This window comes from Haliotis asinina, chromosome 2 (assembly GCF_037392515.1).
Source record: "Haliotis asinina isolate JCU_RB_2024 chromosome 2, JCU_Hal_asi_v2, whole genome shotgun sequence".
Taxonomy (NCBI): Eukaryota; Metazoa; Mollusca; class Gastropoda; order Lepetellida; family Haliotidae; genus Haliotis; species Haliotis asinina.
Window position 1 is genome coordinate 83,158,532 of NC_090281.1, and position 288,358 is coordinate 83,446,889.

The 288,358-nt window shown below is 36.8% G+C and overlaps 1 protein-coding gene across 2 annotated transcripts; it reads right to left on the reverse strand.

Moving 5' to 3' along the window:
- Positions 1–1,535: 1,535 nt before the first annotated feature.
- LOC137274458 (protocadherin-11 X-linked-like) lies at positions 1,536–139,027 on the reverse strand. 2 transcript variants are annotated; one of them, XM_067807652.1, is made up of 7 exons: positions 138,853–139,027; positions 115,309–115,399; positions 72,050–72,196; positions 24,563–27,394; positions 13,920–14,039; positions 6,287–6,431; positions 1,536–3,979 (listed from the first exon to the last, which is right to left on the reverse strand). In XM_067807652.1, exons 4-7 carry the CDS (start codon positions 27,308–27,310, stop codon positions 3,513–3,515), a joined length of 3,480 nt encoding a protein of 1,159 aa, XP_067663753.1. In that variant the 5' UTR covers positions 27,311–27,394; positions 72,050–72,196; positions 115,309–115,399; positions 138,853–139,027; the 3' UTR covers positions 1,536–3,512. The 2 variants fall into 2 exon arrangements, with proteins under 2 accessions (XP_067663753.1, XP_067663754.1); XM_067807653.1 differs by lacking the exon at positions 1,536–3,979 and adding an exon at positions 4,774–4,838.
- Between the last annotated feature and the right edge of the window lie 149,331 nt (positions 139,028–288,358).

Consider the following 288,358-nt stretch of genomic DNA (forward strand, 5'->3'; position numbering starts at 1 on the left):
CTACCAACTTTTTCAAAACCTTGAATAAGATAAGATATGTCCCCTGAGGCATGTCTACATTTTTAATGCAGACGTTATATAAACTTAAGGATAATTTGTATGATTTCTAATTGCTGCTAAGTTTCAACTGACATGCACAGAAGGTTCAACAGACATCACGTCAGTCAATCTACAGCTGATATGAACCAGTGAAACTGAGATTCATAGACTAACAAATCATTTATAGCTTATGGTAAAGAGTGTAGCAATGTCACGTCTTTCGTCTGTACTAAAAATCATCATGATGTACTTTTGAAACTGACTGAGATATGTAGATGTTTCATTTGTAAACAATAGCTCACTGAAATTAAGTTTTTTCTATCGATTGATGTTTTATTAAAGAGAACTATTTGCAAAACATTTAAAATTTATTCTTACATGTGAAATGATGTGAATGAGTGTGAATGTGAATGGCAGTCAACAAGTGCTTGCAGAACCATAAAACGCTTACTTCATTTTATTTGGACAGTTAGATAAAATCATATTGATTTAGAAATACTTATCTCAGAAAAAGTTAAATATTCTTAATGCAGACAAGGGATCACACAGCTTCTCTAAGGATTTATGGCAGGCAGATCCTGATGAGAAAGCTTCCCATTATAAGAAAAACAGACATCTTTCAGAGTTTTAGAAAGACCTATTAAATTGCTAGTGCATTCTTTCTAATGCCATCTCTGTCAATAAGGCTGTTATGTCTAATACTTGAAAGTGTATACCATCAGTTCAGCGATATTGTAATACTTGAAATTGGATCCTAATATACAACTCAGTGTTTAAAAGTATAAATTCATACAGCACTCTATGTAACTATACTACTGACACATTATGAAAATGGGTTTTGTTTATGGTGGAAGATGAATATAGAATATAGAGTATCATATATCTATAAAACAAAGATACATAGAGGGGAATGTTTTAACACTACCAGAACATGTCTGCTTGATGTGGGAGAAAAACCTGGTGTAACGCAGGTCTCAGACATACACCACTTTGGTACCCGTGAAGATCTGGGTTAGAATTGGTCTTCAGCAACTCATACTAGTCGCAAGAAACAACTAACTGGATCACTGGTTCAGGCTTGCTTATTTGCCTGACACATGTCATTGCATCCGAACTGCATCGGTTGATGCTCAAGCTGTTGATCACTGGATTGTCTGGTCCAGACTTGATTAATTACAGTTATTTATTCATCACATAGCTGGAATATTGCTGAGTGCTGTGTTAAACAAAAAAGAAGCCAAGTTTACACTTGGTGTAAAATGACAATCAGTTGTAGAAATTTATAGTAAATAATACCATTTTATTGGGTGTGGTGTTAAACCCACAGAAAACAAAAACACTTTGATGAAAAGCACAAAGAAGGCACTGACAAGCCTTGAAACCTAATCAGGGTGAATCAAGATTTAAACCCAAGAATAAGCAAGACAAGTCTACACAGTAAATTGAAACACTTCAGATGACTTGGTCCTCAATGACCCAAGAAAGAAAACAATAAAAACTTTTGAAATGTTTGATAAAGTTTATTTACAGGAACATTCATGTGATATTAAAAATTCAAAAAGCAAGAAGAAAACAGATGATACAATATCCAATGTTGCTTTGTATGAAATGACTGTGTCATTATTCAATGTTTGTTTGTCCTGAATAAGAACAAGCATATTTGTTTCAAAAAGCTTGAATCTTAAACTTCAGGACACAGTATACAATATCCACTAAACAAACCTGCAACAAAACAAAGCAATTTTAACAAACCTTAATGCTTTTTAATTTACAAAAATAGGAATTCCTCCTAATATTGATACAATTTGTCAGATGAGTAATATATTCTTTATAATGATGGTTGATAATGATCATATATTATTATGAAGATGATATCACATCAACATGGCTGTATAAATTTGATAAATGTTTCTCTAGAATCGTGATGATGGTTTTATCTAATAACAGTTTTGATATTCTGATGCATTCTCATCAGATATTGATGTGGAATTCCTGCCATTATATCAACTACAGAATAAATAATTGAGGAATTAACTTTGTTTTATCATCACTTCGGTTAAGGGAGGACAAATTACTTCTCCTAAAGAAACATTTAACAAATCTTACACAACCAAGGGGAATATTCACTCTCAAGAGCAGTCGCCATTAATCAACGTCTTGGACAGCCAATATATCTGCCTTGTCTATAAGATGGTCTGTCTATAGTGATTAGCTACAGCAGAAAAGCACACCAGATTTCTGTTGTCTATCTGCTTTGCACATCAATTTGCTGTTATGGCCCCTTTCCTATTCTTGGTTATATAGTTCACTAGCCTGATGTAAAATGGTGACTATTCTGATATGGAGAAGCAGGCATTTTTGCTGTCCATCTTGGAATCAGCTGATTTTGAGCAGATTATGATAAATATAATTAGATGAACTGGGATTGAGCATTGGGAGTTGATGAAAGATTTCAGTCTTCTCTGACAGCTGCTTTCTCAAACTTCAGTTTGTAAAGATCCTGTTTTAGAGATCCAGCTTAAAGGGAGTAGCTCTCCTCCAATAAGTTTTATATCTCAGTCCATAGTGTCAAGTTCAAAGGCATTGGTAAGATGCATTATTCAAACTGTTCTTTTAACACAGAGACACAAACAATATGAAACATATCGAACGATTCAGTACTATTCACAAAGCACCCAAGCTCTTCATCTTCTGATTTCACAATAGAAGGAGCACTAGCATGGCACTTGACTGTAGAACTTGGAACAGGAGAAACTATTCATACTAGATTACCATGGCCATGACAGATGGTTACACATCCACTCTTTGTCCTAAATTTGAGTCTTTAAATTATGCTGTCTGGACCTTATCTCCCTGGATGTTGATCCGATCTATCAAATAGTTGATCTTCAACTGTATTCAGCACCACAGCAGCACTTGTTGCCATTGTTTGTGTCTTTAAGCACTTGTAATATTGAAATCTAGGATTTGCTCTAAGCAGGAGCTATCCCAGCTATGACACCACAAGTCCATCATTACATGAAGGATTTCAGTGTCAATACCTTCTAGGGGTGTACCTCTCACGATAAATGGGACAAGTCTTCTCACGATGAATGTGTATCGGGAAAATATCTCAGTAGCGTGCATGTGACAATGGCAAGCTTGTACTATAAATACTCCTCATAAGCATCTTCTTCATCAGTTTTGGAGACTAAAGAAAATCTACAAAGTGCAGGTAAATATATGTAGGTTCACTTGCAAAGGTGAAATATTTCACGCTGAAACTGGATCTGTATCAGATTGCATCAACATGTGTCAACCACGGGGCTTTGCTGAAAGGCATGTTGTGGTCGTTGCAATACTCTGACTTCAAGAAGCAGTTTGGAATGAGTATTCCGAAACAGTGACACAGCCTACCACTGGTTTATTTGCACAACTGAAGCTATACCCACTGGCTAGCATGAATAAATATATTGTCCTTCCAACACTAACTTTCAGACTACCACGTCACTGTTAAACATCATGTGATCAATGTCTGGTGTCCTCCGATTGGTAGTTAAGGTATAACTCCCCGAAGTTGAACTTCTATCCTCCTCGATACGAATCGGAGTCTCTGGTCGTCCTCGACTGGACCCTGGGACAAAGTCTAAATGGCGAGGTTGAAAGTTTTTGCATTCTGACTTGGGGCTGCTAAATGTGTGAAGGACATTGTCAGCCTGTGCTGACCTTGGTGGGTGTGGGGCTGTGTTATAATGGTAGCCATTGTCCATTGTTTCAAATGTTCGGGGATTGGATGGAAACTGTTGGGGTTGAGAGCGGAAGTTTTGACTTCTCGAGCCCCGGAGTGTTGACGGTGCTGTCTTACGCCCATTGCGGGACTGACGACCATCGTTGTAGACTGGAACACGACTGCTACCACCATGGAATGTCGTGGGGAAGAATTGGCCTGGCTTGGCTTCTTCTGAAATATAGCAAAACAATCTGATATTAGTGTCATATAACATATAATATTATATATATAATAAAAATAGTAAGAACAGTAACAAAATCTGACAATCCAACATGAAAATCAAGTTTCAAGGTTTATACATCCATTTACAGCTTACTAACCATTTGTAATATAATCTTATTACATATTCAAAATAAACATGTTCTGATATTCTACTAAAGCACTAAGATATTTTTAGTCATAGGTTACTATGTGAATTACTGTCATACTTTTAATATTAGATGACAACAGTTACTGTAAAAGATAAAACCAAAATATCACCAGAATTGAATTAATTACAACATGAAAATTCTTTTAAAATCAAAATATTTACGAGCCATTATGTGACTTCAAACATTCAGTTAATTAACAACAACATCATAAGCATAAACAAAATCTCTTCTTAATCATTATTTTATGTGAGAATGGTGGTATTTGGGATTGAATTTCTATCCACTATAGGTCATGACTCAGATACATCTGTGAAATGCAATTTAGTATGTGAATACATTATCCTACATGAATTCAACAGGGGATTATGATTCTAACTAAAACATGATTTTCAGTCATTTGTGAATATTTTCAAAGAGTATTTTGATGAACGATAACAGTTAGTATGGAATCACAACAGCTGATGGACAGATTACTGATACGCTGTGAAGATCGTGACAGATTGTACAGGAAATGTTGTCGAAGATGGTGAGGACCAACATCAGCTGACGTTGACAATGTTAGTGTTTGAATCCACTGATCATGCAGTCCACTCACCTACTGACCAGAGGACGAGGTGGTTATACATACCACTCATGGATAACCTTAGCCTTCTTATCATCTGATAAATACAACGTGTCACAATATTCTAATGGAATCTTGCCATATATACTGAGAGAAACAAATAAGGGAACATGTGACAATTCAAGTGTTCCTTTAATATTTTCCAGTTTTCATTACATCTGAATAGCACTGTGGGAGGAAATATGAGAAAAATTAAGGGAACACTACCATGAGGCGCTGTAGTAATTTTGGTCCAGTCAAACAAGTGATTGATATTATGAATCACTTCCTACAAAATAAAATAAACAGTCAAGAACATCACCAAGCTTGTATATCCACTCCCAGTTCAGATATTACTAAAAGCATCAGTTCTTAAAGACCTATTTTTTATATTAGATCAACTGTTAGTTCAAAATTAAAATATGCTATGTACAGTATGATCAATGTAACTCAATTCCATGTCATCAAATTTCTAGTTTACTAAATGTATGACATTCTGTTTTTCCATTCCACTGGTTTCTTTTTACCAAGGTTGGAATTATGAGTTTACATAATAGTATATATAGATATATTTTTGATTATAGTACGCTGCCATATTATGAAATGTAATTGAACAATACAAAGAGAATGAGACAGTTTCAATCATGTTTTATTATCTGAATAGTTTATAAACAGTCTATTGTATGTAAACAAGATCCCGAACCACATCATCATCCAGTATTTACATTGTTCTGATTAGGCCAGACCAATTTTATTTATTGTTTTATGGACCTGCCTGTCATCTTTTTGCAATTATAAGAAAAATATACCAGTAATAAAAATAAATTTCTGACCTTACATAGAATAAAAAAATGTAGTTAAGATTTTAAGGAGAGAATGCAAAACACAGCCTACATCAAATCTGTGAAAGGTATTTAGAAGTGATACACATAAATTTCCCCAAGTTTCCAACAACCTTCAATACAGACATGTTTCTTTGCCAAAATTTGAAAAATAGTTATTTCCAAGACACAACAACCACTAATGACTTCAATTATTAAACAGAACATTTTTTCCTGGGAAGACAATAGGGCTTACTGTGAGGGCAAATATTAAAATGTAATTACAATTCAATCACGCTTCTGGAAATGTTCATCAGTCCTTTCATGTACTGAACAAGATCCAGTTAATTCAAAACTACCTTTATTTACCAATGACAAGATACCCATATTCAAAGAAGTTAGAAGCACACCTCTCTATATAATTAATCTACAACTTGCTTTTAATCTAAAATCAGTCAAATATGTATATCTTTCACAAAAAATAAATAGTTCTGAACATTTTAATCATCCAACATATATCAGTACACAATCTACAGAACAAAAACAAAATATGTTTACAGGTTTTAAAAAAATATCTGAAAAATACCTTTCCTTATGGTAGAATATATGCATGTTCTTGTCTGTAAGATTGTCATTGCATTCTACCACTGACATACACCAAAACCAAAGCTGGCACCAGTCTTACCTGTTTCCTGCTGTGCTTGACCTGTCTTGGCATGAAGGTCCTCTTCACTACCCCCATGACCGCTGTCACTTGTTCCTGTCTCTCCAGACATCTCACTTGAAACATCCATCTCATTCTTCTTAAGTATCTCGAGCAGTGTCCGCGCCTGAACAAAAGAGCATTCAATTTAGATTTCAGTGCCTATATATACCATTCGCTAAAAAGTAGGATATATTGGATTTACAGGATTGACCAAAAGTAAATGAGAAAGCCAAGGAAGAAACAGATGATGAAGAGGAATTAAGGGAAAAAGTGACAATCTATTCCACTCCTTTAGAAATATTTCACCTGTATGGATATATATTATGCTTTCTTTCAATGGCATTGGCTAGTGCTATGCTCACAAAATGGAATATCCCCTACTTTTGTAATGGTATATTTTCTATACTGCAAAAAAGGACAAGCTTAATACACTTGAGACACAGTGGCAATGTATTTAGTCAAATTTTATCTTTGAACAAAAGAAAAGTTTTGGTAATGTTATTTTCCTTGTTTCCATTAGCATTGTGCTTCACCATTATGTCACAACTCTGTCCTTAACCATTATGTTACAACCCTGTCCTTAACCATTATGTCACAACTCTGTCCTTCATACGTAGGCATAAATGTATAGGCATAAGCTATAACACAGTCAATATGTAGTGATTGACAATTTTTACGCAGGTTGTGTTTTTCTTTTTATTAGCTAATTTTGATGTATTTGACTCAGCAAGACTTGATGAAACTATTGTATTCACACATCATGCATTCTAACAGTGTAACAGCTTCCAATCACACTACACACTAAGAGCTGTGTTTCTAATGTTTTTAGGGATACCATTTGGTCTCAAAGAATGGTCCATATCCATGATATGGAAATCATTTCAAGGCTCTGAGCTGTGCATATGATGCCCAACAAATTTCATTATTGCTGCCTTCAACGCCAGGAATACACGCAGAGGTGCTCCGCAGCCACCAGACATGAAAATTGGACATTTGCTACAAATAAAATATAAGGTGCTTAAAAACAGCTCTGCTTTGCTCGTTTAATGAATAAGTTCATCAAGTCACTGTATGAGTATAATGGAAATGTCTGTATGTATGTATACACAACTGCACCTCCATCCATTGTAAACATTCAGGTCAAGATAAAAATAAAAGCAGCACTTTTTTACGTCAAGTTATGGCTATCCGATAACATTCTTTATGGTCCAATGACCATTAAAGATAATAGAAAAAATGATGGTCTTTATATTGATATACATCAAGCTGGGTAGAAATATTTCACAGAGAGTCCTGGTTATCTGATGTTTGTCAAATGTCTAATAAGAAAAGCCATAAATTGTTGAATTCTTGCAGTAAGGAGATGAACTATTGTCGCCCATTGATGTTAAAAATGTCTGATATTTCAACAGGCTGATGCTGTACACACAAATCATGTGATCTTTGCATCACATCCACACTTTTAAAGACAGAATTCCATTAAAACCTGTAAGTTTAGATTCTGGTAGACATCTTTGTTTTAAAATTGATTATCTCCTTTGGAAATGTGCAGATATGAACAATAAACAGCACTATAAAAAAGAGACTGCACAACTTTGTTGTTAAGTTGGTCTCTCCCAAGTGAAACAGAATGAATCTGAAATGAAATCTGTGTGGAATCAAATAGAATGGAATATGGTATTGTTCAAGAATATCATTCTTGTAGGTTCCTGGTGAATATAGGGTGGTAAAGCCAGTGGACAGTTTGATGAGTGTTTGCTCATCAAACCTGAGACTTGGTTTCATATATTGTGGTCCAGTTTATAAAGTGACTTAGATTTCACTTTCATATTTCCTCACACTATTTTATTTCTTCAATGCGCTCAATAAAACCTTCAAAGCCTGAGAAGGAAACATGTAGTCCATTGGTCAAGGAACTGAGTCATTGGATGAGTTATCTCCCTTTATCACACCAGAATATGCTGATTGTAGATTTGTACCCAGGGCTTTCCCTGATAATGATCTATAGACAGTTTAAAGCATACTCGCAGGTTTCACATCAGAGGAGACTGCCAATACCGATATAACCTTAAGGGATCTACCTTAAAAATTAAGATTATGAAAGTTGTAAGAGGTGATTAATGGGATCTGGTGGTCAGGATCACTGACTTGTTTGACACATGTAATTGTATCCCAGTTGCATTGATCGATGCTCATGCTGTTGATCACTGGATTGCATGGTTGAGACTTGATGATTTATATATAGCTGGAATATTGATGTGTGTGGTGTAAAGTGAAACTCACTCACTCACTAACACATTAAGATTACATGGTGTAACAGTAATAATACGCACCAAAGCACTTAACCTAACTTCCTCTGAAAGCCTGTCCAGCATGACCTGCCTTTTGCATAATTTCTGCATCCATCATAACACTTGTTCCACCATTTTTCAACCTTGCATGCAAAGTCTTTATGCTTCCTTGACTTTTCTTTTTTCAATTTGAAAAATGTTATGAATAATTCTGCAACCCTAAAATCATTCTAATTAAATTAATACTTGTTCTAATCCCACACTGTATTAATTATTTCTGTTCTCTCTGATCACGACCTTGCATGACATATCCTTGGTATGCATGAGCAGATTTCCTAGTTATCAGTTTTCGTATCTAATCTATTAATTCTGATTGGATAATTTGCTGGCTGGGCATGCCTCTATACCAACATAAACAGACTTTGTCTGATTAACAGATGAACGTTTCATCGATTATGTCCAACTTGCATTGGGAACCATACATGAAAGATTATTTTTTTATCCATTACTATTTTTATTATCAATTCTTGAAACCTGAGGAAAATTAGGAATTGCTTTATGTATAGCTGCTTGACAGGACTCTCAGAACAGTTTTATTCGGCAGAATTCACTTCTGCATTAGCAGTGACATTCGCTCTCCATCAATAGAATCTTTGTAGACACATACTTAAGATTTCAGACATTTTGGGAAAATCACTTAATGTCTAAAACAGTGTAAGGTTGTGATCAGCATTTCTGATTAAGTGTGGTGCAATCACAGGCAACAAGTCTAATGAGTAGAGATCTGTTGAGGATGGCTTATCTTAGAGTGGAGTCTTGGAGCTTTAGTGATCAGTCTGTCATTACTGATAGTTATTGTATTACTGTTATTATAAGTTGGGTATTACACTACTTTGAGCAGTATTTTGGGCAGGTCAGTTCAGTGAGTGATGAAAAACTATTTGTGAAAGTCAGAAGGGTTTTTGTTATTGTGGGGACCGAGTTTCGAAAACTAGGGATTTGGGATTTGAGTGATTGAGTTTACGCCACACTCAGCAATACTTCAACCATATGCCAACAATCTGTAAATAATTGAGTCTGGACTAGACAATCCAGTGATCAACAGCATGAGCATCAATTTGCGCAACTGGGGACAGATGACATGTGGCAACTAAGTCAGTGAGTCTGACCAACCAATGCCATTAGCCACCTCTTACAACAAGCATGGGTTACTGAAGGTCAATATTCTCTCCTAAACCTTCATGGGTCATTTGGGATTGAACCTGCAGTGAGAAGATCCTGTAGCTAAAGAACTCATAATACCTCTATACTGCATAATTCCCTTTTTGCACAGAGCACCCCTACATCTTAATTAAACATAGACAGAAAATAAAATATTCAGTGAGTAAACATTGTTCAGAAGGTATTTCTTTCAAATCATAACAGTCAAGTGATGTATCAGTTTCTCTTGTTTGTGGTTTAATGCCACAACACTTGCCAATATTCCCCCAACATGGCAGGGTATCAAGTGACCACTTGTTGTCTGCCTTCATATTTCAGGTAAATTGATTCGGTTACAAAAATTTCATGTTCCAACAAACTTGACCCAATAGAAAGGTTTTGAGAACAATAAGTTTTACGCCCCTAATTTTCCAAGAACAAGGTTTTTGGGGAAGCAGTATGCTTTATGCCATGTACCAACTGCTTAATTTCTTTAGTGTCTCTAAAAGCAACGTTTTCTGCCTAATTACACTCTTTGAAGTTTTGTAATGTTCATTAGATGTCATTAGTTAAGATACCATTTCATACACAACCATCACAGTAAATACATCATTTTTTTTTCACAACAATTTAATGTCAAAGCTTGTGGATGCACATTTTTTATTCAAGTGGAACATTTTAGATGTTAACTGAAACAAACTCTCCCAAAGGACAAGATCCTTGTATTCAATTGAATTCTTCAAAGAAATCATTCCTCCATGAAGAAATATCAATATTGTAGAACACGAAAACAGTATCAAAAAGGTTTCTATTGAAATTTGCACACTTTGATAGAATAACTAACTGAAGAAAATGAGAATTTATTCTTTCATGCTCATTATCTTAAGTCGATTTCTCATAAATATTTTACACTTGACTTTAACTTTAAATTAGTGCAATAAACATTTAACTTTGGGTGTTAAAAACAAAGTCAGGAGAAGTTGATGTAAGCTTAATTATGTTGTACATTTTGGTGTGGAATTGTCAGAAAATGTTTTTCAAATTACATTAATTTCTAGCTGTGGGTTTTCCTCATTTATTATCGATTTCTGTGCATGTTTATTACATTGTTGATCATCATCATCATCATCATCATCATGAAACACTGAAGCCAACCTAAGATACAGATGATTTTATGTCATCAAACTGTGACATCGTGAACAACTGAATGACATCAGTCCATGCTGTTTTCAACAATGATGACATCATTCAACAGGCCAATAAATGTTGAGAATCACCAAGATGAATGCCTTTTCGGTCAGTAGGAAGCTGTTTCATTTAATTAATGCTAAGACTTAGTGGTATAAAGATTTGCCTCAAATACTGGGCAGTGGAGTAACCAAGTGGTTAATGTGGATGCTCATTACACTGAAGACCCAAGTTTGATTCCCCATGGGGTACAATGTGTGAAACCCATTTCTGGTGTCCCCTACCATGATATTTTGAACATTGCTAAAAGTACTCTTACTAACTCACTCACTCCTCAAAATGTATTTAAAATTTGATAATTTACAAGTAAACTGACTGCATTTTCTGAATACACAAATCTTTGGAACCAAGTTTCAGAGGGTGTTTACTGTGTTAAGACATGGTGATATAACAAGATATAACACACATCATGAACACCTCATGTGGTCATCAACAGTTCTGTCCTGTTACAGAGACAACAAAATTACTGAATATGTCAGCAGCACCGAAATACAAGGTAAACATTGCTTTCAACACTATCATTGTCAAGCCTTATCTCATCCCCTGTCATGGAATAGAGACAAACCTGTTTTTCTTTTGATCATTAATTAATGATGACGCACGAATATTATATGTTAGTGGTGTACTCTAATTAGATAGAAAAATCACTTCTTATTGACTTTCAAACACACATTTTGATGTCAAAGAATATATTGCGTGTTCAGCAAATGAAATGATTAATGATGAATAGTTTGGATTGTCTCCCTTGGTTTCACAAAATGTGAGATTGAAGATCTGGTTTAGTACAATTAATTGAAATTTTATCAGAAATCAAATTAAAATTGCAGATAAAAGAATTTGATTAATTTCACTAAGATTTTGCTAAGTCGTTTCTGATAATGAGTCATTATTTATTAACAATCCAGAACTTTAACTAAACTTGGAATAAATGTAGCACCAATGTCAATCTGTCAGAATGTGTTGGTTCTCACCCTCAAAATGAGGCAATTTGTTCAGTATGTCAATGTTACAATAAATCTTAATGATTATGAATGTAATATCATTGGACATCACATATTCTCCTGTATAAAATATTGTAATTTCTGACATGCAGACTAACGACAACACTTATGCTGACACAAATATAATTGTATTAATAAGTTGTTGGGGAAGTATGACACAAACTTTGCATCGCTGACCATTATTCTGATCCATCATATTGCTTTTTATCTTCCGGTCACAATTGTCATGGAAGATTGTCAACTACATTCATCCTACACAAACAGTTAGCCAATCAGCTTTCTATATCCTGTAGGATTTGTTAAGTCCCTGTAATCTGTCATTTCCACTTAGGAAATCCCAGGGTAGAACATATAAAACCTGTATACATATGATATTTGCAAATTTCATATTTGGTATTTGGAAGAAGGAATTAGTTGTCCATGGACTAGGAAAGGGCAGCTTGGATAAGACAGTTTCATAAATATTCATAAGAATTGTAGGAAGAAGCAAACATGCTGTCAGAAGCATAAACAACAATTACATGTTTCAAAGGAGAAATGGAATGATTTCCCTTTGTTGATTTAACAGGTGTAGAAATAATTCCACCAAAATCCTTTTTTCGTGGAAATTTCTTCTTTTTGCACTAACCTCTTACCTTTCATCTTGATGAGCACATTCAGGCGATGGAGCTATCATAGAAGTCATTAACTATGCTTTTTAAAGTATATCGTTATGTCAAGTTCAAGATAATTTACATGGCTGACATATAACCAACACAGCAATGTATGTCTTTTGAACTTTCTGCCAGACAATGTGTGAAAATTGCTTTTAGAAAGGCAATTGCAATAATGTCCACCAAGAACCTATTGATTACATTTTTGTACAAAATGTGGCTGAAATGGAGACAAAATTCTCCGAAAAGGACATTAAATTCATAAAAGCAATTATCTGCTTGTGAGAAGAAATAAACCATGCTGTCACACACCAATTATGTTTCTCTTTTCTTCCTGTCACAAATGCTGATGATTATTAAACTTGATTATTTTTTACCCACAGTATTCGTTTTCACTGTCGTCATAATTTTACAGAAGTTACACCTATTTGTATTCTAATAGGGATCATATTTTGAGAAAATGAGTTTTTTATTGGTAGTCTCTCTGTAATATGAAACTTGAACAATTTGAAACTTGTAGATTTACATGACGATAATTTGTACAGAACGTCCATTGGTCAAATATTCCATTTGTGAATGAGCCAATTTGGTTTTACACCACTTTTGGCAATATTCCTACAATATCATGGTGGAGGAAACCAGATATGGGCTTCACACAGTGTACCCATGTAGGGAATCGAAGCCGATTTGTGATTCTTGCTTCATCACTACTGACTATAAAGCCAACTCGTTCGCTCGCTCACTCACTCACTCACTCACTCACTCACTCACTCACTCACTCACTCACTCACTCACTCACTCACTCACTCACTCACTCACTCACTCACTCACTCACTCACTCACTCACTCTACTTGTGGTTGAGTCACACATGGGATATCACATTTAGGTGAAACAATTTAGGTGGAGGGTTAAATCTTTAGTTAGAAACATGATATTTAAGCACCGACATCAGGGTCAGGGTTAATATATACGCTTCTTGTGACCACTTGCCAAACACATTTCATTGACCTGTGAAACATTTTACAGGACATCCAGTGATATTTTTTATTTTTTTATTTTTTAGTATGCAACATTTTATAGACATATATATGTGATGAATAAATGTTCATAATCAAAAGAAACCCTTCACCCCTACCCATCTCCTTATCTCAAAGGCTTGATCCATTACACTATGGAAGTCTGGTTGCACTAGCGTAAGTTTGCACTCCAAAGACTCACCTCAACTCCATTAGTAGGTGCCACCCATTGTCGGTCAGCCTGGTCTGGCGCTGGGGAGGGAATGTCGCTATCACTGGTGGGAATTCCATGACTTGGAGCATCCTGGAGATTATTGGGATCCTGGAATTGAAACACATTCTGAATTCATTGGACATAGGACAAGAGTCTTTCGTAATTAATTGACTGGACAGACATGGCTCCCACACAGCAGAATTTACATCCTTCAATCAGATTGAAACAGTTCTAGAAAGAAACTGAAAAGTAGAATAATAAATGTAGAATTAAATATTACATGGTTTGATAAAAATATTCTGTAAAATATGTAAGAAAAGGAGCATTTTGAATCAAGGCTAGAATATGTAAATTTACATGATTTCCATGAAAACATGGAATACATTGGAAAATACTTAAAAAATTACATCAAAAGGGAATATGAAATTTCAGTAATGAACAAAGCATGAGACTACTATGTTGAATATGAAAATCATAATTTCACTTTTTGACAGGTCTGCAAACATTTCACTGTGCAACTGACAGGTATTGTACAGACTTCATTTCACACTAAACATGTTAGTAAACTTTCAAATATTTATTGATAACAAAGACCATGCTGTGTGTAAATTTAGCATTGATCAAAAGAAATGCAAATCATAATACTCATCATTAACCCTTTTTTCTTTAAATGTCACAGTGACTAGCCATAGTTCCTGATCAAAATATTAACGTCAGACTCGACAACTACCTGCAAGTTTTCTTTATCTGCAGACTACAGTAACTACAATGAACCAGCAGAGTAACAAGAGTGCTGGGAAGGTTCTTTTTAATAAGTAATGTTATAGCTGTCGAAGTTCTTCCTAGATCCGTAGATACAGAAGTCAATACAGCGCTGAAGCAAATACCTCCGTGATGGAACTCGAACAACTAACTCGTAACGAGATTCAGTATTGATGGACAAGACTCAGGCAAGTCAGATAGATGAACTTGCTGAGTTTAATAACAACATAAAAGAACATCTCAGTCATTAAAATTTGAAATGTTGGGAATAGAGTTTCTCGTTCCCATGTACCCAAGGGGAATTGGTGGCTGGAAGATTGGCATGCCTTGGGAGATGGACTAGCGTGGTGTTTGCATACAGATAGGATAGGTGTTATTAAGTGCTATCTGCGGACTTGTTTTATGGAACGCGTTGTTCTGACCCTTGTCCCATGGAACCATTTTGGAGTTAAAGTTGTTGTTCTTTACAATAGAATTCAAATATTTATTTGTGCCATCACCTGTGTTGAACAAAACAGTACAAAAGGTTAAAGTCAATTGATAAACAGATATGCCCAGAGAGTAACTAACTGACTGTTTTGCATAAGATTATGCTTGATATCATTCACAAATCTGGAAGACATTTGTTAATTAATGTGTTTCATACATTTAGTCAGAATATATTGATTCTTAAATTTGTAATCCCTATCTGCCTCAATAAAAACACTCTCTCTCACAATTTTATTGCACGGTAAATAGGAACACAGAAGTTTGCAATGTGTGTTCCCTTCTCGTGTAGGATTAGATGAAAATGCAGCTTGTACCCTTGAACCACCTCACAGGCTACTCCCCACGGAACTGAGGAAGACAATCATATGCACATGAACCCATCATTGTCATCACATTTCTAAAGAGCTAAAGAGCTGTCTAGGACACTGTACCTGCTAATTCCCTTTCTTAACTATTACAATAAGCTTGCCTCTGTCTGAGAATCCCACAAGTCATGAATCATGTTTTATACAACCTGAAGCCCTTGTCTACAGCAATAGCCATAATGATTATATATATATCATCTAAGTATTTCACCATGACTTCTTGGACATGTTTTTCAATCTTTCTGAAAATAACTAAATATAACTAACCTAAACTAAAACTGAAAACATCCATGCCAGAGAAAAATCAGTCTTAAAAAATCAACCAAAACAGATTCCATATGATATGAAAGGTCATATTGTGTTATGATAACAGTTATTAACTGAAAATCAATGATAACCAAGATATTCATGAAAAGGATAAACTACCCACATGATTTCCATTAAATATTAAATGCCAAAGAAAAAGAATGAGGGACAACCCCATCACACAAGAAACCTACATTGCAGGCTGCTGTTGTACAAAACAACCTTAGTGCTAAGGTGACTGTATCTCCCATATATTAACTTAGACTTATATACCCTCATTTATCACATACAAGGTCAATGAACTTGAATGTGCAGTATATTTTGTGCAAACATTTTGATACACTGTTTTGCAAATCATAGATGGAGTGGTTGCTAGGTTTTAAGACAATTTTCAGAATTTGTATATAACTTTATAATAGGTAATCATGACAATTGGTACGCATAATGGTACAAACAGAACCATAAAGAAAGGTGGTGTCTTAATGCATAAAATGTTGATGCCCACATACATCCTCTATGCCATGTTCTAAAGATAATGTACAAGCCATAATGTTCAAGAGATATGAGCTCTTAAAAGCAATTTTGTATTCTAAAATATCATCTGACATTTATAAATACCTTTATCCAACCTGTCAAGGATCATTTCATTGCATAACACAGAAAGCTTGTTTACAAACACACATAATAATTTGGTCAAAATATTTTTTTACCAGTGGGGGCGGAGGACTGTGGAAAACATGACCCTCAGGTTCTGGGTTAGAAAAACAGACATAATTCCCAGATAAAACATACAACCAATTGAGATGATCCGCAACAGATTTCCAGGCATGTGATGGATTTGAACAGAAGGATCTGGCTCATTTTGAGGGTCACTGATTGCTTCCAGGGATGTAGTGGTGATTAAACACTGTGTTTGTAATGAGGCTAAATGGCCACCAGATAAGAACTACTAGCCTCCAATCAAGACAACTAACTGCTACCCAAAACATCTTAATTCTTGAAATGACTGTCAGCTACGTGTGTCTATTTCAATCAGTCAGTTGTTAATTTCATAATATGGATCATCTATTTCAACTGGGTTCTTGTTGCTTGATGACTTATTGACTTGAGTTGATAGCTCGTATCTCCTTCCTGTCTGTGTAATATTAAGTAGGATGTGTGGGATATCAGAATAATCAAGAGGTTGATTAGAGTCAAGGCTGTACGTTTTGTTTGTTTGTTGTTACACAATAATCAGCAGTATTAAATGTATATAACAGTGATTAGAAATATTACAACCAGGAACAGAAAATTCAGTGATTCACATCAGGATTATAATTCTACACAACTGAGACATAAATTATCTCAGTCACCTTTTACACCCGGCATGGTTTGCTGAAAACCAACACCATCCAGGTGTATTGTTGATACATCTATCTGAGATACTAACTATGATATATTTTCTAGAAAGGCTATTATAAGACATGCAGTCCATAACATATCTCATACTAAAGGTAAAACTACACTCTTGTTTTTAACAAAGCAAAACTGTTGTTTTTTTGTTATGCAAATGACTTTAAGAAAGGCAAGTCACGGCAGTTTCATGGATGTCTGTCTTGCGGTTCACCTTTACAGGAACCATAATCAGTTGCTTGCATGCATACATGTCACTACCATGCTTTTGTAGCTATGATGCATATTAGAAATAGCAATTCATAGAAGGATATAATTATTAAATGGAATGAAACAGTCCATGTGAATAAAAGATGTATTTTGTGAGGCAAGAACCGCTGCATCTGATGTAAGATGGGGGTACAGATAATGTTTTTCTTCTACTCTATAATAGCTGACTTAGTACTTTTAGAGTGAGTGAGTGAGTTGGTTTTTCTTATGCTGGTTTGAGCAATATTTCAGCAATATCACAGCAGAGGGACACCAGAAATGGACTTCACACATTGTACCCACATGGAGAATCAAACCTGGGTCTTCAGTGTGATGAGTGAATGCTTCAAGGAATGGGCTTGCCCATGTCCCGTGATTTATAAAAACGAACCTACACTGAATATTGTTTTGTGATTTCCATGGTAACATATGGTATACAGGCTATACCATAACCACATCAGTGAATAAAAAGCATGTGTACCTAAGCATCACAAGAAAGACATTTCTGTCCTTTTCCTACACACAATTATTTAAAAAACATTGGATATTTTAAAACTGAACTTAAAATTCAGCAAATGAGGCTGTTCAAGAAATTACTTTGTGCAGAATTTGGACTGCTTTTATGTCTCAGACAATTAAGCAGCACCACATGTTTCCAAATGCGACTCTATCCATTCAGCCCTTTTATTGAAAATGGCGTCACTTATCCTGACATATTTTTGTACTTTTTCATTATTTTCCTATTTTCTCCTGTTATGTTTTCACACATATATGTCCAGGAGAAAGGTTCACAACAAGATTCTGACAACACCCGCATAGACTGCCATTAGTGTTACTGCCAAGCACCATTGTTTGACAACACTAAGGATGTGTGTTCCAGTTTGGTTGTCAGTTCTTTTGAAAATGGATTTATTCTAGAGCCATTTTTGTGAATTCTATTGTCATTTCAATATTTTCTTGGACTCTTGATGCCAAAGGATGAAAAGGGTTGTCACAGTTGGAGAGGAAAATATCATTAAGTTCAAAATAGGGTTTTATCAAATGAGATATTTTTTTTAAATAAAAGAAGAATAGAAACATTTTATGTCATAACAGAATGGAACATTCAAGTGGATGAGTAAAGTACAAAGGAGTTGGGGTTTTTTAGTATGAGGATGCTATTCTTGTCTAAACATGGATGCATGAAACAGTTGAGGTGCCATGTTCCTGTTGACAAACACCTTGGTCTTTGTTTTCTTTAGAAAATACAAAAATTCTCAATTGTCTTACATTGTGATATCACTGATATGACAGAAATGTTCAAGTAATCTGTATCAAGACATATCAGGATGATTTTCACTATCACATGGAGAATTCTGAAGTGGCATGGCAGATATACAGTGACTTGTATCAATATACCATATTAAGATTTGTATCGAATGGAGATTTATCTGTTGACTTGTATCAATACATTACATGGACATTTCTACTACATGGAAGTTTATCAAATGTGTCACAGTTAGAGACCACATGGACATTTTTCAAAAGTCTTATATTAAGATCTTATGTGGGGATTTCTCAGAGGGCTTGTATTTAGTTACCATGTGGAGATTTCTAAAATGATCTGTACACATTAAAATATTCAAAGTGGTTTCTCACCAATTTCTTTTACTTGATATCCCAGTGCACCATAAATGTTTCTATGTGTGGGTGTTTCAGGTATTCTGGAAACTAAATACTTCAGTTGTGGTGTTGTGGTGTGGTGTCTAGCTGCTTCGAATAAAGAATACCAACTTTCAGATTTGAACTCATGGTCAGCTTATCTGGGCATAAGTAAGGGACACAACTCTGTTAAATTAATTGTCCATGGGTAAATGTCTTATTATTCTAGCAGTACCTTGTGAAAGACAATTAATATCAGGAACATGGACTTGAGTTCTGACATTCTCTAATTCAACAACAGTTTGAGCCACACCCTGTAAGTATGTTCCTGACATCATGTTCTTTTATCAAAAAATATGGTACAGGAAACAGCTCTTGTTCAAATAAGTGTTTGACTAGGAGAGGCGTTAACTATTTAGAGCTTAAAATCTTGTCAATGCATTAATATTTCAGACAGAGAATGTTTGAAATTCCTGACATAATCTTTGTCAATTTATTTCTGTCAAGTGTGACAGCCTTAAACTAAAGATATTGCTGCACATCAATAATGGGTATTGTATGCATGCATTAGGTTGAGTACTAGCCATACAAGAAATGCTCCTCTCTTCTTTGCAAACTATTACCACACTTGATTGGCAATCAGTCATTCTAGTCATAGAATATATTCAATATATTGATTGTATTAACAATATCATATTGAGATTAATCCATATCAAATTGGGTACCACAAGAAATAATGTACTACAAAGGTACCTAAAATAACACAAATCTTCATAAATAATTCTAAAATGCCAGAGTGATTGTGGCACCATTGATCCAAGTCAAACTGAACATTTAACATTATACTGGGTTTTTCCTTGCTGGAGATTGTACTCAAGAGGTGAATGCTCACATTTTATTCACACCATCCTGGGAATTTACATCCCACACTGAGCATGAGGAAGTCAAAGATTACCAGTCAGATCAGCATCTTATCCCTTCAGGTACCCACTTAGTGCTGGGTGATATGAGATACATTTTGAACAAAGTAGGTGCTTGACAGAGGATACAATACATATGGAATGTGATTGTGAGTGAGTGAGTGAGTGAGTGAGTGAGTGAGTGAGTGAAGTTTGACTCTGCATTTATCAGTATTATATGTATTACAATATCATGGTAGGGGACACATTGTACCCATGTGGAGAATCCAACCCAGATCTTCGCTGTAACAATGCTTTAACCACAAGGCTATCCCACTGCCCATGAGCCTTGGAACTATCAGAAACCAACCAGATGAACACTGTCAACTACTCAAGGAACTGTTTAAATTCATGTTTAACTTTATCTGATTTGTCATTGGGGATGGTGCTCAGGACATTGTATCATCATATCTCACATACTAGTTAACTCAAGATACAGAATACGAGATGAAGAGAGAAAACGACAGAGGAGGGAGAGAAACAGAGGGGCTGTGAGGGAGTGAGAGCAGGGGAGGGAGAGGGGAAGGCAGAAAAAAGGAGAGAGATGGGAAGAGAAGCAGAAAGAAAAAGAGAGAGAGAAGGAGAGGGAGAGGGAGATGTTTTTTGGATAATCAGTCCCCATTTCAATTCTGACATTTTTCCACACATGTGTTGTCTTGCTTGCCGTCACCCTTGAACTGAAATGAATGACTACAGAAGTCAGTGAAGAAACTAAGAGGCTAAAGCACACAAACTTTGTAAGTTCTAGTGTCAGTAAAAAGAAATGTGAACAGGAAATCAATACATATACCAGCATAGCATTTCTATCATCTTGACATTTATAATAATGAAAAAAATGGGTATTCTTCATATATAATTGATGAGAATTCAACTCATTAATCTCATGGCTAAACTTAAATAGCTAATGTTAGTATCTTAAGAATCAGACTAGCAAAAACATCTCTGCTGCTCTAAGAACACACAAATCTACAACTGAAAGAATATATGAAAAAAATACAATCAGTCTTTGAAAATTCGTAACTTCACAACCATATAAGTGAGATTGCAGAAAATGAACATGAGAAAATATAGACTTGCTTCATTCAAAGTAATTGCATTGCAGAAAGAGTTGGATGGCAATCAGAATAATGTGGTTGTGTAACTGTGAGACTGATTAATTGAAACATTATCCTGGGCAGATTTATCCATGTACCTTCAACTTTCATATAAAGAAAAGACATGTGAGTGGTTGTCTCGGATGCAGGTATTTGTGTCTCTTGGACAAATCAGAAAGTTGCAATTGTTGAGTTTGATTTCTGATTTTTCCTCATTATGTTTCCAGATTTTTCAGCGTTGTACCGTATTTCACCAAAATGGAAAAAGAGACTTGCATAACGCCAGCCTGTTCCCTGTTATGAAGACATATCCCGAGCATTGTTCAAGATGAGCCACCTCTCTTACTTACATCAACTACCATATTTTCTTGAATACAAGTATTTTGAAAAAAAACAAAAAAACAAAACATAATCTTGAGCATTGTGCACAGAAAAGATTCTTCATCAAAGTCAGGTGGGAAGAAAACATATTTTCACATTTCATGAATACAATATTGAAATTTCAGATAAAACATCACAAGATTTACAGATTCACCATTTAAATTACAAATTAATTTCTAACAGACATTGTTTTATTCATATTGAATTCCATTTTCAATAGAATTTATAGTGTTTGTAACGATGATGTCATTGATAAATTTGGTCAGTATTGAGACATTTTGATGTCAAAAGGTCATGAGGGCAACATGTTTAATGCTTGTTTGCATGTTTTGTTATTTAACAAAGTGAATGAATCTTGTTCCACCACTGACCATAATTAAGCATATTTCTTTGTCACATTAATACTCAATGGATGCATAAATTTAGTAATTGGAAAAAAGCCTACCTAATGAACTTGCTTTTAGCATAACATACATCAATAGGGTCACCTAGTCTTCATCGATGCAGCAACTCAATAAGTCCCCTAAATTAATCCCAAATTGTTTCATCATTGACCAAACCTTGTCAGTGGCAATGTCATTAGAAACACTATAGTATTTGACCAAAACTAATCCATTTACCTTGGGCACTTAACACTTATACCATTGTCTTTCATTGCATCATACATTCTGAATAACAGTTTACTAAGTTTAACTTCCATCCAATCCAAACCATCCACTACTAAAATATTGATGGACCATATTGTGTTTCACATATACTTGGACAAGCTAATGCAACATCTCCTGACAAGTCTATTATACTCAGTAACCTTATTGTCAATCTTTGCAAAACTACCATCAAAATGTATTTTGTGGTTTACTCTTTGAGAGTTGTCTCTTTTCTGCCCTATTATTTCATTGTCAATATAATCAATCCGCCATTTGAGACATAGCATATGTACGCTGTGTGCAGATTTTGAATGACAACAAAATGGCTACTGGATGAGCGTGCAGAACATTTCCACATGACTGACCTTCAAATAAACAAAAGCATCATAAATTGCAGTAGACCATCTAGTGCATGTAATTTCATTTGATATTTATTGTCATTTCTGAATATATACAATGAAATGTACAAGCGTCAATTTCATTCAAGTGCATGCTGTCTGTCATGACATAGGACAGAATTATTGATTTATGTTACAATTGAAAGTTTTGATAATAGGATGAAGATCCAGTGTGTATCAATTTGTATATTTGTATACAATATGCTTTAATGCTTCCTGCACTTATTGAGTTACTTCACTTGTAATGACTGATATTGTTCTCACAATGCAATCGACACTAATGTTACTGTCACTGTCCGTGATGTACATATCATGTTTATTGACTTATTTGAAGGTTTCAAAATGTTAACAGCTGATCTTGTTCACATGGCATGAAATTGATGATATACACTTATTGAACAATTTCAGTTGTCATAATGGACAAATTATTTTCACATTGCAGTGTGTATTTATTTACTTCTTGCTTGTCAGAAAATATATCAACTTGTAATTTGATTCTGCAACATCTTGTTAATGGTTGATATATTTCATTTAGAAAGAAGTTGACGACAGATGCATTTATCTTTTAGTAGTAGATATTTTAATGGCTGCTGTATCTGACAGTGCCCCCTCATCATTAGTGGAATGGCTTCCCAGAAGTGTTCTAAAAAATGGTAAGCCCAACCAGTACCACCCACCAAACACATATTCGGCAGAAAAGATATGTACTAATGAAATGTCATTTAGATCAATATTAGTCCCTGAATTTGAATATTGGTATTGTATTTTGATAACTGATTGATTTCAGCTGGGATGAAATTGACAACTGACAATGACAGCCTTATACTGTACATATGAACAAGGCAATATTTCATGGCCTTTATCATTGACATAGACATCAAAGAACAATTAGCAAGATGGTTTCCCCCAATGACATTGTCAAAGACTGGGATGTTCTCCGGATATGTAAATAGTGCTGATGAAATAAACATGATGGATAAAGTGTCGTAGGGTGCTGTATAATTACTGGTGGAAGTCAGTTACGTGGGCTCAATCTCATGTCAAATTGTCAGTCTTGTGTGCAAGGTTACTTATTCATGGACAGTTCAGTAGCAATGAAATTGACACACTGACATGGAGCACCTCTCTCAAAGATTAGAGGGTGCTACACTTGCTCTTCTTGTTGTTCAAGACTCTGTAAACACAATTTGCCATTTTTTGCCATGGCCATGTATAACAGGATCTGAGAATTAATTCTAAAGTTTGATATTTTAATTTCAGGGTTGTGGTGTAGATATGTAGTTATAGCAACAAAAAAAATGTGCCATATGAACTGTTTTTATTGTCAGTTAAAGTCTATAGATTCCATTAAATGTTTGTGAAAAAAATATTGATTCTATCAATTCTTTTATTTATCTGATGAAATTGAAATGCTTTTTGATATAGGTCTAAACATGGAGTTTTCTGTTAAAAGATATACTTTTGTTGGAATGTGATGTATAAAATATCACCAGTACTCTCAAAGAGGACTTAAACTATTTTCTCCTGTCATACTAATCCAACTTTGACCTACATTCTATCTCACATTCTCATGGATCATTCTTCTGAAAAACGAAGTGGTTTTCTTTTAACATTTCACTCATTTTTTAAGTCACGTTTCTCAAGGAGCAACATATATCACTTGGGTTGATTTTTCACCTTGTTTTTTATTTGGCTTTAAAGCACATTCCCTACATGTTTAAATCAATAGGGTTTTTTTTGTTTTTGTTTTTGTTATTACTTATGGGAGAGGAGTATTAGAGCCATGTCAATGTCATCTCAGTATTGTTTTGTTTCTTATAACCTTCAACTTTATTTCCGTCTGTCTGTCTGTTATACACACAGTAAATTTTGCTAAAATGTGTAGAAGTTTTAATCCTTGAAACAAAGTAATAAATTTGTCATATCTGAATGACTGAAGGAATCTTACCTGCTGCTCAGGATTCTGACATCTGAAGGTTGAAAATGACCCTATGCCAGAAGAACCACTTGTATTGTGTGCCTCTTTGTCCTCGTCAAATGTGAAACTGACTTCTTTTCGTCCATTTTTCTTTTTCATTTCAGCATCCTCATTTTCATTGGAGTCACGTGACACTGAGGAAAAACTGTCCTGCTTCTTCTCGTCAAACATTTTCTCATCTTCTCCTTTCAGGACCACAACTTGTGTTCTCTGGCGATCTTTGTCAATTCTCTTTATCATACAGATTGTTGTCAAAATGGCTAGTGTCAGAACCACTGTGACAGCAACTAAAATGATTACTATTAGCATGTTATCGTCGTTGGATGAATTCAATGATGCCGCTGTACCATTTGCTGTTACGATAATATTCAACTCAGTGTAGGCAGTTTTAGGGGGATTACCATTATCTTGAACTGCTATTATTAGTTGATGGCTGCCTGCATCTATGGGCAACATTGGACTGGAAACTTCTAGTTCACCGGTCATACGATTTATATGAAAAATGTTCCTGGAATTGCCTTCAGTAATTTTGTAATACAGTCGACTGTATGTCATGTCATCAGTATCATGGGCTCTTATTTGGGCGATGATGGAATTAATTTTTGTGTTGTATGGAACAGACACACTGTTATTGTGTTTACTGGGATACGTTATCATAGGTTTATGATCATTTGCATCCAGGATGAAGACAGAAACATTTGCAACATCTCGGAAACTTGGTACTTGGCTATCCTGAACAATAACAGAAAAATTGAACATGTGTTGCTTCTCACGATCAAATTCCTTCAATGTTGTGATGATTCCATTCCAAGTGTCCACAGAAAAGAATTCTGACATTGGCGAATCTGGCGCCATTTTGTAGATGTACTCAGCATTTCGGTAATTGTCAGGATCATAGGCAGTTACATTTCCTGCCTTGGTGCCAACAGGTTTGTGTTCTTGGACATAACAGAAGAAAACGGGTTTGGTAAATCGTGGAGGTTCATCATTTTGATCAATGACAGTGATGGAAACAGCAGACGATGATGACTTTGGACTTTGGCCATGATCTGTAGCAATGACATGGAAATGAAGCTCTGGGTAACGCTCCCGGTCTATGGATTTAATAGCTTTGATAATTCCTGTATCTGGAATGATGGAGAAGAATTGTTTTCCGGGACTGTCCAGAGAGTAAGTAACACGTCCATTCTCACCTCCATCCCAATCATTGGCTGTTACCTGAAGAATTTCTTCCCCTACAGAGTTGTTCTCAATGATTGACCCACTGTAGGAATGACCACTAAAGACAGGTGCATTATCATTCTCATCCATTACAGTAATAATGAAACTTGTTGAGTTGGACTTCGGAGGGTCTCCTTGGTCTTTACAAGTTATAGTGACCTTATGAGTTGCAGCCGTTTCATGGTCAAGCCTTTGTGCCAGTACGACCTTGTATATATTCTGTAGGTTTTCATAAAACTTTTCCAATGCAAAGTGATGGTCATTGAGGCTACACATAACAAGACTGTTCATACCTACATCAGCATCTGACACTGACACATGAGCAATGAACTTGCCAGTCTCCATACCTTCAGATATATGACTAGCTTCAGGTGCTAGATTGATGCTGATATGAGGGTAGTTATCATTGACATCTAGGATATTGATGATGACTGCTGCTAGAGAACTCAGCGTTGGATTCCCATGATCCTTTGCTTCCACCATGAACTGAAACTTAGTCTGAGTTTCATAATCTATTGGTCCATTTGCAAAAACAATACCGGTCCTCTCATCAATTGCAAATGACTGTCGTACTGTCTGCGATACACGTTGACTGAAGTAATATGATATCTTGCCATTATCTCCTGCATCTTGATCTACCGCTGACACAACAACCACTGTGGAATTTTTGGGTTTGTTTTCCTGAATGCTTACATTGAACGTTGAGTCAAGGAAAGCTGGGCGGTTATCATTAACATCTGTGACTGTGATATTTATGATTGCTGAACCGGTTTTCTGTGGAATACCTCCATCCATTGCCTTGACCATCAACTGGAAAAAGTCACGTGTTTCTCTGTCCAGTCTGTGTTTCACAATTATAGCAAGATCGGCACTTCCATCCAGATTTTTCACTACATCAAGACCAAACATGCCATTTCTTGGAATAAGCTGGTACTCTTGGACTGAGTTATTCTGACCCATGTCCTTATCGATGGCACCACTGGCAAGGAGACGATGATTGACAGGTACGGATTCAGGAACTGAGAGATGAATAACTTTCTGAGGAAACATGGGAGTGTTGTCATTGATGTCGTCCACCACCATCTTGACCTGCATCAGCTTGTAGAGATCATAGTTGCCCCGTTTGGGATCACGAATATATACAGCAATTTCCAGCTTCATTTCACACAATTTTTTAAATGAGCAAACTTCTTCTCGATCGATGACCTCAGCAGTCCTTATTGTACTACTCTTCTCATCCATTTGAAACAGTTTCACATATGGATTTCCTTGAGTGAAAAACTTAAACTTCATTCTCTGAAACTCGGCTTCATCAATTGTTAGATATAACGTACTGTCTCGTGCAAGATTTCCAACAAACCATCCAATGTCTTGCTCCTCAGGAATATGATAAGTGATCACTGAATCCTGTGATCTACACAGCACAATTAAACACAATTGCAGGAACAAGACACACACATATTTGGAAACATATCTCGTCGCCATTTTCGCAGTCATTCCTGGGCCTTCAGACAGATGGGATAACAATGAAAAGTTTGTCTCATGGGGCAAAAGATATCCCTCTCTTTAATCATAGACAACCTGAAAAATAAAAACAACAGTAAGACAGATGCGTGAAATGTTTCAAAAGTAATACACTCTGATGGTAATGACAGAATGGCAGTGATAGAGCATCACAAAAGGGTCATTTCACAGCTGAAGGAGCATCTCATTCTTTAATGTAAACTTTGCAACCTGCCTGCGAAAGTTCCATGGAGATTGACAGCCCTGAAGGCCTTTTAACAAGTGTTTGAGAACACCCAAAGCAGTAACACGAATCTCAAATAGAATGATTAACATTGTCTCCCATCACAAGTCGTAGCCTCATCCATTAAACAGACAAATAAAGGGAGGCCCAATACACCATGATATGTTTTAACTGATTAAAACAAAAAATGGTGTGACAATATTTCCCAATATGGTGCTGATGACTTGTGAGAACCAAAGTTTTTCTGGAACTACCCAACAGTAATCTAAGACTCGGTGCTCTTGTCATTAAAAGTTAATCCACTGAGTGTCATTCCAATTTCTAGCTGACTGTGAATCGCCTGGCTTGATTCAGACAAAGCGTAAAATCAATCCACATTCTTGATCAATCGATAAAAAATTGACAAAGCAGTCAATAGAATTCTACCAGCTCTATGCATATTTCGCCCAGTATTATAAGAAAACATTAATCTAATATTGAAAGAAATCTAAAAGAAATCAATTTTGGAACGTTTTTATCAATTTTCCACCAAATTAATTTACAAAACATCATAGGAACATTACTACACAAAATTAGGAAAGCACACTAATCAAAGAATAAAATGCTTAACTATGTTATCTTGGTGAGTCTATTTCAAAGCTGTTTTCATTTTTTCCTTCCTCAAAAAAATATTGCAATTCAGCTGTATGACAAAAAAATGGTTGGTTTGCATTTCACACTATAAACTAAGAACCTTAAGGGTATCACTGTGGGTGACAGGTAAAAAATGCAAAGCTCAATAATAACCAATAAAACTAACAAAAACTTTCGAGTGAAAATGAGATGATGATGGATGTCCTATGAATGTGCTTGACACACGAACTTTCTGATGAGTAATGACCACACAACTACTTCACACTCAAAAGTTGCAGTCCAAATGAATCTGATCTTCCAAATGACAGCTTAGCAAGTGCTTCTACTTAACAAAAACTAATTGCCGATTGGATGGAAATGAGATATTGGATATTTCTTGTACAATGGAATCCTGCTGTTAAAACTACTTGGTATTTCTTTACCTGTCCGAGAATTTTCTAATCAAGTTTTTTCACTTGATGACTTTTGCAGTTCTATTCAAGGATGTTCAAAGAAAACATGGCTGTGAATAGTTTTAGCTCTAACTGGATCATATTGCAATTATTTGAAACATTCATTATCCATCTGAATAATAATCTGCCATTCATTCAGGCAAGCTTCTGCATTCCAAAGAGTTTCTTAAAGATAAGTCACCTCTATTATACAAATATGGTAACTTTAATTTGAATAGGTCCATAGCGGAAAATGTTTCAGTTGAAATTCAATAGTCACATTTTTCCTAACATATGATCATAAAAACAACACAAATCTAACACTACCAGGAACAAAAAAAGTATATTCCACCCAACAGGCTGTAAATGAAAATGAGTGTGTTGAAAATATTTATCGTGTTTGCTACAATCAGGCGGAATGCAGAAACCGTTCTAATACATCATTGTGCTCTGTGTAACAGAAAAACGAACAACGCTAAAGGCATGGAGAATAAATACATGCTATTTCCCCCCTAGAAGAGTGCATGCATGATAATTATTCCAGAAAATCATTAAAATTATCCCATCACAAAACCAATATCTGCATGCATATATAAACACTGATGAAGAAATGGCTGCGAGGAAAAGGTTGCTATTCTTCCTCAGCTGACAGCGCGGCAAATGACCAGTGCCTGAACGTCATTAGTTAAAGTGTCTTTTGCTTCTTGAGAAAGCTGTTAGGAAGCTATGATGCATTTCCTTTGAAGTTTTTCCCCATGCTGTCAATATATTAAGATTAGAGGAAATATGGAGTGGAAGACAATCAGTGTTGTCAGTGCTGCACTCAGTTTGATAAGCCCGGATGTTCTTAAATGACAAGAATCATAAGATTTTGCACCAAATACAAAATTGCCTGAACAGTTCTCAAAAGAAATCAATTGTGTGAGATCACCAAAGGAAATTATTTGTTCAATTTTGTGCATATATTCTTTTCACCTATACTTACACAGCTGATACTGATGTTTTCAGTTGCTGTGATAAAGGGACTGGCTCTCAATGATGGCACCAGATGTTGACTGACTCCAAATCAACATCAGAAAACAGTGTTATCACTGGTCTCATTGGCGAAACAGGCATGATTCTTATTGTAAGATAAACATGTACAGTCCCTGAGCTAACCACCCTAATCAACACTCAAACAGGTCATCTGTAGATGAACAACATCTAATTTGTCTGGCTGTCAATTAATATCACAAAGCTTAGCTGCATATTGAATTAACACCAGCACTCATCTGTTTCTTTAAGTCAAATGAATAAAGAGAGTTTGGTAGAGTTTTGATAAGGATAATAAACACAGATCCTTCATTAAAAGGTTCATGAAATGTATGACCTTCCTGAAATGTACATGCATGCATTTCAATCAACAGCATAGACAGATTGACCACATCATTGAAACTATGTTTAGTCTTGTTTTCTACAGGAACAAGATCCTCAAAGGGAATCTCATTCCCTTTACTATGCCATAAAGAATCTAACTGTTTTGATACTGTATTAAATCCATTCAGCTTGTACTACTTATGTCTATGTGACATAATGACGCTTCTAATTGAATTTCGACATGTGTCTGACTCAAACAACCTAATCAACGTGAAAACGTCATATCCAATTATTAATTCAGGGTATGTGAATTCTTGATTAGCCTTACTATAGGGACAAAGGCATTACTCAACCCAATGTTAGTAACACTTGACTGACAAAGATCAATATATACAGCTTGACAATCATTATAGTGCCTTTATACGACATCATGTATTGTTTGAAAAACAGAACACATGATGTCGTCGGGTCAAAAAACACAATGGCTATGTTTAGTGAACACAAGAATTATGCAATTACGATGAGTGACTACACTTAATGCCATTGTAAACTTACTGAAAATTTTAACCAACTTTAAACATTCTTAAGAGGCAACTTATAAAGAGCCATGGGACAATGTTTTAAAAAAAAGACAAAAAATCATTTTATTTAGTATGCAACAAAAGCATTGTCAAGTGTCTACAGACTCCATGGTACAATCAACATACAACAAGTAAAGGGTTTGTAAAATATTTTTTCTTCTCTTTTTTAAATAACATGTAAAATTTTGTGGAAACAATTCAATTACTACCTTTGGAAATGTCTCCACATAAGATCCTATTCTGAAGCAGTTTCATCAGTGTCTGGATGTTTTAGGAGCTCATGTTTACTGCTTCAGAGGGACCTGTCAGACATTTATACCTCTGAACACAGACTCTGTCAAGGGCCACTGGATCTAAGGGAATTCTTTGCGGACGCAAGTAACTCATATAACAAAAGTGTCCTTTTTTTTTCTATTCCCACCCAGTTACTCTTGTCAAATAATAAACATGAAAAACACACTTATAAATAACATGTTATTCAGGAGGGAGAAACTCCATCAAAACATGGTATGTGCTTTTGTGTTGTTTTTTTCACACTTTGAGGAGTTAAGATGGATTTCTGAAATTGTTTATTCATATATTCACGTCTGTTGATGTTGCAATATCTGATGCTAGTGAGAAATTGTATCTCACTAAAACAATATTAACACTTAACAATCACATGATGAGTTGCACTTCATTCAAGTGCTACCAATGTAATGCTCAGTCACTCGTTAAAGAACAAAAGGACTTAGGAAAGCATTTGTCTTTTTTATACACTACTACTGGATACCATGGATACCAGACAGTTCATTAATCAGGATGTTATCAAATGTTTGAAGTTTAGTTTTAAATTAAATCCTTTAGGTACACAAGATCTACTGGTCATCCCATCCTACAAAATTAAATCCTTTAGGTACTGTTTGTTCTACTCTATGCCTGTACTTTGGAACCCTCTCCTGTGTGCCATTAACAGCCCTGGCACAACTGACAATTATATGTTCTGACTTAAAATCCACTTTTTCTCAGCACATTACTTATAATTTCAACTGGGGATATTCTGTGCAGCTCATAAAAAATAAGCAATTAAAAATATATCCTTTGTGATCACTGTACATACCTCAAGGTAAGTGAGTGTATTCCATACTGTTTCCTGTTAAGAAATGTCTCCATCTCACACGCAACTGAAGTTGTGTCATTACACCAACAGGGAATGTTCAAACAACATTCAAACATCAAGCTATTGATCCTTCATAATTGATTTAACAGGTTGGCAAATTAAGCATATTAATGTCTTCATTCCATTGTATCCAATAGCGTTTTGAAAAACCATATTGTCTCTGGACAGCTGAAGTACATGTAAGTAGTGGTGTAGCTTCGCACTGACTGACCACACAATTGCCATTCTTAATCAGTGGTCATCCAAGCCTGTCCTTTGATCTCGATAGAGTTCACTGGTCAGTTTCAATAATTCACCACTATGTAATTTTTGAGCCCTGAGGCAATTAATAAGATTGCATGACAAAAAGATTGAATTATTCATGAGCAGACTTAACATGGAGAACACAAATGTCTATGTTGTCTTCACCAGGTGTTCGAAAATTGAACATCAGCATACCAACCCAGGGACTTCAATATGTTAGGTTGTAGGCTCTTGTTTTCTGACAATAGTTCTGCCTTCTGAAGCCTATTCCAACTTCTTATGAATATTTAAACTTCACCAAATAAGTTATAGTGCTCTCCCTGGCTATATAAGGAAAGTGCATGCAAATTAGACATCATAGTTAGACTTAAATGTTCAGTAATATTAGTAGGTCACCATATCGTGGAAACATTGATATAACCATCGCATCATTTTGTTATCGTTACCCCATACAAAACTCTCATATTATAAATGTCAAAGGTGTTTTTACAGATACTTACTAAAAGAAATGTTTCCAGGTTTTGTAACTATACACATTGAGCTACAATTAAAAAGATATTGAAGAAAATGTAGTCTTGTCATCAAGTTTTAAACTCTTTGCACAACATAAATGTTCAATGATTCCTAGACTTAGGGCTTATCTCCTTGAAATGGCTTTGTTCACACATATTGTGTTCAGATAATGCTTCCCTGAAACATGTAATGTTCCTCTTTTAATCTTTAATCCATATCACATCATTCAAACAGACAAATATTTCATGAATATTGCACAAATGACTGACACAAGCTGCACATACTGAGACACGTCAAATCATTACTTCTTAATAAATCTTACATGATTATTTCAAAGTAAACTATCTACTTAATACCAGTTGTACAGATTATACTATTCATCTATACCGTTGTGAAAATGAGGTTCTTGAGAGGCAAATAGAAGTTGGTATTCAAGTAAAGACAAAACATTTTGACAAAGCTTAAGAGGCAAGGAAAAGCCTAGAAATGTTGTGTATACAATAAGAAAGAAGTTGACATCCATAATTTTTGTCTTATATATGAAAATATCTACCTATTTTATACATATACTGTTGCTTACTCTGTTTCATAAGTCTTAATTTTCTAGTAATATACTTCGGATATGACATTAAGAGACGGCATGTATCTGGATAGATGGCAGCATTTCTTTCAACATTTCATGAACTTCAGAAAATTATTTTGGTCATACAAAATGAAAACATGTTTGATGTCTTTCCCCATTGTAGTCTGAACCATCCTCTCTATCCAGAAGTCAGGTGATTGCATACTTTAGTGAATCCATTGATGTTTGTCTCTGATGGTTAAAAGTATACACGCTTACAAACCTTTTGCTGCTTCCTGAACATGATTGATGATGTGCAGGGCAGCCATTAGTTGTAATGAGGCAATTGATTGTTACCCGTGCTCTTCTATCTCATCCAAGGAAAGGTCTTAATCAAGTTTACATCCAGTCATTTTTAAGACCTGACTCACATTTACACAGCAATGCCTATGGAAAGTTATGTGAGGATTGGGTGTACGTTTTGTTTCAAAACACAGTGATACATTCTAAATACAGACAGTTTCGTTTCAAATTAAACATTCTGGATTAGACAATTTCCAAATAACAGTTGTGGATAATGCGCTGTCCCTCTTTTGTTTCAAATTAATTACTGAAGAAAGGATATGGATATTTTTCTGCTCTACAAAAATATACTTGTTTAAAACATTTAAGGAGTGGTTTGCCCCTTTGCAAAAAAAAAAGATCTTAGTGCTTCGGTTGACATAAAGGTATGTACTGCAACTAGAGCTAAGATCATTTGGGGAAACTAGCCTCTGAACAGGAATGTCAAGATCCATAGAGTATCATGATATATCAAATTCTATATATACGATTTTTTTTTTTAAAACATTGACCAACACACAATACAGATTGCTTGTTTTCTGTTCAACAGGATTAACAGTGTATCATTATATGTCAGCTTCTCCAAATACAAATTTCTTTCTGTAAGAGGGATGGTGGGGTAGGCTAGAGATTAAGGCGTTCGCTTGTCATGCTGAAGACCCATGTTCTATTCCCCATGTAGCATCCACAAAATTTCTGAGGCCCATGCTGGGATTCGTACGATGGACCTTTTGATCCGAAGTCGGACACCTTGTCCACATGGCCAAAGACGTTAACCCCGTCAGCAAGCTGACAAGTTAAGGATGTCATCTTTGGGATGACTCCACGCCCTGCTACATACTCCCCGGTCTACAGAAGGCACGTCCCGGGCCGCATAGTAGGGTACTGAGGCTTATTTCGTTCAAATGTGATACGAACGGGCACCAATGTAGTGCTCACAAAATTTCCGAGTCCCGTGCTGGGATTCAAACGACGGACCTTCTGATCCAAAGTTGGACGCCTTGTCCACATGACCAATGAGGTTAACCCCGTCAGCAAACTGACAAGGTAAGGATGTCATCTTTGGGATGACTCCAGGCCCTGCTACATGGATAAAATGTGTCAGCCCATTTCTGGTGTCTCTGCCATGATATTTAATATATTGCTAAAATCAGCGTAAAACCCAACTCACCCTGTCACTCTTTCAATGAGAAACTGAACCAGACACAATACAAGTTACTAGCCAGTTATGCCTAAAAGTTGCTAGTCCACAAAATAATTCGTAAGCCCAAAATTTGAATGTAGATACTAAGCTAAAGGTTACAAATCATGCATGATTTGTTGGTATATTTTTACTTAAGAAGTAAAGGAGAGTGATTTGCAAAATGACCCCATGACAGTTTGCCAGCCTGGTCAATGACTGTGGAGATTTTCTGTCCAGCTGGGTTTTTACTTGCCAGGGGCTAGTGGGCCATTGGTTATATATATTTCACACACTGAATCCTACACTGACATGATGCTGAGGAAACAAAGTGCTCTCATCAGTTCAAACTACATGTGAGTATAATATAGCAGTAAAAGTACTGTAAATGAAACTATGGTAGAAGAAAGGAACAGAGTAATGATCAGTGCACACATAAATCATACAGAATATGATATTAATATCTGAAAGGAGAGTAAATCTGTCAGTGGTCCAAATGCAACACATTGTCAATGACAGGGGTTACAATGGTGCTCCACTAACTTTAACATTGCACTATTTTCTCCTTTCATACTGAGTAATTGTCCTAATTAGTAACCTTTTTTGCTAATGGAATAATGACAGTAATTATGTTAGACACTATAGATAATTGCTGCATCAATATATGTATAGAAAATCCCACCAACTCGAAAGAGGTGACAATGTCACATGCCATACTCATAATTGTGGCAGCAATGGTTAACCCATTCTGGGCTATAACCCTGTCATCCTGGTTTGGTGTTGGACTTATTTATGTTTCATAGGAAACAGGGAAAAAATTATTGAGCATTTGGGTCTTAAATTAACCTTTATGAATGCGCAACTGGTAAAAAAATCATTAATTGTAATCAATATCTTTTTAAGGGTAACATATATTACACTAATAAATCCCATCTGTGGTTACCATAACTAATTTCATACATGACATAAATAAATTTGTGTGATTTATGTGACACTGCAAATGACGGTATATAAAATGCCACTCGTCTATCGTTTGCAGGTTAATTTTAGGTTAGTTCCATAACATGAAGGGGCAGGATGGCCTAAGGTGATACACTTCACTTGCTTGGTCATGCCATGACCTTTAACTGATTGACTTGAATCTACATTCTTGAAATGTGATAACCAAATCCAGGTTGAAATCACCCATAGATATTTTTGCAAACAATCATTTCAATAGTTTCTATTCTTGTGAACAGAAAGCATTCACAGAACACCCGTATGTATTCAAACACATTCAGTCACATTTCTTTAATCCCTGAATTTAAGATTTCAATTGTTTCATCTTTTCGAAGAAAAAGGGTTAACAAAAACACATTATTCCCCAAACTAGAGAAATCTTCAACATTACCTATGAACCATAAGCTAGGGATATAAGTAACTGAATTATCCTGAAAAATCAATGGGGTTATTTAGCTGGAGGGCTGGCCTTGGTAAGTGTAAAGTCTCAATCATTATTTCATCAAAAAAGTCTGATGCACATAAGTCATTGTTACTTCTAAGTTAGCGGCCCTGAGGAAAGAAATGTTCTGAAAAGCAATTTGATTTTGTAGTACAAGGACAGCCATTTATAGAAATGTCAGTGCAAGGAACTGTTCATACCATGGTAATATGTCACTGATCTGTCACAGTGTTGTACATGTTGTTTGTTCCAATTGTTTCTGTGTCAGTCATCAGTGCAATGACATACATAGTAAAAGTGTTCTCTGTCACGAATAATTATACTGTTCTGTTATGCATAGTAGTAACATTCATTGTCATAAATTGTAAGAGTGCTCTGTGTTATACATACTAATAGTGCTTGGTGTTTTACAGAGTAATACAGTGCAATGACATATGGAATAGTAGTGTTCAATATCATATTTAGTGAAAGTGTTATATGTTATGCATGGTAATAGTGTTCGATGTCATATTTAGTGAAAGTGTTCTATGTTATGCATGGTAATAGTGTTCGATGTCATATTTAGTGAAACTGTTCTGTTACACATTGTAATAGTGTTCGATATCATATTTAGTGAAACTGTTCTATGTTATGCATGGTAATAGTGTTCGATGTCATATTTAGTGAAACTGTTCTGTTACACATTGTAATAGTGTTCGATATCATATTTAGTGAAACTGTTCTATGTTATGCATGGTGATAGTCTTCGATGTCATACTTAATGAAACTGTTCTGTAATGCATGGTAATAGTGTTCGATGTCATATTTAGTGAAACTTCCCTGTAATAAATGTTACAAGTTTGTCTGATGGCATAGCTATATTGTATGCCATATGTAATTATAGTGTGTGTTCTGTGACATACTATGTAAGATACAATAATCGCATTCTCTTACACAAGTTTAAATCATCATTTGAGGTATTCTCTATGATGCATAGTAACATTGTTCCTCATATAAGATGATATAGGTGTTCGGTCACACCAGTGATAAGCTCTGGTCATATATTGAGCTAACAGTGTCATACAAGATGTGATTGTTTTTGTCATATCAAATTGGCTATATATTTCCTGAAAAAAAATCAAAACTTATATATCTGAGTGTTATGACCATGTTCATGGGCACAGAAATTAATATTGATTGATATCTGCCAAAACATATGTCATTTTGACATAGTACATTGCCATAAAACGGTCACAATCTTCAAGACACATAATTCTGAAAAAGTAATGATGACAAATGAGATCTATGGTTATTGAAGAATAAAATATACAGTGCAATAAACAGTAGTCTTTATTCTTCTCCCTGTAAAATCCTGACTGGTATTACTCAGTATGATATCCTGGATTGTTTTCCTACAGAAGACAATTCAGACGTCACCTAGCAGACAGTCATTGTCAACAATTACCACATTCATTATACACTCCTTCCTAAATTGACAGGGTGTGAAGGAACCAATTCTGCTTTCCCATAATTCTCTTTGACATGCTTAGCATCATGTGGTGAAATTAACACATTTCCTTTGTCACTGTATAATTGTTGTACTGATGCTGTAAAACCCACTGTTGGAACAGCTCTTCTTATTACACTGAATCAAGTCCCAGACAGAGTAAAATTTAACTCAAACTCTTCCCGACCAATAGATCATGCTCCCAGACTTTATTGTTAAACCTTAATTTGTTGGCTTAAATTGCTGTCAGTAGTGAGTCAAGTCTTCTCTCCCTTCCAGGTATTGGCATTGGAATTGGTGAGCAGCGACAACACCTTCCACATCAGGATTTGGATCAGACTCATTAGCTGCATTAATTAGAATCAGAGGTAATTAACCCAACAGTTGCCCAAATCTTGAACAGAGAGGACAAATCTAAAGCTGGTGGTTTGGATGGCGGAGTATGGTTGGGAAGAGAGGACAACACAGTAGTCATTATGGCAGGTAATTAGCACCTCAGTTCCAATTCTGTCCCTCGGGATTCCCCCATTCTGATTGATTCCATTAATGAGCAGAATGAGGAGTTTGGGGGAATACAGTTTGAGGGAGGGGGTGCCAAGAGATGAATTGTGATAGGAATTTCTGTTTCAACTGCCAATGTCCTACTGTCAAGTCTGTGTGAAAGATTTTGCTTGAAATTTAATGAGCAATTTGTCTTGTGTATAGCAAAACCCTGTTTATGTGGATTACTGTTCCTAGTGACATTTACTGTCTGTGCAAATTGTTTCAAGATTAATTACCATTGGAACAGAGGAATGTCCCTGAAGCCATATATCAGCTCATTCCTGACTGTATTCAGCCTGTTGCCAGAGTTAACTTCATCCGAAAGTAATAGGGACAAGAATTTAGTCATTAACATGTATTGGTATTTTATCAAAATCTGTATAAAATTCTAATAATTTCAGGAGATTCTGATATTTTTTTTTATTGATGCTGTCAAACAACTGTTCCAGTTTGATACAAGTCAGAAAGGTTTAAAGTGGTCAGACAAAATGGTGAATTCTGCATCCCTTCAGACTTTCTGATTGGTCAGTCACATGTTTTGACTCACAGATGACTTTGTTGAATTGTCTTGAGGGTGAGAATCCAGACAAATAGGTTTCGCTGTATTGGAAATTTGGGATCAGTGTGGATATGTACTAGCTGGTAATTTCAGATCGGTTATAGGCTTAAATATTTGTGGTGTCTTTGGGGAAAGGACAGATGATGAGATGATATCTCTTAAAGCAGACAGTTGGCAAGACCTGAGATTTGACTAGTATAAATCTTATGGTATTGTGGACAGGTCAGAGTAAGGAGATGGAGAGAGGGGACATTTCACAGAATCAGTGAATGTAAATGTGTATGGCAGGAGAAATGGATCACCGGGTGAACTGTAGTGAATTGTGCACAGAAAAAAGTTGTGCTCTGTATTGGAATGGCAATGAATTATTCTTACCTGAGGCAATGGGCACGGGCTTAATAGCCCTGGATTCTTGGAGTGTATATGAATTGTCTGTTTTAGACCTTAATCATATGCAGAAATCTTTGTTTGGATTATACTTCCTACATACTTCTTCACCAGTTTGGATAGACTGTGTTTTGTGCTTCCATTGGCAAGTAGCTGCAATTACTTTGTATTATTTCAGTTGACTGACACCACCAAAAATTCAAATGTATACGTGCACCAAAATTGTCTCAAATGTTGATACAAAATTCCCATAAAGAATTTCATTAATAACCCTCATATCAACATCTTCCAACTTAAAACCAAATTACATGTATTAAAGAATATATTCACCCAAAGAACTCATTAAAAATCAGTTCCAACAGCATAAAAATATTCCTGAAAAATATTCATGCCAGAACTTCAAGCAGAGAATTGACATTAGCAGGAAGATGGCATCTTCCAGACAACCAAAACATGTTTGGGATCAACAACAGAACCAATCTGCAGAACTGGAGATTAAAACAGGAAGTAGGAGCTTCCGAAGATAATCACAGACGTTCCTATTCTAAAATGATACTTCGTCTATATCATATATGAACCAAATCCTGTAAACTGTTTCCATGGACAGACGGAAACAGTAATTATCATATGCCAAGACCCAGACAGACACAATGTCTGGGAACAATTTCACAGTTCCAATTTTGCTCTTTGCTATTTTGACAGGTACAAATATTAGGGGCCTTAGTAGTAATTGTCAGAGTTATGAATCATATTTCTGTCAATTTCTGCTCTTTGCCCTCATATCATTAATGGCATGCCATGGCATTGCTTCTGATTTCTCTTGGGGAAATGGATCTGTTGGTTCCATACCATTACACCCTTCAGTCCAGATCTTGCCTACATGCCGGCCAATTCGACCCAAGAGTAGTGGGAGTTTGCAGATCTACATGAGAAAATGATAGGCTTTAGCATCTATTGCTTTTACAAAACAAACGTATACCATATACTGCCTGTTTATTCATACAATCCTGAGTCTGATGGATATTATTAAACATAATGCAGGTCGTATGAAAAAAAGAGCTACTTCAACAGAGACTATTCATTTAGGAATGATGCAATCACTGGTGAATGTATGGCAGGTTTCCTTCACATGCTAGCGATTCCCCTGAAGATTACATGGAATCGGTCTGTCTGTCTCTGCATGCTGGTAGACCTCTCTGACCTTACAGACCCAACATACTAGTAGCTGAACTTGGTGTATTTAAAGTTAATAATACATAAAAGATGGATATTTAGGAAATTTCTGTCAGAAGAATTTGGATATTTCATTTGATATATTTCTTTCAAAATCAGTGCCATATTTTTTCACTTTTCTGAAGAATGTTTATATAGTGTTTTTATGTTCCTTTTAGTGTTCCTGTATTGAAATTTCATCATCATTCCACATACTGTACAATGTCAACATTATTCCAGACTGTCCTGCACATATTTATATTCTGAACAAGACAATCCAGTGATTGATATAACAAGCAGCATCCCTTCCTATCTGGTCGTTCTGCATGCCCTGTCATAGGTGGGTGGGTAGTTGAGTGGTTGAGAAGGTGAGCTAGTGAATGGATGGATATGTGGGTGGGTTAGAGAGTAAGTGAGTGGAATATTAGGAAGAATCGAACGTAGGTCTTCAATGTTACAAGTGAATGCTTTAACCACTAGGCTACCCCTCTAGAACCAGGAAACACATTGGGAGAACCACAAGCTCCACTAATTCATCTATCCTCCTGTTCATTAGTGTGTATAAAAGTATGCTGATTGCAACATTCCAGCTTTGAAGAGTTTGGAAGATCAAAGACTTCCTGTAATACAGAAACAGACTAAAATGAAACACTGAAAGGGACAATGACATGAACCCAAAGTTTTAACTTTGTACCATTTATGGACAAAATCACCTGTTATCCCCATTCTTATGTTTGTGTGACCTTCTCCTACAAATATCATCAATTCATAATTGTTAACCCCCTTTGATATCATGCACAAATATTGTTTCAAACTATAAATTCAAACATAATATCTGGGCCTTAATAAAATCCATGCAGCTTCCTTAAACATGCTTCAGGTGCTTTGTGTTTGCCCATTAGCACCGTGAACTCTTACATTTTAGCTTTCTTAAACAAACTAATCCTAATTAGTATTTAAAGAGTTACATTTGCTGTCAAAGTGACCAAAAGTTGACCAACTAATGACCACTACATTAGTAAGCCTGGATGGCATTGTGAACTAGCTGGTGGTAAAATGTCAAACTTATCCACATGAATTCTCTCCGGCGTTGTATCCACAGCAGGAAGTTTTATAATTATAGCCCAACTAAATCAGGCTTGGTCTGTCCATCCCTGGGCATGATTGATTTCATTAGCTGGACAATGGTCTGAAATGACCGAACTGGCCGTCCAACTCCTGACCTTGCAAGATGCGGTACGACAGAGGGAAATTTGATCCAGACCTACTCACAAGACAGTCAAACAAATCAAGATCATAGCACCGTCCATCTGTGTTGATTTTCCAATCAAGAAAACAATTATTTGTAATTAAGAATTTGATAAACTTGAAACATTATTTCCTCTCAGGAAATCTTTGTCAGTAAGATTAACTGTCTGTATCTTCACAACGAGAGATGTTAACATCTTCTGACCATACAAAGTTAATTAGGATGGATATGAAATGTGTTCAGATTTAATGATATTGATTAAAATGTAATAGGATCATTAATCTATAATTATCTAATTCTACAAATCAGACAACAATGTATGAACGGAAACAGAAAAAGATTGAACTCACCAATACCAAAGCTGATGGTACCAATTTCAGGAACCTACATTTCTACATCAGAGTCTTGTAATTTTCGGATTTGTATACATTTATTCAGAGTTCCTCATATCACATGTTCAGCTCTGCTGAAACAGTCACTCAGCAAATACTCTTCAGACAGCTCCTCCGGCAAAACGACCATTTCCTCCCATTTTTTTTATTTATTTGCATACAAATTTAAAATCTTAGTGTTGCAGAAAATTACAAATCTGGGAATGTAGTGTTTCGGGCTAATATCTATTGGGGGTCCACACGTGACACAAATGCCAACATTATGCAGACACTTCCTGGGGCTAGTATAGAAATTCAATGAAAGAATTTGTTAAGCTAGGTCGACAAGGTAGAGAATTAATGTGTTTAGTCTCAGTCTGTCCATTCCGTTTGGTCAGGTGAAAAAATCTGGAACTGAGATATATACAAGATACCCAGTTAGCCCTTGGCTTCGGTCTCAGTTCGGAAATTGATGTTTAGAGTTTCACAGAGGAGTAATGGGCTTGGGGGCTGGTCATTTTGTGAATAAGGTGGCGTGAATAGCCATGTAATAAGCCCTAGATCTTAAAAAGCCAAAGAATTATACAGTTTTCTTGCACATTTCCAGTTAACACTGTTATCTGTTACAACACTGTTATCTGTTACAGCTTCTCAATGTGTTAATAGTGGAACTGCAAATTGATTTGGATTAAATGTACCATAAATGTTGAAAATGACAGTGTGAAGACAATTCATGTGTGTTTATATCTTCATAAAGATGAAACTCAAGTAAATCAGACAAAAATCTGACAGCAGGTATAATAAAAAATAACTGCTGAAAGTAGTATGTAAGAGTGTTTTCTCACTTTCTGTGAAAGAAAATATGATAGAACTTTTACAATTTGTACTAAATCACTGCACTGGAAGACAGATAAAACAGCCTGTATTGAATTTCAGAGACAGACATTAATCATGATTTTATATTCCCAAAGTATCTGTTAATGTAAACTGGATACACTAAATATAACCATATACAAATACAAATCATCATTATTTAGCTCAGTGAACTGAAACTATAATAAACACTCACAGTCACTCAAATATTATTCTTTCTTTATGGGTATATTTTTCACTACATTGTTAAACACACATAATTACTATCACAACTGACGCTTCAACGTCTTCAGATTTCTGTCCCGATTTATTGGTGCATAAAAGTGCTATTATGCTCCAAATACGAGGGAATAAATGAAACATATTTTCATAAATTCCTCCATATTTCAAAGCTGACAGAATCAATATGGGCTGGTTAGAAATCAACAAGAAAAAAAACAACATGGTAATTAGTTTCCTGTGAAATAATAACTGTATTGTAATGACTTGCAACAATGTGCTGAATGCCGAGTATATAAATCATGGATGACTTGCTCTTAAAGTACCGATCTCATACAAGTCTCAAGAATCCTTTCGTGTACACCCTAATTGACTTCATAACAATAGTATCTCAAGCTGTTTCACACTGTTTATTGACAAACAGATTACAAATATCAACTTGTCAATTTCTCTATTGATACATGTTGCAAGAAATATATGAATATTTTCCAGAACTCATAAGTGAATTTCAATGAACTGCTTCATGGTCTGACTGTGTTGTCATTTTCAAATAAACTTCCTAATTGTATCACATATTAAAGAGAACATATTTCATTTATTTTGCTCATATCTGTATTCACTGAATGATGAATGAGCATCAGACACTTCAAATTCTAACCTTCATTTTTTTGTCCATCATGCATTCATTATTTGCAACAAAAGTTGTCCAGTGTACGTAATTTTGTATGTGAATTGTTTCAGAAGACTCTCAAGATAAAATGCTAACATCTCTTTCTGTCTATGATATAGATCTTTTAACGATTGATTTCCAAACAAGCGTTAATGTTATGCCACAAAAAACAATGATAACTGTTATCTTAAGGTTGATGTACTGACAACCTGAATCCACAAATGAAATTTGAAGATAATGTCCAATTTGAATAATTGCAATAAGACTATATAGTATGACTAATTCAACTGGTAGACAATGAAAAATATCAAGTTTCACATCAGCTATGTTTCGGTTTTCAGTTAAATAGATCTGACTGATTTTAAATAAAAATCAAATGTGTTTGTATACAGTTTATGTTAATCAAAACAAGAGTTTGTGAGATTTTGATGGAGTAGAATACCTTGAATTTGAATAACATATTTTGAGTATGTATATTTATCATGAAAATTGAATGAGAGATAAGTCGTCAAAACAATAGTAATGGTGCTATATGACTGGGTATCATGTCAGAAATGTGAACAGCGATCTAAATATTGTGTTCAGATAAAATTTTTAGATCAATATCTGGTATTATTCATCTTTCTAGCCATTATCTATTGATAATTCTATAACTCTCACATCTATATAATCATCTGCGCATATATCAGTTTGATCACCATCTCACCCAATGAATGATTATTTGTCAATACAAAAATCAACCTATCCATTCTACAGTGTATTTGTCCATTCATTCTAAACTCCACCATCCTTGCACTCCCAATTTATCCATCAGCAGTTCCATCTATCAATATCTATCTATCCATCTATTTATCTGTCCATCTTACAACCATCCATATGTCCAGCATCAATCCATCTATTAGCCTGTCCTAAACATCAACCATCAGCGAATGAATTAAGAATGAAACTTAAATGATAATAGAGATGAAATTATGACATCAGGGAATTGGTGGAGATTAAAACCAGAAAAAGTCAATAAATTTGAGAGTCAAAATCGAATAGATACACCCTAATATATGTAATCATGATGCTTAACTATTTATAGTCAGTATATTTACCAGTCATGATGCAAGAATAGACTGGTTCCTTTACTTCAATTAAAGCAATGATCAACATCACTGATTTTCATCACATGTTATTAGACAGAATCTGTGGAGATTGTCTATGCAAAAGATGATCAAATAAATGTATGACAAGAACAAATATGATCCAAGCCTATTCACAAGGTGTAAAACTGGACGACTGTCCAGTGTTTTCAATGTAGCCATGCGTAGATGATTCGAAGAATATTTAAAATTATCTGTTCAGGCCAGTGAACATCATGAAGCAAAAACCGTTCTCCTGTGACTAATATTCATCAGCCATTACTGTCATGCTGGGGAAGGACAACCCATTTAATAATTCTATCTAGAAATACTTATGAGACATACAATTAGTCAGTAGGAAGATGTAACCTTGATTTTATGTGTTTTATTTTGATGTTTTTGCCATGAGGGTATTCATGACAACCTGATCTGGAACTATTTCACTGGAAAATAGCATCCCGTAAACGAACATCTCTGGGCAGGAATTGGTTACAAATGTATATGCAATGATGAAAGTAGTTGAAGGAAAACATTTTGTCTATATGTTCAGTGCTTGTGAACAGAGCATTGCAAATTACTACTGTTTCCATAGGGAGGACTGAGAGGATTAACAGATCAAATTCAAACAGAATAGTTAACATCCATCCCTGCTGCACTGGTGAAATATGAATCAAGCTGTACACAGATGAGATGCATTAGTGGATTCAGTGCTGCCATACCAACAATAAAGTTAGTGACTCATATTTTGTGTAAAAAAAGGAACTTTATATTTGTTTGCGTACATTGTTATCTGAAAGTGAAAAACTTCATACTTTCAGACAATATTTTGATGGAAAATGTTTCTGAAAAGGGTTGGTGAAGGTTGTAATAATTAAAGCTCAGGATAGTAAAACCTGTAGTTGATAACATGAAGAAATACATGTCACTGGAGCACACTGACCTTCTGTAAGCCAGGTTACACCTTGAATAGCCAGCCAATCAGAATGTCTGTTACCAAGGATACCACAGACTATTCTGTTCTGACGTAATTGAACTTTGAACATTATTCCAGTTCCAGAGGACAACCCAGAAGTGATGAAGGTCTGAAGACCTAACCACTTTATTGAAACCCTTAGTATGGATGTGGAAAAACATTGAACATAATCAAGATGAAACAGCAATCAAACCCATTGGTTCCTGACATGATCAAGGACGAAACTCTGCACAGCGTATCAAAGTTCCGGAATGACTGCTCAACCTATGCTCTAGTTGTCTAAAAGCTCCATAGGATCACTGATTGAGGCATGCTTTCTCCATTCAGCTATTGATAGGAATCTGGAATAGGTAACAAATGCATGAATGATGTTGACTGCCAACATGTCACCTTCCATAACTCACAAGCAGTTCAAGCTTCAAAATTCACATGGTCATGACATGCAGTCTCATTCCCTCAAGGACAGTTCAGGTGTGCTACATGCTTTTGTATATAGTTCCAGTCCCATGTTTAATGAAGTTGAGCTATATGCCTTGATCAGTCTCTTATTCACAGTTCAGACATATACCATGACATGTAGTCTCAATCTCTCATGCCCAAAGGCAAAATTCTTATTACGTGTCATGGCCAATTATGGGAACTGATCTCCTGGGGTTTGAACCCCTTACCAAAGCCCACTTACAAGTGTTCACTTTATCAGTTTGGGACCGTTAGGGTAATTTACTTCCATCTTCACCTATTATACTATAAAATTTCACACATGAAGAAAGTGCTAAGCGAATTTGGAGGTCTGCTACTTAGAACAATATCTCAGTTATATCACGGCAGAAAGTGGGTCACAGCTGGCCTAGTCATTTGGGGCACCACAAGTAGCTCTGAAGAGTTGTCCGCTGGGCATGTCAGAATATGATCATGGTTTGAATCCACTTTTGACTTGATTATGTTTCAGAACAGGTCCTATCAGAAAATAATTTCTGATGTTGTGCTCCTTTTCTCTTGCCCAGAAACACACATTGCCTAGTCATCTTGGGTTCTGCAATTTACTGTGCAGAGTTGCGTACCTTAGCTTTGGGTTTGAATCTTGTTTCACACTGAGTATGTTTAAAAGTTTGTCTGCACCTTGCCTGTTGCTTTAACTCAAGTTGGAAAGCTCCGAGTGAGTGAGTTTTATGATGCTTTTATCAATATTCCAGCAATATGATGACTGGGAACAGGTCTTCAGTGTGAAGAGCAAACACTTTAATCACTAGACTACCTCACCTTCATTGTACTTTTATCTCAGAGTTGGCACTTAACATCAACATCGAAAACTTTTCCCTTCACAAATAACATTGTCCAACAACTTTCGTTCTGAAGTCAAATGCACTTCTGCTAGTTTCGACAACTGACTTTGACTGAAAAGTTTAAAATTCAATATTCTACTACTTGAAGAAATACGTTCTTTTACATATATAGACACTACATCTGTGATTGCACAAGAAGACATTTTTGTTCAATAGACATTGCTTTCCAGAAAATTTTAAATTTCTGAAAGTACAAAAGGCTAATGGGGGTTTGCATAAACATACAGGCATCACACTTGGTAAATAGATGCCATAATAAAGTAATTCATCATTATAACTCACACACTCTAATATAGACTTTGAATGAATGTATCCCTGAGATAGCTTTGGAAATGGAGCCCAATTCATGGCTGAAGGAAATATTGATAATAAGCTACTTAACATTATACTTACAAAAAAAAGAAGTTAGAGTAATTTCATCACCATCTCAACACAATCATTAAACTCAGACTTTGGAACTTTGGATGAATGATGCTTTGAGGGTGGGGTGTGGGGGTGAGGGTGGTGAGAGAGAGGGAGAGAGAGAAGGGAGGCGTGGTAGTGTGTTTGGGAGGTGTGTGTGAGACAAGTGGTGGTGGGGTGAGCCTAGTGGTTAAAGCATTGGCTTGTGATACAGAAGGCTGGGTTTTATTCCCCACATTGTGTAAACATCACTTTTGATTCCCTCCACTGTGATATTGCAGGAACATTGCTAAAAGAGTCATAATACCCCAATCACGGACAGACAAAGTGTTATTGTAGAATGGAGCCCTATACATGATGAAGTGACTCATTGGCAATACCCTCACCAACACCTTCTGAGAGTGAATGGTAACAGTTCATGACAAGGTGAGCCACCCAGGGCTGTTCACTGGTATCATTTACAAAATACATACAAAAGAAACATACATTTTCCCATTACCAAGTTTAACCAGCACATCAAACTGCTAAAATATAAATAAATAAACAGTCATTTGAAAGCAAACACAAGCCAAGGCTCCACAACAGATATTCAATTAGTAAATGTCAAAACAGAAAGACCTTCCATAAAACAGCCGTTGCTTTCCTCACTATTGACAAACCAGGTGCCCCTCTTCTCTCTGACGTAGACAACATGGAGGTTTATGTAATACACGGAAGACTTTTTAAAGGTGTACTGTCAAGTTTAGGTGCAGGTGTTGCAGATAGGGATTCTCTAAGGACTCTGGCAGTATTCTTTATTCATGAGCTCCTTTGAAAGGATGGAATAACCCGTTAATATGATAGGGCCTTTTTGTCTAACAACGTTATTGTTGTGTTAAGCTTCCATTAAGCCTTTAACATGTGATCATTTATGACATTTTAGTGTGAATAGGTTTTGTGACAACTAATAAGTAAATGATTTCATTGCACTTGAAACCATTTTCTATTAACATTTTGTTTACATGAAATATGACATTTTGGAACCCTTTTTTTTTTGCATCGAACACATTCAGAGAATCTAATTATCATTTAAACTAAAACTGAAAGCTGACAATCTAAGAAAAGACTGAAAGGTCATTGAGTGTATGTTTCCAATGGTATAGTCTCTGTAGCTTTAATGTGTATCTGTAGGTGAATTGTGAGGCAGTGGCTAGGAAAATAGGTTTAATTAATAACTCTACAGGCACTTGACTAATGTCAAGTGTATCTAGTGAGTGATGACAACAGTCACCTCTATCAAATGACTGGTTACCAATGTTGCCTGTTCCTGGTGACTCGAGACTAGAGTGAGTGAGTGGTTTGCATGGTGAGCATCAGTTTTAGCAATATTCCAGCAGGACACCAGAAACGGGTTTCACAGGAAATCAAAGCTGTGTCTTTGGCAGGATAAGCAAATGCTTTAACTGCTGGGCTACACTACCAACCCAGCTGGTTACCAGCAGCAACTGTGGTGTCTGATGCATGTAATTTCTGATGACCATTGTCATATGTAGTGATCAGTATTACAAGCAATATATTGACATATGGTGACTGGCAGTAAAAAGTTACAATTTACAGTAAAAGAAACCATTGCAACAGCCACTGGTCATCTGACAATGCTGTTCTGGTTGGAGAGAAAAATTACTGTTAAAATTGTAATACCAATGATCAGTTGTGCAGCTGTGCAGAGATCAACATCACTCATCATTAGACAAGACCTAAAAACAAAGACAAAGTATCAATCTACATCCAAAGTTTTCCCTTTACTAACAAAAATAAACTCTAATAAAACATTTTCGAAACATTCTTAAGACTTTCGTAGAAGACTGATGGATTTTCTGACATGTTAATATCATGACATGAATTTATCTCAGTGCTACATGGGAAAATGTCTGAAATGCATTTGGTGTCCATGTTAATGGAATATGCAATAAATACATTAGATAACTTTGATAGATTATACCAAACTGAGATTAACTATCAAACCATTACCCTCAACGCCATGAGTGTTCAGTGTCATAATTCAATGTATTGATATAGCATTACGTCCTTGTCAAGAAACATAAAACACGTTCTACCACCCCTCAAACTGTCTCAATGTGATCTCATAAACTACTTCTGATTCCAAATCGGCCAAAAATGACAAAACTATCAAATTTGCATCACCCAAGAAGGAAACCCGTAGCAGAATCACAAACCACTTTGTTGGACAACCCCACCAGTTTATGAGCTTGTATCGTAGAGACTTGTCACATAATCATCAATAAAACACGCTTCACCGATTTCAATTTGTTTGACGTTGAACATTAAATTGCATCAAACCTCTCCGGCCTATGACTTAATAGTTAGGTGACCATGGGCTATGATTTAATCGTGAGGAGTATTGTGCTATAATGACAGACTACAGGTAGGCCAATGGATGGCAACATAATTGAAGTTGTTACAGGACTGGAAGTGCAGGAGCCACTTCATTTTACAGGACCTTTTGGGAGTTGTAAAATGACAACATTCAATGTGGTTTGTCGTGTACTCGATCAGACATCCCACTGAGCACTGGCTTAAAATCCACATGAAGTGTTTGTTAAGGCTAATTCTCGTACATGTTATTGCATGTCTAACCAACAAATGATTATAAAATATTTGTCAAATGCATAGACAGCAGATGTTGATGTGTAGTTTTGGTGATTTCACAATATCAGAAAGGTTAAAAGTAAGAATAGAATAAAATGAATCTGAAAATATTTAATTTCTTTAATTTATAATCTTTATTACTGAATTTGTACATACTTTTCTACCATATGTACTTTGCTACATGTCAGAAAGATTTTGTCATGAGATGTCCTGACCTACAAAGAGATGAATTTGTAGAAATGTAGGTAGAATGCATACAATATTTCTAATGAGTCATTATCAACTAAAAATAAACATGAATCATCTTTTCTCTGTCAAATATGCTGAAATATTTATGCTGGGAAATATAGCAGGACTCCTACAGATGACAACTGAACCATTTATTCTCAACTTTATAGCTTTGCAACATATTGTATCTCCATAAAATGCTTCTACGTATGATGTTTCCCATTTTCTGCTTTTAGTACCTGTCCAATTCTGTTAGTAAGAAGGATGATGAAACATATACTCCAACACCATTAATATTGTTTTATATCTACATGATGAAGACATTTTGCATGCTAAATTTTCTGATTTCAGACATTACATTTCCAAACACAAGACATTCAAATACAGTAATCTGTGAAGTGAAGGGGAACAACAGCTTTAGTTTGTTTTAATCATAGTATATTCTACACATTTCAACTAGTGAGTGAGTGAGTGAGTTTGGTTTTACGCCGCTTTTAGCAATATTCCAGCTATATCACGGCAGGGGACACCAGAAAATGGGCCTCACACGTTGTACCCATGTGGGGAATTGAACCCGGGTCTTCTGCGTGACGAGCGAACGCTTTAACCACTAGGCTACCCCACCACCCCACATTTCAACTAAAATAAACTCCAAGTGACTGTTATATTCATCAGTTTGTTACAAATATATATAGTTTAATGTAGTCCATAAACTTCAAAATAAGACTATGTTTTGTCAAATATTCTTTAATTTCACAATTTCCGACATTTGTTGCTCTTAAGAGTTGTCCATACCAACAGATAAGGCTTTACAATGGTTACACTGTATTGCTTTCACGTAACAAGGAAAATAATATTAATTATTTAGAACTCATTAAATGCACTTTCACAGCTAATTAAAACCTCCATAATACAGTATGAACAGAATTAACAGCCCAAATGTGTATCGAGTAAAGGGCAAACCTATTCCGTGTATGCTGGTAATGTGAAATATGTTTTTGTTAATCCACACACTTTGCACAGCTTATGATCGAATTACCAATTAGATAATAAATGCAGTGTGCCATAACAGGCCTGTACCATGTAGACCTCTAACTCTAATCCCAGCTTCCTGCACGGAACATTGTAGTGTCATGTTGCACACGAAGGATGGGGTTTAGAATGTAAGCTAATGGCTTCCAGGTGAAAGATCGTGTATGATTTTTACACAAAACATGGAGGAAGGAAAACTGGGAAAGTAGAGGAGGGAAAAACATTGACATGAGAAGGGATGAAAGTAAGATGAGAGAGGTGAAGAGGAGAGAGGGAATAGGAGATAAAGGGGAAAAGAAGAAAAGTCAAGAAATATATGAGATGAAGAACGAGGATTGATGGAGTAATGAGAAGGGATGAAAAATCAGTAAAAAGTCATGCAGATTTTAACAATTTAAACATGAAGATGCCTAAATGAGCATGTGACAGGCATGGAAAAATATACAAGTCCCTTGACAATATTTGTTAACTTGAATAATAATTTCTAAGTTGTACATCTTACCAGCCATCTGTTGCTTGAATCATATGGCTACAGATGGAATAAATCCTCATTATCAAAGCATTCCATATTGTAACTATTCATTCAGATTTGCAAAAAATTAGCGCATCAACAAACAGACCCTTACACACATTTTGTTTTAGTCACAAGAATACAACACTGCTTAAGTACAGATATATTGGCCTAATTCTGGTTAAAAGTGTTATTTGTCATAATTTGTCTGCCACAAATAATTGACTTCATAAATGGGACAACTGATCAATCCTTCCCATATAAAACAATTTATTTTTCTTCAACCCCAATTTCGTAATTACAGAATCATAAGTAGAAATCAATGCCTAATTCAATTTTCATTGATTTTGTTACACATGCACATAACAACAAAAATTAATTTAAGTGAGGGTAAAATCTGATAGTACATACAGAGGGACCTAAATCAAATATATTCAATATTAATTCAATATCGGCTACACTAACCACAAATTATGAATGATTCCTTGGAGTTTGTCTCAGTTCTTCTAAAGGTATCAAAGGGTGACTACTCTTGCCTTACCATGTGGTGATTAGGTAAGGAAATTTGATCTCAGGGTGTATTTTGTGTATTCATGTGTAACAGAAGTCTAAGGCCTGAGATGAAAAAAAGTCCAGAAAAGCCATTATACCATATTAGTCACAGAGTTGCTATGGGAATGTGGCCTTTGCTGAGAGCAGCAACAGCGCTGGAAAATGGTTTAGTTTGAGAGTTCATTTTCTTGTGACAGACATGTGAATATGAATATCCCATGGCTTCAGAAATTTAATTGACTTTTTCTGCACTGTGAGTACTAAGATTGAAAGAATATTATGAGTGTAAAAATGTCAGATCTGAGTGTTACTTACAACCTTGTTATAGAAACATATGAGTTATTCTTACATATGCATGCTACCATTCTGGAACCATTAGACTTAGTTGCTGTTGGTTCATGGCATCAAGATGAAATATCTGCCACCAACGTTTTAGCAACCATCAGAAAAGTTCATGCATCTCATTTTTCAATCAGTACTTAACTCTCAAGTTCAAATACATTCACAAAACTTGCAGAAGTATGAAGAAACTTCAAAATTTAAATTCATTTTATGTCTGTATAGATTTTAGTTTAAGAGTGAGCAGGTGAGTTTAGTTTTATGCTGCTTTTAGCAATATTAGAGCAATAAAACAGCAGAGGACACTACAAATGGGCTTATACATTGTACTCATGTGGGGAATCAAACCTGGATTTAAAAGCATGATGAGCAAATGCTTTAACCACTGGCTATTGGCTACCCCGTCATCCCCTAAACAACAAGAGTCTTAGAATTCTGCACGTAGCATGTGTGGTCAGGAGTTCAGAGCAGCAACATCAATAACATACAGAGTTCAGAGCTAGTATTGCTGTTAGGAGCCTTGTATTCTCTATTTGCCATTTGAGATGAAAACATTAATATGCAATGGTGGTTTGATGACAAAAGTCCATTCTGAATCTCATGAGCTTTGGTCAAAATGATTGACCAAGATGGGTTTGTATGTATATAATTCAAATAACAGCATATCACCAATGATACTTGCAATTTGGGTAATGAATAAGTGAACACATTAGTTGATCCAGTTCATTTTGGTGCAAGAGAACTTTGTACACTGTGCAGTTCACATAGTCAACACGTACCCGATGATCTTATGAATTTATGCAATGGATATACAAATGTGTCTTTTACAATTCAATTTAGAAATTCAAATTAAACTTAAACCTACATTTTTAAAAATGCACCTCATTAATATTAAGCACTACATTGTTATTATTGAACTGGATGAGTACAATGAGTATCATTTCATAGCATACTGAATGGGCTTGCTCATGTAGCAGGAATATGTAGGTAACTAGGAGACTACAGCTATGAAGGTTGTGATGAGAAGATATTTTTATCTAGTGAAGATAACATTGATTCTGCAGATTGTACTGTTTGTTTCCTGATGAGTGAGTGAGTGAGTGAGTGAGTGAGTGAGTGAGTGAGTGAGTGAGTGAGTGAGTGAGTGAGTGAGTGAGTGAGTGAGTGAGTGAGTGAGTGAGTGAGTGAGTGAGTGACCTGGATTTTTGTATTGGTGAGAAACCACTCTAACCAGTATGCTACCCAACCATGTCCTGTTTCATTCTGAAAAGTCTTACTCACTAAGCTCACATCACAATAGCCCACAACATACATCAAGTAACAGTGAGTTTAGGTGTGTGCTGCTTTTAGCAATATTCCACCAATATCATCACAGAGGACACCAGACATGGGCTTCACACATGGGGGGAATTGAACCCAGGACTTCAGTGTGAAAAGTGAACATTTTAACCACTTGGCTACCCCACCACCCCAATGTCCAATAAGACATTAAAACAAACATCCTGAAACCTCTAAATACTCAAAACAATCTATACTTGATCAGATCTAGATCTTAACAGACAAATGTAAAGGCTGCTCACACAAAAGACATGCTTTTCTAGAACTCTGGAGTGCGCAGCTTTCTACCCAATCGGCACTGTCCTTGAACCCAACCTCCTACTGATAGGATCAATTAAGCTAAACAAACGACAGACGAAATCCTCCACCAGGTGAGCCTATATTCAGGTAGATGAGTCTACAAACGATGCTGCCATCACGAACATCAACACAAGCACTGCAAATGTCTCAATTGCCATGAGGACAGTCGTTAAGGTGATCGAGATGTCACAGGTAAAGGCCAAATCAGGGAGACGGTAATGGAAATTACACTCGTCTCGTCAACACAACCAGCAAGGGGCTTCGGATGACCAAAACTAATTACACATTTCAATAGGTGTGCACTTCTTTCAAATGGCCTTTGTATAAATGCTATGCCTATTATTATATTAGAATTTGCTTCATGTCTAGACTACAAGTCAAGGGAATATAACATGATCACTGATCAAACTTACGTACTAAATGAGTCCTGAGAAGTGACGAAATAAAAGAGATCTGAAATTGAGAGGCACCCATTTTTCTTGACCATGATGACTAGTGCATCCTCTTCTGTAAGAGACTCTTGGTGAATCTTTTGTCTTCTCTTCAACTTATCCTTGCCAAGGGAAACCTAGCAGATTTATGACACATCAATTTAACCAATAAAGGGAAAAGGGAATATCCCATATAAGTCATAAAATATATACTGATTTATCAATGACCATTCCTTTTTTTCATCTTTCCTTTTTATTTGAGAATTACACTAAAAGGCTTCTCCAGCCCTCATAAATCGTTTACAGTTCTAAATTGTTACACTACCTCATCTTCGTATGTCAAAGGAGTTTAAGATGAAATGTTTTTCTACCCACAGATCTGTTGTAAAGGGAGACAATCCCATTTCTATATAACTTTAATCTGACAAACCCATATATCATACATTCTCAGTGTTCTCCCGGCTACATTTATTTCCTACCACTTAGGTGCTTTCAAAATCTTATTCCCAAGTTTTCACACACAATACTTTATCAAGCTACAGCCATATTGGTCTGCATCATGCATATTAATATGTCATGGGGAGTATATCCATATATGCACGCTAGACTCAACAAAAACTCTCAATAAATCTTGACCAACTGGAAAGATCAATAGAAAAAGTACAGGGGGACTTATGATAACAAAACCCTTCCAAATGAATAGTGATCCAAAGGAATTATCCACAAAATACACAGAAATATATCGCTATATAGATAAATCCTATTGATAACAAACCACCCAAAACCTTGGAGTATAAGAACTCATAACATTTGGAAAGGAGTAAGAAACATTTAAACATGTCATTCTTTATGTGGATATAATCATGCTAGACATCCAACCCATCAAAAATGTCCTGACCTTCGTCATACAACTCCTATCAGTATCATCAACACCTTTGAATTCCTCCATCAGATATAATGTTCTTAACTAGCCATTGTCTCCAGCAGTTAAAGATGTCAGTGAGTGTTACTATCAGCAAGGGACATCTGACCAATGTCCATATGGTCACTGGCTAATGACAGACTGGTCAGGTCAGCAGGACATCTCCTGTCCCTTAATGGCGAGTGTCCAAGTGCACAACTCCACTCCTTTGAAAGGTGTTCCTGGAGGATTTGGTTTTGTTTCATCATCCTCTTTAAATTTAAACACTTTGTTGATCTCTGTTCCAGTGTCGTATTACCCCCAAAGATTATTGGTCACAAAGGTATGTTTGAGTTGGTGAATTAAGTTTTATACCACACTCAGCAATTTTCCATCTTTGTGGTGACAGTCTGTAAAGATTAAAATCTGGACCTGACAATCCAGTGATCAGCAGCAGGAGCATCAACCTACGCAAATGGGGTACGATGACACATGTCAACCAAGAAAGCGAGTCTGACCATCACATCCTGTAAGTCAGGACAAGTATGGGTTACTGAAGATCAGTTCTAACAAATATCTTCACTGGTTTAACTGGTATGTTGAAGAAAATGTATTTAACGTTGGTGGTAATGTCAAAGAATAGGTACAGATGAGAACAGTAGTCAAAATGAAGCCTTGCTCCTAGGCAGTACCGAATGCAATACCCATAGATGTATAGTAACTCTAGCACTTAAACTATTAATTATCAAGTGCAGTGTAAAACTAAACTAAACTCACTCACTCACTCACTCACTCACTCACTCACTCACTCACTCACTCACTCACTATTGATTTTTACCCTAGAGACTTGTGCAAGTCTAGACAAAAAGGTCACGTTCAGAGTTTAAAAACAAAATAAATCCTAATTAACCTGAAGAATATATCAGTATATATCATTCATGGTCTTACCACAAATACACAATGCTCAGTTCGACATTGTAAAAATGTGCACAAAAAAATATTTAACCTAAAATGCTGAGGACTGACAGCTCTATTACAAAAATGTTCGCCTCTCTACAAAGTCTACTCAATTCGTGAAGCTTACTGTGGAAATCTCATTTAGATAGTACAAAACGCTCTTAGGGTTGTCCAAAGTATGTAAAAGAACTCAGACCCTAACATATAACAATTATCACATTTTTCCAACCTTTGTGAGTTCTTGTCAAGATTCCAGCAGGTTCTGCATACAGATTGGCAGGGAATTATTACTAACACGTAACACATACCTTGCAAATGTGTTCCTCTAACTATTAGCTCGAACATTCCTGTACCCTTGTATGAATTAAACACAGTTCCTCAGTGCTAACCAACACATCTATGTTTCAACACAAGCCAGACAGCTTCCGAAAATATTGCTTCTTTCTCATGCCAACATCCGGCATGATCTCTGAGTTTCTCCATCCACTTCTGGAGATCTACTTCACCCTTTGATCACTAATCCTAATGATCAATGTAATTATTCTCAACATGGATCAAGATCTACTGTGTGTATTGTGTTAATTAGCAGTATTTTGTTAAAGTTTAGATTCAATTCTGATCTTATTTTCACATCTTCCAAACATCTGTTTGATCTGATTTTGAAAGAAAGTGAAAAGTCCTACCTTTACAAGTGCCTCCTAAAGAAATCTCCTTAGAAAAGTGATCCATCTACAATAGCTCCTATAATTGCACACAATCACCTCTCCACAAACTCCTTAGACTGCCATCAGTTAGCTAAATATATAAATGGCTAATTTCTACCTGTGTCCATATCCTTTGATGTCGATTCTATTCAGATTCTGTCACATGTACAACTGTGCTCTTATTGGACAATGGTCAGCTGTTCTGTGATGTCATGGCTGATTGGCCAGCCAACTGTCTTCAACCCCTTGGGCTATTTCACTGTTTGGTATAACACTACATTTAGGGGCAGTGTGTCCCCTGAGTCTCCCCTAATCACCACTTTTGTTTCTGGTGTGACTGTCCCCTTTAGGACTATCTGTAAATCAATCAAGACACGTCAAAAAAGGACTTGACAGATCCCATCACATTTTGTTTCAGATCAAAAGACGCTTCTGAAATCCCAATCGGCTCCAAACTTCCAAAGGGCAAATTTAGAAAGAAAAACAGTTGTTGTTCTTGGGGAGTCACAGTCAATGTGTGTGAGCCACACAAGACTGGTGTTTAACTCAAAGCTCCCAATGGTTTACTGTAGGAAATGATACTCTCCACTCCTGCATCACAATGTTTTTAAATGCGTCAGTGTGTCCAAGAGGCATTTTCCTGCTAGACCTGTCTGTTTCATTCACAAAGGGCCTGCTGAGATTTACATGAAGTGAAAAATAACCTGTCACTCAAAATGTGTGTACAATGCACTGAGACACATACAATATTGATTGTCAATACACTCTTGCTGGAAAGTCCATTGTAATGAACACACTGTTTATACGGAGTGAAAACCTCACAGAAAGGTGGTGTAATTAGAACATATGTCATAAGGGACTCACAGTCACGTTGTGAGGAGGTCAGTGAGTGAAGTGCTGGGTGTGCGGGTAGGAGGAGAGTCAATATTTTGGGGGGTTGTGATGGGTGGTAACTGGGATGAGAGTGGATGTGTGGGGGTCAGAAGTATGTGTAGTAGAAGGGAGAGGGAAGTGCATGTGAGTAGGCGGTGATGGGTGTGTGGGTACAGGTATGATCGTGTGTAAGTGTGGGGTTGGGGTTGGGGGGTTACAGCATCAGAGTGGATGTGTTGGGGTCAGAAATATGTGTAGCAGAGGGGAGAAGAAAGTATATGTGTGTGGGAGCTGGTGGGTGTGTGGGTACAGATATGAACATGTGCATTACTAGGTTTGGGTTGGCGGTATACAGGCATGAGAGTGGATGTGTCGGGATCAGGAGTATGACGTGCACTTGAGGGAAAGAGTGCATGTGAGTGTATGTGTGTATGCCTGCATACTTGCCTGCATACTTGCCTGCATACCAGTGTGCCTGCATGTGTGCCTGCTTGTGTGAGGAAGGGGGTGACGAAACTGAGGTGGAAGATAGTTGTGTGGAAAATGATGAGGACATAAGGTGGACTTAAAGGTTTGTGGCATGTGTATGTGCATGGAGGGTTAGGGTGAGCGATGGAAGGTTAGGGTGAGCGATAGAGGGTTAGGGTGAGCGATAGAGGGTTAGGGTGAGCAATGGAAGGTTAGGGTGAGTGTGGGGGAGTGCATACTCCAGGGCATGTGGTGCTGGAGATATTGTGGTTTCATTGTGGAAGTGCGCATTGTGGCTTGATTATGAAAGTGCACATTGTGGTTTGATTGTGAAAGTGCACATTGTGGTTTGGTTGTGAAAGTACACATTGTTGTTGTTTGATTGTGAAAGTGCAAATTGTTGTTGTTTGATTGTGAAAGTGCACATTGTTGTTGTTTGATTGTGAAAGTGCACATTGTGGTTTGATTGTGAAAGTCCACATTGTTGTTGTTTGATTGTGAAAGTGCACATTGTGGTTTGATTGTGAAAGTGCACATTGTTGTTGTTTGATTGTGAAAGTGCACATTGTTGTTGTTTGATTGTGAAAGTGCACATTGTTGTTGTTTGATTGTGAAAGTGCATATTGTACTTATGTTGTAGATGTGGATACTGTATGCTTTAAGTAAAGTCCTTAAATGACATTTACTAGTTCTACAAACAAAATTTACGGATGTAAATTTCTGTAATATGAGGGACATGACATTTTATAGTGTGGTCTTAATCTTTCATAGCCTGATGAGAGACACGACATTTTGAATTTACAGATGATCAAGCAATAAGAATATGCTCCAAAAAGTCAGATCCCTCATCTTACCAAAGTTGACATCCATAAATCTTCACCCTTTATATCTCATAATTGTAGGGATGTTTTCACGTTTGAATTGTGGAGGTAGATATCGAGTTTAAATTAGTTTGACATTAGCTGTTGCATCAATGTGGACAAGAACGTCAGGCAATTCATCTGACACTAACATAGCACATAATTAACTAATATAGAAACTTTTCAATTCACTGTCACATCACACACCAAAAGGTTTTATACTTTCATTGTGGCAGTCTTGCAAAATCTTTTTTTCAATTTTTCATAGATGTTTGACTTAAGTTCTAAGCCCTTGATTACTAGAAATATATCTTGTGCATATGTCATATGACTTTTCAAGAGAGGCAGTGTGTGTGTCTGCAGATTTAGAAAATTACCCTCGATCAGTAGATACAAAACATTTGTTAAGCATCTGAGATATTTTATAAAAATACATATTACAGAATACTTCCACTTTAGATCCAAGTTGAAGTTCTATAGGTTCAAAGCTTTGTAGCTTTTTTGATATAAGACTGGAATTGTGTAACCACTCCATATGATAGCAATGTGTAACACGAGATGATGTATTTTCAACTTCTCTCAAATCATCATGAAACAAGTTCATTAACAAAACCAACTCAAGTATATGTCTGACAGTATCTCACACTGTAACACAACACTTCAATTAATGTACCTACTCTAAATATAGACTTATCACACTAAAAATATGCTAAGGAGCAATGATTCTTTCATGTTGCTACAGCTGATCTCTGCCATGTTAGATCAGGTTGTGGGCAGCCTTGTGATTCACTACCTGGATACAATCTGTAAAACACACTTTTGGTGTTTCTCACCACTATACTGCTTGAATATTTCTAAAAGCAGCATAAAACTAAACTGCTTGCTCAATCTGGTTGTCTTTAACATCTTTTGAGTAATTCAATGATTCACATCAAACACGAATGTCTAGTGGAACATCCAAAATGATAGGACATTTCATAAAAAAAACATAAAACAGTAAGTGTCTTTATCTCTAACAAAAGGAAATTAAAAAACAGAACTGTTAAAGCTGAACTAGGATCTGAACTGGTTGTTTTTAGCTTGTCGGCATAAAATAACAATTTCATAATAACAAACACGGAGTTTTGAGAAAACAGTTACAACTAAATCGAGACCTATTAGTTTTGCATGAGTATTTTCAACAAAATTTAGTGCCAAAGTTAAATGCCACAAATTGTTTATGTCAGTGCGTAACCTTTTAATGTCTGTGTGTATTCTTCAAGACTCATTTGGAGAGGACTTGTCACTCATTTCTCAGCAAAATTGTCATCAATCATAGAAGTCAGTGAGTTGGTTTGGCAAAGATTCAGTTAAAAGCATTAAATGATTATTTCTATCTATGCTGGGGAAATGAAATTAAGTTTGGATGGCGTACTTAGTTTGTTTGATTGTTTGCAAATGAACAATATGTGGAGACACTATTCACAGAAACTACAAATTTGACGTCAGTGAGGGGTAGTACCAATAATATGGAAGAAAAGAGGGTATGGCTTGCTCACTGGTCTCAGGCTCCACTTGAAATGTGTACGGCACAAGTGTAAGTCTTATTGCTCACTTCCTCCTGTTTACCATTATATTGTCACTGTTTTATTTCGGGATTAGCAACTTACTTTTATAGAGAAATATCAGCTAATTTTGTCCTTAAATGATAGAGCCAGAGGTTTTAAATTTTGTGCAGTTTGGTGACATCCAGTAACAAAGGGATAGTTCAGGCTAACTAGAAACATGACCAGGGGAAATTTTGGATTCAAACCTACAACTATCGGGCTCTGGCATGTTTAAGGGAGAACACTGTGTATTGGGAATGTTAAAAAGCATCATAAAACCAAACTCAGTTTCTCATTCTTATAACCAACCTAGGTTTACCTGGTCCAGACGCAACCCCAACCCAAAATATCACTATTCGAAGAGATATTGGAATGACAGGTCAAGACTGACATTTGACCCAAATGATAAGATGGATCAACAAATGTTTGTTTCTCATTAAATATTCAAACACACATGAGCTATGTAAAAAGGATTTGTTCAAGCATTAAGTTCACCAATACAAACCCAGTGATGTCTCTTATGATACATACATTATGTGTAAATAATACATTTACATTACCTAGTGTTCAAGCTGGAGATAGCTATGGGAATAACTTAATGGCCATTTGGCAAAAATGCTATTCAGCATCACTGTACAAGGTTGGATAAACATCATTATAATCACTGTGTAAGTGAATTAAGGTACTTGTATGAGATGGGATGGGTTTTAGAATTGCATACAGAAGATATCGTTTTTCTTCAGTCAATTGTTATCAGTCAGTATGACATTTGTATATGGTGGCTTTCATGAAATAGAAACCTTAAATTTTAAGTGGGCGGGTGGTTAGGCGGGTGAATGAGTGGGTAAATGAGTGAGCAAGTGAGTGGGTGGGTGGGCAAGTGAGTGAGTGGGTAAATGAGTGAGCAAGTGAGTGGGTGGGTGGGCAAGTGAGTGAGTGGGTAAGTGAGTGAGCGAGTGAGTGGGTGGGTGGGCAAGTGAGTGAGTGGGTAAGCGAGTGAGTGGGTGGGTGGGTGGGCAAGCGAGTGAGTGGGTAAGTGAGTGAGCGAGTGAGTGGGTGGGTGGGTAAGCCAGTAAGGATGCTTTGAACAGTATTCCACTTATATCCTAGCATGTCAGCTAAACTTCGAAGGAAGCCCTAGAGTGATGTAGGCCTATCAACAGGCATGAATACGTTTTAAAACCCTCAAGCCTTAACATGTTAATGAGCATCAGTATACTAATCTATGATCATAATCTGGAGGAATCAGGTTGTTCAGAACAGACAATTCCTGACATCGAACAGACAGAAGAAATACACAGAAACTTACTAATGAAAACAGTCACAATCCATTTGTTTGATTCATCACATGTCCTAATCCTGTCACCACTATCCCCAAACTGAATTCAGATATGTAAATGACACGTCAGTCTCGACGTCTCTGAATAATGATATCATCAGATATGATCAGCAGTAACATGCTACTTGATCAAAAGATTATCAGACATCAGTATAATTTGTACACAAGATACAGCTGTATCCATTTTCAGAAAGGGTGGCAGGGTAACCCAATGGTTAAAGCATTTGCTCATCACACCAGAGCTCTGGGTTCAATTCCCTCATGGGCTCAATGCGTGAATCCCATTTCTGGTGTCCCCCACCATGATATTACTGGAATATTGAAAAGAACAGTGCAAAACACAAATCACACACATTTCAGAGAAGTTGGTCACTTAACAGCAAAACATATTTTAATGTGCATATTAGACAGTGTAGTTTTGCAAATTATACAAACACAAAACAGTTCCATATTCCCTGGGTAACACCTCGCAGTTCCCAAGCACATTAGGAAGCAATGTCATGTAGACACTACCTTTGGTATTTTCCTGGATGTTTCAAGTTCACACATGGAGAGCATTTGGGCCACCATTAAGCTTCATATCCCACTGAACTCTAACAAAGTTAAAGTTGATTCATAAATAACCAACAACCCCCCCTTTCATCCCACACTCATATATTTACATCAACGATACAACATGCTTAAGTCATGGGGGTGCTTTATATGTACCGGTACTACATAGATTATGTTACATATCTGCAGTTACAATTAAAATATGAGACATGAAGCAAGACTATATTCTATTCATCTTTTCCTATTACGCGTAATCATATCACCAAAACAATAAACACATCAAACTGAATATTTCATTTGGTGAAGTCCTTGCGTCAATAAAGTCAGCAATTTGATAGTAATTTTAAAGTTTCGTCAGACAATAAAACTGTCCCACTGTCACACAAGATGAATAGCTTTTCCCAGCTGTATAAATACAGCTCTTCTACAAGCGGTACCATGCTGAAATTGACACTGTAGAACCAATCTCTTAAATATTTCAGCTATCAAATCATCAATATCGTAATTCAAGCATTCGATTAAATTTTAAAGATTTATACAGTTGCTACCATAATAAAACAAATAATGCAATAAGAAATAAACCCTGGGTGTCTCGTGTTTCAAAATAAATAGAAAAATAAAGAACATAAATCACATACATATAGCTGTCACTGCGTCACTCTAGAAAGAGACAAGTATGCCCTTGGGCAGTAATCAATTTCAAAAGTCCCATCTCACCTGCCAGTACAAGGCTGAGCCCTAGGTTATCCTGATCCCATGGGGGCCGTAACAAGCTTCTGTCCCTTGGGATCCAGTAAAGCTGGGCCCTAATATACACCTTGCCTATACTCTTCTTTATCTTTCTGAGAACTAAGAATTGCAAACACGTGGTTATAAACAATGGACTTAATGCAGCAAGGGTGATATAACTGAGTTAGCACAAACCACAGGGTTTTCTTCTCTGTTTGGCTTTAGTTCTATTGGATTGGAGAATTTGGTTTGTTGGGTGAATTTGTCTCATACATTGTTAACAGTGAAGGGAATGAGACAATTTATGTGTTGTATTTAAGAGTGATTGATTCATGGTTATTGCTGAGTCAGCTGTTTGTACCGACTCCATTCAGTCTCTGGCTCTATACTCAAAGGTGTTTGGCTACACATATCTACAGGCCTCTACCACAAAGGTTTATCAGACTTAAAAAGATGGCTGAACTGCTGATGAAAGAAACAGGGTATTTTTATCACTAAGGGTTAAAGACGTTCTGTGACCGAAAACAGAAACAAGTACATTTCCTTTACACAAAGAGTTTTCAGACAAGATCACCACAACAAAATTAATTCAAGAACATTGCATAAAGGTGGTTATCTAAACACAATAACAACAGGATATAACCTTTGTAAACAACGCTATCCTATACACTGATATACCCAAAGACCACTGCGTTAATAGACTTGTTGCCCCTACCAGATAAATCTAAAGTGTCTCAAGCAATGCCATTAATCTAGAGAACAAAGATATACTATATTTCCCTATAGAGCGCTTAAGCCAAAAACATTCAAGGTTTAACAGGAGATAACCTTTAGTTAATAATTCATTGAATCCATGATCAAAGGAATATAGAATCTTCTTCCCTTAACTGTAAAATATGTCATAAAGAGGTTCAGATAACAAAATAACATAAAATTTATATTTGTGATGGTTGCATTTTGACCTTGAAATTTGGAGTGGATTCAATGACTTGTGCATACAGAATAATTATTTTGAGATGATCAAATTCCCATTAAATGGCATGTGAATGAATATGATGAGGATGCAATAATTACAGACCATGTATTAGTATCAGTGTTAGGTGTGTTCAACTGTCCAGGGAATAATACTCCTCAGATTCATGCACCAACCATGATCACAGCTGACAAGTTTGGGAGAAAAGTTTGGATGATAAATCACTGAGGTGTCTACAGTTCACTTTTCAGCTATACAGTTTCACTTTCCAGAGGAATAATTTCACTGAGATAATAGTGAAAATAATTACTTCTGAAATATGATGGTTATGGTGCAGATGTAGGCATGGACATTCGACACTTTGCAAATTAAAATGAAGTATTATTCTGATACTATTTTTGTAACATTTATACTAATGACATACAGACCTGCAGAAAAAAGGGACATGTTACCCTTTGATATTTTGGAAAAAAAGCACTAATACTGATGAAATTAAAAAGATGAAATATTTTCCCATAATTATGAAAATGAAGGACAGAAGTATCCAAATTTGAAAGCCAGTATTCATTGCAATATTGAACATTTAACCTTGTATCATAGTACAAATATGAGCGTATTTTTATAGATATAATTCAATACTGAATGTACGTTTAAATTGTGTCCCACAACTCTTCAACTTATGCAAGTATGTCTGTGAAGTTTATTCAGTTCAAGGCAACTGTTGCCATGCCTGACAGTACATGCTCTTCCTGATAAAAAACAACAAGCCATTTCTACAACCACAGTAATATCTGTTTAAAGCAGAGTCTATGATCTGACTTTTTTCCTGAACAGGTGTTTGTGCATCACTCTCAGACAATGATGATACACTGTAAAAATACTGAAAAATGCACTACAATTGTTCTTTGGGAAACGACATATGCCTTTCTGGACTTGAATAATGGAGATAGTTCAATGGATACACAACTTCTTGATTACTCCAGATGTGATATTTCAGAGTAGATGCAAAAACTGTTATCAAGCAAAGAATAAAGAAGTTGTATATTCAAAGATGTATCAACCTTGTTCATCACACCAGCTTTTTCTGGATACCTAAATGCATTCAGTTTCACATAGTTAGAAACCAACCTGATATATACCCCTCACTCAGTTGTACTTACCTGACATAAATGTCACAGCTGATTCCAAACCGGTTCGTTACATTCAGTCATTAGCATGTACCATTTGTTCAGTTTCACATTTGTAGAAACCAAGCTGATATATACCTGTCACTTAATTGTACTTACCTGTAATTGATGTGACTAACAATTCAAAGCCAGTTCATTACATCTACTCAGTAGCATGTTAAAGATACCGACAATCTGTTTCAAGGTCACACTCATCTTATATACAACTAAATCAGTGTCACTCACTGACAAGACAAAAGAGAAATAAATGATGCGTGTTAAAACATTTGTCAATGGAACCATGCTTTAATTGATTCCTCCCAGTCAAGTGAAACAGACCATTTAACATGGACTTGTGTCATTATGAAAACACCCTGCCTTGTGTCTATTCACCTAATGCAAACAAGCAATGAGGCCTGACACCTAGGCTCTAATAGTGACACATTTTCTGTGGCACTGGACTAAGGGATTAAATTTGTATAGATCGGTACATTGTTGAGATGACAAGGTCGTCAACTCTTCGCCATCATGATTGGGTACAAAAATGCTATGTTAGCCCTTTAGTGCTTAAGTGAGGTGAAAGGAATACTCATTAATTGCACTTGAGTGAATTGACATCAGTGTAGTGACAAGATTCCTTTTGACCCATTCAGTTGTTTGAAAGGGAGGAATTGAAGGTTTGTTTTAGTTTGATGGTGACAAATTGTTGTGTCCACAGGCATGGAATAACAGTTTGTGACTTTACATGCATGTTCATTGCATTCTGTTGTTGTGTATATCAATTATTACACCTCAGTGTCATAAAAAACTGATTTCATCAGTGCTTCCTGTTCCTTGGACTGTTCATATATGTTATGCTTTGGTTATCATCATTGTCTCAACATCTTAAAGTGACAATTACAGGAGTGTGGACAATTAACAAAAAGAAACATAAGAATGAAGATTTTATGGATATCAACTTCTTTATATGAGAACACAACGTTTCGGAGTTAATGCTTACTCCTTCATCAGGTGAATCTATGTAATCCACGGGTAGATTGGCTATACATGGATTACATAGATTCACCTGATGAAGGAGTAAGCATTAACTCCGAAACGTTGTGTTCTCATATAAAGAAGTTGATATCCATAAAATCTTCATTCTTATGCATTTCACTTCTAAATGCCCTTCAAAGACTTAAAAAGAAACATATTTGCAAGTGCTACAAACATTGTTCTTTGATTGGTTCTAGAGGTTGAGGATATGAAGAATATGGACAATTTCTATTGTATGACATTTCAACTTAGATTCTAATGTTGTTGTCAAGCAAGCAGTGAGTTGACGACATTAGAATCTATGTTGAAATGTCGCCTATAACGAATAAAGAAGTTGCATATCCATAAAAAGATTATCCTCATTCTACTAACATCTTCATGATATTGCTGGACAAGTTGCATTCAAGATGTACTTAACACCATCACAATATGTCACATGTTAATGGTAAACAGTGAAAATAAGATAATGTCAGGTGCAAGGGGTTTTAATTTTATGTGACTTATTGTACTAAGCATTTGTCATTTCATTTTTTTTTTGTTTTATTTGTCAGTAAGTATATACAACACACAGTCACAGTATGATATTATTCTAATACAATTGGTTTTGCAAAACAGGCCATTGTTTCCAAGACTTGTTACTTTTCCAGTGGTCGTAATTCACTGAGGAAGTGAGTTGCCTAATTAACCCTACTTTGTCTTGATGGACAGAATCAAAGATAGGTTAAAACATATTAATATGCTCCTCAAAGAATGTTAAAAACTATGGTTAAATTTAAGACAAGCGTATTTATGGATGACAACGTCTTTATTGGTGACTCTTCACACTAAAGAAGTAAGTAGTCAACCATAACAACTCTTGTTTTTATGTGTATCACTTCTAAATGCCCTTCAAAGACTCTAAAGTTAGACTGTCATGGTGTTCAGGGCTTGTTTAACTTCTTTCAAGTACCATACTTTGATACTTTTAGAAATGGCATTTAGGTCTGTCTCTTATCAAATTTCTTCAACTGGCATCCGTAAAGTATCTTACTTTGGTTACAATAAAATTCATTGTTTGTTTGAATAGCATTTGATCAAGAGAAAATGATCTGACAAAATGATAAAAAAAAACAACAAGGCTGTTGCATATTTTAAGTAATTAATTGTAACGATCACTTTATGAAACAAGAAGACATGGGAGTCTAGATATATCAGAAACTGGTTTTACAGTTTTGTTACAAAAATGTGACAAATCAGCATTTTAACATTTTCTGCTTATTTACTTATTACTGCATAGAAATGGTATTGTTGCAAGTTTCATTGTATTTCCACACTTCATGCCATGGAAAAATCTGTACAACTGGGACCAAAAATGTAGATGATAATTTCTTACAGAGCTCCTATCCAATAAAGAGTGAGTTGGGTTAAGGTAGATTTTAAGAGTATTTTGGGTTTTTGGCATTTTAACAAAATTTAAACACTCAGTCTCTTCTTCACTTGTCTTATCTACTCTAAAAGAAGTTCTATGTACTGCTGGGGGTTAGCCTAGCAGATTATGTGTTCTATCGTTATGTTGAAGACCTGGGCTTAATTTCCAACAAGGGTACAATGTGTGAAGTTTATATCTGGTGTTCTGGTGTCCAGTACCATGATATTGCTGGAGTATATCAAGAAGTGTCATAAAATTGAACTCATTCACTTGATACAACAGGTTTCTAAATATGCCAAAACATTTGGCATTATGCAAATGTAATTATGTAACAGGCTTTCAGATGCTTGAGACTTTGGACCCAACTAACACATTATGGTTTAGACAAATCTAGTCTCAAACTTGGAATCAGACACAAACTCATGATCATGCTTAAAGCACATTTTTCCTAAAAGTAGAACCAGATTGGTGCACCAGCAGTATGTTGATTATCTGAATTGAATGGTTATAGATTTATGTATAATTAAATGAATGTGGATAAAAGTTGTCAGCACCCTATACAACTGAAAACTGCACTCCTACCATTGACAGGTTTAGTGAAGAATACAAAAATAGAAACCAAAAGCTTGGAAAAGAGTTTTACCCTTAACCCCTTCTTTCTACATAGTAAACACTCCAGGGGAATAGTAATATCCCAACACTGACAGAAGTTCTTTGATTGTTTTTGTAATACCTGTTTTAGTTTATTGAATTTATATTTAATGTTAGGTATGCATGTCAGTTTGTAATTTGGGGTTTTGATGGGGGCATGGAATTGGGGGGTGGAATTCTTACCAAAGAATGTGAACACCCAAAATTGTGATAGTCACACATACATCTTCAGCTAATTTTATTGACATGATTTGTCAATGAGATATCTATGGATTCTTACATTTCTTGCAAATAAATATGTGACAGCAAACAAAATGGAAATTGTTTTTGGAATCTTAATGTAAGTGAAATTAGTTTCAGAAAGTCAAGGGTGTCTTACAAATGAGAACAAATCTGATCTGGCATATGTCACAAGCTTCTGCTCACACATGTCAGTCCAATCAAGTCCACTCAGCTTCTGTCCAACATGATCAACAATCCTGTAAATGCTGTTCATCCTTTGACTTATCTCATTAAACAAAGTCAGGTTTAAAACCAACTTCTCGTGACAATCTCACAGCCCATCCTGACAGTGAGGAGTTATTCAAAATTAAAATAGATCAACTAGGAGCTCAAGAAAAACTACCAACATGATTTTATGTTTTCAATCATGACTAAAACCACTGACAGCTGAAACCTTACTATTCAATATCCTAAAGCAAACTTGACAAATTACCAGCCTCTATTTCAGTTAGTTGGATTTCACTAAGCACGTGATGGAAAGATTGTCAGTGTCTTGACATTATGTTTTCAAGCACAAATAAGTAAACAGCATCTTGTACCAAATACCTTTCACCTGGATGACAAACAGTTTCTGTCATGACTGAACCCATTACACTGAAGAGAGAATTTCACTAAGATCAGTTTCCCTGAAATCAGCACCTTAAAGGAAGGGAATGCCTTAGTGCAGTGTACACTTACTAATTGTTAGGAAAACACACTCTGCCATGTTTTCATTTGGGCTAATGGCTTAAAGTTCAGTTAAAGCGGCACAGTTGATGTCAGAAACTACTGTTAGTTGTTTCAACAGTTCAGAGTCCATTAAAACTTTGTGATAATGTCATTTAACCAGATCTCATTGCAGAATGTTGACCAATTTTGAAAAATGTTTCTTTACAGAAAGGGCAGTTACCCCAAACAAAGTTATTTTATCTTTTATCTAAACTTTCTCGAGGAAAGAAATATTTAGACCTCATCAATGTTTGAACACTTCCAAAAGAAATGTCAGACCTTTAAAAGTCAGCTGTGTTGCCAAGCTTCCCTGTTTAGCATAAAGATAGGAATCTGACAAAACTGATGAAATGAGATGTTCAGCTAAATGTAAATAGTTCGTGTTTTCACTTAGGTAATAAGTAAAAGCAATAACATAGAAATGCCAAATATCACATCTTTCATGAATCTCCTCTTAGCTGCCTTGGCATGTTGTTTCATTAAACACATAAACGTAAATATAGTTTCATGTTATCTTACAAAAGTTGATTACTATTCAGTCAAACCATTTAGGAAGCAAAGTCATTGTTCAAAGTCTTAAGCAGATAATCATTTTCTTATTTCGTTTGAATTTGAATCTGTGTTAGGAACTGATTTAGAAATTGCTAGATAACTGATTTAGAATGATTACAATGTTGACAAAACATTACAAATATATGACAGTGATGCGAACAATTCAGTGACTGATATCATGAACATCAATCAACACAATTGGAATGCAACAACATAGATCAATAAAGATGAGCCTGAACACTAACTCCCATTCATCATCTAATAAAACAAACTGCTGAAAACTAGTTTGAACCCAGCATCCCAAATGATGTCAATGATAGTGCAGACTAACAACTAGTATATAAAATTAACATACTTTACAGCAACAAAAACAATCATCGTGAAAAATAATATATATACACAATCTGTGGATATATAGACATTTTCTAGACTTGTGTGAGCTTTCTTTGAAATATTTGCTTTAGAGTCTGTATGACTGACTAGTGATAGTGCAGTGGCTTAACATCATACAGTGTAACCTTCTGTCACAATGTTTAAAATAAAGGTCACCATCCCATGCTACCACCACTATAGACATCCTGAACTCAGCTGATACACTGAAAACCTAGCTTTGCTGTAATGACTCGAGTTTAGCATGCTGATCTGACATCTTTCACAACATAGTCTTTACAGTTTCCTCCTACTCTGAATGGATGTAATGAAGTACTGACAAATTCTTCATGTACATCTGTAAACTAGATACTGAAAAATGTACATGAATAAATTGTGTTGGTTTCAATGCTAAAAAAATGAACACTTCAGACAAAATGATATGCATGGCTATCAAGATGAGTATGACTTGAATACCTTCCTTTCTGGAACAGCAGATGGATCAACAAATAAGTTACTGAAATAGTCTTGACATTTAACAACCGGTACATTAATTTGTTTTAGATGCTGGAAGATGCTGTATACCTGATGACACCTCTTAATGTAAGCTTTAAATTGCACTGTATTGTTTAGTCAGTATTGTAACTGTGTACTGAGTGTGAAGAATTTCTGAATAATATACATTTTATTTTAAAGGTGACTTTAAAAACAATAAAGTTTAAGCTAGTTTTATCACATTTCCGTTAAACTAAGGAAAATAATATTTTTACATTTAAATTTGTAATAACCATTAGAGTGTAAATTAGTTTTATGTCACTTTTAGCAATATTCTAGTCAATCTGCATCAGGGAACAAGAGAAATTTACTTCACAAATTGTATCCATTATGGGAGTCAAACCCAGGTCTTCATCATGATAAGTGAATGCTTTAACCACTAAGCTACCCCACCGCCCCCATAATAACAATGGCTCAATAAACCTAACCATAATCAAGTCATTGGTTGAGACTCATTAAACAAATTAGATTTACATATCACAACTTCTCAATCTCCGTTATCAGATGCTCCAACATCGTATAAACAAAAGGAACTAATAATAACACAGGTTTTCTTCATCAATAATCAACATTAGATCTAGTATCTTACCTTGACTGTGAGAACTGTGTAGGTCATCCTCTATCACAACAAAACTCCATACACTGTCACAGTGCTGTACATGAGTCGTGGCCAGCAGCCGCAGCTCTTCATTGATGCTGGGTGAATCCTACACTGCCTGCAGCTTCACTGGCTTACCTACAAGTGTACAAATGACAATAGAAATCTCCCCTAGTTAACCCCGGTAGTTATGTTAACGCATTCAGGTACAAGTGTGAAAGGACAGGATGTTACTATGAAGGGTCTGGATTAACAGTGGCAGATGGGTATTTGCGAGAGAAGGATCTGCTTTGTTAACATCTTACACAGCATTACTGTATTGTGTTTGGGAAGGTATTAAACTCGCCACAATACTCTGATTGAAACACTGATTACATTTTTATCATTCTTTAACTGTTTTGATTGATTGTCAGAGTCAGTTGGATGGTGGTATGGGTGTGGTTGAAGAGATTTATCCCAGTAGTCAGGACAAAGTTTTGTTCAGTTGTATGAATTGTATGGCATTTATGTAGAATATAAATGCATGGTCATTGTAAGTATTGTATCTTTGTGCATGGGTAACAGATGGTGTTTTGAAGAGATTAGTCACATGGAGTTAGCTTGAAGATGTTTTGATTGTTGGAACTATATGAACATCTATGTAGAGAATCAATAACTGCATGTTCTGGATCTTTGTGGGTAACAGGGTTTTGAGGACATTTGTTATGTGGATTTAAGTTGAAGTTTCGTTTATTGTTTGAACTGTATGAATAGTTATGTGGAATAAATGTGTGTGGTCATTGCATGTACTACATCTTTCTCTATGAATGACATAATTCACTTGTAAATAATAAATATAGAAATCTATAACACGCCTTTCCAGGTTTCATATCTTGTACATAACACACAATCAGGTTATTATTACCCTGGGTAACTGTCAGCTTCTAGAAGGTCAATAGTCACGTGTCATACCCCACTGGGTACCCATTTTCTGCCACATGTAACCCTGCTAATGTTTGTAACATAGTGTAATTATACTGTTAATGTTTCTTATGGTAGATATGCTTGTATATGTTTCTCTTGTGTATTCAGAGATCAAACATTGCTGCTAAGACATCCATCAAATAATTTAAGGTGCTAGAATGTAACCACATACTTGAGAATGTTAATATTGAAGTTTTGTCATGAATCTTATCATAAAATCTACTTATGCCCTCCTCACCAAGTGAGTAAGACAAGTCCCAGCACTCAGGGGGTTAAACTATTGTACCATATCATAGCCAGGAAGATAATGGTTTCATCTGTACAGGTGGTCCATCAACAAATATTGGTTCCCAGTCAAGAGTTTATCTGACGTCCATCGTCACAAGAAGATGGGTTAGCGAAGGTAATATGGCAGAGGGCAATAAGGTAAGTTAATGGGTAGTAGGTGAATAGTGGAAGTGAAACCTGAGTCGGTTACACAAGTCAATCAAGCAGGTTAAAGACTCATCATCATCATCATCATCATCATCATCATCATCATCATCATCATCATCATCATCATCATCATCATCACCACCACCACCACCACCACCACCATCATCATCATCGTCATCACCATCACCATCACCATCACCATCACCATCATCATCACCATCTCCATCTCCATCACCATCACCATCACCATCACCATCACCATCACCATCATTCAGTATAACCATATTTGTCCAACATTCAGATATATTTAATAATAAATAGACAATGGTGCAATATTAACAATAATAATAAATATCCTGTGAGTAGTCATCCTGGCAGTATTATATCTCGTCATCCACTGACAGTACTTGTATATGTTGGACATATCCATAGAAACTCCATCTCTATAGGCCAAATGATACTGTGGCATTTCCTTTCACATACAAGCAGATCAGTGATGCATGGATAATGCACTATATCTAATGCCATTTAAATACAATTACTGCTTGTTACATTTAGAAAGGAAATCAAAACTTTCAAACATGACAATTGATTGTGCTTTTGAACATTATTACAACATTATCTAAGGGATATATTCAGTCAAACATGAGGAAAGTTGCAACGGAGTAGCATATGTCATTTCAATAAAGGCAACCAAATCTTTCTTTATTCATAAAATATCTTTGCTGCTAAAAGCAAAGCTAATTAATGACTCTGACATTATAAAGAGCATGTGTTTATATACTGCTATCAAACACTGATGACAGTAGATGTGTTCAATCAATGGAACAGCTCATGGAAAAGCTTGTGCATGGCGGATCCAAATATCTCATTCAAGTCTCTAACAGGAGGTATATTGTACTGAAATTATCAGAAGTGGGGTAGCCTAATGGTTGCAGAGTCCACTCATCATGCTAAAGACCTGATTGCCACGTCTCACATGGGCATAGTGTTTGAAGCCCATTCCTGCCATGATATTGCTTTAGTATTGTTAAAAGCAGCATGAAACTAAACTAAACTAAACTAAACTAAACTAAACTAAACTAAACTAAACTAAACTAAACTAAACTAAACTAAACTAAACTACTCTGAAAATATCCAAATATGTACATTTATAAGGATTTTTGCTACATACTATGTACAATATAGGAAAGATAGCCCATCCCAATGTCCAAGGTGGGTGAATTTTGTGGAGGATGGGTTAAAAATGTGTCTAGATAGTGCGTCCCCATGCGCATCAGATTTCAAATCTTGATGGAGATTTGACCAGCCAGTCATGTGGAGAGGCCAGATTTCCCTACACTGCTATGTAGCTCAGTACAACACAGCAAAGCTCTATTTGAGAACAGTTCTAGATTTTGTAAGCATTAGGAATGACAAGTATTTGCAGATGATCAATCTCTTCACTGTACAAAAGTGGCATTTTTTCATGGATGCTATATAACTTTCAAGCAAACAGTGTAGCATCTATACTGAAATGTCACTATTGTACAATTAAGAAGCTAATCATCCATAAACACTTGTCTTTCCCAGAGCCCTGCTGTTTTGAGGTAGATTGGTTTAAATAACTGAAATGTACCAAGGTTACATCTTCTGTGTGTATATCTTCAACATCTATTTGAAGGAATAGTGTAGTGATGCTTTCCACTTTACACAGCCTTGGGTTTAGAAGAAACAACTGATGCATGTATGTGTTATCAGGGATAACAAACTTAAATATATTTTTAAAAATTAAATTAATTTTGTAAAAGTGTTTATCTGAACAGCTCTATCAGATCCAGTCAATAATGGTTGGAGAAGAGTACTGATGCTTACAATTCACAGAGGAAATAATATGTGCCCTATCATATTCTGTGATTCATGTATTGCAACGAGGAGCTGATGTTCTGAAAATAGACAAAACACAAAAGAAATCGCCTTGAGATAAATGTCAGCATGTTGAGGCTGATACTTAATGGGGAAGTCAACATTTCATACTTCATGTTCAAACAGACAATAAAAACGTAAAATGTTGCAACAGTTTGGCCAACCCTACATCCTTAAAGGTTTGGTTTCATACAGACTTATTGCTTTTACTATCCAATCTTAGTTCCAAAACGTATGTGTCAAAAGGAGGAACTTGCTTTAAATACATTTCATTCTGTTAGGTGGCATGGCATGATATGGCATATCATGGCATGGAGTGGCATGACATGAAGTGGAATGGTGTGTGCCATGCCATGGCATGGTGTGGCATGTGACTGAACGTTGTACTCAGCACTATCCAATCAACAGGGTTCAATGCAGAATCTAAAACAAGCTATGAAACCAAAGAAGATCACATTAGCGGATCTTTTACAGTTAGTAACATTGTAACTATAACACTGTAGCCTGTAAATGAGCATGCCTGGACCAGACAAGCCTGTGACTGACATCATGAGCACCGATCCATGTCGTGATGACACACAAAGAGACACCTACAAGAACTTGTCCACTTAATCATCTTCGGTCAACTGAAAAATTAGACCTGTGTGCTGCAGATGGCTTAGACTAATGCTTAGTCTGAATATATAATTGATAGTTAAAAATAAACCTATTTAAAATGAAAAGGAGCCCCAGGGAGACCAGAGATTCAAACCTGAGGAAATCTAGACATGCTTCATTTAGAGCTTCAGCACTGCACAGATGGTTAGACAGTAGGGAAAATACTGTGGTTCAGGGACTGTGAGACAGACTATAGATGGTTGGCTATGCTTGATGTTGGTCTGGTCACTGTTGCATTTCATGCTATCAATGCTTGTATCTTCACTGAATTGTTATATGTTTAATCACATGAGTGCTTAGAATTTCACATGGAATGTGTTTTTTTGAGACACAAGAATGTCCATTCATATTGACTCATGAGAATTCAGTTTAGAATTGAACTTCAGTTCACCATGCTTGTAGTAAGAGCAAGAAGCAAGCAACATGACTTGGATGACACATGTTATCATACATGATTGCTCATGATGTTGGTCACTATTCACAGACTGCCATCATATAGCTGGAATATTGCTGAGTATGGGTAAAGCTAAACACATTCATACCATTCATACTGGTTGTCAGATTACACAAGGCATCATCAAAGTATACCATGACTCACATATGATAAGGATGTTGATGCATTTTATAGTACAACATACACAGATCAGTTCTATGGAATATAATGGGCATAATAAAGTTGTACACATAATTCAGAATCCCCAAAGGACTTTCAATGAAGCAATCAATAATTATTAGAATATCCTCTCAACCTTCTTCTCCATCCTTAGAGTCAACAAGAGATGCATATATAAACCAGCTGCATATACTTGTCCATTAACTGAAGCTATTTGGCAAAAGATTTAGAAATTAACAATGTCCACTGAAGCCATGACAGCGTTTGTTTGGAATTCCTAATAGATATAAATCTAATCTAAAACATCCACTTATTTAGAGTACATTGCTGCAAATTCTCTTAATTGTAGTTTATACATAATCTGTTTGCATAATGGTTGTTTGTAAAGATCAAAATTGGTTATTTCCCAAAGAGGTACTAAACTAGTGCATGCAGTGATGCAAAAAATTCTTCCAGGATTAGTTGAAGTGCATCAATTCCAATAATTGTTACAAAAACATCCCAGCCTCCTCTGGTATCCTCCTACATGTAACCTAAGAACTCATAATCAGCTCAACTGTTTATCACAAAGACCTTAAACTCCCCCATGAATCTGTTCATAGTGATCCAAAACTGAACATACATGCGATGTCCTGCTTCAATCATCGTTTGATTCTGGTAATGCCATACTCAGAACATAGTGATGAGTTTATAACCCAATTACCACACTAAATAGACCCCTAATGACTTACATCAAAGCAAATTACAATATTAAGTCAATGGTTGCCTTGCAACATGACAAGTTTGCTAAAGCATGTACCTGTTTACAGGTTAAATTTTATTGCTTGTCGCAAAAATATTCATCAAGAAACATTGCAAATGTGTCTTCGTGAGCATGGCCTTTCATTGCGTGTAATCATAGTCATTTTTTATGCTACACACAGCAATTAGAACCCAAATGTGAGCATTTCATGCAATGTGGTCTTTTATTTGAAAATTTGATGGCAAAACTCTATAATAAAGGCCGGAACTCGTGAGACGGATTTCCGATTAGAAATAGACCCCAAAGCAGGGGTTTGGCTAATCATCCAACATATGTATTGTAATACAGACAAATCAATGACGGATATTGACTAAACAGAATTAGGATGTCTGATGAAGAAGGTGACTCGTCTATGAATGTCACAGAACAACCAGATTAGATCTAATTAAAGCTTTTCCATTTTGTCGATGAAGTGTTTCAAGTGGAAATAACGCGTGGTAAACTCGACAAGTGTGTCTTATGAAAGCATCTCCATTTTGACATTTCAGGTGGCTGTCACTTCAATCTTTATGCCATTTTTGCACAAAAAAACATAATTTCAATATGATCACAGTCAGATAAATCAAGATGTCAAATTAAAGGAATCAGCAATGAGGAATCGATTGTGTTTTTTCTAATTAACAAGCAAAGTTGCTCATGTGGCATCATTAGTGTTTGGTTTCGCCTTTAAGGATAAAGACAAAGGACATTGCTAAGTCACTTTAGCATTTACACAAATAATAAGACTATTATAAGAATGATTTGCCTCATCTAAAAACAAAAATATTAAAGAAAGGAGTTTTAGTCCAAACAAGTATATGTAACAAAACTTTTATTTTTCACACTTTGAAAGTTCTGATCATTTGCAAGCTTTATTTCATCAAATATTTAATCCATCTTCTGATCACTGTGTTCTTAATGACTGCCTGTGTCTTTATATTTTATAGTCTTGCTGTCAGTTTATGGCAAATCACTAGCACAACCTACTCCGAAACATCAGAAAGCAAAGCGAACACGCCACATTTACTAGACGAGATCTAACCAACCACAGTCGATACGATTGGTTGTAAGTAACATTGGCTACAGTAAGTCAATCATCTCAATTAATTACGGTACGACAGAGTAGAGAAATACATTAGCTTCCATGTACCTGCATAATGGTCTTACCAATTCTACCACGTCTTGTGTACAAGCTGTCGATTCCGTTTTGTCATCTTGTTCTAGACAGTGTTGGAAATGCAGCATCTCAGATATGGAGAACTGTTGCTAGATATTGAAATGACCATTGTTGTTCCGACCAGTCCCATTTGTTTGGGACTGATGGCAGTTACAAAGCAGAAGCTATATTGGGAACCTTTAGGTGATACCAGTGTAACAGCACACTGGAATTGGTTTTATAGCCGTTCATTCTAGGACAAATCTTTGTTGTTTGTTTCAAGATACCAATCATGAATCACTATACCTCATACCATTAACTACTTGTTTGTTGGTTTTAGAATCTGATTTTTCTAGCATATATAAGCATACAAACTCAGAAATGGAGTAATTAGTCATGATTATTTGTTGAAACAGATTCTTTTTAAGCATGGAAGGCAAAATAGATTTGAAAATTATATGAAATTATATTTGAGTTGTATTGGTGATTTGTGTCAAACATCGAACATTTTGATTTTTAAATAAATAAATATCTTGTACAAGATATATATATATCTTGTATTTATTTAAAAATCAAAATGTTCGATGTTTGACACAAATCACCAATACAACTCAAATATAATTTCATATAATTTTCAAATCTATTTTGCCTTCCATGCTTAAAAAGAATCTGTTTCAACAAATAATCATGACTAATTACTCCATTTCTGAGTTTATATATATATATATATGACATATGGACCGAAACTGATAATGTATAAAACAACCACACCTAGCCTTGACATTTTTAATGTTGGACATTTTGGATGTATTTTATAGTTGACATCAGTCTTGAGATGTGACATATGCCAAAAAGTCTTAACTTGTCAAACACATGGCTTCTGGAAGACTTTCAACTGCATCTGTTGCCTTGTCTTATTTGTGTTGTAATTTGTTTTACCTGTGTAAAATGTCACAACTTCATCAGATTGAGTGAGTGTGTATTCATTCAAAGAAACCAAACTGTCACCCAATTTTTTACACCATACTTGTTGATGAACTTATCTGGACATATTGGCACCATCAGCACCATCTAATGGCATTTGATATTTGTGACAACACATATGTCATGAAACATTAACTGTTGGTCTGTACTCATTATCTAATACCATGTTAGGGGTGGCAGGGTAGCCTAGAAATGAATGCATTCATCCACAGGCCAAACACCTGGGTTCGATTCCCCACATGGGCACAATGTGTGAAGCCTATTTTTGGTGTGACCTGCCATGATGTTGCTGAAATATTACTTGTCAGGATATCATATATGTATCAATGCATCCTTCAAGGTACAAAAATGGCCAATATTCATACACTTCTCTCAATGAGTATGATTATGATATTGTTTGAAATTTAAACAAAAATAGTTGTAATCTATATTTTATTACAATCATGGACCTATTTAAAACAAGTCATATCATGATAGCAAGTATTCGTAGATGTAGAAGGCAAAAAGATGAAACATGAGACAGTTTTCAGCAAAGTAGATACAAAAATTCTGAAAGTAATGATTCAGAAAATTCCAACTCATGCTCTAAGGGTACTATAATTAACTTGAAGAGCTCTTACGATGCATGGTCTCATGTGAAAAACAGAGATATATGTGACCTCGTGATCTTATATAATCATTACTTTTTAATCATGAAATTGATAGGGTATATGTGGCACAGTATGATTAAAAACCTCATATTACTACGACACACAGCTCGAAGGTCACAGATGTTGTACGTTTCAAGCCATCTTGTAGGTATATTGCCTCTACTGTTAGTTCAGCTCTGAAGAACTATGAGAATTGTATGGTGGATATTTTTGTTCCTCATATTTATGTACAGAGATGATTGTGTTTCACATGATGTACTTTTAAATTCTGTTACATCTTCAAAAAGATCTTTAAATAATCATTGTCAGGTGTGGTTTCTTGTAAGCGTGGTGCTTTCAAACTCTTGTAAAAAGAATTCTCAATGAAATTTCATAGACTTGTGAAACCAAGTATGGATTCTTTTTCGTTGATGTGAAAATCTTGATATATATTATTCAGACAGCACATCAAATAGGATTTTACAGTGAGTGTTCATATGTATATGTGAGTGAGTTGGGGCTTATGCCCAGCAATATCCCACTGAGAAGGACACAAGTGGGTGTCAGCTGGCACTGATGTCTCTTTCAGCAACATTTGAGCAACACTTGGATGACAGAAGTGGGCTTCACACATGGTGCTCACGAGTGAGTTAGATTTTATGTCTCTTTCGACAATGTTTCAGTAATGTTGCCTTTACAACAAATTTGGGTTGCTGAAGATTGATTCTAATCCATGTCTGATGGAATGAATGAGTGAGTTGGGTTTTATGCAACTTTAAACAACACTCTAGCAATGTCAAGGCACTGTACCCATGTGGGGAATAAAACCCAGGCCTTCAGCATGACGATCAAATGTTTTAATCACTAGACTAACCCACTGCCCCATGGTCTGATGAAGGCTGTGATGAAGAATGAACAATGATGAAGATAAAAATGATGCTGATGCTAATGGCAAAACTGCACTAACTATATGTGATAATGATGATGCTATTAATGAGATGCCTTCTTATTTTAAACAGTAATTGCCAAAGTATTCATGCCACTTAGTCGGCTATCAGGAATACTTTGAAAATGGGATTTGGCTTTTTTTTAACGAGACTGAAGTGATTGATAAATATTGTCTTGAGACCTATTTGCAAAACAAATGTTAATCTCATTTCACTCCATCTCCACAGCCATCAAGAAAAATGAGATCAGAGGAATTAGGCTTTCACACTCTTACCATCAGAGCCTTTTTCATGAGAACAAATCCTCTTTTGTACCTGAAAAACTGGCAAAAACTGGCAAAGTTTACCCATAAAACTGTTCTTGATGAAAGCAATGCAAAACCTTCGCAATAATTTCAAAGTCCACCTGAGACCAAACGTTTCGCCTGATAAAAATTGCCCTGGCCAAAAATCTTCACTAATCATCTGTAAATGATTTTTTCAGCAGCAGACTACCAAAGCCAGCATCGTCCATAGCAATGTTTTATGTCAGAATACGAAGACGGTGACAACATCAGAGCTTCTTGGCTCTTAAGGAACGAAATCAATATTGTATATCTGCGATTTCTCAGTCCCGCCAAATTCCATAGTGTCACCGAGAAAATCAGTGCCTGTTTCCTGGAAGCCATTATAACCTGCTTGTATTCAATCAGTGTGTCCAAATTGACGTTTTACCATCTTAACCCGGGTTAGCGTGTCTGAAAGCACAGGGTTGATGTCTATTTGGTCACATGATCTTTAAAATGATTTTAGTGCAGCTTTTAACTATTCCCTTTGGGCAAGGAAATAGTGTTAACGGTTTCATCACTAAAGGTTGGCAGATCAGAAACCTGGCTGAAAAATCACTTAAAAGCCTTTCTATATTCTGCTTATGATATAAAATCCTGATGTTGTTCATTATATGAAGTGCATGGCTTGTGTGTTGGCAAGGAAGGTGTATTCATGGTAGAAAGGAAATAGAGATTGACTGGAAGTGGTGGAGGGGGTAGTGATGACGATGACAATGACGATGACGATGATGATGATAATGGTGATGATATGGTAATAGTGAAAAGGTACAAACAGTAGACAAGGTACATGTATTTGTGGTAATGTGATTAATAGTAGCAACAGTAGTAGTAGTAGCTGTAGTAGCTGTAGTTACAGCAGCTGTAGCAGTAATAGCAGCAGCAGTATCAGTACAAAAAGACTGAAAGATACATATCAAGAGAACTGGCTTGAAAAACTCTCCTTTTCCATGAAATGTGATTACTACACATTCTTTAAGCTATATACTTATACTGAACTTTATCTGCCGTGTGTCACAATAAAGAAATTGATAATAAACATTTCCGCTGCTCATCACATGAAGAAAAAAAGAAAAGAAAGTTTATGTAAGTCATGCAATACTAACGGCTTAGAAAACGAATATAATTTCTTGCTGATATGTCCATTATATGATAAACTACATAAAAAGTACCTACCTTAAAGAATTTTAGTATGTCCATCCATCCATAGATTTTACTCCGTATTAAAATGCAATAACTATGATATGATTCAGAATGTTGTTATGTTTGTATATCATGCTTTGAAAAGAAAAATAGTCATTGTACATCCCCTGAACTTTACAGTTATATGAATACATAATATCATATAATACTTTATACATGTGTACAATTCTTCTGTATACTACTGCTGTATATTGTACTATAGGTCTGTGGCCTTTGAGAATTGAATAAAAGATTGACTGATATCAGTATCTGTAGGAGCAGCAGTAGCAGTGGCAGCAGCTGTAGTTGTAGTTGCAGATAGCTATAGCTGTATATGCAGTTGTAACTGTGATTATAGTTGTAACTGTAGTTGTATCTGTTGTAGCTGTAGCTGTTGTTGTAGCTGTATATGCATTTGTAACTGTGATTATAGTTGTAACTGTAGTTGTATCTGTTGTAGCTGTAGCTGTATATGCAGTTGTAACTGTTATTATAGTTGTAACTGTAGTTGTAGCTGTAGCTGTAGTAGTAGTTGTGTAAATAATTAAGGCAGCTGTTGAGGTGTTAAATCAAGCTGGACAAAAACTGACTGGGTATTTGTGATTGATATATTCCTCATCATCGTGACTGGCTGATTACTGCAATCCATCCGCAGATGTCATGTGACCTTCTTATTGTGGCAGCATGACAGATGGCATAGAGTTAATATAGTATTATCATTTGTCATCTTCATAAGTTGACATATATTGGAAACTATATTCTTATATGTTTTGTAAGTGTACGAGAGAGTGAGCGGGTGGGTAGGTAGGTAAGACAGTGGGTGAGTGTGTAGGTCAGTGGGTGAGTAAGTGGGTGAATGGGTAGGTGAGTGGGTGAGTGGGTGGCTAGGTCAGTGAGTGGGTGTTTGTGTTGGTAGGTCAGCGAGTGGGTGAGTAGGTATGTAAGTGAGTGAGTGAGTGGGTAGGTGAGTGAGTGGGTGTTTGAGTGGGTAGGTCATTGTGTGAGTGAGTGGATAGGTCATTGTGTAAGTAAGTGTGTGGGTAGGTCAGTGAGTGTGTGAGTGTGTGAGTGTGTGGGTAGGTCAGTGAGTGTGTGAGTGTGTGAGTGTGTGGGTAGTTCAGTGAGTGTGTGAGTGTGTGGGTAGGTCAGTGAGTGGGTGAGTGTGTGGGTGAGTGTGTGGGTAGGTCAGTCAGTGAAATGATGAAATCAACCATTTTTATGTACCTGTCATAACTCAAATTTCTTCTGTAGTATTCTGTGGTGTTTCTGAAAATATCATTATGTAAACAAGAAGCAACATGGAATATAGAAAACATGTATTTGAAGAGTTCATTTCCATACCAAATTTCTACATCTAAGATGCCATTCTTCAAAGGCATTTAGAAGCTGGTGTAGTAATGCATGACACATCTTATGGACAACAACTTCTGTGTTTTTTTACCACACTGTTTCTGCACTAGTTCTTGCCCCTTGTCATCCACCTGGAGAAGGGGCAAGAACTGGAGAAGGGGCAAGAACTGGAGAAGGGGCAAGAACTAGCCCCCATACAGTGTGAATAATAATTCAAGATGGTGTTATCCATAAGATTTGTCTTGTATTACATCAGAGATGTTTCTAAATCTAAATGTGAGATGACACTGTGTCGGTCAGGCGACAAGAATCATTGACTTCTGCGTAAATGGGGGATGCTATTGGTTGACCTGGTCATGCTTACCTTTCAGTGAACACCTGCTGGTCATTATCTTCTTAGATACGTTTAACATTTCAGTTGAGCCAGTGGAATCTATTTCAGTCCAAACTGAGTCTGTCTATTCTCTGGTGCTGACATTCTACATTTTCATAGCTTACTTTCATGTGTCACAATGTCACAATCATGTAACCAGTTTTATCAAAATCCAGACAATACTGTCGTCATCTATTCTTGTTCACTATGGGAAGTCAGCACAAGAATGTTCACATGTTGGATGACAACATGAGTAATCATCATCATCATCATCATCATCATCATCATCATCATCATCATCCATAGTAAGACATCACCATGTGACCTTATTTCATTCAAATATCAGAGCTGTTAAATGATGAACTATTTGGGAACATGGATTCTTAGCAATACCAACTCCTCGGAGTTCTATACTGTGGAAGCATACTTATGTCATCTAAGCGAACTTATTGCATAAAGATACACTGTGACACCCAGCTTTCAGACAATCATCCTTGCCCAGACAGCAGATGATCTTATCCTTTATTAAGAGATACATTTTGAGAAAAACTACATCCTGCGATGACCATGATGACTTCCTGTCTCGTGGGATGAGGATCTGTGGCCTGTGGGGGAGATGTTAATGCAGATTCATATCATATTTATTCTTCATACGCATGGACAGGATGTACTAAGATGAGCTTCCACATCTTAATTCATTTTTGAAACATCAGATTTGGATGCTGGTGGCATGATTTAAGTGAAGGAAGCTGGTGAACCAGGCACCTTGGTGACATTATATCTTCAAGCTCATGTTGGCAACAACAGCCAAAACATTTAATAAATGTCCCTGATGAACTCCCTCAATGTATTCTGCAGTTACTAGACTGTGTAAAAGTCATCTTGATAGGGAGCATAAATAAAGTGAATTGGTTTGGTTTCATGTGGAACATGTGGAGTGCAGGTGTATTATGCTGCCAGACTTAGGAATGATTAAGAGATTCAAATCAATGATTGACAAATCCTGGTTTGGGTAAGGGAAGTAAGTGTGATGGTCAGTTTATCTCTATCCTAAAGTACAATAAACAAATACAATTACTGTAAAACATTTCTAACCACAATCACCAGAGTTTGTTTGCATGTTTGTACATAAGAACTTTATTACATAAAAATACCAACCGGTAAAACATGTACACTCTGTAATCACACTTTGCAGCTCATCAAATTCTAAGATGGCCATCTTTACAAGTCAATTTCACATCTCATGATTACCCTGTGGGTTTTGTGTCACCCTCGGTTACCCAGTGGAGTCAAACTCATTTGCTGGCTGCCAGAATGCAGCAACTCCATCCCCACAAATCCATCATATGCCCACAGCAAGAAAACACTGAAATGTTCCACATTATAAAATTTATTGGCTAGATTTGTCAAGTAAGGAGCTTGGAGGCTCATAAAGTATTGTGGTGCAGGGATAAACTGTTTTATGCGGTCCTTACGTAAATAGGGTTTTATCTTTAATTTGGAATACCCTTAAGCCACATTCACACAATTTATTGCTCAGTATTGAAAAAATCTGATTTGTCATTATAAATGCATAGTCCTGTGGGCTGGATATGGCTTAAGACAGGTTTCCATGTTGTCAGGTGTTAGGATGAACTTTCATGTGAAAATTTTGAAATTTCAATCATAAGATGAAATTTTGATGAAGACAGATTCCCTCATTCCATTAGATTTATCTCTTTGAATATCATAGCAAAATTTCAATTTGATCAAACTTGGAAATTATTTTAAGTGGATTTTGTTGTTGATGAAGCTTGCCAAAATGGACGGGTTTGTTGTAAATGATTCAAGTGAACTGTCCATGATTGTAAAAGGTATTCCAAGACACTTGAGGGATGGGGTAGCCAAGTGGATAAAGCATTTGACTGTCATGCTGAAGACCCAGGTTCAATTCCCTACATGGGTACAATGAAACCATTTCAGGAGTATAGTGCTGAGACCAAGAATTATGCTCAGGACAACTCTGGAATTGAAACCATGGACACCACTGAAACCACTGAAACCTATAACAGCAGGGGGAAATAACTCTTCATTCTGTTCTTAAGGCAAGACTTAGTACAGTTCTTGTTTTATGGATTTTTGTCCTCAGAAAACCCAAAGGCAGGAGGGGGAAAAATAAAAATGAAATCACCAATCAAAGTATTATTTCTACTGAAGTATTCAAAGTATTAGACTGTGGTAATTTACGAAGATCATATGGAGCAAAACAACAATCTAAAAAAAGGTTTTCTGTTTAGTTTAGCTTTTTGGCCAATAACACCTACAGGACAGACAGATCCATAAAACAAGAAATAAAATTGGTCTGGCCTAAAGTACATGTCTCTTTCATTTGCATGTCCTCAAATGAAAAGAAACCACGGTGCTGCCTATATAGCAAATCCATTTTGCTTATTTTTGGCTGCATGAAAAAATGCCTACAATCAGACAAGTGAATGTCTTGCCAAAAAACCCAACTAAGGCTACATCATCTTTACACCACAGTGAACAAGCACAGCATTCCACACACATTAACACGTACAATTACACAATCAGCACATAAGACTCTCAACAAGCAGCATTCCAAAGCTTCAGCAGCACAGCCTACCATAAAGAGAACTGGAAATGCATGTCGTAAACTACAGCCTACAAATTCTTTAAAGTTGAAATACTGACTTAACAAGAAGTTATGTTCAAGAATGTCATCCTGCCTTTAAAAAAAACAGCTGGATATGTCAGCTACTAAATTGTCCACAAAAAAATTGAAAGAACAATTCTGGCACTGAACGATGGTATTTTTTATCATTGGAGCATGAAGAAAAAATATCAACCATGAATTGTATATCATTCATATTGTTTTCTTCTACTGGTGATAAAACTGACTTTCCATTTAGTTCCTTGAGTGGGGGACGATGAAGGAAAAGAAATTGACTGCTAACAAATATTGTTTAAACTTCACCCTATGCACTTGTAACTATGACCAATACACTTGGCAGTCTTTTTCATTCAAATACTACTTTCTGGTCACCAACATTCACATATTTTAGGGCTAACAGATTGCCAACCAACTGTTTGTTCAAAGGTAAGTCAGTAGCTACATTAAGAAAGAAACACTGACTAAACAGATGCAACACAGTAATAGTTGCCACCATGAGTTATAAAATCAAACAAAACTGTACAGAGATAAAATGATCCCTGGCCTTCTGCACGAAGAGCAAATGTTTTAACAACTAGGCTACCCCAATTCCCCTGTTCATTTTGAGCATATGTGGAAAAAAGTCTCAAATGATTTGCCAAGTCTAGATTCCCTTACCTCTAAAATGAAGGAATGTTTTGGTTCATATAGCTTTTATTTGGTATTTTGTAGACATGTTTTTCAAATATGAATCATATTTCTGATGTTAGTCTATACCCATTGCATACTGATGCTAGTAATCTGTGAAAGGAAATGATTTGTCAAATCTATATCAGACAATGTTCTATTTAAAATGAAGGAAATTTGCTCTTGGAATATACTGGTAACAAGTGGATGATGCAATCAGTATTGTCTTCCCTTGTCATAGATTTGTAGGTCATGTCTACCAAAGAAAATTGAAATTGACATATCTGATTTGCACAGCCTGAGGGTTGCTTATGGTTTATGAGGCAGTGTGTCAGCTGATATTGACACTCTTGTAATCTAAACCTGCGACCTCCTATTACAATCCTATACTGTGAGATATAGTATTTTCTTTTATCAGTATTTGTTTACCAGCACTGCAACTTTTCTCGCTGAAATCAATTTTTAATCATCTCACATATTCAGCTACGAATATTTATTGAAATTGACAAGTGAGACTTATCTTGCCTTGAGGGTTGAGGATGATAGACGGTCAGCAATATATCATGATATTGACACTGACCAGACCTCATCAGACATATGTGTTAAACAAGACTCACAGGATCGAATACAGCCAAAATGGAATGCATAGTGAGCTGAATAACATAACTTATAGATCTATGCAGCTAGAAAACAGTGAAGCACCACTCACAGCCTTTACCATATTATACACCATGTTCTGACTGTATCTATACTAGTTTTCTCACATACATCATACATAGTGACAAACTCATTTGGATATACTGAACCTAAACAGCAATTACCAAATGACAAATGGAGAGTGATTAAAAAATGCATGGTTATAATGAACTGCTGAATGAAATCTGTTTTTTTTTGTAGAATCACTTTGAAAACTGTACCGCAACGTGATCATGTTCCTTAAACCTTTCTTTTTATTTGTTAAGCTACAAAATCTCTGTACATGTACACAGCATGTACAGAGCAGATGTAAATCAACTTAACATCACTTTTACTTTCTATAAAATTAATAAATGTGATTTTTTTATTGTTTGGTCAAAGACCTGAACATCTTGTGTCATCACTGAATTTCAGTCACCCACAGACATTACTTCAGTGCCAGCATGTCTTATACCTTACACAAACCTATCCAACAGAAATGCAACACTAGCCATTGTGTGATGCCGACCTTTCATATTCTGCTACTATTATGAAATGATATCATTAACACTGATAAATTAAACTAATTGTTTAGATTATTCTTTTTCTTGCTTTCCACCTTAGCTTGTTGTATATATGAAATATATATTTTGTTGTTAAGAGAATAAACTCAAATCAACCTTGATAACATTTGATATCATTTTGCCTTCTACATACTGGAATTATGAAATTCAGCAGAATATGATAGGAGAAAACATAATAGGTACTAAATAGCATCATTCTGATATGGATCCTTCGCTCTAAGATACAGAACAGAAAAGCCATGTTTTTTTTTCCTCTTATTTCAAGAAGTATGTTATATTCTATTACCTCATAATAGAACTCATAATAGACTCTCTACTGGCATCTGGGTTGGGATAGAACAAAATAATCCCCAAAATCTTTAAACCCTCTTTCAAATATTTTTAAATTTCCAAAGTGGACATAAAAAACACACATCACTTTTTTGAACATCTTAACAAATACTCACTCTGCAGTTTTTGTGTCTGATCCAAACTGAATCTGACAAATCTTATTGCTTGAAGCCTAATGAAGACTTTTCAGCTCTGATTTTGACACATTCTCCTCCTTCATTGACAGATGTAGTTGAGGACATGTCTGTCAGTGGAACACTTTATGAGATAAAATATGTCTATTAGAGGCAAGATGGTCCCCATCACTTGGTGAGACAGCCGTGAGAGCCAGATGAGTTGGTGATGAAAACAGGCTTGTATATACAATCAGATCTTGGTGTCATGCAAGATAGAAACCTGTGGATTTGGTGGATGAAATTCAAGGCTCCAAATACTATAAGATCTTTTTTGGGGCACCTGGTGGCATACTGAAAGATGGGTTGGTGCTATAGAGCTAATTGCGATCTTGGTATCTTACACCAGACTAACAAACAATGCAATTTTATTAGATAAGTCACCTAGTGGTTTTAGTAAACAAAACTGATTTGTAACTTAGTTTGATATCATTTTTGTGGAAAATCTGTTAAACATCAGGATCATAAATGATTCAAACTTTGGCTGGTATAGTGCTGACAGAAATATTCTTCCACTTCTGTCATCACAACACCAGCAAAACTTCTTACATAAAAAGAGTGAGACTTTTACACTGTGAAACTGAAAAACTAATTCACACTTTTAAGAAAAGTACACCTGCTCACACATGTTTTTTTGTATAAAGTTAGTGCCAGGGAACAAATTGTATTTCTTCTTACATGAATGTTTTTGCTGTGAGTCCACTCTGTACAAAACAAAAATTTAAGAGTAAACTTTGATCAGTTTAACAGAAAAGGTTTCGCACATTCTTATAAAATATTTCAGTTTGATATTATCAAACAGTTTAAATGTCACATATCTTGATGAGAAATACAATCAGTCAGGTCCTGTCTAATCATATCTATCCAATGAAAGAAAAATCTAAGCAACAGGGTTTGATGCCCCATAATTAACTTTCTGTTCTAAATTTCAACCTTTTATTTTGCATGAACAATTCAGAAATGTGTGATTTTTAATAAACTGTTCTTTGACATCTCAATGTTTCAACCTTCATATCATGAGCATCTTAGGGCCAATTAACCTCAACTTGACTCTGACAATAGATTTTATTTGTTTTTACAACACCTACTTGCTTTTGGCATATGGTCAAGAAAATATGTGAAACAATAAACCAAAGTGAACAGTTCGAATAATCAAATAATAAAACACATCACACAAAGGCTGAAACCTGCCCACCAGCAAGTCTGCTTCTGATTTGACAGATGGGGAACATCAGTAAAGAGGCACACAAGCTCTACAATTTCTAAACCAACACCACCACAAAGTCTGAAGATCAAACTAAGCATGACACGTTCATGTCCAAGAGAAATGTCAACAAATCAAACCAAGACTACAATCAAACCATAAACCTTCTTTCCTCTTGGCAAGCAGAATGTGAAACTTGAGTCCAAGAAACTCTTAAGTGAGTACACTGACCATTCTCAATACCAGGGCTAATAGTTGGACAGGAGAAGAAAAAGGAGAAGAGGAGGAAGACATATTAACACTATAGACCCATAGAGGGCAGGGTACATAGCATGACCATGGCCAGATGTAAAAGTGGAAAGAGAAAACATCCTTGAGGTGTCTCAGTCAAAGAGAAGGGAACAGAGTGTGAAAACTCCAGCGGCATTCAAAATAACAACACTTCAGTTCAAAGCAGTAAATCTTCCTGGTCCTGGCAATAATCAGTACCCTTTCAATTAAGGCTAAGTAGCAATAAATTTGCCAAATTTGACCTTCTGATATTGGGTGGAACATGTGATAATGCACAGCAGCTTTGTTGTTTCTTGAACTTTGTGATCAGGACAATAATGATGAATGACTTTTATTGGTGTACATGAATTAAGGAATATTATTGTCTTTCAGAGTCTGATGTGACAGTTTAGAAAGTGATTGTATGAAATGGTGGGGGTTGGAGTTGTGGTTGGGGGTGGGGATCGGGAGCATTGACAAAGGGGGAGTGGCATTGCACTGTTCAAGAAATGCAGGTCACATATTTAAGAGTTGCATGAATGGGATATGATGCTTAAAGTGGATTTGATTGAACTTTCTCGGATATTTCAGTACTTCAAAGGTTCTATTTTCAGCAGGCTTCTGCAACAGAGCAACAAACAGTGGATGGTTGTTTCTGGTATCAAACGTTAATGGCAGGGTCCACTTTTGTTGGCAATATACACATTTTAACTTTCACATCCATAGATAAAGGGTCAAAACAGTACAGTGGAAGCTGTCGATACCGGCACTCATTGGGACTGTTTAAATAATCCAGTTTAGACAATGTGCCAGATTGTAGAGCTGATGATGAATGTAGAAGTCATAGATGGGACTGAGATTTTATGCCGGTATTGACAACCTGCCGGACAGGACAGATGCTGATTTTGACAGCTTCCACTGTAATTGGGTTTGCATCAGAAGGGACCAGATGAATCACCAGAAAAAAGTAAAACATTTTCTGTTGTGCCAGTGTTGGAGAATAGGTGCTTACTGCTAAGACAACTTTGTGTAAAGGGACCAAAAGGGACCAAGAAAGATGTGGCTAGAATGCATCTGAGTGAGGCATAACTCAATCCCTCACTCACTTGACAGAAGATAGACTGTTCACCAACATCTGAAGGTCTTTGATTCAAGTCAGATCAGACATATTTGATTTATGGATGCTAAATAAATATGGTCAAAATGATATATGGAATCAGAACTGCAAAACCATGATCAAAATCGTGCCTTGCATAAAACAAGTCATGATCAGGCGGCTGATTTGCGGCTGTAAATTTCAGTGTCCAAACCTCTCCTTTTAAGAGTGGCCTCAAAAAGTTCATATTAGTCATAAAGATGGCAGCAGACTCAGTATTGCTGAAGCAAAGGGCTGTAAATCCACATAACCAAAGTGGTCATCAATGGCAACACATCAACATTTACGTCTAGTGTAAATAACTTGATTTACGACACCTCTTTCCATGAAATTATTTTCCAATTATGCCAGAATAATGATCAGTGAGCTAACAGTCTTGAGTGGCATCAACAAAGAAAGGTCTTTGACCATCAAGGGTATCCAGATGAAACGAATGACAGAAAGTGATAGTGTCTGTGGCACACCATGAATGACAAAGCATGGACAGGGTTGTACATCATGCAGAGAAAAGGAAGTGTTATATCTTCAGGAGCCATTACTTGATGTGCAAGTTATAGATTCGTAACAAAGCTTGATATAATTGGTGTCATATCATTGTGATTGTTATAACAGTCATAGCACCTGAAAGAAAAACTGAGTCTCTGCAGGGAAAGAGTGCAGGAGAGATTGTGAACATCTCATAGATTTTCTTATTGTAATCATATAACTTACACTTTATCAAAATATGATTCATACAGTATTAGTGATGACTGACTGCAACAAGCTTGACATGATTGCTGCTCTACCAGTGTGGTTGATTCAGTGAGTGAGCATGGTTTTAGGACACTTTCAGCAATACTCCAGCAATATCATGGCGGGGGGCGCCAGTAATGTGTTTCACACATTGTGCCCATGTGTGGAATCAAACCCAGGTCTTTGACATGATAAGCAAATGCTTTAATCACCAGGCTAACCCACTATCCACTGACAACACTGGAATCAGTGACAGATCTTGAACATTACTTCCATTTTATTGCTGTAATCATCTGAACAACCTTATACTTTATGAAAATAGTCTTACAGTATAAGAAACAATAGAGAGTCAAGTGAATGTCAAAGGTATGGTCGTAAAACAGTGTTTGTGTGTAAGTATATGATGAATGTATTCCAAATCAGGTGAAATACAAGGAAAATGATCTAAAAGTAAGTTAAGTAAGTTGATTCTGAAATATTAGGATGAGCCATAAATCAATAGATGTTAAACAACAGGTTCCATGTTGTGGGAAAGCCTTCACTCACAAGATCTATACTGACAGCATGTAGTATTGTTCTGTAAGTTCAAGATGTTTTCAGATCATCTGCTGTACATATTCTATTGTAATGGTTTTAATGAACTTTAAGCAGTTTGAAAAAAGAATCAGTTAGCTTGAGATTTTTATAGCTACTGATGATTTATCTTGAGTTACATTAACTGCTAAAGAATATATGCCATTGTGTTCAACTTATTAAAGTTGAAATGTGAAGCACTGAAGCTCACCTAACCACATTGTAAAAACCATCTCAAACATATTGTAGGGTTTATCTGCACTTGTTCAGGGGTTATATTCTGCATGAAAAGGTTAAATCAATTAGTTAATGAAACAATTCCAGAAATGAAATGATGAAACATTTACCAAGAAACATTAGTAATGTCATAACAAATGTCGGTGTTACAGAGACATTTGTATTTCACTGATAACATGACCAATATATAAGAGGTTTTTATGTTTAGTTTCAAATGTTCATATTAATGACATCTGTAAATTTCAGTGAATACATCAGAAAGATTTTTGTGAACAGTGGTGTCTCTTGTCAGGTTTGTTGCCCAAGGTTGAAAAATGGCCCTTTACACAGTAACAGCACAAACCCAGCAGAATTTGGACATTCTCTGCATAAGTAAGGTTGTAATCCTAGATAAATTCCTAAATTCCTTATTTTCATACTGAGCATCTGTATGGTACATGGAGGGGCAGTGAGTGTGTGGGATGCTTAAAGAGTGTTAATGGTTAAGGCAGTATAAAAATGGATATTACGAATATAGCCAGAAAAGGTACATTTTTAGCATGTACGTAGTTGATAAAATCTACACACATCCAAAGACTGGTATGAAAACAAACTGAAACATTTGATATTTCAAGGATGCTGGGGTAGCCTAGTGGTTAAAGTGTTTGCTCACCATGCCAAACACCCAGGTTTGATTACCCACAAGGGTATAAAGTGTGAAGACAGTCTATTGATATTGTAAACAATGATCCCTCTGTCACACAATTGACCATATCTACACACCTGACCAACCAATCCAGTTGTGAACCAGTCATCCTCCTCTCTGGAATCCCAAGGGAGAGTCATCTGATACCATGGTGTTTTACAGTAAAGTCCACATGGACAGCTATCATGAGCCTTCATACAGTGTTGGACATTCAACACAGGAAGAGATCGAACCAGACAAATGAACTGGCAAATTAGGTGCCATGACAGGAACCCACTTCAACCTGGCTCTACTGGCAATGACAGTGAACCACGATGTCTTGTTGTAGGGTATATAGCTCAAGGGAGACATTGACGCCTTGTTTCCCAAAGTTGTTTCAGTAACTTGTGAAATATGAACCTTGGGAATTGCATATAGAAGGTATTGGCATGGAAATATCTTGTTAATAGCTGGAATGGAACATAGCAGCACAATAACATAGAACAGGAAGACAAACAGTGTGTCGAGGATTGAGTTGGCTGACAAAAATCCAATAAATATTTGGATCATATTTCATAATATTTTCTCTATTACTCTTTGGGGAACATAAGGTGGAATGAAGGAACTGCAAAAGCGGAATAGTTTTGATGTCTCCTTGACATTAATGAGAAATAAAATATTTACGGAAACTGATTTGATTTTTTTATCATTACATGTATAGGAATGGTTCAGAGATGCAAATGAACCTCCATCTCCGATGTAGCATCACAGACAGAACAGTGTATTTCCATACCAACACTTTTCTTTTGCCATCAGTAAAATAGATTTCTTCATGAGATAGTTGCCATAAAACCAAACTAATCTCAAGAACAATGTTGTAAAGGCCAACTAGATATGTTCCAGGTGAAAAATTTCAGTTGAATTATACTGAGTTGTCACATGCATAAGTGTATACTTGACAGTAGATATATATCCTTGTTGTCACATGCAGAAGTATAGACTTGACGGTGGATATATATTCTTGTTGTCTACATGCAGAAGTATGTACGTGACGGTGGATATATATTCTTGTTGGCTACATGAATAAGTATATACTTGATGGTGTATATATATTCTTGTTGGCTACATGCAGAAGTATAGACTTGACAGTGGATATATATCCTTGTTGGCTACATGCATAAGTATATACTTGACGGTGGATATATATGTTGGCTACATGGATTAAGATGATTAGGCAATAAAAATTTAGTTTTTATCACCTTTAATTGTTAAAAATACCTTGTGTACCAATTTTGGTAGAATAATCCAGCTAACATGCATAAAAATGTTCACATAAAAAAGACAGAAAATGTGGTTGGATGATCAAAACAGGATATGCAACAGAGATTAGTACTGAGCAGGTAATTAAGTGCAGTGAATTTAAATGGTACATATAACGATATTTATAAATACAACACATTAATAGGGTTGATCAAATTCATAAATAATGTATGAATTTATGATGCATTTCACCTTTATAAATATTTCAACACATTTCATGCTTGTATGATTATGCATGATATGTTGTGCAAACATCAACATTATCATGAACGTCTAGATCAAATCCACCACTCCTTAATCCATTATTCATTTAGATAACATTGCGTCATAAATTCTATTTTAATGTGATAGAATATAAGGGTTTTCTGGATATCTTTTAAGGAAATTGTAGGCTCAGTCTCTGCTACAAAAACTATCATCCTTTACATCCATCATCCCTATTTATTCTGTCCAGTTTATAAATATCATTCCAGTTGGCTATAGACTTTGATCACATAAAACATTCTTAACATGACAATCTACTAAATTACCTACATAACATCACTCTACTCTTATAATGAACATACCTTAACATCATCCCTTACTAATTACCCATCTCAACTGAAATCTTCCTATCTTATCATAATCCAACACTACACTATTCTTTTTAAAGGTAATCTTAACATCGCTCAATGGTAATTACCCACATTTACAGTAAGCATCCAATTTTACCATCACCCAACTCTAAGCAAGTCCTTTTAAGAGTAATGTTAACATCACCTGACACGAAACTACACTAAACACTAAATTCTAAGCTTTGCCTATCTTAACATCACAAAACAATAATTAACCATATTTACAATAACATTTCTATCTTAATATCACCTCTACACTAGCCCATCGCCTACACATCACAAGCCCCCATGTTCAAACAAACCGGTGTTATTGTATACAATATGGTTCCCTTGGAGCCCCCTCCAGTTCATTAGCACTATAGGTCGGCCTAATGACGGCAGCTAGCAAGTCAGCTGTACAAAATGAGGGCCAACCCGGTAAGTGTTACCTTTCAACGGCATGAAGGGTAACGGATTTACCAGCATCAGATGGGAGGAGAGAGGATCATGTACATGCCACCTAACCCTGTCTAGACGCAAAGGTAATTGTGTAATAGGCCGGACATTGGTGAATATTGTCGACCAGAGGAAGGAGTTCTCTGTCAAACACAGTGGCGGGAACCTTTCAAAGAACAATTGAAGAAACGGCATGCCTACACTCATGCTGAGAAATGGTCAGCATTAATTCTGGTGGAGTGATTTTGGTCAGACAGTTCTTAGCAGGGTTGGTGTGTATTTGACACACAAATGACCAAATTTGTGAAATGGATGTAAATTGCTGGACATAAATGGGATCAAATTACCTGGCCGTCAGTCAAACTCTTTTATCAGGAAGCAAGCTGGTTACTTTTGTTTCTGTGTGAAGGTCTTTGAGCACAGAAATAGATCCACAAATATATATTTATTGTTTTTTTTTTGTAAGTATGGCGACACTAAGGGAATTGGAAGTCAGGAACTCTTATGTAGAGTATATCTAGATGAGGATTCTGTCAGACAGTCCATCAGGTGCATTGTGGGTACAGGAAGTTGATTTCAAGATGATTACTTCTTACACTGATATTCGCGATGACTTTTGAAAACAAATCTTGGAGTTTCAAATCATAAGTATTTGAATAAGACACGGAAGAATGACCTTTTTGCATATAACTGGTATCACCGTGACTATAGAAAGTGTTTCATAACAAACACTTAAATGAATAAAATAATTCAATCATAAAATAAACTTTAGTTTCATGAAAGTAAAATACAAAAAAAACGCACACATACAGAAACACATGCACACTTGAATATGCGCATGTGCAGCTGTTTGTATTTTGTTTCAACAAAGGCAACAATCTATCTATGTGTGGAAATTTTACTTCTTTCTCAATAGAAACTAGGTTATTGGGAAAAACTGTTCTCATTATACGTACCACACCAAAGGATTATTCTAGTATAGTGCAAAACACAGCTCCTGGAATATCTGTCAGCTAATTATGACATATTGGTGTCGTATAAGTATAACGACTGCTCTATATACAATTAACAAGCTAACTGCGCCATCTTCTGTCTAGGAAGAACATCCAGGACACAAATATTGGCAACCCAGATTCCTTAACTTGGTCAGATATTTGATCAGCGCCATTGCTTGTCTGGCACAGTGGAAGACTTGAGATGAGACAAGGAACAACAAGGGGCTCTGTATGGTGCCAGGAATTAGTGTTACCGTAACTGATTTAATACGTGTATATATGGACAAAGATAAATAGAGAAGGCCTGGACAGAGGGGAAGAGTGATTGGGAAAATATTGGTAAGGTTCTGCATCCTTTCTTGGGACACAAAAAACACAAAGATGACACATCTGAAGTTGAGGATTTGCAGGGATTTTTTTCATTTAGCCTACCCCTGTGATCTTGTTGAAGTTTGGTGTTTGGGCTGCACATGGTGAGTGAGTGAGTGAGTGAGTGAGTGAGTGAGTGAGTGAGTGAGTGAGTGAGTGAGTGAGTGAGTGAGTGAGTGAGTGAGTGAGTGAGTGAGTGAGTGAGCGAGCGAGCAGCAATTTGACCAGCAATCAGTATTTGTCCCATACATGGGAAGAAAGCTCTTTATGAAACATAAGTAGTCCAAACTAAGATTTGAACCCAGAATCACAAGCTTCTGGTGCAGTCAGATGTCTGTCAATGATTCATGACAACTGGGTGGGTTGTACATCAAAACAGATTTGTTATGACTGAATCAAATATTTCATGACACTTAAAACCATCAAACCTGTGTTTCGTCTGAACAACACAAGAAACATTCAGTTCTAAACTTAAATGACAGTCTCATTGTTTTTCTATGAGTTGAATTGTGAGTCATACGATCGCAAACACAGTTTAAAATCTGATGGGTTCCTGTTTCAGCAGTAAAAGCATTGGTTTGCATGAGTCAGTGGCTTATGACTTACTTGGTGTTTAACTCCTGAAGTTATGCCAATGTGAAGTAATTAATGTGTGTAATTATGAGTGGGTGGGCCAAACTTAACGGTGATTCAGTCATGTCTGCTTCATGTGGGTGGAAATCCCCAAGGAATATAGGTTGTTGTGAAACCATGATCACAAAATAATTGTGTTGACAGATCCTAACTGAGACAAATGGAATTCAAACCAGGGTTCAAGGCTTCAAAGGGACGTAACTCTTCACTGTTAGTTACAGCCAATGTGCCCCTACATCCTTTGGTGTTAAGCAGACTGATGTCTACATAAGGCTGAGACAGTTGATAATAAAGATGGAAGGGGATGATTCTAAACAAAAGGAAATGAATAAACAGAGAGACTGAGTGATGGATAGACTGACTGACTGAAAGAAGGACGAACATAAAATGAAGCTGAAGAAAAAGAAGTAAGCATAACCAAGTCATCAATTGGCATGTACTGCATTTGGATCCAAAATGAAAGAGACATTTTGCTTATTATAATATCTAAATTGAAATGATTCACAACAGCCACTGAGAAGTAAAATGGACAGATGTTGAATACCTGTAACTATTAATTAAATAAAGGAAAATTTCTTCAAAACTTGCAGTGAAGATGAAATCTCATAATTAATGTATTAGGTCCTGAGAGAAGTAAAATATAAGATAGAAGAGGAGAGAAGAGAGACAAAGAGAAGAAAAACAAGGTTTAAATCTTATCTTCTATCTGATGCAGACATGGCCAACGGACCAAAATGTTTTTCCATTTTAATAAAACATTATAGCATTCTGTTTAAAAATGATTTAAAACTGAGACAGAGACAAATACCCGAACACATCCTCGTAGACTCTTTGATCATTCACTCAGCTTTCTGAATTCCCATTTAGATTGGCTTGTATCAAGCATTAACACGGTTCCAGAGATGGTTTCCAACTTGAAGATTTTCATCTGGAGACGGACATATGCATTAACTGTGATAAATAGAACATATCATGGTATGAGGAGATTTATTTTTCTCTGTAGAATTGCCACAGTTCCATTGGGTATTGATGCCATGTGTTCCTGTAATGGAGGAATCTCCTGAATTGTTCCAAGGCATTCTGTCACAGTCACTTTGGAACATATACTATGCTATTAGTTACAGTGAATTACTAGTCCTACAAGGATTCCTGAATAAGCAGGTTATTTGTGTGTTAGTATCCTGAGAGCAAACACTTAACTTTGGAGCATTTATGTCAATTTGCATATGGTGCCTTTTGAATAAAGAATGCTGATTTGATGTCTATTAAGATACTGATTCCATTTAATGTGTGCTTGGTATTGTGTTGTTATCACTGTGATGTAGTAAATCATCATCATCATCATCATCATTATCATCATCATCATTGCCGTCGTCGTCGTTGTCGTAGTCATCATCATAATCATCACTACCACCTCCACCATTATCTATATATCTGTCTCATACCTATCACAACAATCATGTCACAGCAACAACAGCAGCAACAAGAACATCATCCCCATCAGGCCTTCCTCAACATCGCCCTTCAGAGCACAAGCCTGACCAAACTGATCCTGTATCAACTCTGTATTCACCTCATTATATATCATCTCTGATGCATGTACATCACACATTAAGTGTGCTCCTGTCCATATCAATCACAAGTTTCATTTCACACTCTCATTTTTAGGAATCAGAGATCAAAGACCACTTTTTGACAGGAATAAAAGAAAATTTATTTCCATCAGTTCTCATTAAAGCCTGTTGCTTGACCTTTGATGTGAACGATGAGGTATGAATAATGGTTTCTGATTTAGTGCAATCCCTCTAGTTTGATCTCTTGGCCAAACTCGACCCATTAACATATTTTTCCTTCTCCTCTTTTTTTACAATAGAAATATTATCTACCCTAGTATGATTTATGATAGTGAAAATCAATCAATATGGGCCAATGAAAAAGGCAAACATGAGGTAAGAAAATGACAAGCTCCATGTCTGGCAATCATGGATGCTGTCTCTGTAATTAGTGACCATAACCCAGAGGTTCTCAAACGACATAACAGCTGATTTAAACAACATATTTTCTCCATGCATGGTAATGAATGGATAATCAATTGTTTGTAAAACCTCTCCGATACCCTTTTATCTCAAGGGAAAAGAGGAGTCTTTTTTTTCTAGAAATAAAAGACGTTGCACTTCAGGTTTACAAAAATGCATTTTCAGGTTGTAATTATGTGATAAAATAGAAACAAAAATTGACATTTGCCTCGAAATGAGTCTTATGGAAGACACTTTATTTTGCCTTTTTTTTCACAACAAAAGGTTTGACTTTCTTGCTTTAGATTGTCTGTTGCCAGTCAGGCTCCGAGTGTGAAAATCCTTATTTGATGGTGTGATTATTTCCCTTTGTTTCAGAAATGATGTCAGATCGATGGGCAATCGCACCTGCCTCCTGCTCATAAATGCTGGAATGAGTGATATCCCTCAAATGAAATTCTGATACCCTGTCAGAAAACTTCCCAAGAACTGCAACATACCACACTTGCATTGAAAATCGACACAAGTTTCTTCATTGAAGAAAAATTACCTTCTTATAGCAAACATCTGTCTAAACTGCAGGATATGTGACAATTGAGAAAAATGGGTGTACAAATGAGTATCCTTGCCACAGTATCAATGTGCAAAGATTCCACATTATCACGCTGATGTATGCTACGGTATAAAACAATTACCATGAGAATGCATCTTTGAAGGTGAAAAGCCCCTGATGGAATATAATCTTTTGTTGTGATAAATGACATTTTTATGATATTGATACCAGGGATCCAATCAAAATGGATTATCAAAAACAATCATCCTTTCTTGATCGAGGATTTGTAAAAACCTGCCTCTGCAAGTCATAAGCTGATAATTGTACAGCCTTATCATGAACTAGACCTGTTTCTAATTTCTATCCAACAACCTTATTCCTCATAGATCACTGTCACATTAGCAAGAATAGAAAGCTAGACCCTAAATACCTCATTATGAGTCTCCAAAACCCTAGGGAAAAGCTCACAGAGAAAAAAATGCAACCATTCACACAAATATGGATCATGAATCTTAAAGGGTATTCTATATTCTTTTCTATCCCTGTCGTTTTTAGGGAAAGATTGCAATAATCTCTTGGAATTCAATGGAACAGCTTATCCCCTGGCTTTTTCCCTTGCTAAAGAGAGGTCTGACTAGGCAGCTAGGGAATCTGTAGCTCAGTGGTAGGAAATTAAGGTGGGCAGATTCTATGGATGGTTTTGTTAGACGAGGAAGGAGGACAATACAGAGATTAAGAAGATGAAAGCAAGGAAAGCTGTCTTTCACAGGAATGAACTCTAAGTAAAATAAGCTGAGAAAAAAGACGAAACAATGCCAGGAGATTTTAATTTAGATTAGAGATGTGTCAGTTAGTTATGTGCCTTGAATGCCCACACAAGATTGCTGCTATCATTGAACGCTGAAGAAATTACCAAACTGATATCTTTTTTTCCTGAAGCTGCATGCTTGGATGAAAACTGATACTTAATACTCGACACTCAAAACTAATGAAAATATGAAATACTAAATTAAAATCTAGAGTTGAAGTAATATTTATACTGAAACAGCCTTTTTGGATGAAAACTGATACAAAATATGTCTAACTAAAACACTGAAATGTAAGATTTAGTTGCAGGGGCTATTCCAGCAACAGGTATGACAACGTACCATTATCACACTTACAAATCATGTGATCCTCATTATATTCAGGTTTGATAAGCACTGCTTGCTTGGGGTCTATTTTCATGGTAAAAAATTGCCTTTAGTCATATAGGTGTTAGTGTTATTGACTCTTCAAAGAAAGAGCGTACAACTGTTACATGGTATCAATTATGTATGTTCAAATATCATTTATTTGGTTCATTATTGCTACCAAGCCTCATTCATCATTGGCCCTGAAGCATGCCATCATCAGATGATTCCACAGGATGCAGTCTGTCACTTCAGCATCTAGACTGAAGAAAGTCATGTAATAATTTGTGTTGTGTAGTATTAAGACAGGTCATCCCTGCCAGTATAGACAGACATATGGTTTGGGCAAATCATCTTTCATGGACAGGCTTAAATTTGCATCTTATGGCAAGAACAGATCACCCAAACCAGGCCTAAACAAAGTTTTCAGCTGTTTATGGTAAACATAGGTGGATCCAGAGGTGAGGGGTGCAGGGGTGCACATTCCCCTTTTGTCCTGAAATATTGTTGAAAGACCATTGAAACTTGAAACTCAAGTATGAATGAAGTATGCACCCCCTTTTCTCAATACTGTGCACCTTCCTTTCTCAAAAGCTGTATCCACCCCTGGTAAACCTATTCTTCTACATTTGTCTAGGGGACAATGAGTGAGTGGTTGGGTGGTTGGGTGGGTGAATAAGTGGGCTGGTGGGTGGTGAGTGAATGAGTTTAGTTCTATGCCACACTCAGCAATATTCCAGCTATATGGTGTGGTCTGTAAATGCCCAAGTCAGGAACATACTATCCAGTGATCAACAGAATGAGCATTGATCTATGCAAATGGGATATGATGACATGTGTCCACAAAGTGAATGAGCCTAATGTAACATAGTTCACTCTTTCCTAAGCAAACTTTTCTCGCAAATCTTGTTTATCTTGAAAACAGAATGGAATAATATTCTAGCTATAAACTTAATCAATATTCATTGGTAAATTGATATTTCCACCCCCAGGAATATATTTTCATAACATGTCTTTATTGGATATTCTTTCATTAATATCACATCGCTCTTAATATCATCAGCTAAAATTGAAATGGCACAAAGATTAAAACATACATTTTCTCATGAAATTATGACATTTCAATAAGAATGAAATGACATTATTCTATCCATGATAGCAGAATGCAATCCTCAAATATCATTACATGTGCAAACATGCATTTGCATGCATGCACATGTTCCTGCTTACTATCACAGAAAAGCTCAGCAAATATTTAGTCATGTTTGGCACTACCCAACACTGTTTTATAACAACATGGAATCGATGAGTATATGTCTTTCTGATGCTGGTGAATATGTTCATCAGCTCACACTATGCATTTAAGTTGTCATGCATTTCCTGGAAGAAATTACTGCCACAATGAACGAAGTCCTGTTCAGGGCTAATACTGGCATCCAAACAACTTTGTCCAATCAGAGGTGATGCTTTCCTGACCACTGCCTTCAATCAGTGATGATAGCATCCTGACTACTGCTTTCATTTGGTAATCAAGGTGGCGCGTGTTGGTGATACGCTAATTTACAAAGCACTCCACATACCTATTAGTTCACTTGAGTCATGTTAACCCTAACACTATCACAGATAAGAATGTGATGTGCTGTTTACCACATGTCTGTTCTTTAGAATGTCTACTTTCCTGGTGGTCACTTTAGTGCACTGAATTTAACACTTGCTTCAGGCTGATAAGATAAAGGATGAGTCCAAAAGAGATATTACTTACATAAGTATACTACTCAATTTTATAAAGGCATAATCTTTGACATAACAGATCATTTACAGACCATATATACAAAGAATATAATATGTTTTGTAGTGTATGGAAAGTTTTGTTGAAGATTAATATTAGGTGGTTGATAGTCCATAGTTTGAGGGAGTGAGTGAGTATGGTTTCATGCCACTTTTAGCAATATTCCAGCAATATCATGGTGGGGGGACACCAGAAATGGACTTGACATTGTAGCCTTGTGAGGATTTGAACCTGGATCTTCGGTATGACAAGTGAATGCTTTAACCACTAGGCTACCCAACAGTCCCTCCATAGTTTGAAAATAGTACAACATAATATAACTAATGAAGTGAAAATATGGCAACACATTTATTCATTGCACGAATCTACAGTGTCTTCGTGTATCCTATATACTAAATGAACCTTCTATGTGTGAGTGACAAATGCTTTTAGCAATATTCCAACAATATCACGGCAGGGCACACCAAAAACTGGCTTTACTCATTGTACCCATGTGGGGAATTGAACCCAGGTCTCTAGTGTGGCAAGTAAACGCTTTAACCATTAGGCTACCCCACCTCCCCCTCAATAACAATAACAAACATCATGCTTTGTATGTCACTTTGTTTTAATGCATATGTTGTTGATTCGGGTCAGTATGACATAGAAAAAGAGGCAAAACTGTGTAGATATTACCTCTGGTATAATATCCTTGAAATGAAAGAGAAACATTCTCCTTGGAGACCATTGCGACAGGAAGACAAACATTTTCCTTGGTGACCAATTCCATACACATTCATACAAAAAAACAGGGCACACTATGGGCTAAACAAGGAACATATGGCTTCTCCTTATTACAGACATGAAAATTCATCCATATCAACACTAAAGAGGTACACTTCGCCCCATTTGAAAATCAATGAATAGCAATTGATAAAAACATACAAATATTTATAGAAGCTTGTAGAAGTTTCAAGTGTGCCTTGAATGCATACATATAAACACACTAGAATCAATACAAAACAGAAAGAATTGCATATGCAATCTAATTGCCAAATTGATCCATAATTGTGCTAACCAATGATCATCCTTACCATTTCAGAACACAAATATAACAGATCTAAAACTTACTGGCTGAACACGATAGTGTTTTCCATGGAACTGACAGAGAGTATTATCATGCGATTACACTACACAGTCCAGTGTTTGTAGAAGCCATTTGTCATTGATAAGACCTACGAAGTTCGTTATCCTGAGTAATTGCTGCAAGTCTCCTTGAAGACACAATACCAATGCATGTGGGATCAGGAAGCTTGTTTGTGAAAGGATGAAGTTTAAGCGCTGAATTTACAACCATGAGCTGAAGGAGAGCAGCCACCATATTAGCAGTAGGGTCATTTTGAGGTAAAAAAAATATCAAACTGAAAGTCTTGAATCTTGGTTGTATGGAAATACTACCTTGATGTTCTCATGGGATAGGATTGAATGTGATATCTATATTTTAAGATGCAAAGAGTTTTGCAGTCTTGATGTGTATCTGAATACTTTCATGTATGACATGGGACATGAATTGCTAGATATATTGGGTGTGTTGGTGGATCTGTTGTGTTTGGTTGTAGAGCAAAGGCGGGGTTCGGATTTGGCTGGGAGTTGTGTCCCTTTACAGTGTGATGGTTTTTATGAAGTTTTCAGCCACAGTTTCATGATGTTCAAATCAGTAAATTAGGTAAATTAGAACCACATGGCTCGTTGAGCTATCTACCATTAGTCAGCCATTTTGTTTCCATGTGGTGTAAGGAACAGATGTAGGGGAAGAAAAGTTTATGGTAGACTTGCACAAGTCTCTAAGATAAATAGCAATAGTTTATATGATAATTTGTCAAAAATAATAAATAACAGACAGGCTCATTCAATGCACTGTCTGCTGACCTAGACTTGCTCTTTAAAGGATATAATTACTAGCTTCCATGGACTTAGCATTCAGTACAGCCCTATAGCAAGGCTGGGTTTGTGATACCAGTGATTTAGATGCATGATCCAGCTCATACATCATAGCTCATTCCTTAGTGATCTGTCATTTATTATGCAGGTGGGACCTATGGTAGGGGCTTGTCATAAGTTTGGATAACCATCTAATGTCCTTTTACATGTTTTCATTACACACTATCTCCCCTTCCTTTGCTTCAACTTCCTCCTTTTCCTCCTTCACCCTGCAGCACCTTCCTCTTTCTTCTCCCTGTCCTGTCCTCTTCACTTCCTCCATCAGGCTTTGTGAGTCAGTGAGTTTAGTTTTATGCTGCACACAGTAATATTCCAGCCAGCGGTCTGTAAATAATCGAGTGTGGACCAGACAGTCCAGTGATCAACAGCATGAGCATCAATCTGTGCAATTGGGAACTGATGAAATGAGTCAACCAAGTCAGCAAGTCTGACCATCCGATCCCGTAGGTCGCCTCTCTACAATAAGCATGGTCACCTGTTGTGGCAAGCAGGGGTTGCTGAAGACCTATTTCATCATACTTTGTACCCTTTTCATTTATTACAGACTTGTCTTCTTCCTCTCCTATTTCGTCGTTCTTCCTACCTGTTCCTTCTTCAAATGAAAGTTTTCATCTCACATTGATATCACTAACCACCATAAATGAATACAGAAACATTTTTAGTTCAAAACCTGAATCATTCTTATTTTGTATTCTGAATCAACCCAGATGCATTTTTTTTTATACTAAATCATTGTGTTGCACTACAAAATAATCATGTTTGATTGGAAAAGTATATAATGTAATGAGTTTGGTTTATTAATAGAACCAGTTCCTAAAGTACTTGGACGTCAAAGAAGGATTATACACACAGGCAAATTAGTGCTATATTGGGACCTTGGGTAACACAGCTATCCTCTTGTGACCAGTGGCCATGCATATTTCATGAAGCTGGAAGATTTAGAGGCTAACTCTGGGCTACTTCAGCTTCAGGGGAGAATGGTAATGTCCTTGGTTATATGTACTGCAGTCAACCCAGGTGTAGGTGAGTGAGTGAGTGAATGATTTTAGTGTGAGTCTGCACTCAGCAATATTCTGTAAATCATCAGATCTGGACCAGTGATCAACAGCATGAGCATCGATTTGCACAATTGGGGACTGATGTATCAACTGAGTCAGCAAACCTGAGTGAGAGAGAGAGTTTAGGTTTATACTTCTTTGAGCAGTATTCCAGCAATATCATGGTGAGGAACACCAGAAAAATGGCATCACACATTGTACTCATGTGCAGAATTAAACATTGTGATAAGCCAACACTATAACCACTAGCCTACCCGTCCACCTTGGTGTAGGGAGTGTGTGAGATGGCACTGTGGGTCCTGTTGTCTAGAATGCTGCAGTTCACTGTGCAGAGTTGCAGAGTATACCAGGAACCTATGACCTTGAAAAAATAATTCTTGGCAACAAACACATGCTCGCAGGTTTCCCCAAACTGGTAGCATATGAGACTACAAAGAGCTGAGCCTTTCCACCATGCAAAACTAGCACTTTGAGATATAACTTCAATACTATCCAAACTGGTAGCATATGAGACTACAGAGAGCTGAGCCTTCCTACCATGCAAAACTAGCACTTTGAGATATAACTTCAATACTATCCAAACTGGTAGCATATGAGACTACAGAGAGCTGAGCCTTTCTACCATGCAAAACTAGCACTTTGAGATATAACTTCAATACTATCCAAACTGGTAGCATATGAGACTACAGAGAGCTGAGCCTTTCTACCATGCAAAACTAGCACTTTGAGATATAACTTCAATACTATCCAAACTGGTAGCATATGAGTCTACAGAGAGCTGAGCCTTTCTACCATGCAAAACTAGCACTTTGAGATATAACTTCAACACTATCCAAACTGGTAGCATATGAGACTACAGAGAGCTGAGCCTTCCTACCATGCAAAACTAGCACTTTGAGATATAACTTCAACACTATCCAAACTGGTAGCATATGAGACTACAGAGAGCTGAGCCTTTCTACCATGCAAAACTAGCACTTTGAAATATAACTTCAATACTATCTAAAGAAGAATCAAACAAAGATCACTCACTAGTGACGGATGTAAATATTAGATGTTTAATGCTTTGGTAACAGCAGTGAGCATGGTATAATGCTTATATGGCCAGACCATTATTATATCTTGATTTCAGATTTTCTTCCTCAGAAAACCTAAAGGCAGGAGGGAATATAAAACAAAAAATCACCAGTCAAGCCAAAACCTTCAACAAGTTTCCATGTTTTGGTTTGTTATATCAACTAAAAATAAGCTGGGTGACTTTAAGCTTCACAATGATTTAAAGAGTGGTTAATTTATATCACATTGAGATTTTATTTTTTGAGAATACAGTTTTTATTCTCAAAACAATATGAGCGGTAGATCCATAAAACAGGAAACATGGTAGGTCTGGCCTAAATATAAAATTAAAACACGGTGTTAAAACTGGTTTCCAAACCCATGATCATAGAATCCTAGCAGACTGTTGATGCTTACAATTTGTGCAAAACCACAAAAAAATGGTACATTTGAAACAAAGGATGAAAGTTTGACACATCTAGTATTCAAACCTGTTACCAGCAAATCCAAACATAACTAAGGGAAGCCACTCTACTACACATAACAATATCTGGAACAACTGGCCATGTGTGCCTCAGCTTTTCCAAACAAGAAAGAGATACCTAAAATTCAAATTGAGATTGGGGCAAACATTCCACACATCCCCACTTCCTAACCTCTCACTCCTTGGTCCCATATTGATCCATCTCTATAATAACACACATCCATCTGACATTACAATAACACTTCTCTAGGCAATGGTATAAGCTTACAAACATGCCCATGCACCAGTCAGCCTTTGATGCTAACATACTTTGGTCTTCCAGTACAGAGTATTATGCAATCCACAATACTGATGGAGTGCAGTTTTTCTCTGAGTGTTTTATGAATTAGGCTGTAAGGGGATCCAACAATCTTCAACATACCATAATTGTCTATATCTGTTTTCAGAATTTTCCGCTAAATTGGTTATGTAAATAAGCAAGTCAGTGCTTGTGGCCAGAATGTGTTCACAAAATCAGGATGCATAATTATGCATTTTCCACACATGGGAAACACAGTGAACTTGGGATATTCTGTTAAAATCTGTTCAGTCCTCATGAGAATTCACTTTAAATCACACGATCATTTGAATAACTTCATTCAAATTAGCCGATGAAAGAAAAAAATATGTGTTGCTAACAGAAAAATAGTGCAAAGTCCCTCTGTCCTATATTTTCAACCCATGGCTTGTTGACCAAAAACTTACAAAACACTCTTCAGCTTAGACTGAGGTTTTACTGTATTCCAACAGCCCCGATGATTGATATTGACTATGTTGTTTCAGAAAACAACGGTTGTATTGCTTTATTGTTGAAGAAGCAATCTCAGATGCCATACTCCTTAAAAATTCTTACATCAACATCATAAATCATCATAATTAGGTCGAAAACAATTAGCAATCACGTATGACTAAGTGTTCTGAATGTCTGAGATGACATCAGGATAATTGGATGATTAATGATGCGAAAACTACTTCTCAAAAATGTACAAAATAATCGAACACATGAACTGCACAACTTGAACAATTTTCACAAAGTGATGAAGAAAATGTAAGACAGAGTTTGGAGGTGTGCCTTTGGGGATATCATATTTGGAATTTAATTTATTAAAGTGTGAATCTCGCCCACAGGTCTCAAAAGCTTGGATGTAGAACACTGTTTGAATACAGATGAATTGATGCCCTCTAGGACATGTTCCTTCCTGCATCAACACTTGCTCCCTGTCAAGCATCAATACAACATCTTCATCATCATCACGAACACAAACTGCAGCAACTTGAGAATGGTATGTGAGCCCAAACTCTCTTTACAGTTTCTAAACCAATTTCATCACTATAAAGAAGGAAAATTCATATGTTGTATGTTTGTTCAAACTCCCTTTTAGTGGCTTGTTGTGTTTGGGAGCCAAAGTTGCCGCCACGAATCCCATCAAGCTACTCTTATACTGTAAGTACTGCATTTCCACATCATAAAGGCTGATATCAAACTGAACAAATACAGTTTGGACACCAGTTTCAATACAGAGTCAGCCGAGCTTACGTTCAACTACAAAAGCTGCAATTCAGTAGATACATTCTTCAGTTTGTGAAGATTTGAATGTGTATATTGATTTTGTCCTAAGAACCTTGCCTTGCCTTCATCACTTCTGGGTTATCATAATCCAAGAAAAATATGACACTCCCTTTCGTAGGAGTGTTTGTTGTAGTACGCTTTTTCCAAATAGCCTGTGTTTGGCTCCAAGTTCAATCTCTTGAAATCTAATTCGAAATGGCTGCTTCCAGACAGCTCGAAGGATAAATAGTGAGGCTCACATTATCAGTTTGGGCTCTAGTGAGGACAGAACTATCAGGAATCTGACCTCTCATCTTGAATTACGGGGAAAACAGGTTTTAAAATAACATTTTTTTAAAGGCAAGTCGGCAAAAGTATTTTTGTACTTAGTGTTTCTTAAATCAGTAAAGACCTACGTTAACACACGAATGCCTTGATTGTGTTATAAACAGTCAAGTTTGATATGTGTTAAAGCTTTGATGATATTCCAATGCACGTGAATACTTTTAGAGCACTGACATATGAAACTAGCTTTCAGTATTAAGGAAAATCGATGATGATGTGCTGATGACTGATGATTAGAATAATAGAAATAACCAAGAGGGTAACGATGATGATATGCTGATGACTGACGATTAGAATAATAGAAATAACCAAGAGGGTAACGATGATGATGGCAACTATATTGGCAACAATGGAATGGATAAATTTTAGTCAATTTTTGCTGTTTTTCATGTGTGCTAAAGAAAACATACATACAAGATGTAACTAGATATTTTATTGATCATATGGCAGTGAGTGAGTGAAAAAGTGACGAATCAAGTGAGTGAAAGAGTGGGTGAAGAAGCGAAGAAGTTAGTGAGTGAGAGTTAGTGAAGAATTGAAGAAGAGTGAAAGGGCGAGTGAAGGAGTAAAGAAGTTGGTGAGTGAGTGAGTGAATGAGTGAGTGAAGGAGTGACTGACTGAAGGAGTGAAGAAGTTAGTGAGTGAAGGAGTGAATGAGTGAGTGAAAGAGTGAGTGAGTGACTGAAGGAATGAAGAAGTTAGTGAGTGAAAGAGTGAGAGAAGGACTGAGTGAATCAAAGGGTGAAAGTGAGTGAAGGAGTTACCAAAACAACAACTGAGAGGCATATGAATCTCATTTTGTCATATTCCAACAACACTACTGCTAAGTATGCATAAAACTCCTAAATCAAAACCATCATAATAATAGCACATGGCAATAACCCAATATGTCTTGTTCTATGGAAATTATTATCAAGCATCAAGCTGTTGCCATCTTCATCATAATATATTCATCGTCTTTGGTATGCTAATTCTTCTCGTTACCATAAGTGGAACATCTCTTACACTTCTTTCAGCAACATTCCAGCTATATTATACATGCATTCTGAAAATTGCCCTCACACATTGAACCCATAGAGGCAATCTAAAGAATATGAATGGTATGATGAACTAACGCTTTAACCAGTAGGCCACAGCACTGTGCCTATTACTACCATTCATAAAACTATTACTACTTTCGTGCCATAATTTAGATGGTACTGACATGATGTAAAATATGACCTTACACTTATTAATATCATAATAGCTTTGATAATTATCAATACATTTATTTTTACATTTGTTATGAATGTTCAACCTCCACATTACCTTCCAAGAGAACTCATGAGTACCAATGCTAGTTACTTGGACTCCTCTTTAAGACCAAATTCTTCATCAGTTCTTTTTACTCATGGCTCTTAGAGTGAAACATGGCTATGCCTCCCATTTAGTTCCCCCTCATTATTTACCAAACTCATTTCCAGAACAGGAGTCTCTAAGCAATACTGATCAGGCAGCAATAATCACGCCCCATTGACAAACCACCTGTGCTATGTAATAACACAAGCAGAACACTCTCAATCCAACAAAAATGCAATAACCGATATTTCCAGCACATTTCAGAACAAGAAACATTCTCACTTTTACAATCTTCCTTATACACCAAAATGACTTAAGAGGAAATTACTGTTGTTTTTAGCAAGTTCTGAGGGAAATTCCAACCAAGCAATCAACACAATTTCTAACACCATGAAATTGAAAGATTTATTTCATTACATCCAGATTACATGGCTAATAATTACCCTTAAAATGACATTTTTCTCTTCATGCATCCTAAACCATTAACTGACTGACACAGTTCTAGCTTGGTAATCACTTTGTAATAAGCCTTTCATGTGAGAATTGTGTATAGATTTTTTATGAATATTCATTAATGACATCTGAAGGTACTTAGAGGAGATGCATTTGAGATGGTGAAAATTGTAACTTTATAACTCAGTTTCCATCAGTTGCTCCTGGTTTACATCAATGGAACCGTACTTCAATTTATAATGAAATCAACCTGCTCAGTGGACTATGAATAATCATATATATAAAATTTAAAACAGATCAAAGGGCACCTGATGAGTCTGTGCATTGATTGACAATAAAATAGAAGTGAAAAAAGCATTGAAACAATAATACAGTGTTTGACACACCAGCACGAGTTCTTAGACATCAAACATGTATATTGTATGTTTCAATTATTACACAAGTCCTGTTTTATGGTCTCAATTCTCATGACACTTGACCAAAATTGGTCATTATCCAGACTTGCAGCTGCATATATGCATATTAATGAACATAATTAACCATCCAACATATATTTATTGGTATATCAATGGATTCAGAACTATATGGAACATGGGTTCCTGGGACAGATTCGCCTTCATTGCTTCATTGTTTCTGGGTTTGTCAGTCTCTTAGTCATTGTCTTAATCAAAGCTGTAAATGTCTTGATCTTCTAGACTAACACTTAGACTTGAAACTATGACTTTAATAGAAACAAATAATTCCTTTTAAATGTAATAAGTACAAGCTTTGTTTTCATAACACAGTAAGACACAACTAATGTATAGTCTGTTCACATATACTTTTGACACAAACAAATTAATCCATTTGAACTGAAAAGGAGACCCTGTGAGAAAGTAGATTCCTGAACCAAAGGAAATCTAGACTTTCTTCTTTTAGAGCTTTAATGTTGCAGAAAGGGCAAGACAGATAGGACAACAATCGGTACGGGGACTGTGAGCCTAAGGAGATACAGACTTGGGGATTTTCCTTTCATTACACTGAAGTCTAAGTGATGTATTGTTCAAAGTACTGATATACTATACCCATCCTCTATCATCTCTCAAATACCACATAGAAAATACCACATCTCCATAATTTTAAGACATCAGTCCCTTTCCTGAAGAATGATAGTTAATGTTGACCAGAATTTACATCCAGAGATGCCAGCTACAAAAATATTTAAAATAAAATCTCCCTGCTCTACCACTATCAGGTCAACAAGACATTGTTCTGAACCAAATCATTCTGGACATACAAGAGAGACCTCAAAACAAGTGTCCTCCGGCATATAATAGTTCCTATATAAATTTACCTGGATGAACAAGCAACTACTGAAACTTGGCATAAAAAAGTCATATTTATTTTGTCCTTTATGATGATCGCGACACTGTTGAATGCCATTAAACATGACATTTATCACAAGTGTCCGGCACATCAAATTTCCATCCCTACCATTCTTAATGTGCTATGCAATACGCCTTTACATCCTAATAACGATATGTCTGAAAAAGAAAAAAGCATGAATAAAATCTGAAATATCACGTTCCTACTTGATGATCTGTCAAAACATTTTCTGACAATTAAAAAAATTGCTTAATTTCATATTTGATATGTAACTCAATTTCATTTTAATTTCAAACAAAAAGTATTTTTCTGGCAACTTTCTCCCTCATGAAAGGAACACGCAGAAAACATAACTGTCACATTGTACGAAACAGATATCAAAAACAAGCATAATTGCGATGGCATCAATATTATTATTTCCCTCGTGGTAATAAAGTCTCTAACCAAAACCTCATGACTGCATCTCCCCGGATTTCAAGGTCAGTCAAGGTCTAGTTTGATGTGATACAGACCACGGATGCTAAACTTCCTTAAGAGGAGGTAATGTCAGAATGCAATACTTGGTCGCCCATCCACAATGACGTGATAATGATGATCGCACACTGCTGTTTGCCGGACACTGGCGATCGTGTCCTGCCACTAATCATTTGATACACAACTTATTCCATTAATGAATCTAATCAGAGTCAACCAATGATTTACTTGCCTGGAGGCAGGGGAAAATGCCAGTTTGGCAATCATGGTACCAGTTTTTCCAGGACATTGGGTCTAGTTCACCCAGATGATAGATTAAGACCATAATGTAAACGCTACAGACACGACAATGAAGACTGACTTTGACAATAGTATAAATACTTTCGTGAGGATATTGTTTTTATTTTATTACACTAATAATTATGTATTGACATGTGTTGACTTAGAGAGGGTGTTATCAGACCTGTCATAAAAGGCATGCATGTGAAATGTACATACATTTCTGTGGATTTTGTGTGTCAGGGGAACTGAACATTTCTTTGAATGATATCTCAGTTTGTATCAGAGGAAAGTGAAAATGGCACTGGTTATGGGAGGGTCATCATCTGGGATACGCTAATGTGAGTAGACAGGCTTATTACTAACAAAGGATCATAATCAGTGTGTGTTCCTGGTGATAATCTCACACACTTGATCATTTGTATCCTTAAGACTCATAGGTATGGGTTTGATGCTGTCTGACCAAATATATTAAAAAGGATTTTGAATTCACTCTTACCAAATCCTGTTATGACAAAGGGACAGAACTCAACACAATCACAGTTTTGCAACTTGGTTCTTGAAGATCCTTTACCTCAAAGCACAAGAGTTTCAAGTGATAATCAGTTTTCAATGTATTTCTTAATTTCTTACATTTAATTTTTTTCAAATATGAAAGGAAACCATTGTTCAATATCTTTAACAATCTAGTCAACTTACCTAAAGTGTCCAATGTCACATCCACTAGCTCTGTCTGTTACCAGCTGATCTACTAACTAATACAGTATCCAATGTGAGAACTTTGCACATCCTGAAACAAGAAAATAGATAATATTATCCACATCTATTAATGCCATTTCACAGTAAACACAAAGGTTATGTGATTTATGATTCTCGAAGCAGATGGTAGACTATGAACGGATTAAGTTGTGAAAATGCATTCAGGTCGAAAACATTAATTGCTATATCAGTTTTTGTTTTTGTTTATTTTTCTAAATGATAACTTGTCAATGACACCCAGTGAACACAATGAGTTTTCTCTTAATACCAATAGTCACAAAACTTAATACAAGTGATTTCAAATTTCTTTCTGATTCGGATGAAGTCCTTTCATGATGTTATTTACAGATATAAATCAAGTACTTAAACCTGTGTTGAAAGTCAAATTAATAATTCTAACAAAACTGAAAAAAAAGGTTCACTCTTGTTTTAATCATTGTCATGATTAAATATATTGATTCACAGAGAAAGGCAATATAAACCATCAACCCTGGTAAATACCCAGCCTTGGTTATCTTCAATATCTCGATGGGCATAAAAGACAAAACAGAAGCGGAAATTATGTGACTGAATCAGTGGAAATCAGCCATGATACCAAGTGTTATTTGACTGACAAGGTATGCAGTACAAGGTATGCAGTACAAGGTATGCAGTACTCCTGTTATTAACTTCCATATTAATCTGTTCTAGTTGTTCTATTTCTCAAATCTGTGATAACTTGAACAAAATGTGAAATTCTATACTGGGCTCTGTGGATAAAAGCTACAAAAAACATTTCTATTTTCACAGCTCCCTGCTGGAGTCCATTGTACAAGGTTGACTATATTGTGTACATGAATCACTATCATACAGTGCTGATACAGGTGTTATTGAAAAAGAGAATGTATCCTTCAGCTAACAGAAGTCAGTCTCTGAAAACAGATGCCTCACAACATTTTAATTATTTAATCTGCCTTCATAATTCTTCTATGTAGTTATGTCAGTCATTATGTTTTGACCTATTTGTCTGTCTGTTTGTTTGTCTTATATGCCACACTCAATATTTCAGCAATAGTGTGTAAACAATGAAGCCTAGATCTGACAATTAAATAGTTGACATAAAAATCTATGCAATTTGGACATGATGACAAACATCAACTTAGTCGGTGAGTCTGACCACCTGATCGCGTTAGTCATCTCTCGTGACAAATGCCGAAGATCACTTCTAACTTAGATCTTCACAGGTCCAGCCATGATGTGTAAAATATCTACCAGCAAGCTGGATCAGAGATATCAACACTAACACAGCCACATGGCTTGTATTCCATCAGGTTGATGTCAAATGTTATACAAGCAGGATATCTTATCAGTGAGCTGATGCAGAAACATATCGATCAGTACATCAGGTTATCACTGTCCACAGGATTTGCACTGTACCACTAAAATTTTGCTGATGACTACCAGACAACAAACTAAGTATTTTTTACATGAATATCATCATCTCAGTCATGGAAATAGATAATACGGTTTTGTAGAAAAGAAATATTCTCAACTTCAAAAGATCATCTCCAGATTGTCCCCATAAGGGTATTTGAACCTGGATCTTTAGTGTGAAGAGCAAATACTTTAACCACTGAGCCACACCATTGCCTAGAGAACAGCAAAGAAGCTTCAGAACTATATTCATGAAAGCACAAATGCCTATATTGCCTTCTGTAATGCAGGTTTGTCATTTTTTGAGAAAAATCAATGATATGATACTGTGTTTGGTAGCAAGCCCAGTCACCTGTACTTTTTTCTTTAATCTGTACATCTATTCCCTCCAGAAAGTTTCGTTAAAGCACATGAACAAGGTGTGTGAAAACATACTTATAAAACATACTTTTGTACATAACATATTTATTTCTGTGTAACTTTTGAATCATAGAAAATATAAATAACCATAAACATAACACTCATTTCCAGAAGGATATTCATTAAAAAATCTTTATAACAATCAGGCAGCAATATTCCTCCATTCCCCAAAGCCCTGAACGAATCTTGACATACTGTCTGAGTTTATGAAAAACTGGAACTATAAGCTAATACAATCACTTAGCCTTTACTTACTCAACCTGACCTTTGTTCTGGATCTCTATAATCTTGAAATAACCTCATCCTAAATGTTACTACATATCTGTAATGATATATCTTGTCTGCTATAGTATATGGCTCATTTTTATCCCTGTACTAGTCCTTTCAACACTGTGTTCCAGCCAGCACCAGGTTTGCACAGAGGATGAGTAAAATCCAATGAGGATCTAGGCATCTGAGATATGGTATCCTCTGAAATGACTGTTGCACAGACAGAAATTAACGTCTTTGGAACATGGTGTAGCGTACATTTCACCTTGATTAGCTGATGTGTTCAACAACAGAACTGAGACAAATTATGAATTAATGTCATTTACATTATTCTCTACTGAAGCATCTTGTTTTAACCTGATTTGCCATCACAGACTTTCCTAAAGGTTGCCAATTAACCTTAACTGCTCCAAAATATGCGCTAATTACTGGAAACTCCAGCATAGACACCCATGGGAGGAAGTGCCATGACAATCATCAAAGTTCAACTGAAAGATTGCATCCAGTAGGCAAGTCCTAGGAGAGATTATGTCTGTTGTTTATACAATTCTTTTCTAATGATACATGTCAGTGACATGTTTATGGTGTATTTTTAAATTTGTCTCCAATTTTTTTTTTTTAATATGATTGAATACATGTGAATATAAAGTTCTAACACAATCTCATTTGACTATACTGTTATTAACCTTAGTGGGATTGTCTGAACTCGTATACAATTTGTAAAAATCGATTTTCAACATTTGAACAGTGAAAAGGAACATGTTAGTTTAACCCTGTCAGACATTAATCATTATTTATTTCATGATGTATAGTCAAGTTATTTATACACATACAATAGCATTTGTTACAGAAATGTAGGACTGTCCCTATGTGATGGACAAGTTGTCAATACACTCCTAAAATATTCACACACACAAATCAAAACCAGACAGGTTTTCCTTGATGTGAGTCTGTTTACACCCTGCAGTTTACACAATGTTGGAAATCTTTCTCAGTAAACATGGCACCATCATCTACTTGATGATTTTTGCAAGAACAATAATGCCTATATTTACGCGGCACTGACGAAAATCGGTATTGTTCTTACAAAAAGTCAATGAATATACCTGTCCATTTCTGTATGAGGGATATTGATAGAAGATCATGGAACAGTCTTGGGCAAAAGACCTCCTTGCTTGTAGCGACTGACAGTATTCAACAAAGACAATGAAACCATACAGGTCAAATTGGTACACAGTTGACATCAATATAAGAACAATGCTATTGTGTGATGTGAATTAGAATACAGGACAGTAAATGATAGAGGTGTGGTTCTTGGCTGTGGTGGTGGTGGAAGTGAATGAGGTGCATATGGACTATGCTAGAGTTCTCTAGTCTGCAGTCCTGCTAGCTTTTCTTATTGACCACATACAGCAAGTCATTTTGCATGTAGAGTGAGTGAGTGAGTGAGTGAGTGAGTGAGTGAGTGAGTGAGTGAGTGAGTGAGTGAGTGAGTGAGTGAGTGAGTGAGTGAGTGAGTGAGTGAGTGAGTGAGTGAGTGAGTGAGTGAGTGAGTGAGTGAGTGAGTGAAACCCATGTGAAGACATGTGTACTGTGAATACTGTATGGGCACCCCTGCATGAAGCTTTTTAACACAACACTGACGTGTTGAACTGATCATCAGTGTTCATAGTAAATAATGAAACAACTACTCTGATCTATTTCTGTCTAATACTCCATCCAATCCTTGCACAATAGTGTCCATCTGAAATCTGTCATATTTATAAGCAGTGCTGTGTCTTAGCAACGAATTTGGAACAACCTAGTCAGAATGTTCCTTCAGCTTTGACAAAACAAAGAATGAACATTTTAGCATATCCTCGTGTTTAGACTACATGAATATTGCATCAGATGACCAGTCATCTCCCAAAGCTCACTGTTGTTTCCATTTGTCATTACAAAACCTGTCAGATGCAGAGATGAGGGAAAATAACTTCCTGGAAATGAAAAATCCATGGAACTTTTATATGGTAGCTGAGAGGTAAATATGGCCCATATTTCATTCCATAGTGTCTATATAACCACCTAAATTGGGCTAAAGGTTAATATTACCATCGGAATGGACAAAGATTGAACCTGTCCAACACTAAATACAGAATGCATTGATCTAGTGCTTCATTTCTCAATACAGCTTCATCAATCGCTTTCCACAAAGAAATAGGTCTCCTTTTGATATGTACAGGCTTTGGATGTGTCCAGCATTCAAAGATGTAAATCTCTTGACCAATGGTCAACATACGGCTGTGGTCTACAATGGCCATTCAAGAACAGCAAAGAAGCTTCAGAACTATATTCATGAAAGCACAAATGCCTATATTGCCTTCTGTAATGCAGGTTTGTCATTTTTTGAGAAAAATCAATGATATGATGCTGTGTTTGTTAGCAAGCCCAGTCACCTGTACTTTTTTCTTTAATCTATATATCTATTCCCTCCAGAAAGTTTCGTTAAAGCACATGAACAAGGTGTGTGAAAAGCTTGGACGGGTACCATTGTCATCAGAACTGGTCAAGTCAGCTGGTCAGGGGAAACTTACAAGGGACAACATTATTCAAAGACAAACATCAATCGATTTGCACTATTGAATAAATACATCCAATATTTGAGTGTCTAACAATCAGTAAATAAAACATACTGTGTAATGTTCTTGGTTTAACCTTTGGAAATGTTGCCCCAATTTCACAAATCAAATTATTTTTAACGGAAATACGAAACAATTCCCTCAAGCGACAGTGTGTGTAAAATGCAATTCCAGGCATTACAGCTAAATAAGGAAGTGAACCTTGTAGGCAATCACAATGTAATAAAAAATTCACTGACAACAAAACTTTTTCTATCCAGGGACTTACATTACTTTTTTTAAGGTTGCAGTAAAAGACACTCGAAAATGCTTGTTCGTTCTTTTTTTTCAGAAAAAATCAATGAGATGATATTTTTTAGGGCTAGTTTGTAAAAGAAGATGCAAATGACTGTTCACTTGCTACAGAATACAAGAAAACTGTTTGTTACTGATCATTATGCATTGTATGAGTGAGTGAGTTGGGTCTGCTAATGTTTCAGATAACACATAATGTTGCCATAAAGTTGATGGCACCATCATACTGGCAGGTAGATAGAATCTCTTTCAGCTCTTATCAGCAGGAGATATTCAGAGACTGAGATTCAGACACAATATGAAGATGGATCGAGATAAACAGAGAGTCATAAAAGGTATAGATATGGTGAAGTCGGATAACAATGTCTTGAGATATCCGAGTATGAGATAAAGTCTATTTTTGATCTGGAATGCGACAGATCAAATTGGTTGATCATGATTCTTGTAAAATGTGACCTGTGGTTTTCTCAGTCTAAGTAAATTTTGTCTCGTACTTTTTCTTACACTACTGACGCGACCTCCTTCTAGGTTTTGTTAGACTCAGTAGTGGAGTGTGATGAAAAGTACTAAGGCTAAGTTTACTTAGACTGATAGTTTTCTTGGTCAGAATGTCCAGCAACCTGTGTTTGTCATGGGAGGCAACTCCCACAATCAAGTCATCAATCTGACTGACTTGGCTGATTGCAAGTACAAGGGTACCATGCTCATGATATTGACCACTGGGTCATTAGTGAGAGAGGGAAAGAGATAGACAGAGAGAAAGGGACAGAAAGAATGAAAGAAAGAAAGAAAAACAGAGAGGTAGAGAGACAGAGAGAGGGAGAGACATACAATCCCAAATGAACAGTGAGTGAGTGAGTTTGGTTTTATGTCGCTTTTAGCAATATTCCAGCGATATCACAGCGGGAGACACCAGAAAATGGGCCTCACACATTGTACCCATGTGGGGAATCGAACCCGGGTCTTCGGCATGATGAGCGAACGCTTTAACCACTAGGTTACCCCACCGCAGCCCCCAAATGAACAGAGTGCATGTTGGTTCTTGCCTAATTCTCACTGGGACGCTTTTCAATTGTAACACAGTTGCTTCTTTCTTTCAAAATGATATTTTTTCTGAGTATTCATCCTGCAGCTTCCTAACAAGGGTCTTCTCCAGGGGATTGTGGTAGTTTAGTGGTTAAACTGTTTGCTTATCATACAGATGATGCAGGATTGTTCTCCACAACAATGTGTTCATTCACTTCTTGGTGTCTTCATCATATTGCTGGAATATTACTCAAAGTGTCATAAAACCATCACCACCCTCTTAATCATGATCGTAACTTCCATCAAGATGTTCAGCTGAATCTCTGAGCTCTCATCTGTTTGTCTGCAACTATACTTTCATATGAAATACTTCATGCTTTAGTCTGTGCTGTTAATTAGTTTGGTTGATATAGTGTTCAGTCTGGGAATATGACATACTATATTTCTCCTCTCTGCCTTTGGCAGTTTTCGCACTATTATAAAGACGTACTGGTGTGGTCTTACTTCATTTGTTTATCAATCTGTTAGAATATTAATAGTTATCATTTGAAGAAATCAAAAAATCAAAACTTTTTATGCATGGTCCATTATCAAAAGGATAAAGAATATTAAAAGAAAAGATATTGTTTACTGCAACAGGTATCATTGGTACTGAATGATTAAAGAGCCAGTCTAAAAGAACACCTGTTATCTATATTCAGTGGAATCAGTCATGAATAGATGATGAGTTTTATAAACTTTGTTCAAATCCTAGTTCCTTAGTATATTATTTTCAGTTGGTACAGTCTATTTCAAATTTGAATATGTACCTTTATGGGCATCTTTTCATGAACACCTGGTGTCAGCACAATTTGATATTGATTTATTAACACATGCTCATGATAAAGTCCGAATCTTACCGTCAACAGAGTTTTATCACAGATATGGAATAAGTTTGTTACTTTGATTATCTTCAGTAGGTATAACCTGTCTAAAAAGTGAATTGATAAGAAATACTTCTCTGAAGTGTCAGTCTGTATTGTAATTAATTAGAGTGTGTTAGTTTAAAGAAGGATATTTAGTAATATTCATAATTGGACTGAACAGATATAAAAATGAGGACCCTATCCAAACCATTTTTTAAAACAAAGAATGCTTACATACAAAAAGGTTTTCATGAAAGAAACAGCAGATGAATGAATCTACATATAAAACAATGTTTGACTGACAGAAGGATTTTTGTATCTAAGATCATTCTTTGAGCCTTCATGTTTCTCATATATTTTGTAGTGGAGGCTCCTCTGCCCACATAAGTCTTGGACCTGTCTCACGAAAGGTTTCAATCAGTGTGGTGGCTTAAAGTGCCATGAGTGTAAGCACACAGCATGGGACAAAGACTGTACAAGACTATAAGATAGATGTTCTTTGTGTCTTCAGAAATCCTTGTGATTGAAGGATTATGGTAATTTAGACTGCTGGAGCATCATTGTTGGGGTACAGGCAAGAAAGGAATGTTCTTCTGGAACTGCCAGTGCCATAATTCTGTAGAATTTTGGTACAATTCTAGACATGGAAATGGTTCTGAAACTGTATGGGATACACACGGCAGTCTAGTACCCAATGTTGTAGTTCTGTAGAATTTTTCAATTCATTTTCGAATAGGGCAGCTTTGGTGCTGAAATTGTAAAGGGTAGATACAAGAGCCTATTTAAAGTCTGCTGGTGATGTAGAAGTTCGGTACATAGAAGGAAATGGCAGTGATGGTGGTAAGCTTATATGAGATCAGCGCAAGAGTCTAAAGTGTGACCTTCCTTACTTTATCATTTTGTACAAATTTGGCAAGTCAGTCAACTCCCATGTTGAAATTATATGAGGTAGGCAATAGAGTCCATCATGGGAGATTGCCACTGCCATAAGTCTGCAGAAATGGAGCACATTTTGAGAATGGTGTCAGATCTGTCACTGGAAGTTTATGAAGGGGAACGAAGTGTTCATCATAGGAACCCATTGATGTCATAACGCAGTGCAGTGTTTGATGCATGGTAGGGAGCTGCCTCATTGCTGCAAGGCGACAGTGAATCTCAGGTCATTCAGGTCAAACCTGTAGCATTAGTTCTAGGCATGTTGAGGAATATGTAACACAGGCTGCTGAGTGAGTGAGTGAGTGAGTGAGTGAGTGAGTGAGTGAGTGAGTGAGTGAGTGAGTGAGTGAGTGAGTGAGTGAGTGAGTGAGTGAGAGTGAGTGAGTGGCTAGGTGAGTGAAGGAATGAAAGAATGAAAAGTGAAGGAGTCAGTGAGAATGATGGAATGAGTGAGTGAAGGAGGGAAGGAAAATGATGGAATGAATGAGTGAGTAAAGAAATGAAGGAGTGAAGGAAGGAGACTTAGATTTGGTAACTGAGTGATGGATTAGATGAATGAGTAAAAGAATGAGAAAGAGAGGTCAAGAAGGAAGGAATGAATAACAAGACTGCACTATTGAACTAACCATTGCACTGCTCATCCCTCCCAGGGGAACGCACACTATGTTTATACAGACAACTGAAGAGCATCATTAAAATAAGCTGGCCAAATTTTGAACAGCAGAAAAGAAGTTTAAGAAAATCTAATCTTCCATATGACTAAAGTGAACTTTTCATGCCAACACCCTATATTTGAGTGAGTCAATCTGTCACAACTAGTCTGTAGGATATACATACATCTTATTGCTATCTATATAGATTTCAAAGAGTCTGGGATATTACGAACTTTCATTATAGAAAAAAAATCTTATAAATCATTCCTCATTCCAGATCTTCAAAATATCCAATATCAGACACAACCTGTCTCCTGTTCCAACCAATCAGGACTCACAATAGCTTGTGCGATTGATCTAAAAATATATGAAAAAAAAGGCCAAGAATGAAAACACCCATATTATGCTGTCTTAGGTGAGTTGTGAGCCAGAGGCAACTAAAAGAGTAAAATACAACAGATCATGAAACAGCCCATACAATTTTCATGACACTTCACAGCATCAATCAAAAAATACCTGTCAGTTCTTGCTACATAAAATAACACTGAAACAGTGAAGTTGTTATTAATAACACATTTCAACTACAATAATGACACACAACCTCAGTCAGCTTTGATCATAATTTCATAAAGCCAAAGAACAAAATATCACAGGTACACCACTCTGTTTTTAATGTCTTCCTTGATCTGGTTTACAGATTTATTCACATAGGACCTACAGTCATAGAAAGAAATATAAATAAAAACAGCCCATCAAAGGAGCTGTTAAAGTTTTCATTGCCATGTTTTGCTTTATGTGCATTAAATGATGGAAACAAACACATAGAGTATTGCTTCTGGCTGTTTTTGTTTTATGTCTTGGTTTGTTTTTTTCAAACTGTTTTTGACTGTTTGCAAAGGATGGAAATTAACCTCACAGAAGCTGTTACAAAGAACATCCTGGAAGGAATGAAAATAAAAGTCCCAAATTGCCTCAATTTAAACAAAGAAGTAGACTGATCTAAGTAATAAAAAGGTTGATGTTATCTGTGATCACTGAACAGATATATGCTGCAAATACTTGTAGAAAGGCTCACTCCTCCACAGTGGGGTAGCCTAGTGGTGTCACTCACTCATCCACAGTGGGGTAGCCTAGTGATGTCTCTCACTCCTCCACAGTGGGATAGCCTAGTGATGTCACTCACTCATCCACAGTGGGGTAGCCTAGTGATGTCACTCACTCATCCACAGTGGGATAGCCTCATGGTGAAAGTGTTTACTTGTCATGTCAAAGAACCAGGTTAAATTCAGGCAAGGGTATAATCTGTGAAGCAAGTTTCTATAGTTCTCTGCCATAACATTGCTGAAAATTGATGAAACCATATTCAGATGGTGTAAAACTCACTCACTCACTCACTCATGCCTGACAAAAGTCTGGGTCTCATTCTCCTCCTTTTGCACTGATATTGATGGAATACTGTCAAACCAAACACTATTTCCAACTGTGGAAATAAACCCATGTCTCATATTCATGAGCAGGTGCACATTCCCTTTCGCTGGTGTAATGTTCCATCAAGTGGATGAGTATTGTTTGATACTTGTAGCAAAGGGGTTCACAAAGGGAACTGAACCCAGACCTCAACAAGCACCTTAGCCACTAGGCTACCTCACCACACCAACACAAAATCACAACATCTGTGATCCCGTGGAGATGGAATGCTGTCATGAATGCTTTAGTCATGTCAATAACCAGGGAGAACACTTGATAGCGTTCTCCAGAACACCAATCAGGAAAATGGCCCATTCCATCCTGTGGACTGATATATGATATTACCTAACTCACAGACATTTGTATTGACTACATTGCCCAATGCTACACAGCACATACCCTAATTCAATAATCCTAACAGCGAGTGATGGTGTAATTGTATTTACCGATATGATTGTCGATGGTGATGACATGGTGATTCTGGAAATTTGTATCAGAGTCTTCACTAGTGTCTCTGGTGAGATCAGGATGCCATTTACATTTAGAAATGTTACATTAGTACGCAAGAAAGTAGAAATACTTTATGGGTAACTTAGTAATATATTCCCCCATGGTATATTTTGCATGCACATTTTCGTAATTTGAGCTTAATGTTATGATAATGCATTGGTCAACAGAGGTGAGGTAAAATATGACTTTTAGTGAGTGTGTCTGGTTTTACCCAGCTTTTAGCAACATTCCAGCAATATCATGGAGGGGACACCAGAAATGGGTTTCACATACTGTACCCATGTGAGGAATCAAATCCATCTTTTTGGCATGTTGAGGGGGCACTTTAACCACTAGGCTACCACACCACCTCAAGCATCTCTTTTAAGAATGTTACACATTGTGCATGTGTGTTTCTCTGTTTCTGCATTACCTATTTTTCTCTCTCTTTCTTTCTCTCTCAGTTTCTTTATCTATCTCTCGTACTCCCTCTCTGTCTTTCTCTGTCTGTTTGTCAGCTTGTCCAGACAAATGCCTTTTCAGATATGATGCCTCAGTTTGGTACATTCACAGAGATTGTACACTGACTGTGAGCCAAACAATCCTAATCAGGCAAGGTTACAACAATTATCCCCTTTGAATGACTTTAATAACTCTCGACTCAACACCTACTTTCAACTCTTAGCACAGATGCTCTTTCCCTACAACCAAAAAGGAATAAAACCTAGGTTGTATTCAACACATGTGAACACCTTAACCTGTTACCTTTTGTCAACATTACCAACATGTGCTATCAATTCAGCAAGCATTATTGTAAGGAAATAACCCCAGGGTTCACCTGCCTCTGCAAGAGCAAGGTGCTGAATACATGGAACATGGAGTAGACAGATCATGTTGGTTTCAGAGAAGTTTGGAAACCTTGGCATTCAATTTTATACATGACCATTAGATGTTAATTGAAATCTACTATTAATGATTACCCAATGCTGAATCAATGAAAGCCATGCTGGTACCACTGTCCTCTGCCAATCAACCAGGACTCCCATCTCCCCTGTCACCACTGACAGCAATTAGAGCTGATTCTAACAAACTAAAACTCCACAAAAAAAATAAATGAGAAGCTAAATTAAGCCAGGTCGAGTCAACATCTCAATGCAGAAGTGAGGGAGATAAAACTAGTCCAATAAAACAAGCTGGTTGTCTGAGCTGCACTCAAACACAATGCTAAATTACCATGTTCTTTGGGCAATGGCCTGGATCTGTACAGAAGGGAAAAACAGTGACATATCTACAGCTTATTGCATACCGTACTGGCGCTGGTACCATGACCTGATGACACTGGCACAACTTGAATTGTGGCAGTTTAAGTGAGTCTGAGGTTATCTGAGGTATATAGGATAATGTTTATCTGTTACATACATTAATTAATATCTTATCATATGCTGAATAATTAAGTAAAACAAAACTATCCCCTTCTGTTGGGGGCTTGTTTTCACAATAGGTTTAGATATATCTAATGTGTGGGTTGAAACTGAGAAGACACTATTTCTACAGATTTAGAATAATCACACATGTTTAGATTGATAAACAGCCAGTGTTTGAATGCCCTCAATTAAATTTTCTACAAATGCCAATTTGCTGGAGCCTTAACCCAATCTGATGCTGTGCAGGATGATGCCATGCAATCAATCAAGTCACTGAACCTGACCATCTGACCCAAAGGTCATCATTTAGGACCAGGTTATGATGCTGGGTGACTATTCTGTCCTGAAATCCCTATGTAATGGTTGAAGTGCTGCTCTGAACAGTATGTCATGCATATTACTGCATGTTACGATAATATGGGTTAATATGGTTATGTGATGCAGGTCACAGTTTACACCACTGGTAACAGCTTACATACCAAGGATCATCATCAGCCTACATGGATAGGCAGTTTAGCAAAACTGAGCATCATCATAGTAATAGCTTACACAGTCAGTCAGTTGGCAACACTAATGATCATATTGGTGCCAGCTTACATTGATAGGCAGTTTAGCAAAACTGAGCATCATCATAGTAATAGCTTACACAGTCAGTCAGTTGGCAACACTAATGATCATATTGGTGCCAGCTTACATTGATAGGCAGTTTAGCAAAACTGAGCATCATCATAGTAATAGCTTACACAGTCAGTCAGTTGGCAACACTAATGAACATACTGGTGCCAGCTTACATTGATAGGCAGTTTAGCAAAACTGAGCATCATCATAGTAATAGCTTACACAGTCAGTCAGTTGGCAGCACTAATGAACATACTGGTGCCAGCTTACATTGATAGGCAGTTTAGCAAAACTGAGCATCATCATAGTAATAGCTTACACAGTCAGTCAGTTGGCAACACTAATGATCATACTGGTGCCAGCTTACATTGATAGGCAGTTGACAATAATGACGGTCATAAGTGTACCAACTACAATAATAGGCAGTTAACAATAGTGGAGATCATACTGGTACCAACTACAAGAATAAGCAGTTGACAATAATGAAGATCAGACTTTAAGGTACCAACTACAAGAATAAGCAGTTGACAATAGCGAATATCATACCAGTATCAACTACAATAATAGGCAGTTGACAATAGTGAAGATCATACTGGTACCAACTACAAGAATAAGCAGTTGACAATACCTAGGATCATTCTTGTACCAACTATAAGAATAAGCAGTTGACAATAGTGAAGATTGTAAGTGTGCCAACTACAAGAATAGACAGTTGCCAATACTGAAGATCATACTGGTACCAACTACAAGAACAGGAAGTTGACAAATGTTAGTATCATCCTAGTACCAACCTATATGAAAAGGGAGTAGACAATACTGAAGATCATAATGAAGTAATCATGGATTTGTAACTAATAGCAACAGGGTCATGGCACCTAAGAGGCCAGGTTTTGCAGTGCAACCCTTGTACTTCAGATGACACTTTCCCAGGTTTGTAGATTGTTAGTTGTACCAACATAGGTGTCTGGAACCTTTGTGATTCATATATGGTTACTTCTTAGTATCTGGTGGTCATAGCGATATAGTTGTATTACATGGCATGATTTCGTGGTGATGTGGTACACTGCTCATGCTATCAATCACTTTGTTGTCTGTTTCTTATATTCTACAGACTGTGGCATTAAACAACATTCATTTACTCATACAAAGGTAAAGACAAAAGTTTCCATTGTGCAGTTGATAAAAGAACACTATCACTTCATCGTCCATTATTTACAACATGGAAATAAGGTCAGTCTCAGTATGCATTGTTTATTGAAGGAAGAGATTAAAATAAAAAATTTACATAGTCTGTAAAGTATACCTTTGACATTTTTCTGAAGATTTTCTTGAAACAAGGATGTTTGTTTACAGACCATCAAAGCTGACATTGTATACTATGAAACCAGCATAAAGATTCATGTCTGCTATTAGTTTAATTTCTCATGATTAAAGTATCCAGTTTTGAACTGCAGCTTCATTTTTCAGTGGATGAGACTGTCTGGTATATATGTAGGTGGTTTTGAGCTTTTATAACTCTAGAAATGGTTAACCTACTATTAGTTATTTGAAGACATACATCATGTTCAGGTTGGCAAGGTTGAGTGTTGTTTCATATCATCCTTCCACATTAATGAATGAGTGTACCATTACAAATAAGTGAATAAATATATGTACAGTCGCTGAAGATATTTATCGCTTAATTCACCTGACTATGTTGATAATTGATTGCCATCAACGTGAACTACAACTGGCAATGCAGCACTGTCTTGTATACACAATGTGCTTTGAAAACATACCACTCACACTGATTATATCATTGTAATATAAAGACACACCATCTATAAGGTTTACACAGGGCAGTGAATCCGCTTCTTCTGCTGACTGCTCCTGTGAGTAATTGCTTTGAACCAAGACACTAGGTGACAGCTAGAACAAACCTGAGATATAGAGAAATTTCTGTACAAAGAAGCATTGAATGAAGACATATATTCCCCCAAGACTTTCAATAACAAGCAGCTGTTGTGGTACATGAAGTGTCATTATATACAAGTGCTGTAAGTGTCCTTTTAGAAAGATGCTAGTAGTAAAACTACTATCTGACAACTAGGACCAACTGCTATAAGCATCTATTGAAGCACATTATCAGAAGCAAGAACCATTCTGGCTGGAACGAGTCCAGTTTTTCTGACGCTCCACTGAAACTGTGCAGTATAGAGTGATCTGGATTTTTTTTCATGTTTTTTAAGAGATTGGTATTGATGGCAAAGTCACAGGTGTGAACAGTGCTTTGGAGAGATGTATTGCAATTTTTCTCAGTTGTGACTGTCAATAATGACACATGGTCCAGGAACTGCAGACCTCGAGGCAAATATTGATGTGTGAATAAGCCCTTCCAATTATTTTGCAATGTTGTACCTGATGCGAAAGGCAGTCATGGAGAATTTACGTTTTCATGCTTGAAGACCACCTTGCATGTCACGATAATTTAATGGGTCATTGTTTTTTATTTGTATAAAAATTGAGTAAAGTACAGGTGATAATGATAGAGCAATACTTGCCCTTTTCATCAACACCTGGTGTCAGGCTTGCTATTCTGAAATTAGCCCTCAAACGTCTTAAGTCCGTACTTGGCTCTGATCAAAGTTAAGAATTCCTCGGCCTATGAACATTTAAAAAATAAGGGACCAGGCTCATATTCCGGTAATTTTAATTGCTATCTCACAACAGAATCAGTTTCAGAAGATAACCAAGATGTTTTGACTTCCTGATGGACATAGCACCTGAAAGTGAAACAAGTGTACCTTTCAAAATCTGACAAGTCCTAAATGTAAACATCCAATGCACCAAGAAACAGCTGAACACACTCTGCTTATGAATGACCATGGTCAATCAATCATGCTTGTTGATTCAGACTGGACAGCCTCAATGACTTATAGATCTACTGAGAGTATAGCTGGTGGGGGAACTTCTAGTCATGAAACATCCATGCTTACCATTGACCACCATGTGAATTACTGACCGATGGTAGCACATGCAGATGTCTGTGACAAAGTTCCATGTGCTATAACAGTATTGGGACAGTGGGATAGTTCAGTGGTTAAAGTGTTCACTCATCATGCTGAAGATCTGAGTTTCATTCCCCACATGCATCCAATGTGTAAAGCTCTGGTATCCCCCACCTTGATATTGGAATATTGCTGAAAGCTGCATACAACCTCACTCACTCACTCACTCACTCATTCACCCACCCACTCACCCACCCACTCACCCACTCACCCACTCACTCACTCACTCACCCACTCACCCACTCACTTACTCACTCACTCACTCACTCACTCACTCACTCACTCACTCACTCACTCACTCACTCACTCACTCACACACTCACTCACATGGTACAGATCTCTGTGCTAATCTGACTGGCTGTCACCTACAGGATGTCCACATATTTTAACCCTGGGTCTAGCATCTCTACACAGAGTTGGGATTATAGGCCTGACTTGGTAAATCAGTGTCACAGAACCATACATTATGTTGTCATGTTGTGTCATCACACTGAATTAGGGTGATAATGTCATCACTGGGAAAAATGTAGGATTCAAACAAGGGACCATTTGTAACTGTGAAAATATTAAAGCAGACTAAAGGTAAAATTGACGAAAAGAGGTAGACAGTTATGATTCTATGCTACAACTGAGGGTACTGCCTTCTGCAAGAAGCTATTCTAGAGCATTGGTAGGTTAGTGTAAAGTGTGTATGATGCACTAAGCTATTCTAAAACTTCAGTAGTGATTGTCATATGTGTATGCGAATATACCAGAGTATACAGCTTTCATTGATGTTACATTCACACTGGCTCACACAGCAAGCTATTCTAGCAGCCCCAGAGGTATATTGGTATCATGGAAATTGATGTTCCATGGAAGTGCTGGTTAGTCTGCTACTGCAGAGATCACACTGTCATATTAACATGCATTGTGGTATAATGTAATGGTGAATACATCGTTATTACATGACAACAACTGGAATGACTGGACTTCTTCACAGAGGTACATTTACAGGAATGTACGGGAATGTACAGTCAGATACTCAGTAAGCAAAGCTGGCTATAATAGCAGTTCCTGTTCTCAGCAGAAAGCTTTAGTTTTCAGTGATCTATTCATGTAATTTTCACCAGCATGGTGCAATGCAATTGACACAGGTTATTCTGTGGCAATGATGTGTTTGTGTTTACAGGAATCTGGTGTTTAACATTCAGTACACAATGATTGAGGTACACGGAGAGAAAGGGATAGTTACAGAAATCTGGAGGTAACACTCTGTCATCAGTGCTGGCTGTGACAGTATTGATCACTATGCCAGGCTTACAGAACAGACCCTGAGCTACTTGACAAAGAGTAACCTACAGTTACACAAATCTGTAGTCTGATGTTCAGTCAGGAAGGTTAGCCATGATACCACACTGTGTGATGTGACAAGCTCTTGATCACTACAGTAGACTAGAGTTACAGAACAGACCCTGAGCTACTTGTCAAAGGAGTAACCTACTGTTACACAAATCTGTAGTCTGATGTTCAGTCAGGAAGGTTAGCCATGATACCACACTGTGTGATGTGACAAGCTCTTGATCACTACAGTAGACTAGAGTTACAGAACAGACCCTGAGCTACTTGTCAAAGGAGTAACCTACTGTTACACAAATCTGTAGTCTGATGTTCATTCAGGAAGGTTAGCCATGATACCACACTGTGTGATGTGACAAGCTCTTGATCACTACAGTAGACTAGAGTTACAGAACAGACCCTGAGCTACTTGTCAAAGGAGTAACCTACTGTTACACAAATCTGTAGTCTGACGTTCAGTCAGGAAGGTTAGCCGTGATACCACACTGTGTGATGTGACAAGCTCTTGATCCTACAGTAAGCTAGAGTTACAGAATGGACTCTGAGCTACTTGACAAAGCAGGAACCTATAGTTACACAAATCTGTAGTCTGACGTTCAGTCAGGAAGGTTAGCCGTGATACCACACTGTGTGATGTGACAAGCTCTTGATCCTACAGTAAGCTAGAGTTACAGAACGGACTCTGAGCTACTTGTCAAAGCAGGAACCTACAGTTACACAAATCTACACTTAGACATTCAGTCAGGAACGTTAGCTGTGATACCACACTGTGTGATGTGACAAGTCCGTGATCACTAAACTAGGCTATAGTTACAGGGAGGCGCAGTAAGGGACCTGGCAATGCTGTTAGCAGTGGCTGCAAGACAGATCCACCACAGCTGTGTGTTAACTGACAGGGCTGACAGTTTCAAAGGGCTAAGAGTGACTGAGAGAGGGTTATGCACAGGATCTGTCCTGACAGAGAGATTTCAAGGGGTTTCACTCACTAACAGGGAGGCCTCTGTACATGAGGTTTATATCCACATGCACACATTGCTTCAAACACAAATAGTAGTGCATTTTCACACAGAGAACATGCTGAATGACATAGTAAATTTGTGTTATCATCTTATCATCTTTTTTGACAAAATTGCTAAATTATTTGTTTTACTACTGAAAAGTTTCTTTCAAAACTCTACCATTACCAGGAAATGTATACAAACACAATAAAATAGGTAAAAAAACATCATAACTATTTTTGTATCTTCTTTCAACAAATAGATGTGCACGGAACTTGTAAAATGCATACAATTTGATTTTTAATGTACCCCAAAAATCATCAGATTAGTTTAAAAGACTTATATTGCATTTTTAAAACACATGTCTGAAACAGACACTAAGTAACCATGATCATATTTGTACAAAAAAGAGATCAGTTTAATGAGAGATACACTTTAAAACAGACCTGAGAAAGAAATGGGAGTTTGTGGCGTATATTCCTTTATTCCTTCAAATCAATGCTAACCATGTAAAAGATCATAATACATGCATATACTGGGAATTTTACAACCAACATCACAAGTGTAAACTGATTTTCATTTCAATCACTATCTCATTAAAAAGCAATCAGAATATTCAGATGCTACATTAGGAATGACAGAAAAAAACATTGGTGAAGAAAATTCTGTCACATTCATGGAGCGGAAAAGTTAATATTGTATTTTGCTTTCAAAGGTTATTACAAATGTGAACCTGACTTTGATATTACATGAAGTCTCTGGTCTGTAGTATCAGCAAGACTCAATCATGTTTAACAATTATTCAGGCTTCAAGCAAACCAAAACAGATGTGCCTGGTTGTTATTATATTTAAATTCCTGAAAATTGTGAATCATTTTCTCTGATTGCCAGTTTAAACTTCAGAGAAACTCACTCTAGTATCAAATCACACGTCCTCCATGATGGAAAATCTGAATTACATGATACTATACAAGAACCATGTTCAGTCAACGCATCTTTTCAAATTCACATTCTAAATCAATTATATAATATTGACTATCCCATGTTAACTTTCTCATTTCACTAACCAGATCTCTTCTCCTATTTCATCTCTCTTTTCCCCATCCCCTATACTTCCTTATCAAGGAAATCTGTTTTGTGATTGTCAGGAATTACTGTCCACTGGAGTCGATAGTTTATTTTTATCAGGAATCAACCTTGATACTTCAACAGATCAACCAACTGCCCAACCCACCCCAACTCCCTCCCACAGTCTGTCAGCCCCCCCACCCGTAACTGACAAAATCAATGTCCTTTGTATCTTTCCTATACTTTGATCTTTTCCTATATTTTTAGGTGAAATTCTTCAAACGATTTTACACCATCCACATTTCCCTCCGTCCATATTGACAATCTCCAAATCTATCCCCTTGGTGAATACTCGTACCTATGTTCAGTTGAAAGCTCCCTTGCTGTGTTGCCCCACGTTCTGCTCAATCAATACTCGTAGCTAGTATAGGTCTTATGTTCCAAATAAAAAACTTACCCATTTAATTTCCCTCATTCAAAGTCTAAATGAGAACTCCTCTCCAGTTTATGTTACTCCTGTGTGAGCTTCTCCAGCATGAACCCCTAAACCCCACACACAAAGTTTATAAAAATTTACAAGTAGCACCAGGCTCTACCTTTAGGCAAATCAAGAAAAGGTCCATTGCTTACCCTACACCCATCACTCAAACCCATGTCCACAACAACACCTACCCCCACATCCACAAACATCTCCCTGTACCCACATCCATGTACACACATACCCATGCACAAGCATACACATCCATATCCGCTACCCCCATCCTCACAATAACCCACCTGATGCTATATACACTATACAAGTTTGTCCCATCAAAATAAGATGCATGGTTTACTTGAAGCTTTATTGTTTCCTTCTTGAATTTCCTTGTCAATAGACCCGTGAATGTCCGTTGTAGAATACAGCAACCCATGCTTGTCGTAAAAGGTGACTAACGGGATCTGGTGGTGAGGCTTGCTGACTTGGTTGACATGTCGTCAGTTCTCAGTTGTGCAGATCGATGGTCATGTTCTTGATCACTTGACTGTCTGGTCCAGACTCGATTATTTACAGACTGCCACCATACAGCTGAAACATTGCTGTGCAGCATAAAACTCACCTCACTCACTCACTCTTTGTCCGTAACTGTCCCCACCCCTACTACTTACCATTGCATTACCCACAAGGCTACCCCTGCACCCTGGTCATGTGTCTAGGATAGTCAGCACCATACCCATCCTAGAAGATTCCACTGGAGTGTTGATCATCTAAGACCTTGCTTTACTCATTTCTCCTACATGGTGTGATATTAATGAACACTGCTCAAAATCATCAGAAACCAAACTCACATCTTGAACTTACTTCTCACATCAGTGGCATGTGAAGTTGGTGAGGTGATTATGTTAAAACACTTTCCATAAGAAATGATGTTGATTCTGAATAAATTCTGAATTTCAAATCCCCTTAATCAAGTGATGACCACATAATTTGTACTCAATCCCCGTCACTTCACCACCCATCCCAGTTTACTTCCTTGCTTCATGCCTATCCCCTTCCCTGCTTGTTCTCCGATGATGAAACAATACCATCAAATAAAACATTACTTCCCAGTTACTACTGGCTGTCACACAGACCAGGATGCCAACAAACAGATCTGTGTCGTCTCGTGGCTGAAACCCTATATTCCTGAAATACACCCCACAAAGAAAAAAATATAATTCCGAAAGCAAATCTAATTTTCTAAATGTCGATACTTTACTTTCCCACTTGGAGAAAATAGACATTATTTGTCTCAGAAGACCATGCTAACATCCCTTATAACCCTTTACTACAAACAATGATTAAAGTCTTAAATGGGAACATTTAGACCATATGCAATCCTATTATGACATTAGCTTTCACATTATTAAAATCTGTGTCCCTTTTCTAATAAAACTGAACCTGCCAGCCTCAGACATGTCAAAGAGCTGTGCCCTTCATCCTCCAAGTCTGTATTCCCTCAACACACAATGGATGGAATTCGGAAGCTGTATATTAGAATTTTACTATCTCAGTCCAAAGAAAACGGATTCAATAATCATCTGAGAATATACAGAGCCAGTGATAGTCTGATAGAATTCTCAAGACTTTATTCTGCGGTTACACAGCATTGCTGCTACAGTTCGTGATGTGGTTCCCACTGCAGTGGGAGAGGAATGCATTGATTATAGGGGCAACTGATGACTAGCTACGGCACTGTCTCTGCTGTAGGATGCTCACAGTCTTCAAGGCATATGGAACCTCTCCAGCACCCCTTACTCCTGCTCTGACAACACAAGGGGTCCCCCTAATCCTCTGTGAAAGGAGCTTGCTTGATTACATTACTTTATGTATAATTGATTTCAGAAGCTCATTACTGTTTAATTATAGATTAAAATTTCAAGAGAAGATATAGAAAAGGGCAATCCAACATTATGTCACCCTTATTAAGGACATTTTCGATGTGCGCTCCTTAAAATCTGTGGAACATTATTTACTAACTGGTTTTCAAACTCAGAGCTATTCTTAAAAAGCCATGGTTGAAATTGTAAACAAGTTGTTTCAGGGGTTCTTGAACTTTTTAAAAATTCAGTATCAACAAAAGGCAAATTGAGCTGTGAAACACTGTAAGTGAAGGATAGTCTTCTAAAACTGATAAGGATATTATTCCTAAACTGATAAGATAGTCTCAGGATAAATCTTAAGCTATAAAGGGTTTGTGGAAAATCAATACATCCAAATTCCATTCCATCTTTCAAACCTGTAACTCCAACAGATCATCATCACACAATTTCAAACAATACCGAAATATATCAGACTAAAGACCATATCTTACGATACCACAAATCCAGAATTATCCAATGTGACTTTTCACTGCTGGTTTCATGCTTCATTTATAATTCATAACAGACATGGGTGATTAAGAATGTACACTAAATCCTTGATATTGAAAGAGACATGATCTTGTGTCCAGACCATCAATGTAATTCCCTACAGATTTGAAAGTGTTCAAGAACTGATGTAAGAATATGCATTTTGACACAAAATCTAGAAAATAGAAGTCATGGTATTTGAAATTCTCATCCAAGTCATTCAACTTATATGACTATTTCCAGTTAAATTATCAAAGCAAGAAGTGATGCATCTCTGTGTACATATCTATTTCTGGATCAATCGTCAATGCATAGTTCTCAAATGATTCTTGATTCCAGCAAAACATGTGCACCTGATGTCTTCATCTTTTCATTGAAGAAAGGAAAGGAATTTAATGGTCATTATATCAACATGTCATTTAATGACAAGAATACTTTACTTGTTCAGCATCTGATATCAGACCCTTCCTGAGTTTTGGGTCTCAGTGATTCAAAAGGATAATTGGTATTATAAAATTATATTTTATGTGAAAGCATACTATTGCTTTTCAAAGTCTGACTGTTAGTTACATGAGATTATAAAATAAAACCCAATCATTTCAAACGAATATCAAGCAACATTGATTTTAGCCATATTCTACCTTGGTCTCAGTCCCATACAATGGTATGTGCAAAGATATGGATTTTGACAGTTTCAGGGCGAAATCCAGTCACTACGCAGTGCCGTGTTTCATGGATTTAGAGAGGTTTGTTTGTTTAGTACAGAAAACATATCCTCTGGTCCAGACATCTGAAACAGAGCTCAAACTATCAAAGCAAATTCAAAGAACTTGTATGTTTTTGTTCAATCATTTCTGTTTGACATTAATGATTTATATCAGCTTAATCATACCACATTTCGGTTTATATTGATTCCACTTTTTATATTCTCTGTATCTAAAGCACAGATTTCTTTCTCTGGACAATTTTGTGGACAAGAATTGTTGCTAGTAATTACCATTTGAATCCAGACATTGATATTATTACCTATGGTGACATTTATTTCACATCAGTGTCTGTATCAGTTGAAGTTAATACAAAATTTTCTACTTAAATCACAGGATATGATTAAAAAGTCATAAAAATAACTGAATGATTAAAGTGATCATTATCTATTCTTGGGTACATTTCATAAGGGAATTAATCTCTTGGGTTTTCTAAGGACAAATTCATGTCCACCAAATCACCAAATGAATTTAGTCATCAAAGTCTGAATAACATATATCTCTTGATTATTTCATTATCTGATGTTTCCTCGAATCTTACTCAACACCACAAACAAAATTATCTCTGTGAAATTATGGATTAAAGTCAAACCCTAATCAACATAAACTTGTGATAAATGTCAAAGTTGAAATCCACTTTTCCAAAAGTATTGTACACAAAATGTCACTCACTCCAACAGTGCAACTGACTCCATAGACTTATCACAGTATTATTTGCTTGAAAAACCCTCCAGCTATCTTTACCCTTTCAAAGAAAATCTATTTTGATTTTGCTAAAACTTGACGAATTCCTTCATGCTCTTGGATATTTTTTAATGGAACTAACAGTCATTATCCATAATTGTTCAAAGCAGAAGCACAAACCTACCTCTCACAAAGTTATCTCCAATGCTATATGTAATCCACTATATTCAATTGTAGGAGACACACATCCCTATTCACTATAGACAGTGAAACGCTTGCTCTTAACAGTCATATATACCGCTAAGCACTACACGCTGATATCACGCCAGTATCACCTTTTACAAGATGCACGTTTGTTTCACTCCAACGCTAAGCACATCCCTGCTACCTTTCGAACCGAGTGCTTCCATAGAGACATTGCTCCGCCCCCTGGGATGATTGACAGGTTAAGTGAGGCGGGCAGATGGTCATGTGACTTGGAACAGCCAGTCAAAACAGAAGCACATCATCAACAGTAGCATCACATGGAAGAAATCTGGTCATGTTGACATGGGTGAGAGCGTGTTTATTGCATGTCTCTTGCAGTGCGTGATTTGTTGCTTGTGAATGGGCAAAGCTTTCGGTGTATGTCATGGGACAGGGTGAAGGGAGGGGGTTGAAGGGTGCGGGGTGAAGCAGGGATTTAATTGCAAGGATGTAAGAGGTACTCCAGAAATTAGAGGAACTTTGTAATGAAGACATACACTTCAAAGATGTTTATTTCATGTCACTCACTCTGCTCTGACACCAAGCAAACAGTCCTTTTACTGGTAGATGTTTATGTTCTTTTAATGTTTCGAAGACAACTAAGGAGAGAAATTATTGTTGTCAACTTCTTCATGATGAACAAAACAAGTTTCACAATATACGTTTAACCCTTTATCAGCTCATCTCAAGTTCTACAATACACGTTTAACCCTTTATCAGCTCATCTCAAGTTTCACAATATACATTTAACCCTTTATCAGCTTATCAGAGTGCTATATACCGAATATTCTGTGTTCCCCATAATAACAAATTCAGCGTCCATAATGCTTTTCGGTATGTGAATCACTTGTAAATGCAATTTTAAGATCTCTAAGAAGGCACTTCCAATCAGGTCCACATTAGAGAATGAGTGCTAAGTTTCAAGATGTGCAATTACACTGTAAGCAATGGGGCAGATGATTAACAGATTATCACCTACAATCAATTAAGAGGTTATATAGTGCTAACAAGCTACGCTGTTTGTAGTCAAGGTTAGTTAGGATTGTAAGGAGGAAGGGGGTAGAAAGATGGAGGTGGTGGGGTGGGAGGGGTTCAGATAGGGGTGAATAGCAGGGGTCCTCTGGAGAGAGTCAAAAATAGAGTAGTCACCTAAAGTCAATTACATGATTACATAACACCAACAGGTATTGCTGTAATGAATGTCAGTTATGGTGCGGGGCAGGGTAGCATGAGGGGTGGAGTTTGAGGGGAGATGGGAGTGATGGGGGGATGTGAGGCATGGACGGGGTCAACAGTAAGTAGGAGGAATAGAAATTAATGGGTAGGGAGGATGGACATTCAAGGTATGTGACATTAATGGGGCAAGGATTTGAAGGACAGTGAGTGAGTGAGGTGTTGGTGAGTGAGTGCGTGGTTTTACATCACTTTCAGCAATATTCCAGCAATAAAGGTAGCAGATACCAGAAATGTGCTTCACACATTGTACCCACATGGGAAACAGACCTGAGTCTTCAGAGTAATGAGCAAACACATTAACCACTCGTCTACCCACCGCCCAGTGGCGTAGGCAAAAGATGGTGTGAGAACTGTAGGGTAGGTGTAAAACGGATGTGCTATCAGGTAGATGTATGATAAAGGATGTGCTTTGGGTTTGTAGCGTAAGGTGGATTTATTGATGAAAAAGGTTGTACATCAGGTCTGGTGTAGACTGAGGACTAATGATGGTTAGGGAAGGGGACATATGATGAAGTAAAAAGTGGAAAACTAAACTTGAAACAAGGAACTTTTTATAACCATGTTAATTTTTCACTATCATCAAGATCATCTGTACAAGCAGAGTGAAACAGTCAGATCGGTGACCCGAGTATTCACACTGGTGCTCTCTCCCTCCTCTTTTCCTTTCATACATTCTTTTCTTCCTCCATCTAATTTGTCCTGCTTCCTCCATCTAATTTGTCCTGCCCCCTCACAACCTCCTGCAGTAAACTGATGATTAGAATAAGTCCAGCAGACTAATGCTTAGTTTGATATTAACTAAACAGGATCAGAAAAAGAGTCCCAGTGAGACAGGAAATCCTCACCCGTGAACGATGTTTAAGGCAGCTGAGACAGGATTCTGGAGACAGGGTGCTCTAAGCATCTAAGACACTGCAGTCTGATGTGCAAATGTGCATGTATTGGTATTGGCAGAAAGCCTTTAGTCATGGGTTCAAATCCAGCATCACAGTGTGACGGTCCAGGGTAGAATAGGCCTTCAGCAACCCATGCTTGCCACAAAAGGTGACTATGCTTGTCGTAAGAGTCGACTAACAGGATCGGGTGGTCAGGCTCACTGACTTGGTTGACACATGTCATCGGTTCCCAACTGCGCAGATCGATGGTCATATGCATGTTGTTGATCACTGGATTGTCTGGTTCAGACTTGATTATTTACAGACTGCCGCCACATAGCTGGAATATTGCTGAGTGCGGCGTAAAACTTAACTCACCCAATAATTTAATATATATCATAAAACATCACCAAGAACTGGTTGGTTTTCATGTTCTGGATGATATTTGCAGGACCCCAAATCAGCCAAGCCAGGTTCCTCTTTATGCAGCATTAAACCCTGACTCCTCACTAAAACCCCCTCATCATCCCCACCCACTCAGGCCTAACACACTCAGCCTCCAGAATCAACTTCATCCTTGCTTCACTATCATCCGCTAGTACATCACCACCCTGCTCCTGCACCTAATGTATGACAGACAAACATTGAAACAGGAAGAAGCTACACCACAGCTCTCTGGGGCCAGGTAAACCTGACAGACCACAACTACACACTGCTGACCGATTTTGACGCTTTCACAATATTGGTTCCAGCACCACATGCTGTTTGTCTGGAAAAGCCACAGACCCAACTCTTGGTGTGCAGACGTTTACAATCACTCTACCTTGTTCTAATCAAAGAAACATGTCGTTGTGAAGTCAGATGTCTGAACATGTGAAAAAACGCAAACAATTGTTGCATGACAAGCTTTCAAATGCTGAATTGGGATTTTTATAGTTGCGTTGAAAATTTCTACTGTTTAAGTACATATTTCATTCAATTTTTGCTTCATAGTTTGTAGCGAGAAACAGACTTTTATAGATGAGCAAAGCAGTAACATTATGTACGAAGTGTTATATGATATGACAATTATTTTAAAGTATTCTTAAGGCCACATTTGATGATTTTTATAAAAATATTTTCATGAATTCTGCAACCTCCTGCAATTTACCTGTCAAAAATAATGTTTGGAGATATCAATAAAATATACCAAGTCAGCTTGAACCACATTAAAGGAAAACTTCATACAAAGATAAAACCATCATTAAATCCATACCCCCAAAATCAAAAGAAAACTACTGCATATTTTAACAATATATCCCTTTTATTATTGTGTGAATAGTTTCCAAAATCCATGATCCTATCCCCTATATCTCAGCTATCATGAATATAAATATATAAGATCTATAATCTTCCATCAAATTGTTTCATCTCAAACAAATGAAGCGACAACAGTGTAAAATTCCATGTCTTCCGCAATATCTCCCCGGAATGATACAGTCCGATCTTTAGCTTTGATGGATTCCATGACAGGGACGACTGATCACAATTTACTCTCTCCATTCCTAAAGAGCCAGTGACTCCTTTCTGCCGCGGTTCCGAAGTCTGAGAAAGGAGCCCTTGCCGATGTTTTGCTTGCTGCGTCCGCAACGCCATCCTATTGATCCGTAACTGCCTCATCCAACACAGTGTTGGAGCAACGTCGGGGACAGTGTATGTGTGTAGTCAAAGTGCTACATCGTAACGTGAAGGTCGTTAGATCGGGAGTAAGGGGGTGACCGAGCCTATTTATACTTCCGTGTGATGAACGAGCCTGCACAGCTTTAAAATTCTGGACACAGGATGAAGTTTATTTGTTCGATATCAGATGCTAAGTTACTTTATTAAGGGAAGGAAGAGTGATGTCCAATTTAGATAGCCTCACTTTAGCAGTGAGAGTATGGGGGAACATCTGATACTCAGAATAGTCATTTTTGTTTTTCAGTAAGTTCATCGTTTCAACTGAACTGAAGATATGTGGAACATTTATGATGACTGGTTCATGACGACTCTAGGGAAGTCATTTATCATCAGTCAGTATATCACATTGGTATATGGTGGTAGTTGTGAAATAGAAACCTTAAATTCTAAGTGAGTGAGTGAATGTGAGTGTGTGTGAGTGAGTGAGTGAGGGAGAGTCAACCTTGCTAGTAATGCTAGTAATTCAGAATACAAAATCTTAATATTTGAGATGTAACTGAGAGTTTCCACTACACGGGCACCATATGCACTACCTCATCTTTTCATGTTGATCCTGAACATACCAAAGGAGTGGGGTGAGTGAGTGAGTGAGTTTAGTTTTACGCTGCACTCAGCAATATTCCACCTATATGGCAGCGATCTGTAAATAACTGAGTCTGGACCAAACAGTCAAGTGATCAACAACATGGGCATCGATCTGCACAATTGGGAATCAATGACAAAAGTCAACCAAGTCAGTGAGCCTGACCACACGATCCCGTTAGTCGCCTCTTACAACTAGCATTGTCACCTTTGTAAGAGTTGCAAGCATGGGCTGCTGAAGGCCTGTTCTACCCCGGGACCTTCACGGGTTGTCAAAGGAGTGGAAATTGCCAAGCAGGTCAGAATCCTGTAATCATGAGTTGTAATCTTGCATTGTTTAATTATGGATCTTGGTTATTTGATTTTATCAGTAGGTTAAATATGTATGATGGTCATCATTTCATGCTTTCTTATCTCCCTCACTCACTCACTCACTCAGTGTTGGTGATCTTCTTGAACAATCTACATCAAGTAACCTGTCCGACAGACTCCTGAATTGTGTTGTGCACAAGGCCCCACTTCCAGACAATCATAAGACATGTGTAACAAAAAATGTCTTGACAACATTTCAAACTGTTCAAAGTTCCTGAGCAATGTATGGAGATGCTGAGTCTGGCACTGGATAATTCCAGTTGTACTGAATAATAATCCTCATGAATACTTCAAGCCACATTTAAAGCAATGCAGCATTCTTCATGCTACCTATCAATACCAGCACATAATATGTAGGCTTGCCTGTTCAATATGAGTTCACTCTTTATTTCATTGTGTCTGTACATTTTTTCTAGGTTACCATGTCAGGATGCTGGGAAAACAAAAGACAAAGAGGATGACTCAAGGTCAACAGGACACAAGGCTCTGCAGCTCACCTTCATTTACACAGAATAGTTGAAATATCATATACTAAAAGAGTGACTGAGTGACTGAGTAGGGTTTTACACCACTTCTAGCAATACTGAAGCAACATCATGTTGGGGGACAGCAGAAATGTGGGGAATCGAACCTGGGTCTCCAATGTGATAGGTTAACACATCAACCATTCTGCTACCCCACTGCCCCATATATATTTATAGGAAACAATGAAATGGTTAGAATACAGTGGAAAGAACAGAAATCTGATATATCCTACAAATTTTCTAAAATTAACTCAAAATACATTAAAAACTACGGACCTGAAAACCCAGTGAATGACATAATGAGAGCGAGGATAGGAAGACATGCATCAACTAAGTCACCAAGTCTGACTATGGATCCCATTAGTTTAATCTTGTGACTGCATGGGTTACTGAAGCCCAATCCAAACCTTGATTCTCTATTTAGAACAAACCTGCATGTTGCACACAAAAAGTATTGTTCAGATGAACTTCACATGTTAGAAGCAAAAATAGTTATGTTGCATTTCAAGGAGATCCCTCATGTTTAACCTAAAGAGATTGTGGGCTGAGTTCCATGGCACATAGGTATCTAACCCTAACAGGTGCAGTGCTAAGCTTGTCATGCAAGTCTGCTGAGCAGTATCTGAAGATATGTGGCATCAGTGTGTTTGAACTGATGTCCAGGGTGTGTGAGTGAGTGAGTGAGTGAGTGTATGAGTGAATGAGTGAGTGAGTGAGTGTGTGATGTGAGCACAGAGGGTTACTGTATGAGTTGCTGTGAGAGAGACTTAGTGAATAAGTCAGTGAGAGAGACTGAGTGTGTGAGTGAGAGAGCCTGAATACGTCAGTGAGAGAGACTGAGTTAGTGAGTGAGAGACTCTGAGTTAGTGAGTGAGGCTGAGTGAGTGAGAGAGGCTGACTGAGCGAGGCTGAGTAAGGGAGTGACAGAGACTGAGTGACAGAGGCTGACTGTGAAAGGCTAAGGGAGTGAGAGAGACAGAGTGAGAGAGAGAGGCTGAGTGAGGGAGACGGACTGAGTGAGAGAGGCTGAGTGAGTGAGTGAAGATATGAGTGAAGATATGAGTGTGTGATTGAACATGTAAATAATTTATACTTTTGTATGATGGTGACAGACTATATTCTGCAGAAATCTGAGATCTGGGCCCAGAACTTTAATAAAGGCAAAAGTCTCCATGTTGACCCCAAGATCCACTAAATGTTATTACCAGCATTACTTTATGGTTGCTGGAGACACTTATATTCCATACCTGACATGTTCCCCTGGCAGTTCAGGTCACAGCTACCCACTTCAGTCATTTCGCAAAGGGGACCAGTTTGGAGCCGGACATTTAAACATCAATTTGCTTCTCTGCTAACACAAATTTTATTATCTGTACCAATCAAACAATCAAAGTTTACCTTCATTACATGAGACAATGTCTCAATTCACAGAAGGCAATAATTGTGTCTAGACCTACCTACACTGGAAATTGCCGCCAAACAAGAGATCATGGTTCCCCTTAACTGTTCCCTAATATCTAACCTTTCCCCGCTAACAGGAGACGGCTTGGCCTTAGAGTCCCGAGGGATGCATTCTTGAGAATAATCAGACACATATATCGCTGTGACAATAGTATATTCACCATCTTGAATGCCAGACACATAATGAGTCCTATGACAGAAATGTTGCATCTTCACATGGCCTGAATCATGACATGACAAAGAACCAGTCCTACGGTGATGCATATGAGGAATTAATAGCGCCATATATCATTTGGGGCCAGTGAGGCAAGATTCTCTTCTAGTCTTATTGGAAATGTGTTGACAATATTTTAGCCATGCATGACCCTCCAGTGCCACCAGCAAATGAAGCCAGGAAGTAAGAACGCATGAGATTTCTATGTTGACAAAATATCAGTTATTCATGGGGAAAGGTAAGTTCCTCATATGAATGTGGAATTGAGGTTAGGATTGTGTTAGTACTTGGGATGTGTGTGTATGTATATAAGTAAAAGTGAGGAGACTAAATTACATGGGATGCTGATGGCGTTCTTGCAGGAAGTGAAAAAGGGGGCAATTAGAATGGGGGTCTGGTGGGAAGTTAGAATGGAGAAAATGGGATTAAAGGATGTGAATGCTTATGGATAGGGGATGTTTGGTTAAGGTGTTTGGAAAGGAAGTAATTAAATCCTTTAAAGTATGGTTTCATATTGGGGTGAGGATACTATTAGATTAATACTGTTAGTTAAGTAGAGGTGAGTAAAAGGTTCTAGGAAGATTATTAAGTTTTACAGATTAAAATTAGTATGCAACAGAGGGGGTTCAGGTGACCCTGGTACAGTCAGGCTCATCATGAGTTCAGGGCCTTTGCCCCTTTTATATGCTACCCAAACAGTAAATGGGACTTCTCCATAAAACATTCACAAACTGAACCCACCAAGAACTTTCTAGAGAATATGAACACTCTCCCCTAAACTGCAGCATTCTACATCACCCAGAAGTCAGAATGGCTGTGCTCCCGGTGGAGCATCTGGACATTCTCCTGATCTGCATCAAGAAATCAGGAGCTACCTAACATGGGGTGTCTGATGACTGTGTACTTGGGATGTAGTAGTATAATTTTTAATACTATTTAATATTTGTATTGCACCAATTTCCAGCTGCTCAGAGGCACTTTGTTTTTCCCGGTATCACAGAATGTCAGTCACAATGGAACATCATATTTTTCTTCTCAGCACCCGGGGACCATACAAGGATGGGAGTTAAATAGTTGGGAAGGGATTTATTGTTGTGTGGATGTAAGTTAAGGGCTTGTGCTTATGATTTTATGGGATTGAATGATATAGCAAGAATCTATAGATGGCTTACATCGAAAGAGGTACTGGGGATATAGGAGTGTATCATAGCATTACATTGTCTAGACAATGACTATAAATGTTGTCCTGACTTGTGTCAAACTTGCTCACAGAACCATACATCATTCATTCTTAAATAGCATTGATTTCTTCTGTGTGACCAGCAGACGAGGATCATGTTCCTTGTACATTCTCACTAAACCATCCAACACCTCTTCTCACATGCATGCTCAGCTATGAAAACCCACCAGAAATCTCGCTAACCAAAACCAAGCAACAAATAATCTCACCAAAACCACCATCCCACCAACTTACTGCAGTCTCACCATCTTGCAACACACTAACTTGCTAAATCAACTGAAAAAGAATCTTACAACCATCCACCTAAACATCCTCATCATACCAACAATTTAATAACTGAAACAATCTCACCTAACAACTCAACCATCTTTCCCAACCACCAACCAATCACTAAACTGGACATCCCCCATCCCACCAACCAAACAAACAATCCAGCCCACCAACCAACCAATTAACCAAGCAAACCATCAACCAGCAGAAAGTCTACCAACCCATCTCACCAACCAACCAATAAGCCAGGAGAGCCAGTCTATCCCAATTACTAAACAGATAGCAACTCATCCCACAAACCAACCATCCATCAAACAAACTCAGAAATCCAAACTAGCCAGCCTGTCTGCCTTCCTGCCTGCAAACTGACATCACTCATTCACACCAACCAGCCAACCAGTTAACCTACTTACCAGCCAGACATCCAGTGAACCAACCAACCACTCACAATCACTTCCACATACACCTTTCCCTATGATTCACCCACTAATTCAACCATCTGATCAACCAACCACATCACTTCCAACCAAATACACACTCACTATGACTCACCCAGTAATTCACCCAACTACATACAAACTGTTATGACATCAATTAGCCACTGCACTGATTCTTGTGTACATCTGCTCTTTGCAGTCTCACAAAAGTAATTCCAGAAAATAAATCTTACAAAAATTACATTAATTCTTGTCAGGCTATATTAGTCTTTAGAAGCAAAACATCCATGGACAAAATCATTCAGCTCTCAGAATCACATACATCGCTCTAATGACACAGTCCAGTTTTAAGACCACAAGACTATTAATTTCTTCCAAACGGTAAGTGGGATGCATACAAAGTATATATCTACCCTCACAACACTACATTACTTCAACCATGAAATGCTCTAATTATCTTTAGAATGTTCCCAATAACTCACTCATGTTGCAAATAAGTTATATTACTTGAAAATTAGTTTACTCAAGATATAATGAGATTTAGTAGACCATTCTGGATTGGCAATTAGGACAGAGGCACATCTCAACATGTTCATCATATACATGTTCCAGTGCCAGGAATAATATTTCACAAAGAAAACAATCGATAGTATTTCATGCCTGTTTGAAAAGACCATGAGTAGAGCAAGCACTTCAAAACTGTAATATACTCAAATGGCAAATATTATCTTAGACACAGAATAACAAACCTTATAAAACATTTCCTAAACTGCACAAGAACAACACTGTGAAGACCATGGTGTAAATGGCAGATATCGAAGCATGTGATATTTCTTCAATATCACACCAAAACAAATTGCTATTAAATAAATGTCTTAAAATGCACAGTAATGTCCTTTTCTTCCTGTAGACAATGTGATTTATAATGGAGAATGTGCCGTCGAGTGGTTTATAGGAAACAGAAACAGAACTATTCTCTTCCAAGACAATAGTTCGAACAAAACTAGCGCTCCATCACTGGAATCAATCGCTGGCTTTTTCACATGATAAAACCAAAGTATACGAATGTTTTGCGAGCCTTTGCAAATATATTGATTACAGTCTGAGTGGAGACTTGTTGGACCCCAGCACATATTGTACCATGATGACAAGTAGCTATATCTTGGAATGATTGATGATTCATGCTCCGATACGGAATTTGGTAAATAGACAAGGTTGAAAGTTCATTTGGGAGCATCAGGTCTGATGAGAATGAAGTTCTGATTTTGAATAGGAGGGTAAAGTAAGCTTTTACAGTGGTTGGTTAGAGAGGTGCTGTTTTTGATCACCAGTCTTGCTGGGCATTTGGGGATCTGCGTGGTTTCCGCAAGTATTGGAATCTATGACTCCAGGAGGAAATGCTTTGAATGGGCCGATGGCGCCACGGTTTCAGGTACTTAGGTGGTGTTTAGTTCGGAAGCACACTGGTATGAAGATTTTCATCTGTGACCCTGCTGGAAGAAATACCCAAAGTACAAAAATGACAATGATATCAAAATTAAAAGGGAAAATACTTTGCAAGATGGATTACCCCAGAGGGTTAAAGGAAAAGAGATTCAGAAAAAGATGCATTCAAAACCAAAATGAAATTTGAGATTGGATTTTGCTACTCACAACTAAAAAAAAAAGTAAACAAAATTTCTGGATTTGAAGAAAATATGACCTAAAATATTACTTGGAATAATAATGACAGTATTATGTTGCTTACCTGAAATACTGCTCACCAAACGACTGAGCATCTTTATACTGATTGTATCAAACAAGCCAGTATTTTGTTCTCACAACAATAAAACATCTATGAACTGGAGAAATTCAGTAAATTGTGTATCTCAACATGTTGTATTCTTGACAGACATAAAGGCCAAACTCAGCAAGACAGGAACCATAGCCCTTTATGTTAAAATAAGGGTAGCTTAGTGTTAAGGCATTTGCTCATCATGCTGAAGACCCAGGTTTGATTCCCCAAATGAGTACCGATATGTGAAGCCTAATCTGGTGTACCCTGGCGGAATATTGCTAAGAGCAGCATAAAACTGAACTCAGTCACTCACTCACACTAATATACACTAATTAAACCTGCAGCATAATCCATGCAAGCACCATCATAATTTAAACTCTGCACCACTGAGTAAATGCAATAACTGCCAGTACAATCCATGGTGTAATCATTTTTGTGTTAATATAGATGTATTGACAAACCTGATTGCAAACCGAAGAGATGCTCGGGGTTGTTGGCTTTGAAGAGTTCATCTGATAAACGTGGCCTTGTCAAAGATGAAATATGACAATTGTTTGACACTGTCTGGACAGTGCTGAAAGTGCAGCACTTAATAATGCAGAGAAGATGGTACGAAAATATTGTTTCATCCTAAGTGTGAATGTATATATAGAGATTAATGGTTTTGTGTCTGCAATGTAAAGCTACATACATATATAGATTTATATACAGGTCTATTGTTTGGGTAAACATAAACCTTTCATGTGCATTTCCTTAGCGTGGAGAGTAAACAGTCATACAACGTAACATTCATGAAGATGGAGACATTGACCCTTTGGGGATTTAACAGATGAGACTGTGTGAGCATAATTTTATGCCACTTTTAGCAAATTCCATCAAGATTGTGGCAGGTGACACCAGAAATTGGCAATTCGCATTGTATCCATGTTAGGAATCAAACTCCCATCTTTATCACAACAAGCAAATGCTTTAACATCAGCTTGTTAATATCAGTCTACTTACTCATACTTATCATCAATATACTTCATTATTCATTCTCTCTCACTTTCAAAGTAGGAACATTTGACCTGCCATGTTCAATGAACCATATTTGAGGAACACCAATTATCAAAGCAGTTGTCAGCCTCCTGTTCAACAGTGGTCCTGTCTAATGGTTAAGTAACCAACATAACCAAATGTCCAGTTCTGGGACACAGTACATGAGACATGGATAGGACAGCAGCTATTTCACCTTCTCTCATCTTGGTAACCAAGCTCATGTAACACTGTGGTCTCACCTTTGGCAAGTGAGTTTGTTCATAATACATTTCTGTTCACCCAGCAGTCAATGGGCATCTGATGGAAAGAGATGCTTGTGACTTTTAACCTTATAGTGTCTCACAAGCATCTTATGTTTTAGGACACATACTGTCCTAGTGAGTGGTTGAGTGAGTGGTTGAGTGAGTGAGTCTGTGGTTGTTTGGTTGGTTGGTTAGTGAGTAAGTGAGTGAGCAAAGGAGGAAGCGAAGGAGGAATATGAAGAGTGAGTGAGTGCGCAAGAGAGTGAGTGTTGTCTAGTTCAGCTACCTTGACCATCATTCAAGTTATATCATGGCATGTTGATATGTTGAGAAACAAATACAATTATTATATGATTGCCACTATGATGAACCCAATGGAGTATGAGGCAATAAGCTGACGGACACTGGGACAAACTCAGAGATTCAAACCCACATTCATTATCAGGGACACCTCTGGAACACCTCTGAGACATCTTTGGGACACCTCTGAGACACAGAGATCAGATATATCACTTAAACACAGCAAGTAAGGACTCAACAGTAAGCCCCCGTAATACAGCCATCTGATCCTGTTTGAAAAGTGATGAAGATGATGTCTAGCCACAGAAGCAGTGTGTTGACACAGATGCCCCAGACATAAGGTGTCCACTGGCTATATACTGTCTGTTTCTATGAGTTGAAGAGATTACTATTTTCAGGAAAGTAATTACCACAAACTCATCTGTTCACATTGCACACATAAAATCCAAATGGATATCTTTATTGTCAATGTGTGTTTATAATCATAAAATAAATGTTGAGGATATTAAAGTCAAATCAGTTACTTCTGCAAAATTATTATTGCCATCCATGTCAGTGATACCATCATTCATCAGAAAATGAGGTAGGATAGTGGTGAAAGTGCTTGCCTCTCACACTCAAAACCTGGGTTTGATTCCCCAGAGGGGTACAATTTACAATGGGGAGAAGCCCATTTCTGGTGACCCCTACCATGATGTTGCTGGAATATTGTTTAAAGCACTGCAAAACCAAAGTCACTCACTCACTGTGAATTAAGACTGCTTCCTTGGCCCAGTGGTATAAACATATGCCTCAACACCACAAGGGTTGGTGGTTCAATCCACAGCCATGTCATACCCAAAGATGTTAAAAGATGGCTCTTCTTACCCTGTCTGGCATTAATGGAATAAATATGAATGGTGGTCTAGGAATCAACATACAGTGTCTAAGTGGGTATCAGTATGAAAATATTGAGTGTCATCAAAGGCTGCTACCACAAAAACTCCAGCATATGTCTGGTCTAATTACAATCCACACATATGCATCCCATCAAAAAAGTGCAAAAATTTTTAATCATCAATCATTAAACCACATTTCACCACCTCACTGTTGACAATGCAGAATCTAAATTTTAAGATCTGGTGAAACATTTATAACACAAACATTGTTTGACACAAGTGTGTTTAACAACAAACTGTCATCAGGCAGGTCCAAATATATACCACTTAAGCATCCAAACACCACAACACCCACGTCATCATCTGACAACTGCAGCCACTGTTTCTATCTACAACAGTCTCTAGTATATTAATGTTTGATAACCACATGTCTACCATGTTCCAATTTCTATTTTGTTCCACTTCCACTTTTTGTATTTTCTGTGTACACACGTCAGAGTCAACCGCAACTGTCAACAGTTTCATGTACACCCATTACATTAGTCTTCCACAATATTTTCCTTGACCTGACTCTGTTCCGACTGCGAGTCTGTTGTCCATCAACAAATATGGCTGCAACACGACAACATGATATTTACCAACAGACAGTCCAGGCAATCAGTTATTGACTCAGGATGTTGGTTTAAAGGGTGTGAATTTTAGTTTCAATATTGCCAACATATGAGTATGATTGACAGGTAGGAACTAATCAATGGTTTAGAGAATGGAAAAAAAGGGAACTGGTCAACATTCGCAGAGTTTTTGTTCAGATTTCATTTCAGCATTGATGACAGGATGCAAAGCGAGTAATGCAAAGACTGTATATTGAACCAACTGAGAAAAGATAAGGAATATCTAAACACCGGCAAACCCAGATTTTCTCTTTAAATCTTCTACAACTTTTGTGTCTGGTTTAAAAAATCTGATCAATGAATAAAGTGAAGGTTTCTTTCCAGTTAGATTAAAATTTAAAGTTTCAGGTATGAATCCCTTGTTAACTGAATGAAATAAGAAACATACACAATACTGAACACTTCAGAATTCAAACAAGTTTGACCTTTGATGTTGTATATAATCTTTAATAAAAGTATCAAACTTTATTTCAATTATTCTCTAAAAGAACGGAAATCAATGAAAAACGTGTGGAAAAAGTACCTTCGAAATTTCAATTTGCCACCAGCTGAGATTTTGATGTCAAAACTGACATTTTCAAATTTAGATTTGACCTAGCACATCCGAAATGAAAAGCTGAAAGATAAGATCGATGATGTGTAATCAATGTGTAATTGGTACAAAGATAAAACTCTCGATCAAACTTGAACTGTAAAGTTTGAAACCCACCACAGAGAGGCATTCATGAAACGACACTGATAGCCAGAGAAGCAAATCATAAGGATAATGAATATCTGGGTTATATGGAACTCAACACAAACTCATCACATCAATAAGCAGATATCCAACTACACTGCAGCACTATGAGAATGCTTTTAAAGTGAGCTAGTTTGTTAAAGTTTTGACTAAAATAAATTCATAATGACATTTTAAACAGATTGTTTGAAATATATTACACTCATGCAATAGGGTACACATGTAATTAGATGAGAATTTCCAGGTGGAAAATGAAATGTGTCATATTTCTGTGAATTATAATAGCATACATAATACATTTTTGCAAACATCACAATCTATTCATCAATGCAATTTATTCATGCCAGATCCAACTTTGAGCAACACCATGTAACATCATTATTCAGCACTAACATACTACACAATCTAGTATTCCAACAATAAAATCAATTGATATGCACCTTATATTCAGCAACATACAAGATAGATATACAATGCCTATTATGTTGAAGCACAATCTACTTATTTATACTATTTAGCAATACAATATATTTATATGTAGGCAGTGCCCATTGTCTGCAATACAATCCATTAATACAAGTTCTATTATTCAGCAATACTACCTACTCATGCTATGTCAATTTGTTAGCAATACAATACACTTAAACAGTGATTTTTAATCTATTACTACAATAAACATTTTCCAGCATAACAATCTGGTTATACAGTGTCCATTAGATTGGCAAAGCAATCTAATGCTGCAATGTCCATTATATAATGAAGCAATCCATTTATATGGTTCCAAATACTCAGCAACACAATATATTTACACAATGTACGTTATAATGTTTTCATTCCACATAATATTAGTCTGAAATACATGTTTGTATACAATGTCTGTTATTCTGCAATACAATGTACTTATTCAATGTCTGTTAGTCTGAAATACAATTTATTTTTACAATGTCCATAATTCAACAATACAACATATTTATTCAATGCTGGTTAGTCTGAAGTATAGTTTATTTATTCAATGTCCATTATTCAGCAATACAGCATATTTATTCAATGCTGGTTAGTCTGAAGTACAGTTTATTTATGCAATGTCCATTATTAAGCAGTACAATGTATTTATTCAATGCTGGTTAGTCTGAAGTACAGTTTATATATGCAACGTCCATTATTCAGCAGCACAATGTATTTATTCAATGCTGGTTAGTCTGAGGTACAGTTTATTTATGCAATGTCTATTATTAAGCAGTACAATGTATTTATTCAATGCTGGTTAGTCTGAAGTACAGTTTATATATGCAACGTCCATTATTCAGCAGTACAATGTATTTATTCAATGCTGGTTAGTCTGAAGTACAGTTTATATATGCAACGTCCATTATTCAGCAGTACAATGTATTTATTCAATGCTGGTTAGTCTGAAGTACAGTTTATTTATGCAATGTCTATTATTCAGCAGTACAACCTATGTATACCATGTCCACTACGTGGCAATTATTTGCAGTCCATTACCAAAGTGCTAACTGACAATGCGATTATTTGACTGACACACAAGTGTTAAACAAAACATTGTGCCAGGTTTTTGTAGGCGACCGAATCAACATCATGACAGGTCTATGTGAGGAACAAGACAAAGTCTCATCTTTGCTGATTTGACAAATAGAATAATCACATTCTACAAGTTTTTTTCATGAGTGTTGAGCAAACAACATGTCTGAATTACCCAATTTCTCTACCTGATTATCCCACGGCAAACTTTCTCGTTAGAAAATGAGTAATTTTTAGCTCATTTATTTGGGCTGGCGATGGACAAATTGTTCTGTAATCAATAGGGAAATGAAAAATTGCTTGGGTAATGTTGAATTAGCTGTAAATGGCTTTTGGGACTGTATTAAATCTAGATAAAACCACCATTACCAAGACAGGTCAGAAAGTTCGTGGTGTCATCAACAAGTCATGATTATTATCTTAAGAAATGGATGTGTTATCAAATTACACCAGGGTTGTATGTCTAAGACAAAGCGTTTTTCATCCAGGAAGAAAAAAACATTACATTAGTATCTTGGCATGAACGTCAATCACCTTCTGTGTCCGCACATCCATAGATCAAAGAATGGAAATGATGGACTACAAAAACAATATTCAAATTGAAAAAGGAGTCTTCAGCAAAGTTTCACTCATCCTGATATTGAAACTATACATACTTTTTTTATATCTTTTTTTTTTTAATTCCCTGCTGTCTGTTTCAGCACAAAGTGAAGGATACAGTATTAGGCTCTGTCTGTCCATCTGTATATATGACTTGGAATCACTTATGAACCATTGACTAGATTCTTTTCATATTTGGTACCTAGGTTCATCACAGTATAACAAAGGTTCTTGACCTTCATTTCAAGGTCACAGGGAGACTTTAACAAATTACATGTATCCTTGTCATCTCAAGACCCATTCACAGGAATTTGTTCACATTCAACACCAAGTTTTAGCTAGGAAAGGCAGGGCCCAGTCAATGGTGACCTTCACTTATTTTTCAAGGTTATGTCGACACTGAAGATTTCTGCATGTTAACCTGCATGTTAAGATTGTCAGTGAGATATCCCAAGAACCATTCTCTGGACTTTCTTCACATTTGACACCTACTTTCATCTAGGGAAGGCGCAAAGTCCAGTCAGTTTTGGTAACCTTCACTTAATTTTCAAGGTCATGCTGACACTTTGAAGATTTCAGCATGATAAAATGTATGTTAAGATTATCAGTGAACAGTTGACTGGACTTTTTCACAGACTTTCAAGACTTTCCTTGAATGAGCAATTTCTTTCTTACTATTTTCATACACACTCAGACATTCATGTCAAGGAGAAAGTGAGCCTTGAAAATATATGTTACACTTTATCTCAAATTACGACCTTCAGTTTCATTACTTTTTAAGTATGGCTTGATAATTTGTGGTGGGTGATTATATGATACTGTAGTGACAATGCTTGTCACATTGCAATTTCATACCTTGCACTGAGGAATGTGTTTTCATGTTATTGTAACAATATCCCAGCTATATCATGACAGGAAACTCAAGAAATGAGCTTTAAACATTTCTGCTATGCTACCCCACCACCTAACTTTGCATTGAATGTTTCTGGCGTTGATCCATTGAGGAATGGTGAAGATCAGTATATTTTCACTGCTTATGACCTAGTATTCCATGACTTCCTGGTTCGGTGTCCATGACTTCCTGGTTCAGTGTCCATGACTTCCTGGTTCAATGTCCATGACTTCCTTTTTTTGTGTCCATGACTTCAATGTTGAGAGAATCGATGTGGTAGCCTAGTGGTAAAAGCATTTGCTCATTATGCTGAAGATTGGGTTCAGTTCCCCACATGGTTACAGTGTGTAACTTTCTGTTGTGTTAACATTTCAGTGTTTCAATGGCCAGCCATGACTATACATGTTTCAGAGGACAAGATAAACTAGTTCAGAGTCAAGAACAATGTCCATGATTAAATATTTCAGTGTCTACGGGGTGTCATTTAACAGCAACTCCGCCACCTAGGTGACTTCATTACTTGAAGTAATAAGATAGTTTCTGCAGCCAAAATATACACATGGTAAATAATTAGTTTGGTACACACTTCAATAATGAGAAAAGTCTTGTAAAAATTTGAGCAATTTCTATAAACCACTAAATGGCTGCAGTTTCATTTATTTCCTTTCCCATACAAAGCTGCAGAAGCAGCTATTTATAAGAGTTCCAATTATCTAACATGTCCTAACACCTCCTAAATACAGCTATAAGACCATAATGAGTAGTTGCTTGTTCAGACAAATCCAACTGAATACACATGTCAAATCTGAATAAAATCAAATAAAGATGTGAAACATTTTTCTGTACTTTGATGTTGTGATCTCAAAGTTATATATTTGATATTAATCTGTAACAGCAGTTTGGCATCAGCTTGCTAGCTTTTTAAATGAAATGTGATAATTTTGTTTGCTCAGTAATGATATGAACTAATCATTCTTCAAATTATGTTGAAAAACAAAATGTCAGAAAAACAAATGTATGTTTCACTTATGGAAGCAACAAGCATGCATTACCAATTTTAATGAGGATTTAGTAATAAAAAACCAAGGCCAGAGAATATTGGGATTCAAATTCTGCTAACACAGTTTCCATGGAGGTTATTGAAAAGTAACAGAGCAGTGACAAATATCTGCAAGGATACCTGAAGATGAGGATGACAACAGGTGTTTGTTAAAACAAGTTTTGTAATACCAAGAAGCTGTTATTCATAAAGTTGTATGCTTTGTTATATATTTCTGGCCTTATGCTTAAACAAAGTAAAGTCACCTGGAAACAATCAGACCACATAGCTTCTTCTCACTAGTTAAATCAAACAATTAGTACAAGATTCTATTTACATCATTAGTGCCATTAACATAAACTGTTCCTTTCTAAATAGAACCTCACTTTGCACAGTTTTATTTCCTATTCTTCGTTCTATGAGAATGGGGTTAAAATAATATTTAGTACAGATGTTGCTGGCTGTCAATAGACTCACAACCTGTCTCTGAAATGAACATATTTTACAGATAAAACAGTTCATAATAAGAAATGAAATAAAATTAAATATAATGAAAAGGTGCCCTAAGACTTACCTTATTTTCAGAAACTTTGGAAATCTAGACTAGCTTACACATTCTGGATCTCCTAGTCCGATCAAATGTTTTGCTTCCGTTTCACATTATAAGAATAATATATAACTGATTATACCTGGAATGTAGAGATAATTATAAAAGAAGCATGTTTTATTCCCCTAATGCTGAGCACCAGGCAGGGTAACAACAAGTAAACAAGATATTACAATGAATATTACAAGACCACAACTAAATAGAAAGTGAATTATTTAGCTATTTATACCAAAATACGATGCTTACTAATTCAAAATATTTCTTTGTTTTCCTTATCCTTTGTGCCAGACCCTCCATGACGAGATGTAGCTGAAGAAAATACATCTATAACATAGTTGGTGATGCTGGAACCACAACCCAGAAACGTCCACAACCCTTGTGATCCCTCCTCATCTGAACAGAAATAAAAATTGTTTTATGTCAATATATCTGTCGTGCTGTATTAACCATTATGCAAGTTACTAGTTATAGAAAACTTCAATGGTCTGGTGACCATTTCTCTCACACATTTGTCTTTCTGCCAAACATGATTATCGTTAATCTATAATTCTGACACTGCACCAAGAGACATATGTACTATAAAGTTTCTCAAACTGAACAACAGCAATAAATGTATAATCAATTTAAATAAAATCAATTTGAACCTAATCTCATTTCTCTTCACTTTTTATGAGTAATATTTTGCAGTGAAACAATATCTGTTGAGACGTCAAGTGGAAACTTTACATTGTACTTTTAAATATGTTGACCTTTCATATTTATAAAGTGTACATTTAAAAATGTTGTAAGAATTTACATTTTCCTTACAGCAGAAAAAACACATAGTTTTCAATCAAAGAGGCAATAGAGATGAACTTGTTAATGTTCGATTGCTAGTTGTGACACCACGAGAGAACTTCTCAACGAGAATGTCAAGTGTTTTCATTACTAATTCCAGACCTTGTCATGCTAACCCTTATTGTATGTTCAACCATATTCCAATATTGTCCCCATATTGCATCTTTTCATATCTTGAAATGAAAACACTCAGCCAACCTGCCATTCCATATTTAGCAGTATCTGATCAATAATGATCTAAACACAATTTGTTATCAACAACAAGAAACAATGCAAGACTCTCCAATCATGGTCATAGAATTAATCCATTACAAATGAAAGTTGTCAGGAATGGGTTTGTTAGCTTCTAAAGATCAGTTCTAACAAGTAACCCCAAATAATTCAAATAAATACTGTCTTGTCCCATAATTGTCGGAAATGGAACTATTTGCTCGCAACATCTTGGTGAATGTTCGTGAAGAAATGCATGAACTGCATGGGAACTCTTCCACCTGTAAGTTTCACTCTGAAAGGACAATGTGTGTTCCAGTAGAAATAGTTTAAGGCAAATAGCATTAGATGGATGCTCGTTAATTGGTAAACTGAGCATTTAGAGAGAAGTTTGGGAAAAAAAAGATGTAAATAAGTCCATATCGAATCTAAACAGCCAATATTGACATCCAGCGAAAAATATGTTTCCTCAAATATCAGCGCTGCCTTGACCTTTGAATCTTTTCTACAATGCATCACAGCTGATAACATAAAAGAACAAAGAAAACAGGTCCTTCTGTCATCCTATTTCACACTGGTAGTTTTCAACAAACACTGTAAATGATTTGAAAAATATTTTCTTTGACCATTTTCATGTGTATATGATTGACCAATAAAGCCATGATATGGAATTAATACACTACAGGCATTTTCTGTGGCACAAATGTTAGTTTGATTTCAGAGGTGTCTAATGGTTACCTGGAGGTTAAAATGAAACAACTTGTCCTTTACTAACCTAGTTTCTATGTAATAAGTATAAATATTGAGACATATTTGCCAGAGACACTGGGAAAAAGAGGTCAAGCACAACATGTAAATAAAGCTTGACAAGAAGAGCCAGTGACTGAAATCTGGCGCAATGATCCATTTCTGGAATGTACATTGAAGTGATCAAAAGCATGCACATCAATCTATACAATTTGGATACGATGTGTGCCAGCAATGTTAGTAACCCTGACCACCCTTTCCCATTAGTCACTCTTACAGCAAGTATGGGTTGCTGAAGATCAATTTCAACCTGCTGTAACAAGCCAAACTTTCCCCCTGGCCATAAAAATGGGGAAACTTTGGAGGAAGGGCCATCCACAGATGTCTATTTAAAACAACATATGTTGACATTTGTGTGAGTAAAGAAAGTATGAATGTCAAATTGTGTTTTTAATGGCTTTCAGTATATGAACAACCACTTGTAAAAATAGGACAATTCCCTGATTCCAATTTATTACAAATAATTTAATGTTACAAAATTAATCCCTACTTTACTACATATTATATCATTACTATTGTTTTATATTATCGTTTCCATATTTTTATATTTTAGCAATTTACTTATCCATCATATGTGGGATTAAATGTAAACATCTTATGTTGTCATGATTTGGACAGACGAAGAACTAATACAATGTATCTTCATGAGAATGATGGCAGGAGAAAGATGGATTTAGAGATCTATGCCATTCAAACATATATGCATTAAAATCACTACACCCAAGTAGAAAATGTGTGCTAAAACTTAAGTCTAAACTACTGTCAGTTTAATGTTTGTAATAACTTTTCTCCCCCTTTTGACACAAGAACAACAGTGGTGAAGAAGTAGCAAGCTAGACCAGAATCTCCCCCTTTTGATGTAAAAACAAGGGTGAGGAGGAAGTAGCCTAGCTAGACCAGAATCTCCCCCTTTTGATGGGGATGAAGTAACCTAGCTAGGGCAGAATCTCACCCTTTTGACATGCGAGTGACAGGATGGAAAAAGTAGTCTAACTAGGGCAGAATCTCCCTCTTTTGATATAAAAACAAGATCAGGGAAGAAGTAGCAAGCTAGACCTGAATCTCTCCCTTTTGACGGGGACGAAGTAACCTAGCTAGGGCAGAATCACACCTGGTGATTTAACACAAGGGTGGAGAAGAAGTAGCCTAGCTAGACCAGAATCTCCCCCTTTTGATGGGGACGAAGTAACCTAGCTAGGGCAGAATCACACCTGGTGATTTAACACAAGGGTGGAGAAGAAGTAGCCTAGCTAGACCAGAATCTCCCCCTTTTGATGGGGACGAAGTAACCTAGCTAGGGCAGAATCACACCTGGTGATTTAACACAAGGGTGGAGAAGAAGTAGCCTAGCTAGACCAGAATCTCACCCTTTTGATGGGGACGAAGTAACCTAGCTAGGGCAGAATCACACCTGGTGATTTAACACAAGGGTGGAGAAGAAGTAGCCTAGGTAGGCCAGAATCTCACCCTTTTGACGGGGACGAAGTAACCTAGCTAGGGCAGAATCACACCTGGTGATTTAACACAAGGGTGGAGAAGAAGTAGCCTAGGTAGGCCAGAATCTCACCCTTTTGACGGGGACGAAGTAACCTAGCTAGGGCAAAATCACACCTGGTGATTTAACACAAGGGTGGAGAAGAAGTAGCCTAGGTAGGCCAGAATCTCACCCTTTTGACGGGGACGAAGTAACCTAGCTAGGGCAGAATCACACCTGGTGATTTAACACAAGGGTGGAGAAGAAGTAGCCTAGGTAGGCCAGAATCTCACCCTTTTGACGGGGACGAAGTAACCTAGCTAGGGCAGAATCACACCTGGTGATTTAACACAAGGGTGGAGAAGAAGTAGCCTAGGTAGGCCAGAATCTCACCCTTTTGACGGGGACGAAGTAACCTAGCTAGGGCAGAATCACACCTGGTGATTTAACACAAGGGTGGAGAAGAAGTAGCCTAGGTAGGCCAGAATCTCACCCTTTTGACGGGGACGAAGTAACCTAGCTAGGGCAGAATCACACCTGGTGATTTAACACAAGGGTGGAGAAGAAGTAGCCTAGGTAGGCCAGAATCTCCCCCTTTTGATGGGGACGAAGTAACCTAGCTAGGGCAGAATCACACCTGGTGATTTAACACAAGGGTGGAGAAGAAGTAGCCTAGCTAGACCAGAATCTCCCCCTTTTGATGGGGACGAAGTAACCTAGCTAGGGCAGAATCACACCTGGTGATTTAACACAAGGGTGGAGAAGAAGTAGCCTAGGTAGGCCAGAATCTCACCCTTTTGATGGGGACGAAGTAACCTAGCTAGGGCAGAATCACACCTGGTGATTTAACACAAGGGTGGAGAAGAAGTAGCCTAGCTAGACCAGAATCTCCCCCTTTTGATGGGGACGAAGTAACCTAGCTAGGGCAGAATCACACCTGGTGATTTAACACAAGGGTGGAGAAGAAGTAGCCTAGGTAGGCCAGAATCTCACCCTTTTGATGGGGACGAAGTAACCTAGCTAGGGCAGAATCACACCTGGTGATTTAACACAAGGGTGGAGAAGAAGTAGCCTAGGTAGGCCAGAATCTCACCCTTTTGACGGGGACGAAGTAACCTAGCTAGGGCAGAATCACACCTGGTGATTTAACACAAGGGTGGAGAAGAAGTAGCCTAGGTAGGCCAGAATCTCACCCTTTTGACGGGGACGAAGTAACCTAGCTAGGGCAGAATCACACCTGGTGATTTAACACAAGGGTGGAGAAGAAGTAGCCTAGGTAGGCCAGAATCTCACCCTTTTGACGAGGACGAAGTAACCTAGCTAGGGCAGAATCACACCTGGTGATTTAACACAAGGGTGGAGAAGAAGTAGCCTAGGTAGGCCAGAATCTCACCCTTTTGATGGGGATGAAGTAACCTAGCTAGGGCAGAATCACACCTGGTGATTTAACACAAGGGTGGAGAAGAAGTAGCCTAGGTAGGCCAGAATCTCCCCCTTTTGATGGGGACGAAGTAACCTAGCTAGGGCAGAATCACACCTGGTGATTTAACACAAGGGTGGAGAAGAAGTAGCCTAGGTAGGCCAGAATCTCACCCTTTTGATGGGGACGAAGTAACCTAGCTAGGGCAGAATCACACCTGGTGATTTAACACAAGGGTGGAGAAGAAGTAGCCTAGGTAGGCCAGAATCTCACCCTTTTGATGGGGACGAAGTAACCTAGCTAGGGCAGAATCACACCTGGTGATTTAACACAAGGGTGGAGAAGAAGTAGCCTAGCTAGACCAGAATCTCCCCCTTTTGATGGGGATGAAGTAACCTAGCTAGGGCAGAATCACACCTGGTGATTTAACACAAGGGTGGAGAAGAAGTAGCCTAGCTAGACCAGAATCTCCCCCTTTTGATGGGGATGAAGTAACCTAGCTAGGGCAGAATCACACCTGGTGATTTAACACAAGGGTGGAGAAGAAGTAGCCTAGCTAGACCAGAATCTCCCCCTTTTGATGGGGACGAAGTAACCTAGCTAGGGCAGAATCACACCTGGTGATTTAACACAAGGGTGGAGAAGAAGTAGCCTAGCTAGACCAGAATCTCCCCCTTTTGATGGGGATGAAGTAACCTAGCTAGGGCAGAATCACACCTGGTGATTTAACACAAGGGTGGAGAAGAAGTAGCCTAGGTAGGCCAGAATCTCACCCTTTTGACGGGGACGAAGTAACCTAGCTAGGGCAGAATCACACCTGGTGATTTAACACAAGGGTGGAGAAGAAGTAGCCTAGGTAGGCCAGAATCTCACCCTTTTGATGGGGATGAAGTAGCCTAGCTAGACCAGAATCTCCCCCTTTTGATGGGGACGAAGTAACCTAGCTAGGCCAGAATCTCACCCTTTTGACATGCGAGTGACAGGATGGAAAAAGTAGTCTAACTAGGGCAGAATCTCCCTCTTTTGATATAAAAACAAGATCAGGCAAGAAGTAGCCTAGCTAGACCAGAATCTCTCCCTTTTTATACAAGAACAAGGGTGGGGGAGAAAAGGCCAAGACAGTTCAGAATCTGCCCCTTTTGATATAAAAGCAATGGTGGGCAAGAAGTAGCCTAGCTAGACCAAAATCTGCCCCTTTTGATATAAAAAGCAATGATGGGCAAGAAGTAGCCTAGCTAGACCAGAATCTGCCCCTTTTGATATAAAAGCAATGGTGGGCAAGAAGTAGCCTAGTTAGACCAGAATCTGCCCCTTTTGATATGAAAGCAATGGTGGGCAAGAAGTAGCCTACCTAGGCCAGAATCTCCCCCTTTTGACCTAAGAGCAACACTGGGCAAGAAGTAGTCTAGTTGGGCCTGAATCTCTCGCCCCCTTGCATAATGAAACAAAATATGACCGGATCTTCATGAGACAGGTGTATACTGAGTGCCAAGGGTTAAAACCTTCCTTAACTAACCTAATTTCTACATAATACATAGAAATATCAAACATATTTGTAAGAGCAACAGAGGAAGAGTTTGCCAAAGGAAAGCCATACCACAGCGACAAGTAGATGAGTCTTTACAGAGAACCAGTGACTGATGTCAGGAGCATCAATCCATGTTTGTTATTTTCTGTGGCATTTATTCTCCCCACTTGATGCACATTGACATCAGTAAGAAAATACTGGCAGGTATTCTTCAATGGCTTCCCATTCATGGCAAGTAATTGGTGCCAAGACAGATGAAAATAAACATCATTAAACATATTGAGTAGAGAAAAATCGATGGGTATTTGAAGTCAGGTATTCAGTAACTGATAGAGTGTAAGACAATGGGAGTGAGAGAAAGAATATATGAGTCACTGAAAAGGAATGAATGAAAGAATAAAGGTACGACTAAAAATATGTTTCTCATTAAGTGATTGGGAGAATGAAGATTTAAGAAGGCTTATGAGTGAGATTATCAGTGAGTGGGTGAGCAAGTAAAATGGTGTGAAAGAAGAATTCTCCAACACGTGGAATAAGGAAATGGTACATAAATACTTTCAGACGTCAATGCCCATGGTACCAGACAAACACTAACAGGCCTACATATTGCACAAATGCAATCTGACATCACAGAGTAGACAAAACAAATACACACAGCATCATCTGTACACAGTTATGACTTATATCATCTCTGTATATGAGTCAGCATACACCAGTGTTTAGAAATTATGAATAATCAACACTTGAATTGTGCGTGTGCGTGTGCGTGTGCGTGTGCGTGTGCGTGTGCGTGTGCGTGTGCGTGTGCGTGTGCATGTGCATGTGCATGTGCATGTGCTAACATGGTAGCTCACTACTAGGGGGCCAGACAGCCCTGTAAGGGTTGTCCCAGGTCCCAGGCCTGTAACCAGTTCTTAACATCACTGGAGCCACATTATCCTGTACAATATCAGGTTTATACAGGTGGACAATAAAAAGAAGACTCCCAGGTTATATAATATCAGTTCATGACAGATGATATTTGTTTCTGATATATTTGGAAATGAAATCATATATTTGATCAAAATTACCTCGAACAGCTTTTAATTCCTACTTCATATGTAAATTAATTGAATATTTCTGTAGGTGTATTTTTCCACAAATATTGATTTCATTTGATGTGTACAAGAGGTGAGAGCAGTGGAGGAGCCTAATGGTTACAGGGTCTGCTCATCACACTGAAGACCTGGGTTTGATTCCCAACATGAGTACAACGTGTAAAGCCCATCTCTGGAGTCCTTGCCATGTCACTGGAATATTGCTAAACACTCACTAACAGATGTTTTATGATCAAAATTACTTAATCATTTACTCTATTATTGTTTTCACATGGAGGTAGAGAAAATAAATTTTTCAACAAAGACACACTGTTGACCATGATAAAACAACAGTTTATGGTATATCAATGCTACATAGTGCTGTCCCAGTTCCATTAACGATATTGATAATATCCAAACATCTTCTGTAGAGTTTACTAAAACACTAAACAAGCCATTCCCATTATGCCACATGTACATTCATTAGTCCACATGTACATTCAGTGAATATTCAAACTGCAGATTGAGAAATCCAGCAGGTGCTTAATTGTTCCCATACATCTAATCCATGGATGGACTAAAAGCTTGGCATTCATTACTGCCAGCAATGGGCGGATGTATTGTGGGTAATCTACAAGTCTTTGTGAATCAGAATCTCACAAAACTCAAACAAATTATTGGATTAAATTTTCGAATTTCTTTCAAAATCAGTAATCAAATCAACACAATCAAACATATGATACCATTATTGTCATTTATCAAAAGGATTGGAATCATCAAATATTTCCAGATTGGGTAATAATTCCAAAATGTGTGATTTCATACAACTTAAACCAGTTTTGGTTTCAAAAGAAATTGGAAAAAAAAAGAATAAAATCGTACTCTTTTCTGGTGTTCATTAAAACTATCTGACAATCTTTACTAACTGTTCATTACGTTTGTGTGGAAAATCAGACCAATTTAACATAATCTTAATTTTGCAAAAATTATTGAATCACATCTGTGACATATCCTGTTTCCTAATGAATCTGAAAGATTAATGACTGAAGAAACATTTTGTCTGCAGTTTACACTAAACCTGTGATATCAAATACCTTTTAGCTTAATCCCTTCCTTGATAGAATTATGGCCATGTTATTAAATTGGAAACAAGCACAAGCAGCTAATTGTAATAGGAAACATTAGCACCCACACAACACAAAAATAATTGCACATGGCTGTTCTGAAAGTCAGGTATCTAAATTATGAAAAATGTCCCTGAGTGTCCAACCTGGTGTTGAGTGACTGCTAGTGTTAGATCAATGCTCATTGACAAAACGCTGCTTTAACAAAGCAAATCTCTGTGAATCTTCAACGACCCTCTGGGACAATGAGCACTTAAAGGATATCCTACTGAGGCCATATGTCCCTATTAGGGGTCCATATTAACCTAGGGTGGGAGGTCTCTTTGGTGACAAGGGTTAGGTGGGGCTTGACCATAGGTCATCTGTGTTGATCTTCTACATTCACCAAATATATTGGTATTGATTGAAGTTTAAAACAGTTTCTGTGTTAACTATCAAACATTTGCAGTTAATGCACCATCTTGTAGCTGTAAATAAAGTCAATGAGCTATCTGCTAACATTTGATTGTTTTGTGGCACTGATGCACATGCAAATAATGCTGACAACAAAAGAGTAATTGTCATTGTTTGGGACATGCCCTGTTAGGAGTAACAATTTGGCCGTTAAATGCCATTGCTTGTTTGCTTTTAATTAGTCAGTCTTCAAATGCACAAAGACAAAACAGTTGTCAAAGCAAAGATGATGTGAGGGCTGGTCATGCTCCATTTAAAAACTAACAGGACATTTTGTAGTTTCTTTTAAAGTGATCCATCACTGACTCATAGCTTTCTTCATACATTCATTGTCGCTGGAAGTTTGCACGTAATCTTTGTGATTAACATTTCTGGATTAATGTAAATTGATCTTGGAATGTCAACCAATGTTTTGAACATATTTTCCCTGTTGTGTGGATTATAGATTAGCACATCCTCTCATCATCCTGTTGTGTGGATTATAGATTAGCACATCCTCTCATCATCCTGTTGTGTGGATTATAGATTAGCACATCCTCTCATCATCTAATCATACATGAGCATGGTTACAAGGAAATATTTGTCAGGACTGTGTAGATAGAAATGTGTGTTGTGGAACAGGGTTGGTTGTGGTGTGGCTGTGGTGTGACATGGATGACAATGGTGTGGATGAAGGGAGTGATGTGGATAAATTGTTGAGATATGTGTGGGTGTAATGTGAGCGGGTGTAATGTGGATAAGTGGTTGTCATGTGGGTGGGCATGATATGTGTGAGTGCAATGTGGATATCAGGGTGTGAAGGGAATAATTGGTTGGAAGTGTGTGTCTGTGTGTGAAAGAGAGGGAGGGACAGAGACAGGGATGAGAGGAAAGAGATAAGTGTGTGATGGTGATGTGGGTGGGAGTAATGTGGATAAGTGGGAGTCACCTGGGTGGTGAAGTCTATAGGAGGGTGTGATGTGGGTGGTGAAGTCTATAGGAGGGTGTGATGTGGGTGGCTATGATGGATTGGTAGGTAAAACTTAGATAAATGGGTGGGTGTAATGTGGATAGCCAGGTAAAGATATCTGTATGCCCAACATTTCCACTTATCTATGCTGGTGCATCAACAAAGATATCTGTATGCACAACATTTCCACTTAATGCATGTTGATGCATCAATAAAGATATCTGTATGCACAACATTTCCACTTAATGCATGTTGGTGCATCAATAAAGATATCTGTATGCCCAACATTTCCACTTATGCATGTTGATGCATCAATAAAGATATCTGTATGCACAACATTTCCACTTAATGCATGTTGGTGCATCAACAAAGATATCTGTATGCACAACATTTCCACTTATGCATGTTGATGCATCAATAAAGATATCTGTATGCACAACATTTCCACTTAATGCATGTTGGTGCATCAACAAAGATATCTGTATGCACAACATTTCCACTTATGCATGTTGGTGCATCAATAAAGATATCTGTATGCCCAACATTTCCACTTATGCATGTTGATGCTTCAATAAAGATATCTGTACGTAACAATGTTTCTATTGCCTTTTGACTTGCTGAACAAAGGTATGCGATTGTGACTCAATGTTTCAACTGTATCTGTACTTGCCTAACAACAACATATGAACTCAACTCATTATGTTTTATCTTTTCTTAATACCTTCAAGATACATGAACACATTTGTCAATGTGTGTACAGCTTCCAAAGACCAGTGTCAGTTGTACTGGATATATTCCAACCTGATTATTTCACAATCCAACAAATGTCCCCACATTTGAGCACAGTTCACCACCTGTATATGTTACAAAATGAGCTTTAATTATTCCATGTGAGTGAGTTGCACAGCTTTAGGCAAGTTCAGAGTTAATGAGTTGAAAAGGGGGAATATTTTGGTTCTGTTACTGCCTCATTTGTTCAATATTCGTACATGAGTGACAACTTGCGGAGTCCAACTTTCAGGAAGGAAATTGCACCTCTGGCTAAAATTGAAGGAATTGGCATCTTTAAACTATTGAACCAATTACTAGGGATTAGAGTGAAGGAGGCAAACTGGTGAAATATGTGAAAGACATAATAAAGAGTTCATGGTCTTAAAATTCTCCCTCCAGGAATTTATTTCTTAGATAAGGGGATGTCTTTATTTGGATGTTGTGTTTGTCACAAGCAACTGCTTGTGTTGACATGAGGACTTGTGCACCATCTGGCGACACAATGATGTGTTGATGATGAGGATGATGATGAGGATGATGAAAGATGCTGGTGGGAAGGAGGTAAGGGTCAGAGTGACATGATGGTGGCAAAGAATGCCTTAAAGTAGTAGTGATGTTGGTCATTGTACAAGTCGAGATAGTGCAGCAGAAGTGAAATGATAGCAAGATGGAGATTGACACAGTTAGTGCAAATAGTGAAATATTGAAAAGAAAAGGTTTGGGAGATGATGGAAGCTAGTGAAAATTTTCATTGGGGACATAGGTCTGGGTGAGGGTATTATGAACAGGTTTGGATGAAGATTTGGTATATTTATACAGCATGGTAATACATAGTTCAGGAATAGGGGGTAGTTTTGAAAACATTAGTCAAAGATAAGTGGTTTGACTGAAGATTATAGAACAGATTAGGAATAGAAAGGTGGCTACTGGAAGGATAGTGTAGAAGCAGTAGATGATGATGGCAGAGGTTTGGGTTAGACCATCAAACTCCCAGTGAGCTATATACATCTGGTTTTTACAAGGATGGGATGAGAGTTGGAATCTACCTTAAATATTTAAATATACAATCCAGTGATCAGTATTGTAAGTAATGACCACTGGAGTACAATGACAGGCAATTGACAAAGACACCAAGCCTGACCAGTATCTGTTGCCTCCTATGGACAACAGAGTTTGTGAATTGGCATCCCCATTGGATGGTCTTAATACAGCAAATGCAGTATAGCAATTTAAAAAGCACCAAATATCCACACCAAGTAGGTGCAGCTGGAAAAAGACATGTTAAAGTCATATTCAGCTGTATCTTTAATGCATTATTTAATTAATCAACAGATCAAAATTAATTGTTAAAATTTGGCACAGATCACTGTCACTGACACTGACAGTGAAACATTTTCACTTTTTACTAATGGCACATTTGTAATAACAATCTATTGTTTTCACCGTTCAACAGTTCATGTAGCATATTCTTTTTATGCTGTTGTTTGTCTTTTTGACTGAACTGTATTCTATCCATACAAATCAATTTCGATAAACATGATGAATATCAGCCATACTCACATTCCAAGTTCCTGCATTTGTATTTTTTTGCACACACAAATGATAAAATGGAGTTTGTGCCCTTGATTTTATTTCTCAGCTCCCTTATTAGAATACAACCAAGCTATTAGGTGTTTTATAGTTGAGAGTCACATTATCCTACTGGGTACCCATTTTCGTTTCAACCTGAATGGACTGTATTGATTAAATTTGTTTCAGGACTAACTCATCAGCAAACCAACTTCGTTACCTACCTCTGCATCCATTGACGTACACCTGGATTCAACAGCCATCATCCCTTCAAATTGATTTGATCCATGAAGATATGAATTCGAAAACCATTCTTGTTGTAAGAGGTGACTAACAGGATCGTGTTGTCAGACTTACTGACATGATTGACACATAAATCTTATACCAACTGCACAGGTTGATACTCATGGTGTGGATCACTGGATTGTCCTATCCTGACTGTTGCCATGTAGCTGAAATATTCCTGGACTAAAAAAGATGGGAAATTCCAAACCTGAAGAAATCTACACTTGCTTAATGCAGGACTTTAGCTGGACTGGGTAGATGGGACAACAATGGAGCTGACGGACCAAGAGAACTGGTCAAATGCAATAATGTTTCATGGATTAACACAGAAGAAAAAGGTTGGGTTTTTTATTTTTGTTCTCAGTTTGAAGTCATCATTTTGTACTCTGTGGTGAAGTAATTCAAAATTGATATTGATCAAGTCAATTTGAGAGATTGACTTTTCAAGGGATGCTGAACCGAATAGCTGGGGAAACTCACATACCATGTTATTATCCCTGACACTCTAAATGCAAGGCAGGGGTGACCAAGTGCTTCAAACTCCCTAGGGGTATAGGGCATAGGGTGAGAATTAGGGAGCTTTGAACTCACTCGCAGTTGACCACAATCCAACCCTTGTGACATAAGGGTCATGAGATCTTACCGACACATGATGGGTGTGGCAGTGGGTGTGGCAGGGTATGTCAACATGAATAGAACACCCCAGGTATGTGTAAAAGACCATGTCAACACCTTCATGCTGACCACCTGCGGCAGGTGGACAAACAGACAGGAAGGAAGGACACACAGACACGATCGACACACACATCTGATCTCTCACGTCTCAAGAAGATTCACATTGTATAATCGCATTCTGTCGGTACTGGTACTGCCCCCCACATGCAGGATTTCTTAATTGGGGGATCTGTAACAGGATCATATGGATTTGTACTTACTGACGCTGTAATGAATCTAATGTGCAAATATTTGCCCTGTACAATCCTCAAATATAAGAATGATGCGTGTAAGTGCAAAAATGTATACTTGGTTGGCAAGTGTTTAACATACCACACTTGCTTGCAATTAGTGGCTACTAAATGTTCAGATATAATTATGTGTGCATGAGAACACATTTTCTGTGTCATTAATGCATTGCTACTGTATAAATTACACAGTAAATAAGCTAATGATGCAAACATTGAGACAAAATGCTTTGAAATGAAAAACACATATGAGTATCTTTCATTATTTGCTTGGAAGGACAAATGCTCACTATTTGGAATTTGCTGAGCTTGTGTTCGTTAGATGACAGAATTGGACTGTCATTGGGCCAGATCATAACAGGTGTTGGCTGATGTGGAAGACGACTGATGTATTTTAGCTGGATTTGGTCTCGAGGGTAAAATAAAACGAGTCACTGATTATCTATAATGATTTCACCTTCTATGACATTATCATTGTAGTATTCAATCAAAATCATTTCAAGGTCATCAGTGTGAATGCACTGTCACCACCACCATAAGTCCGCCCATTTATCATCAATATTGTTTTGCATCAATATCGGTGACAACTCCTCCTTAGCAAAGCAGCAGCAACAACAGCAACAGCAGTGTAAATTTCATCCTAATCCTTTTCATAATCATAATGACTTAAGAAAGACAAAAATTCCTACATAAAATAATGTTTTTTTCGTAATTCTGATACAGTTGCTAGATATACATTCAACATCATCTTCATATGCACCGTTCCCCTATCAACTTACATGATCTAACTGTAAGACACAGACAATGAACATACAGCATCATCACAAATTACAGTAGGCTACGTGGTTCTTCAACTCCCTGCTGTTTAATTCCCTTTGTTGTGACACATACATATACATTCATGCCTTTTCCCAAAGATTTGGCATTATTTAACTAGCTGCATGTGTATATATTGTCACAATACTTACAGAAACATGTGTAGCGTACTGTCACAGAAAGGGATAAAAGACTGAAATATTTGTATAAGCCTGTCATTCTCCCAGTAACAAAGACGTTTGTATTAGGAAGAAAGTGACCCATAGGATGCTTTTGTCATGACACTCCAACAGTCCATGTCTGCCAATAAATGTCCTCTTGGTTCAAGAAAATGATACTTTTATAAATGAAAGACATTTCTTCCAACTCTCAATTGTTGTTTGACCTTGAACTTAGTCCAGATGTTATTCTTTCAGCTTAGGCAACAATTCAGCCATTATGTTGGAAAATACCCTTAAAACTGTCAATAAAGGGCTAGCTGGCACATGAAAACATTGTTCATTTGAGTACACGTTTCCTTCCTTTGATAACAAATATGTAAAGAAATCTTTACAAAAATCATTTGAAAATGCATTCCTTTGGTTTTAAGTACACAATAACCAAAACTGTCCAAATTTCCCCCTAGTGAGTTAAAATAGAGGGTGGCCCAGAGTCCAGAGTGGACATCGGTAGGTCCATTGTCAGGAACCTAATCAAGACACTTGACCAGACAATAGAGGACAGACTGCACCCTACCTGACAGAGAAACTGGTCAGTATTGTTCAGGGACGGACGCCCATGGATGTGTGGCTGTTCCAATTTGTGTTAAAACTGACAATTTATTTGAAGTCAATTTTGTAAGGCATTAGAATATGTCACTGTCACAGAAACATAGAATTCTCAAAATCTACAATAGAGTTCAGCCCTTCTGGGATGGTTTTGTAGTAAAAACTTAAAAAAACTCAAGATAGAATTCTGTTCACTTAAAATGCCTGCAAATGTTTATCACAAAAGTTTCATGTTTTCAAACTTTTTCCTGTAAAATGTTATGTGATATGTCAAACTCACCTATTCTCCTTTCATTCTTTAGCATAAACCCTTCTTAAAGGCCACACTCTCTAAAGAGAAAAGAGAGTTTAAATACACTAAAGATCAGACAAAATTAGTGCTGAAAATCACTGCCATCTTTAATACTTACAAAGTCAATCATTCAATATTTTTTTCTTCAACATTATCCTCATAAGAATCCTATGAACCTTAGGTTAAATAATTTCTTGTCCTGATGCTGATAAGATAACCTTGTTAAGTGAAGTTTGTAAATGTATGTAACAACAAACTATGTTTTCAAAATCACAGATGTCCACTATAACAAGGATATTTAGAAAAGGTATAACACCTGGACACCATCAGGTAACATGGCTATAATGGGTACACATGTATATCCTGGGGCCAGCTAATGAATCACTTTCAAATAGTGATGTTGCTAGGTATTTGAAAATAAATGAGCACATTCTGCCTCACTGGTGGTACACATGCAAAGACAAGTCAGCCCTTAAATGGAAAAACATTGCATACACCAATTGGGAAAACACTGCATACACTATAACAGGGGGCTGCATTGGGCACCATTTCTGCTACCAAGACAAGAAAACCAAGAATCATGACCATAGGTCTGAAGATGACAATCCAATAATCATACTTAGGAAGAATCAAACACTGGATTCTGGCATGACCAAGGACTGTAATTCTGCAGAACAAATTGGAAGTGCTTTAGACAACTTGGATATGCATAATCAAAGAAACTCTTTAAGGAAGGAAACATAAATGAGATAATGTATATTTTTATGTAAATTTTGCATGCTAATATGTCCCTTCTTCTTGATTTAGACTTAATCATGAAAATGTTCTAAAATGTTACTCCATGCTGATACTGAACAGTATATATTATTTAATGAATTGAAATCTTTTATTTCCTTCTGTCTCTTTGTAATCTCAAACTTTAAGGAAGACCATTACAATTCTCATTTACTGACCAAGAAATTGAGCCTACACATAATTGTTTATTGTCTGGGTGTTGAAAGAGTATTTATCAAAGTTGAGACACTACTATATCTATGTACAAATAACTGCTTTATTTCTGATTAGCCTTCTACTTGAATGTCTTGACATATACTGGAAGAAGATTACCCTCCATGATGTGTACACGGAGGAGGCTACAACATCGCCTCTGTTCAAGTCTCAGGAGAATTCCAAGAGGTCTTCAACCATCTTTTTCTAAGATCATATGTCTATCAGTAATCCTGTATCTATAGACTTTAAAAGTTAAAGTTCAAAACCGTCTATTGACAGAAGAAGAAACCATCATGAAGCTTGAATTTCAAACACGAAACAATAGAATTCAAACTGTGCTGTGCTTTTTTCTGTTGGAGCAATGATGAAATTTATTTTCATTGTGGAAAGTCATTGTAAGGACTAAATGCATTTGGCTTAAAACTTTGTTGAACATTATTTCAGTATATCACAGTATGTCTGTTTGATCTGTTTGACATCGAACATGATAATACAACCACTAGCTTAAGATTTGAGAAATATTTTACATTTTCAGCATTTTGGTACAATTAGCAAACATCACAAGAAATTACTTCTCCTGTGAGCTTGATCGCATATGTAAGGTCACTTTGTGATGTCAAAACAACATTTAAACGAAGATTCATTTAAGTAGTGTAACGCTGTTTTCATTCTCTGGCAACCTGTCTTACGATTTCATTGTTGATGATCAACGACAAGCACAATTTTCACCGGCTACATTGGCAATATGTTTGGTATACCATCTGAACATGCCTTGCACTTGCACGGCATGGTTCAAAAAACAAAGTCCAAGTCAGTGGTCGAAATCTTGGGCTGCTACAGTAACTTACATCACAGCATGAGTAATGGTGCTCCCTGACTTCTGTAGGCCACGAGTATTTACATCCTGACATGCTGGTCAGCTGGTCAGTTCTGTTCCTTGTGGTGATGGACAACTTCCATGAGACTCTGGCACCTTTCAGGCAGCTGATAACAGACCCACTGCCTTGTTGGATGCAGGCTAGCTGCACTGACAGAGAAGGGGATAGGTACTTCACAACCCCGTTCATTCAAGGTGTTGCTCAGTGCAGAATGTTTGAACAATGCAACTAACAGGATTATTTGTTTTACTGATTGCTATCTCCAGATACCTAAAGTGATAATATAGATAATAACATTGCTTAATATTATTGAACAAAACATAAATTGAATTTTATTTCACACTGTGCATATGTCTATACAGTTTTGCAAATGGTTACATGTTTCTGTGGGAGTATATGGAGAAACCTGATATCCTATTGTTGCAGAAAATATTCACAACATTAGTATCACTGCAAGGCTGAGGATATAACAGTTTGCAGGATTTTGTGCAAAGCATTTTAGGATAGAGCATCTTTAGAGCATCTTTGAAAACAAACCATTGGCATTGAAAAAAATGTCTGTGGGAATGAAAGTTTGCCTATTTTCCACAACTGGTCTGACATGATGCAGCATGTAGCCCAGGAGTTGCTTATCCTTAGTTTAGGTCTTTCTTTGCCCTTATAACCTGATGACATACAAGGATCTTTCCTCATGCTATTGGTCACTAGTGTGTCTGACATAGCTGAACTACCACAACATTAGAAAACAAACTCACTCACTCACTCACTCACTCACTCACTCACTCACTCACTCACTCACTGTCCAGTAATGACATGGTTAAAGCTGAGTAGCAGAAAATGGGTCATTGTTAACATGGACACCACATATATGTATGCCCCCCATACTTCTATCTACAGAGACATACCCCGGCAGAAATCAGAATTCAGAAATGTGCCCTTGGATGAGTCCACTCTGCATTTGATTAGAACTGTCATACTGTCATACTGTCATATAAGATGGATATGACTGCATCATAAAAGAAATGAGCACATACAGTAATGTACTTCAGATGCTGGCAATCAGTTGAACTGGAGAAACTACACATAGTTTCTGTTTTGGGCTGGGGAATAAGGACTCAATTCTCATGTTGGTCAGTGTGTTAATACACATTCCTGGAATTGTCTTGTTGTTGGAAGTCATTTATTTTCCAAAATAGATCATCTTCTTTTTGCCCATTGTCCAATTACAGAAGTCATGCATATTTGATGCAAGTTGGTCAGCAACCACCCTTGTATATTGCACAGACCAGTCGCTAACCAACCTCAATAGCCAACCCAGTGAACATTTGTGCAGGGATTGAACACATGCTGGGTGAGGTTAGATGCACGCTGATAAAGACAGGGATGGACTTTAAAAAACAAAAGTGTCATATCACCAGTTCAGAAGACAATGGGTCAAAATTACCAAGTGTGAAAATGTAATCATATTTTGATTGGTTGTCAGGAGCCATGACCATTTTGATGGACACAAACATTTCATACTTCACCACTTTCAAGGACTTCAAACATGGAGTGAAAGGAAGGTTACACAGTACATTTTCAATTCAATAACTTCCATTAAGAGTGATATTTTGGTGCACTTTGATGCTAAGAGCACCACATGAAGGTTTACTTTTCAAAATCAAATTGATGTCCCAATCTCCAACCTTTTAAAAACTGTATATTTGATGAGACAATGTTCTTGTATTCACATAACAGAACTCTCAAACTAGATTAGATCACATTAAATTAGATTTAGAAGCATGAAAATCAATATACAACCAATACAATCAGAAATAATGTTCACATAAAAGCATTATATTGGGGGAAAACTACCCATTAAAGTCAAATATGCATCTATCACATTCATACATAACATTCCAGACTTATAGATGTTCATATTATAAGAACCACACAATAATGTTAAAGTCCTAGATATTCTGTATAAACAAAATAAAAAGGTATATGGATAACATATTTCTAAGGACACAAATTATATGAGTAAAAACTATATTCTTTGATTAAGAAAAACAATGGTCATAGATTTTTGGAACCATTATGTCACAGCCCTTTGATCATGATGGCATGTTTAAAGTGATAACTAAAATATAACACTGAGGACTTGTTTGAGTTGGGATTGTTATCGAATCCCTCGGCCATTTGAAGACATCATTACTTACAGAATCCATGGAATAATGTCAGTACATTTCACAAACAGATAAATCACAAGGTGTCATAAGAATGGAATTTCTGTATTTTGTTGAAAAAGAGTAAGAAAATTAAAATCTTAAATTAGATAAAAAATGAAAAGTATATACAACAGAGATTATTTCTGTTCATCTTTTGAAACTTCCATGTCACATTTTTATCAGAAACTCATCTATTTTAGATAAAACCAAATCATAATTAATGATTTTAATTCACAGCACAGTAGTTCAGTTTCAGCATGAGCATTCTTGTTTGAAAGTCAACATTTCAACAAGCATAAAATGAAGACACCAAGCTCATGCTTGAGACAGCAGAAAGGTCAACTTTGTTGTATCTCACTGTTGAAAATGTCAAGTCACTTCTGAAAAACTGTAATGTCTACACCAAGACGATAAATCATTTGGTGTCGGACAAATGACTGAATTCCACAGACATGAAATATAGAAATCTGACAAAGAGATTCTGATGACTCTTGATGAGCTTTGTTAATAAGGCCACAGAAGTGATATTTCAACGTGATAATGATTGTCTTCCTCTCATTGTAGACATTATTACAACAAATATAAACGAAGTGTCTTGCCAGAGAAATGACCAAGCATAAACATTACCTCATGTATGCAAACACTGGCACAAACAGCTCATGGATAACACTGAGGTTGAATAATCACTGTGCTTAAGGCAAAATGGCTGTCATTTCTGTGGTTGAATACACAATGTTTAAGACAATATTTCAACAGATGCTGGTTAAGAGATCTGTTACAGAAACAATCACACATGCACAACTGGTTCACATGAACATACACGGGCCACATGAAGCTCATGTTTTCTGTGGTTGAAAACTCACAGTGTTTGAGAAAATATTTCAACAGATACTGGTTAAGAGATCTGTTACAGAAACAATCACACATGAACACACACAGGGCACATGCAGCTCATGTTTTCTGTGGTTGAATACTCACAGTGTTTGAGAAAATATTTCAACAGATACTGGTTAAGAGATCTGTTACAGAAACAATCCCATGTGAACAAGCGGTTCATGAAACTAGCAAACCTGATGAACACAGTTCATGTGTTGTGTGGTTGAATAGTCAAAGTGCTCAGGACAATATGATATGTTTTGTTCTGTTCATTGCTCCACAAAATGCTCAGAATGGAATGACATTTCATTACCTGGAATGTCAAAGCCTCGACAGATAGTTAAGTTGTCATTTTGCTAACCTACACCATCATAAACCAACACAGACTGAACAATAGTAATACATTTACTTCATACTTGGACTTTGTCTGTGCTGCAGGGAATTTTACACACTCAAGTAAGGCTAAATACTTTGCCAGATCTGTAGCAAAATAAGAAACTGCAGACAGTAACATTGATCTCACTGACATCAAAGGATTGTAATGGCATTTGGTCACATGACTGTAGCATCTGATCACAAGCTTTTAAAGATTAAAAACAAACCAATATATATTTTCATGTTTAGGTTTTGGTGGGGTGGACACTGTTTTTGATAAAAAAAACAATAAAAAACATCATAGAATCAACAAAATTTACTCCTCTTGTATAGTCTCTCTGTTTAATGCAGAGATGATTGCATGTCTCCAGGTGTATCATAAACACATGCACTTGTCACAAACACATGCAAGGACAAGTAAATTGTCTATTACCACAGTTTAGCCACACATTTTCTCAATATAAGCACACTTGTATCAGCTCTTTCAGTATCCCTAACTATTGTCTTGCAGAGGTGTGAACAAATAAATTTTCACCAGATGAACCAGTGATTGATAACATGACAGTGATTGTCACAGTGACCTGCTCCTTTTGTTTGTTTACTGTTATATGTCACTCAACAATCTTGACCAGTCAGGTGAATGTTTGCGTAAAGACCTAGGATTTAATTTGTAGGAGTGAGGATAATGACTTGCAATTATTATTCACTGTTTGTGAGGACCAGATGCAGAGAGCTTGGGAAACATGCTACCAGCTTTGTTATTGTACGCCCTGCAAAATATGGCCATCAAATTCTCTTACCTAACAGAGGAAAACATAAGTGCTTGAGTATCAAACATATCACATGTATGCCTTAAATAGCTTTCCCTACATGTGTAAAATGACTCGAACCACATAACACAAGCTATCTCCACAAAGTACACTCTTTACATCTGAACTCAATAAGAATAAATGTGTGCCTGACAGTTTCTTTTCAACTGGCTTTAAATATCAGCTACCTGTTCTAGAAGAATTATTCACAAGGGAGCATCAAATGATATATCACGATGATATCAGTGACAATGGACAGTGACTGCAATAGCATCACAGGGAATAATCTTGTAATTGTAAAACCTGTTACCACCATGTCATACAAATGCAAATGTCAAAACCTGGTACAGATATGTTATACCTTTTGTAAACATACAATATTTTTACAGATAAGTTTTGGATTACTGTAAAAGTAAAATATGTTTCAGGCATGTTATATAACTGCACATCTTACATTACTGTAAATGTAAAATCTGTTATAGATATGTGTTATATGATTGTAAATGTATTATCTGGTACAGAAATGTATTGTATTACTGTCAATGTAAAATCTGTTATGGATATATGTTATATGACCGTACATGTAAAATCTGTTATGGATGTGTTATACTACCTTAGATGTAACACCTGTTACAAATATGTGTTATGTTACTGAAAATGTAAATTATGTTACAGATATGTGTTACTTGACTGTAAATGTAAAATATGTTACATATACGTGTTACATGACTGTAAATTGAATATCTGTTACAGACATGTATTGTATTACTGTAAATGTCAACTCTGTTATATATGTGTTATACTACTGTAGATGTAACGCCTGTTACAGATATGTGTTCTGTTATTGAAAATGTCATTTCTGTTACAGATATGTTATATGGCTGCAAAGGTAAAATCTGTTACAAACATGTATTATATTACTGTAAATATAAAATCTGTTACAAACATGTATTATATTACTGTAAATATAAAATCTGTCACAAACATGTATTATATTACTGTAAATATAAAATCTGTTGCAGACATGTATTGCATTGCTGCAAACATAAAATCTGTTATAGATGTGTTATATTACTGTAGATGTAACACATGTTACAGATATGTATTACAATACCGTACATGTAAATTCTGTTACAGATATGCATTGCATTACTGTAAATGCAAAATAAGTTTCAGATTTGCTTTTATGCATGCATGATTCTGCTGTAATGTGTGTATATATATGTGTACATTAATACATATCATATATGTGTGCATGGTGTGTGTGTGTCTCTCTGTGTATATCTGTGCATGTGTATATGCAGTATATCTTTTACTACAGCTAATGCAGGCTTATGAAAGGCAAGTTATTATCATCATACATCGCAACAAAACTGTCGACTAACAAGAAAATATAGAGTGGGCGAGATGGGCCTGAAGTGAGTTGAAGTCAAACGTGGGTTTAGAGTTGGTTCAAGTTGGTTTCAATTTTACTGCGACATTAAATAGATATCTTGGCTTACAATAGTAGCTGGTGTTAAGTGCCAGCACACTGCGATATCACCATAGTTTGACATGAATACCCTACTCAGACACATTATACTGACTCCAAACTGGACACTCCTTATTCCATTCCCGTTAACCCAGAGCACCATTCAGTGTAAAAGCAGCATCTTTTAGCATCTTTTTGTATACAGCAGCCAGGGGACCTTCTGCTCTCTTGGCAGACGCTCTTTCCAGTACACCATTAAGGTGGTTGTTCCTTTTGTAAGGAGGTCAAATCACTGAGGTGGTGTGATGAACTGCTCTTCAAGTGTGAAGTTTCATAGTGTAGTGATTAAAGTTCTCTGTAGATTCTGTAAAAGTTACAGGTGGAAGGAGACAGAGTTGGAACATGCTACAAGATTATGTTTCTAACACTGGGGGGATATTGCTGAAATGTCATTAAAATGGTTGAAAAATCTTAGAACTTTACTAATTCAAGGCAAATGAATATTTATGTTATAGTTTTTCAAGTTCTGTCAGCTTTAACTGTGGAAAGAAAACCAAAAGTGATGTTTTTCACCTTGGTGAAAGACTGAGAAAGTATGAGTGGAGCATTCCAAGACATGGGCAATACCTGACAAGTCCTGAGGATAACTTGCTTTCCTCAAGTGATGACTAAATGATGGATTCACTGAACACACCTACTGACATATATGGACGAACCTTGGTGGAGGATAGAACTGATGTGTCTAGAATCTCAACAGGAATTATTTGTACACTTCATGATTGCCAAAAAATCCTCACTACAATCGCTTGACGCAGGCTATAACAGAAATGAGGATCAAGTGGATAGAATGACTGCACGATACAAATGAAACTTGGTGGAAGACAAATGGTGTGTAATGACAGAGCTAATTTGGCTTTAAAACTTCCTCAGAAAATATATTCATATATGTCATGGTAGTCAACAGAGGAAACATCTTCACTACCAACTGCCTGTCTCATGATGACTGAAATGGTGATCTTGTGGATACATTGACTGCCAGATATAGATGAAACTTGGTGGAAAGGAAGACAAACTGTTGGCAATGACACAGCTGATGTAGCCAGTATCCCCACCAAAAATATTCAAGTCATGTCACTAAGGCCTACAGAACCAACTGAATGTCTCATGTTATGACTGAAATTGGGATCCAGTGGACACAATGGCTGCCAGGTGTGTATGAAACTCGGTAGAAGACAAGCATTGGATAATGGCAGAGTTAATGGGACTGGAATCATCACACAAAATATGTTCACTGTTCATGGTAGTCTTCAGGAAAATGTGTCAGAACCAATGGCTTTCCCCAAGTGCTGACTAAGTTGGGAACTAGTTGGACATGTGACTGTGGTATAAACCATCTATCTTTAAAGTTCCAGTGAGATTGATCTGTCTTCTGTATGAGGGAGAAAGCAGCCGGCTCTGTTCATAGCTGACACAAATCTGCCATAGCCTGGACTGGTACACCTGAGGTAACATTCATGTACATTACAAACCTGTCATATACCAGGGCTCAGATGGTCCTCACACCATGCACATTGATTTAGTTCATACAACCTGGGTTAGACCCACAGCACTGAAGGTCCAGAACCACTGGCAATTAGGGAAATGGGGACATCATCATCACTTTCAGGATTGGGAAACTATGCATTTGTACACTATTGGAACTGGAAAGACATCTTTGTTAAGTGCACTGTTGCAGTTTTCTGAAAATATTGATAACTGTCGTCTCCCATATTAGCATTAAAATCAATAAAATATTTTAAATTCAAGTAATAATGACACGCATAAGATGCAGCTAGATATGTGACATGTGCCTGCACAAATCCTTCACAGCCATTTCCTAAAAGTTAAATTCAATGAGTTGTGTCACTTCCTCATGTCAGGAACCTGTCTCTTGGTTTGGATCCCAGAATCATGGTATTCAATTCAACCAGAGACCACATAATAACATCATTATATGGTCTCTGCTTCAACCTACCCTTCCTTCAAAATGAAGCTGACAAACTAAACTAGTGGCCAAGAGAAGTCTTTTTGTAAATAGCTAAAACACATCTCTCGAACACAACATGTCTGTTCCCCATGAACACTTGCACTTACATTTGGTATTCTGTGAAAAAAAGAAATTAATTTACATGAATAAAATGGACACTGTGCACAAAGTGACCCATATCAAAATAAGGTATGAGAGCTAACCAGGTTTATTCTCTTACGACATGTTAATGAAGTGAAAACCAGGAACATGCCTCATTTAACAGCAGAGCAGGGGGAGAGAGCAAAACTTTAGGGATGAAAGCAAGTTCCAGCTCTTCAAGATCTGTCCCCAGTTGAGCACCTTTGGGAATAGCTGGCTCATTGTATTCAGAAATGCCAAAATCAACCATTGACAAGGAATGCTTTGGCAGATGCTTAGCAAAAGCAATGGCTTTGGATCCCTAATCAAGATGTCAGAAGACTCACCTACATAGTTTGATGAGGGGTTGGGCCTGCATCACTCCCAGCTAGGGGTGGCCACACCTGGCACTGAACAATATGTGCTGCCCAGAAAGTTGTAAAAGCTCCCAGTCAATTCTGCATTGGTGATCAAATACTGGATAATACACCCCAATTTCATTCATGTGATATTAGATCATGAGCTGCATCATTTTTCTTCTTGTTATCAATTAATTACCGTTGCTGAATGATTGTTTTTTACTATATAACATTAAATGTTACCATATTTTGCTTAGGTTTTGATTTGGACCACCACAATTTTTGGTAGTGTTTCTTTTGGACACCATTTTTTTTCATACAACTGACAAGACAGCATTATACCTCACAGACTATCTGACACATATACACTAGGCTGCTAGCATACCACTTGAGAAAGGAACTGCCATGTTGATAATATATACATAGAGAGGCTGTTAGGCTGTTGATATACTGCATATACTGCCCTGATCAGCTGCCCCAGTATACTCTTAATGCTCTTGATGGGACACTAATATTTTCTTTATGGCCTACAGATATGGCCTACTGACATAACTACTGACAGACTGCTTACAATCAGCTGTCATTTTTTTGATCAACTACAGATTTACCGAAGCTTCATAGGCTACTGAGTCCCAGCTAAACAACTGGAATACTCTTTATAGAATCCAGATATACTCATGACAGGGCCCTGTTACTCTTCTGGCAGGCTGTTATACATTGTTCAAGTTAGAGATATATTTCTGGAAAAACAAAACTGAAAAAACTCTCAGCAGATTTAATTACTATACTCCTAAGCTACTGATATACTCCTACTAGGCTATGCATGTATTCTCAACAGGCTACTTGTATGTTGTATGATATATCCTCTTTCTATGCTACTGTTACCCTCCTACTATACTACTACCGTACTCCTCTGGGTTAACTGATATATCCTGACTTGGGTACTGACATACCAATACTTGGCTACTGCAATACTCTCACTAAGCTACCTAATACTATTAATAGCTATTGGCATATCCATATATACCTACTGCAATAATCCTCTCAAGATACTGATATATTCATATAAGGCCATTGCTATGCTATATTCCTACATGGCTACGCACATAAGAGGCTACTATTATTCTTAACATGCTCTTGATATAATACAAATGATGATGATGATGATGATGATGGTGATGGTGATGGTGATGGTGATGATGTCAAAGGTCAAACAACAATTGAGAGTTGGAAGAAATGTCTTTCATTTATAAAAGTATCATTTGCTTGAACCAAGAGGACATTTATTGGCAGACATGGACTGTTGGAGTGTCATGACAAAAGCATCATATGGGTCGCTTTCTTCCCAATCCAAACGTCTTTGTTACTGGGAGAATGACAGGCTTATACAAATATTTCAGTCTTTTATCCCTTTCTGTGACAGTACGCTACACATGTTTCTGTAAGTATTGTGACAATATATACACATGCAGCTAGTTAAATAATGCCAAATCTTTGGGAAAAGGCATGAATGTATATGTATGTGTCACAACAAAGGGAATTAAACAACAGGGAGTTGAAGAACCACGTAGTATACTGTAATTTGTGATGATGCTGTATGTTCACTGCCTGTGTCTTACAGTTAGATCATGTAAGTTGATAAAGGAATGGTGCACATGAAGATGATGTTGAATGTATATCTAGCAACTGTATCAGAATTACAAAAAATACAACATTATTTTATACAACAATTTTTGTCTTTTTTAAGTCGTTATGATAATGAAAAGGATCAGAATGGAATTTACACTGCATTTCTGTTGTTGCTGCTGTTGCTGCTGCTGTTGCTGCTACTGCTTTGCTAAGGAGGAGTTGTCACCGATATTGATGCAATACAATAATGATGATAAATGGGAGGACTTATGGTGTTGAAGATGAAAAGTAGCAGGTCTCCTGATGATGATGATGATGATGATGATGATGATTATTATTATTTATATCTCTCCTTTTCCCCACTTAAGCATGCTGAAAGCACTGACACATTATTACCCTGGATAAGCCAAGCTGTGGGAGGCACTTGAAAGTTATTAGTCACATGACTTGCCCCAGTGGGTACCCAATTTCTGCTGGGTGAACAGAGGCAATTTTGAACAAAGTCACTCACCTGAGGTGAGTCCACATGTGTCACATGTGCTTCGTAGTGGGGGAGGGCCAAAGCCCTAAAAACTCTCGGGAGTCAACCTGCCAAACACAGTCACCCATCCAAGAGCTCTGTGTGGTTAGACTTAGAATAGGCCTTCAACATATTCTTTATAGCATACTCATATACTGTTTAAGTGCTATACTCTCACTGGGATAAGGATTTATTCTTCATAGGATGCAGATTTACTTATTAGTCTATGTAGTCATTTCCAATACATTGATTATATACTTCTTACAGGTTACAGATACATTTCTCAAGAACCGTTAAATAGCTTCTGATAAGCCGCATGCAGATGTTAAGATGCTTTCTTTGTAGGCCTCTGATAAACTCTTAAAAGCCATTTGAAATGCTGTTGAAGGCTTCTATTGAGATACTACTGTTTGGCTGCTGCTGTACTGATATATTGATATACTGTTGAAGACTTCTATTGAGATAGTTGTTCGGCTGCTGATGTACTGATATATTGATATACCTTTGGAAGGATTGTCTTGCTGGAGATATAAAACCCATGGCTATTAGAATAGGTTCATGCACCTGCACTTGTCTCTTCCTATCACCTTTCCCATTCTACATGGCAAACAGGTTTACTCACTCTATCTGTAGTATTAGAAAGACATGAATTATTGAAAAACTGAAAATTGCTTTTCCTTTCAAAGGTTCATTCAAAAACCTGCCACCCACAGGAAGGTGTGAGTTACAGGGAAAAAATAGTGGAAAAGAGTGAAATTGTTAAAATGCAAAAAAACAGGATTATCTTTTTTCATTGTTACTTCCGTATATGTATATGGCTTTTTTCATTCATAGCCTCCAGGAAATGTCTAATAGCTGCCTGTGGGTATTCAGGTTGGATGGCACCAGAGATCTGTGCTTTATAAGAGACAAGAGAAGAAAACACGCTGTTCTGTGATTGGTTGATTGCATGTCATGGTATCCTACTGGCAAGGATTTACAGTGAGTGAGTGAGTGAAAGAGTTTAGTTTTATGCTGCTCTTAGCAATATTTCAGCAAATATCATGGCAAGGGACACCAGAATTGGGTTTCATACAACGTACTTATGTGAGGAATTGAGCCCAGGTCTTCGGTGCGATGAGCAAATGCTTAACCACTAGGCCACCCTACTGGAAAGTATTTATAGGCATCATCACAAAAATTAAACACATTTTAGAATCACTTATCTGTTGCACAGTCATTCAAAGTCACTGCTTTATATCAAAGAGACACTGAGCTCAGTGTGTGAAATGAGTTCAGTGTGTATTCTTGAAGTTCTTTCAGCTAACTTTTCCAATGTTTGTGTACAGCTCTGTATATCCTTGAAAGAAAGAACTGTTCATACAATGACTAATGCAAAGAAATATTATCATATTAATGAAGACAAAGAGACCATTATTCAACTTTCTTATCTAAATACCAACATTCTTTTTTCCACAAATCAAGAAAACTAAATCCTTTGAATCAAATACAGAGTGGTGAATACAATATTTTAGATTAAACATTTAATTAACAACTGGGAACAAAAGACAAGGAGCAATTATTTTCCAAATTAAATATATATTTTTTCTGACACTGATATGCAAATGCAAACTAATGTGTTCAGCTTCTAACTTTCATATGAACGAGATGATCTATTACATTAGGATGTGCTATAGATGACTGATATGCAACTGACAACTTGTCAAGTCTGATAGTTATGTTAATATCACTGCTATCTTCTATACCCGCTGCATTGATTACCTGTAATGAAATCAGAATTTGGGCAATACAGACCAGTTTATGCACAGGGGAATTTTTTTGGGGGGATATGATCGTGAAATCAATAGTATCTTAATGAAGTCTGTATCAATCAATGTCTGTAATTAGTAGCTATAATTTGACCGTTTTTTGTGTGAATCGCCGTAAGCATGATAATCACATGTTGCGGGCATCTAAGCTCTATCATTGGAAGACTTGTTTTCATTTACATATTATTTTTTTTACACTGAGGTTAAAATTAGCACTGGTTTGAAATCAAAATTGGTAATAAAGAACTGAAAGTCTCCATGATCAATTGTGGAATTTGAAACCTATTGACAGCATGGCCTCGAATTTACATATCTGACAATAACTGACTACAAGAAGAAATTTTAGTCATAGAAAAACTGGTTCTCCTGATTCACCTTCAGTGATAATGAGAAATCAATCACCACTAGAATAATTCATTGTCAAAATGTTCTTATAAAAGACCTAGATTCAAGTGCAAAATTGAATTTTTTGTCTGAATCTATCATATTGAATGAATTGTGTCTCTACTTGCAAAAACTTACTCTGATGAATTCCCATAGGACGACTTCATGCTTCTTGCAACAAAGACTTTTTTTCTGTTTCCGTTTCAGAACATATATATGTTGTGTAGGGTTTTCGGCACCAGATATTGACACAGTAATCTTGTTGCACATTTGAAAGTAAAGTCAGTCATATCAATTTTAAATGCCTGCCAATTTGCTTTTAAAAAAAGTGCACATATATACTGAAATTCATAAGTAAAGTGAAATCCAAGAATATAACACAGTCATCAATTTTGGTGATAAACATTTTTGTGAGGAAGTACAGGTTTTTACCTTTTCCTGCATGAGTTAGTGAGATGTGTTTATTCCAGTGGGTCTCCATAAACTGACACCCTGATGTGGGAGAGGTTTTAGGGGTGTTGGGGTAGCATTCTCTCATCATGCTAAAGATCTGGGTTCTATTCCCCACATAGGAACAATGTGTGCAACCCATTACTGGTGTTCATTGCCATGATGGAATATTGCAATAAGCAGCACAAAACCTCACTCACTCACTCACTCACTCACTCACTCACTCACTCACTCACTCACTCACTCACAAGTATGGGTATGGAGCAGACAAACCTAGAAATATCATAAGGTAAACAGGTTTGAACCCAACTTGTAGCTTTGTGAACCAGGATTGTACAGACTTTCCTATATCTTTCAACCTTAGACAAATATTTCCTAATTTGGCTTCAGCAACACGATTCAACTTCTTTTTGTTCATCTATTTTCTTGCTTGTTTCATCACAATAGGAATAGTATATCCGTTTATGCTGTGGACTAAATGAGTATTGCTTTAGACACCAGACTGCAATATTCAACCTATACTGTTACTCACGCTCTATTCCACCTACAGACCTGCAAGTTTTCAAGTCTGGAAACTATGTAACATTCAAACTGTTATGAAAAGTGAAGTCACACATGTTAATGACCAAATATATACCTTAGCCCACTGTTATAAATATCATGTGGTGCTATGAAAGTGAAATCTTAGAAAGGTACAAAAGGCTAGATAACTCTTTCCTGGCACATATACTGAAGACATTACTATGTGACTGGTAAGAAGTGATTGAATTAACTGGATCGTGGTCCACGAAAATAGTCAAAGAAAACTGGAGCAAAGTGAATGTTTTTTTCACTGCTTTTCACATTCTTCAAACAACAAACTAATGGATACTCAAACCCAGGCTTCGTCATGATATGCTGACACTCTTCCTGCTTGGCTATCCCTTAAAACCTTACTGGTACATACTAACACTGGTAGTTAACAATTAAAACTATCAGTTGTCTCTGGAAGGACTGAGAATTGGTGTTGAATAAGGAGCACAGTGCATTGAAGGTCAAGGTCTTAACAGTCTTTTGACAAAGTTTCAAAGAAATATGATCAAACCATATTTTCAGAGAAGACGAGTCTGGAAACATAAACATTATCTTTTTTAAGCATTTGTTTCATCAAAATAGGCGCCAAAGGACTTGTCCAATGACCAAAACTGGAGAAGAAATCCATGTGTGGTGTAATACATGTCATGTTGGTTCCAACACACACAAAAATTGTTAATTTCACCATTCAACAAGATGCATCAATACAAAGTCAAAATTTGCTATCATGTTTAAGTGTCACTTCCTTTTTTAGCAAGTGCGATGAAACACATCATTATTTCCCTTATAATCAACCATAAAATCTCAGACCCAAAGAAACGGCTACAAGACAATTCTCCTAGCATGGTCTCTTCTAAATGGAGACCGGTAGCATAATCAAAGAGCTGAAAAGCCAGTAGTGTCTCCTGAAAAGCCTGCACTGTCTCCACAGTGTGAGGAAAGCATAACATCCTGATATCTTCAGAAATATGGAACCTTTGGTGCTTTGGCCTTTCTCCAGTCTCAAAGAGATCTTCAGATCCTTTAAGGAAATATTGCCCATATTCCCTTGTTAATGGGTCCTATCAGAATTATGTCCAGTTATTCTATGAATATTTCATCAACAGCAATCTCTGTTCGTTGATGTTGTACTGCAGTTCTTATCAAAATCAGGCTTTACTTCATCACCATTTCTGAGTTTGAATCTACAAACCTCAAGAATTGTATCTGATTGCTTTTTTTATTTTGAAGTAGAATTCGGGTAATTTTCAGAACAGTTTTTTTTTTTAGCCTGACTGAACCCACATTGAAAACTCTGACCTACATATCTGGAATATTGACCAGGACAACGAGATCCTATTCATTTCACACAATTAATGAGAAGTGTTACCAAACCAAGTGTACACTCAGACTCAAGTCATTTACTGCAAAATTACAGGGTGTTATTGTAGCTCATGATTTACTATCACAGCTTCAACACCAGTACTAGGCAAGCTTAAACTTCTTGGAATCTTCCACAGCTAACTTTATCAGTCGTGGGATAGCCTAGTGGTTACAGTGTTCACTCATGAAGACACAGGTTCAATTCCCCACATGGGTACAATGTGGGAAGTACATTTCTGGTGTTCCCCACTGTGATATTGCTGGAATATTGCTCATAGTGACGTAAAACTAAACTCACTCACTCGTGTCATGATTATATACCTTTTTAATTTAGAAATATACATATCTCAACTTAAATTCATGACACAAAACTAGCAAAAAAATCCAAGAGGAGAAACTGCATTGATTTGAAAAACAATTATGAACAAACGACTTTGACACATTATGTCAGAAATAATAGTCCAAAACGCTCATATCTTCAAATAGTGCCAATTAGCGGGGGCAAAAGTCTTCCACTGGCCATCTTCAGAGAAAATCAATAACTATCACATGTCAGAATTTTTGGATGCATTCAATGGCCTTGATTTAATTTCATCGGGAGTCCAAACAACCCAACTAGCCTTCAAAAACAGGAATACCAAAGAAAATGAAAGCTGCAATTAAGACTCAAATTACTGGCTCAATCGATCTGGACTTTAAGTCAATGGTGATACACACGGTCGGACTTATGTTTGTTAAAGGCTATTTATACAGTCAGTGATTCAGGACTGAAAACTCAGATGTAATCCGGGTCAATATTGAACCTATCTGAGTAATTTATACCACTTGTTACCAGGGTTTTCTCATAGCTTACTTTATATTATGGTTTGGATGGAATCGAAACTTGATCATTTGATGGATTTGAACGAGTTGCCAGAAACCCCTCATCACTCAACTTCTGGACTTTGGATTGAAAAAAGAATTTCTAAGAATTTTGACTGTGGAAATTTGAAATTCAAATCAGAAAAAAAACATTGTGAAATCTGTTTGTCGGAAGTTGGTTGTTTCCTTGAGATGAGAATTTGAATTTATGGTTTCAAATATTTGGTATTAGATGCATTTTGAGCACATATAAAATGGTTAATATCTGCAAAGAATTTTCTGTGTAACTAAATAAACATGTGCAAAACAATATACTCTGATTGTAACTCTTGCATATCTCTTGACATGAAGCGATGGAACAGTGAATATTTCTAGTGATGTTGTCATCTTGTAGGCAAGTATACAAACTGACTGGTAAAGCTTCACAGAAAATGAACAATAAGAGAGAGTTCAGAGTGGAGGAATAGGCTAGGTAGTGTATGACATGATGAAAGTGGAAGAATAGGCTAGGTAGTGTATGACATGACGAAAGTGGATGAATAGGCTAGGAAGTGTATGACATGATGAAAGTGGAAGAATAGGCTAGGAAGTGAATGACAGGATTGGAGTGAAGGAATGAGAGGAATTAGAGTGGAGAAACAGACTAGGTAGTGTATGACACAATAGGGTCGGAGGAATGAGATAGGTAGTGCATGAAAGAATGAGAGTGGAGCAATAGGGTAGGTACTGTATGACAGGATATGGGCAGAGGGATCCGATAGGTAGTGCATGAAAGGAATAAAGTGGAGGAATAGGCTAGGTAGTGTACGACAGGATAGGGGTGGAGGAATAGTCTAGGTAGTGTATGACAGGATAGGGGATAGAGGAATAGGCTAGGTAGTGTATGACAGGATAGGGGTGGAGGAATAGTCTTGGTAGTGTATGACAGGGTAGGGGTGGAGGAATAGGCTAGGTAGTGTATGACAGGAGAAGGGTGGAGGAATAGTCTTGGTAGTGTATGACAGGATAGGGGTGGAGGAATAGGCTAGGTAGTGTATGACAGGATAGGGGATAGAGGAATAGGCTAGGTAGTGTATGACAGGATAGGGGTGGAGGAATAGTCTTGGTAGTGTATGACAGGGTAGGGGTGGAGGAATAGGCTAGGTAGTGTATGACAGGAGAAGGGTGGAGGAATAGTCTTGGTAGTGTATGACAGGATAGGGGTGGAGGAATAGGCTAGGTAGTGTATGACAGGGTAGGGGTGGAGGAGTGAACTGAAGCACTCTACAGTGGCTGGACAGTGGGGATCAAGGCCAGGAGTGTGTGAGAGAAGTATCTAACAAAACCAGGTTGTATCTAGAATAAACTGAACTTGGTAATGAGTGAGTAGGGTAATGAATTCCATGACATACATCTACTCATTGGGTCGGACTAGCCATGCGTGGATAGGATATATCGTGGATCAGCGTGGATATAATCAGAATCAAACAAAGGCTGCGGGGTTTGAAGTTCTATCATTGCATCTAAGGGGAAGGATCAAGGAATGAATGAAAGAAATAACAGGGAGAGGCAGGAAGTGAACAGAAGATTGAAAGACACAAGATGAAGAATAGAGGAGGAAAAAAACGACACAGATAAAAACCAATATAAATCAAAATGAAGAGTTCATTTTGAAAACTTGAGCTGAAATTACCAGAATTAACTTATCATTCTGGGAAAAAAAGTGAATTAAGCAACATGCTTCACTGAACATTGCTCCTACACACAGACTAATGCAAATTTTCAAACTTGTGATACATACCCATCTTCCTTTACAACAGCAATTCTAAAACCCCAGGCTCTACCAAACAGGTTGTGATCATGTTTCAATGAATAATTACACCTCTCCACCTACAGATGGCACAACTGACCAGAGCAGGATAAAAACCTAACTTGATTACATCCCCATATCAACACCCTCCACCTTCATCCCATTCCAGCATGAATATTTCAGGCTTGTTTTTTGTGTGAAAGTCACACTCTATTGATTGCTATCTCGGATGAACTCTCAATACACTGGTCATTTTTCAGGTCTTTGGAAATAAACAACTTACTGGGGACAGTTTATGTCAATTCAACATTAATTACACATTCATTTCAACTAATGACAGTTGTAAATGTAAATGTCACATTTGAAATAAACAGCTTTATCTGTCACAGTAGACTTAAAAGCTATCTAAGAGGTTATTATGGTAAAATTTCTTATCATAGTTTACTGAAACAGCTTTGCAAATATACGACCACACTTAATCCATATTGGCCTAATAAATCTAATAATAGTGATATCAAAGCATTATGCATCATAACAATATATCTACAAAATCTCATCATATTTTCCTTTCATGGAAGCTTTCCTACCACAAAGTTCCTAGTAAGAGGAAAATTTGGAAATTTCACCTAAATTTAGAAACACAAGTATTTGATTACATGTATACTTTGATGTGTACCTTAATGGTCCACATAACACTAGATTGTTCTGGTGCCATTGTCACTGTTTGGTTGAGACACTGGTCAAGGCACTTAATGGTTGAGACATCATGTGGTTAAGACTGCTTGGTCAAGACACTTAATGGAGTGAGACAACATTTGGTTAAGACACTGCTTGATTAAGACACCTTTTGGGTTGGGACTACTGTTTTGTTGAGTCACTGTTGGGTTGAGACACTGGTGTTCCAACGATGTCAAGGTGGGAAACCCCAGAACTGTTTTGTTGAGTCACTGTTGGGTTGAGACACTGGTGTTCCAATGATGTCAAGGTGGGAAACCCCACAACTGTTTTGTTGAGTCACTGTTGGGTTGAGACACTGGTGTTCCAACGATGTCAAGGAGGGAAACCCCAGAACTGTTTTGTTGAGTCACTGTTGGGTTGAGACACTGGTGTTCCAACGATGTCAAGGTGGGAAACCCCACAACTGTTTTGTTGAGTCACTGTTGGGTTGAGACACTGGTGTTCCAACGATGTCAAGGTGGGAAACCCCACAACTGTTTTGTTGAGTCACTGTTGGGTTGAGACACTGGTGTTCCAACGATGTCAAGGTGGGAAACCCCACAACTGTTTTGTTGAGTCACTGTTGGGTTGAGACACTGGTGTTCCAATGATGTCAAGGTGGGAAACCCCACAACTGTTTTGTTGAGTCACTGTTGGGTTGAGACACTGGTGTTCCAACGATGTCAAGGTGGGAAACCCCACAACTGTTTTGCTGAGTCACTGTTGGGTTGAGACACTGGTGTTCCAACGATGTCAAGGTGGGAAACCCCACAACTGTTTTGTTGAGTCACTGTTGGGTTGAGACACTGGTGTTCCAACGATGTCAAGGTGGGAAACCCCACAACTGTTTTGTTGAGTCACTGTTGGGTTGAGACACTGGTGTTCCAACGATGTCAAGGTGGGAAACCCCACAACTGTTTTGTTGAGTCACTGTTGGGTTGAGACACTGGTGTTCCAACGATGTCAAGGTGGGAAACCCCACAACTGTTTTGTTGAGTCACTGTTGGGTTGAGACACTGGTGTTCCAACGATGTCAAGGTGGGAAACCCCACAACTGTTTTGTTGAGTCACTGTTGGGTTGAGACACTGGTGTTCCAACGATGTCAAGGTGGGAAACCCCACAACTGTTTTGTTGAGTCACTGTTGGGTTGAGACACTGGTGTTCCAACGATGTCAAGGTGGGAAACCCCACAACTGTTTTGTTGAGTCACTGTTGGGTTGAGACACTGGTGTTCCAACGATGTCAAGGTGGGAAACCCTACAACTGTTTTGCTGAGTCACTGTTGGGTTGAGACACTGGTGTTCCAACGATGTCAAGGTGGGAAACCCCACAACTGTTTTGCTGAGTCACTGTTGGGTTGAGACACTGGTGTTCCAACGATGTCAAGGTGGGAAACCCCACAACTGTTTTGTTGAGTCACTGTTGGGTTGAGACACTGGTGTTCCAACGATGTCAAGGTGGGAAACCCCACAACTGTTTTGTTGAGTCACTGTTGGGTTGAGACACTGGTGTTCCGACGATGTCAAGGTGGGAAACCCCACAACTGTTTTGTTGAGTCACTGTTGGGTTGAGACACTGGTGTTCCAACGATGTCAAGGTGGGAAACCCCACAACTGTTTTGTTGAGTCACTGTTGGGTTGAGACACTGGTGTTCCAACGATGTCAAGGTGGGAAACCCCACAACTGTTTTGTTGAGTCACTGTTGGGTTGAGACACTGGTGTTCCAACGATGTCAAGGTGGGAAACCCCACAACTGTTTTGTTGAGTCACTGTTGGGTTGAGACACTGGTGTTCCAATGATGTCAAGGTGGGAAACCCCACAACTGTTTTGTTGAGTCACTGTTGGGTTGAGACACTGGTGTTCCAACGATGTCAAGGTGGGAAACCCCAGAACTGTTTTGTTGAGTCACTGTTGGGTTGAGACACTGGTGTTCCAACGATGTCAAGGTGGGAAACCCCACAACTGTTTTGTTGAGTCACTGTTGGGTTGAGACACTGGTGTTCCAACGATGTCAAGGTGGGAAACCCCACAACTGTTTTGTTGAGTCACTGTTGGGTTGAGACACTGGTGTTCCAACGATGTCAAGGTGGGAAACCCCACAACTGTTTTGCTGAGTCACTGTTGGGTTGAGACACTGGTGTTCCAACGATGTCAAGGTGGGAAACCCCAGAACTGTTTTCACACATTATAATAAGCATACACAATGGAGAGGTAAGAAATTATTATGAGGGACCAAACCCAACACATTAAAAATCCCGCAGTAACAACGGAAATATTGGTACTGTGTGGTTAGTTCTATAAACTAAGTACATTCTTTACATAAAATACTGTTGTTCCTACATTCAGGAGATTCAGGCCACGTCAATATAGGCATGCCAATCACAAGCACTCATATTCTTGATTGATTAGTTCCAAAACAGTATTGGCAACTTTAAATGCATCCAGTATTCCTGGTGTATCCAGAGAAATGATATTCTTGTTATTCCCCATGTACCAATATTATTCTTGATGATCAAAAGGCAATGATATCTTTTTCACCAAGTGCACTGATATCCCTGTTATTTCCAAAGTACAGGTATTTTGGTGATTGCCCAAATATTGATAAAGTGTGCCCTTCTCATGAGGTAAGTATAAATATTCCAGGGTATTAACATAAAACAATCAAAGTGTAGTTACAATGCCCATTTGGTGTATTCCCTAACTCACTTAGATGACACTATTATCAAAATACACAATGCAGAATTTTTGGATTCCATTATTTGCTTAAACATCACAGTGATAATTTTTTGTGAGGTGAAGACAGATCAAGGAAGAGCACATACAGGGCTTGGATTTGAACCTGTGGATTAGCAGATCCTGATATATCAAAGGGGCACAAGTCAATAATGATACAAGTGCACTTTACTGTATCAGGTGTACCAAATTTATTCACTATAGTCTGTTTGTGAACATCATAATTTCAATAATTTGTATCACAAGGGGGTATGTACATTAAATGAAACCTTGAGAACAAGTAAGGTTAAGGTGTGAGTTAACGCTTATCACATACCCTTCTATAAAACAAACCAACAATAATGATTTGAATCTATGACTGTTTGTTAAACAACTTTTATCCTAAGTTTAATCAAATTCTTAGACTTCAATTTTCAATTGGCTAGGTAAAATTATGAGGATTTGCAATATAAATTTCACTATATTTGGTTTACTTTTTTGTTTAAAGTGAAATTCATTTGTACATCTTCAATGCAAACTGGCTATAAATACCTAGGTAATATCAAGACATAAATTCTACCAAATCTCCACAACTATTTATTTGGATGGAACTAACCAACCCCTAAATTCCTCTGCTCTTCTGTACAAATTTACAAAACACTCTTGAAATGTCCATTCAGTTGTCATGGATGCATTGATGCCTGCCAGCTAAGTTACATTTCTGTCAGCAAATTGGGCTTGCTAACAAACTACTCTCTCAGAAGTACATCAAGTGGAAAAGAGCAGTCATTAGTCTTGTTTTCCCACATGGAATCAGTGTTAGGTATCTGAATATCTGAAGGGCTCCATTGTTGGCAGTGAAATCACTGATATGTACCCAATACGCTTCTATGTACAGGAATGCTCAATCCAAAATCAGAAGTATCCTTCAGATTTATCATCCTGTGGACCACTATCTTGACTTGGAAGATTTGTTCCAGTTTCAGCATCAGTGTGAGTGTTTGTGTATTTACCACTATTTCATTTTAGCACTATTTCAACAATATCACAACATGTTCAGGATCAGAACTGTCCCTATGTTGTATGTACATTCCAGTGTGCTATACTGTTTGTTGGTTACTTCCACACTTGGACATTTCCTACCTATAAGGCAGGGTTTGTAAACAGTCGAGTCCAGACAATCCAGTGATCAACATCAGGAGCATCAATCTATGCAGCTGGGGTATGATGACAGGTGTTAAACAAGACAGCAAGTCTGACCACCTGATCCTGTAATGGCCTCTAGAGACTAGCATGGGTTGCCAAAGATCAATTCTAACCCAGATCTTCACTGGTCTGAGAGCTGTATTGAGAAACCAATGTGACACCAAGATGTATGTGGAGTACCTGTACTTTCTGCAATGTACAGCTCATTCAGCATATGTAATAATCAGGTGAACCAATACCCATATTAACCAAATGAACCGGTTACAGTTTCTTGGTAGAGGAATTCAGACTCACCTGCCATTCAAGATAATCTGTGTTCTAATTTTGTCAAGGGTACAATTCTGTATTCTGAAAGGTACATGGGATACAGACCTGCAGTACCAATACTTACAAAGAAACAATTAGCAGTAGTACAGGTATGTATCTGATTAAAATTCTGTTTTCGCAACTGAGAAACAGGTGTTTCTAAGCCTATGCAATTTACAACCCTGCATAAAATATCTGAATAAGAATTATGTTTATATTATTTGGTTGCATAACTGTTGGTATTTCTTTGAATATTGATGAATTATGCACATATTTTACATGACATTTTTCACATCTCATTAAACAGTCTCAGTTATGCATGAACATCATAGCTTTTCTATCAAACCTCATCATGTGGAGCCCAGGTTAATGTTGCACAACCAAATTTATTCTATTTTCATATCACCAGAATAATTTACAAGCTTGGGCTAAATATCAGTAAAACACATCCTGTCCCATTAACATCGTGTCCGTTGTTTAACAGCCGTATTACAGCCATGTGATGTCAGCATGTAAATATTCTTGTCATCACCAGATAATAGAGTGATTAACCTCAGGAGTACTGATCAGATCAAATGGAATATGATGATATGGAACCGGGAATAGAGCCTGACCACTAGACTAGTCTATGAATATATATATAATCTTGATAGTAACAAACAAAACTGAAACCCATTTAAATTGAAATAGAGTCCTATGGAAAACAGAGATTCTTGGAAACAAGACAACATCTAGACTTGATTCATTTAGGTTTAACCACTGTAGAGAGGCCGAGGCAGAAGGGAAAATAACATGGTTCACAGACAGAGACTCGTGTCCATGAGTGAGTGAGTTTAGTTTTACACCACACTCAGCAATATTGATGGTGGTGTTCTGTTAATAATCGAGTCTGGACTAGAAAATCCAGTGATCAACAGTATGAACATCAATCTGCACAACTGGGAACTGAGGATATAACAAGTCAGCAATCCCACCACCTGATCCCTTTGAATTAGAATAGGTCATCAGTGACCCATGCTTGTTCTAAGATGCAGCTAACAGGATTGGATGTTCTAGCTCACTGACTTAGTTGACATATGTCATCGTATTACAGTCAGCTAGATTGATGATGATGATGAAATATTGCTGAGTGTGACTCTAAACAGCAAACCAACCAACCCAATCCACAAAGCATGTGTAATGTTACAACCGGTTGTAACTCTACAGTTTAACATAGGGTTTCTTACATATACAGATGTTGTAGTTTTATGAAAGTTTTGTGGATCATGACACTTTAACTATAATTGATGATGAAGATAATACTAACATAAGAGTGTATATTTCAGCTATTATTTTTTTCCCAAGTGTAAAAAATGTACTACTTTTCTTAATTTCAGCATTTCTGCAGATGACGAATATCTAAAGCTTGTTTAATCTAACAAAAGTTCTACGACTTATGTAAAAAAAACATGGTATAATATTGATTACCTTTTTCACTTTGTTGTTTTGTTTCTTTTTTTGTTGTTCTGCCAGCCTCATGTTCCAGTGCCTGCTGATGGCAGTAATGTGATGCCATACATCAGTCTCATGTTGCCACCATCTTCATCACATTCCTCATATATATTCTGTAGCCAAGAAAACAATGTTTGTCTGAGAATGCTTCATAATGTCTATTTGATAGGTCAGCTGCTGACATATACTGGACATAAAACTAACTGACCACTCAGACTGCATGCCTGTATGGCAGCCAACTTGGAACAACAGTCGCCTCTGTAGACAAGCAGTGAGTGATGGAGTTATGTATAATTAGAAAATAAATGGTCAGGGTTTTCAGTTTATGTTTGGTTACCTGTAGATTTAACCACATGGAATACAATTCTACCATCTCAAAATGAAGTGCTGATTCATTGGGTTAGTGAGTGAAATGGGCTGAAGAGGAAGATTTTGAAGCAAATGATAATGATATTTGTATCAACACTGAAACTTCGAATCTGAAGCTGTCAATCTGTCATAAATGCTCCTCTTTATCATACCAACTTCAAGAAGAAATGGACTGTTTTCATATACTGAAGCTGTGGAGTGACCACAACTCAAAACTGATATCATGGGAAAGTTTCTTTCATGTATCTTTGTGTAGTATTTAAATTATCTGGTGGTGTTATATTGTTTACATTTAGTATTGATATTTATCAGTAATTATCTAGCTATATGGTCCCGGTACAATGCATGAAGCCCATTTATGGTGTTCCCCTGTTGCGATCTTGTTAGAATATACTAACTATCACCATCAAACTAAACTCACTCATTATTTCAAGCCTGAAGTTATACAGGCCTCTGGTAAAACACATAAAAATGGCTGTGTCACTGTGCAGATGGGCAGGTGGACAGGAGGTATAGGATTTGAACTCATGTCTTCTGCCAGTCACACATTGGGGATGTAATTCAGAGCAGCATATTTCAGCATGACTAGGTGGCATGAGCTCCAGTAATGAAATGGAAATCACACACCTGTATGTACCTGGCAACATTACCCATCAGGGTATCCTATATATGATAGTTCATGTTGTCCCTCTATGAATGAGGTACGAGTGTAGTTTGAAGGTGCATTTAGAAGTATTCCAGAACAGGGCAGCCTAGAACATTTCAAATTTGATGCAATATTGACCAAAATGATAATTTATGAACACCTGGTGTCACCCTTATTTGATAGTGATTCATAAACACATGCTCCTGATATAGTGAGAACAGATTTCTCATGATTGTACAATGCTCTTGCGCATTCACCTGCATTATTACTTTATATCTAAGAGGATTATTATTCAGATAAGAATATTTTTACTCTGAACTTATCAATAATTAGTACAAACATTTTAGAGGATGAATATCATATTGACACTGAACTTCTGTCATTTGTTAGGGAACTTATAACTCTTTTATTTCAAGGACATGAACAAACATTGTTCCAGATATCTCCATTTATAATGCATTCGTTTGTTTATCAACAAACAAACTGAAGAATGATGAGTCTATATAGGAATACATTAAACCATACCAAACTGCAATATGATGTAACCTAGCAACACATAACAAATAATCAGTTGCGGGGAGAACAGGTAAATGTTTTTTTTTTGTGAAGGTCTTGTGTAAAATATACCATTGTTTTAGTCAAATAATGTTTGATTTCAGTATGACATTTGAAGAGGAATAACTCTTGCTTCTTAATGTCAAGGACAAAGTGTTTTCATGGAATAAGGTTTATCAGTCATTTCTAGGAACTATATTGATTGCACCTCCATAGTCACATAGAACATTAAACATAGAGATATTATAAATATTTTTATAGCACCTTTTCCAGGCTAAATAGTCTGTTAAAAGTGCACAATCTGATCATTATTACTCAAGATAACCCGGGCTGCTTGTTAGGTGCTAGAAGGTTAACATGCTTAGCCCATTTTCTGACGGGTGATCAGAGGCAATTTTGAACAAACACAAATGCCTAACTGAGGTGAGATAAAATGTGCTTTGTTTTGGGTCAGGACTGAAGTCCTAGAAACTCTCAAGAGTCAAGCTGTCACATACAGTTACCTACCCTAAGACTTTCAGCACCCAGCGTTGCTTAACTTCGACTGATCATGATTCTTTGCTCTGGTCCACAAGCCATCACAGTATATGAACACATGTGTCGCAATGATTTTTCTAAAAGAGTTTCAGAATTTGTCCATATCCTGGAAGAGAACATGGTACACAAGCTTTGTAACATCAGTTAGTGTGCAAGTTCTGCTGGTTGTTAATATTCCTGATATATGGTGCTGGTCTGTAAATAATCAGCCAAACAATCCAGTGACCAACAGCATGAGCATCTATCTATTCTATTAGGGTACAATGACATGTGTCAACCAAGTCAGTGAGAATGATCACCTGATCCTGTTAGTCAACTGTTATGACAAGCATGGGTTGCTGAAAACCAATTCTAACCCATATTTTCAGGGGCTGGAAGTAAATCTTAGCTTAGCTTTACAAACATTCATGAATGTTGCTATCACAACAGACAAATGACATTAACCATCTTCAGCTATGACATAATTTTGTTCCAATCAGATTAATATGACCCCAACAAAGCTGTTCAAGTGAATTAAAGGATACACAGGCATGGAATGTTTACACGTACAGTTTGTGTTAACATGCTTATTTTTAACCATGTGGGTAACGAAGCCTTTTCTGTGTTACACATAGACATCTGAACAGATCACAATTATTCAAGTCTTTAAGTTTCTAGTGAGTGAGTGAGTGAGAGAGTAAATTTTAATGCTGTTTTCGCGAACAGTAATTGAGTTGCATTGCTGAGAGTCAGCTTGATGTGGGAGCAATGCCTCTAGAGATGCAGGTCTCAGACATTGACCAGGTAAGGATCTGATCAACTTGTAATGCAGCTGAAGCCAGGATACAGGATCCTGTTAAGCTTAAGGGAAGCAATTCTAAAGAGCAAATTGGATTTGCTAAATGGATACAAGTTTTTGCCCAATATTACAAAAAAGGACAAAAACACAAATTATGCTTTTAAATTAACTACATAACTGACTAAGAATGCACCTACATGAAAGAACAATAATAGTAGAGTCTTACAATGAAAGTGCATTTTTGTCGTAACATGAAATTAGCTCTAGCAAATATTGGTGTAGATTTGTCATTTAAACCAAAAAGACGTTAGTTCCCATCTGAAGATAGTGAAATATATTACATCATGTTTGGTTTCCCTTGTGTCAAAACCACTTGCCAAAAGACAAGCATATAGCTGCTGCATACATACAGCAACATACATACTAATATGTTATAAAATGGTGTGAAATGGTGATTGATATGTTCTTCACAAAGACAAACAAAACTGAAAACCACATATTGTACTGCATATTAGATACACATACAAGATTCATCTTGTAAATATTTTCATTGCGGCAAGGTAACTCTTACATCCGACCAAAATAAATCACCTTTTCCTACACATGTTAGAAAACAAACAAGAAATCCCATAACAGCATTGTCTCCACACGGAAATTACTTGTTACAATCTATGAAATATTCATTTTATCGTTGCCAATAAATTGCCTGCTATTTGCTGGTTATTACAGAGGATTGACAGACCCGGTTTTTATGATTGGTATCTCTCTAATTATCCATCAGTTTGGGACCTGTGCTTCAGAATACAGTACTGACCAATCACGATTCCCCTCTGTATGTGTCAATCATTCCTTGATCTTTGACCCATGTCACAATCAATTATCATTCACTTCTTATATTTATCAGATGGACCGAATAAGTCACTAGATATCAGCTTTAACAAACCTATAGTGCCAATCACAATGTTGTTACCAAATACAGTGACCTAGTTAGACAGAGATGTAACTCTGTCTTGGACTAATGTTTAGTCCCTGAATATATATATATAAAGAAACAAATGCTTTGTTTTAAATTGAGAAGGCGCAGACGTGAGATTTTAAATGCTGATCCTGGCAGGATTTAAACTTGTGTTGCAGAAAAGAATTGGTAGAGTGGAAAATAAGCTGGTTCAGGGATTGTGAGACAGACATAAGTCTGGAAACCATATTTATGAGGTTGATGTTGTTATAACAATATCTCTGTATATGTAATACAATAGTGTCAGATGCATCCATGATTTGTTGGTCTCTAGAAGGATGAAAGCAGAAGTTTGCACTTGAAACTGTTCTGCCCTCATTTCAGTTATGGTCAAAGGTGCCAATGAACATGCAGAAGGATTTCAAGGGGGGGAGGAGAAGAGGAATTAAAAAATAAAACTAATTTTTGTTTATAAATTAGTTATTATTGGAACTAGCTAAATTGTTCCATTTTTTATGGCATCTATATATAAGGCATACATATGGAAGGATGACCTTATTCAATGTTTTTTTTTCTAAAAAAAAACAAATGATGAAAATATGTATGTGATATATTATTAATATCTTATCTCTGGTTATGCATCAAAGCTTCCTTAAAACAGAAACTGTGTTTTATCTCTTTTTCGAAATATCTTAATTTTCCCATTTCAGTTGTAAAATGTTACCATATTTTGTGATTTGAAGGATAGGCTTAGTCTGTCTCTCAATTAATGAACCACTTATGTACATTATGTTCCCTTCCACCAATGCTTAAACCCTCAGCAAAGCAAGTCTAGATTTTCTCATGTTCATAGTGCAAATCCTCCACCTCATTGGGGTTCCTTTTCAGTTTAAAAAAGATTGTTTGTTTCAATCAACATTATACACATTCAGAGCAGAATAGATCTGCATAATATAGCTGGACTACTGCTGACTGTGACATTGAACTACATTCACTCACTCTGTGAAATTCATCCCAAGAGTATGTCCTCTGTAAGATATATCATGAGTCCATATTATATAGGGGTGGTGGGGTAGCCTTGTGGTTAAAGTGTTTGCTTGTCATTCAGAAGACCCGGGTCCGATTCCCCACATGTGTACATTGTGTGAAGCCCATTTCTGATGTCCCATATTGATGGAATATTGCTAAAAGTGGTGTAAACTCACTCAGCCAATCACCCTTGTTTTATAAGATATGATATATACATGATATATATTGTCCATCATTATGACTGTTATTGCATCTATTGATAATTGTGTATATACTTCGTATATCTTCACATTTTGTGTAATGTGGCCTGGTTACAATAAAACTACATAATCTGTAATAAATATGTAATTAACTTTAACGCAACAAATGCTTTAATTGGGATCACACTTTTATACAAACAACCTAATAGAGTGAGTAAGAGAGACTGGTTTACAAAGCTTTTATCAACTGACAGCTCTGAGAAACCCAGAAATTATTTTTGAATACTGCATCATTAAAGGGAATCAAACTCAAGTCTTTGTGCAACAAGCAAACGCTTAACTACCTGGCTACCTAACCACTCTGGTAACTGCTAGAAGTGCCATATGGGTGTAATATGCAGATTCCAAGAGGATATTCCTTAAGTAGTCTGTTACTTAATGTGTCCAAACATTGATCAAAACATGGAATAACAATCCCCTTGTTTATCAAACATACACACGTTATGTGACGCTACATTCCTTGGACCCAATAAACCTTCTTCCCAGCATATTGAAGCAACAATCATCTGCCAGTATGTTAATCATTTTCTCTTGGCTGCCACTTCCAAAAAGTTCTAGAATGTGACTGCTATATTTTCTCTGGATTAACATACCAATATGGCTGACATGTATGTATCATGACATCTAAATGGAAAGAAAACTGTTTTTCTCATAGATAGAATGAATGGCACATGTACCTACAAATGTGTCCATTATCTTCATGGAAGTTATGGCTTAAAATCTACAGTATGTTTAACATGGTAAGTGTCTTAATATTGTTATTTCTATAATGGGTATGTTACACATTCCTAGCATTCAAGGCAACGCATGAATAGCATTGCATGTGTATTATGTTACAGGATGTTTTGCCAGAGAAAGCCCTTGTCTTAGCACTCAGGAAGGGAGATAATTACAAACCCTTTGAGAAGAGGTGTATTTTTATGCTGTTAGTTTGAATACAGTACACAACGTGTATGAGAAAAAAAAGAAGTAAACAGTTTCTTGTTTTGCTAATATAAAAACATACTATCTTGATTGGGTAAACGAAAACATATCACTATCAAGACACTAATTATGTGCTTGTACTGAATACAAACTTGCGTCGTTTGTGGAGTGTGAACACATACCTGAATGTTAGGTTCACATTTACAACCAACCTGAGCCCCAAACCACCAAAAGAGTAAACACTGTTTTTGTTTGTTGACTGCTCAACCACTGAGTGATTAAAAAGTAGAAGATAAAACAACAATTAGATGACAAATTCCCATTACTAGTCTCACAGAGATGTTACATATCACTGTTCTCTGAAGAAAGTGTTCCATATTTTTAATGATCCAAACCAGTTGTGTTCAAATTTCAATATGTATAATTTTCAGCTACAATGTTTAAATATGTATTATATTGTATTCACTATTTTTATTCATATGCTATTTCGTCCAGTGAGTGATGTTACACCAAACATCATGATGTCATGACATTAGAGATCATCAATTACAGCATTTCTGCTCTGGAGTTCTATTTATAGGGCAGAGGTCAGAGTTATCCCAATAATGACATCATTTTCATGTCATCTGATTAACAGAGTTGACCTCTTTGGTCACACAGACAAGGCAATATAGACCCTAGACAAGTCCGAATCCTTTGACTCTAATCTGAGTTAATCTGATGGATTAAAATAACATCACACGGTGTACACTCATCCCACAGATGACATCCTGACCTTGACAAGGTCACACACAGACTTTCAAACCTGAATCGGAATCAGAGCTGGTTTGTATGGGTCATAATAATCTAGCATCGTTTGAAGTCATCCCACAGATGACATCTTGACATTGACAGTCTGCTCTTTGGTCATTTGGGGAAGACATTCAGATTTGAATTTAAAAGTCTACTGTTCATATCCCATCCAAGGAGTCAGAGCTGGCTTTTATGGATTATAATAATCTAGCATCATTTGAAGTCATCCCACCGATGACATCCTGACCTTGACAACCTGCTCTTCAGTCACATGGAGGAGACGTCTGACCTTGGATCAGATAATCAGTTGTTCAAATCCTGTCACTGGAATCAGAGCTCACTTGTATTTTACTACTGAAACAGGGTGTGGAGTCATCCCATGGTTGACATCACTATCATGTTAGACTGCTGACAGAGTTGACAGGATTGTCTTTTCGTCATGTGGACAAGGTATCAAGGCATTATCAGAGGTTCCAACAAAGGATCAGAACATTCATTGTTCTGTAACCTTACCAAAGGACTCAGGTATTTTGTGGTTACACAAATATTATAATTATAAGCCAATCAGTTTATGGTGAAGGTGCATGACAGTCATCAGACCGGTGAGAATGACCCTCAGATCAGGCGCTGTCATCCAGGTCTTGAGAGATCAATTAGCTGGTGTCTGACACACTGCCCCCTTCTTAGTCAGACTGAGACATGCTGGACAGCCTGCACTGACAGACAAGGCAGGATATTTATATTACAGGAACTGCAGAACACCCAGGCCAAGAAAGAACAATTTAAGACACATTACTGAACTATAGGTTACTAAGTGTGCATATTTGTGGAATGTATAAAGCGTTGTGGCACTGTGGCAGCCTTATGGCTGAATGTTTGTCAAAGGTTGAGAGTTACCTTCCTACCTGATACAATTTTTAAAACTTAAGAATGAAGATTTTTATGGATATCAACTTCTTTATGTGAGAACACAACGTTTCGGAGTTAATGCTTACTCCTTCATCACCTGATGAAGGAGTAAGCATTAACTCCGAAACGTTGTGATATCAACTTCTTTATGTGAGAACACAACGTTTCGGAGTTAATGCTTACTCCTTCATCACCTGATGAAGGAGTAAGCATTAACTCCGAAACGTTGTGTTCTCACATAAAGAAGTTGATATCCATAAAAATCTTCATTCTTATGTATTTTCACTTCTAAATGACATTCAAAGACTTAATTTTTTAAAATGTTTTTGCAGTTTCCCAATTTGCTGGAATATTACAAAATGCAGTATACAACTACTCACTCAGAAACAACATGTCATACAACCACGTCCCTACTCAAGTCAGCAAATCATCAGCACAAGTTTACATTGAATCATCATCATTACATTCAGATGATTTACTTCAGTACCAGGGTGTTGGGTATCCTGGTGGTTAAAGCATTGGCTTATCACACTGAAGACCCGGGTTCAATTCCACACATGGGTACAATGTGTGAACCCCATTTCTGGTAACCCCTGCTGTGAGATTGCTGGTTATTTGCTAAAAACAGCATAAAACTAACTCACAGACTGATTCTGTACAAAACCTCTCTACAATGAAGATCTGACCAATAAACATAAAGGAGCTATGGATTCAATGAGCCAGCCACATGTCAGTTTCACAGCCACCTCAATTGGGAAATTTTGATGTGTACAAATGAAAAAGTCTTTCTGTGTCATCCCACCATTTCATAACACCCATATGAACTTAGAATACCATATTCAAATCTGAGATCATTATAAACCATGTGTGTTATAAAACCATTCAGGGTAGCGTAGTGGTTGAAACATTCACACGTCATATTGAAGAAAGCAGCAAAATGTCATAAGAAGTCATAGGAACAAAAGAGGCAATTGGGTAGCCAAGTGGTTAATTTGTCGGCTCGTCATACTGAAGACTCCCCACATGGGTATAATGTATGAAGCCTATTTCTGGTGTCCCCTGTCACGATATTGATGGAATATTGCTGCAAATAACAGCATAGAACCATACTCACTCACTCACACTCCAGCCTTTTCATAACACCCATACCTATTATTCGAGTAAAAAAATATTTGATTGAGATTGTGATAAACCATGTGTGGTATCCAACATTTCTTAACACCACACATACTTAAAAGATGTACAATTAATTGATTCAGTTCAAACAAAACCATGAACATCTTTAGTCAGCTTCCACCCTCATCTAATTGTCCTTTAAATAATTGCAATACTGCAGGTGATGTGTAATCAACCATCACATTCCAATCAATTAGCCTCAGTTGCTTGTTATACGCTTCAAAGTGTTTTTAATTGCCCATTGTTGCTTTGAAAGTGATATGATTTCGTGAAGCACTTAATGACATAATGAATGTGCGAACATTTATGCACGAAAGGGATGGTTTCATGGCAGTTTTCAAGGCCTCTACAGTTTGACAAAAAGTTTCAGTTCAAAAATGCCATCTTTAAGATACCATGACTATGACTGTGGTTTTCTTACTACCCATGCTTGCAAACTGAAACAGGGTAATAAACCTACAAGACAAGAACAACAATATCCATCTTTCTAAGCATAAGGTAATTTTTAGCTAATTCAATTACATATATGTGCATTTTGTTCATCGTTTTAACAGTTCACCAGGGTAGGTGGGGTAGTCTAGTGGTTAAAGCGTTTGCTTGTCATGACAGGGGTAAATTATTCACAATCAAAGTGTGATGACCATTTCTGGTGTTTTTTGCCATGATATAGCTGGAATATCGCTTAAAGCAGTGAGAAATCTTCTGTTGAAATGAGAGAGTGAGTATGGTTTTATGCTGCTTTTAGCAATATTCTACTATATCACTGTCAGGGACACCAGAAATGGACTTTACACATTGCATCCAGGTAGGAAATAAAACCCTGGTGATAACAACATCAACAATAACCATATTTCAGAATATAATATCAAATGTTGAACTAATTTGATTTTGCACATGTGCATTTTGTTTGTTATTTTAGCAGCTCATCACCTCTCCTCCATTTGACGTTAGTGGTGACTAATATGAGATCACATGGCCAGACTAGATGATTCGGTGGATTGCATATCACCATATCCCAACAGCAGGGTATACTAGTCGTAGTTTGATTCAAGAGACTGGCTCCCCCAGATCTGATTACATGCAGCCTGCTGTGATATACCTGCAATATGACTGACTACTGTAAAAAGCACCAAAAAACAAAACTAAAAAGCTTATCAAAGCCAACCATCAGGGACACTGGCATGCTTCTGTCACTCACAGTCTGACAAGGTGTTGCATATCATGAAATCGGCTGATGAGATGGTTGTCTTGCAAATTGGATTGTCAGCTGTTTAGAATGTCGCTGACTAATTAGGACTCAGATGAACATTTATTCCCAGACTAACTTATTCAAAATTGAAGCAATTGTCTACAAATTCAACAATAACATCCAAAAGAAGCCTAGAATATTGCTTGTTCATGAGGCAAGCTAGACTTGCCAAATCATTGAAGACTCAACTATATGCTGAATTGTACATCACTTAACCTTTAAAACTTCAAAAATGTATACACAAAGATTTTCAAGCACACATACAACCTTCCTCTCAGAACACAGACACTCAAGCACTTTCAACCACTTTCAAGCATTCATAAACATGCATCAATCTTCAAGCCTATAGAAGCTGCAGACATACACTCGAGCATTTGATTACACAGACGTATGCACTCAACCATGTATAAACACTCAGAAAAATATTTGCACACTTAACATATGTATTCATTTGCATTAGTTCCTTCTCTTGAATGTACTAACAAGATCTAAATATATATTCTCAAGCACTTGCTCACTCCCATTCACACTGTCAAGCACACATAAATACTGTCAAGCCTATGTATAATATTACACTCAACGCTGTATTGTGACACTGCCGATACACCATAAAGCATAGCTACTTAGTACATGTAATAAAGAGCATGTCAGGTGGTGGGTAGACTCTTAGGCAATAATTATTACTTTAAATAATATGTAGATAATGAGAGCAAGTTGTCCCTATAACAGACTGGTATCTAGTCTGCCTCAGTCCCTGAAATGCGCTATTTTTTTCATCCACCTAGCTCTCTGCAATGCTTAAACTCTGAAGCAAGTCTAGATTTTCCTCACGTTCTGAATCTCCCACCTCACTGGGACTCCTTTTCAATTTGAAACAGAATTATTTGTTTTCTTCAAAATCATGTATATTCAGTGAATAAGCTATAGCCTAACTGGCGATGTCTTCATACGATAGAATTGCTATAAATTGCTACGCATTCATGGACTTAGCATACACTACAGCCTTGAAACAAGGCTAGGTGATGGGGTAGGCTTGTGGTTAAAGCATTCACTCATCATACTGAAGATCCAGGTTCAATTCCCCACATGGTTACAATGACTGAATTTCTGATGTTTTCACTGTGATACCGCTTTAATATTGGTAAGATTTACATAAAGCCAGACTTAATCACTTAAAAACATGTAAACTAGACATAGCTCTTAAGTGAGCATAATTACTCTATGGTACCTAAAAGCTTGTACATTAACACAGCTCTCAAGCATGTATACGCACACTCAAGCAAACTAAACCTACTTTACTTTATATACACACATATAATGACATTAGTTCATCCCTGGAACTGTGAAAAACATCACGTACATCAATACGTAGTTTATGGACTATAAATAATAATCATGAAAAGAAGCCAAACCAGTTCCATCCTACAGCATCAGGTATAAGTGAGCGAGTTTAGTTTTAATTTTAGTTGTATTTTTTTTTTCTAAAGTAATATCCCATCAACATTATGGCAGGGGAAACCAGAAATGGGGAATACACATTGTGCTCATATGAAGAATCAAACCTAGACCTTTTTCAACAAGTGAATGCTTTAACCACCCTACTAACCCCCACAGGAAAAGCATGTAAGTGGATAGAAATGCATTGTGTGATATTTAGCAAAATATACAAAAGCCTATAAAATCAGCATCAGGGACATTAAGAGGTAAAAGTACTGTGAAATAAAACATTTAATAGGCTCCATGTTAGTCCAATAACAGCATAAGGACATTTGGGGGATGATGTGCTGTTCACATGTATTCAATGATTCTCTTAAAAAGCTTTCCATGGAGATATCATGTGTCATTCAAAGACTTACGATTACAACACATATGGTCAGTGAGCAAAGATTTGCCAGAAATTGATGAGGTTGGTCCTCACATGCCTAGGGGTAACTGTCTAGTTGAGTGATAGTCTGTTTGATAGTCCCTGACCCACATTATTGTCCCTTCCATCCAACCACATCCTGTAGTGCCAAGCCGTAAATATAGCAAATCTGGATTTCTACAGATTCATTGATGCCCCCCCTTCCCCCCGCCCACCCACTCCACACATCTCATTTAAACTACGTTACTTTTTTCTATCAAAATTCCATATTTTTTTATCAGAGTGTTTACTCTATAAAGATGTTTCAACAGAAGAGCACATCAGAGACCATAAAATAATCTATAGAATCTATTGTATGGTCTCTGTTCACATGTATATGCTGCTAAAAATACCAACAAACATAACTAGGGAACAGAAACTTAGATCGTCAACTCAGTTGCCAAGCATTAATAAGACTACCTGCTTCAAACAGAAAAGTCTGATATGCAGGATTTAACCTAACATGACCAGCTGGAGTCCTCCAACAGTGTTTACTGTTACTTTTCTTGTCAATAATGACAGTAAAACATTATTATCCTGTATGGTCAACTTAAATGAACAATGACCAAGAAACAGTTTACGTACCTTTTTCAGCCTCATCTGTGACTCCCAGAGAGAAGGAAGTCAGTAACCCTAAATATCGTGTTAGATAACGTTAGAATCTACAAGTAAACAAACTGTAATATATCAGTTCAAGATCCATGCTACCTTGTCTACAATTACATATCTAACTTCTAAGAGCTATTTGAATGTTTTGAAAACATCATTGCTAATACATATAAACAAGACCAACCTTACAATTAAATTTCAATAATATCATAAGCAAGACGAAAATGCAACACAGAGACTTCACTGCATTAAAAATGATACAATGTTATTCTATTTTGTAAGATGCCTAGCAGCGAGAACAACTGAAGTAACAAATACATTGTTTCAATAAAGGTATATTTTTTTATTAAATAACAAGTGCATAATGTTCTCTGCTGCGTCTCTGCTGCCCCTCCACTGTGTATCATTGTGCCTCCTACCCAAACATTATCCATAATTCAACATGGAATGATATGTCAAGTGATTATCCATATATGGATACTGTACAAGGAACAGCATGATCACATGACATGAGTGTTTGAAAGTAAAATGTTTTCAAAAACAGCAGTGTTTGTGTTTAATATTTTTGGAGGCAAAAGGAGAAAAAACTACCAAGAAAACAAATTCCTGTACTAAATCAACAACAAACTTCAATTGCAGAAATAAAGCTAATGAAATTGACCAAAAAAAGATGCTTTTAGCATAGGGGTGAGTTCAAAGAATGGAATAGCCATCAGTTAGCCCTGTTCATGGATTAAAAATATATGATCTGAACAATCTTTTCAAGATAATAAAATTCAGAATGTTACCTGTAAATGACATTTAGCATCTTAGAAAAGATGTAAAGTTCACTCTACCCCGATGTGTTTTGTAATAATGCAAATTTTGCCCTGAACTATTATAACATCAAAGCACACCAAAGTACGGTGGAGCAAACTTCATTTCATAGAGCCACTGAAAGTGAAGAAGAATCTTGACTAGTATCAACTCTCCTGACATTATTATTTAAGATGTGAAAACTCAAATGCTCTTTAGTTTTATGAAACGTCTACTTATAAAGAAACAGGGCAACCATTTCATTCAAATCTGGAGACTGCAAATAAGGCCATTTATTTCTTTTAAGAAGTACAAAATTTCACAAATTTTGCTTACAGATATTTTGCAGACTGTTTTTCAAGTACAAGAAAAAGAAATCAAGATATTGATCATGGTTCTTTGCAAGAAATTATGAATAATAAATACACACACTTTATTTTAACTAAATGAAAATTAAGTATTTATGGTATCTTTCCACAATCATATTTCCATGATATTGTGACCTATAAGTATATTTTTTATTTGTTAGTTGTAGTTCTAATCTGTAAGCTGCAAGTTATAAAAAAATATAAACTATCAAAGATTAATTGTTTGTCAGATAGGATGGTCACTCATGGAAGAAGAACTCAAAGAGCTAAAAATCCTTTACATCAGCATTTTAAGATATATATATATATATAATACATTTGTAAAGCACCACCTTGCTGATGCTCACTGGTACATAAGGCAACTTATTTCCAAAGCACAGACATTATTACTCTGATAATACCTTGTGAAAGGCAGAAGAAGCTAGAAGGTTATCCCACCGGGTACCCATTCACTGCTGGGTGAATAGAGGTACTTTTGAACAAAGTTGCTTGGGGACGCTGTGTCATGTGTGCTTCATTGTAGAGCAGGACTGAAGTTCTAGAAATTCTCAGAGATCAAGCTGCCAAACACAGTAACCCATCCAAATACTCTCTGTGAATAACTTTGTCCAACTTCCACTGATTTGTCACCTGGGATCTTTGCACAAGACCACATGAAAGGTTTTGGGGGTTTGTTTTGTTTCATACAATGCTCAGCAGAATACCAGGTAAAAGTACTGTAAAACTTAAGTCTGGACATGTGCAATAGATACAATAAGTAATTATTCCTGCCACTGGTGCACAATGGCATGCAATGAATCAAATAACCAAGACAGATCACCTGACCAATTAAGGAATCGCATAAGACCAAATCCAATGCAGAATCCGCACAATGTTGGAAAATGAAAATCAGAAGATTGATTCACTGCCTAGTGCTCTTATATGTAATGTAAATACACTGCACTTGGCAGAACATGGCCATGAATTCAGCACTATTGTCAATTTAATCAACATTCTTACACACATTTCTACTCTGCTGAAATAATTCTCGATCACACCTTAACCAGTCCGAAAAATATTCTCTAACCATTTTAAATATAACACTAAATATATGGCCATGGTTAGCCTAAATTCTTTAACCTTGAGCTGACACTTTCCCCAATAGTCATTTACCTTAATTATCTCCCTTGACATAGCCCTCTTCAGTTCAGAATTGACAGAAATGTCACCTCATAACATTCCATCCAGAAAACAGCCTGTGGAGCTTGAAGCAATGATTAAGTATGCTTAATCCATGCGCAAACATACCTGTTACGGTACAGATTTTTTTGACAAGCAATTAGAATGTCTTAGAACTTCAGGAAAAATCTATAGTCCATACAAAAGCTGACAATGCCAACAGGGTTACCCAGACAATTCAAACTTGCTTGATATATTAATAGTAACTCATGAATCCTGCAAACAAAACCTGCGGGAGGATGAAATTGATAGTCGTATCAGACCACAGATTGCAAGCATACATGGTCTATGGGCCTTGTTTGGTATGTTAAACACTTTCTTTCAGTGACACTGTAGCCAATGTATTTTAAGGAATCTGGCAGATCAGTTGGTGCATTTCCTGGAAATCTGAAGAACATCAGGAAAATAGCCTGGAATAGTTCAAATCATTACTTTGAACAACCTATAGGATTCATGATTAAAGGGCATGATTCAATAATAACGTAAGTATGTTTGTTTGGTGGGAGAAAACCTGAATTTGGGACTACATTGAAAAAGTTTCCCTTTAGACCAAATAAATATTGCTAAATTCTTTGTGCATTTTTGTTGATTTTAGTGTGGATCCTTTCATCTTGGTCCCTATTCTACAAGGGTATCACAGTGCTATATCGTTGTATGAGCTGGCACCTGTAGATGTGATCATTGAAGTGACTGATCATATTGTGCTTTTTAGTAGAAGGGTAAAATATCGATGATAACTGGTTTTGTAAAAGGACTAGGTTTTTAAAGAATAATAGTACTATGGTACTCTTAATACTCCTTTTAGGACAGAAAATACTGTGATCTCACTCTAATACCATTACTTTAGGTAATGTTTGCTAAAATATATTGCTAAAAGCAACGTAAAACCCAAGCCACTCACTCACTTTCAGTTGCCAATTCTTGCAGCAATCATCCAGGAATAATACTTTCATATTTGACAAATTCTGAACAGGAAGAAAATAATACAGCATCAATCATAATTTCTGTCCTATTATTCTATAATTCTTCTCTTGTTGCTATTATTATTGGCCAAATCAAAACATTTTGTATTGAATCTTGACATCATTACGTTATTGCATAAACTTTAATATACAGTTCAAATCCATAATAATTCTTTATTTACCTGTCAGCATTTGCAAATAATAAAGTTTATGTCATGGAAAAATCTTGACCAATAAATGTCATTTACTGTGTATTGAATATTGAGAAAAACACCTTGGTAACATTTCAAAGAAAATTTGACACCAGTAGAAACAGTCATGTTGTACAGACAGTATTTGCCTTTCAGTGATCTTAATTCCAACACCTTAACATAGACTAACAACAGTCACAGTGCCAGGATTGTATTGTGTGACAGATCCCTGGCCATAATTAGCAGATTCTACAGTACCAATTATCTATAATAAACATGCAACAATCCATGCCATTAATTACTATCAAATAATGATGAAGCATGTGTTTGTGAAAAAGTATGCATATCCACCTTCAACAGGGACACTGGTCACAAACACATGCAAAGACATGTCACTAACTCACCTTGAGTAAGTGACAGAATTTAGTTTTACCGTTTAGCAATATTACAGCAATACCCTTGTGGGGAATCAAGTCCAAGCCTTTGGCACGATGAGTGAACATTTCAACCACAAGGCTATGGAACTGCCACCAACTCACTTGGAAAAGAACAAAATGATACAATGTAGTACAAGTCAAAATTTTATATTGCCTTGGATGTCACTTTGAACAAGGGGTGTTAGGGTAGCCTAATGGTTAAAGAATTCGCTCATCATGCCAAAGACCTGGGTTTGATTCTGCAGATGGGTACAATGTGTGAGTCACATTTCTCTTGTCCCACTCTGTGATATGGCTGGAATAATGTCTACAAGTGGACAAAAACATACTCATTCACTTACTCACTCACTCTGTTGCACAATACGATCTGTTCCTAGTCACGTTCATAAGGATTATTCTTGTTCCTTTAGCTTTACACATATTCAATAGCAGTATTTTTTCACAGCTTCTTTCCTTCCATTTCACTGAATTCACTGAATTTTTTGTTGGTGCTTTATCACTGTTTCTAAAAACCTGAACATGGTTATCCTTGATTAAGGTAATGACTAGTTTCTTTCATGGAACCATGTTGAACCACGTCTGGAAGCACTGTACTTCTAATCTCCTTTGGGTAAGCAAGCAGCCTGATGTAACTATGGAGATCTATCATGGATTGATTGGATGAGGTCTTGTGGACATTTACCGGAATAAAACCACCAGCTATGTCATGGTCAGGACACTGAGAACATGCATCACACGATGAACAATCATGAATAAAGAATGAGTCCATGGACAACCTGCTGGTGACCTTGACCTTTAAGCAAGGTGCAACACTCAATTTCTTCTTCGGTGATGTCAAGGGTATACTTAAGAACTAGATAGTGTTACTTTCACAATCTGATTTACAGTGAGTGATATTTATGCGATTGACATAAGTCACCTGGGATATACGCTTTGGTGAGATCCATTAATAAAATATACTCTGCAAAAAAATATATGCAAAGGTGTTTTTTAAGATGGTTGATATGCCTTTGGCATAAATAATCAGCAGATCATAATAAATTGTTAAAATTTGTCACATGTTATTCTCATTGACCGAGGTTCACAACATACATGAAACAATCAAATATCAAGGTGAATTCGAAGGTTGCTGTTCTGAATATCTTCTATGGTCCCCATGAGAGTCCAGAACTGTCTGGCATTGTCACCCCATGGAACCAGTGAGACTACAACTTGTTGCCTGGGGAAAGTTCCCCCACTCTAATTGTTTGTGTTAACTGTTTTGTGGTTGTTGCTGACATGATTGCAGATGTTGATCAAGAGCATCCCACAAATGGTTGTTGGGGTTATATTCAGATGTTGTAGTTCCTTCTAACAACTGTTGTCAAACTACAGCCATGCAAGGTTGGGTGTTGCCACTTTGAAAAGAGGGGTTTGCTTTTTGCATAATGGAAAGGCTGGGTGGATGAAGAATTTCCTTTGTTTAATGCTGTGCAGCTAAACTGCTCTACCAGTATGGAAGATGTCACCATATCATAAGACTACCATCACAATCTGTGTCCTTCCTCTAAGCAGTTTTGGCCATAACATTCCCCAAAAGCATCTGCAATCATGACATCTTATGTCTGTAGATGGAAGCAAGAAACATGACTTGTCACGAAACCAACAGACATGTCCATCTCGGTTGTGGCCGTATAGCAAATGATGCTGATCAGTCAGAATGACCAGCAGTCTGGAGCAAATGCATACAGTCAGAAGATGGTTCCCCACTGTCCAGGCTGACATCCTAAGCAATCCCTGAATTGCTGTATCTGTATCAGTGGCCATGATGAACCCTTATCTACTTGTCCTGAGCTGCAGTTGTGACATGTGGTCAACAGGATCTGGGTAGGTCACATACCGATCTGATAGCTCCATCATCTTGTAACAGTTCTTGATGATAGGGACAAAATCTGGCTGAAGTCATAGCTGAAATACCTCACTGGCATTGTGTTGCACATTTATCAGTTGTGACATGTTTTCACTTGATTCCATTACAAAACAATGCATACTGCATTTTACTTTACATGTTGGTGTTTGGTTGCAATGCTGCCATGTGGTTGCATTCTTGTGTTTCCTTTTGTTTTTCAATATTGCTTTGCCACACTATATTCTGCCTTGACAAATTCATCTAGATACATGCAGCTATCAGAAATTCATGTTTGGCATTCATTTTGTATTTTACAGCAACAGTCTCTAAGATATTTCCATTTATTCAACTTTGTGTTTCTAATTTTGCACAGTATACATTGCTGACCCATCATGAATTGATGAATGTAGGATTTTAACTCATGCTGGTGGATCCTGCAGCAGATTCAAAACTAGACAAAACTTCCCGCCTGTGTGTAACCTTCTGTGAACTCATGCTTGATGTTTTTACTCATGCTGGTGGATCCTGCAGCAGATTCAAAACTAGACAAAACTTCCCGCCTGTGTGTAACCTTCTGTGAACTCATGCTTGATGTTTTTACTCATGCTGGTGGATCCTGCACCAGATTCAAAACTAGACAAAACTTCCCGCCTGTGTGTAACCTTCTGTGAACTCATGCTTGATGTTTTTCATGGTTGCAATAGTTATACCCTGAGTTATATTAATAGGATTTTATCTGAAGGTGAGTGGGTGAGGTAGTCTGATTTCTGAAACTTCTAACAATATTCCTGGGATCCAAGAAATGTTTTTACACATCATACCCATTAAAGCCAGTCCTTCATTGTGACAAGGAAATGCTCTAACCACTAGGTTACCCCACTCTCCTCTCACCGTTCTTGAATAGTGTTTGATAGGTCAGAACACACCTATACTTCAGTGTGTACTGATACTTATCCTTGCATGAAAACTGATTCAGTTATTTCATGTGAGAAATATAATTTAATGCCAATATTCCTGAAGTAAGAATCATGAAAAAGTTGAATGTCTAAAATACACACCATATAGCAGAAATAAATGATGTATAAAGGCTTAAACATTAAAGAAAAACACATTGTATTGATTTTGAAGAGAACTATAATCAAGATCATTAATTACTGCATTACTCATCTTTACAAAGGTTCATTTCTAAATAAAGCACATTGGGTGTAATTCTTGAATGGAGATGCCCAAAATAGCACTTACTCATAAAATATGATAAAATAACTCCACAGAGCAATCCAGCTGATTCACAGCTTTTATTTCATGAGGGACAATCTTAAAAGTACTTTATAATCAGTTCCAAATACATTATTTCCTGTGTCACATCAAAAATTCACAATATCTTCACAGCAAACGTGCAGCCAATTCAATTATAAGCCAAATCTGTTATGAACTGACAATACTTCAAAAAGAAAAATGGCCAGAGCCAACGGTCAGTTTTAACTGTGACTTCCCATGCTGAAACTGCCAATGCTATTATATCCATGTATTCAATACATCTGGCCTCAGCTCAATGAACAATGTAAACAAACCACTATCCATGCAACCCTGAAATGCTAATTGTTTCCTTCCTGTGATCCCTAGGGTAGTGAGATTCAATCCATCATGGCGTAAATAGCCTCAGTCCATATGCAGGATGATGCATGCAAATTATATGTCATGGGCGTATTAAGTCTGTGATTACTAACTCCCAGGAAAGGATGCTTTTACGAAGGTAGCAATCTGCCCAAGCCACGCTGTGTACATTTAGAGCTCCGGTCAAAACAAATGGGGGCACAGTTGTCTAGGTCGAAAAAGACAAGATGGCTGCCATTTTCAATCCATTATTGTAGCAGACATATTTTTTGTAAGCCTTAAGAGATTTACATTTTTTGTTAAATAATTCAGTATTTTGTAATTTTTTGGCTGATGATATTAACCTATGCAAATATACTTAGTTTTTTGTTGAAGATTGTTGGCCTCTGATCTTTTTTCCAAAAGGATTTAAATGTAATATACTGTTCTGTGCAATGGAGGAAGACATATTGGATCTTCAAAGTCTAGGCAAGAGATATAAAAAGGACAATATGATCGGCTGCTGTGCCCAAAATATTCTCAGATAAATTTATTAAAAATTACAGGTTCCATACTGCTAAGTGATTTTTTTTCTTTTTCTTTATTTTTTTCCTTTATTGCTGCAAAATGATAAAAATGTTCTCTCCTCTCAAATAACTGAATTACTGCATAACAACTATTCTTTATTTGCATGTTTACCATCAGTGCTGAGAGACGATTTTAAAATATATTTCCAGAAAACTGAAATTCAGATTTAATTTCAGATAACTAATGATGTGACAGATGGTCTTGTCAGTTGTAACTCAAGGACATTTTGGTGATGTGTGGGTAATTAAACTTTCAAGTATTCAACACACAGGTTGGCTTGTACATATCTCAGGGAGTTGAAAATGTGTTGAAAGTAAGTATGTTTTATGCCCCTCTCAGCATGATCCAGCAGAGTAGTAACAACACTGACATCAAGTACTACATAAAGCAACACAGTTGTTATTTGTATGATTATTATTATTATTAAGAAAGAAATACATTCAATTTTCATAATGGATATCAGGGTTCTGCCTCAGACATGCATGGATACAATACGTGAAGCACATTCTCTTCTGTGTGGTGAGTGAGTGACTAAGGTTTTACACTGCTTCTAGCACTATTGCATCATGGGCTCAAACACCAAAACAGGGGTCAGTGGTGGATACAGCCCTCTGATATAGGAAAGGGGGGTCAGGGTGCACAGTTCATTCTCACCTGTTCTCATTAAAGTTTTAATGGTCATTTGATAAACTTTCAGGACAAAGGGGGGTTGTACTCCACCTGCACCCTCCTCTGGATCGGACTAAGTGGGCTTCACACATTGTCCCTATGTAGGGAATTGAACCCAGATCTTTGGCATGACAAACCAACGCATTAGCCACTAGGCTGATCCAATCCTTTCTCTGTGTACACTTTGGTAAGTCATTCATTAATGTAAACAACATAAAACTCAACTCATTTACTTACTAATGATTTTTAGATATAATTCAAATAAGCTTGCTGAATATCAAGACTCCCACATTCTGAGTGACATGCATGTCTTTTCTAAAGCATAAAAGTCAACTCATTCACTTACTATGTTATATTCCTGCATAATTCAAATGAGCTCGCTCAATATCAAGACCACTGAGCTCTGAGCGACATACACATCTGCCTTCCTAATGCATACAATGATAACTTTCGTGTGTGTTCTTCATGTCGATCAAACCCAAAACTGTCGAAAAAGGCTGATCTGGTATTTGAAAACTGGTTTATCAGCTTGAAAAAATATTTCTGGGAAATTGACAGTGAGAATCATGCAATGTTCCTGTCTTCAGAAGCAAGAGCTAAACATTGTCGTGGGATTAATGTGAAACGTTTGTGTCATAAATACATTGCAAAACTTGCTAATTCTCTTAATGACCCCCCAGAACTGTCAGCGATTTTCGGTGAGGTTTATAGCAGTATCGATCAATGATGTGACAAAAAAGGAATCATGTCAGCTAACAGAGTAGTATTCTTCTCTTTGGAGTTATTTTTCAGAACCAGCATGGCGCTCACATACTTTAGAGACAATTTCAACCAATACTGTAAAACCGACCCTTAAAAGTAAGTCATCATTTTTAAATGTCATCAATCAAAGCTATAAGAAAATTGAGAATTTTTTTTCTGTGAACTGGTATGAAACAAAACTACATCCCAAAGAAGGTATTTCAAGAGTCTTAAGTTGGACTCAAAACAAAACAGAAAATGTGATGGATTTTAAAGACGAATTTAACAGTGCACTCAGTCTCTCTGTCTCATCAAAACTATTAAATATGTGCATGGTTAAAAATTATGATTAATTTCTGATTCAATCTGCCAGAATATTTAGGTTTGTTGTTTGTTGCCTGATGCAAAATGCTGCCAATGATAAGGTGCTTGGTTTCACTTGGTGCACACAAACCAACATGACCTTAGTGTGAACAGTTTGTGAAGAGCCCTTTTTCCCTACTTTGTTATGAATCCAACAAATGAGGCAAGTTATCTATGTTGCTATTATAGGGTATTCATATAGCGTGCTTATCCATGCAACTAGTACTTGCTCAAGGTGATGGTATTTGTTTCCCTTGATCACTGGATGTCAATCTCAGGTCACATCGCATATTATCAATCTCAACTCCCTTGCGAGTATACAACTCTTACTGCTTCTAGATGCAGCGAGTTTATTGTGACTCTCTCATCCTGACAAGGTATCCAGTTTACAGCTGGGTGGACTGGAACACAGTGACAGTACTTTGTCCAAGTTTACTGCATGTTGCTGTACTCGCAACTAGGTGTCCACAATGGAATCGTGGGTTCTGTTAAGCACACAGGGTTGTGTAGTGTACGCTAGGCATTGTACATGGAAAGAGTCTCCACACAAAGTTGACTCCAAGATTTTAACACCTAGTCACAGGTGAGTTTGATCCCGACACCTCAACCTTGCTGGATCACTAGCCTGGTGCTTTAGATAGCTTGCCCACCATGCTCTATGTTTGGTCTATCAATATTAAATAGGGCTTTAGACAGCTTGCCCACCATGCTCTATGTTTGGTCTATCAATATTAAATAGGGCAACTCAAGTTTCCTGAGTAAGTGAGTGAGTTTCCTGGCTTTCCTGTAGAAATGACATTTCTGAATGAGTGAGTGAGTGGATGAAAGAAAGTGAGTCACTTCACAACAACCATGATAGACAACTCTGAACAGAAAGTGGCAGTTGCTGATTGGCATGGTCAGGTAAGAAGATGTAAGTAAGTGATGCAATAATAATGGGTTTTTTTGTAAAAAATACATTATTCAGTTTCCCGCCATACGAGCTGAAAGTAAGTAATATAAGAAACACCTAATATTCACCAGCATTTGTCATATCCTGCATCATCACACTGACAAAAGATACACCTGAATTTTTTATGACCTGTAACCAGATTCACTCTCTTACTCAAAACTGTTGCAACATTGAAACATCTAGCACTAATTATCACATTATCGCTGTTAAATGTCCCAGCTTCGGACGCATCAGCACTAATTTAAAACTAATGGAAAGACATTTTTTTTTTCGCAACATTACCAGGTGATGGATTGTTTATTAATCAATATCAGTGATGAAGAAAGCAGTTTTTTTTATACACGGACCTGCTTCAATGTGTCAAACAATTTATTAATGGAAGAAGCATGGGAAGAGATTTGAAGTCTTCATCTTGGCAAACAACATCTTTAACACATCACATGACATAGAAATGTCGTTCCGCATTGCAATAATCTCCATGCAAGACATTACAAACCAATTTCAGACCCATTTCATTTAACGGAAACTGTTAGAGTGGGCCTTTGGGAACAAAATTAAAATGATGAAACAATTTCTGTATAATGTGAAATATTTTGTGGGTGAAATACTTCCATTCTGTAAACACAGACTGATGGATTTGGGACACACTGATGAATGCGTTGATGAGCTTCTTGTATGGTTCAACCATCATTGACCATAAGCCCCGGCCTGATATCAGAACTCCATAACATGTATAATCTTTGGATAAGCTTTCATTTGAAGATGGATCATCTATAGATGTGATGGCAGGCTTAATGAACAGACACAAAGATATACATGTTGCCTACGGAGGGATTCACACAGCACATCTACATCTACTAATATATAGGTTTATCCAGGATTAACATTGCACTACATTCTGCTGATTGCCCTTAGGATGGTAACAGGTAAAAAATGTACTGCAGTAATGGAAACATTTTCTTCTTGTATGTACACAGTTGCCATGTAAGCTTAAATCCATGGTTTAACTCATTGTACTCGGTGCTCTGGGTTTAATTTAGACCTTTGCTCAATGGTCTTCATGTAAAATAGTCTGGAGTTAAAGAAGGCTGGAGCCAATGGTCTAGAGATAAAGGGGTTTGGAGTTAAAGGAGTACAGTAGCTGATGGTGAAGAGTTATAGGGAGACTGTAGCCAATGAAAGGGGGTTGAATGGGACGTTTGCATAATGGTCAATAAACAGAACTGACAGAAGTAATCAGAAGTTAAATGGTGACTGCGTCAAATGATCTTGAGATTTAACAGACACTGTATCAAATTGTCTGAAACTAAACAGGAACTGTGCCCAATGGAGTAGAGTTAAAAACCACAGGGCCTAATGGTGCCAATATTCTGATAAAATCAGATCCAGGCATATGGGAGTTCAGCTTTGTCGGATCATGATCACCCCGAATCAGGGATTCAAACCTGACTGTGCAACAGAGATATGAAGTGTATCAGTATGTAACAGACATGTTGATGTGGGGGAATTTAATATTGCTATACTCATAAATCTCAAAAATCCCTATCAGGGATTAGTTAAATGTAAATTGCAATTTTCTATCAATCTCTCTTTACCCAAGTCTAGTCAAACAATAATCAGGAAAATGGTATGTTGGGGATATATGGCCACTATGAAATTATTTTTCAACTGAACAGCGAAATGCTTTCTTGACTTCTTTCAGGTACAAAATTTGTAGCATTTTCCTTGATTATACTCCATTGGTTATTTATATTTCATCATTCAGCTTTGAAAACTGAAATAATGACTTTGATAACATCATTCATCACTGCTTGATGGTATGACTTTCTATTTAAAAGGAAAACTTGTAGTTTAGGTGACTTGAAGCTTACACTAAGAGGATTTTGTTGAAAAAAATCTTTAGAAATGTATTCGATGGTTAAATGCTTCTCACAGGCGTTTGTCTTTCCTAACAAGCATAAGTTGTGCTACAGTACATACATGTCTATTTTGTGAAGGTGAGACCAAAATCGGTGTGTGTGTATGTGTGTGTGTTTCTACATAAGTAAATGCTTATATATATTTGAGTTATGCATATACATATGGCTGTACATGCAGGGAGAAGTGTAATTATACCTGTCTTTGTTGGTTTATTTTACGGGAAGAACAATAAACCATATGCAACCATGCATATTTAGTGCACAAATTAACCGCACAATGTTATCTTTGTTCTTTATAATGTCTGTAAACAAATTATTGTTAAACTACTTTTGTAACAAGTGTGAAATTCCTTTAGTTTTAGAACTTGTTGTTGACAAGAGGAATAATAAACATGAAGCTGTGATTACCCACTTCCAATTTTCTTTACAAAATATTGTTCCTAATTGACAACTCACTCAATATTTCAACTACTTGACAGTGGTGGGTAATAAATCCAGAGTTTAATATCATGAGCATCGATCAACAGAGCTAGGGTATGATGACATGCAGCAACTCAGGCCTAACTATACCATATTGCTAGTTGCCTCTAATGCGACAAAGGTGGTTGGTGAAGATAAACTCTAACACTGATCTTCACTGGTCCACAATATCTGTTTCCTCAGCAGCCTTGTAAGAAGGACATTGGTCAAATCATGTCCTTACCAGAAAGAACCATCAATCTCAACCAGCTACCTTAACAGTTGGTACTTGACTACAAATATCACCTCATCCATAGAACAAGGATCGAATACAACATTCATGAAACTAAATATGCTTTAAAGGGGGCTTGGCTTAGTCAAACTGTCAGTACAATGAAGTCTACCGGTACTACAAGCCAAACTTAATACTGAAATTAAATGCATCTACAATGGAATGGCTGTATTGTTCATGGAAGTCTGGTCAAAGTGGCCTCATACTTATGTGACAGTCAATGAAGCAATAAATATGTAATTTTAGATGTCAACAAAATTTGCTACTGTGGCAATAGATTGAAAATAATATTGGAAATGCACAAACTGGGACGGTAGGCAGGAAGGATAACAATATATGGATGAACAACTTCTTTAATTCTGTGAGACTAATGAAGATTGTTCATTCATATATTGCTATCCCTCCTTACTGCACCATCTCTTAACTGCCTCTCAAAGACGTTAAACTGTGATGGTATTGGTAGGAATGATCAGTCATGAGCTGGAAGTACTTCAGCATTTGCTATGTGAATATACTCAGGCCAAGTTGAAATACTGAAACAGTCACATGTCAATACAAATAGCCTTCACAATTGCAAAAACAATGTACAACATATCATGTACAAGTTTAACAAGGTGCCCCCCTGACATTCCCTGGGGAGTATACACAGCAAGCATTTACAGTTACATGATCATACAATCCTACCAGTTACCCATGTAATGCTGAGTTTAAAGATGCAAAATTTCAGACATGATCTCTTGATTCAGGAGTCATAATTTGGAAATTTTGAAGGACCAGAGGCATAAGAACTGTCAAGCCATACATCCAAACATATGTCATGATGTACCTTTAAATGTTAACTCACTCACTCACACTAAACCCAATCACCCGTCAATCAACACATGCCATCATGTTGATAACTGTCAGTCCAAGGACTATTGTTTTGAAGACGAGTGACTCTGGAAGTTCTATTTGTGTGTCTTGAGCCATAAATTACCTAACATGAGGGTTTGTTTGTTTAATGCCACACTTTGCAATGACCAGGAAATAGAGTGACTGATATTGTGAAAGCCTTCCTCCTTGTCGGGTCATGATGACATGCTCTCAACTATGACCAACTGATCTGTTTGATCAGCACTCATGATCAGCAGGTGAGTAGTTGTAATTTCAAATGTTTACAGCATATTAACCTGTTTATTTGAAACGAAATCACACACCTGATTATTTACAACTTCAAAGAAAAAATTGATGCCCAAACAACTAATAGCGAGGCAGATTAATCTCAGCAAAATTTAAGATCAGAGTGTTCTTTTAAATGTTCTGAGTAGTATACTGGAGAACATTCAACCAGGTTCAGGAACAAACAGATTACCTCACCATATCTAATAATTCTGACTGAGAATTTCAGAAAAAAGATGCACTATTATCTTTGCCACATAAGAAAATAAAATAAAAGACACCATACTCCTGCTTTAATTTCCTACTGGATATTATGAGGGTCGTAAATAGACAATGATGAGGGGGTTCCACATTTAATCCTATTGTTGGTGGTATGGTGATGATAAAAAGAAATGAACCACTTACAGAGATACTTCAAACTGTTTGTCCGTTGTTCCACTGTTTGGACAGATAAAACTTAATGGACCAGTAAAGCATTTAGAGATAATTTTTATCCCTGACTCACATCATGGACAGCCATAAACAAGTCAAGGGAGAGACTAGCTTTGATTAATTTTCGAACATTTTCATCAAGTTTCAGAAAATACAGGAAAACGGTAACCAATAGTTTATTAAGGCAACAAGCTCCATCCACCATTCACGAGAAACAGGAAGCATTATTTGGAATCATGTTCTATTATTTCGTTCTCGTTTACAGTGGTCGAACAAATCAGCCATGTGAATTAAGCTCCCATGCTGAAAGCATTCATGGAAACTGGAAACTAACTAGATTAAATTAATGCTGACATTTGATAAACAGCTATTTATTTATAACTACTTATATGGTTTTAAACATAGGGGTGTTTAATAAGAATGAAATTAATGGTTCAGTTATCGTGTGTATTTTATCAAATCTGTTCTGCTAAAAAATAATATGAACAGAACTTAGAATACAAAGTGCTTGGTTTGATGTTTAATCTTACACTTCATGATATTACAGGAATCAAGTGATTGATGTCATGAGCATTGATCTGTGCATTTGACCAGTATTAATAAGTACTCATAAGTATTGCTTCATACCATGGTTAGATAGTTATCTCTGATGGTCCTCTCCCTTTTAGCAAAATTAAAACAATGGATATTTCTTCATGTTGTTTGATCATTTAACTTAGTTGGTATTTTTCATTTCTATTCTCATTACAATTTATATTGGGGCATAATTACCTTTATATTAATACAAAACTGACTCAACCTTCCAACATTGTTTTCACACGATATTTTTAACAAAAGGCAATAAATTACATTCCCTCTGATCCCAAAACAGAATCACATAACCATTTATACGTAATTAATAAATAATAAATTGTACATCTTGTATCCAGATATTAAATTATATAGTAATTTACAAACAAAGACATGTATGCAACAGTTGCCATTTGTTTGAATTGCTATCATTAGACATAATCATCACTGTTGGAAAAAGAACACCATATGCCACTTGTGAGTTGATTAGTCAAAACACATATTTATCTTAGATTATCACTTTCCAAATAATACCTGTATTTTGACATAGCAACAATGACATCTCGGGAGTGCAATACGCGACAATAGCTTCTCGTTAATAACATTGACAAGAGTCTGACATATGGGACTGACAACATGCCACCACGCTCTACTGGGACCAAATCAACATCGCTACCATACAATACTGCCTCATTAGGCACCCACTTTTCATCAGAATAACTGGTCACTTGAGATTACAGTGGTCAGCCTTTCCTGTCCAGGTGAGGTCATTTTACTGAAATTAATTTGTGCTTGACAGGTGAGTCTGACCACAGGTTGCAAAGATACAGGAGAAATGCACGTTGTTGATGGTTATTACTACTAAAAGCATTGGGATGGGGTAATGCTTCTGGCTTTTCAGTTCTGTTAACTGTTAGTGCTACACTGATCATTTGAAAATGAAATGTTTCATAACAAAAGTAGTGACCATATTGATATCTACTAATCATGACTCACAGCTTTCCATTATAGATATTGGTTCACAGACTGGATTTGGTGATGTTTCCGTTGCATAACATACATGACTTTTTCTCATTAAATGTGAAAAGCATCTATCTCTCCATGGGGCTCAATAGTCTGGTTTCAGAAATGGTGGATGATAATAATGGTGAATTCAAAAATTGGATGCATCGAGTCATCATTATCAATATTCTTAGTGATAGAGCTTGTGTAAATCATTATTTCATCATAAGAGCTTTAAGTCCAGTTTAACAAACCACTCTTGGAGAAATAAAAAAAGTTTAACAGAGCACTCTGGGAGAAATAAATAAAGTGTTAATTTTGTTACATCTCCTGTCATAAAATGTAATTCAGAAAATATTTCACTCTGTGTAATACACCAAAACATGGAGAATTAACAAAATAGATATTAGAGTACTGATAGATAAGTTTCAGCACTCCCTGCCTCACTCGCTCACTCACTTCAGGTGTTTCAGAAGTAGTTAAATAATAAAAACTGAAGATTTGAACATTTACCTGCATTATTCCTAACAAGCTAGTGCCTTCAGCTAGTATCTGAGTCACTAATGAAAATATCAGCTTATCAATCCATCCCAATCCTCTGTGCCGATAACCTCACTCCCGACATTAAAAAAGAGATAAAAAATGCAACTGGATCCTTGATCTCTCAATCTTGAAAGCTCTTCCCATGTTCAATTTCAATCTTTTACAGAGCAATTTTACCTGAAACACCTGCTCACCTGTGCCTAATTATAGATGAAATCATACCTGCACTAACGAGAAAATGTGCAAGCGCTCTAACACTGGAAACATTGAAGCTGAGATTTGAGATTGATGGAAGTTAGACAGCCAACAAGATGAATGGGCAGGTCTAAGAGTGGCGCTTAGCGTGTGCCGATTACTTGAACAAGAACCAAGGACTCTTAGCCAAATTCTTCGTAAATTCCTGCTAATCACTTGACTTATGGAACAGGAACATGGAACAGAAATACAGAGCTTATTTTAAGACAGGTTATGTTGCAAAGCTGATATTTCCAGAGAGTTGACACTGTTTAGATTTGTTGTGCTCACCTTCATCAGTTTCCATAGCTCATTGTTAATCACTTCCATTATGATGCAAATCTGGATAAATGAATTATTGAACTGGAAACACAGTAACTTTCAAGATATACTTCTTTTTATAAATATTTTCACCGAATTGCTTTTAAGATATACTCATAGAAATTGATAAGGGAACACATGAAAGTATGTGTTCCTTAGCAACATCTATTTCCATAATTTCACAGTACAGTACATACCTGAAGAAACCTGGAAAAGAATAACGAACACTTGCACATTCATGTGTTCTCTTGGTTTTTTTTATGAGTATATATTGACACTCACTATATCTTATGCAACAGGAAATTAATTCATGCTTATGTATTTTTTATTTACAGACCGCCGCCATATAGCTGGAATAAAAATAAACTCACTCACTCACTCACTCACTCACTCACTATCAAACGTACTTCTATGTTACTATTTCTACGTTACTGTTTTTTCATGTGATCATGTTGTGTAAGTCAAATGCCATCTCCACTTTCATCATGTTAATGTTCATGTTTGGACACAATGTTTAATGCAAAAACAACTGCATAAAGAATTCTTGTCACAGGTCGCCATCTAGCACGATATGTCCAATAAGTTCCATAATTTATATATATGTGGTGATTTGTTGATTACAGCATTCAGAATAGCTTTATTGTACCCAAAACATTTGTCTAAGTGTTAGGGTTACACGCATCATTTTTACCAGTCATGAACATTACAGCAGACTGTGGCAAAATTGCATCGTTAGACACCAATCTTTATCCAATAAAATTGCTTCTTACAACTTCGAAAATAGTCCAAGCAAGGTTCCTGTTATATTAGTGAGTGAGTGAGTTTAGTTTTACGCCACACTCAGCAATATTCCAGCTATATGGTGGCGATCTGTAAATAATCAAGTCTGGATTAGACAATCCAGTGACCAACAACATGAGCATCGATCTGCGCAATTGGGAACCAATGACATGTGTCAACCAAGTCAGTGAGCCTGACCACCCAATCCCGTTAGTCGCCTCTTGTGACAAGTATGGTCACCTTTTATGGCAAGCATGGGTTGCTGAAGTCCTATTCTACCCCGGGACCTTCATGGGTTTCCTGCGATATTATGATTAGAGCTTTTGAATGATACCTGCCATGAAATCAATCTTCTCAACTGCTGTTCTGCAGAGCTTCAAAAACTTCATTTCCCAATGTTTGTGTTATGTTACCATGCGAAAAGCCACTGCTATCAGCAAACAGGTGAGTATACATGTAGTTTAATTAATCTTTATGTAATTAATTTCTGAATGCGTAAAAATTAAAACATAAAATAAAAAGGCAAGGGGATATTATGCATCTTACACCTGGAATAAAATATCGGGAGTTTTGTCTACTTTGGGGTATATCTGAACATTGTAAGTGTGTAAACTTGTAAATTGTTTTTGGAAATAAACTTATTCAAGTTGAAGCTGTATTATTTGAATAACAGGATAACCTTTCATATTTATCAACAGTGGGATTAGGCTTTAAAACTCTAAATGGTGTATGACATGTAGTAGCAACAATGTTTCACGAGCTGATATTTTCCTTCATAAATGTAGGCTTCCATCACAATAATGTTATGTTTCTCATGTTTCAAATATTTTCCATTATTCTATTCAATCTAAACAAAGTGCACTTTACCTAATACAGATTGACTTTTGCTAATCTTGAGTGTTTTGTTAAATCATATCATTACAAGAAAGGGTACCAAATGTCATTCATGGAATCCGCAATGATAATACTTCTTTTATTCAAAGACATTGGGGCATAAATCATTAAAATCTGCACTTCAAGATTGTGTCACACGATTGTGACTTCAATTAAATGTTTTTCGTGTAATACAGATGTACACAAAAGCTCAGACTCTTTGAATTATTTGAAATTCGACATCTTTGCAGTTAAAAGAAGTTAAAGTATACACATAGTATAGGTGGGTTGATGGAGGACATGGTGTAAGCTCATTTCATTTGAATATGTCATATGCCTATGGAAAGGAGTTACAATTAAAAGAAAGACTTCACGACTTTTTTCTTGTTTAGTAAAGTATTGGGCTGATATTATTTTGGAAAGGACAAGTGACATACGAAATCCACTAGCCCAGAGTACCAATGAAACTTTTTAGCGCGTGTCGATCTCTGCAAATGTTTTTTTTTTTTCAAGATATAAACAGAAGAAAGTTCTGGTTTTCATTTTTTCACTTTGAAAGAAGCTATACCATGCACAATGGTTACTCACAAATTTGGAGGTAAAAGAAAGTTACAAAGTGGACAGATCCCAATAGCTGTTCTTTCACAATATATCACAATACATATGACAATATCTGAGAGTGTATCACAATATATCGAAATATGAATTCTGGGCAATTATTTATGCAGTCTTGTCCCCATTGTAGAGAGTCAAATTCTGATCTTGAGTTGGACATTCACCTTAACCACTGTGCTACCCTGGTATCATCAGTAGTAAGGAACATAACTGAGAATCATGTCTTTTTCAAATGTAAATATTGCGAATGTTGGCGTGAAAAGTATTTCCTACAACTTCAAAAAGTGTATAGAGGTCCATTAACCCTAGAATCAATCCTCAAATCAAGAAACAGTCAGGTAATATATTTTACTGCCTTATTTTTGCATAATATATTCCAAATAAGATTTGCACCCAGTTGACCACTGTACATCAATTAAATAGCTGTGTAACCATATTATAGGCCACAGACAAATAAACTGTCTGTCTGTCTGAATATAACTAACATACATGTATTTGACTGGTCACTGGTCGGTTCATTCAATACTACTTATGTTGAGCACTGAGGAAGGATCAGTTGAAGCAAACAAACAAATAAATATACGTTAATGACACAGAATAAACAGCCAAAGATATTCACTGAAACAGATTCTATTCTATTCTATGTAAGATGCTTCACATCTGTGAACAGTATGGGATAAGATAACTACAAAATGGCAATGACACCAGGTGTTCATTCACACTGAAGATCTTCAAATTCTGCTCACAGAAATTTCCCAATACATCATACTTCTAGAAAGACATAAATCAAAGTGAACTGGAATGGAAATTATGTGTCTGGGTTAAGGAAATTTTACTGGACTGAATAATTCTGCCAAACCCTGATTTTCATCAAAGCAAACGGTATGAATACCAAGTTTTTATCATTCTATACATCAATAGTGTATAATCTTTGTGGAAGTTCAACAGTGAAAATCTGCAGTGATTTATTCAAAACATGTCTTCAACATTGACATACTGAGGAATATATGACAGAAGAATGTTTTCATCAGGATCTCTTCAAGAAACTTTACTGAAAGAGTCAAATTCCACTGTAATACTACCTTGCAACTGTTACTCAATGACCTCATGCTAAAAAAAACATCAAAGTTATTTATCTAAAAACCTTAGAACTATGTCTGATTAATCTCTGTGAGAGATGACAGTTCTTTCTTTAATATTTCATATTTCAAACAAAACAACAAAAGGAGGCAAGATGTAAAAAAATAACATCAGATGACAATTGTAATGACACATTTCTTATAACAAATTGCAAAAAAACAAAGAGAAAATGTCCGAACAGACTATATATAGCATCTTACATTATATCTTCATTTCCCTGTAATAAGCAAAACCGGACGTATCCATCAAAATAAGCCAATTTAATTCTCAGACGAAATGGATGATCCACTGACGACCTGTAATGATCGAAAATGACATTAAAATCATTGAATAAGCACCAAAAGAGATACAATACATGCTAATTCTTCAGGTCCGCCAAGCAGTCGGATGAAAAGATATATTCTGACTTTAGCTTACTGAAGCAATATTCCATATGATGAATTCACCCAGCCATTATTGACAAGGTGGCTGATTTCAGTTGGAGATTTGTCTTCATAAAAAATGGAAATTACTTATAAAAACAGGAAATGCAGTAACCCTGCTATTTGTTTGTATTTAATTAGGATGGATGTGAGAAGAAAAGAAAAGACAGACATCTTTTCCCAGCAAACACTTGCAAGGCATGTGACAATGTCATTCCCAATCTTGACAATCTACAACTGGAGTATAGATCTAGCTCTAAATCGACTCAGGTACTGGGCAAAAGTGTCTGGACTTGCGCAAATCCCAAAAAGTAATAGTTATCAGTTACATCAGTGATAAGATTATTTTTCAGGTTATATAAATATGAAAAACAAGTTTTTGATACAAAAATAACACACTTGTATTGAATGGTTTTCTGGGCTTGTTTGTTGCAGGTTACAACTACTATACATTCATGAACTTGTTCTCCAGAGCAGTCTTGGAGAAAGGCTAGGAGGCTGTGAGGAACTACTGTTGCACAACCAGTTTCCATAGAAGAACAGGGAGAGGAAGGGTTCAGGGGTTTCAAACAACCCTTTCACAAAACAAACAAACAAACAAACAAACACCTGACGACATGACTCTGATTCACCCACGCTTCGAATTTACTGTTCTTAAGGTTAAAATCATTTAAGAACTTGAAAGGCTCTTCACTAGACATAGAAATGAGAACAAGACTGGTTATTCTTATGCGGAACCTTTTTAAACAGATGAATTCCAGGATCCAGAATTCTACTTGATTGTGATATATTCCAAAATATAGACCGATAGTTTGCTTAGGAATTAAACAAAAGGCATTCCTTGAACAGGTATATGCTCAAAATAGATTTAACTAACAGGGAAAAGGTGAAAGTGAAAGGTGGGAAATAAGTCCATAGCATACCATATACCTATTGTTCAGATCACGTGATAACTTTGTAACATCACAAACATTTCATGACGTCATGCCATATTTTCACCAACAATAAGGCATGCTGACATCATAGGTTTCAGCTGACCAATCAGCATTGAGAACTGAGAACCACCAAAGTGCACAGGTACTAACAGGAGATAGTTATGACACAAGATCATTCTGAACTTGTCAGTAATTATCAGAATAAATTGCAAATGGTTCTGTGGCATTTAGCTGTAAACACCTTTTTATCATATAAGTTTCCATAAACTGACAAAATGTAAGATCATGCCCACAAATGGACAAGAGTTTCCTGATTAGCTAGTTGGTGGATGTGGCTTCTAACATTTTTGAACCATCTTATTGATCAAACAGATTCCTCCTAATATATAAGTTTTGTCTTAATGAATATTGATAAATAAGCTGTCTACAGAGTTGCCATTCTTGTCACATTTATTTTTTAGAATTGACTTCATTTTATTTTCATTCATTTATGGATGTATATATGTAAAACTAGGTGCACATATTCCACTAATAAACTTTATCAAACATTTAATTCAGGTCTTAATTACACAATACCCATTTGACAAACCAAAAAAAAAAACCTTTCATCACACGACAATAAATGCCAACTGATATCATAATCCACCCCAAAGCACCTTGACATATGAACTAATGCAAAATATATATAATAGATTCATAAAAGTACACTCTCATGTGAAGGACACCCAGGAACATAAATCTTTAAAATTACTGAGTAAAAGAAAGCAGAATTGTAAAAAAACATACTTCAAATTGAAAACAGAACAACAGATATCATTGTGCATAACTCCAAAAATATTTGTCTGTCACATCATTATTCTTGCAATATTGCTGCCATCACTGTTTAAAAATACCTGAATCTTCAGATGACATTTAACCATCAATCATTCTGACCAGTTGTTCAGTTAATCACATGTCATGCCCACCTCAGCAGACACAAAGACTTTGCAGTTGAGAGAATCTCTTTGAGATAAATATAAGAAATTTTACAGTCATCACTAACTTAAAGTTTCTACAATTAAACGACTAAATTTAAGATTTTGTAACACGCATTGAGAGCATGGACTCCATTGTCCACTTTGGGTACAGCAATGCAATGATGGTTAAAGGTCACCATTCAGTGGGGTAGCTCAGTGGTTAAAGTACCCACTCATCATGCTGAAGACCCAAGTTTGGTCCCCGACATGAAGCCAATTCCTGGTGTTGACCTCCAAGATATTGTTGGAATACTGATAAAAGGGCCTAAAACTATAACTACTCACTTTCTCACTATTCATGATGTATTCTTTGTGAGGCAGAGCTGTTCATTATTATATCTCCATCAGCAGAATGTGACAATATCTCCAATTTGTCTTCTGCCAATGTGCATTGCATAGCGTGTGACAATGCCATTGTGATTAAGGGAACACATTCACAGTATATTCTTTGTCAAGTAGAGCTTGTCATTGTTAAATATCGATGCACAGAATGCACCTACGGCTCCAACTATCCTTTGTCCCTCAACTATCATTTTGTAAAGATACTGACCAGGGAGCAATATTTCTATGATGGCTGACAGTCCAGAGCTGCAGAGTATTCTTTGTGGAGGAGATCTCTTTGTTATTATATCTTGATTGCAGCTATATCTCCAACATGTCTGTTGTCTTTCTATGATCATCATGCAAAGTTGTTGCCCCTACATTATTGTTTTCAGCTAAATGTAGGAAGATCAACAAGTCATGAAAGCCCTCCACCAAGAAACACTCAGTGCAGTAGGACTTGATGCTGGCACCCAATATCTGACCCAAGTCAGCCGTATAATCCATAGGGTCCACAGTCTAGACTACCAGTTGTTCAACTTCCATTTTTGTGGAAGTCCCGGTGGCTGAGCAGGGTTAGGCAGCTGACTTTGTGTGCTGGCAATTAGGGGTCTGACTCTGAGGGTATGGCTTCGAATCCCTGACCGGACTCAAACCCAGCATAAAGTATGATTACACAGTGCCATTTAGAAAGTGGTCAAATGCAACATATGTACTAGAATCTGTACCTTACTTAGAGAGAGTACTACCCAAAATACTGTATCTTACATTGTATATATACAACACTTATTTCAGATTAGAATGGATGCTTAAAGTGTGGCATGCTAAATATAAATATTTAGTGTAAAGCAAAGGGAGAAAGAAAGATATATAGTGTGCAGCAAACAGGTAGGTATCAATGTGAGCTCTTACTGAAAGAAGTTAACATATTTGATCAGATCATGAAAAAGAATATATACATAAAAATATAATATTAAGTGCTTCAGCATTTTGTCTTATCGGGTAAGGTCATGAACAGTACGTACAAGGACACAGGGTAAACAAACAGAATGGGAGCTGGGTCAGTAATTGTCAATACTAGTCATTAGTCCATCAAAAGCATCCACCCCAACAGGCCCACACCCACAAACACACATACTTCCCCCTCCCTTAATGATCTGATACACTTGAAACTTGTTCCAGATGATGGGTCAGACTGCCCTGAATGCAGCAAACCTAAGCACACAATGACATTTAACAGACAAACATGCAGGCTGAAAAGTTCTGTATTAAATAATTACTTTTCATCTTTTTGCAGAACAACAATTAACTTTACTTTGTCTTGGCTAGTCCAATCACAAAGACAAAAGAGAGTTGATCTTTGCAAGGAAAATGAGACATATCTAGTTTTTCTGGTTTCAAGTCATTTCAGCATCTTTTTATGATTTCACCTCTGGTAAAATTACTAGGATCAAATAAATAATGGCTAATATAGAGATTTATTTATATAATACACACATGAGTGTCAAACTGGTTTCAGTAAATATGTGTTAGAAATCTCTTATTTCCAGCACAAGAACAAGAGTCACGTACAAGTTTTTAAATCACTGAGACGCATGGGAGTTCTTCCTATTCTTCAGAAAAATACACTAATCATGACTGCCATCTTAGAAAACCATAATCGTATCAGCACCTCAAGACGCTGCTTCAAGTGCGACCTCATTCCAACCATATTTCAGATGTTTGTGACATTTGCATGTTTAGGTAAATTTTGTAGGACTTTGGTAATTCCTAAAACTTTCGGGTATCAACATAAAGTCTTGTGATAACTCTGTTTTGCCATAATTTCAAGAATCGACAGAAAGTGTATTTACTTTTTAGAACAAATTTTGGACTGTGCTTTTCAGAACACAAGATCTATTAGTTTCAGAGAATAGTAAGCAGTTGCTTTGGATCCATCAAACAGTAAGTGAGTGAATTGCTGGCGAATTTACTCCCTCTTTGGTGAAAACCTCATGTATAGGTATTATGCTGATAAGTAAACACAACTGAACCAACTTGTCATGCACAAGGGAGGGAATTCCATTGAATGAATAGTTACTAACATGACAAGTACAGTCACGTTCCTTGTCACAATGGTAAAATCATCATCATCATCATCATCATCATCATCATCATCATCATCATCATCATCATCATCACTAATGTGATAATATCATCTCCACCTTCCAAACTTCACTAATTTCACCATCACCAATACCAACATCATCACCCTTTCCTCATGATCACCTTCAAAACCAACAGTTTCATCAACACTGTCATCACCACAACTACCTGCCCATCAGCATCATTTTGCAAACATCACCAACATCACCTGTTACCATTTCCATCACCTCTTCCAGAATCAGACATCACAACAAATCATCACTCAACAAACATCACCCAAATCACCAGCTTTTTGTCACCACTGTCACTGTCACTGTCAACATTGTCATCAGTACTACAGTACTCAATTGTCACCATTTTGATTTAGAACATTCACTCTTGACATTTACAGAAACCATGTCATGTCTACCCAATGTATATTTCCAGTGCTAAAGTCCATACCTCCTTATTCTGAGTAGTTAAATTTGAAATGATAGAATGTTTTTCTCCATCATTTTATTTGATGACAGTGTTATTTGACAAAATGTGCGTCGCAAGCAGAATTTAGATTAGCAAAATTTATGCCTTAATTAATATGTACTTGGCAGAATAGCAAGACAAATATGTTTTATACAGGCACATAATTTCCAGTCCAAGTAATTTTGAATAACATATTTCTTGATGTATCAAGCATTGTACATTTTCTATGATCTGATTTCAAAGAAGTTTGATGTGGGGGCATATTTTTCTGAAACTTGTTTCGGATTTTCAGTGATCCATTTGAACTTTTACCTCCATTATGGCTTATACACAAAATGGGTTATTCTGTTTCAGCAAACAATTCAGACCATGTCTTGGAACTTTATGTTGTTGGGCTGTTGTTTAACATTGCCTTAAACAACATATCAGCTATAAGACAGCTGTCTGTAAATGACCAAGTCTGAACCAGAAGGTTCAGTGATCAACAGCAACAGCACTGATCTACACAACTGGAACATGATGACGTGTGTCAACCAAGTCAGCATTCCTTACTACCAATTTCCATCATCCACGTGCACAGCTTACAAAAGCATGGGTTGCTGAAGATAAATTTAAATTTGGATCTTCATGAGTCAGGACATGAACATCATTTATAGAAGTGCAAAAAAATTATTTCATTTTTATGGAAACTGTAAGAAATATATGTCAAACATTATGTAATCTTAAAATGTTTGCTCATGTTATGGAAACACTCAGAGATGCCTGGTATAGGATTTATAACTTGTTAGAGTTCAGGTAATTGAGAGTCACTCTAGAAGTTGCAAGAAATAGGAACAACAAGCTTTATGGTACAATGGTAACATTTTGGCACAAATCCTTATACTGTTTTCAAGCGTGTCATTTCTGTTAGAGTTACATTCCTATAATTAGACACTGTATCCTCTTTTCCTGACATAAAGTCAAAGATGTTGAAACTGTCCCTAGTGATGTTGAACCACCTACAGTGTGATCGATGGGCCTGCAGCACCTTTGGAATTCACAGGACAATGAAACCTTGAATGCAGGATAATAATACACCTAAGGAGTGGGCGGTCACTTTAACCGGCCAGTCACAAGCCACATGACTTGACATGCTGGTCAAGAGTGAGTCCAAAACACTTCCCCCGAGTCATTTTACACATTCTTCAAATCGATGATCCATCATCAGAAGAATGTATTCTTGAAAGAGTCTGACTCTGTGAAGCTGAAACATTTAATCATTTTGTCAAAGATTTGTTTTCAATGAAGAAAGATTAGAGTCTCCTAATGCTAGTAATCTTGCAGGTAGAGCAGTAAGGTGTTGAAACTTTACCCAGTTGTTAACATGAAGGGTTTTGTTTCATCTTAGTATTGGCCACTTAAATCAATTATCGTGAACATCCCAGACAATCTGACGGGCTCAGATTCTAAAGAAAAAAAAGGAAAAAAAAGATTATAGTTTTCCACTATTTGAATTTGGAAAAATCCATTTACCACTTTTAAGATAATTGCAAAATCTTAAGATGGTGTATGCCTGACAATCACTTCAAGTCTAAATTTAGACTCAATCATTTCTGATTAAAATAGATATCTTTCCACATCTTGAAATGACAAAATATTTACATTACTATAGATGATCTTCTCATTGTTAATACTGTAATAAGTGCAATGAGGCAACCTAGTGGTTACAATGTTGGCACCTAACACCATAAAACCACACGCACTCACTCTGTCACAATGTCATGTGTTTGGGATATTGGTTACAGTGTTGGCACCTAACACCATAAAACCATACGTACTCACTCTGTGACAATGTCATGTGTTTGGGATATTGGTTACAGTGTTGGCACCTAACATCATAAAACCATACACACTAACTCTGTGACAATGTCATGTGTTTGGGATATTGGTTACAGTGTTGGCACCTAACACCATAAAACCATACTCACTTGCTCTGTCACAATGTCATGTGTTTGGGATATGTGCTTTTGTACTATATCTGTGCTGTTATGACATGTTTTAGTGGCATTCAGAAATGGGTGTAATGAGCAAAGATAACCGATCTGGAGAAACCTCTTAACTGCAGTTTAGGCAATGTTTCAGGAAAGATTCTAACAAAGGCTTGCTGACTTGGTTGACACATGTTATTTCTATTGCATAGACTGATGCTCATGCTGTTGATCACTGGATTGTCTGTTCCAGACTTGATTGATTACAGACTGGTGACATACAGCTAGAACATCACTGAGTGTAGTGTTAAACAAGCATCAAGCCTATAGTTAAGGAATTAATATAATATCATATTTAATATTTGTATGCTATGGTTAAAAGTATTGCAGTTGAATACTGGATCCTGTTACTGTTGTGAGATCTTAGTGATGTTAAGATCATCACCAGGCTGGATCCTGTTACTGTTGTGAGATCTTAGTGATGTTAAGATCATCACCGGGCTAAGATCACTGTTGTGAGATCTTAGTGATGTTAAGATCATCACCGGGCTAAGATCACTGTTGTGAGATCTTAGTGATGTTACGATCATCACCGGGCTAAGATCACTGTTGTGAGATCTTAGTGATGTTAAGATCATCACCGGGCTAAGATCACTGTTGTGAGATCCTAGTGATGTTATGATCATCACTGGGCTAAGATAACTGTTCTGAGATCTTAGTGATGTTAAGATCATCACCGGGCTAAGGTCACTGTTGTGAGATCTCAGTGATGTTATGATCATCACCGGTCTAAGATCACAAGTGGAAACAGGATGTTATTAAAAGTACAAAAACATTGATGAAGTAATGGTTCAAGTTTTGTCACAGTTAAACTGGGACATCTGAAGTGTTACTTATATATAAAAGAAACATTTTTTCATCTATGAACAACTTAAGAATGCAACATTTTGTCCACATAGACAAGATGAAAACACAATGTGATACATTGATGCCACCCATTAATGAAACATCAGTTGGAAGAAGGAAAAACAAAGACAGGCCTTTTTCTGTGATCTATCTTGTGAAAATCTCAAACCCTTAGCTACAAAATATAACAAACATTCTTGTCGGTTGAAACCTACATTGAAATCACAGGTTCCAGGCTTCAAAAACAAATCCAGGAAGTGGTAAGTTTTTCTGACCCGAGCACCTCTGCAAGGAATTGGAGATCATTTGTTAGATGTTGTTTACACATGCTCATTTGCCGGAGAGAAAAAACACAAAACTGTGGAAGAAGTGCAACTCATCAGACCTGTCACTGTGACCAAGATATTTTTATCAAGCTACAATTGATTAAGTACAAAGAATAACCACTGTTTAGAATGCACAATTATCTATCTTGTGTGGATCTTGTCAATCCAGAAACTTGTCTATCCAGACATAAAATATACAAAGTATTAACCTTCAGATCTGTCACTGTGGTGGTGATAATTTCAACAAGCTGTCATCATTTATTCCATTTAATATTCATATACTGGACAAAATAAGGGATATTGGCTTTTTTATTACAGATATTTTGTCAGGATGTCGATGAATAAATACATAATTATTCATAATTTCAAATGTTACATATATCCCTAAATATCTTTGTCCACTATTTTTAAGAATGCAGAGGAAGCCAGACCTATGTGAACCTTGATAATACAAATCCTTGTCTATGAAGATAACACAAAGTGTGTGCACATGCAAGTGCACACATGCAAGTGCACACATGCAAGTGCATACATGCATGCTGGTGTATGGACATGATATATTTGAGTGAGTATGGTTTTATACTGCTTTTTTCTTTCACAATCACTTCATACATGGGTGGAAACTAAACCCAAGCCTTCATTGTGACAAGCAAACTCCTTATCTGTGTAAGACAAGGCATAGAAGGAAATAAGTGAAGATGCTGAATTCTGGTGGTTTTGGAACCTTGGTATTCAAACAGTCAAGTCTCCACTGAACTGATAAAATATTCTCACAGTGCTAGACTAGACGGCATCCTGGTAGCACCATTTCAGTTCTTCAATTGCTTGTAAGCACTGCAGGCACTAATATTATGCTGACGATAACACTAAAACCTGTGACCTTGGTGTCTAGAAAAATAATGGACATTTTTTTGCAATGATACAAAGTAGGAAATGAATATACCATAAAAACATACTCATACAAGAAAGACTTAGTGATGATAAAGTGTATTGTATGATGATAAGTCACTGGATACACAAAATTGATGTGTCATAATATATCTGCATACAAGGTCATCTGGCAGGAATGACTTTTGTACACTAAATTTAAGCAACAAATGATATTTAGCAAAAAAACCCAACTCAATATATCACATGTCAATGCTGTAAGCATTAATACTGTATTGACCAATGCTGTATCAGGACTGTATGAATTCATTTCACTGTATTGAATGCATCAACATTGTATGGTTACATGACATATCAATGCTGTGTCAATAAAACAGAAAAAATGACTGATTTAAGGATGCTTAATGTCGCTTTTAGCAATATACTATCCCGCAACTGGGTACACCACGACTAAGCTTCACATATTGTGTGGAATGGAACCTGGGACTTCAGCATGATGAACAGACACCTTTAGTCATTAGAATACCCTATGACCCCTTACCTAAATGACTGGGCTGAGATCCCAACAGTGTGTGAGTGCAGCTGCAAATAATCAAGCACTACATAACTTAAGAGGTAGTTCCTTCAGACTTTATATGACAATGTTACTACAGCAAATAGCAATTCATCTCAAATGCTTTTTAAGAATGACATCATTTGTCATGCTTAAAATGTGAAAATGTATTTCACTAAATATCTTTATTGCTAATAAAATGTTAAATGGTTGCTTGATAAGTAGACATAATGGATTCTAATTAATTTGTATTGAAAGGGTTCAAGGAAATGAAGAGTTAAAAGCACTAATGAGACAATATTGCATAAAAAACTTCAAATAAAATTCCAATGAGTAATTATACATAATGTTATTACATGATAAAGTTTTCAGACTTATGACTTTAACACAAGATTAACTCTTTTATCAATATTATCATGGATAAAAGTAAAGCTATTATTTCAAGACACTGTTGCAGTTCTATTAACAAAAAAATCAATAAATAATCTAAATGACTTGAAGACTTCAAAGTAAACTTTGAACAATTAAAGATGCATCATTGATTCAAGATGCTACTCTTTCAAATGAAGGTACAAGATCAAAAGCAACAATATTCAACAGTATTTAAACCATCAGAACCATCTAAATTCTTAACTATAAAAGTCCATTATTGTGCATACCAAATTAATGCCTGTCTGGTATTTATAGAACAAGGAATTCGTTTCTCCTGGTTTTCTGAAAAAAAAAAACAACATGCACCCACTAATTCTATAATTTGTAGGTAGACGAGGCATTTGTCTTTCGTGCCAGCATCTCAGGAACCTAGGAGACTCCATTGACTAAGGCTGTTGAGGGATAGATTATCTATAAACACAAGCTGTTTTCAACAAGAGGAAGACAGGCAATATTTTATGTCACCGGAACATGGCTTTGTAACTTCACCTGTTCTGTGTGGACATCAGGTTCTACAAATATTCATCTGTACACGGCAATAGGACCCACCCTTGGAGAAGAAGTTGATGACTGAACTGAGCATACACATTTGGCAGGCCTTTATCCTCTGTGTAAACTGTAAAATCAGGAGAATGTAAACTACAAACACAATGGAGTTTATTCAAAGTTGTGGGGATACATTCACTGTCATGTTTCCACATGTCACACCACACAAAAGTTGTCGTCAGCTTCTGATCACAGCACATTGTAGTTTTTTAGCAAGGTGGGGTGCATAAGAATGTCCATATTCAAATTCATACCATACTTTTATCTCATTTTGATTCCGAGAAAACCAAACAGCTCCTCCTTCAGTTTGTCTCACAGATCCTGAACCACATTATTTTACCTACTGAATAACCTTTTCTGCAACACTCCAGCCCTAATGAAGTAAGTCACGATTCCCTCACATTTGGCTGGGTCTCCTTTCCAATTTAAATGGATTTATTTGATACTATAACATACATATTTAGAGACTCAACATTAGTCTAAGGTTTCTTCAAAAGTCCCTGCTCCTAAGGTCTGCATATTGTCAAACACAATACAGTGTATGTATAGCAAAGCACAAGTCTCTGAGGTAATAATCAATAGCTAAAAAGATACTTTAGGCAACAAAATAAATGAACAAAATATATTGTCCCTCTGACAGACTGGCATCCTTCCTGCCTGCTTGTCTGAACTTGTTTTTGGAAAGGATAGAAAGGATGAAGGACAGAATTATTATACGTCCATGGACTTAACACTCTGTACAGTCTTGCAGCAAAGTAGCACCTATACTGCAACATGTAATGCAATATAGTGGGATCTAAAGTACTTGACAATTATGGACACTGGTTGTAGATCCAATCATGTACATACCAAAGTAAATGTTACAATGTTAGCATAGTCAAGACATGTTTATAAAATTTGGTCAATCAATATTGAAGAAAAACATCATTTGTGAATGACTGCTTCATCACACTCCACAACATTCCAGCTATATGGAAATATTTATGGAGTAAATAAAAATCAAACCTATACCAGACAATCAAGTGATCAACATCTTCGACCTTCATCCAGGCAGATGAAGCATAAATGACATGCGTCAGTGAGACTGACCACCCGATCCAGTTAGTCACATGCATGTGTTCTTGAAAACCAAGTCTAATCCGGATCTGCTAAAGAGGTGATGATTTGGGTGATGTTTGTAAGTGATGTGTTGTTGTCTTGATACTGGAAGTGAGTGAGTGAGTGAGTGAGTGAGTGAGTGAGTGAGTGAGTGAGTGAGTGAGTGAGTGAGTGAGTGAGTGAGTGAGTGAGTGAGTGAGTGAGTGAGTGAGTGAGTGAGTGAGTGAGTGAACTTGCATGCTGCATCATGGTGAGGGAAACCAGGAATAGGAATAGATTTACACAGTGTACCCATGTGGAGAATCAAACCCAGATCTTCAGCATGATGAGAGAATGATTTAACAAAGCTACTCCACCACCTCTGATACTGGAAGATGTGACTGAGATATAAACAATGACATGTCCACCAATTCAATAATCCTGACCACATGATCCTGTTTGTCATCCCTTACAATAAGAATTGGTTACTGAAGACCAACATTAACATGAATGAGAGTCTGCACATATTTTAGTTTGAAAAATGTCACAGGTAATGATGAAACATGGGAAATCTCTTACCCAATACACAAGAAACAAAGAAAGAATATTGCAGGTTACTGGTACACTACAAATACTGTGAATTACTACTTTTATTGGTTAAGACAGGGTCATTGTAAAAAATAGTAATTCTACCCACACATTCTGCCAAGATATTGGTCACCAGTTTCCATGATATTGAAATTTAATCTTTTAGAAAGCAAAATTATTATCCAAATTTTGAGATAAGTTATTGAGTTATTAACCTTTGAAATGACATCTTGCTCAGTGCTGTCTGTTGGGATTAATCTCTTGAGAGGGTGTCAACAGATCAAGGAGAGAAATATACCTCCTCACATTTCACTGCAGTTCAAAACCTCTGTATCCTAAGGTCACATTCTTTCAGTTAAAGAATTTCGTCTCCACATGTCATATTTGAAAGGAAAAAAGGTGACATCTAGTTTACTCTGCTTGTCTGCATATGAGTACATGTCACCAGAACACACAATCAAACATTTACCATTGTCTGTCACCTAATGACCTTAGTTGGCAAGTGAACTGGCGCCAAGATAGATAATCAACATGGTGATGACCACTTCTGGTGCATTTTGACAAATTACCATCCAACAGAGACACTCTAAGTAACAATGATATTTTTTCAATTCATCAACAAACTGGTTGTATGTGATGTTGCTTATAATATGCAAACACAATGTCATGTAGAAAGTAGTGAGATGTTATATTGGTGATACACTTTTTACATAAAGTACATATTCTTATATACTTTCAGATAAATCCTGAGTTAAAATCCTGGAAGGGACTCAACCAACAGAAGCGAACAAAGTTTGCATCATGTTTGTACAAGTGCATGAAATGATATCACACTTATGTGCATCGAGATAAAGAATCATGACAGCATGAACTGATATTGGATATAGTATCAGTATAAGATTAACTGCAAAAGGATCCTATGGGATTCCCTGGTGTACTGTGTGGCATATCAATGCTTCAAACAAAGCATGCATGAGTGTGGCTAGTGAATACATGAATGTGTTCTGTTGGTTGCTGGGTTTGTTGTTGAATGCCATATTCAATAACAGTCAAGCTATATGGTGGTGGTCTGCAAATAATCCAGTCTCACCCACATGATCCAGCGATCAACATCATGAGCATCAATCTGTTAACCAGGTGAGCAAGCCTGACCACCGGATCCTGTAAATCACCTTTTTAAACAAACATGGTTTGCTGAAGACCAATTCCTACACATGTGTTGGTGTGTATATGTCAGTATCGCTCTATGTGTGTGGGTGTATACTGGTATTTGTAGGGGGTTAGGGTTGGTGGGTGTTGGGGTTGGGTTGGGTTTGGTGGTGGTGGATATGGGTGTGTTGGTATGTCAGTATCGCTCTATGTGTGTGGGTGTATACTGGTATTTGTAGGGGGTTAGGGTTGGTGGGTGTTGGGGTTGGGTTGGGTTTGGTGGTGGTGGATATGGGTGTGTTGGTATGTCAGTATTGCTCTATGTGTGTGGGTGTATACTGGTATTTGTAGGGGGTTAGGGTTGGTGGGTGTTGGGGTTGGGTTGGGTTTGGTGGTGGTGGATATGGGTGTGTTGGTATGTCAGTATTGCTCTATGTGTGTGGGTGTATACTGGTATGTGTAGAGGGTTAGGGTTGGTGGGTGTTGGGGTTGGGTTGGGTTTGGTGGTGGTGGATATGGGTGTGTTGGTATGTCAGTATCGCTCTATGTGTGTGGGTGTATACTGGTATTTGTAGGGGGTTAGGGTTGGTGGGTGTTGGGGTTGGGTTGGGTTTGGTGGTGGTGGATATGGGTGTGTTGGTATGTCAGTATCGCTCTATGTGTGTGGGTGTATACTGGTATGTGTAGAGGGTTAGGGTTGGTGGATGTTGGGGTTGGGTTGGTTTGGGTTTGGTGGTGGTGGCTATGGGTGTGTTGGTATGTCAGTATCGCTAAAGGTATGTGGGTGTATACTGGTATGTGTAGGGGGTTAGGGTTGGTGGGTGCTGGAGTTGGGTTGGGTTTGGTGGTGGTGGATATGGGTGTGTGGGCGTGGGAGTGGGTTTGGGCGTGGGCGTGGGCGTGGGCGTCGGTGTCGGTGTGGGTGCGGATATGGCAAAAAAATGCATAATCTCATTTCTAGATCTGCATTAATTATCAACATATTCATGAGGCAACACTATTTGGCCAACTGAATCTGTATAATGTTCATAAATCCGGATCATGTTTTAAAATAAAATTAACTTTATCAGATCTTTGCAAAATAAATTGAGAATTTTATATTGATTCTTAATTCCTATTTAATTTTTATAACACTTAAATTAGAAGTCAGGTTGAAATGTTAAAATAATAATTTAGAGACGGTTGAGATTCATGAACATTTGGGTTAAAATTCAACTTATTCAGTAAACTGTATCAATAACAAACTCTCTTTTAATGAACTTAGTTACTTTTGTTCCAACTATGAGCATATTTTAGCGAAAACACACAGAACAAAAACAATTTTAACAAACTAAAATTAGTCATCCTTTAGAGTTCCTATACCATATTTTACCATAGGTATAAACAAATCAGTTTTTTTCACTCACTTTTGCTGTATATCTGTACGCAGCAAGCGAAAACTTTTAAAAAATTAAAATGGCAACTATCAGTGTTATGAAGATAAAAAAACTTCGGGAATGTAAAGATTGGACTTTTATAGTGGACTGAAAAATAAAGGATAGTAATTATCCTCTCCTCACCCTGTAATCTTTCTATCAAAAGGTGGACATAGACAAATGATGCTACACGCATGGATGAACAATACTTCTGGCTGTATATAACATTCTTTGATATAAAATGTAAAACTTACAAATATACCAGAACCTGTTTTTAGCATACATAATAAAGATGTCTCACGCTTACCAAACTATAGACTCTATCATCAACCCAACTTAGACATTATAATGTTGTATTCTTCCTTCTTTGAAGCATTTTACAATTTTTTTTTATTAAAAACGTCTGTGCTTCTGAAACTGATATTGACTTCTTTGCTTAGCTTTCTTGTCATAACATCATGAATATTCATTACGTATCCTTGTTATAGTGTATGTCATGCAATATAAGATGATATATACACATATATCAACCTGACGTGTGATTAAGGTCAGATCAACATTTTTGAGTCAGCTTCTTCATTGCCTTGATTTATTCCATCACAATTCAAATGCACATACATGCATGTTTAATTTCAGAGTTACAAATCACAATACAAATTAATGCCATTCTTGGTCAGCCTTTTGGGAGTGTTTCCTTTTCCCTATTTTTTTTTTTTTTTTAATGGTTTTCAAAACATTGCAATTTGTGAAGTGTTGGTTTGTCAAGCAAGTTAACCTAATGAGTGCAATGTGCTTTGTGTTGAAAAAAAAAATATATATATATATAGTATTGTAGCAACTTAGTACATAGAGAATAAGATCTACAAGTACTTATGTTCCCAGTGTATCACAGTGTATGTCACAATAATGATGTTCATTTATTTATTGTATTTCATCTAATCCTCATGTTCATAGTCTCAGCAAAGTGACAAATGTCTAAAGCCTGTTTACACTTTACAACCACTTTTCTCACATTTAACTGTAATTATGTAAACTGTTCAAAGTTGAAAAAAACATACTTTGTCCCTTGTAAGGTAAGATTTTTGGATAAGCTGGTTTATTGATTCCACCAAACATATATATATATATACATAATACTATAATTCCTATAAGATCAATACATCAATCTAAATATATAGGTTGGATAGTTAGAAAAATTTTCTTTTTCATGCAATTTATAATTCATAAAGAATAGTGTTTTGTTAATCAGTTAGGCTAGACCAATTTTATTTCTTGTTTTACAGATCTGCCTGCCAAATTCTTTCAAGAATAAGAAAAAAACAACAAATTAATTTCACCCACGCAAAAAATAAAATCCTAATCTTTTTATTGGCTAAACTGACAAGAAAACACATTTTAGGTTGTTTTTTTTACCTATATAAATAGCCAAAGTAAAATACTTTGAGGATTTATAAGGAATATTACTGAATTATTTTATTTTTTCACCTACCTTTAGGTTTTCAGATGAAAAAATCCATAAAACAAGAAATAGAATTGGTCTGGCCTTACGAAGGAAAACATCAGAGTTGAATAAAACCTAAACCATACAGATTATGCCCAAACATTTTATAATGTTAAACCAAATATACTGTCCCCATAAAAAAACCCCAAAACATTGCAATACATATCATTTGAAATTTGTATTCCAGTACTGCAGTATACCAGTAAGTCATTAACAGCAAAACACCCCTTGAACATTTCCATGAGCAAAATGGATGAACTTATATGTCATATGGTAGCAGTCTTCAAGACTGAAGGTCAAGCAGACAAGTCCTACAGCAGCAATTAGGACCTTGCACACAAGGCCTAGCTCCATGAACTGATCTTATTAGCAGAGTTACAACTACCTTACCCTGGCTACCACAAGTCTGACCTACAGGTCATAGTGATAGCAATACTGGAAATTAGACTTGAGTTAGTCTTGGCACAGCTGTTCAAAAAAAGGCTGTTTCTACTGATGACAACTATTATGCATGAAGGCTGAGGGCACTATTGTGGAATTCATGGTTCCTCTGTTAGAGGAAGGTCTTATTATTTGAAGAAAGGGAGAACCACACTGCAGAATGGCTGTTTCTCTTAAGGCGAGACCCATATGGCTGATTGTTAAGTAGACATAATTATTATCATCAGGTCAGTGATACTATTGATTCATTTTCATTCAACTGTTTTAAAAAAGAATGAGACATTTTGTTATGAGAGATTGCTCTTCTTCTAGAATTCATAAGGTCATAAGAAATTCACTATCACATTTTCCTTTATGCCTGACATCACAAAAACGTAGTCTGTCACACCGTTCGTGAACCTCATTTTTCTCCTTACGGCATAGCTCACCCTGCAATGCTCAAGCCCTAAATGAAGCAAGTGAAGATTTCCTCAGGTTCAGGGCCTGTTATAAGAATTTCCCATCTGAGTGAGGCTCTTTTTTAATTTTAAATCTGTATATTTTGATGATGAAAATGATATACATGGAGACTACGCTATACAAAAGCATGCCTCAGAATATTTTACATCAAGAATCTACTGATTCAGAAAACATTTATGCATCGATCATAAAACAATTCCTCTAATGGGATACAAAGCAAAGACCTTCTGATCATTTGACAAAACATGTTAATCTCCCATTAGCAAGCTGACAAAGTAAGGATAACATATGGGATGATGTCATACCCTGTTACATTGCCCTGTCAAAAGGAGGTAATCCTGGACTACATCATATGGTCTATGAGGAATTTCACTCAAATTCACAAATGTAGCAGCCATAACAATTCTAACCAAAGACCTTATGATCCAGAGTCAGACACTTTGTCCTACTGGCAAAGGTGGTTAACCCCCGTCCCACCCCTACCCCTGTCAGCAAGCTGACAACATAAGGATGTCATCGGTTCGATGACTCCACATCCACTCTACATCAATAGTAGTGGACTGTAGTTTATTGAAAAGAATGCCTAGAAGAGGCAAACACATATATTCTGCTAATAAAAATTCCAGATTACACTAGTTCCTGAAGACCATAAGAGCCAATCCAGATGGGAATGATGACACAGTTTGAGCTCTAGTTGAATGTGTAATAATCTACCTCACCAAAAGTCATTGTTGCTCATATCATCAACCATTGGTTTGATAAAACCAGATTAAGTAACAGGCTTCTGAAAAAAATAAGTTATATACTGACAACAACAATTATGCACTAATTCATTACTTCAAAACACAAACTCCCCCAAAATAATTCCACCATATTTTGCAGGACCACAGTGATCATCTCAGAGTATCCATTTCACACTGTAACTTATAACACTCCACTCTGATGTAATAAATACCTTCCTGAAACTCAGAGCGGTCCTATGAAATCAATCATAAAACACGACAGACTGACTGAAAATGCCTATCATCACACAAACGTATGACTGCAATATTCATCCATTTATACACTTAATTCCCCAATACTCAGCTATGGCAATCTCCGAGTCAACCATTATATGTAATTACTTATAAAAGCAGTTTGTGGTGATGAGTTTGCACCAGATAAACTTGGAATATAATTTAAAGCATCAGTGAGTAAAGAGAACAAGCCTTTGTTGGCAGCTATTTATGTAATGTCAAGGAAATTTGCTTGTCATTTCCTCTTTGTTGTTCGTCAAAGAAGTTAATTCGCACCTCAGGGAACGGATATATGGTAAATTTTATCCATGATATTTTGATCATCTTAGCTGGTTATTTTATGTTCACAGTTAATCAGATTTGTTAGATCAACTTGAAATTTGAGCATCACGGTTATTGCAATACACACTCTCTTTTGTCAACCCACTTTTCTGTTGGTATAGCACTAAAAATAAAGCAATCAGTGATTTTAAATATGGATCCCTATGGCTGAAATGTATTAACATGATAAGGATAAAACAGATGAAATGATTTTTGTATATCAGTGACATCAAGTCAATTAGTCTACATGGCACTTATTAATTGAACTGTCAATCATTTTGTAGGAAAGAAATTAAAATCAGACAACTTCCTACAAAAATACATTTTCTGATTTGTTTTATGTAAATAACACATATAACTATAATTTAATGGTCTGATATGACTAAAAATCAAAATGATTAAATTGCAACATTCATTTTCATTTGAAACAAGAGAAATAAGCATCCAATGTTTTTTTTTGTAAACATTATACTTGTTAAAAACATTAAAACAACAGACGATGTTAAAGCCAAAAAGATATTAATAAGAAATTCAATATGATGTACAAAATCCAATCTTATAAACTGAAATCGATAGTCATTTTCCAAATTGAAACAACTCAAATATATCTGAAAAGAGACATCTAACACCCTAACTGACCAAACACAATCCACTATTGCAAAAACGTTTTTCCCTGGCAATTCTATTTGAAATATCAATCTTTAACAGAGCCCTTTTAATCTTGGTGTTAACCTCCAATCAATGAACTAGTGTTACAAACCTCATATTTGACTTCAGAGGCTGACAAATGGCGACATTGAAAAAAAAAGTCTCACCGAAGTCTCAGCCTTTAATTAGCTATGAATTAAAACCTTTTCATCAAGCTCAACTAATTGAAATGCTCCTAAGCTAAAGATCTGGTACAGAGCTTCCGTCTTTAGCTAAAAGTGAACCTAGAATTCTTGTCTCTCATTGGAAGACTGTAGTGTATTAAAGGCATACCATCACAGATCTTACGATGACAATGCCTGTATTTACTTCATCGGATAGGATTAGCTGAAGATACAGAGGACGGATATTAAAGCAAGGCAGGCAAATATGAGCCAGTCTCGCATAAAGAAAGATTTAATGAGCCATGTAGAAAAAAAATGAAGCTCACGATGTTGTTTCATACTGAGACCAGTGTTAGCTTTCGCTGACCTCAAGGTGACTTGCTATTGTTCAGTGATTACACTAGTTCTTAGTTACAGAATACTCAGGGAAAAAGCTCTTGTATGATTTTCATACCCACTGGTTTTGAAAAGAATACAGCAACAAGCAGTCATTGTCAACAGTGACACCGTGTGAGAAACAACAGTGAAAAATGCAGCTGGAATTTGTTGAGGTAACCTTCGAATTCTCACACCACCTGAAGTGGAACAATGCTAAAAGTTCATAAATACCTTATGTCTATTCAAAAATATTATCTTTGGAATTATCATTGCAAGGACAGACTAAGGTATGTTTAGAAGAGTAAAGTATTGTCCATGTTAATTCTGATTTTAAAAGTCTGAATATCTGGTCTTACTACCAATAATTTCAATTGAAATGTAAAGTTATTTTATCTGTTCTGCAAATAAATATTATTTGAACAGTCCCTGTTGTGATATTAGTGGGCCGAAAAATATCAGAAAGAATAATGCTTTCCTAACAATATGGCTCCAAGCCAGTATCATCGTCATATCTCGAACAGGAACTTTCAACCGCTAAAAATGGAAAAAAACAAAACAAAAAAAACTGCAACTTTGATTTTGCAGATGCTCTCATGGAAGAGGAAGTCTTGAACACTTGTTGACATTTTCCAGCTTGGACAAAAGTTACATTCCCCTTCTAAAGTATTTATGTTGTGTTGTTTGGCATTTATCATCATGTTATTTGTGTTAGTTTACTTTCCAATCCTTTTAAATGAATGACAGAAATCATTTTGACATATTCAATATTTTTTCCAGGTGAGGCTATTCACGGTTGCTCAGAAATTTGAAAGAAGTACAGATTGTACGGTGCATGTGCAGTATAGGCCAAAGTTCACCGAGGTTAAAATGTTGCTGTTCCAGTCTTGCTGTTTTTACTGTTTCAGTAGCGAGGTAACATGTTTAGGTTGCCATTTCCATGTCTTTCCTGAATTTTTTTTCTGCACCATGGGCAAGTGTATTATGGTAGGCCTATCTATGTTCTGGTATCAGTGTCATGACCATGCAAGGGCTCACATCACTCAAGGAAACAGGATCCTTGACACTGTTGCACAAAAGTGAGTGAGTGTAGTTAGTTTGACACCATTCTTAGCAATACTCAAGCAACATCACCCATGGAATGGTAGAAATGGACTTCACATATTGTACCCATGTGAGGAACTGAACCTAGGTTTCAGCATGACGAGTGAACACTTTAACCACTAGTCTTCCTGCCATATGCCTGGTGGCCATGGAGACTCAGGCACTGTCATTTTTTTTGTTAAAGAGTGCCAACCCCTTTATAAATTGCCAATATGTAATATTCATTGGTTTGAATCATAAGATGCTTGTGGTTTCAGCAAAATATCTATCTTTTATTCACTATTCAAGTGGTACCCTCATCTGAGTTGTGCCTTTACCAACTCGATTGGTTATTTGGTTCTCTGTTTAGCACAACACCAAGCAATACTCCAGTGATATGTAAGCAATCTCTAAATAATCTAGTCTTGACCAGACAATCTATTGATCAACAGCATGAGCATCAATCTATGTAATTGGGACATGATGACATGAGCCAAACAAGTAAGCAATAATGACACCCAATATCAATTAGTTGCTTCTTACAACAAGCAAATGGTGCTGATCAACAAGCAATGGAGGGGCATCATCAATTTAGAATATGTTACAATGTCACCAGGCCAGCGGTTTCAGCAGTGATGATGCTAAAAGTGTCAGGAGAAGCATTTTTAGTGAAATCATGGTAAAAAAATTCAAATGCCTAAATCTCAAAATTTTTATCGAGAAATGGAACATATGCACTGAGTCTAACAATTATCTTTATAAACAGGAATGAATGAAATGATATCATTTTAGGGTTTCCACAAATGCAAAGAACTTGATATTCCATTGTACTAGCTCTTCAATGTGGAATAAAAACTCAACTTGCTTGCTCTTCATTTAGAAAGCACTTATAGCTTCAAATTTATTCAAATATGCCTTTGAAATTTCCATATGCACAAATTCAATTCAATCTCAATTTCAAATCCCCAATTATCATGAAATCCAGAAAACAAAAGACAGAAGTCTCATATTCCATCCACTTTGTGAACAATTAAGGGTCAGGTGACAATGGATCTGGGAATCTAAAGTGTATTGACCTAAGGGATCAGGGCTTAAGGGGTCAAGACCTGGGGAAAATAAGGTAAGCCCTTTTCAACATTAATCTGGGGCTGTCGGATCGATACAGGAGTTAACAGAGCTAAGTCACGTTCTATTGAGGCCAAATCGACACCATTGCCCAGACATGGTGCTGTGATGAAGGCAGCCAGATCTGTTCCTTTGAAACAGACCCATATTTTGTTACGGAATTGGCATCTACTGGAACTGAAGAGCAGTTTGACCAAGGTCTAACCTGACAAATCAATAAAGCAAACTTTTGTAAAATACATACATATTCTGTCTTTTTGTGTTGTAAGGTTGAAGGTAAACATGTCATGGCAACTTACTGATTCATGGGTTATTCCATCAGGTGCACGTTTGGTGTCTACGTTTCACAAAGGGGAGACGATTTCGGGGTGTCAATATTGTAAGAAACATGACATAATATGTAGGTATCTGCTAGTTCCCTTCTTATGAGGAGTGGTAGGGTCACCTCGTTGTTAAAACATTCACTTGTCACTCCGGAGGCCCAGGTTCTATACCCGGTATGGGTGCAATGTTTGAAGCCCATTTCTGGTGTCCCCCACCTTGATATAACTGGAATATTGCTAAAAGTTAATTTACTCACTCTCACTTAAATGTACCACAGAAACATTACAACCATGAAACATTTTACAGCTTTTGAGGTGCAGTCAAGTATACCCTTTCTACAAAGATTATAAAGTATCATGAGTCTTACTGAGTCGGTATTGTTTAGCTTTAAGCTGCTTTAGCAATATTTCAGCAATATCACAACAAAGACACCAGAAACGCATGCACTTACTTCAAACTGAAATTCTCTGACCCTCCTCACTTGTCTCTCAACACATACATTGACATTAACTGAATTGGTGTTCAAAGCTGTGTCAAGTCCATCCCACTTGCACACTGTCTGAAAGAAAACCAGTATTCTTCACTTATACAATGACACAGCTCATCATTAACCCTTCATGCTTAAAAACAATGGTCTATAAGCAATCTTGTAGGTAGTAAACCCTGAGTTGTCACCATCTTGACATAATATCTAATCCAGCAAAATTTCTGTAGAGAAAAATGTGTACTTGACTAGTCACATGATCTGAGGTAGTTTTCTCCAAGTGACAATGTTTTTTTGTTAAGAAAATTTCGTAAACAACAGCACTGGTTAGAGATGAGGGAAAGGAATCCTCCAGTTAAACCTGCAATGGAGACATGATAATCCCTCATGGCATTTGCACATATAAATAGTGCAAGATGTTTGTTTGTAATTTAAAAACTGAATTGTAAATAGATACCCATCAAGAAACAGTAAACAAAATGCATAAGATAAAAGATATTGACAATATCTGATCATCAGAGACAGATACAGCAACAGTTGGAGTGGGTGGTATATCAAATTTTAGCAACTATGCACTACTCAATTAATACATCTAGCCATCCTGCAGAAAGACAGTCAGCTACGTTATTCACTGTGCAGAGCTCATTTCTTTACAAAGGTTTGACATTGGTGACAGTCAGTCCAGAATTGCACTGACAGTGTTTCTAGCTTTATCCTTGCTATACCCAAGCTCATAGTTTTCTCCAAAGTGGTGGTCTTCTTACACCTGTATTACTTTGGGCATTTTCCAACATACAGACATGCAAATAAATATCTCATTTGTGTTAATTCTGGAACAAAAGCACAGAATTTAAGCCTCGTAAAGAGAGATAAGGTTTCTCTGTCCTGGGTCTGAACCATCCTTTCAATAACAAGCAAAGGCACTACCCTAAGGGCCACAACTGTGACCTTACCATTCAGAATAATCAGCCATTTGTTTCATATTCTGTGAAACTTTCTATTGTGGATATTATTACACAGAGAAATCAAAGATAAGCACATGGACTGAACATTTTGACAGTAAGTCAGATTCACCACTGCGACAGTTCAATAAAATGACAGTCATACGATGAGCCAAGTGGGCTCAACTTAAACAAGACATTCTTTTACAGACTGAAATAGAAACTAAGATCTTTAATTTGAACTGTGATACCATAATGCTTTTGTTTGGGTGAGTTAAAATTTATGCTGCCTCAGCATTATTTCAGCCATATATTGTTCAGCAACTGGTTTTGTTTTGATAATTAATGATCACAAAAAACAATCGAAATAATACAAATCTGTACAATAATAGTGATATTAATAACTTTACTGATGCATATATCTGCTGTGGAAGCTTGTACTGGATAGTAAAATAAACAAACTACATCAGAATGTCTGCATTGCATCAGGAAGTAAGCCTGGAGTAACCACTGGAGATCAATGATCTTCAATGTCAAGGTCACCTTCGGACCATCATTGGCAATCATTAACTTTCCTGACCTCAGTCCGAGGCTAAAGAGGTTCTTGTGTTCAATTTAGACCATATCATGATGAATTAGCCTCTTTAGAGGTAACTTCTAGGACTAAATATCATCTTGCGTTGTAATGGCCTAAGATACTGTCAATTAAGAATGGTAAGAGGGATACAGTACTTGACACAAATAAATACCAACCAACAACATTCCATGCTGTGGATTTAATAGTGTGCTGGTGACTAAAGTCGCCGAGCAGGGATTGATACCATGGTGAGCAGATTTCTTGTAGGCATGTTAGATTACTGACATCGGAAACTCTACTGGTAATGTTTTGTAAAATGAGTGGGTTGAGCTTACTTTTTAATAACACTATTTCCATCACCTACAGGGAGTGGGATGTAGCAGTTTGATCACTGGTTTATACATGGAAGTACATCAGCTTAATGCGTGAAGCACATATCTGGTGACCCCAATGGTGATATTGCTGGAATATTGAAAAAACAGAATAAAACCACACTTACTCACTCACTCACCAATATGGGAGTAAATCACCATTAATGCTTATTGTAGGTTCAGTGAGAGGGGTGTAACAGGGTGCAGCACTATTTCAGTACATTAAGATGCAACAATGTTTGCTGCAACATGTGACATAGCTTGGGGCACTACCTCAGTACATCAACAGCAACACAGGTAAGCGATACTTTCAACTTTGGTGACAATCACAGATATCTAGGTGCTGACATCATTTTGATTTGGGATTTAAACACACCACCAGCAGATCAGCTACATGACTTGTCCTGTCACCCTAACTTTACCAAGTTAACAAGCTTGGTCTCCACTGCCTCACGCTTAATCAAACAATCAAACAAATGCATGAACATAATCGTGAAATGGTTGTAGTAAATTTAATATTTCCAGTCTGGTGATATGTCTGTGTGCCTGTCATTGTCTGTAAACATGTCTGTCTATGGTCTACAAGACATATCGCGTCCATTCCCAGAGGGCTTTGTGAAGAATGGGTTTGGTAACAACTCCCTCTCCAGAGATTGAATGTGTAGACAGGAATCTTTGAACTGAAATTTCCTCATGACAGCATTAATTTCTAATTGGGAAAGAACCTGAGAGTTGATGAATGGATTTTTTAAAAATTTCAACCAGATGACAAAGGTGGTGGTTTTGCAAATCACCAGCAGACTCCAAGGCCTCAGACCTGTCATTTGCACTAGGAAAAACACATAGGTATTGATGTAGGTAATATCTATTGGTGTCAATGGTAGCATCAGATTACTCGTGTTTCTGAAATCATGATATGATGGTGCTTGTTGAGTAGAATTCCTTGGGTAATGTTGACACAAACAAAAAATATTCAATCAAGACTAGGCTTAGACAGTCTAAGTCGTGCTTGCATCATGGGTTCACAATACCTGACTCAAGTCTGATATGTCTAATGTGGCAGTTTAAACATTTCCATGAGATTAATTATTCATGCTGATTGGACAGGGGATCAAAGCAGAATACTTATTTGATGTTGCATTTTAAAACACATATACAGACATATGTGCATAGTTTCTTGTGCTTTTTTGTAAATGTAAATGATACCACTGCAAGGACCAAGCTGTAGATTGAAACAATTTTAATTCATTGCCAAGTCGATGATAAAAACTAACCTTGATGTAGAAGTCAAATTAATATAAGGTTATGGTTTACTTCATCATATGGAAGTGTGTAAGACAGAAGTGGTCAAAAACTGTTTTCAATAAGCTACCATGTGTTGAAATAGATCTTAATTAGATTTGAAACATGGAAACTTCATGACGGAATTTCTAAAATACTTGTATGTCTCTTGTACTGGTCATGCACATAATTTTTTACATCATTTTTTTATATAAAAAAGTTTTTTGGGCTAAACTATGTAATACTCAAGAAGCACTCAGTGTTGCATGGTTAGCTTTGATCCACCAAAAGTCTTTAAAGGAAGCAAAACTACACAACCCCGAAGTTTCCAAGTTCAAAAGGATATAATTAAGCACAGGAAGTGATGGCGTAAAGTGCATACATGCTACAGGGTTTGAATATTACTTATCTGTTTCACTTTTTACATGTTGAGAAAAGAAAAATTACTTACGTTATCATTTCACTTTCCTACCAAACAAATTTCAACCCTTGTTTGTAAGATATTGATGTTTCCATTCAGTTAAGACATGTTTCAAAAACTGGTTAAGGATATTTCTGTAAATGTTTATATTGGCAATATTGTCTATGACAGATGATAAAGACTGTTGATTAAAGTACCAACTCCTAGTGTACAGTGCACAACCCTGAATCTGTTGGTATGTGACTAGATAGTGGCCACATGAATACATGCAAACACCTACAGTCCGTTTGATTCCACTTGAGACCGATGAATTGCTCACCAACACAAAATCTGATAATTGCAACAAAACCAAATTTTGCACAGCCACATGAAATTGACAAACCAACCCTGATGAAGTGTCTCATAATTAGGGACACCCGAATAAAAAAGTTGTTTAACAAACAATTATAATTTTCTTATAACTTTTCACTATTTTGTATGATGGGGCCTCTTGCTGGTAAAACATCAGCCTCAAGTGGAATCAAACGGACTATAGTTGTGGGCACAGCAACATGTAGTAAAGTTGGACAAAGTACTGTGACTAAGTGTCCAAGTCCACCCAGCTGTGCTGGGAACCTTGTTGGGAAGAGAGCGCCACAATAAACTCAGTGGCACCAAGAGTTGGATACTCTCCAGGGAGATACAATGGGACGTTGAGATTGACATCCAATGATTGAGGGAAACAAATACAAGTGCCTTGTGCAAGCAATAGTTGCATGGATATGTGCACCATATAAATATCCTATCCTAATTCAGTGGGGAAGATAAACAGAAAGTACTATGCATTGTTTGTTCCTTTTGGTCTTAGAATCATCATATATGTTAGACATAAATCCTTGGGACTTTCAACTGTATATAAACACTTTTTTAGATAAGTAGAATAGTTTTGCAGTTCCAAATAAAAAATGAATATGTAAAACAGTTTGAAAGTCTGCCACTTTGACCATACGGTCATAAAACACATTTTCATCGTCTGAGATTAGTAACTACTCTCTTCTTGAATCATCCTCTATAAGAACCAAAGAGGGGCAGTTGTTTATCATACAATATAACATTGCAAGGAGAATTAATGAGGGGCTAGTGTATTCTCCATGCACTGGTTTATTGAAAGATAAATAATAGCCACAAATTGTTTATTCCTTCTATGGGATTTAAACATAATGTATAGCCCTTTTAAGGATGCTCATAAAATTTTCAAGCTTTAAATATATTTACCAGTATTTCAATGTTGATGACTCCCCGGATACAGTAGGATCTAGAAAATGTTGGAGAAGTCCATCCAAATAACAGGACCTTCATTTGGGCATTTCCTTAATATTTCACAAACAGTTGAGTGAGTGAGTGAGTGAGTTTAGTTTTACATCACACTCAGCAATAGTGCAGCTATATGGTGGAGGTCTGCAAATAATGGAGTCTGGACCAGACAATCCAGTGATAAACAGTATGAACACTGATCTGCGCAACTGAGAACTGATGACATGTGTCAATCAAGTCAGTGAGCCTGACCACCCGATCATGTTAATTGCCTCTTATGACAAGCATAGTTGCCGTTTAGGGCAAGCATGGGTTGCTGAAGGCCTATTCTACCCCATATCTTCACGGGTCACAAACAGTTGAAAGCTGATGAATTGATTAGCATTCTAGAGAGTGCTTTAAGTTTTACTCTACACTCAGCAATACATGTATTCCATAGTAATCAAGTCTGGGCCAGACAATCCACTGATCAACAGCATGAGCATCGATCTGTGCAATTGTGCACCAATGATATGTGTTATCCAAGGCAGCAAGTCTTATTACCTGATCCAGTTAGTTAACTTTGTGGCAAGCATTGGTTGCTGAAGACCTATTCTACCCCGGATCTTCATGGGCTAGCATTCTAGAAGTTGAGGAGATGAAGAACGAGCACAATGTACACAGTTAGATAACTTCATATATTGGTGACTTTTTGAAATGGATTCTAACTACAGAATGAATCATGAATGAATTATTCTCACTTAACAACAACATTAGAGTCCATGCGGAAATGTCACGTTTTGCAGAATACAGAAGATGTATATCTATCAAACTTGCTCTCATTCCTCACTGTCAAGTATGTTCTTAAGTAAAACACTTTGATACAATGTTTTACCATGACAGAAACCCTGTCTCACTCATCATTGTTCTTTGAGAATTATTGTAGAGCCATCTGCCATAAGAGATCGCTTGAGTATCTGGAAAGTCAGATTGTGATTCAGTGGTGACATTATGTAAAGGTCAAGGTTAACCAAGGGAGATAAACCAAAGTACCTTCAGCAAAGGTTTACCAAAAAGTGGATAACATGTTCCAAGTTCATGGGTGCAGCTAATGTCATTACTTTTTTTTATTTCATACAGTATCAAAAAGAAGCTTATCCTTAATTTTAAAGAAAAGATCAAACCTGCAAATTTTTTGTCAATCATCCCATCTCATTGCAATAAATCAAAAGAATAAGGATACATTTTTGTTTCTACAAATTCAATTGAAAACATTATTTTGAAAGATTGTTTTTAAATGACCTCCCCATTCAATGTATCGATTCCTAATTCATCAAACAATGCAAATGCAAGTTACAATGACCTGCTTAATACCAATGTTTTTTCTATCACATTTGCCGTATTTCCAGCAATAAGTGACCTGTTCAGAAAATTGGATACTTTTTTAAACCATTCTCAACAGGTATAATTTTGTGAAAGAGTATGAGAGGTAAGAAAAAAATATGGATCAAATATTGATGAAACCCAAATGTTTCCATTACATGCTTACTAGGCAGTCGCAGACTTAGACACTGTCAGTTTTTCTGTAAAATCTGTAACATTTACAAGATAAAAATGTACAGTTTTCAGCTAAGTAGGGAGTGTTTTTAACTTCAGTGAACAGAGTTTACAGAAAAAAACAATGTTCCTGGATTAATCTTAATAAAATATAACAAGATAAAGGAGCCCATGAACTTTTTCCATTTCTTAGAATTTGAAGAAACGAAGACTTGTGCCATATTAAAGACTCCCATGGGCCTTAGTAGATGCATTTGTGTCAGAATCTCTATGACAGACTAGAAGTACTAATAGAGATAATTTATGGATCACACAAGACACCATTTGCTGGGCTCACATTTAAGACGGATGCTAAATGGATAAGATTTGGTATTTCTCTTCTGAGTTCTTGAGATTCTGTTCATTTAATGACCTGGAATGTTCCTGGTTCACTAAGTAAAAGATGAAGTTAGTGGCTGCCTTGTGAGTGAAGCATTTGCTTGTCAGCTGTGGGTCCAGGCTTGATTCCATGCATGAGATGTTATGTGGAAACCCCAATGTTGGTCCAGGTCTTGGTGATATGGCTTGTGAGTGAGTGAGTGAGTGAGTGAGTGAGTGAGTGAGTGAGTGAGTGAGTGAGTGAGTGAGTGAGTGAGTGAGTGAGTGAGTGAGTGAGTGAGTGAGTGAGTGAGTGAGTGAGTGAGTGAGTGAGTGAGTGAGTGAGTGAGTGAGTGAGTGAGTGAAGAGTGTTAAATAATTTTATACACAGTTACACTAATCATGTCCATATGTACACAAATATATTACCTCAGATGACCTCTCACTCACTTCATCCATCCTGACCCATTGACTCACTCACTCACCCTCAGACATAACCTCACTGGAATTACGGAATTAAAACAAACAGTACTAGTCCCTCCCTTCTTCAGACAGTTCTGTTGTTTCCATGGTGACACCAATCACATCACATCTCACATAACTGTATCTCAGACATGATAAATCAGCTCAACTTAAACTTTGAGGGAATCTCATTTCCTGTGTAGAAGAGTACTGTAATGCTTCCAGTCCATTTCCTGACACAAATGTCTTTACTCTACAAACAATGAAAACTAATAATTTAACATTAAACACAAAAAACATGCATTTTACACCTTCCCTTATACCACTAAATGACAGCAAATGGCAAGAAACAAAATGAACAGAAACACATACTTAAATTTTCTTTCAGTATAGCATTATACGTTAAAATCACCACCAGATTGGCTCTTGTCAATGTTTCATTCAACCAGAGCAGATAATCAATGCTAAAACAGCAAGATGCAAGTCTCCAAGCCACAGAAAATTTGCTGACAAATAAATATCATTTTTTTTCAATAATTAAATACACATATTAGTGTTTGACATGAATGTGTTTACAAGGCTCTTCTAAAACACAGACAGATAATGGAACCGGGAAATGTCTAATTATAACACTGATTGGATCTGAATAGTAAAAAAATGTTTTCCATAAAACTAAGTAAACAATGCTCTGATATAAATCAATACCTTTATGATAATACACGCTTCCTAATGCACAAACGTCAAGGTGATGTTGCTAATGGTACTATACATCATTACCTTTGATGCCATCATCATCATCATCATCATCATTGTCATCATAAGTTTACACTATAGGCACCATGAATGTTTTGACAGACATTTACATGTATCTCTGTCCTTCAATAGCCTTCCTTCTGTAATAACCTATCATAATCCTATCCAATATTTGTGTGCTTTTTCTTGACAATTTATGACAAAAGACAAACCATATTTTGTAAACTCGATTTTTTTCACAAATTACCTATAACTCCAGTATGTTAACTCCCAAAAATGATGTTACCATGTCATGTAAGGTATTGTGCTTCTTCAATGCCATATTCTGGACCAGACAACCCGGTGACTGACATCAAGAGCATCAATCTACACAACTGTCATACGATGACATGTATCAGCCAAGTCAGCAGGCCTGAACACACAGTCCCCATGTACCCTTGATAAAGCATGGACTGCTGAAGACCTATTCAAACTCAGATCTTCATCTGTGCTCAGAGCTGTATCAAATTATGGCTATATTTTCTTGTTCAGAAGAATAATGGAATCTTTCCTTTGTTTACCTTCTGTTCAAAGCAACAACTGTATTCTTTAACACATGTTAACTGTAACTGCAGTTGACATGTATGATAAATGCTTAAGGGTGTGGGAACCCATGACTCAAGTGTCAATGCATTATTTTAGACTACAGGGAAATTGTCCCACAATATTGTTCCAGTTTTCATCTGTTAGTGCAGTGCTTGGACTGGAGTAATCAAATACCAATTTCCTCCCATCTATAATTTCTGGAAGATATTAAAAACAGTATTGTTACAAAAATGTCAAAATATAAAAAATTGCCCAGCCACACAACAAATAACCGATACTTCAAACCAGAGTGTCCTCTTAAGTAGTTTTGACAATGACAAATTGAAGATTGTTGTTCCTACAACGAAAATCGAGAAACCAAATAACACGAGTGTTTAAAAAGGTACCACAAAATTACACGTTGTATTTCCTGTGAAGAATACAACTGTTTCAGACGAAGACACAATACATGAGTCACAGTGTCCAGAGATAGTCGACATTGACAAACGGTCAGACTCATAGGCTACACAAAGAGGATGTCCAGCTTGAGCAAACATAATTAATTTCAGTCATGAGGCAAGCAAAGCTCCCAGACCTAATCCCTGATGTTAACATATCTTGTACAAATTACGACTTTCTTCCCAATTATTCAAAGACTTAGGGGACAAAAGTGTCTCTTTTAAACACAGGAGGCTCAAAGGTGTCGGCTTTGCATGTAAAGGAGCATGTAGCAATGGGTCATGTCATACGAATAATTATCTCACTCCACAAGGAGCAGGACACGGAATTCTGTGAAACATGTGACCTCTGTCAGTGAACGAATGGCAATCATTATCAGAATTCTCCTTGTCAATGCTGACATTTAAAAGCCACTGATTAAATGATCAATGGAAGGATAAACAGTTTTGTTTGTATGCACATATACTGAAATATCCCATTAGGCATGGCCTTGTTAATCAAAAGCCTTCACCTTTGAGTAATTAAATATAAGAGTGAAAATCCTCTTAATGCTAAAAACCTAATTAATTAAGTTACTCAAAAGGATGAATTTGATGAACTCTCAAAATCATACAAAGAACCAGTGTTGTAAGTACTTGATAAAGAACTTGGTTCATTTTAGCATCATATAATTACTGAAAGCTGAATCATGTCTAGTCTGCTTTGTTGACCCTGGATAATGCCCTAAATAAGAATCCAGGTCAAGTCCAGAGTTATTTGGCTTGATATTCTGTGTTTTTCTCTGCTCTGTTTCAGTTGTACTTTGTATTTCCTGCATTTAAATTTAACATCTTTTTCTCTGGGACTGAATGCTAGTTTATATTAATTCACGATTATTGAAATGTCATGACATATAAAAATCCCCAAAGTATGTAGTAGTCATGTGATCCCTAACACATAACACAATCACTAGTTAGACATTATTTAACAAGCATGTGCATTTGATTATCTGCTTGATTATGTAAAGGAACAAAATACCTTTTTATGGTGTTTTAGTTATTTTCGGCTTAAAATACTGACACTTTGAAGAATGAACTTCCATCTATCACTGTCATAAAACCATCCACCTTCTGACCACCTGCACAACATATACCCTCCAACCGCTATAACACTCCCATTGATTCATCTGTCTAGCTTCCCACCATCAGCAAACCCACCCTTTTGCCTGTTTAACAATCAACCTCCCCATCCACCCTCCCACCCACCTTCATATCCATCAGCACATCCACCCTCAAATCAACCTCCCCATCCACCCCATCTACCCACCTTCATATCCATCATCATATTCTCTCTGCACCCCCCTCCACCAGCACATCCACTTTCCTCTGCACCCACCTTACCGCCCACCCTACCATCAGTCTTCCAAGTCAGCTTCCTACCCAACAGAACATCCATCCTTAGAGCTATCCACCTGCCAGTCAACCACTCACCCTGTATATCTATCAGAATATTCACTCGGCCATCCACCAGGAAATCCATCCTCCTTCCCTACCACCTTGCCCCTCATTTTCCCACTTGCCAGAATATCTATCCTCCCATCCATCCTCCCATTCACTTTCACATCCATCTTCCCATCCACGTTCACCTTAATCCTACCACAAACGACAATGTAAAGAACAACATCGTTTGTCAAGATACTTCATTGTTCTATACAAGATGAAACGCGAGTTTTGGTCTGTGATCACCGGGACAATGTCACTGACCTTGGCATGGCTGCTTCATTTTTGTCATAGTCTCTGATGGATCACCATGGGTATTGTCTAGTCTCCTGGGGACCATCCAACAAAGGGAAGTAATCTTATCCCCGACTATAAAATGGTCAAGTCCTCATAAAAATTGAGCTCTCATCTGATGCACTTTTTTTTCACATAATTTTTAATTGGACAAGGTTCTTGTGTAGATCCCTACAGGCCAGCAACATGCAGAAACAATAAAGGTCTGCTATTGGCATTACATTTAACCAGGGACGCTCAAAGACCAATTACAATTTCCACATTTGGAGAGTAGCTTAGCATTCTCTAAAGCACCATGAATCGGGATAAGAGGCAGAAATGGCAACGTTTTCAGCCACTTTGAAGTCCAATTCATTCATCGGAAGATTTCCTGTGGAGCACAGTCAAGCGACGACCCACCAAAACAATTAAATGCTTCAATATGTTAGAATAGACCACCGAGAATTGGACAGTCGCATGGCAAAATGAATAGACTTGAATTTAAGTAGCATTGTCCATTATTGAGACATGTCCCAAATGAAAGGGAGAGTCACCCTGTATTTGCCACCCTGGGTGCTCTTGTCTTGACTGTGGCATCCAGGTCACGACATGATAATCACTGGCTTATCATCGCCATGCTGATTTTGCTAATTAAATCTTTTCTGTTCCAATTCATGAAATATTAAAAGTCTGAATGATTCAGATTTACTGTCATTGTGTTGGGATTAGAGAATAACAAATCTTCAACTTGATTCTATTGTTTCTTGAAGATTGCGAACATTTACTAAACCACAAATCAGTGAATATGACATTTATTGACATCCAGTTTTATTAATGATGTGTTGACAGGAGTAACACATGTAATGACATAATTAATTTGAATACAACTGCATGTCAGTTTCATAAAAGGACACAAATGCAGTTTGATATAGAAATCAGAAGGAGTTACAACCCATTTTTTCGTATTGAAGCTAATATCCCATGCTTAGAAACATCATTTTATTTTAAATCGAAGAACAAATTATAACCCATGTTAAAATATTTCCACATGTCAACTCTTCATTTCATGTATAATGACTAATTAAATTTTTGTCTAAAATTTAAAGTTTAATGTGATTGCAAGACAAATTAAGGTAATATGAAAAGAATCAGTTGGTCCCTTCCTAACTTCTTTTGAGCAGTATAAGTACCCCTAGACAAAATACAAACCTAAAATAATGTGGAAACACCATGGACATTACACTGACCTCCTGTATGATGAGACAACAGATTCATGCTTTGTACATGAGAGAACATTCCGTCCCTATTTATATGTCTTTAGAAATAAACCTCATGACATCTTAAATCATCTTATTCTTTTAATTTTCCTTTAAGATAGTTGATTTTTTAGTGAAAAAAAATAGAATTTATTCTGTGAAGGTGTGACATTGTAATCACTCACACGTTTTCACCTAGATTTATGGATCTCATAGAGCTCAGATAGAATTGCAGAATGAGTCCCTGGTGAATACTGACATTCTTCTGATGGGGTTATTACATCATTGACATTCAAGGAATATAACAAGGAGGGTTTTTTTGTTTTTTGGCCAAATACCTGCCAAATATACAATCAGATTCCCATTACCATTCTCCAAATTCAATCTTGTAGCCTCATAATTTGGGTAGATACCTTGCTCTCATGTTCCCAGCTTGTCAAAACATCTACTCCAATGCCACCTAGCTCATAAATCTACCTACCCCCATGTTTTCTAATTCATCAAGGTATTTACCCTCATGTCTCCTTGCTAATCAATGTATCTACCATCATGTAACCTAGCTCATCACGATATCTACTCCCATGCCATCTAACTCATCAAGGTATCTACCCAATATCCCCTTGCTCACCAAGATGTCTACTACGTCCCATCACTCATCATGGTATCTGTCCCTAGCTCATCACGATATCTACTCCCATGCCATCTAACTCATCAAGGTATCTACCCAATATCCCCTTGCTCACCAAGATGTCTACTACGTCCCATCACTTATCATGGTATCTTTCCCTAGCTCATCACGATATCTACTCCCATGCCATCTAACTCATCAAGGTATCTACCCAATATCCCCTTGCTCACCAAGATGTCTACTACGTCCCATCACTCATCATGGTAGCTTTCCCTAGCTCATCACGATATCTACTCCCATGCCATCTAACTCATCAAGGTATCTACCCAATATCCCCTTGCTCACCAAGATGTCTACTACGTCCCATCACTCATCATGGTATCTGTCCCTAGCTCATCACAATATCTACTCCCATGCCATCTAACTCATCATGGAATCTACCCCATATCCCCTAGCTCACCATCGGTCCTATCAGTCATCATGATATCTACCCCATGTCCCATTGGTCATCAAAGTATCCATACTCGTAAAAGTATCTTCCCTAAAGTCCCCTAGGCCATCATGGTATCTGCATTAAAGCCCTAGGATTTGTCAAATGATGTACTTCATCAATGATCCAAGCCTCAGTGTCACGGTATCCAGGTACCAAGCCCCACTTTACTACAAATAACCCGGGCGCCTTGCCCAACACGTTCACGGCTGTCAAGGTACCCAGTCCCTTGGCCCCTCAATCATCACGGTATCCAGCTCATAGGTCCTGTAAGTTATCAAGGTATCCATCTCACATGCCCTGTAAGTTATCAAGGTGTCCATCTCACATGCCCTGTAACTTATCAAGGTATCCATATCACATGCCCTGTAACTCATCAAGGTACATGGCCTTCATTTCTGCATCAATCACTAACTACCTGCTGCTAAACTAAAGCTTCCTCGTCACCAGCTTCCTCAGACGGCAGTAACGGAACAACGATTTATTGAATAGGGCTTGGAATAAGTAGCATAACACCATTTTCACTCACAGATAAATCAGCATTAAAAGGTGGGAAAGTTCGACAATGACATAAAAGAACCATACACCCAGTGCATTCAACTATGATGAAAAGAGTTTCACATGTACGCTTCTCATAACATAATTCTACTCTATTCTGCTGAAGCAGAGACAAGCTACTTTCATCTTGTCAATAATGGAAGGTATTTCATAGCGTTTTCATGTCTCCATATTCATTAACCCTATACTTGTAGCCCCAGTTTCCTCCACCACAACCCTGACCCGCGCAGACCACACCCTCAGTCTTCCTGTCCCCTGCATATGATAATCTAAGCCTGCATCATATTCCCTAGCTCTAAGATACCACATAGTCCCAGTTTTCTAGACCACACCCCGGGATTATTATACCCCTCCCTTCCCGTCCCCTCCCACCCCTACAAATCTTTATCACATTTGATTCCTTCAGTCTCCAACATTCTAATTCCTGCTCCCCCTAGCACCCTTCACATACCCTCTCTTCAGTGTTCAACATCCTAACGTTGCAATATAGCTGGAATATTGTTGAGTGCAGCATAAAACTAAATTCACTCACTCACTCCAACATCCTAGGCCCTGACTCCCAGCCTCACAGGCCCCAGTTCGACCCTTCATGTATCCTCCCTTCAGTCTCCAACATCTTAGGCCCTGACCCAGAGCCTTACAGCCTCCACCCTCCAGCCCTAAATACCTTCCTTCAGTTTCAAACATCCTACAGTCAGTTGGACGAGAAAGTGTCAACAACACTATTTCTACTCCGTATTGTATGTTTCTAGGCCTGTGTAGAAACTCCCAATAACTTGGGAGCACTTTTTGTGTGCCTATCAATGGCATGAAATAGCCTCCACCTCCTGTGTCAGCATGGAAGAAATCATGCACTTCAATTATCAATATTTGCACCTGCATAGTGAACTTCATTTTGTCACCAAGACACAGCATTTATCGCAAAAGCCCTGTGCATCAGATGCCCTTGCTTGTTCAAGTTGCTACCGTGCACCCTCCACACTAACTGTCAAGAATCATGTTGATCATGCTGATACTTTGTTAAAGAACTTTTCTGTGATACATGACAACTTCTAATAGATGAAATAGGTTATTCATGAAAATCTTGCAGCATAACGTGTATTAACCACCTTTCTATACTGATACAGCAATTCACAGGACACTTTCTAGTGAAACAGACTGTATGGTCAGACCCCATCAGCAAGGTTGTCACAAAGCGACAAGCCACACCAGTCACTTCAACCTATGCAATCAATCCTCTCCATCCACCTTCCTCATCTCCCATCCCTACCCCTATCCCCTTCTGCCAAAGCCCCAATATGAAACAGCCTCACATGACACAAGCACTTCGATTCCGTGTTTGTCCAACCATCCACATATAATAGATGGTCTATAACAGATGGTCTATAGAAGATGGTCTATAGCAGATGGTCTATAACATATGGTCTATAACATATGGTCTATAGCAGATGGTCTATAATAGATGGTCTATAGCAGATAGTCTTGGACGAACACAAACAGCCACTAAAGTCATGAACATCACATTTACAAACTTCTTGTATTACCATGGTAACACACATTTCTGCAATCCTGGTTAAATGAGAATTCTGTAATTATGTAACAGCGCTACTTTCAGGAAAACAAACGGATACAATTACAAACAACTACCAGTTTCCAACAATAACTGTAAAAGATAATAGAAATCTAAAACTGGTTCTATCTATAATCAAGATAATGGGTTCTAGGGTTTGGATTGAATGTTGATATTCAGAGCATGTTACTGTTAATTTGGCATATTTGAAATACTGTGTGTGTAAATCGAATCTGTATTTTTCTTTTGTCTTCAAGGGTATTATTTTTGGACTTTTTTTTCAGTGAAAAGCCTTGTCAAAATGTCAATCATCATCAATGTGCACCATATTCATCACTCACATTTTGTGAATGAGTGGGTGGGTGAGTTGGTGAATCGGTGGATGAGCGAGTAAGCAAACAAATAAGTGAGTGGGTGAGTGGGCAGGTGAGCAATTTAGCAAGTGGATGGGTGAGTGGTTGAGTGGGTGGTAAGTTGGGAGGTTGTGTGAGTGACTGAGCCAGTGAGTCAGTGACACCTGTAATGGGCTCCATACTGTTTTTCGGTTAGGTGTCGGACTCTGAAAGTGTGGGTTTGAATCCCAAAAGTTACTGTATTACAGGCTCCTGTCTTATCGTGTAATTGATGTTAGCATACTAGATACATAATGCAGCATTTGTTTTGGTGGTTGAACATGGTGAGTTTTCAAACATATGAATTCAGAACAGATGTTACATGGTTACCAGATTTCATGGACTGGTTCTTGGAAGTGTCTGCCTGGCATTAGCCTCATGATGTGCCAGTATTTTTATCACATTTTACTTACTGCTGATCAGAAATTTAATTTGCTTCCTTCAGAGCCAGACATTAAATGTTTCATTTTGGCATTTGTTGTCCCACAAAAGCAAAAAGCAGAGGAAAACTCCAATAATGAAACTTTAAAGAGGCTGATTGAAAGTTCCACTGGTTTTGTAATTAAATCATTATCACAAACTGACATCCTTCACTTAGTGTCTGTATGAGTGAGTGAGTGTATATGTGCCAACACTATACAGTGAGAAACTGCAGCATTTCTGCCAACAATATCAGATGTTGGGACGAAGTAGCTCAAAGTATAACAGTTTCTTAAAGATGTATCTGTCTTCTTGACCTAACCACTGCCAGACAAGCATCTTCAAGATCCTCTCATAGGCATTCTCAAGACCATAACCTCCAGTCTCTGCACCCAATCCCATATTTGACACCTCAGGCTCAGCTTTGAACTCCCCTCAAAGCCCTCTAAAGCCAGAGTGTCACAATCAACCTCAACTCTAAGCCTCCTTGGCCTTTTCCCCAAATCTCCATGACTCCAAGTGTCTGAGTATCCCACTCCTAACACCTTACACACTACTCCAGGCTCAGAGACTCTGACCTCAACTTAGAACCCTCCACAAGCCTTCTAAACTCAGACCTCCAGCCTCCTCCACAATCAACTACAGCCTCAGCCTCAGCCTCAGCCTAAGCCTAACTCCAGCCTCCTTGACCCATCTTCTTCAACATCCTCAACATCCCCTACCTCATTACTCAATATTGGATCTTACTCCACACATGTAACATGTTATATTTGAAGCTACAGTTCCTTAGTAAAGTGCACATTGTAGAACTTTTGTTGGGTTGATTCTCAGTCAAGCAGCTAATCACTCGCACACTGAGTCAGATGCCTAGTCTGTTCAGCCAATGCAGCTTCCACTTTCCAACATGTTTGATTCCCTGTATGGGTACAATATGTGAAGCCCATTTCTGATGTCCCCTACTGTGATATTGCTGGAATATTGCTAACAGTAGTGTCAAACCATACTCATTCACTCCACATTATAAATGGCGCTGTGTATTTATTCATACCACATTCTGTAACATATGTATGTATACAGACAAAACCATCTATGAGACAGGTTTTCTGTTCCTGTGTTTTGTGTATAAAACCACAGAAGAGAAAGAAACACACCAAGGTTCTCCTGCTAAAGTTGCAATGGTTCCATAATGGACTTGTCACATTCAGGAACTGCAATAATGGATGTCACAGTTTTTCTCAGGATCTGACAAAATCCCATTAAAACCAGACACAAATATTATAATGGCAGATAAAACAGAAAAGTGGCAAGAAAAGTAGGCGTTGAATGTGATAATTCTCATTGCTAAATTATGAGTTCTTGACAAAAGATTCGATAAAAACATGGTCAATTGAGTCATACGTTTTTGGCACAACCCCTGAAATCTTATTAAGAATCATTTGACATTTAGATGTCTATCTGTGGAATATGAGATGTGGCATTTGGTTCAGGTATGGAATGACATTTTGATTTTTTACTACTGCGAAAAAAAAAAAAAATTTTGTATAATGTAAGTGACTAGTTTCCAGTACAACTGTTTGAAAATTTAAAAGTTTTTGAATAAAGGGGATAAATTTGAAATACTGTACATTATTCCTGGTGCTTTAGATTGTCCGAAGAAATTACATTATTTATGTCATTTATGAATTATGTAGAATATGTCTGGTGGCGTGGTGTGGTGTGGGGTGGCGTGGCATGGCGTGGTGTTTGTTTGTTTTATTTGCTTTGTAGTGTGGTGCAATGTGCTGCAGTACAGAGTAACAAGGAATGGTGCTGTTTTTTATAGAATGGTGCAGTGTGCTTTGACATTACATAGTATGCTGATATAGTATGGCATGCTGTGATAAGGTACTGAATGATATAGAATCAATTAGACATTTTGTTGACATTGTTACATATCATTTTTTTTTTAAATCCAGTACACTCTATCTGGAATAAAAAAAAAATCACATGATAACCTTTCAAATGAATTCTCTGTAATATGAGTATAACATTTCAATAAATTAAGTCAAAAATGCAATATCGTGCTTTACAGTTGCTTTCATTTTTTGTTAAATGCTATGGCAGACATCAGATTTAAATAAGATTTAATCTTTTGATTGAAAACACTTCATATAACTACAAATTAAATCATTAACGTATTATGAGTTCCTCCTGAGGTTTCAAGTTTAGAAAGCAAGGACTGGTTTACTACCAGTATTGATAAAGACCGGACAAATATGAAGCAATTTAGGGATGATATGCCAGAATAAATTCACAGGGTCAGAGAGACTCAAACAAACACGAAGTGTAAACCAATCAGGCAATGAGGGATTAGGGGTTTGGAAGGTGAATGTCAATCGAAGAAAATCGCGTAGATCAAACATGTGGAGACGTGCTGATTCTGTGTGGTCAAACATTGCCGCTTGCCGCCCTTGCGTTTGGACTGCCGCAGATATTTACAAAGGGAACATAGAAATTGTGCGCAATGGTGATTTTTTCACTGTAGGAACAAAACTTTGTTTTGAGAATTGAATTTTCTGAATTTGTTGAAAAGATATTAATATTCTGATCCAAACCTGTATTTTTTTCAGAAAAAAATTAGATGAAATTTGAAAAACAAAACTTCAATATTGGAATGAAGCTGACAATCTCACATGAAGTATCTGAAAACTGAATCAGGAATGTGAAGAAATATCTTCTTTTTGTGTGTAAAGCTTTCTCTGTGAAGGTTCAGTCTAAAAAGACAGGTGATGTTCCCACAAAGTATCTCAGCACACTATAGCTTTCTGCACGTTCAGCAATCAGATGTTTTATGAAAATGATTTCTTGCATAAGAGAATAAGGTGGAAAACTTTATCTAAGTTTGAAACAATGGTACATTATTCAACATCCACAAGTTATACCATCTTCCTGGGCATTATCTGTGATTGGTGGAATTCATACAATGTTCTGTTTAGATTAAGGACATGAACATGTAGGAAGGTCACCTGACTTTCATAACGTGAATGAGTCATAGAATTCAAGATAAATTATTGAACTATAAGGGTGAGTAGGATATTCAAGCGGTTGAAGCATTCACTTATCATTTACAGAACTGGGTTCAGTTCCTCACATGTACACAGGGGAATCCAAATTCTCATTCATCTCCCAGTAACCCCCAAATTACACATAAAATATAAAAAAGGGCAATAGTAATTTCTTGCAAATTTGCATCCTGTCTAAATGCATCTGGGGTGGGGGAATCGCCGTGTATTAAAGTGACCACTCATCATGCTGAAAACCCAGTGTCATGCTCAATCGAGGTTTGATTCCCAATATGGGCATAGTGAGTGAAGGACATTTCTGGTGTCCCCTGCACAGACATTGCTGGAATAAAGGGGCATAAAAAACAACACTCACTAATGCTATGTGCATATTGGTTGTTATTTTTTTAAACACGATCTGCATTAAAAACCATAGTGCCACAGGTTTAAGCTGCATGACATACAAATGTTATGACAGTGCTTGAAGCATTATTTTATTTATTTTTTTTTTAATCAGTGAACCCATGTACAACCATAAGAAATCACTGCAATTACCCAACACTCTGTTGAAAAAAAACACTATTTACACAAAAAAAGGATACAAATGCACAAATAGATCTTCTCTAAACAGTTTAAATAGTCACAGCTTGAACAACTACTGAGCAGTAAGTGACTACTGAAGACAGATACCGACTCATAACTGTGCCTACAGTTAGACAAGGCAAGCCATTATTGGCACGTCGCCTTCTTGGTATGATGTCAAAGCTGTCTAGTCTCAGACAATCACAATTGATGGCATTTTGTGTGCAAAGACAAATTGTTTTCTCCAGAGGTGAATATATTAAAGAGTGAGTAACGCATGTTTGAGGTAAGTGCTACTTTCCTAACACATAGGACATAGGAGCACTTAGTGTCCTCTGCTGCAGGAGACTGCATGTCTACAGTGGCAACTATAGAGGAATGATGTGGGTAGGTTTAATACTGTTAGGAATTGCCTAAATTACAACAAGTCATAAACTACTGAAACACAACTATAATGAAGGTAAAGACTACCTGGCTCCTCCATTATACATTATCTGTCACAGCAGGAAAGAACCAGTTTGAGTGATATATAGGCTTTATGTTATACCATAATCAGAAAGATGCACAATAGCCCAAATATCAAATGATGCAACAAAGTTTATTATTACAGTACTCAATCATATTTCCGTTTATATTTAATTTCATTCTGCCTGTGGAAACATCTGGGTAATAGAAAGACTATTTCAGTTATGTCTTGATGTGTCAGGTTGTAGGATGACAATGCACAGTGATGGAACTCTGAGGCCCATTGTGTTGTAAAGCCCAGAGGTATGAGTACAGTGTCCACAAACCTAGACAAATTATCAGGATAACATCGCATTCAAATCACTGTGATCATAAGCGATTTGTAAGCACCCAAGGGACACAACTCTCCACAGTGAATTACAGTGCCTTAGATGACTGGGCCACGTGGTACCATGCTTTATTATATGCCCATTCTTCATGAGTTGTTGTCTTGAAGATGAACAGCGAAAAGATCTGCTTGGACAATTTAATCAGATCAGATCTGTCTGCAAGATTTGAAACAACCAGATGTATCTTGAAGATGTACGACCATTTGATCTCTCTGGAAGGTGTACGTCCATTAGATTTATCTTGAAAACTTAACACCGTCAGATATATCTGTAGGACCATTAGATTTGTCCTGCAATAAACAACTATTTGATGACTTTGGAAAATGTACAATAATTAGGCCTGTCTGGAAAGTATGCAATTATAAAACTGTCCCATAGGTGTACCCACCATAGGAACTGCTGGAAAATGTATAATAATTGAACCTCTCTGCAAAACATATGGCCATTCAGCTTGGCTAGAAAGTGTACAGCAAACCTGTCTAGAAAATGTACAGTAATTGAACGTGTCCAGAAAGTGTAAGGCCATCAAATACATCTGAAAGATGTGCAAGATGCAGATTTTTCTGGAAGATAAAAGACCAGCATATGTCTGGAAGATGCCAAACCATAAACAAAGTTTGGTAAATGTGAGATCATCAGACATCTCTGGAATGTGTAAGACCATACAGTAATCTTATGATGATGCAATACCATCAAATATATATGCAACATATACATCCATTAGATCTGCCTGGAAGATAAGGAATAGCGTGTAAGTCTGAAAGATGCACAAATTTATTTCTGATGCAGGAACCTGGAAAGTGTGAGATCTGACATCAGATATTTTGTGAAGGTGTAAAGCCACCAGATATTCTTAAAAAGAGGTAGAAACATCAGTTAGGCTTGGAGATGTACAATGATTAGATCTAACTGGATGATGAAGAGCCAGCATATGTGCCTGGAATATGTACAATCTTTATATCTCTCCGGAAGACCAGTGTATATGTTGGAAAGATGCACAACCTTATATCTGTCTAGCACATGTGGAACCATATATCATGTTTGGAAAGTGTAAGATCATCAGATATTTATGTGAAGATCTTGGACTGTTGATATATCTGGAAGAGAAAAAAACATCAGATCTGTCCAAAAAGTGTAGGATGATCCGACTTGTCTGGGAGATACAGAAACATGTACATACTTATGAAAGATTCAACAAGCCTTTATATAAACATTAATAAAATGTGAAAACATAAGATCTGAGCCTGGAACCGGTACATGGGGCCATCAGACCTTACACTGTGCTTCATAATCATGGTTGTGACAGTTACATCACACACTCAACTGCTGTGTTAAACACAAAACCTTACAATGCGTTTACATACATCAACAGGACAATCACGAAACACTCAAAGATACACAGCAATATCAGTAACTCAATTACCCTGCCCTGGCTTTTAACAGCAGACGGCCCCAAAACACCATTTATCAAATGTTCGCGTCTGCTTATTACAACATGTCATCTGTGTCTAAATCATCCGAAGACTGCCATCATATAAAGCAATGTATTAGGTACACTGCTTTTAGTATAATAAACTTTAAGATGAATTGTTGCAATATGCTTGCCCATTGTCAAGGAGGACCGGAGGTGTCCCATGAGAAACAGTCAATTTTTCCCTGACACAGCTATATCAGCAGGTGTCTGTGAGATCAGAAGGTCAAAGCTTTCCCCTTTGTTTACCATATGATTACATGTCACGACTAGTGAATAATATGTCATAATTTCTCATAGGTCAAGACGGGTCTGGTTTTCAAGCAAAGGGCAGCCATCTTGGCTAAAGTAAATGGGTTCATGATCTACATCACTTCAAATTCTGAGGTACTTGATATTGGACTAAATGGTTCCTTACAAAAGTATGTGATGGATGGATTCTGTAGCGATAGAAACAGAGTGGACTGGAAAGAAGAGCTTTCATTCTACAGTGAATAGTAAATCCTTCAGCTAACTGTCCAAGCATTGTGTATGAAAGATGACATTCGGCTAAATAGATTCACCTTTTTAATGGTGTCAGTGTAATTTGTCTTTGGCTTAAGTGGATATGGTGTTCTCTTGTCAGGAGAATTTTATGATATATATAATTACCTGATTGGCGTCTGAAAATGATATTGACTTTTCTCATAAATATGGCTGTGTAATTCAACTGATTCTATCATATGGTATGATATGTAAATTCTCCAGACCCTGGACTTACGTATATTGATTGCACAATCTCTGCTTCTATTCTTAGGTACAAACTACGTGTATGTCAAATGTACTCCACAAAAGGGGCAGTGGGATAGCCTAGTGGTTAAAGTGCTTGTTCCACATGCTGAAGACCCAGGTTCAACTCCCTCCATGGATACAATATGTGAAGCCCATTTTCTGGTGTTCCCTGCCATGGTATTGCTGGAATCTTGCTAAAAACAATGTTAAACAATACTCACTCACTCACTCACTCACTCAGCATTGCAATTCCATATTTTAATATTTACCAAGTGGTCCTGCATCCTAGGGGTGGTGGGGTACTATAATGGTTAAAGTGTTTGCTTATCATGCTGATTCGCCACATGTTCACAATGTTTCATGGAGCAATGTCTGTATGGACCCACTTCTGTATGGACCCATTTCTGGTAAAACTAAACTCACTCACTCACTCACACACTCACACACTCACACACTCACTCACATTACTGCAGTTCCTCCGTCGTAACATGACAGAGTAAGAACAATTAAGTTTTCTATTGTTACAAGTTACTATTGTTGATCTGACATATAAGGACAAATCAACTGTAGTGATATGAAAGAACTGAATGTTCTTAAACCTCTTTTGAATGGTATGTGCAGTATACACCAGATTTTCTCATTTTACAAACGCTTATTTACCATGGCTTCTTCATACATTGTCAAAACAAAAACACCAATTTTCAAAATCAGTCAAAATGTTCTTAATAATTTGAGCATCTCAAACATTTTATGCTCAACTATTTGCAGGGTTTTTCATACACTTTCAAGATGTCATAGATCACTCAGCAATATTCTGATTACATGGCAATGTTCTGTAAATAATTGAGTGTGGATCAGACAATCCAGTGATCATCAGCATGAGCTGTTACATGAGACTGATATCTGTGCAACTGGGAACTTTTTAGATGCCAAGTCAGCGAGACTGACCACCTGATTCTAGTAATTGCCTCTTACAACTAGCATGAGTTACTTAAGATACGTTCTAACCCTGTAGGTTTTCAGAACTGGTCACAGGTCTTCAGTAATCAGAACAGTTCAGTAATTTCTCATGTTCAACTGTAGTGTGATTTTTGACAAATTTTTAAAATTAGCAATAATGTCACCAGTAATGAGAACATACCAGTATATTCTCATCTTCAATTTTGATAAAGTCTTAAAAATGACAACAGCCTACTACATGACATATACATAGTTTCAGTTCTTCCACCAGGACCCCACAGTAGCTCACCTCCCCTGCATCCCTTAATCTTAATCATTAGTTTGTACTTGAAGCCATTATCTTTCGTTACCGTTTTACAGAACCTGCATTTCTTCAAAATGACTTTCAAATTTGATCTTTTTTCCATTGTTATAGATAAATTTTCAATTTTGATGGCTCGAAAACTTTGTGCTTCCTGATGGCCAGAACCCTTACCAAACAAATTCTGAGTAATCCATCTAGAGCAACTTGAATTGAAGCTTAATATGTCTTCTGGGTACGGGAGCTAAACATGAGTTTGTAATAAGTTGTAATAAAGTAGCAGATTGATGACTGGGAATAAATGCCACAGGAGTTCTTTTTCCGTCTTCAAGATGCAGGTTTAAACAGTTTTTTTGTCTTATTACCTCAAGTACTTGATATGGAAAAACACTCAAAATGAAACATACTTTACCCTGGACTCTGTAAAGATATTGATCGTGGTTGTACAAAAGAACACTCCAACACAGGTATCATTTTTAAATCAGATATTCTGGAATAGTCTGCAAAACAAAACTGTGTATGTATATAATAAAACTGAGACCGCACTTGAGATTTAGATGAGAAAGACTTCATCACAGCATTCAGAACCTCCGTGAAAAGGTTCCAGTCTTCAGAAAATCTATGAATGTAGAAAGAGTCATCTTTTTTCTTTTTAAATTTTCCGTTATTGTTGAACAATATCCAAGAATCTTCTGCCTCTGGTGTAGTTTCTATAACTTTTGAGATTCCGTCTTCAAAAAGATTTCAAAGTCATACAACTCATTCTTGAGGACTTTGCTGATAAAAGTTATATACATTAAGATTCCAGGGCAGTTCGGTCACCTGGTGCTTAAAATGTTGGCTCATCACGCTGAAGATGTGGGTTCAGTTCCCATGTGGGTACAATGTGAGAAGCCCATTTCTGGTATTCCAGATTCACATCATGATGTTGCTGGAATATTGCTAAAAGCGATGTTAATCCATACTCTCTTGGCGTTGTGATTCAATATTTCAACATTAGATAATAACATTTAACCAAATGGTCCCGCATCCTAGGGGTGATGGGGTAGTCTAATGGTTAAAGTGTTTGCTTGTCATGCTGAAGGTCAAGTTTGATCACCCCCAAACAATGTATTAAGCCATTTCTGGTGTCCCCCACTGTGGTATTGCTGGAATATTGCCAAAAGCCACATAAAACTACACTCACTCATTCACTCCTGTGTTCCTTCGAGTGAATACTTTCATTGCTTGGAATGTGTGTGTGACTTAGGATACTGGTGAGGCAGTATCCACCTTACTTCTGGCAAACACATGGCATCATTACTACATGAGAATGATTCATACATGATGGGTGTGTGGGTGGGTGAGCAAGTGAGTCTACACCAGCACCCCAACCAATTTGAAGCAGATAAGTATGTCAGTAAGTGTGTCAATATTGACAAACCTACAAACATTATAGCAATCCAAGACAATAACCCCCAAATTAGATATTCCAGCCAGGCAAAAAATCTTATGCTCAGCTGACTTTCTGTCAGGTTAGCTAAACTCTGCACACGGACTTGCACTGAAACTTTTTCTTTAACTGAAGACAAGAAATAAATGTATGATTCAAATTCTACATGGGCAGATGTACCATTCTGTTTTCACAATTTACAAGTTAAGTGGAAAACATAGATAATTGGGTGCTCTGATCCAATAAATATTAACTGTCAGAGGGAACACATAACATTTAATAAAAAATGGCAGTTGATAAGAATTAATTCAAACTTTAGATCTCTGAATCATGTACAAACATGGTCATATCAGGAACATATCTATTCTGACATTAAGTTCAATTTATTCGCTAAAACATTTTTCTTCCAGACGTGTCATGGTAATTTGAACTAAAAATGGATGAATAAGTGTAATTTTGCTCCCGTGTCTTTTAAGGTTACCATATATATCTGAAGGTGAAACATGCTGTCAGTATCCTCAGTCAGGGCTTGTCAAGTAAGCAGTAAAGCCCCCTCATGAATAATTGTGATATCACTGAAAAAGCATCATCGTGACATTCAACAATTCTTTTCAGGTCAACTTCAGATCTTTGTATTAAATATTGTTAAATATTCTCTTTATTAAAGTAATTCAATATTTTTCATCTTCGACAAAAAAGCACCAAAACACAGATTGCTATTCTAGATCAAAGATGTGCTCAATACCATATCTGCAGAGAAAATCAGGAAAGACACAGTCCCGTTTCCATGGTGTTTAACAATATCAAATTAAGCAATAAATATCTCCCTCTACAGATATTATTCAACTTTTAGATTATATTCTTCTTTGATTTCCCTGGTGAAATATATTCTGAGTAAATGACCATTGAAGCATCAAAGAGAAATGAAACAAACCTTTAATAAGTTTTCTTGACTCTTAAGACATCATCATTTTCTGTTTTCTGTTATTGACAGTGGCAATAGTCTGGAAGGTACTCTTTGCGTCATGTTTGGAGGGAACTGAGACAGGGTGGTATCAATGCCCTTTATTGTATACACATCCCATGAGGATTCACCATTTTATCAAAGTGAGTGAGGGAGATGGATTTATACTTCTTTTAGCAATATCATCAATATTAAAGAGGGGACACCAAAAATGTATTCATTGTGTCAATGATCAGAGGAAACATATCCTTTGCCCTATTCCCTGTAACTTATTTTTGGACTATTCTTACTGACTATTGCTCTACTCCTTGTGATTAGTTGTCCTTATTCCTATTCAATTACACTTGTCTTATTCCTAGTGACTTATACTTCCTTATTACTAGTGATTCACACTAGTTTTATTCCTAGTGACCTACTGTTGACTTGTTCCTCATGACTTATTTTTGTTTATTCTTCCATATTCCTTGTGACTTACACTTGCCTTATTCCTTGTGATGCATTCTTCCATATTCCTTGTGACTTACACTTGCCCTATTCCTTGTGATGCATTCTTCCATATTCCTTGTGACTTACACTTGCCCTATTCCTTGTGATGCATTCTTCCATATTTCTTGTGACTTACACTTGCCCTATTCCTTGTGATGCATTCTTCCATATTCCTTGTGACTTACACTTGCCCTATTCCTTGTGATGCATTCTTCCATATTCCTTGTGACTTACACTTGCCCTATTCCTTGTGATGCATTCTTCCATATTTCTTGTGACTTACACTTGCCCTATTCCTTGTGATGCATTCTTTCATATTCCTTGTGACTTACACTTGCCCTATTCCTTGTGATGCATTCTTTCATATTCCTTGTGACTTACACTTGCCCTATTCCTTGTGATGCATTCTTCCATATTCTGTGTGACATATTTCTCTAAAATCATAAGGAGTGGACAGGAAAGTACCATCTCATACCTGAATCATTTATAACCTACAGGACATTACAAAATACCACCAACCAGTACTCTTTGAGGACTTTGGCAACATCATAGATCTCGATTCCAATACAAAGTCAAAGGTGTAGCAACTGCAGTCTCTTCTCTGTTGGAAGTACACCACAACTAATGCAAAGTGACAATGACTACGACACGTTCCATGCCTCATATTAATGATCTCTGAGTCGGAGAGACAAGCAGATCTGTTAGGAGACACACAGCCCTGAGCTTTACAAGTCATGGCGACAGTGCGTTCCAGAAAAGGCAATGGTAGCCATAGAACAAAGTAAATCAATTTTTGCTGACAATACAAGTTTTATGTATCTGAAAAAGGTTGAGTAATACCATGGTTCTTCTGTAGGTGCTGCCTCTAGTCGAGTGTTTTGACACTGATGTATGTCCTCAAAGAGGTTGGTATATATGAAGAATTATTGGAACCAAGCATATTTTCACATCAATAGAAAATGCTACTTATTGAAAACGGAGGTTGCATCAATAAATTGGTTTGGCCTTGAAGATTGATTTCTTTAAGTTCTGAAGACAAATCCAATATTTACTTCACTATGTACTCAACCACTTCTTAAAAATTGGATTAAAAGATTTATTTGAACACAAATAAATTCAGACAGGATGGTATTGATATTTCTGGATGAGCAAAATAATATAGCAGGTCTGTCAGTGGATTTGTATCAATTTAAACCTCAGTGTACAGTTCAGATCAATTTAGAAATAGCCAGCCCTCAAGTAATATTTTATTTAAAAGGACATTTGATTAAATAATAAAAACAAAATAGTTAAAGTTTTATTTTCTATCAATAACAGAAGCAAAGTGTTAGTAGTTTCTGTCTTAGTTGATGAATGTCATCATGTACCAAATTTCTGGAATGATTCAGAGAAGTCAATTACTGGATTATCTGGTACATGGTTGGCAGCCCATGTACAGAGAATGCTTTTTCACTCATCAGTCATGATATGTATCAACTCTAACAGTAAAAGATCACCTTCATTGCACTGACACAAGTCTCAGTTTCACACACCTATTTATCAACCCACTCACCCATTTACCAACCCTCCTACCCATTTACCCACTCACTCACCAATTTACCCACCTCCTACCCATTTACCCACTCATTCATCCAATAACCAATCCTCCTACCCATTTACCCACTCACTCACCCACCTCCTACCCACATACTCACTCACCCATTTACCAACCCTCCTACCCATTTACATACTCACTCACCCATTTACCCACCTCCTACCCATTTACCCACTCATTCATCCAATAACCAATCCTCATACCCATTTACCCACTCACTCACCCACCTCCTACCCACATACTCACTCACCAATTTACCCACCTCCTACCCATTTACCCACTCATTCATCCAATAACCAATCCTCATACCCATTTACCCACTCACTCACCCACCTCCTACCCACATACTCACTCACCCATTTACCAACCCTCCTACCCATTTACAGACTCACTCACCCATTTACCAACCCTCCTACCCATTTACAGACTCACTCACCCATTTACCAACCCTCCTACCCATTTACATACTCACTCACCCATTTACCAACCCTCCTACCCATTTACAGACTCACTCACCCATTTACCAACCCTCCTACCCATTTACAGACTCACTCACCCATTTGCATTACTTCAGTCACTTTGTAAGGTATTTTTCCCACTAAATCTACATCTGCACTGACGGTAGTGACAACTAAATAGACCTTGCCCATCGTTACACTATAAAATAAATTCATCCTCCACAATACAAATCATCACCTGATCATAAATTATTTCAGATAGCATTTATTAAATATACTTCATGTTTACAAGATTTGCAGAGCCTCAATCTCCATTGATCAAACCCTTCATGATGTTGTTAAACTTTCAAAGAACCTAATCACATTTTTCAAAATGTCTGCTCAACTTCAAATAACCCAAACTATATATTATCAAAGAAAGTATTTGTTTGTTTCCTATTTGTCTCTAATGAAAGCATCTGTAGATAAAAATGATCTGTCATGTAAAACGCATGTCCAAAGTTCAGAGATGTGTACAAATCTTTGTCTAATATATCAAGTTAATTGAATAAGTGTCCACCTCCCAAGAAACAAATGTTCCACAACAAAGTGTAGCCAATCTAAAGATAGTGTTTCACATTGTTTTTTTGTAGTACTCATTCTATGTGGATTTTGGTTTGGTAAGACAATAACTAAACAAAAAACTAGCCTCCCAATTTACAACAAACATACAGTACTTACATTATCTCAATTGTTACCAAAATAAAAATCAATATTCTCCATGAAACACTTTCTTAAGACTCATACTATAATGGCAAACTTTTTGTTCATGTTATTTCAAGATGCCTTTCCATTTCTTCCTTGTAACAAAGGAAAGGAGAAATCAAAATAAATAAAAAATAAAGTCCAAAGGTCAATGAAAATGCATTTACATATATTTGTCAGACACAGGCAAAGAATCTAAATATAGCCATCTAACATTACAATTTTACAATCAAACATGATTTCAAGGCCTGCACCAAACTTTCAGCTTCACTTCAACAGCATCATCTGTATCAAAGACATTCTAACGGAAATTACAAATCTCAGTGCTAGTTCCAAATACTGTTTTTTTTTAACAACAAATGATCTACTTTTACATTTCCGCCATTTAATAGGATTAGAATATTAGAAACAGATCGGCTTAACCAAAATCTAAATTATTACTATAATCAGTCAAAGAGAATATCATGAAGCGAAGAAATGTGGCGGTGTATCTTGTCACAGAGTCACCAGACCATTTCCTCTTTGATAATGAAGTTAAAAATGAACATACAGCATAACTGCAAAAACATAAAAATCACCTTCTCGTGTTCCAGTTGGGTCTGATATTCTGTGAGAGTTTATTTGATTCATCGCATTTCATGTAATTATTTCGTGTACTTTTTGCCAGAATTCTAGAATCCTGTTCTGATCTTCTGAAAGCCCCAGATTAGAAAGGGTTTTAGCAGTTAAACTCACATCTTCCAACAAGATGACTCCATGGCAATAAATATTGCTCCAATAATCAAAGCCTCTTTTTACACAAGACTGAAATGTTTTACACGAAGAGTGAAAATCAACCAAACTAACCTTCTATTAACAATCTGATTGTACCTAAATGCCTTAATGGAGTGCCGTCCAAGCTCATGCTACGGTTCAAGAAAGTCAGTAAGGGCACTGAAGGTGATTTATGTAATGCTGCAGGGAAAAATCAAGAAATTACTTGGGGAAGAATTTGCTTTTAGTATAACATGAAAACAAGAAAGAAAACATTATAACACTGATTAGAATTTCCTTCTTTTGAAGTAAATTAAAAACTTAATTAACTGTGTATGTTTAATTCTGATCATGACAAGACAAGCTAAATCACAAAACAGAAAGAAACAACAGGTGATATTTTATATGGTCTTTGTGATCAACCATGTTCTTAATAACAAAGACTTCAGTAAATTGTTTTGTGGATTATGATACGTTCTATGTCTCCTAGATCCTGATCCACAAAGTGTTCATAATATTATGACCTATCGTAACTCTATTGTTCACAATAAGATTACAAATGTCATAGAGCTGTGAACAGTTTGATCAGGGTCCACTAAACCAAGTTTGTTGTAAGAGGCAGCTTACAAAATCCAGGATCATTGGATCACAAATACAAACATCAGAGGTTCCAACCAGTCAATTCAATTCAATTCAATTCAATTCAATTCAATTCAATGCTTTTTTGTTTTCAAGGCCATATGACCCATAATACATCGTTACATGTTTTATACATTAATTGCTAACATGCGAATCAAAGATATTCTCCTCTTATGTGAAACACATTATATAGATATTTTCCCAACTTAAACAAGTGGTCACAATCAGTAGAAATCAATAATGATTTTAAATTATCAGTATTTTTGCTATGAGTGGAAATGTATGGAACATCCTTACGAAAATCTTTGTACAAAGGACAATGATATATAATATGACATTCATCTTCGGTAACTTTACAAAGAGAACACATAAAATCATTATCTTGATAATTGCTTAAGCCTTTTCTGATACGCTGTATGCCTAATCGATTAAAACAGCATCTAAATAGGAGAAGTGCTTTTCTATATTTAATATTTTTAACATTGTATATGTACAATTCTGGAGAAAGTGAATGTTTTCTTAAGGAATAAAATTGTAATGACGCTTTATCAGATAGCTCAGAATGCCAGTCTTGCCTGGCACAGTCAATCACTCTTTCTTTAAAAGCATTTAAAAGCATTTAAAAACATATCAATATCCCCTACCCCTTGTTGCATCCACACATGGCCAAACCCGTAAGTAAATAATAGTTGCATTACATTATATTAGTCACTGAATAGTAACAGGCTCCACGGAAAACAGTAACACCATGAACTGAGTAGCATAAACATGGTTTGGTGATCCAAACTCAGGACTCCTAGCACTATTAGACATAATTATACTCATAGAAACAAATAAAAGTACACATGAAAGTACAAATGTTCCTTTTTTCATGTTTCCTCCCAAGTTTTGTTTTGCACTGTGGGTGAAAAGAGGAGAAAGGAG

Coding starts and splice junctions, on each gene's coding strand:
- LOC137274458 (XM_067807652.1), bottom strand. CDS start 27,310: ATGACTGCGAAAATGGCGACGAGATATGTTTCCAAATATGTGTGTGTC. Junction 14,040..24,562: donor GTCAGAATCCTGAGCAGCAG/GTAAGATTCCTT, acceptor TTTCAATTCCAG/GATCCCAATAATCTCCAGGA. Junction 3,980..6,286: donor TCAAGCACAGCAGGAAACAG/GTAAGACTGGTG, acceptor GCTATATTTCAG/AAGAAGCCAAGCCAGGCCAA.